Below are 270,994 nucleotides of genomic sequence, written 5' to 3' on the forward strand. Positions count from 1 at the left end.
GGAACAGCACGTGCTTGGAATCTTTTCTCCATCAATCCTTGCACATGTGCACAGGGATGGGGGCAGAGATTCTCATCTCAGCGTTGTTTGTAAAAATGGGAATTTGCAAAGAACCTTAAAAGGCCACCAACAGAGTGCTTGACCACAAATAAAAGACACCCACCATGGGGTGGTCAGGCAGAAGAAGGATATACTAGAAGGATACTGGAAGACCCACAGAATCTAGGCCAAGGCGGGGGGACCGGGCCTGGGGTTCCGTGGGTTCTGGGCGCTGGAGGCTGCCCCTACCGGAGCAGGGCAGGAATTCTAACCTCTCCCCGCTTCTTTGTGATGCACACTCCAGGCACCTGGCCCCAGTGGAAGCATCTGGTTGGCCAGGCTCAGGCCATGTGCCCTCCACTCTCGGCCAGGGTCTGAGAGAACAAGTATCTGGACTGTTTTGGCCTCGAGAAGGGAGGCGGCACAAGGCTCACCCAATGGGAGGGAGGTTCACAGGCTGGGCAGCCAAGACACAGCCGTCCCCACCGCACACTCCTCTTCCCCAGCGGCCCTGCGAAAACAAAACCAGGGACACAAAGCCTCCGCCTGGTCCCACACAGCCTCACCCTTTCCCAAAGGGTGCCCCCAGGTCCCTCAGGCTCCAGGCCCACCATCTTGGCCACCTCCATAGCAGTCCTTTGACATTTTAAAAATCTTCGACTTTAAATCACACTGTTGACCATTGCCATCACCACTCTCGGCCACATCAGCACGTAAAGGAAGACAGAAAGGAAATGTTCATTATCAATGTGCACCAGACACACACAGGGGAACGCTGTCCTTGCTGTAGCAATGAGTCAAGAGACCAGAGCATCTCCCCTCTCCTACCCACTCCGTGGACCTCTGCCCACAGACAGCACCTCAGCAGTGAAGGTACAGGCCTGGTCAGATAACCAGAACCTTCCAGAGAGCTCAAGGCCCTGGTGGATCCTGGCTGTAAGGAAATCTACAGCCCCACATTGCGCCATTGGATCCGGCAGTTTGAGGAGACACCCGAGAAATCCCCGGGTTCCTTCCATCCTCCTTGTGGGCTTTTGAGTGGCGGACCTGTCCCCCGGATGATCGGGGCCCACCAGCCCAGGGCAGGCCTCCTGCTTTCTCTCTGCATGCATTTGCCCGAGCACATGAGTGGTCCCACAGGCCAGATGCTGCTCTCAGCTTCTGGTCAATGCAGCGTGGAGGTGTCTCTTGGTGGAAACATTCCTCTCATAGGTATAAAACCTCTAAACCAGCAGAGCCCAGAGTTAGGGGGACCAGAAGCAAAACATCTGCCCCTGGGGCACTTGCTGTCCTGCTCAGCCACCACTGGCTCCCATACTGGGGTTCCAGGTCAGAGAGAACCACACACTGGCCGTGAGCCCAGTGTGTGCCACAGACTGGAGGACAGGGTTGGGTTTTTGTTTGGGGTTGTTTTGTTTTGTTTTGTTTTGTTGGCAGTAAATGATAAAAGAATTTATTAAGGAATCTGGAAGTAGGTTGATTCCAGGATTGGCTAATGGGCTGTTGACCTGTCCTCACACCCAGGTTCTTCCATCTTTTGGCACGGAAGAATTCACAAACCAATTCCATGTCATGCGCTACTCATACGACAGTGAGTCCCTGGGCCTCAGCACCTGCACGATCTGGGGGCAGCCATCCAGGCACCACGCTGTTTGGTGAGTCCAGGGTTGGTAGCACTAAGGCAGACCGATGGGTGGGGAGGACCAGTCCAAATGAGTTCAACATTGATTCCTTGGATGGATGGCGTTGATACCTCGGGGCAAGCTGCCTCGTGCTCTGACTCCAGTCTTTTTGGGTCACGTGTCACCTCAAATGTCCAGAGGTGGTACCCTTTTCTAAGTGGCCAGGGCCACCTGTTTTCAATTCGGCCCAGGGCGATGGCTGTGGCATGGTGAGATGGCAGGAGGCGGGCCCAGAATCAGAAAGCTGACGTGGTCCCGAGGCAGGTCGTACGTGTGTATGTGTGCGTGTGTGTGCGCGTGTGCATGCGTGTGTGCGTGTGTGTGTGTGTGCCCGCACATGAGAGAGAGAGAGAATTGCTCCCAACAACGGCTGCATTCCACTTGCTGGGCTATAACACTTTGCTCCGATCAGGCCGTGTCTGGAACAGAAGGGCCTATTGGGATCTTCACCTGGTCTAGTTCAGGATAATCTACTAACCAAGTGTTCGCGAGAGCCCGTGAAGCCTTTCCCGGGAGCTCTCGGTCACCTGGTTAATGGCCAGGAGGAAGGTTGTCAGTACCACACGGACTGTTTAAGTCCAGGCCCTAAGACGTTTGACCGCTTGCCTCTGAGGGGGCTCTGGACACCCAGGAATTGGGAGGGGACCACACCCCTATCATGATAGCACAATCACTTCTGCTTACCACTTCTCAGGTTTTGTTGTTATTATTGTTTTTTCAATGATACAAGTTAAGTAAGAGTTTTGCAAGCTGCTTATCTGTTTTGGTCTTGAGCAGCTCATGGACAGCTAACCACATCCACTCCCACTGCATTAGGGAAGTCCTCTCAACGGCAGTGTCTGTGGTGGGGGGCCCTCTCTGACCTTCAGAGATAAGCCGCAAGGGCACTTTCTAAGAGGCTGGTGCTTCCTTCCCCAGTGCATCTCACCAGGTCTTGTAGGGAGGAGAGCTGTCTGGGTTTTTCCAGATCAGGGGCTAGAGACTGACTGCACACAGTACACTCTTCAGGGGTCCTGGCTCCTGGATTCCTTTCTCTACATCGTCCGGAGGAATTCATGGGCCCCCAGGGAGGCCAGTTTTCAGTCAACCAATTGAAGAGATAATTAGCATCACTCTCAGCTGCTCAAGCTAGCAAGGGCGCTAGGTCTCTGATGGATGTACCTGTATTCGATATTTTTAGATTTGGCTTCATATAATGAAAATCAAAAATAGTGGCTTATAAGAGATACTCTATTTTTCTCTTACATGGAAGAGAGGTAGGCTCCTCCTCTTTCTACACCACTTAGTATGTGACTGCCATCCTCAAGGTTACCTTGTGGTCCATAATGGCTGCTGGGATTCCAGCCATCATGTCTGCCTTTCAGGAGGCCGGAAGGAGGTAGCAGAAAAAGACAAAGGGCTTTCCCCAGCTGTCTATCCCCCGAGACTGAACACATCTTAAATTTTTCACCTAAGGTGACTCTCTTGCTTCATCCTTGCTTTTGTCCCACTAGAAACAATCACCTCTGACCCTGCAATCCTTGAACACCTCATTCCAAGGAACCACAGGCAATAACTGAATCAGCCTCTTCATGACTGTGTGCAATGCTAGATTCCCATCCCTGGATGCCAGTGGGATTGGGGGAAACAGATTTCCTGGTGTATAACATATACATATACCTATGCATATCTATATCTATGCATATATACAAGTATATAGAGCTTAGTTCAGTGCTCTTCAGTGGAAGAGCAGCATGTGCCTTTCAGTGGTCACCTTGTTTAGCTCAGTATTTTGTCTGGGATTCATGTGTATTTTTCCATGCAGCAGAGCAGAATTCCATTGTCTGAATTTACCACAATTCAACCTGTTCTACAGCTTTGGGACTGTGTCCAGTGTTTTGGTGTTTTGAGTGAAGCTTCTATGAGCATTCTTGTGACATCTTTGGTGGACACGTGGGCTCATTTCTCTTGGGCATGTACCCAGGAGTGGAATTGCTGGGCCAGTGTGTTTAGCTGTCCCAGGGCCCACGCTCCCCGGCAGCGTGTGTGAGTCATTTGTTCCACATCCTCAACAGCACCTCACAGCCTCCATCTTTTTTTTTTTTTTTTTTTTTTTTTTTGTGGTACGTGGGCCTCTCACTGCTGTGGCCTCTCCCGTTGTGGAGCACAGGCTCCGGACGCACAGCCTCAACGGCTCATGGGCCCAGTTGTTCCGCGGCATGTGGGATCCTCCCAGACTGGGGCTCAGAACCCGTGTCCCCTGCATCGGCAGGCGGACTCTCCACCACTGCGCCACCAGGGAAGCCCGCCTTCATCTTTTTAACTGCAGCCGCTCTGGTGTGTGTGTACAAATGGGATGTCTTCCGCTTTCAGGCCCCCACTTCTCTGAGGGTCCATTCCCTGAAATGCACTTCCAGCATCAATTTCTATACCAGCCAACATCCTTAGTTGCTAAAAACAGAAACCAACTCTGGTGAACTTAAGCAGAAAAGGGATTTGTGGAGGGAATTAGGAAGCTCGCAGAATGGGTGGGAAGGCTAGAGAACCAGGCCCAGGAACTGAGCTGGAACTAAGTGAAGGTTAGTGTCCCAGGTAACTTTCGACAAGTAACTAACCACTGCGAAACATAGCAGCTCATTCCCTCCACCATTCATCTGTGTGACCAGCTGAGCTCAGCTGGGATGGGTTATCTTCGCTCTGCACAGGGTTGGCTGGGCTCACTCATGTCGAGGCTTCATCTGGGACGGCAGGAACTGAGGGGGGAGGGCTCCCTCCATATGGTCTCCCATCCTGGTGGATACTGACCCAGGTTTGGTCACGTGGTGGGCAGTGTTCCATGATGCGAGATTCAAGGCCTCCCGAGGCCCAGGCTTGGAACTCACCCCTGACATCCCAGGGCCAGCAGGGATCCAAGGGTTAGGAAAATAGACTCCACCTCGTGATGCGAGTAAATGCTATTTGTAATCGGCTGTTGGTAACTAGGAAGCCGAGAACAGCAGGACCCAGAGAGTCAGGTTGGAACTGAAACCACCCATGCCCGGCCCGTGGAGTTGCTCACTGCCTTGTGGGACCCTGGCTTCCGGATGCTGCCTCTGTGGCCGTTCCACTGCCCCCAGCAAGCACCCTGAACCAGCCCTGCGTCGCCGGGCACTCAAGGCCCCAAGAGGCCATCTGAGAGCAGTGACCTGGTCTTCTCAGCTCACGTGATGACAGGTTTCCCAAACACAGGAGGGAGATTCAGATGCACTGAGGGATAAATACGTTACAGGCCCTCCGTAGAGTAGGAAATCATACCGCTGTTCAAGAGGACTTCATGGACCCCCGTGTACCGACGTGAAAGACCTTCAAGACACACCATCAACTTGGACAAACAAACATGCAGAACCATCCTGCCTTGAACAGTCACTGTTGTCGTTGAGTCTCCATGTCTCACACGTTCCTTCCCAAAATGACGCAGATTTTCACTCTGGAACCTAACGCCCATCCCCCCTCCACTGAGCCGCAGTCCTGGGCGATCCCAGGGAGGGGCCCAGGGGAGCCACAGTTACTGGTTTGGGGCGCACGTGGTTGGGGGCAAAGAGCTTATGACCCATGTCGGTGCTTCTGTTGGGGGAGGGGTTTCACAGGAGACTTTCCCCTTGAAGACACTTGAGTATCCCTCGGGCAAGGAGAGGTGTCTGTTTGTTTCTAATTTATTAAATTTACTTTTTAATGGAGGTGTATGTGACATAATGAAATGCTTTTTAAAAGCTGTCTCCCCACTCCTCAGGCCCTCACCCCCCCAGGTTTCAGCCACAACCTCACACAAACCTGCTCAGACCTCCCAAAATGGCTGGAATGCACAGCGACCCGCTGGTGCCCCACCCACGTGGCCCCAGGCGAAGGTGGCAGGCCCCGGGGCCTCAGGGAACGCTGGACAGAAAAGGTCTGATGTGGCAGCAGCTGATCTGCTGAAAGAATGTCACTGGTGGGGACGCCAGGAGCTCGGAGCCAAGCATGTGGTCATTGCAAAACGGCAGGGAAGGAATGTGGAACTCTCTTCCCGGTTCCCTGTTCCCCACGCGATCGCTCCCCGAGTGCCATGCCGAATCATCCGCATCGATGCCCGCACCGGATGTGTGCGTTCACGCCATGGCTGCAGGAGGATCTCATGCAGGCCCCTCCAGGCTGAGCTGGGGTCTCTGCCTGCAGGAGATAAACGACCGGCAGAGACAGCCGAGATAGAGACAGAATGACGCATGCGCCCGAGGAGGAGAGGGGGAGTTGTAACCCGGTTGGAGGAATCAGGCCGGAGGAGCGGCCGTGGGCTGTGGTCTAAAGAGAGAAAAGGAAGGAGGTGTCGGGAGATGGGCTGAACAAGTGCTAAAAATGGAGGGCAGGCAGCTGGTCCAGAGGGTGCCAAGGGGCCCCAGGACGGAGGCGTCGTTGCCTTGCCCAGGTCAGGCAGGGAGGGCGCGGGGCCTGAGTCACGGCTGCCCTGCCTGGCTCCTTACTAGAACTTGCTCAAGCAGGGCCTGCCGGGAGCAGGCTTGGGGACCTCTGCCTCGTGGAGCTCGCCAACACCTCTGACCCCTCTGATCCTAATGCTGGAGACGGCCTCAAACCCCGCTGGAGCAGGGGCCCAGGGCTGCCCTGCCCACTGCAGATCCAGGGGGCTGCACGGATGCCCAGGCCTGCCTCCGGGGGGGGAGGGGCGGGAACTGGGGGCTCGTGTTAATTTCCTGGTGCCGCCAGCACAAATCACCACAAACTGCGGGGGCCTGAAACAACACACATTTATTCTCACAGCTCTAGAGGCCAGATGTCCGAGATCCAGGTGTTGGCAGGGTGGCTTCCTTCTGGAGGCTCTGAGGGAGCATCCGTCCTGGCCTTGAGCCCAGCTGCTGGGGGCTCCAGGCATCCCTGGCTTGTGGCTGCATCACTCCAGCCTCTGCCTGTGTCAGCTCCTGGCCTCCTCCCCTTGCCTCTGTGTGCCTCGAGCCCCCTTCTCCTTTCTCTCACTGGATGGAGGGCCCACCCTAAACCCATGATGGTCTCCTCTCAGGATCCTTAACTTAACTACATCTGCAAATTCCCTTCCTCCAAAGTCGCATTCACAAGCTATGGGGACCAAGACTCGGACATATCTTTTGGAGGGACGCCATTCATCCCACTATGGGGCTGTTCAGAGTTCCAGGCACAGGAGTTGCTCAGCGCTCACGTGCATTCTGCAATCCGAATCCTGCTGGTGCCGCGGGGTGGAGTCCTGTCCCAAGGGGACGCCCCCTCAATCCCACCACGGGACTCCTTCGGTGACGCTTAGACACCAACAGTGAGTCTGATCCGTCTGCGGTGTTCCCGGTGGGATTGGCAAGGACGGTTTGAATGGATCATGGACCGCGACATCTTTCAAAGCTCCAGGAGGCCGAGGCAGGAAAGCCGTTGAAACAGGTTTTGGCGTAATGTAAGGAGGCCCATTCTAATGGTCAGAGGGGGGCACGATGGAACGGCTGGCATTTGCTGGGGGATGATCGTGGAGGCAGCCGGCTGAGACTGGGACCGGGGACCAGGGTCCTGAGTTCCAGTGCTTAGCTGAGGAGCTGAGCAGATAGGAGCCCTCCCTGCTCCCCTACACACCACCCAGCCCCAGGCTCCTCTTCCGTAAGGTGGGACCCTGCCGGCTTCTAGGCCCCCTTTCACCTCTGGAGTCCCCGCCCAGACGGACCAGCCTCTCCCAAGGAGGCTGAGACAAATGGTCCTTTTCCTGCCTCTCTTTTCTGGAGCATTGCGGTGACACTGCTCAGCCCCTGTCTGTTTAAAGAGCCCACCTGGGCACCACTTCCGGTCCAGGCGCCACAGGGAAGCCAGAGCTGACTTTCCAAAAAGCAAATCTGCTCTTGGAATTTCAGCAAAACAATGCTCCCGGTTTACCAATGAGGAGTGCCCCCACCTCCTGGGGCAGTCAAGGGTAGGGTGACGCACTGAAAGCCCCCCAACCTGGAAAACCAGAGGTTTGGTTGCCCAGTTAAGTGGCGGAGAGCAGCCAGGAGTGTCCCTAGTGGTAGCCCTTCACGAGGAAAGAGGTTTCTCTTCCACCCACCCCCAAATCCTAGCTCTGATCAACAGAACTTCTTTTCTTCCTTGGAATACACACAGGTGATTTCTTTTTCTGAAATAGCCCCCTCGTCCTCACCAGGTTAATTCCTATGCCTCCTTCAGGTCTGGGGGCCTCTCAACCTCAGAGGAGCCTCAGATCTTAGGCTCTTGCTAAAAGGGGCCTGAGCTTCTGCATTTCTAACCAGCTCCCAGTAACGCTGGTGCTTCTGGTCCTCGGACCACGCTCTGGGGACCAGTGGCTCAGATCCCCAACCTCTTGGGAATGCCTCTGTCTTCAGCCTGGAGGCAGCTGCCCCACCCTGCGTCCATGACACACTCTCCGTCCCCCCTCAGTAATCCTTCCACAGGGCATGGCCAATCCCCACGTGTGTCTGTGCTGCCACTAGACTGATTTCATCTTTTCCACCATCAGACCCCAGCCACGCCCAGCACAGCGCAGGAGCGTGGTAACCCTTGAATCTTGGTTGAATGAATGGATCCATTCATGCCTTCAAACAAAAGGTCAACACAGACCTATGCCAGCTTTCTCCGCTCCCATGTCTACACCTTGGGGGAAAACACTCAAACACTTAGAACTTAAATCTCGTTTGGAGTCATAAGAAGATGAAGTGAAAAGGCTGCAAAACGGCAGCCGAGCGTGGCTGGGAAACTTGCTAGCGGTGCAGATGCTCAGGGCTGCCCCAGTCTCACTGGGTCAGAAACCCCATGGAGGGGGCTGCGATCTGTATTTCCGAGCCCTCCAGGGATTCTGGGTCACTCAATTACAAAGCCCCTCCAGGTCTAGACCAGTGATGGCTACTGTGTATTGGAACCACCTGGGAGCTTTTTTTTTTTTTTAATAAATCCATTTATTTTTGGCTGCGTTGGGTCTTTGTTGCTGCGCGCAGGCTTCCTCTAGTTGCGGCGAGCGGGGGCTACTTTTTGTTGCGGTGCGCGGGCTTCTCATTGCGGTGGCTTCTCTTGCTGTGGAGCACGGGCTCTAGGCGTGTGGGCTTCAGCAGTTGTGGCTCACGGGCTCTAGAGCGCAGGCTCAGTAGTTGTGGCGCATGGGCCTAGTTGCTCCGCGGCATGTGGGATCCTCCCGGACCAGGGCTTGAACCCATGTTCCCTGCATTGGCAGGCGGATTGCTTAACCACTGCGCCACCAGGGAAGCCCACCTGGGAGCTTTGAAAGCTCTGATGCCTTTGCCCCTCTGTACTGCCGTTACAACACTTGACTCCAAATGAGAGGATTTTCCCTCCTGACACCGAATCTGTATTGTCCTTTCCAACACCACGTCTCCAGCTCTCTGACACTACCTGGAGTTAGCGCAGACCCCACAGGTTAAGGCCTCAGTCCCGTAAGACTGCCTCCCACTTCAGATGCCAGTCGCAAGTTGGGGTGGGGCGAGGGGTTCCTACGACCCCCTCCTCAGGTGTAGGATTTGCTAGAATGATTCAAACTCAGGGAAACACTGTCCTTACTAATCAGTTTGTTATAAAGGATGCAATGCAGAAAGAGGCAACTGGAAGAGATGCACAGGTGTCGGGGAGGGTGCAGAGCTTCTGTTCTCACCAGCCGCCACCATCCCAGATTAATTCCAGCCTGTCTCCCCTCCCCGGAGGTCAGGGGTTGGGGCTAAAAGTTCCAAGCTTTAATGAAGCGGGTTGGTCCCTGGGGCAACCATCCCCATCCCGAGGCTGCCGAGGGGCACACCTAGAGTCACCTCATTCTCATAAACTCAGGTATGCTCCAGAGAGCTCCTTAGGAATGTGAAACAATGCTCCTCTCACCCAGTCACTCAGGAAATTCCAAGGGTTTTAGAAGCTCTTGTACCAGGAACCAGGGACAAAGGTGCAGTGTGTATCTCTCAGTATGTGATATTATACAGTATCGCAGCCTCACCATGCCATTCTGGGTGGGTGGGCTCTCTTCAGGCTCCCCAGGCTCCGTCTCCTTTTTGCTGCCATGGGGGTGAGGGAGGAGCTGGACAGGAGCAGGCAGGGGCCAACCAGGTGTGTGGCCAGGATAGCTCAACAAAGCAACGGGGAGGGAGGCTGTCACGGGTGGGAGATGAGGGGGCACTGGTCTCTTTCCCTAGAACCTTGCCTGCAAGCAGGGAGGCTGGGAGGGGACGGTACCCATGGCAGCTCCTTGGGACTCTGTGTGTGGCGTGCTGACAGCTCAGCCCATCAGACCAGCCTCAAGCCTTTCCTAAGGAGGCTTTCGCTTTAGTCACAGCAGACCCCACGTGGGGATGGGTAGCTCGGGAGGAGCGTTGCCTTGGCAACACAAAGACTTAGGAGGGTGGTGCTGGTAACCAGGGCTGCTTTTGACCTCCGCCATCTCTCGGGCTGGTGGCTTTATCATCTCCTGCTCTGACGCTGGGGCCATGCCCAAGCCTGCGATGAGAAGTCCACCTCAGGGGAGGCCATTGGCCGCCCCCTCCCATCCACCCTCTTATCTTAGAGGACATCACCATGAAATACAATTCACCAGGAGGTGCCCATTTGAAAGCACCTAAACCAAGGCTAAGCCCCTGTTTGCCCTGGATTGACCCTGTAGTCACCACCCCGGGCCGCACCTGCTGCTCACCGTGCGTCTATAACCAGACAAGCAAGGTGACCTCTGAGTTCCAGGTGGATCCAATGCAAAAGATGGTGAGATACAGCCTTAGCATCACTTCTCCAGGCTTGACTCCTCTCAGCTGTGTGACCTTAGGCAGAAGGCTTCACCTCTCTGAGCCTCAGCTTGATCTCAGTAAATTGGGTGCTGATACAGTTCCTCTCTCCAGGGGCTGTGGTCAGGGGATCTGAAAGCTCCCATGGGCCACAGTCCCTCGTGTCATGAGGGTGAGGGTGTGTGTTAGTCTGCTCGGGCTGCTATAACAGAACACCATAACCTAGTGGCTTATAAAAGAAATTTAGTCCTCACCGTCCTGGAGGCTGGAGTCTGACTTGGTGTCGGGTGGAAGTCCTCTTCCTGGTTCATAGATGGCCATCTTTTTTGCTGTGTCCTCGCAGGGCAGAAGGGGTGAAGGGGCGCTCTGGCTTCTCTTCTATAAGGACACTAACCCCATTCCTGAGGCTCCACCCTCCTGACCTGATCACCTCCTAACGCCGTCATAGTGAGGGTTAGTTTTCAACATGAGGATTTGGAGGTGTGGACACAAAACTTCTGTCCATGCGGGACGTTCATGCATCTTCTATCACCATTACCAGATGTTCGTGGCGGTCCAGCACTGTGCCACGTCCTCCAGAACCTTGACTCTTTTAAAGACCTCAGTTAGAGACCCCAGTACCCACCCCTGACTGCAGCCAGCCAGCCATAAGCTTCCCTCCACTCCCTCCAGACCACAGGCAGTGTTGCAGGTTTGGGGTTCAGGCTTCCCGGTAATTTGAAGGCTTTGCACTGACTGGGGTTCAGGGCGGAGGAGAGGGGAGCTGGCCCCTGCTAGCACGGAGCCCACGCTGCAGCCGGGCAGGCCCCGGCAGCGGCCTCCCTTGGCGGCCCGGGCCTCGGGAATGGCGAGGAGGCCTCACCACTGACCACACGGCAGGCCAGGCCAGCTCCTCCCACCCCACTGGGCCAGGCAGCTCCCTTTGACCTCGGCGGGGCCTGTTGCACACGTGTGCGGGCAGCCTGCCTGGCCTCATGCAAGGGCAGAGGGTTTCTGAAGATGCTGAAAAGCTTCAGCTCTTTTAAGAAGGATTTTCTTCATTTTGGCACAGTGGGGTGTTTCTGGGCTGCGAGCTGCCCAAGCCCTGGAGCGCCTGTGTTTGTTCCCTCGGTCTGGGGGTGAGGCCCGGCCGAGGGCACCCTGGCACGGCGCTCCCCTGAGAAGTGGGTCTCAGGGACTTGTCCTGAGCTTCCTCGGGGTGGGGGTGAATGCCCCGTAGCCAAGGAGGAAAAGGAGGCTGGGTAGGTGGCCCCCCCCAACCCGGACAGTCAGGGTGGCCCGGCCACTGCAGCCCCAGGGCTGACCGCTGAGGGAGTCACCCGGCCTGCTGGCCCTAGCTGTCCCAGCCCCAGCACCTGCCCCCCACACAAGGTCAAGAGGGCGCCCCTGGGAAGAACCCAGAGGGAGGGGGTGCCAAGGCCTGGGAGCATGGAAACTAGCCGGGCCTCTTTAAGAATCTGTGTTACCAGAGGGGAGAAAGTGCAGAGCAAGGCCTTTAGTAAACATCTGAGGGCTCACAGTAACAACTCCCAGCTGTGTGAGGGGGGCCGGCGGGGGGGGGCGGGGAGGCCCACGTAGCTGGCTGGAGGGTGGGATGGGCTGAGGTCAGGCTGGGTGGGGCCCAGCCAAGAGCACATGAGGGCGGGCGGCGGGCTGAGCAGGGACAGAGGTTTGTCCGAGCGAGTGGGCAGTGGACGAGCCTCCAAGACGCTGGGCCTGGAAGTTTCCACTTCCCTCGGGGCCTTTTCTGAATCCTTCCAGAGATCTCTAGCCCCTCCTTGCAGCCAGGAGAGGAAGGTTTCATTCCTGTGGTAGTGGAGGGGTGGGGGGGGAGGGAAGGGTCGGTGCAGCCTTTTCCAAGTCACAGCTGATAGTTCAATTGCCCGGCCGAGTGGTGATTAGTATCTCTTTCTATCACTCGGAGTACCAAGCACAGCACCTGTGAACTGTCCCTCAGCAACGCCCTTCTCCAGACCCATCCCCTGGAGCCCCACCTTCTCCTGCCCAGGAGTTGTGCTGCAGCCCCCTGGGTGGTCTCGCTGCCTCCCAGCTCTGTCCAGCCCAGCCCCAGAGACCCACCATCATTACTGCTCTAAGATAACCTGATCGGGACATTTCTCTAGGCTTAAACCCAGGTGGTGATCCCCTGTTAGTGACAGTCGATATCCTAGTTCGGATGCTTTGTTATGAGTAACAAATCCAATTCAGAAAGGCTTAAACTTCGGAGAGGATATGGTTGTTCATATTAACTGGAAAGTCCAGAGGCTGTGTGGGTTTCATGGGTGTTTGAGCTAGCAATTCAGCCATGTCCAGAGGACCAGGTTCAGGTCCACCTCTCCTTTCTATCCTCTGTAGCAGCACACTGCTACAGCCAGTAGCAATCCTCACACTGGCTTCCTTCATGTTGCCAAAATGGCTGCAGCGCCTCCAGCTCTACACCAAACCTTTAAATGGCAGAGTGAATCTCTTTTTCTGGACTCCTGTTCTGGTTACGTATTTCTGTACAACAAAATCACCCTAAAACTTAGTGACTAAATCTTTTATTTTTCTCATAAATCTGCAATTTGGGCAGGGCTCAGCAAGAACAATTCATCCTTGCTCCACATGGCATCAGCTGGGGCAGCTAAACTGGGGCTTGGAGAACTCATTTCGAGATGGCTCACTCACGTGGCTGACAAACTGGTGCTGATGCTGGCTGGGAACTTGGTTCCTCCTCATACAGAGCTGCTTGGGCTTCCTAACAGCATGGTGCCTGGGCTCCAAGAGAACAAGGCAGGAGTGCATGGCATTCTCATGACCTGGCCTCAGGAGTCACACAGCATCACTTCCTTTGTACTCTGTTGGTTGCAGTGGTCACAAAGCCCTGCCCAGATCCAAGGGGATGAGCCATAGTCCTTACCACTCATGGGAGGAGTGTCAAGGCTGCATCCATGAGGAATTTGTGGGATGGGAGCTACTGTTGTCACCATCTTGGAAATATGATCGGCCACAACCCCCTGCAAGCATCTTCTCCACTCTCACTGAGCCAGTCTGGGGCACACGCCCAGAACTAAACTGATACCCAGGGCCAGAGGATGGGTTGTGTGTCACCCCTGGGGCCAGGGAAGACTTGGCTCTCCCCAGAGTGTCTGGGCTGCGTCGGGGAGGTGTGGGTCCCCCAGAGAAAGGAAGAAGCTCAGGATGCAGCCAGTGCCCCCTATAGCCACATTCACGGAATACTGACTACGTGCCAGGGGCTGTGCTAAGTGCTTGGTCCCATTTACTCCATTACTTCTCACCACAACCCAGTGAGACTAGTGCTGTTGTTCTCTGCACTTTACAGAAACTGGGGTTTGTCACTTGCCCAAGGCCACAAGGCCAGAAGACGACAGAGACAGAGTTAAAGGTCAGGTGTGTATGGCTCTAAGTCTACGCTGCTAACCACTCCATGGCAAAGTTCAAGACTTCTGGTCCATGGCTGAAGAAAGCAACTTGAATGTGGAAGCATATAGCCTCGTTTCACTGGCAGCCATTTTGTGACCATGAGGCGATCCAATTTGAGAAAGAAGCAGGGGCACCGAGAAGGGGTGAACCTTGATCAATTATGGCAACGTCTGCCCTCCGTAGGGACTCTTCAGTTATGTGAGTCAGTAAATCTACTTTCCTGTTTAAGACTGTAAGGGTTTGATGCATAGTTACTTATAATTGAGAGTATCTTAACCAACGAAGGAGGCTATTGTAATATTTTTCCTATTTCATTACAGAAATTGTCTGTATGTCTGTCTATGGGATTAGACAACAAGTGGCTTAGAAGAAGAGACCAGGCCTCAAGCATTTCTCTATGCCCAGTGCCTAGCACAGCTGGTGACACTCCATTTTTTGAACCATACTTGGAGAGAAAATAAACGAGAACGAGTGTAGCTATTCTTCCAGAATTTTCAGGTGTTTATAGCAAAACCCCCTTCTCTTCTCTGCTTCCATATCCGGTGCTGTTCTTTCACTGCCTCTTGTTTTCAAAGCCCAGACACAGAACCCACATTGCAATTGAATCCCCCACAATGTGACTTTGGCAAAAGAGGCGAGGAGGAAAACGAGTAGGTGCCTGGTCACCAGAGCAGCTGGGCTGTGGAGGTGGCCCTCGGCAGAGAGGCGGTAGAGAGACCGAGGAGAACCTTCGTGGGAAACAGGGGTGTGGCCGGGACGAGGCGAGCCTGGATGCTTTTATACTATCAGCATATTTCATGGCAAAAAACTTGGCCTCGTTGCTGTAAAAGCCTTCAGCCCAAGACACGCAACCTTTCTTGTTTTCTTTGTTGAAGGTTAACTTTTCGCAAGTTAAATTTCCTCCTACTCATCCAGCCTCATCAAGGAGCTTTGGCACGTAAAGCTTTGCTGAGCGCGATAAAACAAAGCCTCAAAAAAAATAACATATGAGTGTTCCGAGAACGTTTCTGGGAAAGCATGGCCAGCCAGCTTGTTCTGCAGCCTTCCTTTCCCCCCACTCAGCTCCCAGACTTGGACCCACCCTCACCCTTGTCACAGCGTGTGGGCAGCAGGGTCTTTCCCCCACGCCCACCCCTGGGGCCACAGCACTTCCTTCAGAGCAGCTGGCTGGAGCCCAGTCCTAAGGCTGATCCCAGAACGGTGGTCACCCGTCTTCTCCATCTGTGGGAAATTAGCAAAATAAGGAAGATGTATCAGTTTTTCAGAAAATGGGATCTCTTAAGCTGATGGAGCTGGCTCTCGTTCTGACATTGGGTCTGTATTTGGTTTGCTTTCCCCTGCAAATAAAAGAAAACTCCAACTCAACAGGTGTAAACCAGAAGAATGGTTTAAAAATCTCACTTAACACGGAGCCCTGAATCAGCGACACGCTCAGCCTGACTGCACGCAGCTATCATTGCCGGATGCGGTTTCCTTTCTCACGGTGTTCGACTGATTCTCACATCCTAACCATGGCAGAACCATCCTTTAGTTCTGTTCTGGGCTGCTTCCCCCAGGAAGGGAAGAGGATTGTTGGACCAAATTCTGGATATTTCTCCAGGTGTCAAGCAATTTCTACAGACACGATTCCTGTCACCTGGTACCTTTTCCTCTGAGATGGTCACCCGCGTACAGATAAGTACAAACTGTTGGCAAGAAATTAAAAGCTTAACCCAACTAAGCAGTGACTGCATTTTCTTTCTTTTCTTTTTTCTTTTCTTTTTTGGCCGCACCACATGGCACGCGGGATCTTAGTTCTCTGACCGGGGATTGAACCCATGCCCCCTGCAGTGCAAGTGTGGAGTCTTAAACACTGGACTGCCAGGGAAGTCCCCGCTTTTTCTATACGAATAAAATCATCTTTGCAAAAATGACTGGACAGGTTTTTGAAAAATGGGGATATGGGTTTGGGGTGATCAGATCTGAAAAGAGAAGCCTGGCACAGTGGGTGCCCAGTGTTAGCAGGCAGGAACGAGGTCTACGTGGGGGAGTGACCGGGAGGTGGTGTTCCAGTGCTGGCAATGGTCCACTTCTCCACTGTCTGGACGGTGGTCACTCACTGTCTTTACTTTGCAGGGATGTATCAAGCTCAACACTTAAGACTTGTGTACTTCTCTGTATGTATGTTGTCCCGGAACAAAAAATGTCTTTCGGTACCTCTCCAGCCAGGGAACCCATGATGTTCTCTTTCAGGGCAGGTCAGAGGCAGGCACTCACCCTCCAAGCTGCTGAAGCCGGAGGTAGGAGTCTCAGGAATGGCACCTGCCAAGATGCCCCGTGAGAGGAAACAAGCCCCAGGGCCCCTCCCCCTCCCCTCCCACTAGCGGCCCTCAAATTGTCACTCCATCCCAGTCCTTGTGTCTGACACCTGTCTTTTCTCCCACCCCATCTTCTGATGGCTTTGATTCCTCTTGTTCTTCTGCCAGCAAAGCTCTGTTTTTGCCAGCCCAAGAAAGAGAAGCTGTTCTCACCTCCCTCTTTTCTCTCCCTCACCCACGACCCCCACTCGGACCACCTGGGTCCCCAGACCCGGAGCCAAGCCAGCAGACCCCATGGTTCCAGGGGCTACAGTGGGTGCCGGGTGGCAACAAATACTCATAGGTTGGAGGTTATCCTGCCCAAGAGAGAGGAGGGCAACAGAGAAGCTGATGGTGATGCCACGGGGAGTCCCATGCCTTACTGGTTAGATCACGATGGACGAGCTTGGTTCTCATGGGGCCTGGCTTAGAGATGAGCAGGGTGACAGCTGGATGGAAAACATGCAGGGCACTGAGGAGGGGAGAGGCCATTCTTCGGCAGAGGACAGAGTCCAAGCACGCAGAGATGGCTGTGCCACTAAAGCTCTTTTCCTGGGAGCACAAGGTTTGAGCCTTTGCCTCCCCTTCCCATCCTGTTCCCCGTGTCCCCCGGATGAGCTCTGGGAATGTTTCCTCTTTGTCTCAGCCCTCCCAGGCCTGAAAGAGAAGCTGAAGCTCTGTGCCTAGGCTCCTCTTGGGAGGGGCCTCCGTGCTGGTGTCACCAGACAAGGCAGGTGCCAAACCCAAGAGACAAGTGTTGGTGGAAAAGGAAAATTTGCTTTATTCAGGAGGCCAGCAACCCGGAAAGACTGAGGTCCTAAGACCATCTCCAAGTTGCCGGTCGGGAGACAAAGGTTTTACAGGTCCTGTGACGGAGGGGGCCGCAGGGCGCCTGACCAGCTTGGGTGCAGTTCTCGATTGGTTGGCATCAAGGTGAAGTCTTGAGTATCACCAGCCTTCTGGTCTCAACCGGTCTGGAGTCTACATGCTTGCGTCAGCGGTTTTCATTGGAGTGGGTCTGCATCCCATAAAAACCACTTAGGACTGCGTGTCAAACATTTATTTATCTATATATTTCGGGGAACCGGGAGTTCGGTGACCCTGCTATGTGTCTGGTTCATAGTCTAAATTGTTACCAGTTTTCCCGACCAACAAATATTCTTTGTTTCTACATCTTCACATTTCCAAATCATTAACTCTGGAGCCAGCCCTTCTGAGACACAGGGGAGGCCTGGGAGACGAAAGCAAAAGCCTTTTACTTCAAAGGACAGGGACACAGGGGCTGGCATGCTGTTTCAGTCCCCCTTTTCTCTGATACCTTTCAGTCTCGAGGGGAACAGGTGTTGGACAGGAAAGGGAATCACGTTTTTTGTTTGTTTGTTTTGGTTTGGTTTTTTTGACCTCACTGTGCAGCACGTGGGATCTTAGTTCCCTGCCCAGGGATCGAACCCATGCCCCCTGCAGTGGAAGCGCGGAGTCCTACCCACTGCACCGCCAGGGAAGTCCCTGGGAATCACGTTTTGAACAGAGAGGCTAATCACAAACTTGGCAGAGAAACTCGGTTTTAGGGGGACTTTGTTTCAATGGTTCTCATTGAACCATGTCCTCAGCCCCTGCCTCACCCTCCCTGCCAGCTTCTCCTCAGGGGCTCCCTTCCCCCACCAGCCTATCCTCGCCAGGTCTGTGCCCACAAGCCCAGACTGGCTCCCCTCTATACCCCCCACCTCCTCCCCCAGGGAAAGCTTCTCTGTCTTGACTATCCAAACTTGACCCAACCTTTAAGACCCAACTTCCACCATTCACATGTCTTTGAAAAAAAAAAAAGTTACATTGAGATATAATTCACATATCATACAATTCATCCATTTAAAGTGTACAATTCTATAGTTTTTGGCACATTTACAGTCATGCGGCCATCCCCACAGTTAATTTTAAAATATTTTTATCACTTCAAAAAGAAACTATCTCCCTTTGGCCCCTCCCTCAGCCCTAAGCCTATTCTGAATATTTCATATAAATGGAATCATATAATATGTGGCCTTTTGTGTCTGGCTGCTTTCCGTGAGCATGTTTTTGAAGTTCTGATGTAGCATGTGTTAGCGCTTCATTCTTTCTGATGCCAAAATCCTAGTCCATTGCCCAGAGGCAGCATATCTTGTTTATTCAGTCCTCACTCGATGGACATTTGAGTGGTTTCCACCTTTTGCTCTGATGAATCCACCATTCACCTTTAAACTTTTTCCAAGCACCTGGTCTGTGCATTGTAATCTCGCCCTCCTCTGCACAAATCCTGCCACTACTAATGTTAATTACCCTCTACCAAGCACCTACTATATTGCAGAATCCAAATTAGGCTCTTCTTATGTCGACAGACTGAATTCACACCATACCCCGAAGAATGTGGTATTATTTCCACTTTATGGATGAGAAAGCTCGAGCCCAGAGGAGTAAAGAGATTGGCCAACATCATGGTGGAAATGGGACTTGAACCCAAGTCTGTCCTGCCACAAAATCCTCCTGTTGTGTTTATCTCCTTTTTGGCATTTAAGCTTTCTTTAATTGGTTTCGCGTATTTTGGGGTCTCCCTCAAATTGTAAGCCTCTTCAGGGTAAGGACCATGTCTCACAGTTCTCTAGTCTTAGACCCAGTGCCTTGCTGGACAGTCCTTCCACGCATATTTGTGGAGCTCCTGTTGGCTTGCAGTCTGTGGGGGATCTATGCTTTTTGTCTCTTCAGCATCCCTCCCCTCAGCCTCCTCCTGGCTGCAGGATGGGCATGTGCCTCAGGCCCAACCAATCAAAGCCCTCAATCGCGCTGCCCACAGTGATTGGCTCAAGGATGGGCCTAGAATCCAAGCCTGGCCAATCAGAGCCTTCCTCAAGTATTTTGCCATAGTAACGGCTGAGGACACCTGCTTACTCTTTGGGACTGGGAGCTATAGGGACCATCAAGCCTGGCATTGCCATTGGCAACTTCATCTTGCCTCCCGGGCAGAGCCTACATCAGAATGCCATGCAGATGTTTAAAATAGTATTGCAGGAAAATATTTAATTACATGGAAAGATGTTCATGATACCTTCCTGGGTTTAAAATAAGGCAGCTACAGAATAGAACATACAATATTACTTGCTACATAAGTGTTCATATATACCTGCACGTAAAGAATGGGTGATAGATGCCAAAATACTAACACCGGTTCTCTCTGTATGAGTATTGATTAGATATTTTTTCTTTGTTTATTTGAACTTTCAAAACTCAGGCTGAATTCTGTACTTTTTAGAAGTTTTTTTGTTTGTTTTCCTGTTTGTGTATTTTAAGCTAGAGCCCTTCAGTTCAGCCTGACTCATCTCATTTGCCTTTTTAGAGCACACACTTTTCTAACAACCCCATCATCTGCCCTGGTCCTGGGCTTCCCCACCCTTGGCCACTCTGCTCACCTGGGCCCCTCCTGGCCACCAAGGACCTGCCATCCCAGCAGTGCCTGGGTAATGCCATCCCCAGGTGTCTTCCCGATTCTCGGAGAAAGGCAGGCCTCCCTCCCCCACTCATCCTGCTGGGTGTTGCGATTCCATTCTCAGCTCACGAGGAACCTGCAAAAAATATTTTCTCTGGCAGTCAGTTAGAGAGTAGCAGCCCCAGACATGCCTTCCAGGCGACGTCCGAGCCTGGAGCGGCTGCTGTCCTCCACCGCTGCCAGGAGACACGGTCAAAGACAAGGCCAGGGTTCTGACCTCACAGCCTTGAATAGGGCTCTTTGCCCCATCAAGGTGTGAGCAATAACAAGGCCTGGGAGGTGCAGCCCCACAGGATTCTTCTGCTGGAGCCAACCTCTCCCAAGCCGATGGCACAGAGCCATCATCCTGGGCCCAGACCCTGACTGCCTTCTCCGAATGCTGAAGGGTTCAAAGGGTGTGAGAGTCTCATGGGTGGGCAGTCAAGGGCTCAACTGTCCGCCCACCCGAGTGTCTCTCTGTGGGGGCCCTGCCCTCACTCCAGAGAGGTGTCCCTTCCTGTTCCCCTCCTGGGCCAGCCTGTCCTTCAGACCCCAGGCTCTGACTACCCAGTTGGTACCAGCGGCCATAGCCGTTGAGCCAGGAGTGGGTAGTCACCTGACCCCGGCTGGCCCATTGGATCTGCTCTCATAAGAATGCTCTGGATAAAAAGGCAGCCAGGCTGGGCTGTGAAAATGCAGAGAAATCCGAGGAGAGAAAAGAGACAGAGAGACCGGCAGGTAATTGAGATGAGCCATTCGGAGGAGTGAGAAGAACAAGAGGAATAAAGTAGGCCTGAGGGTTCTCCAGATTCCAGACGTTCAGAGGCTACATCCTTTGAAGAAAGCCCACTTTAGCCAACCTGTCTCATCTGGGTATTTATTCCTTACAACCCATAGATTCAGGGTTACGTTGAGAGTACCTGTTCCCAGGTGGGAAGATCTGAGCCTACCTTCAGGTGGAGGGAGACTCCCTCTTCTCATCCCTCTCCCCTCCCATTGGCTGAGGTCCCATTTGCTGCTCATTCCCAAGGGCCTTGAGTTCTTGAAGAAACTGCTTCTCTGCTACTGGGCATCTCCCCCAACCCTGTTCCAAGGGGAAGGAGTTTCAGGGCAGAGGGACCTTCCAGATCATGACCAAAAGTCACTGGCAACCTTGGTTCAGTGGATCCTCAAAAGCATGCTGAGGGCTTCCCTGGCGGCGCAGTGGTTGAGAGTCCGCCTGCCGATGCAGGGGACACGGGTTCGTGCCCCGGTCTGAGAAGATCCCACATGCCGCGGAGTGGCTGGGCCCGTGAGCCATGGCCGCTGAGCCTGCGCGTCCGGAGCCTGTTGCTCCGCAACGGGAGAGGCCACAGCAGTGAGAGGCCCGCGTACCCAAAAAAAAAAAAAAAAAAAAAAAAAGACATGCTGATTGGGCATGCCCACCATGCCTAAGGTATGAAAAAGTAACAGGTTTTGCAGCCTGGCAGATTAGGGTTTGAATCCTGGCCCCAGCAGCCTCCTGGCTGTGGGATCTGCTTTGTTTCTTGGAGCCCTCATCACCAGTATCATCCGAGACCTGCCATGTGCTGGATGCCTTCCTGCGAGCTCCTGTAGAGGGCACTACCAGCGGGAACCCATTTTCCAAATGAGGAAGCAGAGACAGGAGAGGTTAAGCCATGGGGCACGAGTCACACAGCTGGTGTTGGAGGATAAACCCTGGTTTATCTGATTCTGGGGAGCAGGTTTAGCCCAAAGAGGACAAAAGATCTTCTGAGAAACCCTCATAAAATGAAGTTAGTGTGGTTCTCTACCCGGAAAAAGAGAAAGTAGACCATCAACAGAAATGTTCTTCCGATGTTTACAGAGGAACTACATACAATGTCTGGGATTTGCTTCCAAATCGTCCATTGGGGCACGTGTTGATGAAAGAAGATTGGATGAGTTGATCATTTTCGAAGCTGGGCATTGGGACATGGGTGAACATTACGCTGTTCTCTCTCCATATGAATATGTCTGGAAGTTCTCATAATGAAAAGGTTGTTTTTAACGTATCGAGTAGGAACTCAGCCAGAGTTGAGGAGCGTTCGGCAAAGGATGTCAAGGTGCAGACGGTGGGCACCGACCATGAGGGAGCCCGGAGCCCCTCCCTGGCCCTGCCGACCACTCTCCCTCCCCACCAGTCTCCCTCTTGACTCCCATGTTGTCCAAGAACCCTCGGCTGTGAGTAATGAATGCGCCGCTCCGCGGGACATGTGTTTCCAATCACCGCTCAGCAGTGAGTCACCACGGACAGCTGCTGCCTGTCTCCGACTCCCACCCCTCACGTCGTCCAGATCCGCCCTGCCCCCACCCAGCTCTGCGCTCAGCTGACAGGCCCCTCCTGCAGCTCCTGCGTCCTCCTACCTCTGGGTCCTTCTGCCTAGAACAGTGCTCCCACCTTATCTGAATCATTCTGACCAACCTCCAGGTCTCTACCCCAGGCCATCCGGACCTCGCTGGTGCCCTTGCTCCTTGTCTGGCCCCCAACACACTTTGCCATCATCTCTGCCTGTATTTCTACTAAAAGGTGGATCGTGCTCTAGCAGGAAAGGGGCTGTTTTTGTTCCATCCACATCCCCGGCACCTGCACATGCCTGACACACAGCTGGGGCCCAATACAAACTTGTCGAATGAATGAATGAATGAGTAAACAAGTGAGCTATAACCTTAAGAAGTCGGGAGTCTCGGGGAAGGCAGACATGAAGACAAGTAACCCGTGTGAGAAAACGCAAGGGGTCTGAGAATTCCAGGTAAACGGGCCACAGAAGGGCAGTTTCCATCTCTACCCCTCCCTAGGGCGGCCCGCTCTCCACACCACCCCAGCCGGACACCTCCCTGGGCTGGAAATCAATCACGAGCCCCCTTTGGCTGTCTGGGCTGGCTCCTGGGTCTCGGCGAGGAAGGCTCTGAGGCCACGTCCAGGCTCAGCGGGGAAGGAGCGCTGGAGAGCGATATGCCTGGTGGCGGGCTGGGGTGGGGGGGACAGGGGGCTACTCGCCAGCCAGGAGGCCACACCTGGGACACCCGACTACCTGGCCTGAGGAGTCAGACCACAGCCCAACTCGATGGGGAGTGCCGAGGGGGACCCAGGGCACCCTCTGTGTCTTCAGGAAGCTCAGCCTGCCTGGGTGCTGAGAGACGCAGCCCACCCAGCCCCTGTTGCCTTCCCTGTGGGCATCCAGGCGACCGGGCTCTGTGGTCAGATGACACCTGTCAGGGGAGCCTATGCTGGAGGATGCAAGTCACCTCCAGCAGTGACTGGGTGTTGGCCTTGTTCCCGGGCCAGGGAATGCCTGGGCAGAACTGGGGCTGTGCAGGACAAGGAGAGAAGCAGTGGGATTTGGGGCAGGACTGCACACGTGATCCCACTTCTACCAGGGGCTGGGCAGGCCCGGGGACATGGGGTCCCAGAGGGTGAGCCACTGCCTTTTGGCCCCTCTTGCCTGTGGAGTTGGGCTGCTATCTCGTAGCTGAGGAGAGAGTGGGAGTGCCAAAACCTGAGAGTCAACGAGCCAGGCCCACAACTCCAGAGAGCAGCTGGAAATGGCGGTGAGGACCTGATGAATCACTTTTCAGGGAGCCGGGCCTCTCCTCGCCTTCCTCCTGGCTCTGTTCGTTGCCTTCTGATCTCTTTGTTGGGGACCAGAGCCACCCACGCGCCGCTCTCCGTCTTGTCTGGCAGTTCAGCTCAAGGTTGAACGAGGGCCTTTAGGCATTCTGTCCCCTCGCCCTCACCCCGGACTCCAGTGGATGACCTCCAGGGGCTGGGACCTCATCCGTTTGCTCCGAAGCTCATCACAGAGGGAGGGAGTGAGACAGGTTGGAATCTGAAGGTGACAAGAAACCGGATTGGGGTTGGAAGGAGCTTGGTGATGCTGACCACAGGCTGACCTCGCTGAGAACCTGAGGCATTCCCAGAGAAGAGAGACCGGGGCGGGGCGGGGGCGGGGGGCAAGGGGGAGAGAAGACAAGGCAGGAGCACAGAAAGGAAAATGGGATTGGGGAGAGGAAGGAGAGAGAGAGGAAATTCTTGGGCATAGTCCTAATCATAGCCTTGAAATGAAATTTACTGCTGCACTCAGCATGGGAAGCCAGCCAGAGCCGCCAAACCAGCCCCCCTTCTGTTTGGATTAGGCGATGACATCATGGCCATGGGCCATCACTCCCAACACCAAAGGAAGGGCAGGATGGTGGGGCGGGAAACCTGAGCCTCCTGCCTCTGGCTTGCAGGGAGGCGAACCTGAAACCACGAAAACTCAGCCCCAACCATCCCCTGCTGAGCTGGGCAGCCAGTCCCCCAGCTGTCCCGCCCCTCGCTCCTGGCCAGCCCCTGGTCCCCGGAATGCCAGCTGTGGCTGCTTCCGGGAGAAAGTCAGGGATGGAGAAGAACTGGTCCCATCTCTGGTCGCTGGCCCTCCTCCCTAACCCGCCCATGCGAGGAAGCACGTGACCGCATGCCCAGGGCCAGAAGGAAGTGGCCTGGGCACGAGCAAATGCAGAGCAGTGCCCCAAAGCGAGCCACTGCCTGCTGTCTCTCATAGTCCTTTGTTTTCCATGTAAATGCAGCCTACGGGGGGCTCTGGGAAGAGCCCAGTTCAGGGAGAGCTGAGAGGCAGACAGGTGGGGAACCGGAGGAGAAAAGCACAGCTCCGGGGTGTGGACTTCTGGGGCACAGACTGTGCAGGAGCGGCTCCCCGGCCCTCCCTCGCTACGGGAAGGAGGGACGTGCCCTCCCTTGCAGGACTGGAGTCCCTTCTGAGTCACAGGGAGGCAAAACGCAGCCACAGGGAGCAGAGGCAGTGCCATCTGAGAGTCCATGGGAAGCAAGATCTGAAAAGGCTTCCCGGCCCAGGGATGAGACCACGGCTGCGCCAGAGCCGCCTCCCTGGAGGAAGTGTTTACGTGCTGCCGGTCTAGGCTGTCTGCTCTGGATACTTCAGATGCGGCAGTGTCTTCAAGCCAACAACTTACTTCATGGGCTTTCTGTTCACCCCCAGGACAGCCTCCCTCCCTCCCTCCCTCCTTTCTTTCTGGAGTCACTCTAGAATGGATCAGAGCAGCATGGGTGGTGTGAGTACGCTGCCCGGTTTGCGAAGGCTGTGCTCTGCATAGTGGGGAGCGGGGAATTAAGACACAGGCAGGTTTGCAAGGGGTGTGCCCTGGCTCAAGGCTGCCTTTGCCCAGAGGGGACCTGCCTGGGAGGGGAGGAAGGGGGATTGACAGGGAGTGAAGGAGAGAGGCCAGGTCCTGCCTTCTTAAAGATGCTTTATGGGATGGCATAAAGTATAGCCACAGGCGCAGCCAAAGAAACCCCAAAGGGAGGTGTGAGCCAAAAGCAGTGTAGAGGACGGGGCGGGAGCTTTGGAGAGTAAATGCCTAGAGGAGCTGCAGCCAGGGCAGGCTTTAGTAGTGACGTACCGAAAATGTAGAGAAATGGCCATATTTCTGCCCCAAGTGCTGTCCATTTTAGGGTTGGACCATCATCTGAAATTGCTTTCCCCACACGAGGAGCAGGATATGACATCTATCTCATCACCTAAGTCCCCGTCACCCGGAGACACGCAATGAACTTTTTGGTGAACACCTGTTCAGACATCTGTCTGCATCCCTGCATATGTGTAATTTCCCATAAATAGACTATCACGCATGCTGTATGCTCATGCACACATTATTATTATTATTAATTATTTTGGCCGTGTGGCTTGTGGGATCTTAGTTCCCCGACCAGGGATGGAACCCAGGCCTTCAGCAGTAAGAACGTGGAGTCCTAACCACTGGACTTGCCAGGGAATTTCCATGGGCACTTCTTAAACAACAATCTTTATACTATTTCTTGCCTTCCCTCTCTCCCATGAGAACCAGTATGGACAGAGCACCATCTCCCAGCCTGTTCTCTGGGTGATACGTGGGTACAGGGACCCTCCCTACGCATTACTATTTGCCCTACAGAAACGGAACCTTGTTGTTTATATCTGCATTTGGTCTCAAGACCAACGATTTTTATCAATTTCCCTAGTTAGGGGTTATCAGCTAGGGAGGTTTTGCCACCCAGGGGACATTAGGCAATGTCTGAGGACAGTTTGGTTGTGACAACTTGGGGGGAAGATGCTGTTAGCATCTAGAGGGTAGATACCAGGGTTATTGCTCAATACCCCCGCTATGCACAGGACAGCCCCGCTGTGCAGAGGACAGCCCCACCAGAGAAAGGTCTGGCCCCAAGGTCAGCAGTGCCGAGGCTGAGAAGCCGGCCCGACGGAAGAGGATTCATAATGAAATTAATGAAATGAAACAAAAATCGAAACGTCCTTTAGAGTGTCCACGGCTGATCACAAAGATGTTCATGTTGACTGTGCAGTGACCCGTGGCCCATCTTCACGCCACACACAGGTCATTCTTATTCACCTTCTTGTCCCCTTTGGGATGTCCTATGGTAAACAGCCCCGCCAAGGAACTTTGGGGACAGATGTCTGGGCTGCGTGTGGCACCGCCACCTACTGTGGCCAGGAATCTGATGCCCGGAGTCGACACGGGGGTGGCGGTGGGCATCAAGACCCCGTTGCCAGCTGCCCATTCCTCTCCGGGGGCCACACATGACAAACCGCCAGGCACAGGGACGCATCCCTCACCCTCATCAGCCACCAGCTCCCGCGACCCCGGACCGGCCCGAGACACGCCCACTCTTTCGGGGCCAGATTCCTGAGCCTGTGGGACCGATTTTCACACTACATACTGTAGAGCGTCTGGCTCTCTGGAACCTGCCGGAAGGAGTGTGAGGCCTTCAGCTCCGCTCCAGCTGTCTCGAGGGAGAAAACACTCCAGGCTCAGGAGGAAATGGATCTTCGGTAAACTGGGAGAGCGAATCGAGTGAGAAGAGGCGTCTCTGATGCCTATCCTCGTGCTGGCTGGACAGGGCCACCTCTCTGAGCCTGGTGAGGTCACTCTGACTCGGTTTACCTGAGAGGAGCTGGAAGGATCCTGGACAGTGTTTACGCTGCCAAGCCCAGCCCAGGATGTGTTTGCTAGGTGTGCTCCCACAGGGGTGGGACCGGCTGACAGCTCTGCTGGGCTCTGCCTCGAGAAAGTCTCTTTGGGAAGGAGGCAGGGGCAAAGTGGGCGTTCCTGGTGGGAAGTAGTGGCCCCAGGGGGTGCGGGTGGTGATCTGAGGGTGCTAGAAGCCCCCCTCCCCGACCGGCCTGGCAGGTGCTGCCCCCTCCTGTCTGTCCTGAGTCCTGCCGGGAGTCACAGATACAAGCCGAGGTCCAGCAGGCTGTGGTCAGAATGCACATGGGGGCTGGGCGGGGGTCTCCCGTATGGCTCCCCTGTTAGCCTGCCCCCTAAGATCAAGGTCCGGGAAGCTAGTTAGGAGAGAAGCCCATGGAGAGAGCTATCAGCCTTCGGGTCCTCCTTCTTCCTGCACGTGGGGCGCACTGACCCTGACCTCCCTCCTTGGGCAGAGGGCAGAGCTGCGGCCCTCTCCCCACATTCATCCCCAGTTGCTGAGCCCTCTTGGCGGTGGAGCAGAGAGCGTGTGAAAGGGCATCTGTTGACACCGTAGTCAGATCCTAATGTACTTCTTGTAGATTCCTCACCTGGGGCCTCAGTTCCCGTGGTTTTGAGATGGGAAGATTCTAACTAGGAGCACAGGCAGAGGATGACGAGGAGGAATGGAGAGGCCGGGGCAATGAGGCGGGGCGCCCAGGAGCCAAGGCCGCCACAGGCACCGTAAAATGGCTGGGTGTGAGCTTTCGGGGGCTGCTCTGTCCCTTCACCTGCTGTGCCCTCGTGAAAGTCATTTAACATTCAATGCCTCCTGATGGCAGCCACCACATGCACCGGATTTTAGAGCCTCTGCTCAGCCATGCTCAGAAATCCACTAGGAAGGGGACTTTATCATCGTTTTGTGGATGGGGAGACAGGCTTGGCAAGGCCAGCGAGGAGGCTGGGCTGCTGCAACTCTGAGTCACAGGTAAACCCTCTGCCCTCACTCCTGCCGATCCTACCACAGAGCTCCATCCTTTCAGAGGGGCCCGCTGTGCCCCTCTGCTCCAAAGCCTCCAGAAGCTCTGACCTCAGAATAAAACACGGTCCCCTCCCAGACCCTCTAAAATCTCCTCCATGGCTCCTCTCCCCTCACTTCTCTTCTCCTTCACCAGCTCAGGAGTCTTTCTACCCACTGGCCCAGGGACCATTGTCCGTTCTGTGGAGGCCTGAATGCCCAGCTCTCAGGACAATGCCCACTGCAGATGCTCAAGTAAGCATTGTTGATGGAAGGAAGGAAGGAAGGCCAGCCCAGGCCCCTCATTTCCTGCCCTGTGCCTGGCGTGGACCCCTATCCCCTTCTGCACCATCATCAACCTACCTGTAATGTATTTCTCACCCTCAGGTATACTTGATCATTTATGTGTCTATCTTGCCTGAAAGGCTGAGAGCCCCTAAGATAGATATTTGTTTCTTTCATAAACTGACAAATTGATTTCAGCTTCTGTAAAGTTCAAGAGCATTTCGTTCCACCTGCAATAACAAAGAAAGAAAGAAATGAAAAGGCTACAGGCAGCCAACTTGCGATAATTTTCCAAATTAACTGTGCTTAAAAAATTAGCATTTCACAAATGACACGACTTTATTTTACAGAAACAAAAGCCGAAAAAGTGACTTTGGAATTGTTAGAGTACTAAAAATAACTGCCCTGCCTATTTAACTTTTCTTCAAGTTGTCTGTTTCAAAGCACGCATAAACAGAAAGAAGCTGTTTTTCCATTGTTTCAGTATTTCCCAGTTTCACATCTCAAGTCAGCAACACAGTTTAGCGGGCAATTATTCTTTAATTGTGTCATTTTTCTCAGTTTACAACTCCCTGGCTAGATTACAAACATCCTGCTGGCAAGAACGAGGCTTTATGTGTAACAGTGCCCACCACAGAGAGGGCTCAGAGACAGGTAGACAGGGACCCCAGGGGCCACACTTTCTGTGCCATCCACACCTCTAAGACCCTCTGCCCTACCGTGGAACACAGAACTGTTTTGGGAAAAGTCCTTCAGCTCCCACATTTGTAGGCTAAGGGAGCAGAGCCCGGAAAATGCCTTCATCCGATCCTACTGTCTCCTGGGCTCCTGCCCCCACCCCCCGCCCCGCTGGCTGGTCAAAAATATGGCCAGTTTATATAAAATCCTGTTTTGTTCATAGTAACCACTCTCCCCTCCCCCTCCAACTCTACTGGCCAAGCGCACTTAAAATTCTAAGGCCTCCATTTGAAAAAGGAATCCTCGGTAAATTTCAGGAGGCCACCCAGCCAAACGGGCCTGGGAGAGGGACGGCAGGGAACGACCCCTGCTCCAAAGCGCACATCCTTTTCCTCAATCCCTGGCTAGAATCTCAGGGACCCCAGGGGTGGAAGGGAATCAGGCAGTGTACATCTCCAGTGCCAAGCTGGAGGGGAAGGTGTGGTGCGTGGGCCGCCTGTGCCCTGGAGGGGTGGGCTGCGAGTCCCAAGTGCTGAGTCAGGGTCCACTGGGCACTGTCCTCCGCAGCGCCCCCCCCTCCCAAGCTCTGGAGATTTGGGAGGCTGCGGGGTACGGTCCCGGACGGTAGGAAGCCAGGTGCGCAGCGGCGGGTCCCGGCGGTGCCAGGCTGGACACAACAAAAGCCGGGCTTGGGGGAGGGCCGGGAGGCGCGGGAGGCGAGCGGGGAGGAGGCGGCTGGGAGCTCCCGGAGCCGGCATTGGCCGCCCGCCACTGGGGGGCGGAGCCCAACAATCCTCGGAGAGCAATAAAAGGCCGGCTCGGCCCGCGCCCGCGGCGCACACAACCATAGAAGGCAGCTGAGTATCGGCGGCCAGGCCCGCGGCGCGCTCGCTCGCTCTCTCGTTCGCTCGTTCGTTCGCTGCCCCCCGGCCCGCTCTCGTCTCCGCGCTGCCGGCCGCGCCCCGCGCCCCCTCATCGCCCCCGCGACCAAGAGCCGAGAAAGTTTGTGCGGCGTGTGCGGGCCGGAGCGGAGGGCGCGGCCGCGGAGCGCCGCCCAGACCCGCGCTGCCCCGGCCGGCGAGAGGGGAGCGCCCCGAGCCCAGGCGGCGGCGGCTAGCCGGAGCCCGAGCCCGCGCCCCCGCCCCCCGCCCGCCATGGGCGCCGCGGCCCGCAGCCTGCGGCTTGTGCTCGGCCTCCTGCTGCTGGGGATGTTGCTCCGCCCGACCGACGCCTGCAGCTGCTCCCCGGTGCACCCGCAACAGGCGTTTTGCAATGCAGACGTAGGTAAGGACGGCGACCCCGCCCCGGCCCGGCGCCCACCGTCCCTTCGGGACGTGCTGGACCCGTAGGTTTCGCCGGCGCCCCGCCCGCCCGCCCGCATCTTGCAGAGGGACCCAGCGCCCGCCTCCGGGGCCTCGGTGCCTTCTAGAATCCTGCAAGTTGATGCCAAAATCGTACTTTTTACCCCCTTCCTTCTCTTCCTTTATTTTCCTCTCTGCCGAGATGCTTCTCAACCTCAAAATTCCACCGAAATTCCGCTGCAGCTCCAGCCCCAGAAAAGGGAGCCAGGGAACGGATTGGATTTTGGCAGGCGGAGGGCCCCGGGATGCCAGCGCGGGGGGTGGGGTGGGGAGGGGGGGGCGGAGCGGGGAGAGTGCGGGACACAGCCTAGGGGGTGGGGGGACTCTCGACCTCGGTGGGTTGAAGGACCGGGGACCCCAGGAAGAAACTTTCACAGGTGAGATGGGACTTGGGCTCCTCTGGGCTTGGAGCTGGGTGGGGAAGAGCTGCGCTGCCTGGGCCTCTCCCACCAAGCCGCCTGTGGGGCTCACCAGATTAGGCTGGGGCTGGATGGAAGCTTCCCTCCCCTGGTCAGGTTCCCCAAGGGCTCAGTGGAGCAGCTGGAAAGAGCCCCAGGGCCGGCTCCTCCCACGTCCTGCCCAGGAGGCATTGCACACAGGGACAGGCAGGAGGATCCTTGAGTGGTGACTGCTTTTTCAGGACATCCACACAAGCTGGGGACTTTGGTGACTGGAGGTTGCAGGTAGTATGGCTGCTCAGAGTGCCCGACAAATATCTGTTCCCCTCAGGACCCCTTGCTCCCCACACATGGGAGCTAGCGAGGAAAGGAGGAGAGCCCAGCTATTTGTTCTGATAAGCAGAGGGGCAGGAGACAGAAGTGGGGAGAATGCAGCAGAAATGGGAGGAACCCGCTGGGCCCTGGAGGTTTCCATCCAGTTCTGACACTTGCAGGCCTCTACTGCCCTGGTGACAGTCAGCCAGGTTTTCCTGGGGCAGGTTCAGTTTAACCAAAAGGATGGGTGCACAGCAGGTGGGCCTCTGCAGCTCACTCTCACCTCCTGACGGGTTTGTTTTCTGCCACTAAGTCTCAGCTGCCAGCCGTGCATCCTCTTGCCAGCTGTGGTGAGGCTGGGCTGCCCTCACCTGTGCAGACTCAAAGGCAGGGTCTCCGGCTTTCTCCTCTTGTCAGCCATGCCCCTCTGATCTCCCCACACTCCCCACGGCTCCTGGCCACGCTTCAGTTGGCCCTTGGAGCTGCCGCTGTTGGCCTGGCGCGGGAAGTCTTCAGGTGACCCTACCTGTGCGCCTCACGTAGCTCAGGCCACCTGCACTTGGGGCACGGTGTGTGCTTGCAGAGTGGTTTCCACACAACCCGAACTGGGGAAGTTCTCCAGTTTGGCTTCGCTGCTCAGCAAGACTGGTGGGGGGAGGAGAGGCTCCTCCCAGTGGCGGAGCCAGGATTGGCCTTGCATGCGGTGTCCCCTGGGAGTCCAGGCCTGTCCAGGCCCCTTGCGGAGAGAGAGGCTGTGCTTCTAGGGCAGAATCAGGCCCAGGCTCAGAAGGAATCCGTGGCTCAGGAGACTCTAGGGCTTGGTTCACAGGGGCTGAGCAGGAAGGGGTCGGGCCTTGGGTCCACCTCACACCCCTCGGCCGCACGGAGAGAATGCCCAGCCAGCCACTCCCATCCTTGCCCAGTGTCAGCTGAGGCAGCGCTGGGGCCGTTTCTGCTTTGGGTTTGGATCAAGGGCAGCAAAGGTCAGGGTGCAGCAGTGTCCGAATGCCCCAAGGCCCCCTCTTGTTTTGCGCATTACCCTCTCCTCCACCTGCATCTGCTGGCATTTATGGCTTAGTCATCACATCAGCATCATCGTAGAGCCAAAACTTTTAACCCCAGCCCAGCTCAGAGGTTCCACAGGATCGCGCCACAAAGCCCATTACATTAGGTTCCCATGGCTGCTGTAACAAGTGACCACAAACTGTGGGGCGTCAAACGGCGAGAATTGATTCTCTCCCAGTTTAGGGGGCCTGACATCCAGAATGAAGGTGTTAGCAGTGTAGGTTCCTTCTGGAGGCTCTGAGGGAAAATCGGCTCCACCCCTGGTGGCCCCAGCAGTCTTTAGTGCCCCTTGGCTGTAGACACATCACTCCAGTCACTGCTCTGTCTTCTGGTGGCCTTCTGCTCTGTGCGTGTGTCTCTGTGCCCTCTCCTCTTATTAGAATACCCATCATTGGATTCAGGGCCCTCCCTAGTCTGCTATGACCTTATCTTAACTTGACCATATCTGCAAAGACGCTATTTCCAAATAAGGTCACATTCACAGGTTCTGGGTGGACATGAATTTGGGGTGGATGCTGCCCAGTATTGTTCCATGGGCAGCCCTTCTGTGCTTAGTCAACTCGGGATATGTCCCAGAGACATCCCAGGGTGGCCATGGAGTGAACCCCACAGTGAAAGCTGTAGCCTTTCCACATGTGCCTCTCCTTTGGGTGGTGCAAGTTCATGGCTTCAGGGTGATGATTCCCCGCTCTGGCCGAGAGCATAATTGCCTCGGGTCTGGGTCTCTTTGTAGACATCGAACGTCCGGCTCAGACCTTGGCTTTTGTAGTTTTAAAGCCCTACAGGTGACTGTGCCACCAGGGCAGTGGCCCGGGGGTTCAGGAAGGGTGATGGTCTGCTGTACTTGGGGTCCCTAAAGACTGACCTTTAGTGCAGTGTGCTGGTTCCTTTAATTGTTGGCTGGACGCAGGCTTGTGAAATGGCTTGGTGTCTACAAGAGGCAGTTGGTTTAGGAAACATTCATTTTTCTGTCTGCCTGTGTAAGGATTTCTGGGGGCATCTCCTTAGCTCTTGCAGCCGGTAGGATTGGAACTGGGGTCGGCAAAAGAGTTTGTTATGAGGTTATGAGATTGAGGATGAAGGGGTGGGAAGAGGTGACCGGGGCTCCTCCTGGAAGGCCCCGCTCCCTGTCCTTTCCAGAAAAGTGAGGATGAGCTTCCTTTCCAGGAAGCCTTTTCGCGTCTCAGAGCCCTGCTCGGATGTGCCGCCAACCTCGTTTCCTCTCATCTAATGGGGTCCTTCGCCATCTCCTACAGGCCTGCACGGCTCCAGTAACCTGGCTGGAAACCAGCTTTGGGCTTGCTCTTCAGGTAGTGCCACAGTGCGGGAGCCTGGAGTTCCTTAGCCAGCTGAGTGGCTTGGCAGACCTGGGCCGCTTGGGCCGGTTTCTGGGGTCGAGGGTGAATCCAGGAGCTCTCTGGGCCCAGATGATAAACTCTCCCCCACGGCCTGGATGGCGAGGCCCAGGGCCACTGTCTCCGAGGAGGGCAGTCTCCATGCCGTCTTTCTCAGGATGCTCCCATTTCTAGACGCTGCTTTTTGCAAACCCTCCGGTGGTCTCTAGCACCAGCTGGGGCAGGGCCCACAGCCTGGTTGCCAGGGCAAACAGGCTGGCCTTGGGCACACGCTGATGGGGGCCAGATAGCGGCCACTCGGGGAGAAACACAGTAGGCACTCAGAAGCGGCAGCATCCGCACCAAACATGCGCTCGGGAAAAGCAAGGCAGGTGAGCTTCCTGTGCGTTGAGTGAGGCCTTGAGCGCACGGGGGCTGGGATGGGGGTGGTGCTGTGTAAAGACACTGTTGGCAACTCCTTTCGCAAAGTGTATAATCAGTCTGTGTTTCGTAATCCCGATTTTCCTATCGGGCTCACCTGTGTTGCAACAAGCAGTGACAGGGTGCCCAGCTCTGCCCCAGGGGACATAAGGGAGAAGCAAGGCATGATCCCTGCCCTCAGGAAGGAGCGCTAGGACACCGGTGCCAAGCAGTGTGGAAGCACGTTTAAGACTGTGGGTCAGGGTGGGCAGAAGGCATGTAGACTCCCCCCACCCCGCCCGCCCGCCAGGGGCGTGGCTTAAAGTAAGTCAGCCTCCATGTGCTTCGGGCAAATAATGAACCAAGTAACTGTCACAAGGTGAAAAGCATTTGGGCATCTGAAGAGAGATAACGGGTTCCGATGAGAGGATGGGGAGGGGGCCTTGGGGGGCCCTCGAGTTCCTGGGCTTGGTCTTGGACAGTGTTCCTGGAAGGATGTATTCTCCAGGGGAGTGACTGGAACCTGGGTTGGGAGATGGGAAGAGATGTGTGCAGCGCTTGGAGGCTGTGCTGCGGGCATGGCACGTGGCTGGGAGGGAGCTCTCCCCACCCCACGTGTTCCTCCCTCTCTGATCTGAGGACATGGTGCCAGCCTGGGGCCTGCTGGGTCCCCTGGAGTCGGTGGTCCTGGCCGCTAGTCCTTGAGCTGCAGGTGGGCTTGGGTCCTGCCGCTCTTCTTTTTCATCTCAGCTGGCTTGCCCAGAGCATCCCATTGGTGCGGGTTTAGACGACTCCCAGGCTTTGGGGGTCGGGGGGTGGACGCAGCCACCCTCGTCCTGATGCAGAGCTGCTGATCCAGTGCCCAAGGGGCTGTGGGAGCAGATGAACCCCTTGGGTTCCAAAATGGCTAAGAGGTATGCTTGGAGGACCCCAGGAGGTCTGAAGGATGGGAAAAAACAGCAGGAAAAAGCAAAAGCATGTGTATAACTGAATCACTGTGCTGTGAACCTGAAACTGTCACAACATTGTTAATCAACTGTGACTCCAATATAAAATGAAAAGTTAAAAAAATAAAAATTAAAAAACAATGAAATGGGCTTCCCTGGTGGCGCAGTGGTTGAGGGTCCGCCTGCCGATGCAGGGGACATGGGTTCGTGCCCCGGTCCGGGAGGATCCCACATGCCGCGGAGCGGCTTGGCCCGTGCGCCATGGACGCTGAGCCTGCACATCTGGAGCCTGTGCTCCGCAACGGGAGAGGCCACAACAGTGGGAGGCCCGCACACCGTAAAAAAAAAAAACAAACAAACAAACAAAAGAAAAACAATGCAATATATAAGTACTAAGGAAGTAATGTACGAAGTGATGACTATAGCTAACACTGCTGTATGACGTATAAGAAAGTTAGGATTTGCTCTCTTAAGAGTTCTCGTCACAAGGAAAACATTTTTTTTGTTTTTTATTTTATATCTGTGAGATGATGGATGTTAATTGAACATGTTGTGATAATCATTTCATAATACATCTAAGTCAAATCGTTACGCTGTACACCTTAAACTTATACAGTGCTGTATGTCAATTATATCAATAAAACTGGGGGGGAAAAGCATGAAAGGAGATAAAGAGAAGGCAGACTAGGGGTGTAGGTGCCACCGAGCTCTCCCCTGCCTTGGAGCTCGACTCAGGTGCCTGCCCTGGACACCCCTCCACCCTGCAGTGTGTGTGAGAGCACACGCACTCCACACACACACAAACAAGGGGCTGAGGGCAAGTGGTCTTGTGGCTAGGATGGTCTTTCTGGAAAGAGAAGGGCAGACTGAGGAAATCAAGGTTGAAAGCGTAAAGAACCCTAAATTGGAGGATGGAGCTGGGGGAACATGTACCAGGCATGGTTCAGTGCATGATTTTGCAGTGCCAAGGACAGGGACAGGCTGCCTGGGAAAGGTGCGAGAGAGTCTGGGTACAGAGCAGGCTCGGGGGCAGGAGGGCCCGAGAGGCAGAGTGGGACTGGACATCTGGTTTATCACATAGCGTTTGCATTCCATCCCGAGGGCCTGAGGAGAGGCATCGAGAGTGTGTACCTGTGGGTGACAGCGGGCATCCCCCAGGGAGTTTGCTGGAAGGCAGTTGTCTGAATTAGCGTCCCATATTGGACCCTTGGGGCTCAGGGCGTGGGCATGGGTATTTCTCAGACTCTCCAGGTGATTCTGACACCCACCACCAAAGTTTGCACAGAGCAGTCATTTCCAAAGCGGGTACCCAAGACAATCTGAGTGTGAGAAGAGAACGTTATAGATACCTCACTATACGGATCGACAGGTGCACTTGTGCATAGTTTTAAACGAACAGGTAGATTTTGAGTGCTGGGCTAGGCTTCTGTTTAGTTGCTACAGGATCCGTAGACTGTGAGGGCCATAGGGGGTCGGGGTGGGGGGAGGCTTATGTGAGATGCCCCAGAATGCTGGGAGGAAAGGCAGCCAAGGGAAGTGGGGAGGGAGGAGGACTTCCAGACTGAGGGGCGGTCTGGGTACCAGCGTCTCAGAAAGGGCAGGAATGAAGCTGGCTCCCCCAGCCCAGGCCCAGGCTCTCCCAGGGCCCACCTCCAGGACCCCTGAGGCCTGGGCTGGCTGGAATCCTGGAGCCTCTGGCGCCGCCATCACTGCGTGCATGTGCAGCTCCAGTGAGAAAGTGATAGAGACCCAGGTGAACCCCATTTTGTAGCTGACAGAATTGGGGTCCGCCTCGTCCAATTAGCATCCTAGGTTAAGCTACTGGAGACCCCAGCAAGGCGGACTGGGCAAGTGTTTGCTGTAAAAATTAAATTGAGATGTAATCTCTATAAAGAAGGGTCCTAACCTGGGGGGCATAGACGTCTGTTCAGAGATGGGCCTGGTGGGGGGCGGTCTTGAGCCCTGAAACTGTAAGCAAAGCTCTGTGTGTGTGTGTGTGTGTGTGTGTGTGTGTCCATGTTTTTCTGTGGACAGGGGCCATGGCTTCCACCAGGTTCTCAAAGGGGTATGTGACCCCTAAAAGGTTAATCACTGCCTGTAAAACACTTTTTTATGGCCTGTGGGGAGGAGTGAGAGACATGGTGGGAAGGGGCTTTGAAACCAAAGGGTGGGCAGCCTTGCGCCCGGGCGCAGCAGCAGAGCCTGAAGCCCTGGCAGTGGGAACCAAGGGGGGTCTTTGTTGTCCCCCCACCTCCCCGAGAGCTGTTAGACATGGGGGGGGAGGGAAAGGTAGCTGCAGGCAGAAGAGCAATGTTAAGGGCTTGTAGTCAGTCACCCAGGTGAGCGGAGCAGGCACCTGCACGAGGGAGGGACTCAGGAAACGGAAGGCAGGCAGGGGTTGACCAGCTGGGACGGGGGCTGCCTCTGGGGTTTGACCTTAGGGCCAGGGCCAGGCATCCCCTAACGTGGTCAGGTGTTCAGTGGGGTTCCCTGCTGAGTTCTGCTGAGAGAGACAGTGGGGTCTCCGGCTGTAGTAGCTATAGCAGATTATGGAAGTATGTGAGGGGCCTCGGAGGGAAGAGGAAGTGGGAGCAGAGGCAGTGGAAAGTGGGAACACATAGGTTTGGAGCAGCATGGTTAGGGCAGCTGCTCTGCAGCCCCACAACTCAGTCCAGGGGAGAGATCTTGGGCAAGTGCCCTCTGCCACGGTTTCTCCATCACCAAAGAGGGGATAATAATTTACCTACCTTTTAAGGTTGTGGGCAAAGATCACAAGAAAGGGCAGAGGTGCAGTGCCTAGGACGGTGTCCATAGAGGCTCTCGGGGTTGGGGCGGGGGGACTGGCTCTTTCTGTGCCAGATGCTGTGCTGGACGTGTAATCTTCACCCAGCCCTGAGGTCTGGCCGTGGTTATCACACAGGTGGGGGGCGCAGAGACACACAAGCCTGGGCTCTGGTGCCTCCAGGAGGGCCCAGGGGACTAGGAGGGAAACCGTGGTAGTTCTGTGAAGGAAAAGTGACTGTGACAAGTAACAGTAACAGCAGCTGTCATCATCCATGCTAAGTGCTTAGAACTGTGATCCACACGTTCCTCGTGTTAACGCGTCTGATGCACAATTATCCCCATTTTACAGATGATCAGACTGAGGCACGGGCTGATTAACTTGCTTGGGTCACATGACTATCAAATAGCAGAGTAAGAAGACAGAGGGTTTTAAAATGAAAGGAGACTTAACAGCGAGGAGGCTGAACGTGGCGATTCTGGTCCACCTTGGCTTGGAGGGAGGGGGTGGTCTCTGGGGAACATGAAGGTTGGAAACTCCTGGAAGCTGACCTTGTTCGTGAGATTTGCTCATCAACTGGAGATGAGCTAATTTAGATTAAGCTCTATCCTGACAGCAGAATATTAAGCAGTCATTTTAAACAGTATTATAGATTCATGTTTTTGACCTAGAAAAATGTTCAGAGTGCATTAAATTTAAAAGCCCAGTTACAGTCAGTATGCTTTCACATTTCAAACACTGTCTAATATAATTTTTAAGTGCACCATGCATAACTGTACATTGTAACAAAAAGTTATCAAGCAAATACTCAAATTAAGAGACTAGTCATTGCCACCCTGAAACCTCAGTTAATCCCTCCTGGTCCCAACCCCCTCCTTTCCCTTAGATAACCACTGTCACGGGTTTTTATGGTGAAAATTCCCCAGCATACAGAAGTTTTATTGCTTCTGTATGTATCTCTATCCTTTTTTTTTTTTTTTTTTTTTTTTTACTGTGCATGTACAGAAAAGTCTGGAAGGGTGACTGTCAAAATTCTAGACAGTGGGTGAGATCAAGGGTGATTTTTATTTCGTTTTGCTTATCTGTATGTTCTAAATTTTCTGTGATTAACGTGTGTGAGTTGTATAATTATTTTAAAGTTAAAAGGCAATGGGGAGACAGGGGTGGAGGTTTCTTCAGGATGGGGAAGGCAGAGGAGAAGGCTGAGGGCGAGAGAGTGAGTGCCCTGAGCCCGGAGGGAGGGGGAGCGCGTCCAGGGCTGCCCACCTTTGCCTTCATCCCCCAAGAAGCAGATTAGGGAAGGGTTTATTGCCTCTTAAGAAGACTGTTATTGTTTTTCTGCCTCAGAGACTTACGCTTTACTGAGGTGTAATTCACATACTGTTCACCCACTTAAAGTGTACAATTCAGTGGTTTTTAGTGCAGTCACAGAGCTGTGCAGCCATCGCTACTATCTGATTGTGCAGCATCCTGAGGACCCCTGAGCTGAGTACATCTGAGGTTTCCGAGGTGAGACTCAGGTGGTGTGTTTCCACCTGGTGCTGCCCCAGCAAGGCCGTGCCCTACAACAGGACGCACAGGATGCAGTCGGCCTCCTAAAACTCTGCTGGCCTTTCAGCGCTTTGCAAACTGCACCCTGGCCCCAGACTGCCTATTGTGGTAAATACAGTTTTGCTGGGATGCGGCCACGCCCATTCCTAATACAAAGTCTGCAGCTGCTTTTGAGCTACAAGGCAGCGTTGAGTAGTAGCGACAGAGCTACATTAGTTATTGTACCATCTGGCCCTTTATGAGAACTTCCCCCCACCCCCCTGGGTGTGAGCTTCCTGGGGCTGGCTCACCTCTCACCTGATGGCCCGCTCCCTGCTTTCCAGAAGAAATGATGCTCGTGGATATCATTCTCTGAACTGACCCCGAAGATGCAGCAGGTCTTGAACCTGTGGGCCTAAGAGAGGGAGGGATGAGTTTAAAGGCCATAACCCCTCTGTAGTGGAACGTTCCGGGGTGGAGAGTCCCTGGGGACAGAGCCTGGCTCAGGATGAGTCTTCATGTGGCCCTTTCTGATCTGTGGTCTGGAGATCTTGGTTGGCCTTTCCGGGAGACCCCTTAGGGTCAGGGCATCCTCACGAAGTTGGCTCAGCACCCCGGCTCTGCACCAGGCATGGCCGAGGCCCCTCTGATGACAGTCAAAGGCCCTAGTTAGGTCTTCCCTGGTTGGCACAATGGTTGAGAGTCCTCCTGCCGATGCAGGGTACGCGGGTTCGTGCCCCGGTTCGGGAAGGTCCCACATGCCGCGGAGCGGCTGGGCCGTGAGCCGTGGCTGCTGAGCCTGCGCGTCCGGAGCCTGTGCTCCGCAACGGGAGAGGCCACAACAGTGAGAGGCCCGCGTACCGCGAAAAAAAGAAAGGCCCTAGTTAGGAGGCGCTTCAACAGCTGATTCTTAACCAAGGACAGAATGAAATGGACCGACATTTTAGAGGAAAAAAGACAAAGTGGAAGGTATTGGGAGAAGAAGCCTGGGCCTTTGGAGCCTGTTAGAGCTGGTTCTGAGACCTGACTCTGTGCCTCTGTGAGCCTCGGTTTCTTCTGTAAAAGCAGAATTAAACTCCTCAGGGCCGGGCCATAGCAGATGCTGAGTGAATTTCTGATGTATGAGTAAAGTGTGCAAAAGCATGAGAGGGACTCAATAGATGTCAGCCCCACCCACTCCATCTAGAACTCTGAGACCCTGGATGATGCTTCTGTGAAACCTTGTGGCCTCTGTCCCCAGAGCTCCTCAAGAAGAAAGTCATGTGTGTGCAAAAGGGAAATAAACCTCCTCTGACATTCCTGGACCCCTCTGCTTTCTCTGTTCTTCCTACAGTGTGTAAAATTCAGCCTGGCCTCTCTCTCTGTGGCCCAGCGCACTTCTGCTGCCCTTCCTTTAGTCCAGATCAAGAGTTCAGGGCCGGTGGATGGGTTTTCAGCACAGGCCACGTGATGTGAGGGAGACGCGCTCACGCCGGCTCCCAGCACTGTATGGAAACTGTACTTCTGATGGTCCCCTGCTCTGCCTTCTCCGTGCCGCCACTCCCTGGTCACTCCAGGTAGTTGAAAATTCACTGTGCAGAGTTGGTTGACCCGCCCCAGGCCGCCTTGTCCTCACCTGGGTCCCATGACATGTGAGGGTGTAGAGAACAAGGACGGGGTGGGAAGGATGCCAGGAATGCGTTAGATGCGGAGGTGCGCAGGAATGATCTTATTGGGCCACATGTCTAGAACGTTTGCAGGCACGCGATGAGGTCTGAGCTTGCGGTGACCCCGGGCGCCGCAGCCTCTGGAGTCCAGGGTGCTGTCAACAGACAGCACTCCGTGTAGCCGGGAGAGAATGCCGGAGGTCACTCGTGGGCTTCAGGTTCCTGTGGATTGTTCTGCTCCGAGGGGAACATCCCTTTCCAGGAGGGCTGTTGACCCTATGACAGGGCGATTTTGGGGGCAGGCACAGTTCTCTCCTGGGGGCTTCTCTCTGCAGCCCTCCAGCATTTAATCTTCAATCCTCAGAAGCCCCTGGGAGAAATGGCCCAGCCATGCCCAGGCAGAAACCAGGTATCTCAGGAGGAATGGTGTTGGAGCAGAGCCATGATGAGCACTGTCAGTCCCCAATTCTTGGTTGTGACATCTTGGCCCCTTGGCCCTGTTGGATCTAGGGCAGGGAACAAAGGAATAAATCTCAGGTGGTGTTTGTTTCTTGTGCACCGGTTCGGCGTGGTGGGGGGGGAACCACCGGCAAATAGTCACCAATCATGTCTCTTCGATAAAAAAACATTGACTGTCTAGGGATTTTCAGTGCAAAAGGACTTCATCTCTTCCATTTCACAAGGACTCGTGAGGTAGGTGGTAGGTCAGGCAGGTGTCCTCCCCTGTCTGGATGGAGAGCAGTCCATGATTTACCCAAGGTCACGCAGCCAAGGGCGGCACCAAGAATCTAAGGAACTGGATCCTGGCTCAAGTCTCTGGAAATACATCAGATGTCACAGCTTTGGCCATTCCGTTGCTCTGTTCTGTGTGGCCAAGAGGCTTGTTGTCCTTGGAAGGGCTGACGCTGAGTAGGTGTGTTTGGTCCTAACCTGAGCAATTTAGAAGCTTGGAAGGGCATTTTGACAATGCTGATCAAGGACTTTAAGTCTCCCCTTGAATGTCAATTGGTGCAGCCACTATGGACAACAATATGGAGGTTCCATAACTAAAAGTCAGACTCACCGTGTGATCCAGCCATCCCACTCCTGGGCGTGTGTCTGGAGAAGACTCTAATTCGTAAAGATGCATGCACCCCACTGTTCATAGCAGCACTGTTTACAATAGCCAAGACCTGGAAACAACCCAAATGTCCGTTGACGGAGGAATGGATAAAGAAGATGTGGTATATTTCTACAGTGGAATATTACTCAGCCATAAAAAGAGTAAAATAATGCCATTTGCAGCAACATGGATGGACCTAGAGATTATCATACTAAGCGAAGTAAGTCACATAGAGAAAGACAAATGTCGTATGATATCACTTACATGTGGAATCTAAGAAAATAATATAATGAACTTATTTACAAAACAGAAGAGACTCACAGACATAGAAAACAAACATGGTTACCAAAGGGGAAAGCTGGTAGGGGCAGGGGGGAAGGATAAATTAGTAGGAGCTTGGGATTAGCAGATACAAACCACTATATATAAAACATATAAACAACAAGGTCTTACTGTAGAGCACAGGGAACTATATTCAATATCCTGTAATAAGCCATAATGGCAACGCATACAAAAAAGAATATATGTATGTATAATTGAATCTCTTTGCTGTACACCAGAAATGAACACAAAATTGTAAATCAACTATATGTTAATTTAAAAAAAAAAAGAAAGAGTCTCCCCTTTGGTCAAGCAACTCTAAAACTAGGAGTTTTTTTGAGGGAAATAATGAAATACATGTGCTGGCATCTCGTGACGAGGATGCTCACCTCCATCCTGTTTATCTCAGTTTAGAAACAGATACAGCAGCAGGGCAGTGGTCAAGTAAATCACAGCCTCGGATGCTCTGTGGGACCAAAGGTTGTAGAATTTTTTTACTGAAATGTAAACTGTTCAGATAAAGGAGGGGAAATTAGGCTTTCTTTTGCAAGTGTGTGTTTTCTAATTTTTCTCTGTTGAACTTGAATGATATGTGTCTTTTTTAAAGTCAGAGTTTGCTGAAGTGTGGGTCTGACTGTGCTCAGCAGTAGGTTGGGCCGCGCTATTAAACCTGGGTTGGTCCTTGTTCATTGACGGGCCCCATGGAGCAGAGACCACTGAGCAGAGCAGGTTCATCCAGAGGATGGGGGCTGCATCCTAGGAATCAATAAGATGGAGTCGGGAGAGCCCGGGCTTCAGTGAAATATCTTCAATGCAGGAACTACCTGGGGAGCACGGCAGTGGTGGCCATTCCAGAATGCGTCAAAGGCCCCACAAGCTGAAGTTTTTGGCCACCATGATATCTGCACTCTCCCCAAGCCCCGCCCCAAACTTGTCCCATGCTGAAGGTGGGTGTACATGATCTTGCTGAGAAGAGGCTAAGGGATTGGGGGCTGGGTGTGCTCTGGGAAAGGAGAAATGGACGTAACACTTTGTGTCTATGGGGCCAAGAAGAGGGGCCCAAAAAGTGGGTGGGGAGCTGTGGTTGAGAAGTTCAGGGGCAGACTTCCTGCCCCACGCCGGGTCGGGGACCACATGACCTCCCCAGGGCCCTTCCAGCCCCACACAAAGGCTTTCATCCCTGGATCAGCTCTGCCTCCAAGGTTCCAAGTCCCTGCTGTTGACTTTCGCGAGAAAGCAAACCCTGAGATCGGTTGCTTTGACATTTTGGGGCTGTTATCATGTTCCCCAAACTAAATTTCTCAATTGTCAAATTTGTGGAGGGTGCCCTTAGCCCTAGAAACGAGGTCAGGCATGTCCTATTTCTTATTTTGGGTGGATGGGTGGGTGGGTGGGTGACATGGGGGCCCCAGGCCAGCATTCCTTCCCCCCACCTCCAGTCGGCTCAGCTCAACAGTGGATCCTGGAGGGGCAGATATCCCCAACCTGAGTGGGACCAGACGCCCTCCCTGTGGGAGGAGGGGTGGCCAGCGTTGTCGGGAAGCCCTGACCTTGAGGTGCAACAGCTCAGAAGAGTGACACCCCGATGAGGAACGTCACCGTGCTGCCAGGCTGGGACAGGAAGGATTTTCTCCCTGCCAGACCGTCTTTAAACACCGAAAGCACGCGCACGTCAGGCATCTTCACGGGGCCCCCGAGGTGGCCATCCCTCTGCGCATCACCCCAGCTGTTTGAGCCAAATCTTTGTGATCGGTGGACTCACAACAGGTGTGCTGACAGGTGCTCGTCCTCTGGCTGGCTCGTCACTGTCCCTGAGTTCACCCCCGCTCTGATGTCAGAGCACAACAGCTCTGTTGTTCCCATGGCAGCGGCTGCCAGAGTTCACCAGCTGGGGCGGGTGCTGGGCTGCTGGTGGAGGTGGGGAGCTGCGATTCCAGCCACCTTTGGTCAGTGGGCCCCAGAGACCCAATGCAGGGCACCCAGGGCTGAGGTTCTTGTTGTGTCCCTGCCCCCTTATCCATTGTGAGGGTGGACTTCTTTCTGTGCCCAGTGGTTTGGTGAGGGCGCCTTGGGAAGTGGGCCAGTAAGGGTGTCCAGGCCACATGCCAAAAGGCTAATTGGAAAGTCCTTGCACCACGGGGTTCTGCATATACAGTGGGATCGGGGAGGATGGGCAGTGGAAGCTGGTGGGATGGGGTTGGGAGTGAATGTGGTGGTTTGGTGGGGGAGATCATCACACAACAAGAACAGTTGTTGGCACTGGGGACCCCTGACCTAGGTGGGGTAGCTGCAGTAGTAAGGCTGGAGGGAAAGCAGATGACGTCGTCAAGAGACATTTAGTAAGGCGCCAGTTGGATCAGCCGTAAGCAGCCCCCCAGCTAGCCTGGTATCTCCTGTGAGGTTGGAAGAGCCTGTGCCTCATGTCTGTCTTAATGAAGCTGGTCGGGGAGGTAACGGAGACAAGATGACAAGGGCTTGTTCTCCTAGAGGCTGGCTGCCCGGCCATCTCAGCCTTCTAGAACTGTCGTTATCCTGAGTGTGCATCAGGGAGATGGTTAAACATGCAGATTCGCAAACCCCACCCCAGGATTCGGGTGGAAAAACGTGCGGCGGGGCCTGGCCAGGACGCATAGTCTACCGTGATCACCTCCCCACCAGGTGATTCTGGTGCAGCTGGTCTAACACCCAGCCGGCTTTATGAACCACTACTCTGGAACTTAACTGAGGGAGAGTCAGGAAGTGAGCAAAAGTGGAAGCTCTGGGCAGCCCACTGGGTGTCACAAAGTGTATTTCTAGCAGCTAGAACTCAGAGAAATGGAGTTTAAAATGTTTCTGATGTTTGTTTTATCTGGGCTTGGCTCGGATGCCTCCAGTGATGGGTGTCTCACTACCTACCAAGTCAGCCCAGTGATTTCAAGACAACCCTGTAGAAAGTGCTTCTTTCCACCCGGGCCAATTTCTGCCTCCCTGTAATGTGTTCTTGGTGGTCTGGTCCAGGCATCTGGAGGCACGCACAGTAAGTACCACCCTCTTCCCCAAGCAGCTTGCCAAGGATGTGGGTGTTTCTGATGGTAATGAGCGCTAGCATCTGTGTAGATGATGGGTGTTGCTGTTATTATCCCCGTTTTACGGATGAACAGAGACTGAGGCACCCAGAGTTAAGAAACCTGTGCTAGGTCACACAGTCAATACTCTGAACCACCAGAGTACACTGTTCTAGACTCTTAGGACTTTCCTTCCTGTGACCTGTTTTTGTTTGTTTTTTCATTCTCCTCCTGAACTCTGAGGCGCTTCTTCCCATCCTTAACCACTCTCTGCCTTTCTGAACCGTATCTGGGAAGACATACCTCTCCCTTACTCAGATTTTCTCCTTATTTAGTAAAAGTGTAATTCTCATTTAGTGTGTATTTCTCATTAGGTGAATTCCTAATAATTTCTTTTCTTTCTTTTTTGTTTTTTGCCGCACCGCGTGGCATGTGAGATCTTAGTTCCCCGACCAGGGATTGGAAGCGTGGAGTCTTAACCCCTGGACCATCAGGGAAGTCCCCCTAAAAATTTCGATAGTTGTATTTTGATTTTAAAACTTGCAGGCCATCCCGTTTGATCTTCACGCATCCCATGGGGTGGGAACAGGGTGGGTGTTCCTCCAAGTGCCTCTTTCACGTTGCGGCTGGGAATGTCCAGGTGAGTCTCACCTGTGCAGGGGCTGGGCTGGACCATTACCCTGCTTGTTTTAGGCGTTTCTAGCAACACAGGTAACGATCGCATTGGCTCTTTTGGTGACCACGGTCTCTGCCGACTGAGCTCACAGCCGGCTCGGACCCTCTCGTCTCCAGCTTTGCTCCTTCGGAGCTACATTCTCCGCTTGGCACTTGCAGGGTCGGATGTGGGGACCCACGTGTGGGTTGTAGATGTTTTCCCAGTATGCTTGGCCTTGTTAGATTTGGCCAGGGGTTCAAGCCTGTGAAAAATCTGAGCTGAAGGCTTGCATGCCAGCAGCACTGCTGGTTTTCCATCTCCCTGTGGGTGATTGAGTGCCGGGGACATCGCATCCAGAGCTGGATTCAGATGCTCATGTACTTGACTCATGGAAAGCCCGCCAGGGCCCCAGCCTCTACTCTTCTTGCTTTAGACACACTTTTAAGACACTGCTTTGTGTGGGTCCCACGTCATAGCAGTTTAGAAGGCGTATGAGAAAAGGGGGATAGGGTGCTGTCAGACACACAGACAGAAAGTTACAACTATGGAGGAAGCTATAAGAAGTACACTTAAAAACTCCAAATTATATTCAGGGGTCATTTAGTTTAGAGGAACTCTGTCATATATATATATATATATATATATATATATATATACATGATTTTTTTAGTGGGGGTCCTATATATCTTAAAAACCCTCGAGGGATTCTCTATATTATAGTTCTAAAGATAATCCAGAGTTGTAAGAAGGTCAAATTATATCCCTTCTGTGTGCTCTCAGGAGACAGAGAAATGTTTAACTTTACACATGAAAGAGTAAGCTTTACTTATATGGAAATGTTCTCTCTGGCCATGCCAGCTAATTGGGAGCCCTTTTTTTTTTTTTGGCGATACGTGGGCCTCTTACTGTTGTGGCCTCTCCCGTTGCGGAGCATGGGCTCCAGACGCGCAGGCTCAGTGGCCATGGCTCACGGGCCCAGCCACTCCGCGGCATGTGGGATCTTCCCGGACCGGGGCACGAACCCGCGTCCCCTGCATCGACAGGTGGACTCTCAACCACTGCGCCACCAGGGAAGCTCTAGGAGCCCTTTTATAGCCATTTTTAAATGTTTCAAAAGAAAATGTGCTAAACCGTGTCCCTGGGGCGTTGAATCTGTGGGCCCCGGAGAAAAACGGGAGCATTTTCCTGTTGCTGCGGAAATCAGGGGCGGCCTTGTCAGGGAGGAAGAACCAGAACAGGGCTGGGGACAGGTGGATGGGTAGGATGAGGGGGGCTCTCTTTGAGGAAGAAGGACGGGCACGAGCACAGTGAAGGTGTTGGACCTGGGTCAGGGGCATTTGGGATGCCTGGCTGGGGAAGGGGGCGCCGGATCCTGAGCTGCTGGAATGTTCCCAAGCCTGTCGGCCAGGGACTGCCTGACCGACTTTGGTGAGATGGTTAACTGAGCGCATTTCTGGGCCCCTCCCCACTGAGGCATAGGTGGGATCGGTCTGGGGCAGGCCCCCAAATCTGCATCTTAACTAGCAGTTCAGGCAACCCGTGAGGCAGGTGGCCTCTGGCTATGCTGGGCGACTTGCTGGTGCCGACTGCACAGGGCCCGTTGCAGATGCTCAAGTGACACAGGTGGCCGAGTTAGAACAGTGGCTGTAGCCATAGTGCTGGGGAGGAGGAGTCAGGTGGGGTGGAACGGGGGTGGTGACAGGGAGCCTGGTTAGGAGGCTCAGGTGAGACCCTTCGACTGGAGTCCGGTCCACCTGGCATTGGAGCCCCTGGTTTGGGCGCCACCCAGCCTCCTTCGTGGTCACCTTTCTTCCTCGGCCTGGGGTACCCTGGAGCCTCCATTGAGGGATCAGAAGGCAGGAGGGCTGCTGCGGGTCTGGCCCTTCCTGGTGGCCTGGGAGGGGGTCTGCCTCGGCTGAAAAGTCATCTGAGCCACTACCCAGGTGACCGCCGCGGGCTGGCTCCACGCACCGGGGACGCAGAGGGTGAGAGGAGAATGGGCCCAGTGTCCTTCCCATCTGCCGCTCTGAGAGGAGCTTCTGTAAGGAGAGGGCTGCGGCTTCCCGAGGGGTTGAAGGCAGCCAGCACAGGCCAGCCCGTCCCGCTTCGGGGGAGCAAGGTCAGAAGGCCCAAGAGAGAACCCCGACACTCAGAACACTGGTCTCAAGTCAGTGCGCAAGGAAGGGCTTGGAGGTGAGGGCATGGGGCAGCTGGGGACATGGGCAGAGGGCAAGGGTGCCTCTGCCGGTTGGTACAGGGATTTCAGTTCCTGAACGAGGGAGCTGACTCTAATTTCCGGGCTTTATCCCTAAGATCACCACCCAAATGTTTCAGGTCTTCATCCATTTGCGTGTCTCCAGGAAAACCACCTGGGCAGCATTGGGGCGCCCACCCCAGCGGGCCTGGCTCAGGGTGTAACGGGTGACCGAGTGGGTGGGGGCCCTCCAGAGTGGGAGAGGCTCGTGCAGGTTTTGCTCATTGTCACCAGTTAACATGGGGCGTGAGCCAGTGGCTCCAGGCCCAAAAATAGACCTTGGATCCCGTGGTGCAAGTTTCCCCATTCTCTACAGGTGAAGAGACATTCCCAGCGCTCTCCCTCTCCTCACCTGCTTGGACACCCCTGTGGCCATTCCCAGGGGTGGGAAAAGCTCAATCTCTGACATTTGGGACCCAGATTCAAACCCAGCTCCTCCCTGTGAGCTGGGACGGTTTCTCAGTTTCTGCACTTCTGTTTCTTGGTAGAGTACAATTGCTGGGTCATATGGTAGATCTATGTTTACCATCTTATAGAACTGCCAAACTGTTTTCCAGAGCAGCTGCGCCATTTTGCATCCCCACCAGCAGCATGTGAGGGTTCCGATGTCCCCACGTCCTCACCAAGTCTTGTCATTGCCTGTCTTTTTCATTGTAGCCATCCTAGTGGGTGTGAAGTGGTATCTTCATTTTGCGTTTCCCTGATGAGTGTTGGTGTTGAACATCTTTTTATGGGCTTTATTAGCCATACGTAAATCTTCTTTGGTGATGTGTTTATTTCAACCTTTTGCCTATTTTTATAAATTTAGTTATTTATTTATTTATTTTTGGCTGCATTGGGTCTTCGTTGCTGTGCACAGGCTTTTTCTAGATTGTGTTCCTTGTGGTGCGCGGGCTTCTTATTGCGGTGGCTTCTCTTGCTGTGGAGCACGGGCTCTAGGCACGCGGGCTTCAGTAAATGCGGCATGAGGGCTCAGTAGTTGTGGCACATGGGCTTTGTTGTTCCGCGGCATGTGAGATCTTCCTGGACCAGGGCCCGAACCGGTGTCCCCCGCATTGGCAGGCGGATTCTTAACCACTGCACCACCAGGGAAGTCCCTGCCCATTTTTAAATTGGATTGTTTGTCTTCTTATTATTGTAAGAGCTGTTTATACAAACTGATTCAAGTCTTTTGTTGGATATGTGATTTGCAGGTATTTCCTTCCAGTCCTTGTCTTGTGTTTTCACTTATTAACGATGTCTTCTGAAGTGCAGAGGTTTTTAATACTGATGATGCCACACTTATCAATTTCTTGTATTGCTTGTGCTTTTGGTGTTATATCTAAGAATCTTTGCCTAACCTGAAGTCATGAAGATACAGTTGTTTCCTTCCAAGCATCTATAGCTTTAGACCTTACCTTAAGGTCTGTGATCACTTTAATTTCTGTATATGGTATATAATTTTGTATATGATGAGATAAGGGTGTAAATTAATCTTTTTTGCATGTGGATATCCAACTGTCCCAGGAACATTTGTTGAAAACGAACAAAAAAATGACTCTTTCCCCCATTGAATGGCTGTGGCGCTTTTGTTGAAAATCTCAACCATTGTGTTTAATTTCCCAGCTTTCTCTTTCTCTCTCCTCTTGCTTATCGTGATGGTTGGCAGACTGGTAGAATATGATGTTAACTGCATTTCCACATGTATAACTGCATCATCATAGTTTCCAAGAGCCAGCGGCTATGTGACCATTGGTCAAAGACAAGATGGTCTACCCGAGTAGCAGCTGCCGTCTGCCAGCTGTGTGATTTGGGTCAAGTTTCTTAATTGCTCCCTGCCTCAGTTTCCCCACCCGTGAACCAGGGGTGTTAATAACTCCTTACCTCAATGGTTACTGTAAAAAAGATAAGCGGAGGGCAGCCCACACGGTTGACATTAGTTGTTCCGCTGATGCAGCTGTGTTTCTGATGACCAGCATTACTTTGGGCTAAAATTGCTCAGCCTGGCTCCGCACATCCTAAAATAAAGAAGGGAAGGGATACCCACACAGTTGAGGAGCGCTCCGTGCAGACCGCAGTGCCTAGGAAGCAGCTCCCATAGCCCACACATCTGGCCGTTTTTGACATCAGCTGCAAGTGATACTCTTTTTTGGTGTGAATGCACCTTCTTTAGGAAGGCCTGGCAGAGCACGTGTCCCTGAGTGATGCCAAAGAGATGTGAGAAAAGAAATACCACTAGCTTAACCTCCTCTCTGGTTTGCACTGAATTCTAGTACAAACATGCACGTCAGCACACTCACCCACACTCACCTCCCCCTACACACACACACACACACACACACACACACACACACACACACACACACACACACACACACACACACACACCCCTTTCCTGGCAGGCTCCTCCTCCTTTACCGCCTCCTCCTTTCATTTGTAAGTAGCTCCCTCCAGAGGGCCAGACATTTGCATCACCCCCACCTGAACCCTAACTTGTCTCCGAAGGTGGGGTCTTAACCCTAGCACTGGACATCTGGAGCCTGGTCCCTGTTTGTCTGTGGGGCCGTCCTGGAGGGAGGGAGGGTGTAGCACCCGCCCCTTCCAGTTGTGACAACCAAAACTGTCTCCAGACATGGCCACATGTCCCCCTGGGAAGCAAAACCACACCCCACTGAGAACAGCTGCCCTGCCGGGTCTCATTAAAGGCGTATGAGACAGATCGGGAGCCGGAGAACAGACCCTCGTGGGCAGATGTCAGGATAGTGATCTGAAGGGTCACATCCCCCGGGCTGTCCTGCACTCAGAGCCCCATGTGTCTTGTCTCCAGGGCCTCACTGTGCTCGGAACACTCCGGGCAGCGCTGTGCATCTTCCTGCCCTGTGGGCTTGCCATGAAACGGCCGTAGCACCTGTGGCTCCTCGGCCCTGGTGCCCTGGAACCTCCACTCTTGGTTCACACCACCTTCTCTCCGAAGCCGTGTCTGCAAAGGCCCCCGACATGAAAGGAAACGCGGAGAGAGCCCCTTGGCGGAGCCCCAGTCCCGACAACGAAGCCTTGCTTTTGAGGCAGAAGCACCAATTGCTACACGTCCGAGAGAAAGGAGACCTGCCCCCGCAGAGGAGACAGGACCTCTAGCAGTGGAAGAGCTGCCCAGCGCTTGGCCGAGGAGCTGCAGGCAGAGTAGCAGGAGGCCCCAGGCCAGCAGGTCCGAGGCCTGGAGAGGCTGTACTTAGCACATCTGTTGGAGGGGAGGCGGTGGTGGGCAGACTGGCCGAGGACCATGAACCTGACTCAGAGGGCTCGACCCAGCCAGGAGCAGCCAGGTCGCCCAGGGCCGAGAGGAAGCACACAGTGGCCGTGCGGCAAGAGAAGGGACACAGGGAAGAGCTGGTCTGACGGCAGCCCTGGTGCACCACGTCCCGGAGAAGAGCGGTGGACCAGGAGAGGCAGGGAGCCTCCAGAGCCACGGGCCTGAGTCCTCGTCCCCTGAGCCCACCAGAGAGGAGTAAAGGAAAACACGTGCCTTCAACGAAGACCGGCGGGGACCACCGTCCCATTGACCCTGGCCTGAGCAGAGGGACAGACTTGGTCCCTGCTGCTGTAGGGGAGAGCAAATGCCTGGAGGAGCGGGAGACCAAAACAGCCCAGGACGGCAGGAGGCAGCTGGGGAAGTGAACGGCTTGTCTTTAAGGCCCGAAAAACCACTGTTTGGATCAGAGCCCCGAGGGCAAAGCCGACGACCTGGAACAGCTGTGGCCAGTCGGCTCGACCTGCAGAAGGGGGGCCTCACCTCTGGCAAAGCTCTGTGACAAGAGCAGGTGGTAGGGAGAGCTGGAGTTTGCCTCTGAAGAGTTGTTGTTTGATACCAACCGGACGCTGAGAAAACACCTGAACTTGCACCTGGATCTCAAGCCCGGGATGGATCAGAGCCCCAGTGAAGAACAGGGCTTTGAGGAGACGCAGGCGTGGAGAAGGGAGAGCCAGAGAAAGAGGAACGCAAGAGATGCAGAGATGGACATGGTGCCCGCCGGGGAGCCCGCGAGTCCAGCGGGGGTGGACGCCCACCTGACGCCGTCCAGAACCAGCTTGAAAAAGTTACTAAGCAAGCCCAGGAACCAAAAATCCCATAGGATGGCCAAGTGCGTGGTTGAGAATGACAGTAAACCGTGGTCTCCCGAGGCAGGGACATCTGTCGATGAAGAGAACCTGCTCTCGTGCCGCCCCGAATCCAGACAGGAGCCTCCCCGACCAGACGCGCTGGTGCAGGGCTCCCTTCAGCTTCACCCGCAAGAACAGGCAGACAGAGGTGGCTTGACGGCATCAAGGCAGAAGCAGAAAATGCAGGTGGAGCAGAGAACACCAAAGCAGCTGGACTCGCTCGAGCAAATCAGACCCCCCAAGATGAGCTTGGAGGCCGACCTCCAGACGGAGCTGGAATATGGGAGGAGGGAACAGAGGCAAGCTTCTCTGGCTCATCGGAAGCCTGACTCCCCCTCCAGACCAGGAGAAGAAAGGAGGGTATGACCGCAGCCCCACTTCCCCCTCGGCCAGCATCGTCCACGATGACAGGCACAGTCAGATGATCCGTGACCTTCAACAGCAAATTCTAGAGAAAAACAAGTTGCACAAGCGGTTTCTTGAAGAAGCCAGGAAATGCTTGTGAGAGTTTCAGGGAATATGTTAAAAGCGAGCGTCCTGCCCCTGGTAAATACATCACTGATAAGTGAGCGTTCTGCCGGACCTGGCACCCAAGTCTGTGCGATTGTATTTGCACCATCTGCTCAGAAACCTGGAGCCTCTTTAAAATGGGCCAACAGTCATCCTTCCATCCTTTGGAGCGAATTCCTCTGCAGGAATCCTACTTATTGCCAGTCTCGCCTTTAAAACTAAGTCCAATTCAGGAAGACTCCTTAGCACGAACATGTGGGGCGCGGTAGGAGGGTCTGGCCATTGTAGCACAAAGGTGTGTCCCGGAGCTGAGGCTGTTTTCACGTGCCACAGCACAGATGGAAACACCAGGTACATTTAAGTGCTTCAGATGTTTTGGCGAAATGAACACTGGACTTTGAGGGGCATGCAAGGTCAGACGGGCGCAGTTTCAAAAGATACATCATTTGTTGCTTAGCCAGTGGCTGAGACGTTAATGGAGAGATTTAACAAAAATCTTTTAGTCTTTCAAACCAACATCATTTAATAGGACATCAGTAACATTCTTATAACTTTAATATTAGAAAGCAGGAGGGAGGGAGAAAGGAGGGGGAGAGGGAGGGAAAGAAGGGGGTGGAAGCAAGAGGCAGAAAGAGGAAAGAGAGAGAGGGGAAATGGTTCCCAGCAACTCAGCCCTATAGACTCCTTCTGGGGCTGGCAGTGCTAGGGGAACCAGGGTGTCTGGTAGGTTCCCTACCCTCCAGCTTTACTCTGACCCAGAAGCCTTGGCAGTCGTGGAGACCCTACACTGGGTGGGGTTTTATCTGCCTGTTACATACTTAGGGGTTGGAATGGGGGTGGACAAACCTTTTCTGCAAAGAGCCAATAGTAAACATTTTAGGCTTTGCTGGCCATACGGTCTCTGGCAACTACTCTACGCCTGCCTTTGCAGCTGGAAGACAGCCACAGACAACACATAAATGAATGGGTGTGACCGAGTTCCAATAAGACTTTTATTTACAAAAATAGGTGGTAGGCAGGCTTTGGCCCTTGGGCCAGAGCTAACTGACCCCTGGACTTAGCATATGAAGGAGATGTTCCTTCCCTCCCTCCGTCCCTCCCTCCCAAGGACCTCAGATGCACTGGGTGGGATAAATCCTCTTCATTCATGATATGTTGGCATCATTGGGCCATCAATGGCCTTTTTTTTAATCTTATTTATGTTTGGCATCATAGCCCAGCCGTGTGAAAGTGACCAACAGAGTGAAGGCAGGGTCTGCCGCGACCCCAGCCCATCCATATATAGACAATATAATGAACAACTGTGAGCCTACCACCCAAACCCAAGATCTGGAATGTTTGCTGAAAACCAGCTTTATCTGTGTGCTGCTTCCCTCTTCTCTACGCTGTTCCTCCTTAGCTGTATCGCACACCCGCTGAACTCGGGAGTTGTCCCTGCACTTCACTACAACCCGAACACAGCCTGTATTGTTTAGTTTTACTTCTGCTTGAACCCTATAAAAAGGATATTATATCATGTGTGGTCTTTTGGAAGCGTTTTTGGACCCAACATAGTTAGTTCCTTCATGTCACACGTAGGTGTCATTTTTGCCACAGCGTCATAGCATGTGACCCTCTGAGCCTTCTTTCCATAGCTGCTTCTGTTTTGTGCCGGTTCCCCAAAAGTGAACTTCATCCCTAATGCATTTGGGTCAGAAGGCCTGGCATCAAAAAGTGCTTTGGGAATGTTTGAACACCACAGCTGGGATGTAGGTGTGGGAAATGTCCCATCCCTCCTTTTCTTCCCATTTTCACCTTTTTTTTGGGTCCCTGGAAAATGTTGACCTGACATTATACTGTTTTTCCTTTGCAAGTACTGAGTGACAGACACTGCCCCACTTCACTGGAGCTGAACAGTGAACAACACACACACAGGACATCTTCTAGTGGAGGATATAGGTAACAAGTGACCACAATGACAGAGGGTGATAGAGGGATACTCAGAGAGGTGGGGTGACCGACCGGATACGTGTCTCTGAGCATCGAGCCCACAGCCCCTGAATGCGACCATTTGTATGGAGCAGTAATGGCATCCCACAAGGTGTTGTTTGTTTGTTTGTTTGTTTTTCAGTTTTGTTTTAAAATCAATAGCTTGAGTGAGGAACCTTCCACCATCTCACGTCTCCATCGTGTGAGCCTCCATTGTCTGTGGCTTTTCCATTTTAGGTGGAGAGAATGTTTGATCCCAGCCCGGTTTCTCTCACCTGCTTCCGGAATAGCGGGTCAAGGCTGCAGAGCTGCTCTGGGTCAGGGCTGCAGAGCTGCTCACCAATTTGGTCTGAGCCCAACAGTGAATAAGAAAAAAGTCCCGGGGCCAAGAGAGCTTTGTCACTCCCAGGCCAAATGAGGATTCCCTGCGGGGAGGGGCACCGGCCTTTAGTGGCTGCTCAGCTGGAACTCCCATCTGCCACTGTGGGATCACCTCGGTCTGAGGGTGGAGGGGGTGCCGTGGGATCACTGGGTTTAAAGCCGTGGCCACGATGGGACCCAAACACTGAGTAATGAGATCCTCATGACTCGAGCTGGAAGCCGCAGTCTAATGAAGGGGCAAGCCTGCCTTTAAGTGCGTTATTTTTGTTTCCACTTTCAGAGGTCATGTTTGTGGCCCGTGTGTTCTAGGTGAGGAATTGTCCCTTCTTGGCCACACTTGAGCTAAAAGTAGGTGTGGGGGATGGGCAGCGAGACGTGGTGGAGGCTGACTCAACTCTGCCTGGCCTGTCACTCCCACACTGTCCCCTGGAAGCTGGATGAGACGCCCTGCCCTTTCCCACCTGTCCTGCAGAAGGCTGAAGGGGGGCGGGCCAGGGTACCCCCTTGCCCAGGTCAGTGACGTGGGTAATGAAACAGCCCTCCAGGACTACCCCCGCCCGCCGCCCACATAAAGAGCTGACCCTCCAGTGATTCCTGATGGAGATGTCACCGGTAACTTCCATCTCTCATTGGTATCCAGGGGGTGGGCTGGGATCCCAGAAGACACTGCCTTCACTCCCTGTCGGTCACTTTGACATGACTATGGTGCCCAGGGCCCTGGGACAGCGCCACCTGGAAGGGTTCCGCCCAGTACTGCCAGGGGGCAGTGGGGACCCCGACACAGTGCCTCCTCCTAAAGGGTCCTCGCCCAGCGGCCTTCCCCATGCGTCCTCCCTCCCTCCCTCATGGGCTCTTCCTCTCTGAAACTGCATCTTCTAGAACTTTCCCCTGGTTTTGTGATTCATCCCCCCACTTTTGGGGGCAGCTACCCTGTTCCTGTTTCACTCTGTGTTGTCAGGTCACTTCCTTGCAGCCCAGCCAGTGAGTCCTCCCCAGACGGCAGCCGCTAGGGAAGGCCTCCGTGGCTGGCCTGCTGGTGGACAGGCCCTCCCTTTGCCCAAGGGACCCACAGGCGGAAGACGGCGCCGGTGGTACCTGCTGCGAGGTCCGCTGTCCGCAGGCAGATGCGGGCCAGCAGTGACCGACAAGGACCAGGACACTTGGGAAGCAGGGACAGAAGTTCTCCCTCAACAGTGTGCCTGCTCCAGCCCTGGAGGGGCCGGTGGGCACCCTCGGTTTGGATGTGACCCCGCGTTCCACGTGTGCTGCTCTGAGGGTCCTTATGCCTGTCCACCCCCCCACACACTGCCAGGTGTGAGGTTGTAGTGGCTATGAGGACATCCAGAATCTCAGAAATGGAAAATAATGCGAAAATAGGTTTTTCAAGTTGGGATGGAGGGCAGGGGACCCTCTTTCAAGCCTTGAGGTGCGGGCAGCTTCTTGCCTCCACGTGATGGAGACATGATTAAGAGCTGATGGCGGAGTGCAGCCCACCCTCGTCCTGGCTGGAGACGGGAGGCTGGGTGGACTGCACACCACACACCACCCGCTCCGAGGGGCAGCTGGGCTGCCACCTGGGCTCTTACTTGCTAAGCTAACGACAGCTAGCCGAGGAGAGGGGGCGTGAACTGCCCGGCCTGCACACCCAGCTTCCCTCCACACTGGCAGCTGGGAGGGTGGCTCTGGGGTTCCAGCCTTTCCATCGCTGCTCCTGGCTCCTGAGAAATGCCGTGGATTGGAGTCGGCCCACAGACCACATGCCTCAACGTCCCACGCCAGGGCCACTGCTGCTGCTCTGTCCATGCGGACGGGGGCCTGAGCCACAGGCCCGGCACTCGAGTGTTCACTCCCCAAAACGAGGCAACCTAGAAGGGGAGACCTGCCCGAGGTCACGGCCCACCAGCAGCAGCGTGAGGACAGGACCCTTGTCTGCTGCCCCTCACTTCTTAGCTGTCCGTCCAGCCCCTTCCTCAGCCTGTGGGTGGGGAGGGATCGCTGGGGGGGCGGGAATCCTCTCAGCATCTCTCCCTGCCCCCCCCCCCCCGCCCCCTGCCCCGCCTGCTCCTGCCCCTGCCCCCGCTCCGGGCTCTAGGCTTGGGCTTGCAGGACTGAGCTTGGCTCCTTCTTGGGGTCTTGGCGGAGAAAGTGCAGAGCAGCAGTTCCCTCCACAAAGCCGCACTGTTCTCAGCAAATCCTCCCAGGAGCGGGATGCATTTTTTTCAAATGATTCAGCAGCACGTGAATGGGAAGGGCCCGAGCCCAAGGCTTCGGAGACCGTGACCAAGGCCTCTGGCATGAGATCCTGCTGGGCCCGCAGGGAAAAGGGGGGAAAGGTGGCAGGGCTTGAGTCAGGGGTCCTATCTGGGTCCTGGGGGGTCGGGAGGGCAGCGTGGAAGCTGGGCGGTGAGTGCTGCAGCTTCTCTCTGCATCACCAAGGCGCTTTTAGAGATGCTTCCCTCCTGCTCCCAAGGGGAGCCAAAGCAAAGGGACAGGAAATGGAGATGGGAGAGCTGGTCTCCATGGAGACGGGGCATCCAGTGGACAATGGCTCACGTGTACGTGCTAGAATCTTGAACAGCCCTGGGCAGACCTGGCAGATCCCCAGGTACCGGGCTCATGGGCAGCGTGGACCAGGGCTGGGGCTGTACTGCTGTTTCCTGTTGTCTGTCCTGCACCCGTCACTCTCCCTGCCCCACCCTCAACTCCTGAAAAAACACATCTGCTCTGAGCAGTTGTCATTCCAGGCGTTTTTGACCCTGGCCTGAGTCATGCTGGCCAAGTCTTGCCCTCACACTGGACACCACAGCCCTGCCGCGGACATCTGTTGGCCCCTGGGGTTGGGGAGGTTTGGGGGACCTGGGGGTGGATCTGGTCTCTCACAGCTGCTCCAGGGATGGAAGAAGCCCTCGGTTCCCTGCATCATCACAGGGCTGTTTTTAATTACTTCATTTCCCTGAAAGCAGCGAATTTGGAGGAGGTCTGCTCCACCCCTGGCTGAACGGGGCCTGGCATTGAGGCCAGGGAACGCAGAGCTGAGTGCTTGGGGAGAGCCCCCAGGGCCATGTCCACCATGGGGCAGCTGGAAAGATGAAGGCTGGGTGCACCGTGAGGCCAGAGGGGCAGGTGGGGCTAGATGCTCCCACGGCCTTCTGGGCACCAGGCCAGCGCTGACGCCATGCATTCCTTGTGACATGTCCCAGGCTGCTCGGCCACATCCCGTTTCCACGTGCCGTTCTGTTGGGGGGGAGGCGTGGCCCCGAAACCTGGGGAGTCCCAGCGGTCTGCAGTCCATGTGAGCACGACCCTCTTTCTAAATCATCATCCACCCGCCCCCTGGCCCTGTAGCTGGTGCGGTCTGCCCCCACCCCAAAGAAGCGGATGCAGCCCACTGCAAAGGCTCACAGTGTCTTTATCATGCTCCCCACAGCCCACTGAGATGGTTTAGTTACTTGTAAGCAGTTAGGCATCCCTCAGTAATCCAGAGCAGGGCTCTGAAAAGCATGATCACTTCATTACAGCTTTCGTGGGGCAGAGCAGCAGGCTGTGTGTCTGGGGTGTGGGCACAGGAAGTGGGGCGCCCCTCATTTCTGACTCCACCCTTAAGGGCTAGTGGTGGCCAGGATGCAGGCAGCCCAGTCCACCCTCCACTGGGACTTGGGGCAAGTTCATCAAAATTCAAAGGTTAAGGGGCCTCCGCCAGGTCAACCAGCCATACAGTGTCACTGTGTCCACCCTAAAGGGACAAGAGACTCATCCCAAGAGGCAGCCTCGGGATGTAGCTGCAGGCATTAAGCGAGGACTTTGGTAGCTCTGTGATTTGAGGGTGTAGATGTCTACCCTCGTGCTGTCCCTTCTCTGGAGAGTGTGGACAAGAGTGTGGAACCCTCCAGCCCTCCCCAAGTACCCCAGCAGTGCAGAGCACACCTGGAGAGCTGGGGGTCCGAAGCGTGGCCTGGAGTAAGTGGGGGCTGGGTCTTGTGTGGGACAAAATCGTTGCTTTCTGAGTTCCTCTGAAATGGTTGGCGTGTAGTTTTTCCCAGAGACAAGGAAACGGACCAAGTGACCCTCTACTCTCAAACCAGGGCTCGCGTTCCAGGCACAGCAGCAGAGCGGCCCCCACCCACTCTTGATTGGGGCCAGTAGGGTCTTTGGCAAATGTGCCGGCCAGTCGAAAGCCCCTGACCTCTCCCGCACAGCGGATGGCTTTGAGACCGTGTGCGCCTCACCGGAGGGACCACTGGGCGTCTTCCACGAGGCTGCGACCAAGACTGAAGAGTAGGGCGGCGAGGTCCGTGTTAATGCCTGTCTCGCTGGGCGCCCCTTCCAGATCTGAGCTGGAGGCTGCAGTAGGTGGGCGGGGAGGTGACGGTGGCCTCTGCTGCTGCTGAGGCACCCTTGCTGCCCTGAGTCGGTGTAGACACGTAAGACTCAGATGGTTCAGGGTTTTTTTGTTTTTCTTTTTTTCGCGGTACGCGGGCCTCTCACTGTTGTGGCCTCTCCCGTTGCGGAGCACAGGCTCCGGACGCGCAGGCTCAGCGGCCATGGCTCACGGGCCCAGCCGCTCCGCGGCATGTGGGATCTTCCCGGACCGGGGCACGAACCCGCGTCCCCTCATCGGCAGGCGGACGCTCAACCACTGCACCACCAGGGAAGCCCGGGTCAGGGTTTTGACCTTGTATTTAGATGTTTTTCCGAATCCTGGAGATTCCCGCACCTGTTGCAGGCAGGCCCGTGATTTTTCCCTGCGCCGGAAGCTCTGCCTGGGCAGGCTCCGGGGTCTGGGGATTCTGGGGTGTTGAGTGTGTTGGTGCAAGGCCGTGAATGTCTAAAAATCAGAGTCCTGACATCCACAGTATTACCGTGCTCTGGGGTCGGGAGCCCACGCCGAGCAGCGTAGCCCCGTTGGGAAAGGTCCTACAGGATACATTCGCACGTGTAGCATATGGCATTCCTCTGGAGAGAAGTTGGGCCTGTGGGAAGACAGTCAGGATAATTCAGTTTATTTCAGTGTGAAATAAATGAACTTCTGACAGGCAGTTCTCTTTCGGGGCCTGGCTCCCCCATAGACTATGTCCTTGGCTTGTTGTTCATCTCCATGGCTTCCCCGGTAAGGTCTGCAGACACATGAGGACTGAGACGTTGGCAGGGTGTGGGAGAGACATAAATCGGCCTGGGCTGGTCGAGTGTGCTGCTCCTCTGGACCGGCCCTGGCCACAGGGTATGCTGGGGACACCCAAGGTTTCCTGCCAGCCTCCTCCCTGTCCCCTCGCCCCAGGGCAGTGGCACAGTCTGGCCTCCGTTGGTTTCGCCTGGGCTGTTGTCATCTCTCGGAGTCTGAACATATCCTGTGTTCTTTGGATCGTCGTCCGCAACCTTGACTTTCCACCCACCCCGTTCTTTTCCATCCCAAATCTGGCTGGGTGGACTAGGGATTGTTTTTGCAGGCTCCTAGTGGGGGGAAGTGACGTCATGTGGTGTCCACAGCCTGAGGGGTGGGGGCAGGGGCTCTGCGGTTGCCTGTGCTTTGAATTAAGTCCACGGCTGTGCATTCCAGTAGCCAACATCTGGCAGTGAATTCATCAGCCAGTGTATCACCCTTGATCTCAAACCCAGATGTTGTGTTAACGGCAGAAGAGAAAGAAGAAAAAATCTGAGCAGCCCAGGGAGAGGCCATCATTTTTGCGTCCAAAGCGGTTAGAACAGGAATCTTTATAAAGACTCTGCCTCCTACTGCTGCCTCTGGTTCCCCAGGGGCAGGATGGTGGAGCAGAGCTGCTCACTCGGGGGGTGGACAGGACCTAGACTGATCCCCCAACCCAGGGCCAAACACCAGGCCCAGCATGCAGTAGGTGTTTGGTAAACATGAGTCCATGCCTCCATTTTAACTTCTTCCCAGATTCTTTGGGTCTCTTTGCTTCTCCCCAGCCCTGTCCTTTAAATGGCCTGGGACTCAGAGAGGCCCATCCCTCACTTGGAGTGGCCTCCAGTCTGGAGCTCAGGGTTATGCCCATTGTGCTAGGTGCAGGGAACACATTTCTGGAAAGCTCTTCTTGCCGCCTCCTCTGTCCGCCACTGGCAGTTGGAAAGAGTGTGCTTCTTGGTTTTCCTGTCCATCATCTATCTTCCTGCCTGTGTTGGATCTCCTCGAAGGCAGGGACTGTTACTGAAGACCTTTCCACACTTTACCCCTTTTTCCCTTTGGGCAACAGGAGGGGGGCCCATGCTTTTTGGATTTATACTTAAAAGACAGTCCAACTCGGAACTCTGAGCTTGGCATGGAAGACAGTCCCCACTCTGGCTCGTGCCGGGGACAGAAAGCTGAGGGTCGGGATGTCCGCAGCCGAGTTGGCTGGGGTCCACTGTGCGCTGCTGCCCCGCCCTCCCTCCCCTGTGGGGCCCCTCAGGTCTCCTATCTGTAACTTGCCTGTGGGAACCTCTGGCTGTGATCAATTCATCAGCCAATGCTTTGCCTGTGTCCTCCCCCCCCCACCCCATGCAGAGTGGTGCTGAGCCCAGATGGTACCTGCTGCCCTGAGCAGCTCAGCGCTGTGGATCCCTCGCACCTACGTGGACAGGTGTGTGCCCAGCATCTCTCTTTCGTGGTTGGAGGGTGTTGACACTTTGGGGAAGGTTTCCATAGAACTGGGCTTTCTTTTCTCTCTTGCTTCACTTTCTTTCCTTCCATTTCTCTCTTTTTTTTTTTTTTTGTTTATTCATTTATTTTTGGCTGCATTGGGTCTTTGTTGCTGCACGAGGGCTTTCTCTATTTGTGGTGAGCAGGGGCTGATCTTCGATGCAGTGCACAGGCTTCCCACTGCAGTGGTTTCTCTTGTTGCGGAACACGGGCTCTAGGCGCGCGGGCTTCAGTAGTTGTGGCATGTGGGCTCAGTAGTTGTGGCGCACGGGCTTTGTTGCTCCGTGGCACGTGGGGTCTTCCCGGACAAGGGATCGAACCCATGTCCCCTGCGTTGGCAGATGGATTCTCAACCACTGCGCCACCAGGGAAGTCCCCGAGGTGCTGTGTTTGTTCTGTCCTGAGCTACACCTGCATCGTGTGTCAGGCACCGCATCACGTGCCCCCCATCTCTTAGTTCTCCCACACCTTGATGGTGTGCAGATACTGGCGGCGGTGTCTCCATTTCCGATGTGAGCAGCTGAGTCCCAGGGAGGTCAGGGAACTTCCCTGAGGCTACACAGCAGGGAGGGGCTACAGCAGGATGGAGCCCCGCTGCTGCCCCCTTTCAATTAAGAACTCAGACTGCCTGGGAGGCTTAGGAGCTTTTATAAGAGAAAAATGCATGGACCTTGATGTGTGGAATGGAATGGAGTCTCTTGGCTGTTGGGGAGTAGTTTTTGCTTCTTTTCTTTTTTTTTTTTTTAATTTTATTGAAGTATAGTTGATTTACAATGTTGCTAATTTCTGCTGTACAACAAAGTGATTCAGTTATATATATATATTATTTTTCATATTCTTTTCCATTATGATTTATCACAGGATATGGAATATACTTCCCTGTGCTCTACAGTAGGACCTTGTTGTTTATCCATCCTGTATATAATAGTTTGCATCTGCTAGTCCCAACCTCCCAATCCCTCCCCACCTCCCCCTTGGCAACCACAAGTCTGTTCTCTATGTCTGCGAGTCTGTTTCTGTTTCATAGATATGTTCATTTGTGTCATATTTTAGATTCCACATATAAGTGATGTCATATGGTGTTTGTCTTTCTCTGTCTGACTTACTTCGCTTAGTATGATCATCTTTAGGTCTATCCATGTTGCTGCAGATGGCATTACTTCATTCTTTTTAATGGCTGAGTAGTACTCCATTGTATATATGTACCACATCTTCTTTATCCATTCATCTGTCGATGGACATTCAGATTGTTTCCATGTCTTGGCTGTTGTGAATAGTGCTACTATGAATATAAAGCTGCTTTCATCGTTTGTTTGTTTGTTTGTTTTTTTGGCTGCATTGGGTCCTTGTTGCTGCACGTGAGCTTTTCTCTAGTTGCAGCTAGTGGGGGCTTCTCTTCATTGTGGTGCGTGGGCTTCTTATTGGGTGGCTTCTCTTGTTGCAGAGCACAGGCTCTAGGTGTGTGGGCTTCAGTAGTTGTGGCACTCAGGCTCAGTAGTTGTGGCTCATGGGCTCTAGAGCACAGGGTCAGTAGTTGTGGCACATGGGTTTAGTTGCTCCGTGGCATGTGGGATCTTCCTGGACCAGGGCTCGAACCCGTGTCCCCTGCATTGACAGGCGGATTCTTAACCACTGTGCCACCAGGGAAGCCCAGGGGTACTTGTATCTTTTTGAATTATAGTTTTCTCCAGATATATGCCCAGCAGTGGGATTGCTCAATCATATGGCAACTCTATTTTTAGTTTTTGGTTTTTGGGGGTTTTTTTTGCGGTACGCGGGCCTCTCACTGTTGTGGCCTCTCCCGCTGCGGAGCACAGACTCCAGACACGCAGGTTCAGAGGCCATGGCTCACGGGCCCAGCCGCTCCACGGCATGTGGGATCTTCCCGGACCGGGGCACGAACCCGTGTCCCCTGCATTGGCAGGCGGATCTCAACCACTGTGCCACCAGGGAAGCCCTATTTTTAGTTTTTGAGGAATCTCCATACTGTTCTCCATGGTGGCTGCGCCAATTTACATTCCCACCAACAGTGTAGGGGGGTTCCCTTTTCACCACACCCTCTCCAGCATTTGTTATTTGTAGACTTTTTAATGATGGCCATTCTGACTGATGTGCAGTGGTACCTCATTGTAGTTTTGAGTTTTTGGTTATTTTCTAATGGCCAGCAGTGTGTTTATTGAACACCTATAATGCAGTAAGCATTGTGCAGGGTGATGGACCTCTGAAAAGCAGTGCCAAAAAGTTCCAAAAAGCATGCAGAACTAGGCGTACCATAGTAAAAGCAATGCAGAATTAGGCGTACCATAGTAAAAGCAATGCAGAATTAGGCGTACCATAGTAAAAGCAATGCAGAATTAGGTGCACCATAGTAAAAGCAATGCAGAATTAGGCGCACCATAGTAAAAGTAATGCAGAATTAGGCGCACCATAGTAAAAGCAATGCAGAATTAGGCGCACCATAGTAAAAGCAATGCAGAACTAGGCGCACCATAGTAAAAGCAATGCAGAACTAGGCGCACCATAGTAACAGCAATGCAGAACTAGGCGCACCATAGTAAAAGCAATGCAGAACTAGGCGTACCATAGTAAAAGCAATGCAGAACTAGGCGCACCATAGTAAAAGCGATGCAGAACTAGGCGCACCATAGTAAAAGCAATGCAGAACTAGGCGCACCATAGTAACAGCAATGCAGAATTAGGCGCACCATAGTAAAATCTGGCAGCACTGCTCCTTTTAGAACTGTCATCTCCTTTGGATGTTCCTGGTTCATTTGATGTCATGAGCTGAGGATGATGCCGCGGAAGAGCAAACTTAGGACAGGACTAACCTGATGTTTACTGATTTGCATAAACACCTTTCTGTGCAGCATTGCAATAAGGTATAGATGAGGCAGGTCGTAAGAGGGACCAAGACAAACCTAACCTGTGCTGCCGTCCAAGTATCTCAGCGTCAGCTCAGCAAATAGTGAGCCCTAACTGTTCTGTGGTTAGAGCATAGCTTCTGTCTGTTAGAAGCTCCCAGGGCCCTGAGCAGATGGGTACAGATGTTTACAGCAGAGTGGATGAGAGTTGCGGAATATACCAAGTGCTGCGGGAGGACAGGATTTCCCTGAGGGAAGATGGGGAAGGGCTATTTCAGCTGGGTCTTGAAGGATGAATGGACGTTCTCCAGGCAGAGAGAGGGAGATGGCATTCAAGGCAGAAGAAACTTGCCTGTCTAGAGGTATGGACACCCCTGAGCAGGTTCAGATTCAGGGAGTATTATGGACTGGCGGAACAGCAAGAGTGGGGGTCCACCACGGCAGCTAAAATAGTCACTGGCTGGCGCCAGGCTGCACAGGGTCTTCTGTTTTAGACGAGGGCAGTGTGCGGCCGAAAAAGATGTTTGAGCTGCACGGGACGTGACTGAGAAAAGATAACATGTGCTGCGGAGGGAGGATGGGTGGGGGGTGGGAGGAGACGCTGGGATCAGGTTGACCAGCTACCAAGGGCAAGGCCCTCTGTTTTAGGGTGGCATTTCCTAGATGTGGCTTTGTAGGTTGGGGCCAGGCTCAGCCTGGGAAACAGGAACCTGTGGCCTTGGCCAGTCATGACTCAGCGCCGACAGAAGGAAAAAGAAGGATGGGTTTGGGCCTGGGTGGGGCGCTGGGGCTGTGGCGTGGGGCTCTGGTGCCAGGCTGGGATCCAGAGCGCATTTCAGGGGTCCAGGGGGATGGGCACAGATGGGGATCCGTGTGCCTGGGCCTCCCTGCTCTACGGGAAAAGACAGCCCTGCCTGGGGGCTCTGAGATTCCAGCTGCCCATTGGGGAGTGGAGGTGGGAGGTGCCTCTGAGCCTGTCTGCTCCTTGTTTCTTTATTTTGCTCACACCCACACTCACGTGACCCTCATCCAGCATGACCCTGAACAGCGCAGGCTCAGCGGCCATGGCTCACGGGCCCAGCCGCTCCGCGGCATGTGGGATTCTCCCGGACCGGGGCACGAACCCGTGTCCCCTGCATCGGCAGGCGGACTCTCAACCGCTGCGCCAGGGAAGCCCAGGACAAAGCTTTTAAAGCCATTAAAACAGGCCGTGCCACCAGCTGATAAGCCTCGAAATGAAAAAAGGGAGGGCTCTGCCCGTGACAGGGTGAACCGCTGATCCGCGCCCCGTCAGGTTATGGGTTGGAGCGGAGTCTGGGCTTAATTGCTACTAGGAAGCCCTGGGGTGCATGGCTCTCGAGCAGCCTCAGGCCCCAGGGAACATTCTGGAACCTTCCCAGCCTGATCTCTTCCCCTCTCCTTCATCTCGTGTCACGTTCCAGGATCATCCTTCTTTCTGTTTGGCCTTTTTCCTCGGCATCCGTCCCTTATGTCTGCTAGAGTTGCTCTTGAATGTCTCCTCCCCCCGTTCAACAGTTTAAATGTTCAACCTTCCTCTGCCGTGCCTCTGATAGAGTATGTGTTATTACAGAGAATCATCCCTGCGACATCTCTCAGGGACACGTTGAGGACAGATTAGGAGGCTGACGAGATAGACCTTTTAGATGGAAGACCCCCAACCTAAATGTGATGGGGCCCCTCGTAGGTAGGTAACTCCCCCTCAGCCTTCAGCCCAAGAGAGCCTGATTGCCGGTTGGCTATGGGGGGTGGGGACTCTCACCATCCTTAACTGCGAGATCAGGACTGCAGACCAGTCAGTGTGCTTATCTGCTTCCCCAGCCGCAGATACATACACACTGGGGAGAAAGAAGAAAAGCCCCAGAGTACTCAAGCGTGACATCAACAGCGAGCTGCTGTTCAAATCAGTGACGGCCCCAGCAGCCCCCTGTCGTGAGGGACGAGAGCTTCTGCTCTGGCGCCCTGTCGACAGAGGGCTCTAGCTTCACTCCTAGTCTCCCCCTCGGGATGGAGTCCGATGCTGTACCCAGGGCTGGGGTCATCTTGCCCCTCACCTCCCACCTCCCTGCTGCCCCTTGCCCCCTCCTTAGAGCCAGGACAGTCTTTCGGGGACTCTGCTCACCTCTCTGTCTTTGTTTTGCAGTGATCAGGGCCAAAGCCGTCAGCGAGAAGGAGGTGGACTCCGGGAATGACATCTACGGCAACCCCATCAAACGGATTCAGTATGAGATCAAGCAAATAAAGGTAACGGCCACTGTCCCTGCGTTGCTCCATTGGGCAGAGCTGTGGGAGCTTTGGGAGCAGGGCCGGGGACCGGGCGGGGCTGGCCCACCACCTCAGTGCACCACTGGGTCCCTAGGACTCGGTCCATCCCCCTCTGAGGCAGACAGCTAGGAACGAGGGCGTCAAGCCACAAGTGGATCTGATTTTCCTTAATCCGTAAATGCTGAGAAGTGGTGTGGGCGTGGTCTGTTCCCACCAGCTAGGTTATTTCAGAAATGCATCATCTTCGTGAGCCTCAGCCTTAAGTTACCAAGTTCACAGCATCTGTGGAACGTTCTGTGAGTGCCTCTTCACCTCTCCATGGCAGGTTCAGAGGCAGTGGGAACTTGGCTGTCGCCTCTGGGAGCCCACGACCAATGTGAGAGCAGGTGACCTGATTCCCCCAAACTGCGGGTGGACTCTAGTCTCACCGGGTTAGCTTTATGCTCTAAGAGGAGGGGGGATTTGGACAGAGGAGGACTCCTGTGGACAGGTGTGCTGGGACAACTTCCTGAGAGAGGGGAGTTGAGAAGGAAATGGACATGGCAGCCTGGCCGGTGACGGAGAAGATGCTTCGCCAGGGGAGGGGAGGGACGGGAGGCACTGGGGGCTGCAGACCGAGGAGGTGGTGGCATTTGTTAGGTTTTCAGAATGGTGGTTGTGTTCGAGGTCATGTGGCAAGGAGCCCATATTTGGGAGGGAGGGAGAGAGGGGAGGACATGGCGGGGAGGTTGGGAAGACAGGACCAGTGCTGATGTTGACAATAACTAACTTGGTCTACAAGAGGGAAGAAGATTCTAGGCTCCAGCTGGAGGAACAGCGTTTCAACCTGGGTAGTAGTTGTGGCCATCCATATTTAATTTTGTTACAAAAATAAAAAATAGAACATAAATGTTACCAGAAGGTCAAAGAAATGCTTAATCATTGTGCCTATGTCATTTAAAGAGGTGACCCAGTGCCTACATCTCTATTTATGAAGCGGGAAGGACAGTTATCTCTGCTCTCACGCCTCATTGAGGGGTCGTGAAAAGGCAGGTGTTGACAGCAAGGAAGCACTTTCAGCCCTTTGGTGACAGACGTCATTGATAACCTTTCTTGGCATGAGTTGGGGTGTAGCTCTTGCAAAGCGGGTTCGTCGTGACATTGGGATGACCCTGTTCCATTTGAGTTTGCTTGTTGAAACTCTTCCCCCCAAAACCAAACAACGCTATTAATCTCGGTTTAGCCACAGCGCGAGTCCTGATGCAGTTCGTGTGGAATCGTGGAGCCCGCGTGTCTGTGATCTACAGCCGTGTTTAGGCTCCTCTGTTGTGTGGTCCTGGTGCATGCGTGCGCTCCCCTTTCCATTACCCCCACCCCCGCTCACCCGGCTTCCAGCAGCCTGCACCCCCAAAACTGGCGTGGAGGGCAGTTCTCAGTCCATACTCAGGCCACCGCCTGTCCCTGTCCCCGATGGGGCCGCAGGAGCTCCCTGGCTGTGGCTTTCTCAATTCCTGCCCAGGCACTGGAACAATGCACCCCTTCACCTGGGCAGCAGGTCTGTTCCCAAGAGGCTGTAAGAAAATCACAAGTTGAAAAGTCAAACTCCACTTGCCCAAGGAGTTACGTCCTAATTGAGAGGCGCCTCTCCACTCTGGTCCCCGTCAAGTAGCCAGTGCGTAAAATTCCTGGAAATACACGAAGTGGTGATACTCCGTGATGTGTCAGAATCACCTGGAGATACATAAGCCCCTCCCCAGGTATGCTGAGATGACCTCACAGGTGGTAGGGAGAGCAGGTGTGTTATCTGAGGTGGGTCCTTCTGGATGACAGTCTCATGCCCAGCCTGGTGACAACTGCCACACTAAGAAGTAAATCAGTGTCTCCAGGGAATCCCGTGCATTAGGAATGGTCGTCTTCTGATCTGTCTTACTGGTACATCTCCATCCCCTTTTCCATGTTGGCAGTACCACGGGTGCATGTCGGGGCGCCCCGCCGTGTTCGGGATGGGAACGTGGCCGTGCCGCCCAATTCGTTTACATTTCTCATCCTCCTCTTTCCAGATGTTCAAGGGACCTGACAAGGACATAGAGTTTATCTACACGGCCCCCTCCTCCGCAGTGTGCGGGGTCTCGCTGGACATTGGAGGAAAGAAGGAGTATCTCATTGCAGGTGTGTATGTGGATATGGGCATGGAACGTGCCTAGGGACCGTCCAGAGGTGGGGAGGCAGGGCGGCTCAAAGTGGAACAGAGCCCTGACGATACACACAGTGCTATTCAGAAGTCTCGGGGATTCCCTGCCTAATTCCCGTCAGAGAATTAGTGAATTTTCTCCTGTCCTAGACATTCCCCTTGTTAGACTAGTGGAACCAATGTGACTTGAGGGGAAGGAACAAAGTAAACCGGTATTCATAGGGAATTTGAGGTCAGGTGCACGCAAAGAGGTGAGATGCTGGAAGTGCTCAAGCCCGGACAGGAGGCGGGGAAGGAGAGTTGAAACCTCATTTTAAATCTCTTGATATTATTACGCTCTCTACTCACCTGCTGCTTTGTTCGTCGTATCCCTCTTTTTTTACTGTGATAAAATACATATAACATGAAATTGACCATTTTAGCCATTCTTAGGTGTACAGTTCAGTGGCGTGAAGCACGTTCACATTGTTGTACAACCATCGCCACCATCCATCTCCAGAACCTTCATCTTCCCAGACTGAAACTCCATGCCTGTTAAACGCCCCCCTCGCCCCAGCCCTGGCAATCTCCGTTCTGCTTTCTGTCTCGGTGAATCTGACTCCTCTAGGGACCTCATAAAAGTGGAATCCTAGAGCGTTCGCCCTTTTGTGATGGGCTGATTTCACTGAGCATAATGTTCTCAGGGGTCAGCCATGTTGCAGCAAATGTCAGAATTTCCTCCTTTTTTAAGGCTGAATAATACTCTGTTGTATGGATAGACCACATTTTGTTTATCATTGCATCTCTTTTAAAAATTATACTCTTTTATTCTTACATAAAATGATTTCCCTTTACTTCTTTCTACTGCCTCCTCTGCCCACCCACCTAGGCTTCCCCCCAGAGTCCAGAGCAGGTGTCCTCAGAATCAGCGCTATTGACATTTGAGGCCAGATCATTCTTTGTTGGGGGGCTTTTCCTATGCATGTAGGACATTTAGCTACATCCCTGGCTTCTACCCACTGATTGCTGTAACATCCTCCCCCCAGTCGTGGGGTCTCTGACATCACCAGATGTTCCCAGGGCAGGGGCAGAATCACCCCGAGTTGAGACCCCCCACCCCGGTCTAACAGAACCTCCAGTGATGCCATAAATGCTGTATGCCCGTGCTGTCCGGTATGGCCGCCACGAACCACACACGGCTGCTGAGCGCTTGAGCTGCGGCTCGTGCAACTGAGGGGCTGGGGCTTTCATTTTACTTCATTGCAGTTGATTTAAATGTAAATGTGAACGGCCGTCTGCAGCTGGTGGCCCCTATACTGGCCGGTGCTGTCTGGGTCAGCCAAGGAACCTCACTGCCCTCTTCTAGGGAAAGTAGGAGTCAGATCACAAACTTAAGAAAAAAGAAGAGACAGGACACCTCCCCTAGACCGACATCCTATTTTGTTCCCCAAATCCCAATTTAATCATAAAATGAATTCCAAATCCAAATCTCCATGATTTGGGGGATTTTCTTCCGTCCCGGTTATTCACACATTTCAACACATGTTTAGCGGGTGCCCCTAGGTGCCTAGCTCTGTGCTCGGCGTGGCAGGAGGTTCAGGAAGAGAGATCCTGGGGCCCTGCTGTCAGGAAGCCCATGTTCCCACCCGTGGGGGGACAGGAGAAGAAGTTAAAGAAAGTAAGATAAGTTTCACACGTGGGGAAATGTGATTAGTGAGTGAATGCTTAAAAGTTACAAAGAGGCAGAGACCCTAGCAGGTGCCAGGACCCAGAAGATGTAGTGTCGGGAGAAGGTACTGACCTTGGCCGTGCAAGGGCGGTGCTGCAGGGAGGGAGGTGCAGTTGGGCCAAGGAGGCTTCTGGGATCTCTCCTTGGACAAGTACCTCCCTCCCTTCCACAAAATGCTCACATCCAGCACCTGCTTCCGTGAGTTTCTTTGTCAATACCTCAAGAATTTTGTCTCTCTCCTTGGGGATAATGGGAGATTTTTTTCCTTCCCTTATAGGCCCTTCTGAACTTCCTAAATGTTTTATTTTGAGCACCTATTATTTTTTAACATCTTTATTGAGATATAATTCACACAGCATACAATTCACCCATTTAAAGTGTATAATTCAAGGGTCTGGGTGTATTTACAGAGGTGTGCAACCTTCAGCACAGTCAAAAAGAAACCCTATACCTTTTAGCTATTACCTTCCTAACTCCCACTCTCCCCTGACCCCAGCTCGCAGCAACCACTAATCTTTCTTTGTAGATTTCTTTACTCTGGACTTTCTTATGAATGGAATCATGTAACATATGGTCCTTTGTGTCTGGCTTCTTTCAGCATAATGTTTTTTAAAGTTTTTAATGTTTTGTTCATGTTGTAACACGTATCAGCACTTCACTCCTTTTTATGACTGAATAATATTCCACTGGATGGATGTACTACCCATTCAGCATTTCTCCTATCCATTCAGCATTTCACTGGGGTTGTTTCTGCCTTTTGTCTATTATGAGCAATGCTGCTCTGAACATGTGTGTGCAAGTTTTTGCCTGGACGTGTGTTTTCATTTCTCTTGGGTAGATACTTAGGAGTGGAACTGCAGGACCTACGGTGACGCTGTGTTTCACCATTTGAGGAACTGACAGACTGTTTTACAAAACAGCTGCACCATTTCACATTTGCAGTATCTACTGTTTTTACAGTAGGAAAGATCATATCAAATGGAGAGAAGCGGATGAGGACAAAAATCACAATGCAGAGAGCTGACAACCTGCCTGTGACATCACAGTAGCACAGGAAATGGCACTGGCGGAGACACACCTGGTTCAGGGACCTTATTGCCCCAGCCAATCAAAGGCTTCTGATTTTCTGTGTCCTTTTTTTGTCCTTGTCTCTAACACCCTTTAAAATGAGAGCCTCAGCCATCCTGCTGAGTCTCCACACTGCCCTCTAAGGGCTGTCTGGCCAAACTGCAGAGCTGCCGAAGCCCTTATTCAAGGAGGGAGAGCCTGCATCCTGTCGTGGGCGGCTCCTGGTGGAAAAGCGACCTCAGTGTGGGCTAGGACCTGCTTCCAGACATGCCCAGCTGAATCCTTACCCACGCTGAGGCTCTGTCTTAAAGGCCTCTACATCAGGCTTCACCAGCTCCCTGTTAATAGAAATAGGAGTGCCCTTTTCCTGGCACTGACGTTCTCCAAATGCTTTCCATGTGGGTTCCATTTAATCCTCACTACCCCCTATTATCCCCATTTTACAGATGAGGAAAACTGAGGAGTAGAGGCTGGAGCCGTGTTCCCAGGTCCCGTGGTGTGTGCCTGAACCCACTTTCACTTTCAAGCCGATTGTTAAACTTCGGTTGATGTCATGGTGGCAGCTTGAAATTGGCCAGAGGGGGAGTATTTACACCACAGAATTAGGGCAAACGCTACACACCAGAGCTTTTCCTCCCAGGAGAGCTGCTGGTCAGGCGTTTCTCAGCACACGCCTGACAGCGTCACAGTGCCGGGGAGTGGTGCAATGGTGCAGCCGGAATTTAGACCCTGGTCCGCCTGACCCCTGGGTCCGTTACACTCTGCTTCTTCCATCATTGGTCCAGGTTTAGAAGTCTCTCTGCCCCAACGCCTAACCCAGCAGTCCTCCACATGCACTGCTTCTTGGAATTCCACAGGGAGTTTGCAAAAATCCTGATGCCCAGGCGACACCCCAGACCAATTCAAGCAGAATCTCCAGGGGTGGGGCCCCGGCATCGCATTTGTAAAGCTCCCTAGGAGAGTCCAGTGTGCAGCCAGGACTGAGAACCTGCCCTCCTCTGGGTCAAGGCAGACCTTTTGTTCCAGAGGTGCCAAATAGCTAGTCTGCACACGCTCAGGAGAGCTGAGCCCCAGCAGCCGTGGTTGGTCACCTCCCTCGAGGTCAGTAGCCTCTGGACATTATTTCATCTCCTGGGGCCCTTCTCAGTCAGTCAGACCTGCCTCTTGCCCCGAGATTCTGAGGAGCGGGGCACCACCCTTTATTCCACGAGATGGGTGGTCCAGACCATGGGGCCCTTTGGCCGGATCCTGGGGCAGGATGGGGAGATGGCTTATGTCCAGCAGTCAGGAGCCCCAGCAGTGTCTCCGTGGAGCGTGGGGCTTGGGTCCTGCCCCGTTCCGTTTACTCCGAGAGTGCAAGGAAACCGCAGGGCTGCTTAGCAGGTGGGTCCAGGACAAGAGTGGAGGTCCACGTGGTGGCCGCGTGGTGATTGTTTTCCTGGTGGTTGCTTTTCTTTCTTTTGGGGGACGTGGAGGGAAAATCAGTTGTGCTCAGACCCTTTTCTGAAAGGGAAGGACTTCATGTCCAAAGGGAGCATCATGAGTCAAATGCAGAAAGGCTCACAATTTCAAGTCACTCGTGATAACATTGATATTTTTCCCACGTGGAAGCTCAGCCGTTCATATGTGCTATTTAACATGTAACATGTATGTGACCTGTGCTGCTCCTACCACAGGCCCTTTCAATTGTCCCCAGGCTGAATGAGAAGACAGTTATACAAGTAATTGCCACACACATTTCAGAAGCTTGCTACACATGAAACCATCCAAATTGTAGCTCCACTTATAATCAAAATTAAAAACACTTGAAGAGGAATTCATGTGGTGACTGTGTGCCTATCATCTTGACTACCTCACATTTAGTATTGGAAGCAAGCAAGTGACATGGGACACATTTTAGTTCCCTAACTGGCCATGGAACATAAGATTAATAAAAGGCACTTCCACTGGCGGCTGACTCACCCCATTACAGAGGGACCTCTCTAATCTGACTTCCTTCCCTGGCTCAGCGAGACAGCTCTGGAACAAATCTGTTTAATTTCTAAAGAACAGACTCTAGATCTTGTTTTCCTGGAGTCGGAATGGGCTAACCAAGAATCACAGGGCACAGTAAACCACTCAGCCAGCGCTGGCTGCAGCCCCAGGAGTGACCACATAGCCTGGGGCAGCCCACCTCCTCCTGGGCTGATGACTCAACTTCACATGTTGAGTTGGCTCCGTGAGACGCTTGTGTTCAGGAACTGTTATGGAATCGGCCCTGTAATTTTCTTCTACAGTCCTCTCCTCCGGAAGGAAAAATAAACATACAACCCTCAGTTACAAATTTTAATTAATTCCTGTTTTTCTGTAGCCAAGAAAGACTTTGCTTTTTTTCCAAGGCAGACAGATGCTCACGTGCCCAACCAAGTCTTAATTCCCTCTACTGAAAGGGGTCGCCTTTTAACATTCTGAGATGCTACACCGTTTACACGTGACAGTTAAAGCTTATGTGAGCCCAGTAACTGGGACCAATGAAACTATACAATTTCCATTTCATCTCTATGCCCTCTGTGGAAGTTTGAATTGGTGGTGAAAAGATTAAAGAGGAAGACAGCAAGAAAAAGGTAATGAAGCACATTGTTAGAACAGATACCCACGCCATCGTCAGCAGACTTTTATTGAGCCATTACTATGTGCAAGGAACTATGGATAAAAAAGGATTAAGACACAACCCTTACCCTTCGTGTTTATGAGCTGGTTAAGGAACAAGATACGTAAGAAAGGCAAAGAACGATGTGAAGTGGGATATTGGTGCCCGTCACCTGACACAGTGGAAGTTGCTCCGGAAGTCTGGAGGGAGAGACCAGACTGAGAACTCAGCCTGCCTCTGATGAATGACCAGCCTGGGCAAGGTAGTAAATGCCAGAAGAAACCAGGCTGTGGGAAGGAGTTACTTGCCATCTGTCCATTTTGCTCCTCATCTTTTCTGAACTCATAGAAAGTAGCTACAGGCCTAGAAAAAAAAATAGCTATTTTTGAAGTTTAAGGCCACCCAGACGTATATTTTTTTAGTTATTAGGATCAGAATGAATGCTGCAGCAGTCATTCTGCTCCTTGATACGTTTCTTTACCTGGAATGTCATACAACTCTAAACAGATACAAAGAAAAATAGAGCTCCTGAAGGTAAGAGGCGTGTTTAAAGAAGAGGTAAGAGCATGAGAATTCATACCTGGGGACTGCTTCCTGCCACCTGCCCAGCAAAGGATGGGCAGGTGGCAAAGGATGTCACTGGTGCCGCTCGCAGCCTCAGGCAGCCCATCTCATCTTTCCCCTGGCAATAGATTTCTGTTTCACTTCCTCCCGACAGGGCGCGGTTGACGACAAGCTGCATCAGTGCTTCGCTGAGCTATGTTTCTATTAGCAGATTGTCCGTGGCCAGGGCTATGCCTGAGATCATTAAGTCGGATGCACTGCAGCTTTGTCAAGCCAAGGTGCTCAGGGTGCAGCCCGGGGCTCCTCTCTGCCTCTGAGGGGATCGCGTGTCGCTCTCTGCCAGGCTCTGGTGTCATCACTGGGTATCTGTGCCTCTTGACAAGGTGCCATTGTAGCAGGAGGGACAAGATTTTAGACGACCTCCCTGGCCCTCGTTAGGTTCTGTCAGTCACCAGAATACACTGGCTCGTCTTTTTCTCCTGCTCAGCTAATGCCCGGGCTGTCACCAATGAGAACTCTTCACAAAAGGAGGAAGAGGGCTGAGTCAGGAGCCTAAGGTACCACAGCGTCTCATCATCCCCAATAAAAGGAATTCAGGGCAGATTTCTGATTTTATAAAATTCTATTTTTACCGTTCATAAGGGAACAACCCAGAATTACAAGTTCAACATCAAATGGAGGAAATGCTTAGGAATAAATATTTGGTGGAAAGAAACCAGGAAACAATACAATCTACGTACAACATGATCTTGTGTGTGTGAATACGTGTGCATAAAAGAATATTGGAAAGAAATGCATCAAAATTTAGCTCTAGGTAATGAAAAGAGAGAAGTTTTTAAAAATTATTTCCTACTGGACTTCCCTGGTGGCGCAATGGTTAAGAATCCACCTGCCAGTGCAGGGGACACGGGTTCGAGCCCTGGTCCGGGAAGATCCCACATGCCGTGGAGCAACTAAGCCCGCATGCCACAACTACAGAGCCTGCGCTCTAGAGCCCGTGAGACACAACTACTGAGCCTGCGTGCTGCAACTACTGAAGCCTGTGTGCCTAGAGCCTGTGCTCTGCAACAAGAGAAGCCACCACAACGAGGAGCCTGCGCACCACAGTGAAGAAAGCCCGTGCACAGCAACGAAGACCCAACACAGCCATAAATAAATAAATAAATTTTTTAAAAAAATTATTTCCTACCTTTTCTAAGTTTTCTACAGTGAGCTTGCATTCTCTTTATACTCAGAATAAATATTCCACAGTGTATGAGTGTGCTCGGGTTGCTATAACAAAAACCACAGACTGGTTAAACAACAGAAATTTATTTTCTCACAATTCTGGAGTCTGGAAGTCCAAGATCAAGATGTTGGCAGGGTTGGTTTCTTCTGAGGCCTCTCTCTGTGGCTTGTGGATGGCCACTTTTCTCCCTGTGTCCCCACATGGTCGTCCCTCTTTGTCTGTCTGTGTCTAATCTCTTCCTCTTATAAGGGCACCAGTCCTATTGGATTAGGATTCACCCTAACGACCTCATTTTAATCAATTCTTGAAAGGCCTTCTTTCCTAATTCAGTCACATCCTGACGTGCTAGGGGTAAGGGCTTCAACATCTGAATTTCGGAGGGGACACAACTGAGCCCACAGCACACGGTACTGTCAGAACTGACCCTCCCTATGCCCAAGCCACATCCAAATGCAGGAGGAGGATGAGAACCCAGGACTCCTCCTGAGCTTGGTGACCCCTGTCTACTCAGGAAAGGCCGAGGGGAACGGCAAGATGCACATCACCCTCTGCGACTTCATCGTGCCCTGGGACACCCTGAGCACCACCCAGAAGAAGAGCCTGAACCACAGGTACCAGATGGGCTGTGAGTGCAAGGTAAGCCGCCACTACCTCCTCCCACGCTCCGCCTCACCACCACCTCCTCCAGGTGGGTGGACTGCTGGGATTTGATCCCTGGCTTTCCTGGGCCTCTCAGTCCTTGGGGTCCCAACTTAGGCCAGGGCTCTGGGGAGGTGTGGCCTACCCACAAGTGAGGATGTCCAGCCAGGGACATTTGGGAGGTGAGGGGAATCTGACCATGTGGCCTGTGGCTTCTAGGAAGGAAGCCTTCTAGGAGGAGGAGTTTCGTGGGGAGAACATGGTCCTAGGAGTATCTTTCTACAAATGTACAAGGGCAGAGAATTGTGTGCCTTGTGAAAGAGTGTCCCAGGTGCTATGCTCTTGCCAACATACCAGCCATTTCCATGCGTGGGTCCGTGTAAATGTGGGGTCTGTGTGCTGAAGCCCCAGCCCCTCTTCTTAAAAGCGGCCCAGAGGTTGCACCAAACACAGTTACAGCGGCGCTAATGCTTAGAAGCAGCCGTAGAAGGTGAGATCTCCTCCACGGCCCGCGGGCTCCCATCCTGTTGTCTGCTAACACATCAGCACTGCCCCTCCCCCAGCCCCAGCACAGGATGCGAGTCTGGGTCCCGAAGATGCTGGCCCAGCGCAGCCCTGTGTGAGGCTGCGGGGATTGGCCTCTGCCGGTTGGCGCTGCTTGTGCCGCCCTCCTGCCCATCCTGGTAGATGGGCCCTCCTGTCCTTAGCTCGTTCAGAACGTGAATTCCGACCTACAGCTACACGTAGGTCCAGCGAACTCCTCTGTGCCCAACATGAAGTTAAGAAGCGAGTTCCTCGTTTTTCCTTGCTTGGCCTGAAGGTGTTCACCTTCCTGTGAACTCAGGTTCTTTTGCCAAAATGCTGCTTGCCGATCCCCTCTAAACCCATGGGTGCTTGGGAGCAAGACAACGTCCTTTTAATTTGATTTGAACCTATCCAGTAGATTCAAGACCCTTTATTGTTATTATTGTTATACTCCCAGGAGGGCAGGGCTGAGCTGAAGCCAGTTTGTTATGCTCAGAGAAGGTAGACCAGATGGCCCAAAGTGGAGGAGCATTCACAGTTGCTGGGGGTGCAGAGACTGTGTACTGTCCCGCCTTGGGCAGGCTGCCTACTACCATTTGGAGAGTATGGGGCTCAGGAAAGGCTACTGATGGAGCGGGCTGGACTCCAGTCCCAGCTCCCTCCCTTCCTGGTGCACTCACTTGGTCATTCATTCTGCAAACTGCCCTTGAGCACCTTCGCCAGGTGCATTGCCAGGTTCTGGAGGTGCCCCCGTGAGTGGCCTTGGTCCCTGACTGAATCCACCTCTGCGTCCCCCTTCCTAGATCACGCGCTGCCCCATGATCCCGTGCTACATCTCCTCTCCGGATGAGTGCCTCTGGATGGACTGGGTCACGGAGAAGAGCATCAACGGGCACCAGGCCAAGTTTTTCGCCTGCATCAAGAGAAGCGACGGCTCCTGTGCGTGGTACCGTGGAGCGGCACCCCCCAAGCAGGAGTTTCTGGACATCGAGGACCCGTAAGCAGGCCACCAGCACCCCTGTGGCCAATTGAAAGCCTCCAAGAGTTCAGACTGGTCCAGCTCCGACATCCCTTCCTGGAAACAGCATGAATAAAACAGTCATCCAAGTGGGTCTAAATTAGTGTGATTCTCCTCCCCACCCCCGTTTTCCTTTTCAACATCGTTGTGGGTCTGGAGGCAGAGGTGGGTCCCATACCCCACCCGCCAGCCTGGACACTGCGCAACTCGGTCTCCCATCCTTGAGCGCGGGCAGGGGCAGGACGCTCGGGCTGCCCTCCCATGCCCAGCCTTGGCACTGTCACAAACGCTGAGCAGGCAGCGACTTAAGGGTCCCCTAGCCTGATCAGGGCAGAGCCTGGAAGTGTGCATTTTGCAGAAACTTTTGAGGGTCGTTGCCAGACTGTGTAGCAGGCCTACCAGGTCCCTTCCCTCTTGGGGGGCGTGTCCCTCAGTTCCTGCAGCTTTCCACCTCTGGCCCTGGGGTGGCAGCCCCTGCCCCTTGTAAGTGCCCTGTACCCCCGCAGACTCCCCCATGCCCACCACGGACTCCCAGTACCTGTGACTTCTGTGTGTCTGGGAGCAGCCCTGGACCGGTGGCTTGCTCTTAATGGAGCCCCAGTTAATTGTATTAATCTGCAGAATTCCATCGGGAGCCTCCCTCCCAGACCTTGTAGCGATGCAGGGACAAGGAGCTTCAGCTCCAGCCAAGTCCTTTGATTCCCATCCCTGGCCCCCAACACACACCCCAGCCCTTGGCGGAACCTGCCACGTTCTGCCCTGGGGCAGACATTTGCGGGGGCGGGGCTTGGCTGCCCTTGTAGTTCCTTACTGAGCTGCTGAGGCCCCTTGCTCCCTCTTTCTCTTTCTGGCCTCCGGCATCTAGGTGGAGGGGCGCGAATTTGCTTGGCGAGGGGTTGTGTGTGGCTGGTGGCATGAGCTGGCTGTGCCGTCTGCACATCCTGAGGACATCAAAAGCTGGGTCCCGCTCTGTCCCCCAACACGCCTCAGAGGCCCCCAAGCAGGTGCCAGAGGTTTAGAGTATGACCTCCCTCAAAGACTGACTGTCACTGTGCCATGCGGGGGTTCCCGAGAGTGAAGTTAACGCAGCGTAGAATGAAGTCCTCCCCAGGGAAGGACGGATTTGGGAGGGAGGTGGCGTCAGTAGAATTCTCATTGCTTTCTGGGCCTCCAGGACTCTGTGGCCAGCTTTAAGAGACATTCTTCTAAAGATGAATTTTTAGAGAATATGTGAACCCAAATTACAAGTGTACCCACCTCTGCTTATATTTCTTGTATTACGAAGATCTCTCGGTTAAGAAAGTTCATAGGGAACTAGGGAACCTATCTGTTCCCTAAAGGTGGTTTCCTGATGCCAGTAAACTGGGAGTTAGCAGAGGCAGAAATTTCTCAGCAACAGTAAAGATAATCTCCTTTTTCTTCCCACTTGTGTTCTAAAGATAAACTGTTCTGAGTTTATCATGCACGCTATATGCAAACACACACAGTGAAACTGAAGTCTGTCAGCCTGGGAGTGGTCCTTCTGCAGAATTCTTCCAAAGTCATCTTCTAAGCCTGCTCTATTCTGCGGTGACCCCAAAGCACCTGTAAGACTCCTGACCTCCCCCACCAGTGGCATGCAGCCCCCATGCCTACCCGGGACCTGGTCAGCACAGATTTTGATGACTCCCTTTCTAGGGCAGACTAGGGGACTCTCCAGGAATCCGGCCCGCTCCAAGGGCGTCTTCATGCTGTACAGTGATAGAAAGTTTGTAAGATGTCATAATGGACCAGTCCTTGTGATTTCAGTATATACGAGAACACCAGACCCTCCAATGAGTATAACACCCCACCCCCGTCTGCTTCCTGTACGGTGTTATCATATGTAACATTTACTCCTGTTTCTGCTGATTTTTTTAAATGTGTTGGTTTGTTTCTGACATCAGTTGTAATCATTCCTGTGCTGTATTTTTTATTACCCTTGGTAGGGGTTAGACTCGCACCTTTTTTTTTCAAAGGTTTCTGCATCGTGGGAGCAGTGGACCCAGAGTGGAAATGGCGCGGTAGCTAGCCTATGATGGTGATTCCTTCAGACCTTTTCTTCAGTTCCTTGAGTATCGTTGATTTTCCGTCTCCCATCTTTTGTTCTCCAGTTCCAATTATTACGAGGCAAAGAATCCTTGAGTAGGTTGGTTCTAAAAGATGGCCTTTATATTCAGTCTACGCACATCCGTCTTGTAGCCGTGCTGAGCAGAAAAAAAAAAGTCAAGATGAAGTACCTGGTGGTGGCCGAGAGAAGCCACTCAGATACCCTCAAGGGTAAATAGTTGCCGTATATATATAGTTTAAGAAGGCTGCATTCAGCATTGTTTAATTTATATGTTATGTTCTAAGCACTGCTCTTTCCTCCCTCTATACTTCTGCAAGCAACTCAAAATATTTAAAATAAAGTTTACATTGTAGTTATTTCCAAATCTTGGCTTGATAAGTATTAAGAAATATCGGACTTGCCGCCGTAATTTAAAGCTTTGTTGATCTTGTTCGTTTTTGTTTGGATTTTTTTGTTTGTTTTTTTTTTTTTTACTTTTGGGGCAATGTGATTTTGCTGGAATATGAAGTCTGAGACCTTCCTGTGCTGGGAACACGTGAGAGTTGTTGAAAGTCGACAAGCAGACAGCGCATGTCTCCGATGCCTTGTGTCATTCTCGAGTGACCGCTCGGGTCCGTGGACAATAAACAGTATTATCAACGAGAGCGCTGGCTATCTCTGTGTGATCGTGTCCGACACTCCGAGCTGCCGCTTTCTAGATTAGGAACACGGGAGGGTGCGGGTTGGTTTATCCCCTGAGAAGCAGGCCTGGGCACTTAGAGGCCTAGGTGGGATGTGGCAGAGAGTGGGGCAGACGACGGGGAATATGGTTTCTCAAACTGGCCAAGAGGCAGGACGGGGCCCCTTCATTCAGCACATACTTCTCCCTTTCTGTTACGGAGCACTTCACACACACACACACACACACACACACACACACACACACACACACACACACACACACACACACACACACACACACACACACACACACACACACACACACACACACACACACTCACACACACACACTCACACATGAAAGCAGAGCCCTGCAACCATCTTGCATCGTCCACAATGAAACCACAGTCTTTCTTCTCTTCCTGCACCCACTCCCCCAACTACCCTGCCCGAGATTATCAGTAAGGGAAGATTCCAGATGTCAACCAGTTTTATCTGTAAATGTTTCAGTACATATCTCTAAAAACACAAGAACTATGCTTTTAATATTTATTTTTTGATTTGGCTGTGCCGGGTCTTAGTTGCGGCACCTGGGATCTTTAGTTGTGGCGTGTGGGATCTAGTTCCCTGACCAGGGATTGAACCTGGGCCCCCTGCATTGGGAGCGTGGAGTCTTAGCCACTGGACCACCAGGGAAGTCCCAAAACAAAAACTATTTTAAAAACATTTCCGAAATACTTTTATCACACCTTGAAAACATAATTAGAATCCGTGAATGTCATGGAAGATCTAGTCAGTGTTCAGACATCTCTGATGGTCTCGTAAATGCTTTTTTATAGTTTGTTGTTTTGAATCAGGATCCAAATAAGGTCCCTACATTGCAGTCGCTCCCTCAAGTCCCTTCCCCTGCCCCCCTGCCCCCCTGCCCTGCCTCCCTTCTCTCCCTCTCAAGCTGGAAAAAATGGTCCCATCATCATTCTTTTTATTAACTTATTTACTTATTTATTTTTGGCTGTGTTGGGTCTTCGTTGCTGCCCGCGGGCTTTCTCTAGTTGCTGTGAATGGGGGCTACTCTTCGTTGCGGTACACGGGCTTCTCATTGCGGTGGCTTCTCGTGTTGCGGAGCACAGGTTCTAGGCACAGGGGCTTCAGTAGTTGTGGCGCATGGGCCTAGTTGCTCCGCAGCATGTGGAATCTTCCCGGACCAGGGATCAAACACGTGTCGCCTGCATTGGCAGGCGGATTCTTAACCACTGCGCCACCAGGGAAGTCCCCCCATCATCATTTAAACTTTAACCGAGTCTCATATCACTGCGAGTCACCATATGAAAGTCCGTTCATGGTATGTTCGAACACATGACCACCCTCTGGCCCACTTGTAGAATTTGTTATTCCAGGGACAAGCTGGAAGATTCATGTTTGCCATTTTCTGTAGCAGATCCCTAATCAGCAAGAACAAACTCACAGCTGCCTCATGAGGCAGTAAAGAGTTAGTGAGACAAAGCATTAAATGCCATCCACTGCAGGAATATCTGGATTGTTCTTTCCATGTGATGAGATCTATGGGGGAAATGGTTCAGAGGTGTATTAGAATAATATTGAATAATACAAACACTTTCTGTGTCATACAAATGACCTTACTTGGCATTGGTGCCCGTCCCAACCTGCAGACCACATTTGGGGTCTTAACACAAACGTTTCATTCATTTTATGTGTTTAGGTCAAATGTGACTTTTTAAAAACACTTCTTGTGGAAATTTTCCAACACAGACAGAAACACAGAATGACAAAACGAACTCCATGCACTCATGATCCGGTTTCAACAATTTTCCCAGTTTTCTTGATCTTTGCAGGCAGTTTTAAATCAGTCTGAAGACCCACATATGGGGTAACCAGATTGTTAGGGATTCTACCAGACACCACTGTTTCCCCCTCAGCCTTGCTCATTCTGCGAAAGAAAAGCAATGGGGGCAACTGAGGACAACCTGCTCTCTGGTCGGAACCCCCAACAGACACATGTGGGTTCAAAGTGGAAACACGGCAGCAGCCTCTGCAGGATCCAGTTCGCAAGACCATGATCGGGGGTGGGGGTGGGGTGGGGGACAGGGCGGCAGTGGGAGAACCATCAGGGCTGGTGAAAATCCTTCAGACGTTTGAGGGGCACTATCTTTTCCCTCCTAATTATTCCTGCATCTGTTTATCTGATCTAACTTAAAATCAAACCAAGATGGTGGAGCTGCAATATTTCAGTAGGGTCAGCTTTATCCTAACAGCGACGTGCTGTTGCCATGGTTTTACATTAAGACTTTCAAGTTCACGGACAGATCTATCTCTGGCCTTGGGTTCAAGCTTCTAGCCGACCCATAGCTCACCCTGTCACAGGCAGTTGCCTTGAATCATCTTGCAGTGAAAGGCAGTGCTTTGATTTGGGGAATCATTTAGCTCTAATAGCTTTCTTCCTCCAAGAAACAAATTGTGGGGAAGAGAAAAAAGACATTCAGAAACAGGAGAGAATTCTGCTTGTTTTCATTCAGTAACAACTTGGAGGAATGTTTCTTTCTAATTAAATGAAACAGAAGCGTGAACCAAATCCAAGTCGGAGTCTGCAGAATGGTGGGGTGTCACGTGGGGGTCAAAATCAGAGAAAGGGTGAGTGTTATAGAGGATCTGAGGACAGGATCCAGGATGGGATGCAGACGGAAGGCTGCATACATCACCTAGAAAGAAAGCTTAAAGTTTCGTTTTTATTTTTAGGCCAATCAACGTGTCCTTGCTTTGTCCTTTGAAGTGAAGTTGGGTGGTGGGGCTGGGCGGGTGGGCAGCAGGAATGAGATGCCAACCAGAGAGGCTCCCTGGAGACTTAGCCCCCAGCGTTTGTATTGGGTGCTGGTCAGGTTGGCGCCCTCTGCCCAGCGTGTAGCAAAACCCCAGACTCCCAGAGCAGAAGCAGGTTTCAACATCCACAAACAGCTGGGGCACGGGAGCCACTCTTATTAGAAATCCACGCTCCCAGACCTCGGAAGCAGACCTTCCAGGGGGAGAGAGGTCTCGGGCCTGCCGTGATAACTCTTTTTCGCGTATGAGTCCTTTCCATCTTCCTCCATGATCTGTCCCCAGTTCAGGAGACTCTGCTCCTAAACTCCCAGGGGCAACTGCTTAGGAAATCATTCTGATAAACCTAATAATTCCAGTCATAGCTAACGTTTATCCCACGCCAGGACTTGTGCTAAATGTTTCACGTACATGATCTCATTTAACATCTGCCAACTCTGAGGGGTGGTCCTCTCACCTTCCCATTGGATAGATGGGGAAACCGGGGCCTGGGAAGCTTGAGTTACCGGTCACCCAGCCGTTCAGCACTGGAGCTGGGATTTGAACCCAGGCAGAGTCAGAATCCTGGGCCCAGCTCTTCAGTAGAACATACGCCTGCCCTGCTTCCCCAGCCTCTCTAAGGACCACGGACAGAGCCTCCAACAAGGACGTGGCTCAGGTAGAAGCAGGTTATCCTCCACAGATCGACGCCCACCCAGCAGCAGGTGGGGACCCTTTCCTTCCACTTGCAGGAAGAGCCTTGTAGTGGTTTGTTTTTATGTGTTTTTTTCCCCCCAGGACAAAGGCAGATTTCTCTCCCTTTTTCTGAATTTTGAAACAATGACAGCAAAATCCTAGTCTCAGTGAAGACACTTGATCACACCAAGATACCTTGTTCCAAGTTGTAATTTCTAAACTTAAAAAAAGAATAAAATTCAATTATCTGGGAAATTCATCCCTATGTGCTTTCTCTTCCAAACCAGGACACTTCTGAGCGAGAAAGCGGGTGCTATTAACAATTAGTAGTATCAAGAGGTGTACAGAAGCACTGTCCTGGGCAAACTGCTAAGTGTCACCCTGTCATTATGGGACACCTTCCAAACACTCAAGGTCTATCAAGCCCCCTCTGCTGTATTCCCAGTTGCTAGAGTTCATCCTCAGATGCAGCACGCCCACAACTCTGGGGCCCGAAAGCCTTATCCTACCTTCCTGTGATCTGAGAGCGAAGGTGTACCAGCTAAGGCAGCTCTGGATACCGTGGCAAATGAGCCCAGTATCCCAGGGACTAACACAAAGGAGTTTATTTCTTGCCAAGACCAATGGGGATGTTTGGTGGGTGCCCTCCAAGGCTGATTCAGAACCTGGGTTCTTCCCCTCAGTGTCCTTCACCACCTTCTGGAGCCTCGGAGTCCTTGGTTTTCAGCCAGAAAGAGGAGGGGAGAGGAGGCACCATAGATTCTTAGCCTCTCCGGCTTGGGGGTGACATCTACCACCTCTTCTCCCAGGTACTAGACAGACTGAGTCGCCATTCAACCCCATTCAACAGGCAGCTTCGGGCCATGGCCCCTCTGCCTCTACCCACCCGCTTCCCAGGCAGGCCCAGACACGGCAAGGAGGAGTCTAGGTGGGCCTACTTTGTGTTCCCTGGGCAGTGCTGGGGGCGGAGGGCTCAAAAGCAAGGTGGTGCCAGGACTTAAAAGGCAGGGTCTCAGGCTTCCCTGGTGACGCAGTGGTTGAGGGTCCGCCTGCCAATGCGGGGGGCACGGGTTCGTGCCCCGGTCCGGGAGGATCCCGCATGCCGCGGAGCAGCTGGGCCCATGGGCCGTGGCCGCTGGGCCTGCGCGTCTGGAGCCTGTGCTCAGCAGCAGGAGGGGCCGCAGCGGTGAGAGGCCCGCGTATCACAAAAAAAATAAATAAATAAAAAATAAATTAATTAATTAATTTAATTTAATAAAAATAAATTTAAAAAGGCAGGGTCTTGAACACTCTTGCAAAGTTTGTATAATCTAGTCCTGAGGCCAAAAAGATGCAAGCAGTGCTTTGAGGACAGTAACAGAGCTGTGCAAAGTGCCCCTGTGCTACAAAGGAAAACCAGAGCCACCTGAGGGGAAAGGAGCAGATCAAACCAAGCCCAGCAGCGGGAGCAACACCCAGACGGATCAAGTGAGAGGCCTTGTGGGGGAGTTTGGGGGAGGCAGGCGGGTGTGCAGAGGGGTGTTACGAGAGCCGTGGGGATGGGTGATCTCACGGCTTCCGTAAGGATTCAAGCAGGATTTCAGTATTAGCAGGTGGGGAAAGCTGCCCTCAAACACACAGGGAAAGTACACACCTGTGGCATTTACGCTGGGTGAGTTTTCTTAGAGAGGAAGCTTTGTCTGGGAGCGGAAGGAAGAGGCAGCCGAGTGGCCACAGCCGACACAGGGATTTAAGGTCCATTGGCTACTTTTTGGCCAAACCACTGAACACAGGCCCAATTCCATTGCAGCCCATCTGCGTGCAGGGGAAAGAAGGCCTAAAACAAAACTCTGGGAGCCCTGCCACGTGGCTTTTCCTTGGTAAGTTCAACCAGACCCGGGTTTGGATGTAACTTGGCAGTCTCTAGAAACTGGAAATTGTTAGGGTTGTATAGGCCCAGCAGCAGCGGCTCACAGGAACCAAAACTCACAGTGACTGATGTAAAGGTCAGAAGAACAATGATTACTTTACAGTTAGAAATGTGACACAGGTCTTTCCAGAAATTAGCTTAAATCTTTGGTCATCTACAGGCTGTGAAACCGGCGGAGGGGTCCAGTCCCTTTTACGTCAACCTCCAAAGTAAGGAGCCCCCAGGTGACTTCTGGGCAACAATGCTGTTACTTTGTTAATGCACTTTTTAAAGGTAAGTTCTATTTTGATTCATTTTGGCTACAGCTTTATTTTTTTTTTAATTGAGAATGCTTTATTCTTTCATCTTCAGTGTTTCTCCAGTTTTCTCTTTCAGGATTTAGAGATTATTCAATTGTCTCATCTCTAGCATTTTTATTTTTTTTGCGGTACGCGGGCCTCTCACTGTTGGGGCCTCTCCCGTTGCGGAGCACAGGCTCCGGACGCGCAGGCTCAGCGGCCATGGCTCACGGGCCCAGCCGCTCCGCGGCATGTGGGATCTTCCCGGACCGGGACATGAACCCGTGTCCCCTGCATCGGCAGGCGGACTCTCGACCGCTGCGCCACCAGGGAAGCCCTCATTTCCAGCATTTTATTTGCCATTTAGTTGGATTTCACATTTATCCAGTGTACCTCCAGCACACTGGTCCAGGGACACACCAATGAAATGAGACTTGATGGGGGAGGGAGAAGTCCCGAGAACATTCCAATTGAATGTATAAGTGGAATGTGCCGCCAGCCCAAGGCAACACCAACCTAATGGCAGGGATAGAGGGAATCCAGGAAGACCTCTTGGTGGAAGTGGCACCAGAGGAGGTTGTTGAAGGACAAGTGGGAAAGGGAATTTTAGGCCAAAGACCAACCTGAGCCTGGAGTAGAGACAGCCTGATTGGGGCCTGGGGGGCACTTGGATTTAGCTCTGCTGAAGGATGCAGGGCAGGGAATGGCTGGGGAGGAGGGGGAAAGGCAGGAAAAAGCCAGCCCCTGGGAGGCTATTAGAGACCCTGCGAAGGAGCTTGGCTTTCCCATCAGCAGGAGGCAGGGGGAGGGGTGGACGGGAAAGGGTTTCAGACAGGAGTGAAATGGGTTCAGGTCGGCCTTTTAGATATATTATTCTGTTTGGCAGCTTGAGCAATGGACTTGGCTCTATTCCAGTAATGCAGGAGAGAGCGGAGAGCGGCTTTACTTGGGCAATTGGACTGAGGAGAGGGAATGGCTTGAGGAATATTTGGAAAGTAAAATTAGCAAAATTTGTTGAGAATTTACACGGGGTGAGGGACAGAGGGGGAGTCCAGGATGCGGCCAGGCAGGTGATCGTTGGGGTTACTGTCTGCATCAGTCCAGGTCCAACCAGGAACACCAAAACCACTCTGCACAGCCTTTAAAACAGCAGGGATTAAGGTAGGGATTGGTGACAGCCTGATGGAAGAAACTCCCTGGGAAGCCAAGAAGGGAACAGCAGGAAGCTGTCAGCAGCTCGAGGGTGGAGGGGCAGAGGGAGAGGCAGCTCTTGTAGGCTGCCCTACAAGAGCCCAGGGAGAGGCCAGGTGGGAGGCTGCAACCACAGTATGTCTCTCTGGATGGAGTTGAAGCCGCTGCTGGGAACTCCACTCAAAGCAGAGAGGGAGGGGAAGAAAGGCCTGCTTCTCCTTTCGTCTGCCCACCCGTCTCAGCAGTGCCCCCAAGTGGCCGGACCCACTGGGAAACCAGCTGAAAAGGGCAAGGATTTGGTCTGAGCTCTAGCACAGCAGCCCAAGTAGGCAACAGGGCAGAAAGGAGAGGCAGTTTGGCGGGGGGAGGCGTTTCTGGGCATGGTGAATTTCGAGGTGGGACACCTCGAAAGGACACCCCCTTCTGGGGAAGGGGTGTCCAGGAGGCACTGGACCCACCTTTCCAAAGATTAGGAGGAGAGGTCTGTGTTGGCACATTTGGAATTTACCAGCCTACAGGAAGTAGTTAGTTGCAGTGGTGACAGCAATGGATGTACTCATAGGTTAAGTATGTTACATAAAAGAAACATTCAAATTATTTTCCCAAATGATTGCATCATTTTACAGTCCCTGCAGTTTTACAATCTATTTGCTTACACATTGTTTCCAATGTGTAGTCTTTTAGCTTCTAGCAGTTCCACAGAGTGTGGAACGTCAACTCATTGTGGTATTAATTTGCATTTCTCTGGTGACGTTTGAGATGGAGCATGTTTTAAAATTTTATTTATTTTATTATTTATTTTTGGCTGCGTTGGGTCTTCTTTGCTACGCGCGGGTATTCTCTAGTTGTGTCGATGGCCTTCTCATTGCGCTGGCTTCTCTTGTTGTGGAGCACGGGCTCTAGGCGCGCAGGCTTTAGTCGTTGTGGTGCGTGGGCTCAGTAGCTGTGGCTTGCGGGCCCTAGAGTGCAGGCTCAGTAGTTGTAGCGCCCGGGCTTAGTTGCTCTGCAGCATGTGGGGTCTTCCTGGACCAGGGCTCGAACCCATGTCCCCTGCATTGGCAGGCGGATTCTTAACCGCTGCACCACCAGGGAAGCCCAGGATGGAGCATTTTAGAAAAGACTTTCCTATGGGCCATGTGAACACACCTCTAGGAGATTCCACTTGGAAGCCTTCTAGGAGGGAATTTGACAGGGGAGTAGGGTGGGAGTGTGGGTGGCCAAAGGCTCCTCTCGACTTCCAGGTCTCAGATCACATTCTCAAGCAGCATGCGGGCCTTTTCAGGCAATAGCTTTGTCATCTAAGAAAAATTTCGGGGTTACCTCTGAGGGCCTGAGCTAAAGATGTGAACTTGGAGCCTGAGAAACCTGGGTTTAAACCACCACTTGCTTGCTGGGATCTTGCACACTCAGTTTTATCATCTGTAAAATGGAAACAATATCTTTTTGTAGGGTTGCCATGAGGATTAAATCAGATAGTGTGGGCAAGTGGCCAGCTTGGTATCTGGAACATCATGTGAACTCAGCAACGGGAACAAATGTCATCAGTATTGTTATTAGAATCAAAGATCTGCTGGAGATCATCTTTATTTCACAGATGATCACATGGAGGCCCAAAAGAAGTGTCCAAAGCAACGTGCTAACTAGGGCAGAGCTGCGATAAAACTGAGGTCTCCGCATTCCTGGGCTACTTGCCAGCCCTCCGCCTCCCACCTGCTCCCACACTTTTTTTTTTTTTTTTTTTTTTTTTTTGCGGTACGCGGGCCTCTCACTGCCGCGGCCTCTCCCGTTGCGGACCACAGGCTCCGGACGTGCAGGCTCAGCGGCCGTGGCTCACCGGCCCAGCCACTTCGCGGCATGTGGGATCTTCCCGGACCGGGACACGAACCCACTTCCCCTGCATTGGCAGGCGGACTCGCAACCACCGCGCCACCAGGGAAGCCCGCTCCCAACCTTTTAATCACTCATTTATACATTGTATCAGACCTGGAAGAGTGAGAAGGTCTTTGTCTGAATCATTGCTTTAGGGCGCAGAGTGGACTCCGGGACAAATCCCAATCTGAATCTCTGTAGTTGACGATTCTCACAGACAGGGCAGAGCTCAACCTCAGGCTCCTGCGGGTCTGTTTATACTTGTTTGCTTTTTCAAAAACGAGCACTCGCCAAGTGATAACTACAGGTGAATTTTGTTCTAATTAAACCCATTCTCTCTCTCCATTGCCAGTCCCTGCTTGAAGGACTGTGCGGGGAATATAACGACTAGCTCCAGGTTTCTAGTTGCTTCACCCAGGATCGCCCAGCCTGCCCTTCACACTTGTCTGCCAAGGACACAGCAGATTGTGTTGTATACTCCAAGTGTTCCCTTTTAGGAAAAGTCGTTTTTTGTGGAGTAACAATATTCCTTTGCTTATGTGAGAGTATCTGGAGGTCAGGTCTGGGACTGCACTCTCTCCACCTGCCCTGCGAAACGGGACTGAAGGCAACCAAGTGGATTAGGTGAAAGACATTTTTAAAAGTACCGCAAAAGCAAAGAGCATTTGCAAACATTCAACCAAAACTTTAACGTAGTCATCACGGGATGACGCTTCTGAAGGAAGGGAGTGGGGTCAGGGAATTGCACAGGGCCCGGGACACTGCAAAGGTCAAATACCATCGCCCCCGATCCCTTAATCCCAAGAGCATTTTGCTCCGCCCTCCGGGCTTCACTGGGTCCGCTGCCCTCTTCTCGCCCGGCCTGTGTCTTGGTCACTAAATGCCCTAGAGGGTGCGATCAAACATCCCGCGCCACCGCCCCTACTGCAGGTGAGAAAGAAGTGCGCCCGGACGCCGTCCTAGGTGCGCCGGCTCGCCAGACCCGGAAGCAGGCACCTCACGTGCTCTGCGGGAACTCGGGGGTCGCCGGCCAAGGGGGCGGGGCGTCTCAGGCTCTGCGTGCTTTCGTCATCGCGTAGGCTGGCGGGGCCGCGGGATGGGGAGGTGACGTATAGGGCACGTAAAGTGGCTGTGGGCGGGTCCAGGGAATAGGGCGGAAACTAGCACCGCCTCTTAAAGTTGCCGGGGCCTTTCGGTGTGCCGCCTTGAGGACTGTGGACCGCGGCTCCTTTAAGCGTCGCCGTGACACGTGTGTGAGGCGGCGGAGGCCCGGATGGTGCGTGTGCGGGGCCCGTGCCGAGCAGACGCCAGCTCTGCGGGCCTGCAGCCGGGCCAGCGGCGGAGCCAGCTGAGGGCCTGGTAGGTTAGGGCCGGGTTGGGGCGGCGCGAGGGCTGGGTGGAGAGCTTCCGCCCCGCGGGGCGTGGGAATGTAACTCCCGACGCTGGGCGCACCGGCGAACGCTCCGGGGAGACACGGGTGTTTGTTTGCGAGGGGCTTGGGGTCCACGGAGAGGCACCAGGGCTGCACCGTCCGCAAGGGGCTCCGGGGTCCACGGGGAGGCCCCGGGCTGCGCGTCCACGGGGGGCTCCGGGGTCCACGGGGAGGTACTAGGGCTGCGCCGTCCCCGAGGGCTCGGGGGTGCACGGGGAGGCCCTGGAAGTGTGTCCTCCGTCCGGGCTGCCTCGGGTCTGCTCTCTGCTCTTCTCCACACACCGGGAGCGACCCGCGGTGCAGGGGAGAGCTGCCCCGGCCAGGAGCCCATGCAGGGAAGAAGGCAGCAGCCCGTGGCGGTGTTACGCATAGAAGCATCATTCATGCAGAATTCAGACTTTCTTTGGAATGGCTTAAGTCCAAATAAAGGGGAGGGCGTTCAGTTTGGCAGCAGAGTTGATATCTTGTTTGTTCTTTTTTAGTAAGATATGTGGGAAAGCTCACCCCTGGAGAGGGTAACATTCCTTATGGTCTTGGTCGTGGTCATGGTCCTGGTGAGGGGATGGGTACAAGATATGAGTTTTTAAAATACCTATTTCTTTGGGCGGGTAGTATTGGGTCTCCCCTGGGGTTCTAGGAGCTAGAGCAGCGTCTTAAAACAGGGATGGATGAGAGAGGAAAACATCCTGGCTGTGACACAGTCCACTGTCTGTAAGGGATGGGGAGAATCAGGCCTCCAAGGAGAGGGGCGCTCAGTTTGCTCTTTCCTGGCTGGGGACCGATGCTTGCTCTGCAGAAGAGCCCCCTCTAAAAGCGCCCCAGGGAGGCCCCAGCCCTGTGCTGTCTGGGGCTCCTCCCCGCCAGCACGTGGTTGACCCTGTGAGTCTCCAGTGCATTTTATGCTGGAAAAATGCATTTAAAGGGAGGAGGGAGAGAAAACGTTCTTGAATGGTGATTGATTTAAGGAAGCTTTATTTGAGTAGAGGTAGAAATGTGCATAGATAAGTGAGAGCTGTTCCTGGACCATGAGGAACGTGCACTGGAGAGAGCATCCTCCCTGAGTTTTGAAGCAAGTGTGTACATCAGAGGGCTTGTGATGGTTACAGGGACATTTTTCTCTGGGTCGCTGCACCTCAGGAATAAATCGTTTTTAGGTTGTTGCTTAATGTTTCGGGTTGAATTGGTGAGTAGAGGTTTGATCTTCCTGTTGAAACTTGAAAAATTCTGTTTGTTCAAAACCTCTTGACTCCACATCGAGGAGTGGGCTATGTGGAATGGGTGGGTGTCCTTTAAGTTATTTATCTCGAATTAAATTGGGTTAAATCTTCCAAGTTCTGTTTATCCTCTAGCTTCGAGAGGTTCCCAAACCCATATCCGCCCATGACAAGAGTCCTTAGCGACGTGTGATCTTGACAAGAAGAGGGACATTGTAGGGAGTTTTCATGAAACAGAAATCTTTACAGATTGACTTCATTCTGAGATCATGTTTATTATGCTCTTTTGTTTTTCTTTCTTTCTTTCTTTCTTTTTTTTGCTGTTAATATGCTTTTACTTACGGACATGAGACATGGTATATCTGAAACTTGCTGTAAAGTAATGTGGGCTCAGGAGAAGAATCGACTGGTCCTACACAATAATTATTGACGCTGAATTAGGGGAGCGTGGCGGTTCCCTGTGATGTTCTCTCTACATTGTAAATGAACGTTTTCACAGTAAAAAGTTTTTAAGTACCTTAATGTTCTGTAATCACAGTGATTGTGGTTGGTAATTAAGGAAAAAAAACTTAGCAGAGTGAAAATTTGGCAACTCTCATCACGCCATTTTTTTGGGAACTCTTACTGGCTCATGAAATCTGAAAGTTGGAGATGGTTATCTGTTATCTCTTAGTCTTTGCAAATGTGATGGAGTCTGGAGTTGACTGGCGTGTGGGGAGATTTTTGTTCACTGGGCTTGTCACTGGCGTGAAGGTTAAGGTATGGAACAAAGGGCAGTGTTTTCATGTCATGTCCATCGAAATCGTTTGTAGTTAGTTAGCTCAGCTCTTCACTCTTCCTAAGTCCCGCACTATCCATATTCCTTCCACCTTAATGCTGACTGTTCCTGGTAGATGGTTGGCCTTCCTACTCCGTGTCCAGGGAATGGGGCTGATGAGACAGCGGGAAGAGAGCTGGCCTCATGTGATGCTGTGTTCATCCCACAGACTCTGACACCCATTCTGGACGACACGCTTGTGGCTCTGGTGATTGAACAGGCCAAAGCCTGGGAGCACGTGGTTTTGAGGGCCCAGCAGCACACCTGCCTAGTCTGGCCAAGCACCTGGCTCCATGCTGCAGGAATAGCACCCCCAAGTTCAGACACCCCAGGTAAGCCCACATGTGGTCCAGCGGCCATTGTTCAGTTGGTGAGAACGCTTAGATAATTCCCCTTAGGAAAGCTGCTTTTATTTTTTTCATGTCAAAGAACTTGTGCTTGCGTTTTTTTAAATAATGGTCTTACGTTTCTGTTCTTTACAGAAATTTTTATAGAAAAAGGAATTCGATCCACATACAGAATTAGGTGCCCTATAACCGTAAATCTGGACGGTTTACCAAGAGGTGCTGACGGGGTCCTTTGACTCGAGCAGAGTTTTGGATCCACCCGACTAGTTGGGTCTCCTGGCTCAGGCCGGCGACCACATACCTGGGGGAGGTCATCATTTTTCTGATGGGAGTAAGCTGTGTAAGGAACTATTTTTCTAACTGTGACTCAAATAGTCCTTGAGCTTTGGCCAGGCTGGTTGAGTTGACAGGTAGTGTGTGCAGTTAGAGGTGATGGGGATTTCGGGTTTGTTACAGTTTCTACACTGCGACTGTAGGGACTGTTCCGCAGCCAGCGCTCAGCTCTCACCCAGTGTGTTTCTCCCCATTAAGCTCACAGGCACCTTTGACACTTGTTTTTTTTTTCCTATTTTACAAAGAACGGTCTCCGGCAGTCCCAGTGATTGTCCCTGGAGGCTGTAGCTAATCCATGATGGAATAACCCAGGCCTGCCGCCTTCCAGAGCCTGAGTTGCCGCCACGGCCCCTGCCTGCTCCGCCCCATCCCCCCCTTAAGTTTAGGCGTTTTTGTGTACACCATTCTAGTCCTATTACTATCTTCTCTCCATCACTTTTAAAAAGATAGTCTGTACAAGCACTATCCAGTAACACAAGCCACAAGTATAACTGAGTTTTACAGTGACCACATTAAAAAATAAAAAGAAGCAGGTGAAATGAATTGTCACAATATAACTTATTTAACGTAGTATACGTAAAATATAATCATTTCGGCATATAACTAGTCTTAAAATTACTGAGATGTTTTACACTTGCAAACTGAGTCTTCGAAATGCAGTGTGTGTTCTACACTTACAGCACGTCCCAGTTTGGCCCAGCCTCATTTCTCCTGTTCAGTGGCCCCATGAGGCTCGTGGCCTTTGTTTTGAAGAGTGTGGTTCTGAACAGATGAGTGAGCTCATCTCACTCTCCATGCGAATTCCTTTATTGCATGGATTTGTGTGTGTGACCAGAGTGTCTTGGGAGAATTAGTGTTCTCCTGGTTTTGAGCAGACGTTAGGAGGACGTGGTTGCCTCTTGAGGGAAATTGCACCAAGTATGACGTCCAAAGTCACTTGATGGTACTTGTTGAAGAGAAGACGCCGAGAAGGTAGTCTCGCCTCCTCCGGGCCGTGTCAGTCAGTTTAGTGCTGTTTGTGGAGGCACTTTGTCTTTTTGAGAGGAGAAGCGTGGGCGTCGCTGTGTCCACGTGGTCCGTACTACGTCTTGTGTCACCCTTCCTTTGTAAGGTTGGCTTTTATGGTGGGTCACATCTGTAAGGCCCAGGAGGGGGTTGTCAGGGAAGGGATGCTCTGTTCCTGGGACCCGCTTACCCGCCGCTCCGTGTTCTTTCCTATCCCCACAGTGATGCACCATGCCCATAGTCGACAAGTTGAAGGAAGCCCTCAAGCCTGGCCGCAGGGACTCGGCTGACGATGGGGAGCTGGGGAAGCTCCTGGCCTCCTCTGCCAGGAAGGTCCTTCTGCAGAAGCTGGAGTTTGAGCCGGCCAGCAAGAGTTTCTCCTACCAGCTGGAGTCACTGAAGAGCAAATATGTGCTGCTGAACCCCAGGACAGAGGGAGCCGGCTGCCACAGGAGCGGGGATGAGCCGCAGGCCAGGACACAGGGTACTGGGAGAGGGCCTCGCTCTGTGCTGACCAAGTGGAGGGACGAAGCATTGACTGATTAGTAGGACCAGAAACAGAGTGTGGTCACTTGTGAATGTCGTGCATGGGGTCAGTAGATTTTAGTTATGGAAGTAATGGTACAGGGTTGGTCAGAAAGAGATCTGTGTCCTTAGAGGTTCAAGAGCAGGCCTTGGAAACCAGACAGAGAAGTGGGGTGGGCTCAGAGTGCCAGGGCCCAGTTCTTCCAGCTGCTGATTCTCACAGCCTCGTCCTCTCATCCACAGAGGGGTCCTGGGGTGCTAGACCGACGCCGTCAGGGAGAGCCGTGGGGTGACAGGTGTTCTCCTGGGCTTCCGCAGCGGGAACCCAGTCACCCCTGGGTGCCGCGTTCTGAGCACGTGCCCACCAAGTGCGCCACGGCACTTGCTCTGGGTGGTCTGCCTGGGCACGGAGTCAGACGGCCTCCTCTCTCCCATCCCTCCCCCTCCAGGCAGCGAGCGCGCCTACGAGAGCTGCGGTGACGGCGTCCCCGCGCCCCAGAAGGTGCTCTTCCCCGTGGAGCGGCTGTCGCTGCGCTGGGGGCGCGTCTACCGTGTGGGCGCGGGGCTGCACAACCTCGGCAACACCTGCTTCCTCAACTCCACCGTGCAGTGCTTGACCTACACGCCGCCCCTGGCCAACTACCTGCTCTCCAAGGAGCACACGCGAGGCTGTAAGTGAGCGCTGTTGGGGGGGGCTCTGCACACGCATGGCTGTGAGTGTGCACGTGCAGAGGGGTGGCCCTGGGTCCTCGGGGCCAGGCGGTCTCCTAAGTGGACAAACCCGTGTGCTCACGGTGCTGCCCGTTCAGCCCGGGTCCAATTCAGGAGTGAAATAGTAACTGATACATAGTAACGCTTCATAGCAGCTGATGAGTCCTGCATTTGGACTGTGCCAGCTGCAGGACGGGCCGTGAGAGAGCCAGGGTAGGGTAGTGCCTCTCAGCCGGCTGAAGGCAACTGCCTGAAGAGAGGAGAGGGCTTTCAAAAGGCACCTGCGAAATACGTGTATTCGGTTGCTTTATACACCTGTTTTTGTAGCAACGTTTTATGTACATCATAAAACATCCTCCAAAGTGGAAATTGAATGTAGGCAAAATAAAGATGAAAGAAAATATAACTTACCCAAACTGAAGAAAACAGAAAGTCTGAATAGCCTTTCAGCCATTCACAAAATTAAATCAGTGGTTAAAAGTTTTCGCATGAAGAAAACACCAGGCTGAGACAATTTATGGGTAAGTTTTATGAAACTTTTAAGAAACAGATCATTTCAGTGCTTCCTGAACTCTTTCAGAGAAAAGAAGAAGAGAGAAAGCTCCCTAGCTCGTTCAATGAGGTTCTCTTAACTTGGATAACAAAATTAAACAGGCACAATGTGAGAAAGAAAAATTACAGTTCCCTCTTGTTCATGAACATACATGTAAGAATTCTAGATAAAACACTAGCAAATTCAATAGTCTTTTAAACACTGTGCGCAACTTGTGTTCATCCCAGTAACGCAAGGATGTTCTGATATCAGAAAACCTCCAAATGTAATTGTGGAGCCAGTATAGCACAGCAGTTACAAGCACCACTCTGGAGGCTGGCCTGCTGGGTTTACATCCTGGTTCTGCCACCCAGCGACTGAGTCCTGCAGAATTACCTGACCTGTTCCTCATCTGCAAAGTAATAATAATATTTCCTTCATAGCGTTTTTGTAAAGCTTACATGAATTATGTCGAGTGCTTAGAATAGTACTTGGCACACAGTAGGTTCTACATCCGTGACTGCTAATCTTGCTACCTTAGTTGCCGTCACTTTATTAACAGATTAAGAGAGAAAGGTCACCTGAAAATAGATGCCCCAAAAAATTATGATAAAGAAAACTCTCAGCAAAGTGGCAACAGAGGGATTTTTTTACTAATATTGATAAAAGGTATCTAGCAACAACTACAAAAAAGCATTCCGATTAGGAAATAGTAGAAGCACACCTCTTAAAAATAAGGAGAGAAGCCAGGGTGGCCACTCTCTGTACTTGTGTTTGATATGCTGGTCCTGGCCAGAGCAGTGACACAGGAGACAAGAGGAGGGAGTAACCCTCTTGGTGGTTGAAAATGATATTCCTGCGTAGAAAAACAAAGGAATCCATAGACAAATTAGAAATTCGGGGGAATAAGAAAGAAATTTGGCACTATGACTAGATATAACATCAGTATACAAAAAGTTACTTGAATTTCTCTACACCAAACAAGAAATTGTTAAAAAAAAATTTTGCTATTATAAAACATTGTATAACAGCAACAGAAATGATAAAGTGTGGAGACCCAAATTACCAGGATATACGTGGAAAACCTTTCCTGGGAATTTAAGGGCATTTTATGATAACCTACACACATGGAGATTGCTACCTTCACAGAGGGAAGCCTCAGTATTATAAAAACGTTGGATCGCTCCCAAATTAACGTAGAGATGATTGTAGCTCCAGCTGATTCTAAAATTTATATGGAAAAGAAAAGCAAAGGACCAAAATCACCAAGACACCTGTGAAGAATATGAGAAGCGGTATACTTTAGCAGCTGTAAAGTCTTTTTGTAAAGTTAGAGACGTTAAAATGGCAGAGTTGAGTCAGGGAGGGAGGTGCTGACCCATGGAGAGACAGCCCAGAAACAGAGCCACGAATGCATGGACGTGTGGCATTACACACCATTTTTTCACATATACATGTGTCTCCTGTTTTAAATAAATGGAACTTAAAAATAATCGGAAAAAATGAAATAGAATCCCCATTTCACAGCATACTCACACCAAAAAATGGATTTAAAACTTCTCAAAAGGGCTTCCCTGGTGGCACAGTGGTTAAGAATCCTTCTGCCAATGCAGGGGACACGGGTTCAAGCTCTGATCTGGGAAAATCCTGCATACCGCGGAGCAACTAAGTCCATGCGCCACAACTACTGAGACTGCACTCTAGAGCCCGAGAGCCACAACTACTGAGGCCGCGTGCCACAACTACTAAAACTCGCATGCCTAGAGCCCGTGCTCTGCAACAAGAGAAGCCACTGCAATGAGAAGCCCGTGCACTGCCACGAAGAGTAGCCCCCACTTACCGCGACTAGAGAAAGCCCGCGCACAGCAACGAAGACTCAACGCAGCCAAAAATAAATTAAATAAATAAATTTATTTAAAAAAATAAACTTCTCAAAAGTAAAAACAATGCTTTTATAACAGACGTGAGCAAGTATCTTTCTGACGTTGGGTTGGGAGAAAGCACTAACCATTAAAAAAAATTGATGAATTCGGCTGCATTAAAATTAAGAACTTTTGTTCATGAAAGAACAAAATTAAAAGACAGGGAGCTACAAACGAGGAGATGACACCTGGGATGCATAAACAACGAAGGATTGGGACCAAGAATATATACAAAACCACAAATCAGCAAGGAAAAGAGAATATCATATTAAATAGATAAACATTAGGAGCAGGCATTTTATAGGAGAGGAAGCTCACGTCACGGGGCGGAGGAGGAGATGGCTAGTAACCGCGTAACCTGGGAGACGCTTTCCACCTTTGTGGTCGATGAGGATTCGGAAGTCTGACGGTACCGAAGGTCACAGGGGATGGAGGTCAATGAGATTCTTTGTAAACTCCTGGTCTGAGTTGGCATAACTGCTTTGGAAAACAATCTGGTGTTCTCTGTCATATAATCTACACTTAGCAATTCTACAGAAAAGCTCTGGTATCTGTGCACCAGGAAACCTACAGCAAAAAACTGTAAGCAACCCAGGTGCCCATCAACACAATGGGTACCTGAATTATATAGGCATGTGGTAGAATATTATACAGCAGTGCAGAAGAATGGATTCGCTCCATGAATGAGTCCGAATAGCATAGTGTCGAGTGAAGAAAAAGCCCCAGAAGACTGCATGCAGCATGAATTCCTATTTACAAAATTGAAAAGCAGACTGTTTGTTGTTTAGGTGTACGTATATGTGATAAAACTTAAATAAATAAAAGTGATTTTTAAAAGTAGGTAGATAATTAGAAATCAGGGCAGAACCAGAGGCAGGGACATGGGAGTGTGGGAGGAACATCGTTATGAAGAGTTTGGGATTGCATGACGTGTTCAGGGATATTAGTTATATTATTAAAAAAGAATGGAAGAAGGCCAGGCTATGGGACTACTGTAGTATTTAAATGTCTCGCAATGGTTCACAGTAGCCCTAGCTACTATATCAAGGCACAGTGCACACTTCTAAGATGAAGTTGATTATAAATCTCTGTTTCCAGTAGTTACCTTGGTGATGGCTGAGGTTGTTTTGGGTGGACTTTACTAAGGTTTGACTGGGCTGTCTTTGTTTTTATCTCATGACGTTGGCGGTGAGAGCCTCTCTCCTGAGCCTGTAGGTCGCTCTGCCGTTTTCGTGTTCCCTGGGCTTCTGCTGTTGGTTTCTCTGCAGGAATCTTTGAGCTGTTGTCAACTTTGCAAGGGTTAATACAGTTAAAAGTAGGTCACATCTGTAAGTCCGGGTAACCTGGCACAAGTAAACTGTGGTATATGGGGGCAAGGGCTCCAGCTGGGAGCAGCCCCTCCTCCTGTGAGCAACGCAAGCACACCTGGGGAGAGTGCCAGTGTCCCTCCATGTCACTCCATGAAATGTCAGTAAGCCTTAATTTCTTGGCTTTTTTAGAGTAAAATGTATTAAGAGAAGTTTTAATATTTTTTTCCTGGCACCTGACTGGATCCCCAGGTGACCCCTAAGTGGGCTTGGGCTGTCCTCTCTTCCTCGAATTCACTGTTTGAAGATTCTCAAGGGTCTAAGGGAAGTATGGCTTGAACATGACAAGGGGCTGCTTGCACAGAGCCCCAGTCCTGCAACGTGCCTGGACCACTTCAGGATCTATCCACAAAATAAACACTGTAAAATATCCAGGAGGATTAAATCCTATTCTTTTGCACCTTCTTCCCCAAATTTAAGTAGTAGTGTCCCCCAAATCATGGATACAACTTTTAGGATATATTTTCCTAAATTACCTGAACAAAGTGTCCACGGGCTTTTAAAATTAAACTTGCACATTACCGGGGATTTGGGAAATCCTGTTTCAGGTATTTCTGGGTGAAATTGTTGCTTGCCCTATTTTTTTTTTTTTTTTTTTGTGCTGAGTCACAAGGCTTGAGGGACCTTAGTTCCCAGACCAGGGATTGAACCCTTGGCAGTGAAAGCGCCGAGTCCTAACCACTGGACCACCAGGGAGTTCCCAGTTGCCCTATTTAAGAGTGATGATTTATTAGTCTAAAAGTCTCAGCGTTTTAGATAATGATTAGAGGCTTAATTTCCACACGACTTTCCTAGGAGTATCTTAACATGAATCACATTTTGTAAATGGGAGCTCTTTTTGTTTGCTTAACATTTGTTGTCTTAAATAACATTAGGTTTTTTGCCTTAATTTGAGCCTTCTCCACAATTATTGCCCTTTAAAAAATAAAAGTAATGAATGGATATAGAGTTGAGAAAACTCTAAAATGAAAAATAAAAGCCTCTCCTTCATGTAAAGACATTAATCACATGAATGGTTTTTTGATTTCCCTCCAAGAAGAATTTTTTGTGTAAATACTAGCATTTTTTAAAAATTAAACTTTTTTGCATTATGGTAAGTGCATATAACATAAAATTTACCATTTAAAAATAAATTTACCATTTTAAGTGTACAGTTCAGTAGCATTAAGTACATTCACACTGTCATGCAACCATCACCACCATCCATCTCCAGAACTTTTTCAAACTGGAAGTCCGTCCCCATTAAAAACACCCCCCCCCCCCGCCAGCCCCCATCCTTGGTACCCTCCATCCTACTTTTTGTCTCGGTGACTCTCACTGCTCCAGGTACTTCATGTAACACAAACACAAGTGCTTGTCCTTCTAGGACTGGCTTACTTAGTATAATGTTCTCAAGGTTTCTCTTTGTTGTAGCAGGTGTCAGAAGTCGTTTTCTTTTTAAGGCTGAGTAATATTCCACTTTATGTATAGACCACCTTCTTTATCCATTCGTCTGTCAATGGACGCTCAGATTGCTTCTACATTTTGGTTCTTGTGAATAATACTATAAATGTGGGTGTACGAGTATCTCTGAGACTCTGCTTTCCCTTCTTTTGGGTAAATACCTGGAAGAGGAATTACTGGATTATATGGGAATTCTATTTTTAATTTTTTGAGGAACTACCATACTGTTTTCCACAGTGGCTGTACCATTTGACATTCCCACCAACAGTGTACAGGGGTTCCAGTTTCTCAACATCTTTACCAACATGTGCCCTTTTCGTTTGTAGATACTAGGATTTTTTTGTGTGTATATGGCAAACAGGCTAAATGCTGTTTCATTTTTTAATTTGAGATAGGTCTAAGTAACTGGGTGATAGGAGGTGTTCAGGGGGAGAATAATGGATTGGTGTGGATTTTGTGTTAGGCGCTGGGTCTGTTGAGGAAGGTCGTGCACTATATGCACGACTACAGTATCTTGTAGAACTAAAGATGTGCTTGCCCTTGGACCCAGAAATGTATCTTGTAGGTATATGCCTTAGAGAAACTGACATGCGCACAAGGACCATTCACCACAGCGTTTGTGATAGCAGGAAAAGGCGGGGAGGTTGGCATGCAGGAAAAGGGGGGTCGTGTGGATGAACTGTGATCTGGAGCAGGGATTAAAGAGCAGTTTGTTACAGTTTATAGAGAGTGAGCTTAAACATGAAGCTGCAGTATCCTGGTGAGTGAGTGCCACGTGTGGAATACAGTGAATCCATGAATGGGAACAGTGGTGACCTGGTTGGGGAGAAGGATGAAGCATGTGGGGAACAGGGTTGTGAGAGGTTGAGAGGGGAGTTCAACTATCACACCAGTACTTGACTGAAAAATCACCTAAAATGGGGTGTAGTCTTTGCTCTTCTCTATGTATTTAAGATCATAATTGTAAGTAGAGGTAGAAGCATAATGCTATCTCGCTTAATTCCTGGGGGACAAATAGTTTATCCAGAGCACGGGGACTGGCCGCAGCCTGGGGGCTCTGTGTGGCCCACCGCCGGTCTTTATGGACCCGTCCCCACCATGTAGGTGTCGCCTGGGGCCGCTTGGGGCGCCAGAGCTGCAGAGTTGGGCCCTTAGGCTGCGGGAGCACGTGCCCGGGGTCTCCCCAGAGCTGGCCGAGCCCCTGTGTCTCCTGGAAACCAGAGCAGAGGTTCCTACACTGAAGAGCACATGAAGCGGGTGTCGGGAAGCCCAAAATATTCTAGCCTGTTGACCATGTGACGCAGTTTGGAAGTCAGAGAAAACATTGTTCTAAACGGTGCTTGAAAACTCAGACTCCTCGGGCTGGGTTGCAGCCGAGCCCGCAACTGTGGAGAGACCGGGTCCCGGGTGCTGCAGGCGGCGTGGGAGCTTGGGCTGGGCTGTCGGGCTCCTGCTGTCTCTGCCGGGCGGGAGGCCATGTCGTCAGTTCTCCTGGGAGCTCTCGCCTTACCACGACCGCCTGTCCGTGCCCGCAGGTCACCAGGGAAGCTTCTGCATGCTGTGCGTCATGCAGAACCACATCATCCAGGCCTTCGCCAACAGTGGCAACGCCATCAAGCCCGTGTCCTTCATCCGAGACCTCAGGAGTAAGAGCGGCTTCCTTCTGGCGGGGGGCAGAAGGGAGGGCTCGGGAGACTGCACGCACAGAGTGTAGCAGACTAAGCGAGCCCTGGGGCTGGATGTGGAGGAGTCCACACCAGGTGGTGGTGGTCCCCGCCCTGAAGATCAGGCGGCTGTGGCCAGGCCGGGAGCTGTGTGTCATGGGCCTGGAGGTGGGGAGCAGGTAAGGAAGGGCTGCGGGGCCTTTTCTCAACGTCGGAGAGACCAGTGTCCATGTGCTGTGGCAGTCAGATATCTCCCTTAGCAGAAAAGATGGGCTCATTGGTTTTTGAAGCCGGTGTAAGTTGTATTGCGATGACATAGTGATAATCTGCCATGGTCTGTATTGGCTCCTGGAAAACCAGCTTTAGTTCATCAGTGGATCTCATATCCTTAATGCTTGGTGTTCATTCGTGCTTTCTGTTAAGTGTAGAGGGTTTAAGCCCTTAGGTCTCATTGAGAAGATAACTGCCGTGAGGGTGGTACCTGGGATGTAGGAAGCCAGGCAGGCTCCTTTTCCTCGCTTGGGTTTAGTCCTGGGTCTGCTAGGAGTTGGTGATGAGACCGACAGGAGTGGGACGTTTGGAGAGCAGGCAGGAGCTTTTCCCTTCCGGCCTGATGCTTCTTCCTTTCCTCCTTAGAGATCGCCCGGCATTTCCGCTTCGGGAACCAAGAGGACGCACACGAGTTTCTGCGGTACACCATTGACGCCATGCAGAAGGCCTGCTTGAGCGGCTGTGCCAAGTACGTGCTCCTCCCCCCACCCCAGGCTGCCTCTGTGGACCTTAGCCCCGTGGCCCTGAGCTGAAGCTCCAGCAAGGGGTCGCACTGCTTCCCAGGAAAGGGCTTCTCCTGCTGCAGGGCAGGTGGTGGCCATCTCTGTCCCAGCAACTCATGGAGGGAAATGCCTTTTTTTTTTTTAAATGTTTATTTATTTATTTTTGGCTGTGTTGGGTCTTGGTTGCTGTGTGCAGGCTTTTTTCTCTAGTTGCGTCAAGCGGGGGCTACTCTTCGTTGTGGTGCGCGGGCTTCTCATTGTGGTGGCTTCTCTTTGTTGTGGAGCATGGGCTCTAGGCGCGCGGGCTTCAGTAGTTGTGGCATGTGGGCTCAGTAGTTGTGGCTCGCGGGCTTAGTTGCTCCGTGGCATGTGGGATCTTCCCGGACCAGGGCTCGAACCCGTGTCCCCTGCATTGGCAGGCGAATTCTTAACCACTGTGCCACCAGGGAAGTCCTGGGAAATGCTTTAATAGATCTCTTCGAGGATCTTACGCTACTGACAGGGACTTTTCCCATCTTTTAAAAATCACCTCATTATTTTGGTACTGAGGATGGGGTGGTAGGAATTATAATGTCTTTATGGAAGAACTTGAAAGGCTGCAGGAAAACTTGAGGGTAAGGAGATTCTGATTTTTGAGGTTTCACTCTGCCCAAATTTGAGAGCGTAGACAAATGCACATGACGGATTTATGGTTGGTTGCTTAGTCTTCCCTTTTGTAAAACAGCTACTGTCAACAGTGTTTTTGTATCATTCTTGGGTTTTTGGGTTCAGAGAGAAGAAAGGAGGCAGGTAGTGCTGCCTAGGCTTGGAATAGAACTGAGTCCTGGACTCTGGAAATACAACTCAGGAGTCATATCTGGAACATCCTTTGGGAAAGTTAGTTGAGTTGTAGCCATGAGGATGGGAAACCTCTGTTTCAGCGGATGAAACTCTGATGTCATTAAACCTGACCCGTAGCCCGGTAAAGTGGTCTGTCTTTGGTGACCCTGCACTGGTTGGGAAGTGACTCTCCCCTCGGGAACACACGATGGCATTGCTTTTGCTTGTGTTAAAGGCCCTTTTTTCCCCTTAACGCCTGGGAATGTTTCTCGTGTTCTGCTTTATGTATTTGATGGTACGGTGCCCTTTCGGGTGCCGGGTTGTTGGTGTTCTCATGTCTCAGCCGCCCCCTCCCCACGGCTGCACCACACACCCCCGCACCCCTGCTTCCTGTGCCCCTCACTCCATCTCCTTTGAGTCTCTCCTCCATGTGCCCCTCGAAGTTCAGTCTTTGTTTCTTTCCTGAGTTCAGTGAACTTTCCCTCCTTTTGGTCGTTTTATCTTAGTTTTAAGGCGTGTTCATGGTGTTCTTCCATCTCCCCACATGCTTGTTTGGGGTCTTCAGTTCAGCCTGGAGTTTGTGTCATTGTCTTCTCCTGCTTCATGTTGCTTCCGGGGGGCTGATTCTAGTCAGGTAGGGTGTCAAGTCTCCTTCACCATTTTCTACCGCAACCGCCTTTGCTTCCGTATCACGAGGATTTGGCGATTCGCTCGGCTCTTGCTTCGGGCGCCCCCTTCTGGCCACACAGCGAAGCACACGCTGGAGTGGGCAGCTTTTCCTCTGGGGGCAGAAGGGGCTTGTGGCCTCAGTATTTTTATGTTCCTTGTTCAGGACCCTGGTTTTCCCCTTCGTTCTCCTGCCCTGAATCCCCTGCTCCCCAAGGAGCCTGCCTGCCTCCTCCCGCTGAGTTGCTGCCTTGGGGGCTGCCTCCCAGGCACATCCTGTTGCCAGGACGCTTGGGAGCCTCACCTTATAGGAGGTGCCGCACAGGCCTCAGGTCCCCTCGTCCCTTCTCCTTTCCCTCCCTTCCTCTGGGACGCTCGGTGGGAGCGTCTGGGATAACTTTTTGATCTGGCTTTATTTTCCTACTTCTGGGTGATTGAATGTCTGCGCTGTCCCTGCTTCCAGCTGAACTGAGGGTGCGTCCTGTGTGGTCCTCTGGGCTCCTGTCCTGACGGGCTTCTGCTGACCCGGGGGGCGACCTGGAGTTCAGCAGCTGCATCACACCCAGAGGCTTTCAGTCTGCTCTGAGGTTATGTCCTCGCTAGTTTGGGGACCTAAAATGTCCCTTCTTTGATGAGTGGTGGTGACAGTATAGAAGGTAGCAGCTGATTTTTCTTTTCCTAACGTGCAGAATAAAAATCTGCTGACCCTTTGTTTGTCCCCCACGTGTTTTGGAGCTATACTCCTCAGTGCGTCTGGGCAGCGCAGCCATGAATAGTCGTGTGGCCTGAACAGGAGGCTGAGACCAGGGCGCCTGGCTCGCTCTGCTGGTGGTGGGAGGTGGCCGCCTGCGGAGGGAGGTGCCCGGTTAGCAGCGCGCACCCGCCGCCCGCCCCCGCCTGGGAGGCAGAAGCACCTGCAGGAGGTGGTGGGCAGGAGACTGGGGCCTGGGTGGACACGGGGAAGCTCTTCCCGGCAGGGAATGGGCCTTGCCACGTAGTGCTTTTGTGGCCCAAAAGACCAAAAGGTTAGCTGCGTTTGTGTCCTGGAGGTCTCGGGGACTCAGGACAGTTGCAGAGGAGTGGATCAGATTCGGTGGGTTGCAAGCAAAACCAGGAGCAGAGGCTAGACGTAGGGTATTGTTTCCAGAATCTTCGTTACGTGAGTCACTGTGGGTGCAGGCGCTGCGCTAGGTGCTCTCTGGAGCTCTGCTTCGCGGCTCTGGGGCTGGGGGTTTGAATGTAGGTCTTCCGGACCCTAAAGCCCACGCCCGTGCTCACTGCTGTCCTGCTGAGAGGGTTCAGAGGGGGAGTTTGTCCCTGCTCACCCTGCGCTCCCTTTCCCAGAGGTGCGTGTGTGCGGTGCCCACGAGGGACTGTGGGGCTGAGCTGGAGCGGGGAGGGGTGGGCCGGGGGTGGGGAGACGTACAGGTCCATCCGGCCTCTTGCTCCCCGTGCCGTGGGAGGTGAGGCGGCGGCTGTGGGGAGCAGGCCTCGCGGGTCAGCGCGTGCGGAGGCCTCGGGGCGGAGCTGCCGCTGACCAGGTGGGACCTTTCCCATCCTCTCACTGAGCGGGTAACAGCACAGGGGCTGGCGGGGCTGCCGGCCTGCTTCTTGGCCCCTGTCCTCCCCCTGAAGGTCATAGCCTTTCTGCAGGTTGGATCGTCAGACGCAGGCTACGACTTTGGTCCATCAGATTTTTGGAGGCTATCTCCGATCACGAGGTAAGTGGAGAAACGTTCTCTGCCCCTTCTTGTTGGGGATTAGAGTATTAACCAGAAAGACTTGGTATTGGCACCCAGGCTGGCCTGCCAGGCCCAGGAGGCCTGCAGCCTGGCTTGTGCTCCGCAGCCCCGCCTGCTGCTTTGCTGGGGGCCCCGTTCCTGGGAGGGGGTTTGGAGCAAAGCATCAGGAGCCTGTGGATGCGGGTGGTGTTCCTTTTCCTCAGACTCCATAGTTGCTCAGATGTGGCCGCTGCCCTTGGCGTGGGAGTGAGCACCCCTGGGGCAGCTGGCCAGGCTGGGAAGGCACCTCGGGGTGTGCCCTCGTCTCCTCCTGAGCACTTCCCATCCCAAGATTTCAGGGGGCTGGTGAGCTGGTGGTCTGCCTCCAGTTCTCAGACTTGGAAACGGGGTGGTGCCCTGGAGGCCCTGCACCCACCCCACTGCCCCCCTTGTTCTCTCGCAGTGAAGTGCTCCGTGTGCAAGAGCGTCTCAGACACCTACGATCCCTACTTGGATGTGGCACTGGAGATTCGGGTATAGACCCTGTCATGCTGTTTCGTTTGCATTAGGACAGGGAGGCCAGAGGGCAAAGACCCCAAAGAACAAAAACCTATGAGGGCATGTGATCCAAGTAGATCAGGAAAGAAATACTTGGAGTCCTACATTTTCGTGTATTTCTTCCTAGCCATTTCCCTCTGCGAGTTCTATTTTTTTCAAAAAGAAGAGGGAAAATAATGCAGTTTTGTGCCCTGAGGCATGAATAGCGGCCACACTGAGTGCAGGGCTTGAGCAGGGAGGTCCGGTGTGCTGCGGGCAGCTTTCACAGGCTGCGCATTTTGGAGCGGCCTTCCTTTCTCCCTGCTCGAGCTCTGCAGGAGGTGAGCTCACCTCAGCCTGAGGTCTGGACTGGACCCTCTGAGGCCTTGATAAACCCCCAGGGCTGTGATCCTCGTCAACAGAGGAGGGGTAACAGCCTGGCTCCCTGTTCCTTCGCCATGTTCTGACTCCCAGAAGGTGGCAGCTAGCAGGCCAGTTCTTATGCAAGTGAAATGTTGTGATTTGCTGCGTCAGCCTGAAAAAGACCTTACATTTGGCATTTCTGGAGAGTCAGCCTATTTCTTCCGCTCTTTGTTCTATTCCCTGTTTTTGTCCTTCTCAGCAAGCTGCAAATATCGTGCGTGCCCTGGAACTTTTTGTGAAACCAGATGTCCTGAGTGGAGAGAATGCCTATATGTGTGCGAAGTAAGTTTCGTTTTGCTCGCGGCAAAAAGATCAAGCCGGCCAGAAAGAAAATATGTCACCTAACCTGACATGGCTGCCGTCCCCTCCCTCCCTCTAGCCCTCAGAGGTGACCACTGTCCACATTTCTTTTTTTGGCCGCGCCTCACGGCTTGCAGGATCTTAGTACTCGACCAGGGATTGAACCCAGGCTGTGGCAGTGAAAGCGCCGAGTCCTCACCCTGGACCACCAGGGAACTCCCAGTCACTGTCCACATTCTTGAGTGGTGTAGATGTGTCTTAAAACTGAAAACCTTTAAACAACACAGATGGAGGGATAGCTGTGGTTGTCATAGCTGCTGTTTATTATGTGGCACTTACTCCGTGCTGGTCCCTGTTCTGAGGGCCTCGCATGCACTCACTCGTGAAGCAGGGACTGTTATTACCCCCATTTCACAGGAGGAGAAAACTGAGGCACAGAAGTGGAGTGACTGGACATGGCCGTCGGCTCCGGAGGCCGTCCTGCCTCCTCGAAAAGCCGTGTTCTGTGGCTTCCGTTTTTGACTTGAGTTGTCCTCGGCATTTTTCCGTTTCAGCAGTTGTGACTGACCTCGTCTGCTTTAGGGTTGTGCAGTCTCAGTGTGTGGCTGTGTTACTTTATATCCAAGTCATTTAAGAGCTGTAATCACTAATGAAAGTTTTCTCACTATGCTTTTCAGGGGGATGATTCTGTGCCTGAACCCTGCTTTTTATCCCTCTCAGTTCACCTCCTTTGGCTCTAGAAGCTGTTCACTTTTGCCTCTGTCTTCTCCCCCTTCATTTCCTTGTCTTCTGGCTTTGTTTTCGGTGATTTCCTGCCTGCCTGTTTATCTCTTGGCCACATCTGCTCGAATTTGCTTTTCCTGTGTTATAGCCCAAAGTTACTTTTCCATGCATCTTCTTTAGTCTCCTCATTGGGAAAGTACTTTGTTTTTGCTTTAGAATCTCCACCTTTTCTCTAGTCCTGGTGGCCCTGCCGTAGCTTTCCTTTCCTTAAGTGGTGTTGATTGGTTTTTAGGGGTGCAGAGGGCACAGTCTCATTTAAGAAGACCCCTTATTTAAAGTGCAGTTCCTGATATTCTGCTACTGACCTAGTGTGAGGACAGCAGTCCTCAGAGCACGAGCTGATAGCTCTTCCTCTCCCCTTCCTCGCAGATGCAAGAAGAAGGTTCCGGCCAGCAAGCGGTTCACCATCCACAGGACGTCCAACGTCCTGACACTCTCACTCAAGCGCTTTGCCAACTTCAGCGGGGGGAAGATCACCAAGGTGAGCACTCACAGCGCCCAGGCTGCTTGGTCAGCGCTTTCTGAAAGATTCCAGGCTCTACTCCAGACTGAGTGGATTCAGATCCCTGGAAGACAGGGCCCAGGAGTCCGCATTTTTGCAAAATCCCTAAATGATCATTATGCAGTCAAGTTCAAGAACATTTTTTTTCCCAGCATCTTCCTGTGCTTGGGGTGTTCCTGCTGTAGAAGGTCTGGGTGGCCCAAGAAATCAGTGTGATGAACACTGTGCTCCATGTCCTGTTTGTCTCTAAAGCAGGTGCAGCTGCATGCCGTGCCTTTTTGTGGAGTGTAATAATTTACTTTTTTGCACAGTGGTGTTTTAATAGAAGATGCCTTGCCTCATAAGGGCCTGGAGATGTGTTCTCGGTTGGTAGAGCCTAGCTGTGTGGTTTGGGGCGAGGCACTTGTCTGAGCTTTCAGTCTTCTCACTGGCAGTGGTAGTGGTTAGGTCAGCATTTCCCAAACTGGTGTTCTGCAGAACGGTAGTATGGTACCCTGAAAAAAAGTGTTCCGTGTTCTGTGTTCAGCCGAGTTTGGGAAACGCCAAGCCCAAGTTAAAATAGTTCTTTTTAATTGCAGACCTTCTCAGAGCCTTTATTAAGCTGTGTCGTATTTTGAATCTCCAAGAGGAATTTACTAAACTCAGTTACCGAGGGAGTCACTCATTCCTCCGTTCTAACACTTGGGCTTACATTGCACCGTGCCGTGCGAGGCACTGGGAAATCAGTGGGAGATAATCAGTGCTGAATGAGGTCGTGTCGCTTCTGCCCTGAGGATCTCACGTTCCGCCATAAAATCTCCTGGAATTAGTTTTCCATTAGGACACAGTTTGAGAAACTGGTCTGTTTGATTTTGGCCCCATGTCTAGCAAGATTGGACTGGGGCTCCTGAGCCTATTGGGTGTGTTGGCTTTTGAGATTTTGAGATTGTCAATAGACAGGAAAAGATATGTCGGTTAATATCATGACATTCTGTTGATCCAGACAAACAGGTACCAGCTGTATGAAGCCCAAGAACAGGCAGAAGTAACCGCTTGCCGTAGGACTTGGAACAGTGGGTGCTTGAGATGGGGGCACTTACTGGACAGAAGGGGGTTTTCTGGGTCCGTCCGTGTCTGTCTCTTGAATGGAGTGTAGGTTACCATCAGTGTACACTGGTCAGAACTCACCAAACTGTACTCCTATTTTCACTCTGTGTAAACCGTACTTCTTTTTTTGGCCGCACTGTGCGGCATGGGGGATCTTAGTTCCCAGACCAGGGTTTGAACCCGTGCCCCCTGCAGTGGAAGTGTGGAGTGTTATCCACTGGACTGCCAGGGAAGTCACTGTACTTCATTTTTTTAAAAGTCTATATGTGCACAGGCAGAAATGCAAGTATGTTATATCTGTATCATTCAAAGATCATGTTTGGTAATATTTTCTTATGAAAGATTGTTGATTTCTAAAATAACTTATGGCATGACCTGCATCCTGAGCTACTCCATTAAAATTTTAACCTGCTGTTTCAATTAGCCGTGTGGAGTCAGCACCTGTTTTCCTGAAGCCCTGACTCCCAGCGCTGTCCCCCTGTACTCCCCTTGCAGTGTTCCTGCATGGTGGCAGGGAGGAGAATGAAGAACTCTTCTCCTTTCACATGTGGGACCCAGGTAGTGAGAGAACTAATTGGGATGCACGGCTAAGATAGGAGACCATAAACCACTTGTCAAGACAATAAAGTAAGAGTTTCTCATAGAAATTCCATAGAGTTTCCATAGAAAGACTGCACTTTTCTGCTTCTTTTCTAATCACTGACTAAGGGAGGCCCCCGCCTCAGCCTTGCTGTGTGCCCATTGCCCCACATCGTTAAAGACCAGCTGATGGAGAGGGCAAGGTGACCCTTACTCCCAATGGTGAATTGTAATTGCCTTTTCCTTGGCTTTTCAAACAGGATGTGGGATATCCGGAATTCCTGAACATCCGTCCGTATATGTCCCAGAGTAATGGTGAGCCTGTCATGTACGGACTGTATGCTGTCCTGGTCCACTCGGGCTATAGCTGCCACGCCGGGCACTATTACTGCTACGTGAAGGTCAGTGGCTCCTGTGTTGGTGTCAGGCTGTCTTAGGTGGTGGTACGCGTGCTACCTCCGGGGGGCAGGTTTGCGGTGCCTGTTTGCACAAGTCCAGATGTGACCTCTGCAGAATGTTTATTCTGTGGAAAGTGGCCGTGTTTTGTGGTTGTGTCCAGGTCCTGTTGTTGTTTCTTCGTGGAGTGCAAAGACGTGCTTTAAACCTGTCTCACCAGGATCTGTCCCACTCTTGGCCTTGCGATGAGACACTGGAGGGGGGCTGCTGCCAGTGCCCTGTCCTTAGACCCCCTGGAGAAGTCTCAGAAGGCCAGATATTGGTGGGAGAGGCTGTGCTGAGCAGACCTGTCAAAATAGCCTTCCACAAGGAAGGCTCGCATCTTTTGGGGTGCCAGGAAGGAAGGGGGACTCCAGCACACTCAGGGGCACATTCAAAGTTAGAGGGATACTTGACATTTTATGAAATCATTGCTAGTTAGTTCATCAGCACTGGGATACATGTGGCAGCTAAAAGGTTTTTTCCTTTCCTTGTTAAAAGTAAGGATCGCAGAAGTGTTGATCGTTGTGTTTTGTTTCGTCCACACCCTGCGCTGCTCAGGCAAGCAATGGACAGTGGTACCAGATGAACGACTCCTTTGTCCACTCCAGCAACATCAAGGTGGTTCTGAACCAGCAGGCCTACGTCCTCTTCTACCTGCGGTAACCGGCTCCCCACCCCCACCCCCCAGAGCGCTCGCCTTCACTCTGCTCTCGCCCCGATCGGCCTCCCTGGCCTTTCCCTGCATGAAAGTGACTGGAATTCTGCAGGAGGGAAGCTCTTGGAGCAGCTCTCCTGCCAGTCAGCTGTCGTGGAGAGCGGCCACTGGGAAGGGCACTTAGATCACGCCCACTTGGCTGTTGAGTCAAAGCCAGAGCCTGTGGGAAGGTCAGAGCAGGAGTCCATCTGCCCCACAGTGAGGTGGCTTTGAATGTAAATTGGAAGGTTGTCTATTACATCATTGCCCCACATTAGATGCGTTCCATCTGGCTATCGGCTGGCGTACAGACCTGCCTCTGGGGAAAGTGATCCCGGTGGGCAGTGAGGTAGGTTGTCAGGGGGTAGAGGCTAAGTAGTCAGAGGGTGTAGGCCTTTGGAAGGTGCCTCTTCTTGGGACTGATTGTCACCGACCTGGAGGATGAGGATGTGGAGCAGGGAGGTGTTTTGCTGCTCCAGGATGGCTTTCTGATAGACTGAGACTCTAATAATCTCGGAAGAACTGAGTAATTTGCTCTTTGCTTACGTTGAGCAGAATCTGAGGCTGCGTAGTAAGTTCTCATGGTTTAAGGGCGAAGTCAGCTTCAGAGAAGCACGTTGGGACAGTCATGGTTCCCTCTGGCTGTTTTTCTGCCTTTGCCTGTCTTTTTTTATTTATCTGTGCAGCATGGCTTGTGGGATCTCAGTTCCCAGACCAGGGATTGAACCCGGGCCACTGCAGTGAAAGCCTGGAATCCTAACCACTAGGCCACCAGGGAACTCCCTGCCTGCCCTTTTCTTTTAGGAATGGAATTGTAACCTTGACTTCTGTATTCTGATTCCTTCTCACACTCAGTTTTGGTAAAGCCTCTGCGGCTTTAGTAAGACACTCCCTGACTTTGTTCTCTTCCTTTGACAGGATTCCAGGCTCTAAGAAGAGTCCTGAGGGCTCCATCTGCAGGACAGCCTCCTCCCTTCCCAGCCACCCCAGGGTGGTTCCAGACCACAGCAGGAAGAATATCAGCAATGGGACCACATCCTCATCAGTGACTGGAAAGGTACTTGTTTAAGAGGATCGATGTAATCATTGCCGTTCTTCGTGCCTCTGCCTCTCAGGGGATCGTGGAGCCCCCAGACCTCTTCGTGCTGGGGAGCTCGGCCCGATGGAAGGAGAGTGCAGACAGCAGTCCTGCTGTATCCCACGTTCTTTCTGAAGTGGGTCACGGAGCCAACAATGGTGAGAAGGAAGAGGGGGACAGTGATGAGAAAACCTGACTCAGCAAATCAAGACTTAGAGCTCCCAGTGTGTCCCCACCTTAGAGCAGCTGCCATGCGGAAGTGCAGTGACAGGTTTCCCAAGCAAACCTCTGGCCTTAAGCATCTGGGAAAAAAATATTTTATCCGCACATTTTAATACTAAAAATGTGAGTAGTTTGTACCAGTGTTAATTTTCTGATTTTGATAATTATACTGTGGTTATGCTAAGAGAACGTCCTTTGTTTTTAGGAATACTCGTGGGTGTGTATGGAGGTAAAAGGACGTCGTGTCTAAAATTTAACTCATATAGTTAGGAAAATATATATGTACATACATACACATGTATATATGCAGAAGGAGAGAGAGCAGGAAAGCTAATGTGGTAAAGTGTTAACAATTAAGGAATACCCTTGAAGTTATTTTCGTATGTATTTGAAATTTTGTACTAAAAAAAGTTAAGAACTCAGTTTTATTAATAAGATAATAGCAGTTTCCTTATAACGTAATTCGTAATTCAAAAATAGAACGGCCCTCTCTGTTGACTACTTCTGTGATCCTTTCCCTTCAGTATGAAGATCAAATCCAAACACAGGCTGCCGGGGCCTTCACATGTCTACAGGGGTTTTAGTCATTTATGCAAATCTGTTTCCTTTCCAACATTCAAGAAAATAGAAGCTGAAATAGAAGCATTAGAGTTGACGTAGCAATGACATGCCATGACCTGGTTGCAAAGGTGGTGGTCACTGTGGCCAGAGCAGGAAAGCCAGAAGCCTTGGGTGCTGCTCAGAGGAACAGCAACGGGCATGGGGGTGCCTGAGGGCGAGCATGGCCCCCCCCACGCCTGCCCCCCACCCCACCCCCTGGTCAGGCCACCGCAAGGCCTCTTCACTGACCCTGCGTGTTTTCATCATGAAAATAACTTCCCAAATACACTGCAGTTGCACAAAAGTTATTTTACTCTAAGTAACATTGTGTAAGTTCCATGTACTTAAGTGCTCAATAAGTGAACAGGTTTTGCAGCACAGCGGGAAGATTATTCATTTTAGGAAGAATGCTAATAAAGAAATAATGGCCTAAGTGACGTAAAACCAGTCTGTTGCCTGTGCAGAGGGTACGGATGTTTAAGCGATTCAAAATAGTATCAAATTAGCAAGTGTTTTGGGAAAAAATTGTTGCCGGCAAGAGTACAGTAAGTGCAGTGTGGCAGTATGCATCCTAATTTATGAAAATATTAACAGCCTAGTAATGCCATTTCTAAAAAATTAGCGTGGAGTACTAAGTACAGAAGAAGATTCAGTCTTTTTTTTTTTTTTTTTGGCGGTACGCGGGCCTCTTACCGCTGTGGCCTCTCCCGTTGCGGAGCACAGGCTCCGGACGCGCAGGCTCAGCAGCCATGGCTCATGGGCCCAGCCGCTCCGCGACATGTGGGAACTTCCCGGACCGGGGCACAAACCCGTGTCCCCTGCATCGGCAGGCGGACTCTCAACCACTGCGCCACCAGGGAAGCCCCCAGATTCAGTCTTTTGACCATTCCTTCAGCACATAGTCTCTAAGACCCTGACCTGGTTGGGGGTGGAGGTGGCATGTCGTGGTAAACAGCACCGACGCAGGCCTCGGGGAGCATTTCGGTGAGTGAGTGGCGTAGACCCAGTTGTGACGGTGCTATGGAGAAGGATGGGGCACTTAGCACCTTAGTGGTCATGTCAAGGAGACCTGGAGCCAGTCTGGTTTATAAACTCTTCATGCAATGAGATGGTCGCTAGTCAAACATTAAAGACCTTGGTTGATGGGCCAGAGTACAAAGGTGATAACAGCATATGGTGAAACTGAGATGCTCCTGTGCACCTGTGTCAGAAGAAAAGCCCAAAGGGAGAAGACACCAGCCTATTACTGGAGGGTTATGTTTAGGTGATGGAACTTGGTAAATTTTTTCCCTTTTTATTTTTTTGTATTTCTCAAATCTTGATGAACATGTACTGCTTTCGTAGTAAAGGTAATTATAAAGAGGCACACCCGTACGTGCGCAACTCAGAAGATACTGCAGAGAAGTAACAGTATCTGTCTCGTGTGTCCGTGTAAATAATTTGTCTAGAGTTGCCCCTCAGAGCCCCTGCCTGCTGCCTCCTTGTGGGGCCCCCGCCAGCCGGCTGTGCTCCCTCCGGCTTTGACCGCCTCCTCTGCTTTGCTCCCCTTTAGAGACCAGACCCTGTGACAATGAAGAAGCCTCAGACCCCTGAAGAGCTCGGGGTGCCCGTTGCCAGGAATGGCTCTGTATCGGGCCTGAAGTCTCAGAACGGATACACTCCTCCCAAGCCACCCCTGGGGTCCCCTTCCCCCAAGCCCTGCAAAACGCCTCCCCACGTGCCGACTGTTCTGGATGAGCCTGGAAAGAAAGTCAAGAAACCAGCCCCCCTGCAGCACTTCTCCCCACCGCTCAAAACCTCCCCGGGGCCCCCCGGCGCCGGCGAGCTGGGCGGCAGCAGGTGTGAGGGCCGCAGGCCCGGCTCCTGGGACGGCAGGGCCACCCTCTCTACCTCACCTCGGCCCCCGGCTGCCAGGACCGCCAACGGGCTCGGGCCCAAGGTGGGTGATGAGGGCCCAGCTGCCGAGAGGAGGGCCTCCAGCCCTGAGCACCCTGCTGGTGGTGGCCCCGCCAGGCCCCCCCCGGCACCCCAGAGTGGAGCCGCCCCTCCTGGCGATTCTCAGGGAACCCACTCTGCCGGCCCCGCCAAGGTGCTGCCGGCCCGAGAGGACGCGGAGCTGGTGAAGGCCAAGTGCCCCGACCTGAGCAGCGCCTCCCCCGAGCCCGCTAACACCATGTCTCCTCCGCCGGCCAAAAAGCTGGCCCTTTCTGCCAGGAAGGTGGGTGTGTGGGAGGGTGTCGGTCGGGGTTGGGGAGCGGGTTCGATTGTAGTTTGGGAGGTGGGGCGGCAGCACAGGGGCATTTGGCCGCCCGAGGAGCTGAGACGTTGGGTGTCCCTAGGTGGCAGAGGGCTGTCCAGGCGCAGGCAGGTTGTGGCATCTCTGTCATTGGATGAGGCCAGTGGCCGATAGAGGGTCAGGGCCACACAGCTGTCCTCTGTCTCCATCTGTGGACAGATGTCCTAAGGGAGCCTCTGGGAACGGGCCCCGGCAGGGAGCTCTGAGCACGGGGACGCACGGGACGCGGGCTGGCTGGCACCTCTGTGTGCACCTCGAAGCTCCGTGATGTAATTGTCGTACTGAGATTTTTGTTTAAACTTCCTTCGTTTTTTCCTTTTTGTTTCTAACCAAAAACACTTCTGATTCTTCTTCTACCATTCTCCCACCCCTCACGCCCCCTTTTTTGTTCTTCTGTCCTCTCATCCTTCTTTCTGGGCTCTTTTATTTTTTATTTTATTTTTATTTTATTTTTACTTTTTCTCTTCACTCACGGCAACCTTTTTTAGAGCACCAAGTTTTTATTTATGTCAATAACTGCAGGCCAGCACCCTGCGGAGGGCAACCGGCAATGACCTCCGTCCACCTCCCCTCTCTCCATCCTCCGACCTCACCTCCCCCCGGAAACCCACTCACCCCGTCGTCGCCTCCACGTGGCCTGTCAGTACAATCCGGTAAGCAGGACGGCTGCTCCTCCCCCGTGGGGACAGCACACAGGTCTGCCCGGTGTCTCCTCTGTCCTCCTGCTGAAGGGGCTTCAGTGGGGCAGAGGCGGCTTGGTCTCTCAGGCCCTGGCTTTTTTACTCTGTCTTCATCTTCCGTCGTCTGCCACGTGCTCGTGGTGATGCGTGTGTTGTGAGCTGATCTGCCTATGGCCCCCCAGCCCCGTGACAGGACCCGGAAGTGGAAGGGGGGGGTGTTTGAACAGACCATGCGTGAGCTCAGGGTCCTGTGCACTGGTTGTGTCTCCCAGCGGTGCTCCCTGGCTTATCTCGGGTAGGGTGGGGTCTGTCACCCTGGCCCTGAGGGCCTCCCGAGGGGACTCAGGCGCCCCCCGTGCGCTGCGGAGGCTGCTGCGGGAGGCGAGGTTCTTTGGGAGCTTTTCAGGCTCCTGCGGAGATGCCCCCCTGGAGGTTTGGGCTGTCGCCTCCTGGCCCGCTCCGTACAGGGGTGCTCGTGTTCCTTTGTGAGTCCAAGGCCAAAGGCCCAGAATTACTGATAAACGGCTTGTTTGAAGGCTGAGGGGCTATCAAGGCCTTTGGCAGCTGGGGAGGGAGGAAGGAGCGAAGGAAGATGGGGCGCGAGGACGTGGGGTGGTTTGGGCGGGCTTGGCGTTGCTGCGGCGCCAACGTGCCCTCCCTGCCCTCCTCGTTCGGGGCCCCGCTGTTCCCTTTGTCCAGCCCCCCTCCCGCTCTCAGTCCTGGCACGGGGGTTTTGCACATGCTAGGTCCTTAAACATCCAAGACATTTATTGGGTATTTTTTCTTTGTTTCTTTGACATATAACTTTTTTTTTTTTAATTCCAGAAAACGCAGAGTAGCGTGATATAGTAGTGCAGTTTGTATGTTGCCATCAGAGTTTGTTGTCTAGTTAGATGATGTTGAGACAGTCCTGTTTAATTAGCAACCCTTGGAGATGGGTTTATTGTCACACATTCACAGATGAGAAAATTGTGGCCCAGAGTGGAAAGTTGACTTTTTCCAAGGTCGCATAGCTGGCAGGAGGAGATCCAAGAGTCTCACTTGATTTGCTCTAGATCCTGCCCTTTACTTGTCTTGCTGTATCATCTGACTGGAAAGTCTGTTTCCCTGATTTTCCTGAACCCCAAGTTTCAGAGGAAAATCCTTGAAGGGTAATAGTGGAAGATGCGTAGGCTCATAGCCGCCTTTCTTATAAGACTCACCGCCTGTGCTCAGACACCTGATACTTGCGGAGGCTGGACATTTATTGCTTAGTGGAGGTTTCCTCCCAACACATTTGTACTGAGAATCTGAAACATTAGGGTTTGCAAAAGTACTTTGAACTGCCTGGTGACAAGAAACTAAGAGATATGTAACGATTTTTATTAACTTTGATCTTAAGAGTTGAATTTGTTAGCATGTATTTTCTAACGTTCGCTGAAATGTACATATATCTGAGGTTTACAGGCGAAAGTCTTTTAAAATCCTGACCTGCGAGGGAAGGGGCCGAGGGAGGGCAGGCAGGGAGAGCTCAGCCTGTCCTCACTACCTGACTGTCCCTACAGGGCTGTGTCACCTGCTCCGAGACCATCCAGCCATCTGAAGCCCCCCCTTGGCCCCCACTCCCCGTCACTGTCCAGCAGCCCCCCGCCTCTCGGGACATCAGACCCACAGAGCCACTCGCCCGCCTCTGTGCCCCTGCCTCAGGTCAACGGGGGCTTCCGGGCCCCCTCACACCAGCTGCCAGAGGCCATCGAGCCCCCCCAGGGTCTCTGTAAGAAGAGAAAGAAGACCCGCGTGGGAGAGACCCAGGGCCAGGGCTCAGAGGCCTGCACAGCTGTGGCGGCCCCTCCAGGGCCTCCTAGGAAGAGGAGGAAGAGGAAGAGGAAGCACACGGGGGACACGGACGCCTCCCCTCTGCAGGCGGGGCGCATGCCAGGGCCACCCTGGAGCCCCGCGCATAGGAAGGAGGGTCGGGCGGAGCCGCTGGCGGGCAGACCGGAGGAAGAGGGCGGACAGCAGCCGGGGAACGGCTGGCCCGTGGGATGCGTGAGCGACGGCCACCGCGTGAGCCGCAGGAAGAGGAGGAGGCAGGGAGCTGAGGGCCTTGGCGGAGAAGACGGCCTCCGCCGGGACCACCCACCTCGGCGTGGGTGAGAGCCGAGAGCCCTGCGCCTCCGCTCACACACAGCCCACTCCCAGTGGGTGCTGTCTGGAAATACAGGCGCTGCCCGGCCTGTATTTCCCACCCGGGCCGGGCCGCGCTGGGGTCCTGTCGTCCACCTTGTGGGACTTGCCTCGGATTAAAAACGCACTTGTGTGCTTTTCTGGACTGTGGCCGTGGGCAGGTCCTGGTCAGGTTCGGGTGGAGTCTCCTGGGGCTCTTCTGGAGGGCTGAGGCACATGCACCAGAGTTCACGGGGTATCTGGGCCTCAGTTTGCTAGGAGCTGACTGTCAACTCTGACTTCCTAGGAGCTGCTCTTCCTCAGATGTCGTCCAGCCAGAGGCTGTTGCAGCATCACCAAGGAAAAAGAGAAAGAAAAAAAGGAAGCAGGAGTCACAGCAGGAAGTAGAAGAGAATGAGCCTGAGGGCCAGAGGGGCTCTGAAGTCCCTGGGAGCAGGCCAGGGACAGCTGTGAATGGCCAGGCTCCTGGAGGCCCCACAGGTGTGCACTGGGCCGGGAGGGGACGCCAGGGGAGCAGGGGTGGGAGCCAGCCTGCCCTGTGCGGCTAGAGGCAGGTGCGGTACCTTGGGAGGGGCCCGCTGGAAGACCTCTTACCTCTGCCCTCGTGCCAGCTGTCTGCCCACTCGGGCCTCCTGACCTGGCAGATCGTTCAGCCCAAACTACCCTGCAGGAAAAGATGGGGTACGTGTAAACTTCACACGTTCTGGGAGCGCAGTGTTTCTTCTGGTTCAGGGCTGTTCCCATCTAAACCTTCCCACTGGAATTACTCCTGGGCCGCCCAGCCTGGCGTTTTTCTTTGCCACTTGAACTTGCAGCATTGGGTTCAGAAGCGCACCTCCCGCTGCCTCTCTTTGTAGCCGGCCTTCCTGAAGATCGTGTGGCCTTTTGCAGTGGGGTTCTGTGTGCTGTGGCCGTGCCTGGGCTGAGGCCTCCACCAAGCGCCTCGTCCACGTTGTGTTTTCTTTTTCCTTAGTGGGCCAGCTCGTTTCACCAGGCTCTCCTGGTGGAATGTGTCTGTTAAATGAGGGGAGAGAAGGTCCTCAGCGCCTCAGGAAGGGGCCCCCAGGTGAAGGATCGTCTGGGGTCTGCTGTTTGTGCTTTGGGGGCACACTGGTTCCCGGGGATGGGTTTGTAGTTTATCAAACTCCGGAGAAACGAATTCATGAATAAACACGGAATTCCATTAATTACACGGCAAAAGCACTAACTGCTAGGCAGTGAGGAATGGCCACTTCAGGCAGCCCGTGTGTCATTGGAGAAAAGGCTGCAGAGACCGGCTGTCGTCAGACGGGGTCACTTTGTGAGCACGTCATCCAAGCGGGAGGTGCTGCCGGGCCCCAGGGCTCTCCGCCCAGTGCAGAGCAGGAAGTGCGCGGCGGGCACGCCCAGCACCCCGTGTGTTTGTTCATGATCCCAGAATTGGGGCAGGCATTTGTGACCCTAAAGAGGCCAGAGCCCCGGTTGCGGGTGGCTCCGCGTGACCACCGGGCCCGAGCTGTGCTGAGGAGCGGCTGGAGAGGGGGTGGGGGACAGGCCGGGGGCAGACAGTGGACGCTGTCCTGCTCAGAGCACTGAGCCTGAAGGGCACCAGGTCATTGCCAAATTGGCGGACCAGAGAGATGAGGTCAGGCTTGTGTTTGGGGAGGTGAGTCTATTCTGACAGTTGTGGGTGGTTAGGGGGACTGGGCAGGCCAGGAGCAGCTAAGACATCGTTTCTAGAGCCCTGATAAGGGGTGGTCAGTGCTGTCTGTGCAGATGTCCTTGCTGGCCAGGCTCTCTGCGGGCAGGGCGGTGGGAGCTGCCCTGCGAAGCTGCGGTGGTGGTGGTGGCGGCGGCACCTTGTCCCTCCAGTTCGCGCTGCTCTGGTTTCTGCCCCTTCCCTGCAGGCGAGGAGCCTCCATGGGGAGCTCCCGTCCCTTCCTCCGTCAGACCGAGGGCTCACTGCTGCCTGTAGGTTTTTTGTTTTGTTTTCAGTGTTCAGGTTTTCATCTTTTGCAGAGTTGATTTGGACCAATAATCTCTTCTCTTGAGAAAGAATAATCGTTAACTCCCTTGTCACAGGCAGGCAGGCAGGCAGGCAGGAAGAGCTTGCTTTTACACATTCTCTAAAGAATTTGTCATTAGTAAGTTCTGCAATTCTGTTGTAAATAAAAGGTGTACGAGTGTTTCCTCGGTGGTTTATTTTTAATGTATGTAAATGTTATTCTGATTGCAGGGCTGGGACAGGCTCCTCTTGTATCCTGGGACAGAGAGAGAGAATCCGATGTGGTCCAGGAATTGCTCAAATATTCATCTGATAAAGCTTATGGGAGAAGAGGTACTGGTTTTGAGACTTGACTTCTGTCTTCTGCAGTTGGCTTATGAGGAGCTAGAGAGGCCTGAAAAAGACCTCCTGTGTTCAGCCTTGTGCATAGGAATTGCTTGGCTCTGAAGATGGGAAGAGGAATGTACATGTCTGTTGTACCCCCTCTGACCCCATTGCCATTGTATGCAGATCAAGAGCCCTGCAGGCGGGTTTTGTCTGCGGTGGGGATCCAGAGCAGCTTCCTGCTGGGCTCTGGGAGCCGGGGAGAGGGCAGAGCATGGGCGTTTGGGCAGGGCAGGGCAGGCCAGCCAGGGAGAGCATTAGAATTCCAGAGTCGGGGCAGGCAACAGACCGAAAAACTCATCCAGCACTCATGCTGTAAGTTTTTATTTAGAACATTATTTTTCTAATTCGGACTCGGAGAAAGAACGCAAGATCTTTGTTTCTCAAATGAGGGCATGGGCTTAAAAAGAACTAAATATTCGGGGTTAACAGTGTTTGCTTTTAAGTGACGGGATCACTGACTGGCCTACACACCGGAGACCACTCTGTTCCTCCCCTTTTCCTTCTCTGTGTATCCATTTTCACCAAAAGGTGGCACTCAAAACTTTTTGAATAATTAGGAGTAGACCAGCCTAGTTTGTAAACGTCACCCTTGAAGTAAATCCACAGGGCAGCCAGGTACCCACACAGGTCGCAATGCCAGTGTCTGTCTTGCAGTTTTGACGTGGGACGGCGAGGTGTCAGCTGTCAGTCAGGACGCCATTCAGGACAGCAGGCTGGCCCGCATGGCCACAGTCATTGACGACTGGGACGAAGAGTTCGACCGAGGGAAGGTGTGATGCGTGGTGGCGCCTGGCGGGGGCAGAGCGCCGCGGAGTAGCTCAGCTCGGGGGGCCGCTGGGGAGGACTTGGATTTTCAGGGCTGTTTGAAGGGGCAGCAGCACTGCAGAGTGGCCGAAGGCGAGACTGGAGCCGCGCTGCCCAGGTTCAGGAAGCCTGTGTCCTCCAGTCACTCCTGCTCCTCCGTCAGTGAAGTGGGGGTCATGGGGACACCTTCCGTGGGTCACTGGAGTGTCAATCTGTTAGTTCAGGTCGCACGTTGAGACTCGTGCTAGCACGTAGTAAGCACTTGGAAAGGAGCCCCCGGGACCCGGGGGAGCCCTTTTTGGGAATTATGACACTGTGATTCTTGACATAGGAAAAGAAATTGAAAAAATTCAAGAGAGAGAAGAAAAGAAACTTCAATGCCTTCCAGAAACTTCAGAGTAGACGGAACTTTTGGTCTGTGACTCATCCAGCTAAGGCTTCCAGTCTCAGCTATCGCCGCTGAATTTGGAGCTGTCAAGATGGGTCAGTTTGTGCGTGTGTGTGTGTGCAGTCGTGCATGGGCTGTGGTGTGTACGGTGTGGAGTGTGGTGTGCACACACCGGTCACTTGCAGATTGAGGACCAGGCTGTTTCCAGGCTCCATCTCGTGTCAGTGGCGTTGCCTGTGTTGGACGCGCTCTCCCGGGGTGGTGGTGGGACTCCTAGGGTCTCGTTTCTCTCCCTCAAGAATGATGTTCTTTGCCTCACAGCCTCCAGAGACGCGGTCCCTTCCCGGGGACCGTCTATCTGGACTGAAGAGCCACTTGCCGAGGACTTGCTGGCTCTGTCGGCTCCAGGCCTGCCATGGGGGACGGCCCGCAGAGGCCCTGGGCTTCTGTGGATCAGGACCTCTGGTGACACAACACGCACTGTGACAGACACGGGGACTCTTAGAGCAGGGGGCAGCACAGCAACTGGGACCTGAGATGGGGCTGAGCGCCCTGTGATGCTGTCCTGGGGCTGCGGGGGACGGCAGGGAGGACGGCGGCTGCGCCTTCCCAGTGTGACCTCGAGCTCCAGAGATGATGGCGTGCAGCCAGTTGCTCTTCTCGACGGGCCCTCCGTCCCCCACTCCTGGCGGCTGGCACTGCTAGCTCATCCTGCGCCTCCCGCTTCCTCAGGTGGGGGCTCCGTATGCCTTACCTGTTCAGCCTCAAGAGAGTCGGCGGCGCCCCGGGCCGGCCCCACGCCGCTGCCTCTCCCTTTTATGGAATTGCGAGGCGGGCAGCCCTGCCAGTGCATCTCTCTCTTGCAAGAAACTCTAGACCCTCTCTGGAGAGCAGGTGGCTGTAGTGGGGCAGGTTGGGGGCCGAAAAGATGTGCCGACACATCTGCTTCTCAGGCTGCTACTTGTTCCGAGGTGGCTTTGCTGGACCCTGCCTTGCAGCTGCAGTAACCCGGGGGTCCTTACTGAGGTGGTGGTCTTGGGGTAGATTCTCTGTTTATTTTACTACTTGATATAAAACATTTATTTTTGACCAGGCCTGTGGCTTCCATCAGCAATATGTTTCCTCTCCCTAATATGCAAATACTGGCTTTGTTTGCTCAATTTTGTGAGTGCTTTTTGAATTTAGATGATTGTATTACTCGAGAAGATCACGATCACTCTTTTATCTTGTTCAAGCTGTGCTGCGAACTTATAATTTAATAAATACGGAAAAGCCTCAGTGAGGTGATACTGTCCAGAAAAAGGACGCATGTCCCAGCGGTAGAAGGTATGGAAGTAAATCTGAAGATTATCCCTCAGCGCATGTCCATGCTTCCTCTCCTCTTGGTACCGCTTCGGGTGGGAGTGGACCAGTGCCTGGTCCTGTCCTTCGAGTGGTCTCCTCAGCCTGAGGCCCGATGCACTTGTCTGGCCCCCACTTTCTTCCTCACGGAGCCTTGCCCTTTGCTCTGCTGCTTGTTCTGGGGCCTGGGGGATCCTGGTGGTATCGAAAAAGCGTTACATTTTTTATACGGGGAGCTATGTTAATTTTTTCATGTGGGTCGATCTTTATGTTTTTTTCTTCCTGTTTTTGTATTTCTCTTTAAAAAGTTGGGGAGAATAATACCAGTGGCCTGCGCTGGGGCTGCTCTGGTCCCAGCAAATGGGAACCAGGCTCTGCCTGGACTGGCCCGGGAGCCTTTTTGTCTTCTACAGAGGACTGATTCCTGCATGTCAACCACACCTTGCTCAAAGCTGAGGGGCCCACCCCAGTGCCCTGTGGCTCTGTCATTTGTCATCTCAGGAGGGAAGGCAGGTGCCTCCGTGGGCAGGGTTTTTTTCTCTCTTGAGATGTTGACATCCATTCCTGCGTGAACTATCTCCCCGACCATATTTTTAACATGTTCTGTAGCTGAAAAAAGAAAAATTCACTTGTTTGCTAGCACAGAATTGATCTCTTTTCTCTCTCTCCCTCTTCTCCAAACAAGTCTCTTCCTTCCTCCACTATATAACTATAAAGGCTTTTCCTGAGGAGAACGTACCCGTTTTCTCCTGGGCAGGGATGAGCACTGGCCTGACCCTGCAGCATTTAAGTATCACTGTTAAGTAGACAAGTCCTCCCATCCCACGGAGAATCATCGGCCAAACTGGGAGGGAAAGGATAGGCCCAGAAGACGAATCCAGATCCTAGGTGTCCGTGTATAAAGCTTCTATAGTGGTAGTCTTAGACTTTGTTGACTTAGAACATGGGTCTCATTTAACTCACCCCTCCCAGTGGTCCTGGGTCCTGTCACTCCCTGACCCTCGGCTGGGGGCCTGCGCACACGGGGCTGGGGGCCTGCTCACACCTTGGCCCCGTGTGCGCGTCGAGTCCACGGCACATGACCTGCACCTCTGTTCCAGGGGCTGAGGGGCCCCAGATGTTGTCAAGATCTCGGTGCAATAAAACAAGGAGTTTTTGTGAGTCCTGCCTGTGTCTTTGTTTTTTTCCCCTTTGACTTATAAAAGGTTCACCCCGACCCCAGTCTGCTGTCCCAGTTTGCGTGTAAGGTTGGCCTCAGGCACTTTCTGGTCACCTGTCCGTGAGTGGGAGTCAGGTGCCTTTAGCAGTCTGTGCAGCAAAGCTTAGAACAGGTCTTTGTTAAGAATAAAGGGGGAATAAAGAGGTTTATTTGAATGTCTTAATACATTGTTTGAATTTAAGAAGGGAGAAATCCTTTGCAGTGACTCCTTGAGCTTTGAGGGTGATTTTCAATGAGCACCAGATTGAAACTTGGAAACAGTATCATTCCACTGAGGTTTGTTTGAAAATTTTTTGAACCAAATGGTTGGACTTCTGCAGGGAAAGATGAGGGAGAAATCAGGTTTTGCTAAACTGAGTTTTCCTCACAGTTGGCAGGGACAACCCAGGCCTCCGGTTTGGGGACCCCCTCCTGAGCCTGGCTTGTGCACAGCGGTGGGTAGGGCACGGCGATGTGGTCAGTGCCTGTTCAGTCTCCCCTGACCCGAGTGGGCACGCCCAGCTGCTGCTCCGGCCACATACCGGAGGCCGTGGTGAGGAAAACTCGTCCCCTGTGTGGACTGGAATTCATTGTTGGTAGAGTGTAATTTGGACTCACGTGGACATTGCAGCTCTTGTCAGGCTTGACGGGAACAGGAGGGGCAGGGTCTGGCTGATACCGCACGTCCTGGAAGTGGGGTAAGGCCAGGAGGGGGCACAGGTGTCCGCAGAGCGCTCCATGATCCCGCAGGTGGCAGGAGCAGTGCCTGTGAGTGGGTGACAGGAACTAGTGTCGTCCCAGGCAAAGGCAGGTTTCCGTCGAGTGGGTTCTGGTGCCCGAGCTCCGCGGCTCCTTACTCCTTCCTTCCCTTCAGTGACACCCCACAGTGCCCCACCCAAACATGCTCCTCAGACACGGGGACTCTCTATTCCAGTCACTGTGGGGGGTGGGGGGGTGGTTGGCCAGACAGCTCAAAATGAGGACAGCAAAGTAAGAACAGGTGAGGTGAGACATCTGCTGGACCCAAACCAGAGTGGGTGCTCGGCAGGTGGGAGAGGGTTTGGGGTGACTGATGTAGTTCATGGGCCTGTCTCACCAGCGGAACTTGTGTCCAGAGGTTCTGCATCACCGGCTGGGAGGCAGCTGGAGTTGATCCACTACAGATCTGGGCACAGGGGTCATCCAAGCAAGACCATAGCTTTTGCGTGTTGTTACTGGTTCCCATCAGTAGCAACATGGTTCTGGCTGCGTGGAAGTTGGATAAGGCCAGGTTTCCCACTGGCAGCCCATGGTCTCAAGCACAGAGCTGCCGGCTCCAGTGGGAGCCAGGAGGAGGGCGTGCTAGCTCTGCCTGGTGTGGCCTCGGGGAGGAGGGGAAGCTTGAATGGGGCTTGACAGGGGGGTAGGCTCCAGCTGGTGGGGCGTGCTTGAACGACCCTGTCAGGTGACAAGGCAAAAGCACAGGATGCTTCTCCACTGATAATTTCGGTAGGAACCTTTCACGCCAGCCTTTCCTTGTGTGTCTTTCGGATTACGGTGAGTGCCTGCGGTATCGTCAGCAAGGGTCTACAAGGTCTGATTCGCTGTTTACACACCCAGGGCTGATGGCAGTGTGCGTGCAGGCCAGGGGCGGGGGTGGAGAAGACAGGTGAAGATGACCAGTCCAACAGGCTGGCCAAGAAGTGCTCATGTCTGCAACTATGACATGGTAGTAACAGAAGAGGTGGGGCCACTTTGGTATTCAGAGGTGGAATCAAGAGCAAAGGTAACATAAGGTGGAAGGTTCAGGGCTGGGGGAAGACCTCTGGCTTGGGAAGTCAGCTGAGTGGTAGGGCACGTCACACCAGAGAGGCAGGTGGGTGACAGGTTCCAAGGCTGTGATGCAGCCAAGCCTGCGTTATCAGAACAGAATGGGGAGACCCACAGGTGTGAGAAGGAGGTGACCAGGGAGCACGGAGTCTCCCGATTAGGAAAAAGTGTAGGACACGTGGGGAACCAGGTGACCGTCCATTAGAAGCTCGGCCAACCTCGGGAGTCAGGAGCGAGCAGTGAAAGGCTGGCTGGTACGATGGAGTGAGGAAGGCCAGGGTTCGAATCCTGCCCAGTCTTGGTAGCGTGGACAGCCTCCATGTAGACGGGACCTAGGTGAAGCTAGGTTCTGGTAATCCCAGGCAGCTTGAGGATGTATCATGTGACACCTGGTGAGAGCTTAGCGGTGTGGTTCTCTCTCTGCCTTCCGGGCCTCATGGCTGGTCACCTGCACTGGCTCCTCCCTTTAGCCCAGGCTCGTGCCTGGAGGAGCCCCTGCTGCACAGACTCTGCTTAGCCCAGCTGCATCCTGCTCCTTCCTTCCCTGCTCCTGCATCAGGACCGGCTGGTATCGTCAGGGAGGACCATCCAGCTGCCCAAAGCAGGTTGCCATGCTTCATTAGGCTCTGTCTCAGGGGGCCCCTCTCTCCCACCCCATTAGTGGCTGTTGCACGTCTGTGCCCTCCCACCGCCTGTGTGCCCCTTACCCTTGGCAAATGATTTTCATCCCACTGCAAGAGTTCCCTCCCACTGCAAAATAAACAGTGAAACACCAGGAAACCAAAACCATAAGCAACTTCCCTCCCTCTCCATGTGGTCTATTCTCTCTCTGACCTAGCGGTTCCAACACTCACGGAGCCCAGAATCACCTGGGAGAGTTATTGAATACTAATTTAATTTAATACAAATGTGAAGGAAATGAGACTCTCGAGAGTGAGGCTTGGGCAAACCCTTCCCGAGTGATTCTACCGGGTGGGCAGCCGGCGTGGAGAACTGCTGTGCTAGTCCTGGGTTTGAGAGAGGGTCAGAATCACCAGGGGGTTGTTAAAACACAGGTTGCTGGGCCCCATCCCCCGACATTCTGATTCAGCAGGTCTGGGGTGAGGTCTGAGAATTTGCATTTCTAACACGTTCCTAGGGGATGCTGAACCCACTGCTGAGTGGGGACCACACTCACAGCTCTGATCTAATGGTTCTTACATGGGATGGTCTGTAGGACCCCCTGTGGGGTCCTCAGTGTGCTCTCCAGACCGACCTCTTCCACCCCTTGGGGACCTCGCCTCAGTGATTTTCCCGTCTGCCTCCTGTGTCTCGCTCTTCCCCCTTCCTTCTCTCGTGAACATGTTCAAGTGTCAGCCATCCTAAAAAAGGTCCATTTTTTCCGTGTCCCCTCCCAGCCACCCTCTCCCTCACCTAAGCTTCAATTTGCCCTCTGCTTCCTTCTCCACAGTCCTCAGTCTGCCCTCTGCCCGCATCACTCCACTCAGTGACCCAGTTCCCAAACCTGATGAGCCTTTGCCACAACTTCTTTTCAGGATTGGACACTATTCACCCCCGTCTCCCTGAAGAGCTCTTCTTTTTCTGTCCCTTCAGTGTTAAATCTGTTGGATCTGGTGAGCCCTGGGTACCTAGATGTAGCCAGAATCAATCCACTCCAATCAATATTCCCCATTGTGTACTCAATATAGCCCGAGGAACATCTTTTCCTGGATATCCTACTGGCAAATTTGTGGCCCAGACAGAGTTCATTGTTTTGTCTGCCCTCCTCTTACCTGTGTCCTGCTCCTCCTGTGTCCCTCCCATGGCTGGGGGCCCACCATCCACCCTGATGCCAAAGCCAGAAACGTGCCCGCCACGCTCGGCACCTCCTTCACATTACTTCCACGCATCAGTGACAGAATTCTGATCTTTCCACCTGGCTGCCGGAAAGTCCACTCTTTCCCGTCCCCACTGCCTGGCTCTCAGCTTGAGTCGCCACCACTTTTCTCTTGGACTCAAATCGTCTTCTAACCAGTGCTCCAGCCTCCAGTGGACCTGCTTCCTGGTCTGCCTTCCTGGCCCCCAGGATAGTCCTTCAAGACAAGAAGCCCAGGCTTCCCTGGTGGCGCAGTGGTTGAGAGTCCGCCTGCCGATGCAGGGGACACGGGTTCGTGCCCCGGTCCGGGAAGATCCCACATGCCGCGGAGCGGCTGGGCCCGTGAGCCATGGCCGCTGAGCCTGCGCGTCCGGAGCCTGTGCTCCGCAATGGGAGAGGCCACAACAGTGAGAGGCCCGCGTACTGCAAAAAAAAAAAAGCCCTAATCAAATCATTCCCATCCTCAGGTTTCCCAGCACCTGTCACAGCTGTGTTGTTGAAAGGATGTGTCAGCCTTCATCATCCCATGCTAACTGTTGGGACTATTAAAATGCACCTTGATGTGGTTTTTTGCTCTTACAGTCATAGAAATGATCCGTGGTTCACGTACTGTATTCTCCCTTCTTACGTGTACTGATCTGCTGTTTTCTGCCTTACATGGCCTCGGTTAGACAATTCCCCTTGGCAGAGACGGGTGGGTGTTGCCTTCTGTCAGTCCCGAATTCCAGGCCCCCAGGAAGTCTTGGTTGAAGGGGTAAGCCCGACAGGAGTGTGGTTGGTGACCGTGCCCTTGGACTCCTCTCAGAACGCGGCCAGCCCACCTCCGTTGATGTCCTTGGCCCAGAAGCCTCCTTGCGCCGTCCTCCCGACGCTTCTGTCTCTGAGCCCCTGCCCCCACCCCCCGTCCCCCCCACCTTTGTTGTTTTCACAAGTGAAAATATTTTGGCAGGTCTGGCGGGAACTGGAGCATTAGCTCCTCTATTTGAAGTGAAAGCCTGGACTGTGTGGCACGTGGCCAGCTGTCTTGTCGGGCGGCAGGGGAACTGTTTGTGACAGCTGGACACAATCAAGATCCATTACAAACAGATTTCAAGTGCCATTCACACACAGAAGAAATTGCAAAGCTTTAGCAGAATAAAATCTGGGGGTTTTCAAAGCAAGACAATGCCCCAGCCTCGGCCCGTGTGAGTGGCTCGGTTTGCGTCTCTGCAAGCGCCCTTCCTTCCCCAGCACCACCTCCCTCCTGAGTGCAGGCTGGAGAGGCTGGCGGGGCTGGCGGGGGCTGCCCCCAGGCCCTGTCTTGTATTACTGTGGACACCTGTCTAAACCTGCATGGGGAGGGCTCAGAGGCTGGCTTCCGGAAGCGCCGCTGGGCAGCCTCGTCAGCCTCTCACCTTGGTCTCAGGGAGAATGAAGGGATCACGTAGCAGTTGGAGGGTAAGGCTGGCAGGCCCAGCTGAGCCCATTCCTCTTCTGTGAGGCAGGTGTTGTCTGAGGCAACTGTCCCTCCCTCCCCGGCCCTGGCCTTGGTGGAGCTCTGAGTAGTGGCGTGTCGGGTAGCCATTTATAATTCTGTATGGGTGGGAGGCCTTAGGACGTGGTGCTTCCTGTGGTTCTGTTGGCCTCAGGGGACCGTGTTCCTTCAGCATGTGCGGGGTGGCGGTGCGAGTTGCTCCTTTTGCACATGGAGGGGGTATCAGTGTTCATGCAGGGAGGGGACACCGTCCTCCCCTTTCTCACGAGACCCTCCAGTTTGCGCTGCCCACTTGGCCCCCTGCTGTCTCACTCATCTTGATGGGAGAAGAGAAAGGCAAGGAAGTAGAATCATTTGTTTTAGAAAAAGGAACCAGATGAAATATGGGCACAAGGAAGAACAGAGAGGTAATAGTAAAGTCCCTTACCATGGTATCTTATATCTAAGCCCCCTCTAAAATTCTTATTTAAAACATTAATTTAAAATAGGTAATAATATCATATGATATCACTTATATGTAGAATTTAAAATATGACACAGATGAACTTATTTACAAAACAGAAACAGACTCACAGGCGTAGAAAACAAACTTATGGTTAACAAAGGGGAAAGGGCTTGGGGGAGGGATAAATTAGGAGTTTTGGGATTAGCAGATACACACTACTATATATAAAATAGATAAACAACAAGGGCTTACTGTATATCACAGGGAACTGTATTCAATATCCTATAATAAACCATAATGGAAAATAATATGAAAAAGAATATATACATTATATATATATATATATATAAAAATAACTGAACTTCGCTGTACACCCAAAACTAACACAACATTGTAAATCAACTATACTTCAATTAAAAAAATAAAATAGGTAATACATGCATATTGTGTTTAATTTAAAAGCTGTGTATTTCCCAGGGCTGCTATAACAAAGTCCCATGGGCTGGGGGGCTTAAAACAACAGAAATTTGTTCTCTCACGTCTGGAGGCCAGAGGTCTGGAATCAAGGTATTGGCAGGGCTGCACTCTCTCTGAAGAATCCTTCTTTGCCTCTTCCAGCTTCTGGTGACCCAGGCATTGCTCGGCCTCTCCAGTGTCTGCCTCCATCTTCACATGGCCTTCTCTATGTGTCTCTGTGTCCTAATCTCCTCTTCCTAGAAGGACACCAGTTATTGGATTTGGGCCACCCTAATGATCTCATCTTAACCTGATTACATCTGCAAAGACCTTATTTCCAAATAAGATCACAATTCACAGGTACTGGAGGTTAGGTTTTTGGGTTCACAATTCAACCCCTTTGAGTATTGAAGGGTATTTAATGAAGAGTCTCCCACTCCTGTTTCCCTGGCAACTGGCTCTCCTCCCAGAGGCAGGGAGGCCCCCAGTCTCCTGTGTGCCCTGTTAGCCACAGTCCACGCTTGCCCACTAGTTTGGGAGTCCCGAGAGGGCATGGCTTTCCAGCTGCTCTCTTCGCTGCTGTGTCCTCAGCATCTTGAACAGCGCATGGCACAGCACTGCGCCCTGCCCCCGACAAATATTTATCAAATGGCTGAACGTACAATGTAAATGTACATCACATGTTGATATATTTTTGTTAGAAATGGAAATATATTATATACCCCTGTTCTGTCCTTGGTTTTTCCACTTCATACAGCTTGGGAATAGTCTCACGTCAGCAAATGCGGAAATAAGCCTCAATCTTTTGTTTTGTTTTGTTTTATTTTGTTTCGTGGTACGCGGGCCTCTCACTGTTGTGGCCTCTCCCGTTGCGGAGCACAGGCTCTGGACGCGCAGGCTCAACGGCCATGGCTCACGGGCCCAGCCGCTCCGCGGCATGTGGGATCTTCCTGGACCGGGGCACGAACCCGTGTCCCCTGCATCGGCAGGCGGACTCTCAACCACTGCGCCACCAGGGAAGCCCAGGCTCAATCTTTTAAAAGCCTGTGGGTGCTCCCTTGTAGGAAAGGGACAGGACCCAGTAACCTGTCCCTTTTTGAATACTGTTTCTGAAAAAGTTTTAAACATCACAGTATAAGCACAGGGAAAAAAATATATTTTGGGTTACCTCTGCTCAAAACCCTTCCTAATTCATTCTAATTTTTGAAATTATTATGTAAGGCAAGGAGGACAGAAGGGAGGCACTAACTTAAAAAAAAAAGTTCGTCAGGCGGATCAACCACTAAAAACAACAGACCACAGTGAGAGGCCTGCAGGGAGCCCCGACCCATTTTCTTTTTCTTTTCAATTTTTTTTTTGATGTGGACAATTTTTTAAGAGTCTTTATTGAATTTGTTACAATACTGCTTCTGTTTTATGTTTTGGTGTTTTGGCCACAAGGCATGTGGGATCTTAGCCCCCTGACCAGGGATCGAACCCGCACCCCCTGCATTGGAAGGCAAAGTCTTAACCACTGGACTGCCAGGGAAGTCCCTGACCCATTTTCAAAGTTCTTGACGTGGGGGAAGAGGTCTGGGGGTAAGTAGCAGACCAGCAGATTCCAGACCCACGGCCAGTGCCCTCTCAGCTCCTCTGCTCCCTGCCTCTGGCTCTCCCTTTGAGGTCTCGCTATGCTCCAGGGGCTGAGGACACAAGTAGCAAGTGAAGCTGACCTGGTGGCTCCCATTCTACACTGTGACCTCTGTGGGCCTCAGTTTCCAAATCTGCGATATGGAGATAACAGCTCACCAAAGCCCCGGAGCCAGGAGTGTGAGCTAACAGAGGGTCTTTGACAGTGACTTGCAGTCAAGTACATTTTACATCCCTACCCAGTGCATGCATCTACAACCAAAACAAACATTATCCTTATGGTATGTGATGGACACTGATTGTATCTTATTCTATCTTCCTTTCATCCAATGGTGATTGGTTTCTCATCCATTCAGAGTCAGGACCTGCCATTGGAAAACACTGTTGTAATGAAATAATGTAAGTTAAGGGAATTTGTAAACAGTTAAGTACCAGGCTAATTGAAGTGATTAGCATTCACACCCGTATTCCTTCCCATCCAAAGGTACTGGGTTTGGGAGTTCAGATCATAGTGAGAATTAACCTGTGGCCTCAATTGCTTTTCTTCCCAAGTTTTGGTCATTGAGCAAGAGTTAGGTGAAATCAGTGAAGATTAAACGGCTAGGTCCACCAGAATCAACCTTTTAGGAGTAAGATAACAATCTATACAAGGGAAGTGTCTAACTTCTGGAACTGTTCGAGAGAAACACCTGCCTAAGGAAATGGAGACCATCTTCTTAGACTTTCCGGAGACATCAAGCTTCTCCACCAAAGGCTGGGTCAGACAGCTCAGCGGAGTAAGAGGGATGTTTGTTTGTGAATGTACAATATTCTTAGCCACCAGAAGGGTGGGCCAGAGCTGCACCCTGATGGAATGTAAAGATTAGGATCGCTTAGGGTGATATGTTGAAATCCATCCATCCATCCATCCCTGTGCAGAGGTCAAGAGGAAGACAACGACAGATCTGTCACTTCAGAGATCAATATTGGGTAGAACCCTGGATTTTATAGGCAGAGGCTCCATTGTGTGGGTGGGAAACAGGTCCAGGGCACTGAGCTGTTTGCCCAGGTCACAAGGCTAATAGGAAGCAGATCTGGAAAGAAAGCCTAGAGTTTCATCATTCATTTATTCCTTTTGCATGAGGGGAAATTACTTTTCTTTGTTGTCTCTTGGGAGGCATATTTTAGGGCTCACGCAACAGGCTGCTGAGGAGGGTCACAACTCCCCCTGATGGAGACATTGCCAGGGACATTGCCAGGTCCTTGGGCTGAGCTCTTCTCCAGCAGCCCCTGGGTACAGCACGTTGGCTAAGTGTCCAGGGTTATGACCCCCCAGGGGGGTCTTGGACCATCCCTGTGTGATGTGTGATCCTGAGATTCCTTCCAACTGAGGCACTTATAATTTTTAGGGGTAGCACCAAACCAAGAAAGAGTGTATGCATCCAGAAGTGGCTAGAAAAAGTGGCATTTTCCTTGATTTTTCTAAATTAAAAATTGGGGAGGTGCCCATCTCCCGGTGAAGAGCTATTGCTCATGCTCCCCGAAGGGCAGCTCAGTTTACCAGTGGGAGGGGCTTGGTCCGCCCAGGGCAGACAAATAAAACATGTAAGGCACAGTCTAGAAACGTGTAAATTTAAGAGGCCCAGGAATCAAGGTCACCCAAATCCTGAAATGCTGGGAGATGAGGTGCCTCTCTTTGAAATTTGACCTGGGTAAATTCAGAGGACAAATAAAAGGAAGTATAAAGGCAGTGAGCTCATGACATTCACGGTGCTAAGGTTCAGACCTCAGAAATAATGAATTCAAATGCTCTGGTCTCTGACCAAGGACCGGCCGTCTCTGGCAGTCTGGGGAGGGCCGGACCTGAGAGGTTGACGTCAGCGAGGACCACCCTGCCCTTCAGTGGCCGGACACGACCTTGGGCTTTTGTGGGCAGCCAGACTCCGTGCTGTACCCTAGGCCTGTGCCGCCCTTGAGAAATCCGAAACCCGATGCGCCCCTGTAGGCGGCCGGGGCGGGGCCTTGGGCTTGGGCGTGGTATGAGGCGGGGCCTCGGGTCGAGGGACCAGTCGGAGGGGCGGGGCCTGAGCGGGAGCGCGTACGCAGGCGCGGGCAGGCTACAGGACGCAGCCCGAAGGGTGGGCGCGCGGGCGGCGAGGGCGGGGCCGCGGGCCTGGCCGGGCGCGTGCGCAGGCGCGGGCCGGGAGGCAGCCGCGTGCTGGGGTGTGTGTGTGCGCGCGCGCAGGCGGCGGGCGGGGCGCCCCGCGGGAGGCAAGGGGCGGGTGGAGGGCGCGGAGCCGGGGGCGGGGCTCCGAGACGCGCTGGGCGAGCAGGGCCAGGAGCTAAGGGTCCAGGGGCGAGCGGCGAACCCGGCGCGGAACCCGGCGCCGGCACCATGGACGAGGACGACAGCTACGGTCAGTACGGCCCGCGGCCCGGCCGGCGGACGCCCTCTCCCTCGCTTCCTCCCTTCTCCGGCCCGGCGTCCTGCCGCGCCTCTGGCGGCTCGCGTTCCCGGGGACTGTGGTGCCGGACGCGAGCCTAGGGCGGCCGGGCCGGGCGGGGACCTCCGCAGGGCAGGGGTCACCCGGGGTCCTGAGGCTGAAGGCTGAGGGGCGCTGAGGGGCCGGCGTCGGAGTGTCCATGTCTCCGGGGTCGGCGCCGCGGGTCGCCGGGCTCGGGTCTCTGGGGCCGGGTTCGTAGGACTGGGGTCTCAGGGCCTGGGGCTCCGGGGCGGGGGTCTCCGGCGTGAGGGTCTCGAGGCCGGGGTCTCGGGCGGGTTTCGCGAGGAGAGGGTCTCGGGGCCGCGAATTCGGGGCCAGGGTCTCGGGAGGGGGTCGCGGGCCTCTGTCCGGCGCAGGCCCGGTCGCCCCACAGCCCCGCCGCGGGCCCCCGCGAACGCTTAAGTTCCCCCCGGGCATTCTCCGTAGTTTCCGGCCCCTTAGGTGTTGGCAAGTTGTGTGCCCGGGTCCATGTCTTTGTTCAGAAACGAAAATGAGAAAACACAGGCAGCGAACCCGAAGTGGACAGGCTGCGACCAGGGGGTGCCATCGGGACCAGGACCTCGGCCAACGTCCACTCCAAGGCCCGGGTTGACGATCGCTGCCCGCCGTTCCGTGTGAACGGGCTGCTGGTCCAAAACGCCTGCGGGTGAAGCCCGAGGGGCGCGGAGAAACGCAAGTTTGCTTTCTCATCTGTGCACAGAGACGTGGCATAGTCATCACATCACACAGACAGGGAAAACTTGACAAAACTACCAGTTCCCAAATCCTCCACCAGCTAACCTTATCCTGGGAACTGTTGGCCATCGGCAGGGCATTCCTCCCTCAAATGGCTTCAGATCGCCGGGGTTTTAGAAGGTTCTGTGAAATGCTTTAGTTAATTTAACGTTTTATTCCTGAGAGATGAAAGAATGGCAGATAGAACAAGTGGTGAACTTTTGTGGTTTGGTAGCAGAGTACAGAGAGCACAGTTAAAAATGCTTGTGTGGCTAAAGGGAACCGAATCCTGCTTTATTGACTAATTGACATAGGTGGTGTTTGTTTCTTAAGTTCTGAGCGAGCAAGCTTTGTCATAGAGTATGTTAAAAGGAGACGGGTGAAGCATGTTGTTATGGTTTTCTGTTATTTATGAGTAAGTCATTGAGGAACCACTGACCGCAGAAAAGGTGGGTTAATGACCCACAACCCTGAGTGGCAGACAGGGGAAGGGCCACCACTTGTGGCCTGAAGTCCAGAGCATGTGAGGGATGGGTACCCATCAGATGTCCCCTTGTTACCTTCCAAGTAAAAGTAGTGTGTGCTTTTCTTCTGTGATTGAAAACAAATCACCTCCTGGCTGGTCCCGAAGGATTTTCTGGCTCCTCCAGGCTTCTGTCTTTCTGCCCACCCGGGAGAAGTCTTCTCCAGCTTTGCCTGCCGCTGTGCCTTCTCTTGCTGTTTAATCTCTTGCAGATCCCAGTGTTCTGCCAGGCTTTCTTCGTGCCCTCTTCTGGTGTTCTTACCCACCGGGCGAGGCAGGAAGCTGTTGGTCTGGTTGCTTTTAACACAGTGACTGCTTTGCCACCAGTGGCATGAATTTGTGCTTGGACGGGGTGAATGGAAGCAGGGGATATTTGTTTCCTGTGGTTGCTGTGACAGGTTAGCGCAAGCTTGGTGGCTCAAAAGAACATACGTTTATTATCTTATAGCTCTGGATGTCAGAAGTCCAGATTTGCTCTCACTGAGCTAAAATCAAGGTGTTTACTGGTCAGTGTTCCTTTCTGGAGGTCCTAAGGGAACGTCCGTTTCCTTACCTTTTCCAGCTTGTGAAGGCTGCCCACATTCCTTGGCTGGTGGCCACCTTCCATCTTCAGAGCCAGCAGGTAGCATCTTCTCATTTCTCTGACCTCTGCCTCTTCTAATTAGGACCCTGTGGTTCCATCGGACCCACCTGGATATGGATGAGGATGAGCAACCTTGATTCTGCAGTGGTAATCCCCCTTTTGCCATATGTAGGGGTAACATGTTCGCAGGTTCTGGGATTGGGACAGGGACATCTCTGGGCTCCGTTATTCTGCTGACCACACATAAAGATGAGGAAGAAGTTCTTCCTTTCTTTCTCTTTATGCAATTAAAAAAAAATCATGTTCTTTGTATTTTGGAGGAGCCAGAAATGTTGACTTAAAGAAGATTCCCCACCCATAGGGTTTACCACACAAAAAGTACCTAATAGCTCAAGATGATCATTTGAAGAATAAGGCTCCCAGTTCTTTAAGGGTTTGCCTTAGTCTCCAGAACTGTCCATTTCTCTCCTAGGTTTTACAGAGAATTTACCTCAGAAGATAAGACAACTATTCAGATTCCACATTTCAAAAGGAAGTGCGTGCTATGGACTCATAAAGCACATAGAATGCCAGGTCCAGGGGTTCCCTCAGAACCGCCACTGGTGGTTCATGAGTCAGCCTGGGACACTAGTACTGTTTTTAACATTGTATCTTTGGGGACATGGGTTATGATTTCCAAGCTACCACCTTGGTATAAAAAACCTTTGAAACATAGCTCATTTATAATAAGCTAAAGAAAGAGAATTAGTCTTAGAGTTTCTCTGTTCAGTGAAAGAGAATTTCGAAAACTCACCAGAAGGCCTTTCTTTTTTTTTTTTTTTTTTTTTTTTTTTTTTTGCGGTACGCGGGCCTCTCACTGTTGTGGCCTCTCCCGTTTGCGGAGCACAGGCTCCGGACACGCAGGCTCAACGGCCATGGCCCATGGGCCCAGCCGCTCTGCGACATGTGGGATCCTCCCAGACCGGGGCACGAACCTGCGTCCCCTGCATCAGAAGCCCCAGAAGGCCTTTCTTGACTGCATACTCTTTGGTGTCCTTTACGGACCCAGAGACCACACCACTGAGTTTGTCAGCCCTCTCTGCTGTATACTCCCCGGAGGGTCTTAACTCCCTAGACCAGTGCAACGTGGTTCAGACTACACATGTGGTATGATAAACTGTCCTCTGAAGACCTATGTGGGGTGGGGGGGTGGGAAGGATAAACAAAAGTCATTTCAAAGCTTATTTTTTTTTTGGAAAAATGTGGAATTAGGGATTTTCTGAATGCTTAATTGACACTTTAAGAAATGTTCATAATGCTTGTGGCTGGCTGGTCTTTATCCCCCGGCAGCTTCTTTCTAAACACTGTGAAATGATTGGGAGGTGTTTTTTTCCGGTCATTTTACCTTCTTATTAGATGACTGTACTTCCTGGATGTCACAATTCTCATTTGCAAAAGGAAGAGGTATTTTTGCCTTCGTAGGGTTCCCTGCCCAAGAAAAAACTCAGTGACTCTGTTCCTCTTTGTGACCTCTGAACTTGAGCAGACATTTTTAACCTGCAACCTGCCCCTTAATGGGCTTTCAGGCCCCTCTGAGATTGTATGTGAGAGTTTCTGTGAATGTGCATTTTTGGAGAGTCTTTAGCTTTAATCCGGTTCTCAGACGGCTCTGACTCTGGGAATTGCTGCTCCAGAGGTTGCCTGTGTGTTTGCCTGCCTCTCTCTTAGGACAAGTCGCGAGGTAGAGATGGGCGGGGTCCATCTAGTAGTAACATCGGAAATGTTAGTGGTGATGACTCTGACAAAATAATCAAATTTATGAGCATGGGTTCTTAAGATCGTTAAACTCAGCGTGCCGTTCAAGGCTTTTACTTCTCAAACACAGATCTTAACTCCTCTCGCTTTTATTAGCTTCAAGCTGATCCCTATCCTGCAGCACGAGGGAGAAGAGGTCTTTAAGAAATAAGCCTCTTGAGAGAGTGGAGATGTTGATCTTAACCAGGCACACCTGCCGTCCTCAGAAGATTAAAGTGAGGCGTGGGCAGTGACACGCATGGGCGCTGCCGCAGGATGGTGCGTGGGAGCCCGTGGCGTCTAGAGAGGTTTGCTGTTTCGTCTTTGTGCCTCCAAAACAAGCCTGGGGCCCGGTTCCCAATAGAAGCAGCCCAGCAACTGTTGAGGGAATAACAGATTGAACCAGGTTCCATGTGGCAAAAGTTAACATTCATTGAGCTTGAAGTTTTGTCTTCAACCCTCCGTCCCAAACAGAAACTAGAACACTTTGCTGATTGACCCTGTGCCAAACCAGTTTTCTTCATTTTTCTATGATATTGATGACTTTCACTGTTTCCAGGGTAGTTCCATTCTTAGTGATTTGCGTTAATTGAAAAGAATACAATTACATGAAGTCAGGGCTTTCTTAGAAAATCTGGAACATAAGGTTACCATAATTATACATTTTGTGGTCTTTAGGGTAGATTTCCAGGGGTGACGTTAATATGTCAGAGGATATAAACATTTTGAGAATTCTTTTTTTTTTTTTGCGGTACGTGGGCCTCTCACCGCTGTGGCCTCTCGCGTTGCGGAGCACAGGCTCCGGACGCGCAGGCTCAACGGCCGTGGCTCACGGGCCCAGCCGCTCCGCGGCATGTGGGATCCTCCCGGACCGGGGCACGAACCCGCGTCCCCTGCATCGGCAGGCGGACTCTCAACCACTGCACCACCAGGGAAGCCTGATTTTGAGAATTCTTGATGCGTGGTGCCAATTTGCTTTCCAAAAGGGCTGTATCAGTCTACCCTGTTCTTAGCCACGTATGGGGGTATGTGTTCCAGTATCACTGCAAATGTGCCACCGGTGAGGATTAGCATATGAAAGCTTTTTTTTTAAAACTAATTTAATGGTTACAAATAGCACCTCATTATATCTGTTGATTACTAGCTAGGTTAAAAAAAATTTCTTTTGCATATTTGTGTATTATGACCTGGCTGTTCACATGAGATGATGGTTTCTTTATTTATGTACCTGAGATTAACTCCTTCTTTAAGGCCTCTGTTAAATCAGCTGATTTACATTTTTCTCACTCTGATATTTTAAGCGTGGGGAAAATATATATTTGTTTTGATTGGGATTTGGGTCAGATTTTGACGATTTGTAGAGTCACATACTTACCTTTCCTTAGTTTTTGTCTTAAAGATTGAAGATCTCTCAACCCATATATTGTCTTCTGGCCAGATACAAAATGTTTCCTTTAGGGGAGAAATTGCGAGTTAAGTGGCTTTTATTGGTTTGGGTTCAGTCTGTGGAATCTTAGGGTTCATACCAGCCTGCCCCTTTCTGAATGTCCTGGGTGTTAGTCAAAAACCATCTTGCCAAATAGAGTTTTTTCTTATGTATTTCATGCCTTTAAGATTAGGTAGTTCTCCAGTAAGAACTAGAAGGAGAGCGCCTTCTTATTCCAATGTGAGAGCAAACATAGAGGTTACTTGGCGGTGGAGGAGGGTGGGGACGTGTGTGTGTGTGTGTGTGTGTGTGTGTGTGTGAATGAGAGAGACATGAGGCAGAGGACGGAAAGCTTGAGCCTGAGAGCCGTGTGGCTGGTGGAGTCTCCACTCCTGTAGCCCTCTTCACCCCTTTCCTGCTCACCCTCCAAGACAAAAGTTGTGGACAGGGGGCTCTGAAAGAAAAGCACTTTGCCCGAACCTGTCCGTCTGCTCCATTGCCACACTGCCTCTTGACTGTCTCTCTAATTATTGTCACTCAGTTTCAGTTGCAATAATAGAGGTCTGGAGGAGGTGGAAAATTAGAAATTTTCAAGAAGTGAATCCCACATGCTTTGAAACTGCTGGTAATGTTGTTTTCCTTCTCTCTTCCCATGGACTAAAAAAATGTAATATAGGGTGAAGGCTGTGTAGGGGATTTTTGTTATTCTTCATTATGCAAGATGCTGCGATGCTGCGTCTTTCTGCTTTTGTGGTGGTGAGATGGCTGTGAGCTGCTTCCTGTGAGGCCTGGCTGCTTTAGAGAGGGTCAGGATGTCACCTTCCTTAGCCCAGTGCTTTCTGTGTCTTCCACTTTTTTTTTTTTGAGTCTTCAAGAAGATTTCTATGGGAATTCCCTGGCAGTCCAGTAGTTAGGACTCTGCACTCTCACTGCTGGGGGCCTGGATTCCATCCCTGGTTGGGAAACTAAGATCCCATAAGCCGTGTGGCATGGCATGGCCCAAAATAAAAAGGACATTTCTATTTCTAAAGCATGCCTTTATCTGGCATTGTTGCAGTCTATATTGTTTTTTTTTAAAAAAAATAAATTTATGTATTTATTTATTTTTGTCTGTGTTGGGTCTTTGTTGCTGCACGCAGGCTTTCTCTAGTTGTGGTGTGTGGAGGCTACTTTTTGTTGCAGTGTGCAGGCTTCTCATTGCAGTGGCTTCTCTTGTTGCGGAGCATGGGCTCTAGGTGCGCGGGCTTCAGTAGTTGTGGCACGCGGGCTCAGTAGTTGTGGATCGTGGGCTCTGAGCGCAGGCTCAGTACTTGTGGCACATGGGCTTAGTTGCTCTGCAGCATGTGGGATCTTCCCGGACCAGGGCTTGAACCCATGTCTCCTGCATTGGCAGGCAGATTCTTAACCACTGCGCCACCAGGGAAGCCCCTGCAGCCTATATTGTAATTATTAAAGTTGGGTATGAATGGAATTGGTTTAATGCTATTAGAAAACTTTCCCCTTCAGTAGTCCTGAAACAGGCTTGGTTTCTGTGAGCAATTTATAAAGGCTTATTCAGTCAACAAGCACTAGTGACCACACCACGCAGCCCCTACTGTCACAGATGCTTCGAGCCGAGAAGGAGGAGACAGACGTGGAAGAAGGCTGTGAAGGAGAGTATTAGAGTGGATGTGACAGGTGTACAGGAAAACTCAGGCACACAGAGGAGAGCAGTTCTACCTGGGGTCGGGGTGGGACCGGATTGGGCAGAGGACAGTTCACGGAAGAGCTGGCACTTGGGCTGGATTTTGAGTTGAGTTGGTGCTAGCTAGGTGGATATGGCAAAGAAATACATTTCAGGCAGAGAGATTGAGCAGAGGCCAGGCGAATGGAGTAACCGGCTCCTGCGGGGAGCTGCAGATGGTTCTGTGTGCCCCGGGGGAGGACGGGGAGGGTCCTGAGGGCTCCTGCGTGGGACCCAGGACTTTCTTCTCTTCTCCTCGTGTGCCACGAGGAGCCATGAGGGGTTGGGCTGGCCTGTTTCGAGGTGATTATTTTGCATTTTGGAAAGATTCCCCCGTCTGGTGTGGTGCAGCTGGGCAGCGTGGAGCCCCTTTGGGAGCTGTTGCAGGCATCCGGGCGGGGTAGAGGATGGGGCCTGAGTTAAGGCAGTAGGGGTGGGAGGAAGGGGGGAACAAGCACGAGACTGAGTAAGGACCTGAAATTGATAGGATTTCGTTGCCAGAGTTTGGGAGGGACAGAGCTTCGAAGGACGATAAGGAAACAGGATGAGTCTCGGGGAGACCGACCACTTAGAGAGTGTCTAGACTGAGTGTGCAGAGTTGAACACAGGAGCTCAGGTGAGGACACACTGAGTGGAGTCGTGAGGTTCGTACGGGCTCTCCACGGGGGGAGGTCTATTTAGGCAGCTGGATTAGGAACTGGAACTCAGGGAATTACCAACACACGAGTGGGAGTGGAAGCAGGGAAGGGGTGATGTGACATGCTGACTGAGAAGAGGTCCAGGGACGTCATCTTGGGCGTGCCACCGTTGAAGGGCTGGGCAGAGGAAGCAGCCCGAAAAGGAGACTGTGCAGTTCTATATATGTACATATAGAACTCAAAAAGAAACTAGATGAAATGAACAGGGAGGGGGCAGCAGCTAGAAGGCAATGCAGAATGGAGAGGCTTTTGTTTTAAATTTGGGGACACTTAAGCCTGTGTATAGACTCTTTTTTGAAAACTACTCTGAACCAGTCTTGGATTAAGGTTTTCATAGACCATGTGCTGTGAACCCATGTAGGATGGGGCTCATATTTCATTTTGTCTGTTGAGGCTTTTACACACAGCAGCTGCCGGACTGCATGTGTTTGCAACCTTTTTAGCTTAAGTTAGTTTCTCTTATGATCTCTGCTTCCCTGAAATACTTTTTCCAACAGCCCTAATGATTGAAATTAAGAGAGTGTTTTGATTTTTAGCTGTATTCTTGCATTTTCAGCTGCCTGCTTGACATTTCCCCCTGGGTATTCCATCATCTCAAATTCAGCATCGGAAGGTGACCTTCTGCCTCTTTCCCTTCTACTCTCCTCTTCCAGACTCCTCCTCCCCCCCTTTTTTTTAAACTTTTGTCCCCATTTACTTATCACCCCAGTTACTCAGGCTTGAAAAAATACTCTACTCCTTTGTCTTTCTTGCCTTCTAAATTATTTCCCGGCTGTCCATCATCTATCCATCTATTCATCCCATTTTCATTATCTTCTCTGTGTCGGGGCATTTGCTTGATGCCGAGGCTATGAAGAATTTTAAAATACGGGCCCTGTTTTCAAGAAGCTCACAGTGTAGGGGGGTTGATGAATTGAAAAATTTCAATGAAGAATATATGACAGATGCTCTGATGAAGATATAAACAAATGCTGTGGGAGCCTGGAGGGTTCTAGTTTTCAGTGTGTTTTGGGTGAGATACACTTTTGAGTAAACCACCTAACTTTGGGATGAAATGAGGTGGGAGCATTGCAGAGCATGTGTTACCACTATAACTATTTTTGCAGCAGCAGTTAACTGCTTGCTGTGCATTAAGTTCACTGCTGAACATCTTTTGTACATTCTTATTTAGTCCTCACAGTAATCCTGGGTGGGAGGAACAGTGGCCGTGCCCTCTTAACAGGTGACAAGATAGAAAGGTTAAGAGATTTATTTATAAAAGGTGACCTGGCTGATGAGTGGCAGAGTTGGCACTGGAACCAGATTTCTCAGACTGCAGAGCCTGTGTGCTCACCACTTCTGCTGCCGGCCTGCTTGTTCTTTTTTTTTTTCTTTTGAATTTTAGTATAGTAATTTAGAGTGTTGTGTTAGTTTCAGTATACAGCAAAGTGATTCATTTATACAAATATATATATTCTTTTTCAGCTTCTTTTCCATTATAGCTTATTATAAGATATTGAATATAGTTCCCTGTGCTGTACTGTAGGTCCTTGTTGTTTATGTTTTATTTATAGTAGTGTGTATCTGTTAATCAAAAACTCCTCATTTATCCCTGCCCCCACTTTTCCCTTTGGCAACCATACGTTTGTTTTCTGTGAGTCTCTTTCTGTTTTGTAAATAAGCTCATTTGTATTATTTTTTAGGTTCTACATATAAGTGACATCATATGACATTTGTCTTTGTCTGTGACTTCACTTAGTCTGATCATCCCTGGGTCCATCCACGTTGCTGCAAGTAGCCTGCTCATCCCTGTTTCCTATTATTTCACACCCCTCTCTTCACTGTTACATGCTTATACATGTAAAAGGTATACATGCCTTGTATACTTTTTATAAACTTCCTAAACTTTCTGTTTTTCTCCTGGAATTAGGAGTTCCAATTCCATGAGTTCCATGTCTTGATACACTTTGGTTACTTTTTTGGTTAAAACCTATGTTGCAGGTTATTAAACAGATGTATATTGAAAGAGCCCATTGTTAATTTTAGGGTTGAGATTTGAGGGGTTAGGCAGATCATACAGTTAAGCCTGTTTCTTTCTCCTAGTCTGTTGGGTTGTGTTGGCTTCTCCTGGGGCCTCTGGTAAATGGGGGCTGGTGTGGCGACAGGAGTCACGCTCCTGGCCTTTGAGGGTCCCCTGGAGCCATACACGTCCTATGGTTGGGCAGCCAGAGTTTATATGCGAAGCCCAGGTAACCAGGTGAAGGTTAATACAGGAGTCCTGCCTCCTGCAGATCTGTCCCGAAGCTGGCCTCTCAGCCATTTCCAGGCGCCTCCTGGTGTGGCTTCTCACCTTTCACCCCTTAGGACGAAATAGAAGAGCCTGTTATGTAGAGAACAAATGTATGGACACCAAGGAGGGAAAGTGGTGGGGGGTGGGGTGGGGGTGGGGGTGGGGGGTGGGAGCTGGTGGTGGTGGGATGAATTGAGAGATCGGGATTGACATATATACACTAATATGTGTAAAATAGGTAACTAATAAGAACTGCTGTATAAAAAAATAAATAAAATTCAAAAAAAAATAAAATAAAGAGCCTGTTGAGAGAGGAAACCCAACAGTGAAACAGGAGACTGCTGTGGTGGCACGGTATTTCTTCAGGGGAATGATGGTACCTTCCAGCATCACCCCCCCTCCGCCACTGCTGCTCTAACTCCGTAGTTTGTGCCTCCTGTCAGGGCCTCGTCCGTACGACAGTCGCCTAGAGGGGTCACCGAGGATTCTGGAGCAGGACTTCAGCTTTGCAGCCTCAAAAAGACTTTTGGGGCCTAGATTCCTAAGTGAGCGTGCTGATTTATGACGGTGTTTGCAGGAGTTTTTGAAACCAGCCTTTGGTCGTTTGACTGCTCTTAGCCCAGCTGCGGGAGCGCCTGCAAGAGGGCTGTAGTTCAGGACACCCAGGCAGCCCAGGACCCCAGCGTCCTCATTCTCACGCCTCTTGCTTTTCGCCTCCTAAGTCTCACCTCCCCTGGACCATCACTCTTGTGTCAGGATGACACCCAACAATAAAGTGGGATTGAAGCAGCTCCTGAGCACCCTGGGCTGTCGTCTCAGAGTCCCAGATCTCGTGGTCACCTTAGTGGCCGCGTCAGGCACGCTTCCTCCCTGGAGTGGCTCTCCTCCTTCATGGTGACTTTTACCAGTGGTGGGCAAGGGTGACTTCTGCAGCTGATTCAGTAACTTTGACAAACACTTCCAGTGATTTCCCCCAGTGTCCAGACAAAGCATGGAGGAAATGAATTTCTGAAAAGATTGCAGGGTTGGAATTGAAAGATTATTTTGTGGGTTTACAATATTCTCAGAGAAACAGGGATTCTGCCCTAGCCTTTGTAGTCTAGCCCTGGAGGCACACCTTCTGGGCCATGGTCTCCAGGGAGGCCCTTGAAGACCTCTACACCTCTGCCCTCTCTACTCGGCCCACTGCCTGCTGGGATGCTTCCCATCCGGACATCCTCGTGATCAGTCCCCTCACTTACCAGCCTTGGTTTAGGTTCCCTTCCTCCCAGGGAGGCTTACCCAGATCTGCGTGCAGTTAATTAAGCAGCCTGCACTGCACACCTCTGCCCCCCAACTCTGCTTGACTCCCACCCCCTTCCCTAGGCACTCATTGCCTGCTACCGATTACGTTTATTACATGTGGCTGGTCTCCTCCAGCTGAAATGGAAGCTCCATGGAGACAGAAATCTTCATCTTCTGTTACCAGACACAACCCAGGTGCCTAAGACTGGGCCCGGTACACTGTAGACTCTGAGTTTGTTGATGGAATTGTTGAGTCCACACTCTCTCTCGCCCATCTGGTTTTGATGTGGAAACTAAGGTCATTGAAATTGCTCCTGTAAACTTGCAAGTTGTTGTTGAAATTAGAATTTACCCCTCTTATCTCACACGTGCTCTGTCCTTTTTCATTCTTCTGTGTTTTGTGGTTTATTTGGGGGCTTGGTTCTTGCTGCAGCTGGTTGTGGTATAACCAGTTAGGAAGTTCCACACTACTGGCTTGCTGCAAGCGTTATGGGGACGCTTTCTATGCGTGCAGAGATTTCAGTACAAATCTTAAAAAAGGGATATTTGGACAAAACATGATTATTCTATTCTTGAAAGATGAGTGAGACGAAGAAATTCTTTAAGAGGGCTGACGTAACCTACAGTAAGGTGATTTCTGGTGTGAGTCCACTTTATTTTAGGAAGTATTAAGGTATTAGACAAACGTATGTATCTTGACAAGGATTAAAAATATTCGGGATTAAAAAAATCAGGAAAGCAACTGGGCATGTTGGTAGGATGCTGCTTTGACCTGGATCTTTTCTGGACATGCCCTCAGCACTGTAGAGAGACAAAAGAAGTGGCTTCACTGTATTAGTTTCTTATGGCTGTTGTAACAAATTATCATGAATTTAGTGGCTTAAAACAACGCAAATTTATTTTCTTGTTCTGGGGGTGGGTCACAAGTCTGGAATGGGTCTCAGGGCTAAAATCAAGGTGTCAGCTCTGTTCCTTCTGGAAGCTCTAGGGGAGCCTCCATGTCCTTGCTTTTTCCACCCTTTAGAAGCCACCTGCATCCCTTGGCTCGTGGCCCTATTGCATCTGTTTTGTTTTGTTTTATTTCTCTCATTACATCCTCAAAACCACCAATGACTGATCAAGTCTTTCTCATATCTCATCACTCTGATGCTGACTTTGCCCCACTTCCACTTTTAAGCCCTCTTGTGATCACGTTGTGCCCACCCAGGTAATCCAGGATAATCTCTCCATCTCTAGGTCAGCTGATTAGCAACCTTAATTCCCCTTTGCCGTGGAATTTACCAGATTCACATGGTCCAGGGACTAGGGTTAGGACATCTCTGGGGGCCGTGTTCTGCAGACCACATCACCCTAGCGCTTTTGTTCCTAGGCTGTTTCTCATGAGGAGGGACCTGTTTCTTCTTGAGGAGATGTTCCACATGAATAGGAAGGACTACAGTATTGTGTAGGCTTTTTCTGGTTTTGTCAAGCATTTCTTGTCCTAGATGAGCGTTCCTCATTCAGCACACATGCAGAGCAGCAACAGACTCTGACCTGTATGTCCTGTTCTGCTCCTCAGCAGCCCTGTTTGTCTTCAAATTGCCGGAACAGAGAAGGTCTCCAGCCAGAGGCTGTGTTGTTGCTGCCCGTCCTTAGGAACGTTTTTGTACTTACCTTGGTAGCAAAGAGAATTTTTTTTTTGGTTTCAGGTAATGGAAACATCCCTGAACAATGGAGCTTGATAGGAAAAAGGAGTTCATTATTCTAGAGGAATATATTGACATGACATTGTTCGGTGATTATTTTCCCAGTCATCTGCCTTTTTTCCTCACATCACTTGATGGGCATCCGTGTAGAGGAAGCAGGCTAGGTGTGATTACTCTTTCACAAATTCGTGTTAAAGGCTCATTTGGTTTGATTTCCACCCTGAATGGATTTCGAGGATACAAAACTGAATTTTTGGCTAAATACTACTGTCCTTTCCCTTTTCTGATCTTGCTGTTATCTCTCATTTTCTTAAACATATAAACGTGTACATATAGCGTTTTCATAAGAGGAATTTAAACTTCTACTTTAAAAAAATTATGAAAGTAACATCCTTATGGTAAAAACACAATTGATAGAGACAAGCATGTAGTTAAAAGTCACTTTTGACTTTTAAAGGGGGTTCTAGGCTCTAGGAAGTTTGCACGGTTTTAGTTCTCCGTGTTATCCCCAAGGTCAGTTGATTTCCACACAAAAATAGGTTACACATCCCCTGATTCTTGCCTGGAGCCACAGAACTGAAGAAAACAGTCTCTGTGAGACTGAATTGTGATTGGAGATTTGCCGCTTGGAGAAAATAAGTTTGGGACTGTTTGAACGCAAAAGTCGGGTGATCTCGCACGTAGAGACCGCGTGAGCCAGGATGTGTGCTCCTGCATTGCTGTGGGACTCAGGCTGAAATTACAAAAGTATCAGTAGTCTGTTTAACCTGCCCATCTGAGTTGGTAATCTAGTAAATAGGGGTTAGAATGGTGTGTCCACGCCTGGCTAATCTACAGAATCGCCTGTGTCAGTTTAAAAGGCAGTTTACTCTGGGGCCCCACTCTAGCCATAGCTAATGGACCGGGACCCTCCAGGGTAGGATCCAGGAATGAATGAATACATACATACATACATATGTACACACACGTACACACATATTTTCAAAGAGCCTAAATTCGAGGATGTAGAAGACCCACTCTCAGGAAGCTTGCGCTGCTCTCTTCGGGGTCACGTTGCTTGGCCCTGCGTTAGAGATGGTTCCCTTTATTTCCTGTGTTTGTTTGAAATGATGGTGTGAGGATTTGTGTCAAGGATTGTAGGAAGGGTTGGCTGAGTGTTAAATGCATTTTTCCAAGGTAACCATCTAATTGATGTGGTTTTGCTTTAGGCCATTCAGAATTCCCCTTAGAGGATTTTGAACTTTCAAGCAGAGGTTTGTAAGAAGAGGCTCAGCAGATCAAAGGAGCAAAAAATAACCAAGCTTGGGTTTTTTTTTAAACTCCTTTATTATAGCCACCAAGTTTATATGCCTCCCCACTTCAGCTTCCCCAAGTGTCTGTGTGGTTTTAGTTTTGCTCCTTTTAGAAGACACTTTCCCTGTGTGTTGCTCAGTTGCTGGGCAGCCCCTGGGCAGGCGCCATCCTGGAGCCCTGATCTGCACAGCAGAGGAAGTGACCTGAAAAGAGCCTTCCCATGTCCCACCTGGGACGTGGATTGCCAGGCACACGAGGCCTGTGGAAGGGCCGAGGCCCGCAGTCACCTGCCAGAGCGTCTTCGGAGGAGCTCTCAGCCTCTCCTCAGGGGTTGTTGGTGGATAGGCTGGCTGTAATTGTATATGCCCTCTTTAGCACTTTGGGCGAGCTTTGAAAAGTTAACATTATGGAAAATTTCAAACACATGCAGAAGTGCAGGGAAGAGTGTAACGAACTCCCATGGACTCATCACCGTGAACGTGTTGGTATAGTTTTCTTTCATGCATATTCCTACATGTCCACCGACCTTAAGTCCTTTTTGGAAAATGTAGGATTTAAAAAATAAGCTTAAACCTCAGCTTCCATCTTAAGAGACTAGCCAAAAGGAGAAAATGAAATCAAAGCAAGCAAAAGGACAGAGAATATAAAAGAGCAGAAATCAATGAAATAGAAAACAGAGCAGCTGCTCAGAAAAGTTCCCACCTTGAAGGGAAGTGGATTAGCAGAGAGAAAGGGGAGGACATCCACTCCATTTATCACATGTTAGCAGTCTGGGTATATAGTGCTGAGCAGGCATGAATGGTATGGTAGAAAGAGCACTGCACGTGTAGTCTGGCCTGGCTTCTGGGTCTGGTACTGTCTCTAATGGCCCTGTGATCTTGGGCAAGTCACTTAGCATCCCCGCGTCCCCTGCAAAGTGTAGACAGTGGTATCTTTCCTACCTGCCTTGCAGGGTTGTTGCAAGGGCAAATAAGAGAGTGCATGTGAAAGTAATTTACATAAAACAGCTGCGGAAACGTGGAGTGTAAGATTTGATAAGGAGAAATTTGGAATTACTAGATAAACTGAAGCTTGGGGGTTATATGTCTGGATCTTATTAGCAACAACAACAACAAAAAGCTTAAAAACTAGTTCCAGTCACTCTGTGGAATGTTTCGTAGCTTTTTTAAAAAAAACATAAGTGTTTTTCTGTGCCATTAAAATTTATATATGGATGATTTTTTTGGTGGCATCTGCCAGGGAAGGACCCCATCCTCACAGAGGACAGTGGGAAAAGCAAGAGTCCAAAGGAGGGGCTGGAGGTAGGTGGCAGGCCTCACTGGGTCAGAACCAGACAGTTTATCACGTGGAGCCCAGCAGACACCGGAACCCAGGCTGGGGCTGCTGCTTCCCCTACACCAAGTCCCACAGGGTGATGGGATGAGCCCAGACGATGGGCACGCTTGAACTGGGTTGGTCTGCAGCCGAGGGACCAGGGCCCCAGGGCTTAGCACCTTCCACAGCAAGCAGCAGACAAGCCAGCCCTCCCCTGGGAGCCAGCAGGTCATGCTGCTGTCTCCTTGACCAACCAGATGTGACAAAAGACGTGTGGGGATGCTGGGGCCCTATGGTGGCCTGCCTATGCCGAATGCAGTGTAATGTGGTGGCGCCCCGATTTGATTAATTGTCCTCTCTTGTTGGTCATTTAGAAGTTTCCTCTCTGTTCCTGTAGCAAATAACCCTGTAACATCATTGTTGGTAAAACTTTGCCCACATTTCTGATTCTTTTCTTAGGCTAGATTCCTGTAAGTGGAATCACTGGGTCAGTGACTAAAAACTGTTTTTAGTCTCTTGATATGTACTGTCAAGTGATCTTCCAGAAAGTTCTGTCACATTTACGTTTACATTTCACACTAGTATATGATGATATTTGTTAATTTATCCTTCCAAACATTGAATTGTTTTTTTGTTTTGTTTTGTTTTTGCGGTATGGGGCCTCTCACTGTTGTGGCCTCTCCCGTTGCGGAGCACAGGCTCCGGATGCGCAGGGTCAGCGGCCATGGCTCACGGGCCCAGCTGCTCCGCGGCATGTGGGATCTTCCCGGACTGGGGCACGAACCCGTGTCCCCTGCATCGGCAGGCGGACTCTCAACCACTGCGCCACCAGGGAAGCCCTGAATTGTTTTTTAATCATTCGTTTTTTGATGTAACTTTTAAATATTTTTTTCTCTCTCTTCTCAGTGTTGGTGGGGTAGCTTTATTCTAAGACCTTGCCTAGTGCTCGTATAAATCAGAATAGGAATTATAGCAGCTTCTTTCCCAGGTCATTTCTTGTTAATTTAGTCAACAGATATTTATTGAGTACCAATTAGGAGCTGGGCACTCTGTGGGTCTTGGAATTTAGACGTGAACAGAGTTCTCAGGGACCTTGTATTCTAGATGGAAGGAGAACTTTGACCTTTAACCAAGAAAAGGAGCTGTTTTTTCTGGATATGTTTCATCCAGCTGTATTCTCTGTTGAGCTCAGATGAGGGTTTCTTAAGAGTTAAGTTAGGGTGAGAACTCATCTGCTTCCCACCTTGTGTTTACTGGACACAGGCCAGCTGTTGAGCTTTGTGTTCCTGACTTCTCAGCACTCCTGTGTCCCCTTGTGACTGAAAAGGGCTTTTTATAGACATCTGCATCCACAAATTGTGTTAAAGACTTTTGAAAGTGAGTCTACACAAACCACGATTTAATTCTGAACAGATAGGTTTTAGAATCCTTTTCTGTACAGATAGGGAGGACAGTGCCTGTTTAGGGACTCTCTGGTAGAAAGAAGCTTAAACTTGGCTTGATAACTTTGTCTTTTAATGCTCTTTCCAAAGTGCATTGTTTGGGAGTTCCCTGGCAGTGCAGTGGTTAGGACTCCGTGCTTTCACCGCCAAGGGCCTGGGTTAGATCCCTGGTCAGGGAACTAAGATTCCACAAGTCGCGTGGCGCCGACAAAAAAAAAACAAGAGCAAAGCGCACTGTCATGAATTTTTCATCAGTCAGCCTTAATTTTTACCCTGGCCACCTTGTGCCTTGGGCAGATTATCTGTCTTCTCTAAGGGGCACAGACTTGGGGGTAGCGACACAGTCGCACCTGCCTTGCAGGGCATTGTGAAGGGTCCAGTGAGGTGCTCTGTGTACATCAGTCAAGGGGGTGACATGCAGCAGGAGCCTGGGGAGTGTCTGCTCTGAAGGCCATCGTCAGCGGACATTCTGGAGGACTTGGTAGGGCCTCCACAGCAAACTAGGATACCAGCGTTGACGTTGAAACATCTCACTTAGTGATAACAAGTACATTCATTTCCATTTATCTTTTTGCTACAAACTTTTCTGATTCCCCCTTATTGTGTTTAAAAAAATAACTTTATCAAGGTATAATTTACATACAATCAACTGTATCTATGTGAAGTGTACAGTCTGATGAGCTATATTTGACAGATTTGTACACCATTGAAACCACCATCACCGTCAAGATACAGAACATTTCCATTGCCATGAAAAGGTTCTTTACGTCCATCTGCAGCCCATCCCTCCCTCTACCCCAGGCACCCTGGATCTTTTTGTCACTACAGATTGGCTTGTGTTCCCCAGCATTTTATATAAATGGAATCATACAATGTTTTCTCTACTGTGTCTGGCCCTCACTCAGCATGAAGTACTTGAGATCATTTTTGGGATGTCAGTTTTTTTCTGTTTATTTCTGAGTGGTGTTCCATTGTCTGGATGGACCACAGTGTATTTATCCAGTCACCTGTCATGAACGTGTGCATTGTTTCTGGTTTGGGGCCATTGTGAATAAAGCTGCTGTGAGCCTTCATGTAAAGTCATCGTGTGGACATGTTTTCATTTCTCTTGGGTTAATATCCATGGATAGAATGGTTGGCTTGTATCGTGGGGTTTTCCTTTTCTCCTAAAAAACGTTTTATTATATGTAAAATGTAATAAGGAATGGTATGTACAAATGGTATGTAACTAGTTTTAAAATGTCTTAGAGAAGCTTTTATTTAATGTGAGAATAATATGCAGATCAGTGAAAGTATGTTTTAATATGTTATCATTTTGCATCAATCAAAAAAAATACTGGATTTTCCTAGAAAAAAAGTGACGTAAAACTTGAAACAATCACAAAGTAAATGCAAACTTTTTTTTTCTGTTCTTGTACAAAATCACAATTTTGTACTTACTTAAAATTGGAGAGAAAGCTTCACACAAAAATATAGAAGAATAAATTCTTGCAGGTGGGCAAATGCACCCAGGAGCACAGCAGAATCAGGCGTGAGGGCAAGGTAGCCCTCAGGAAGGTTCTCTCAGCATTGCGTGCCTGCGTCTCCTGTGCTTTCCCTTTGCAGAGTTGCTCTGTGTGTCTAGGTAAGCAGCTCCCTGGTAACTCGTGGCTTTTGTCCATGATGTTTGTGAGACAAACACAACGTAGACAGGCCTTCGATGGTCACTTTATTCCTCTCCCCCAGTGTAGCCAGAGGATAGGCACCCTGTCATGTCATCAGCCAGGCCTTTGCCACCCACTAGATTGCTTGCACCACTGCCACTCAAAGTGTAAATCTTCTTTTAAAAAGGGGGGAGCGAGTGTTAATATTTTTTTAAAAGGGATTATTCTGTAAAATATTTTTAGAACAATTCTGTTGTTTAGGGGGTTTTGGTGTTTGAACTACCAGGCAGAAAGTCTTCTACTTTGGAGTTAAGGTATTAATTAAAGGTTATTCTAAAGATTCAGTGATTTATGTCCCCAGACAAGTTAGATGGCAGGAGTTAAAAGTAATTTATCTTAAAGTTGGCAAATTGGTCCTTTCATAATTGTGGTGTGGCAAACCACCGATTTAGTCCACTTAGTACCTTGTTATGTACTGTCTTCTGTCCTAATTGTTAGTACTGCTTTATTTAATGGTTGTCGTCTCCTGCAGGATTCCCTCAGGTCATTGTGTAAACCCCACGTGATGAACTAGGGATGCCAGCCGCCCTCTGAGCCTTCGTTCGCAGTCTGTCAGCCTTCGGGGTGGGATGAGAGGTTTGGCCCCAGTGTCCTCACGCTCCTGGTGACTCCTGTCACACAACTCACTCAGGCATGTGCCTGAAGACTTCAGGAAAGGAGGAGTAAATCTTTGGGGAGATTGGGCAACCCCTGCGTGTACTCTTTTTCTTGATGTGTTCTTGGATGTCTTGTTTCCCCACCAGGATTATACATGACTTTTTGGCAGGACCGTCTTTTACTAAACAAGAAGTTTTGTATTCTGCAGAACTACCTTTAGCTTTGTATTTAAGTAGGCATTTTACATTTTCAATATAGGATTTAATCTGTACCATCACTTTGTGATAAGAGCTTTGTGACATTACCTCCATTTACTAAGTCACAGTTACAAACTCATTGATGTGCTTTTGCAAAGTTCTCAGTTGTCATCTTATTTGACAGCATTATTTGTCCTGATCATCCCAAACCAGTTAATTGATGATACAGGTTTTCCTCCAGTTAGATACATTTTAAAGGTAATTTCTATGGAAATTGATATGAAATGCATATGATAAAGCTCTTTCCTTTCCAGTGGGAGTTCTGAACTGCTGGAAATAGAGAAAGCAGTCAGAAAGTGGAGATCAAATCACCAGCTTTATAACTGGTGAAGAGAGGGCGTCCCCCTAACTCCAGGCATCCGGGAATAGACTGCAAGTTGTAAAGTAGGTCACATTTCTCCCTCTTTCTTCCCTAATGGGATCTTCTGAACATTTGGAATCACCATTCGGTATAACCAATAGCTTTAATTAAGTACTGCCTATCCTGTGATGTCTCCCGAGTTTATACAGCCAGTCCTCGTCATTTGTGAGTTCGCCTCCTCACTAGAATCCGTTTGTAACCCCAGATCAGCACGAGGGTGGTGCTCTCTCAGTTGTGTGTGGATGTGCGCAGGGCAGTGGAAGATGCGGGTGGTCCACCACGGCTCCCAGGGCCCTCTACCTCCCCTTTCAGTGCTCAGGCCTTAAGCAAGGGCCCTGGATGCACTCTGCTTAGTGCCACGTTTTTGCCCTTTCTGCTGGTGATTCCTCTGTTTAAAATGGCCCCACGCATAGTGCGGATGTGCTGTCTGGTGTGTTCCCCAGGGCAAGAAGGCCATGGTGTGCTCCACTGAGAACACACGTGTGTTTGATGAGCCTCCTTCAGGCATGAGTTCAGTGTCAGTGAGGTGTCCTGAAACAAGCTTACGTGTTGATCCTTTGAGGAAGTGGGGTCAGGGACTCGCAGGAACCTAGCCCTGCATTATCCCTGGGGACCTTGGGTCAGTGTTCGGCAATTCAGGGTTAGCAGCGACTTTCTAGGACGTAACTGCTTGAATTATGAGGACCGACTGTACCTCTAGCCTTCTTCCTCCTCCTAAGCTGCAGGCTCGGGTGGCTCACTGCCTCATTTGTCATCCCCCTGAGATGTCTGACCGGGGCCTCATGCTCAGTGTGGCACTGCAGAGCCCCCAGCTGTCCCCATCCTAGGAAACAGCATGTCTGCCCGTGTGGTGTGCACATTACGTGTTGAGAAATCAACCCTGATTCCTCCATTTCTCTCGTTTTCCACATCCAGTTCCTTAGTAGTGCTGTCGATTCTACTTCCAAACACGTTCTAAAGTCCTCTGTTTTTCTGTCTCTCCTGCTGCCACGTGAGTGGGGGTCACTGGCATTGCTCCCCGGATGCGACTCCAGCTCCCTGTGTGGACCTCACTGTGCCCCCACATCCCATGCTCTCCCCCTTCTGGGACCTGATTAGCTGTCCCTTTTCAGGTGGACCCAGAGGCTTTGTGTGGGAGCACTTGGTGTTACTCTGGGTGATGGTAGATTCTGCAAACAGAGACCTGCCTCCAAACCTGGTAGGAATATTTTTGAGACTGGAAGGGAGGGGTTTTTTTAGGGAAAGTAAACGTCTGAACAGTGGTTTAAGAGCTTGAAGATCTTGAAGAAACGCCCCTTCAATAATAGATTATTAGAGTTTCCTTGTTTGTTTTGTATTTTACTGAAACCACCTGCCTTGTAAAACAAGGAGATTAGATTTTAGATAAAACCATGGTTTCCGATTAGTTTGTTTTTAAAATCAGTGACAGGTACCAAGAAGTTGTTTGGACTGGCTGCTCGTGTGGTACTGCCTTCCGCCTCCTCTGCTCTGCCCGGTGACACAGGGTGGGCGTGGTCTGTCTCCTGCTCCTCTGTCATGTGATGGCTCCATCTGCAGGGCCCTGGCTTCTTTCTTTTCACTGGTTCGCTTTGCTCTCTGTCAGCTGAGTAAAAGGATGGGTGGAGTGCACCGATTTTGTAACTTGGTCTTGTGGTTTTACAAAGAAAGGGGGTGATGTATAATTAGTAAGGCAGAAAGGGAGTGAAGGAAACAGGAAGAGGATATACAGTGCTTGTGCATCAGAGTAGATGTCCAAAGCAACGAAGAGTGGGCAGGCAGGCTCCTGTGTTCCCCAGCCTTATCTGTCCTTACTGTTTGAGCTGTCAGAGAGCTTTGCTTTCATACACGCTTAAATTTCACACCATGATAGCAGTTGTTTCCATAGTTATTGAAGGCTGGCCATTTTTTTCCCAAAAGTTATTAATTGAATTTGGTTTAGAAGTACACAGAACACCATTCCCCCAAGTAGTAAAAGTACCAGAAAGATCATTTCTTTCTTTCTTTTTTTAAAAAATTTATCTTATTTATTTATTTATTTATTTTGGCATGCGGGATCTTTAGTTGTAGCTTTCGGACTCTTAGTTGAGGCATGCATGCGGGATCTAGTTCCCTGATCAGGGATCGAAGCTGGGCCCCCTGCATTGGGAGCGCAGAGTCTTACCCACTGGACGACCAGGGAAGTCCCCAGAAAGATCATTTCTGGAAATATCAATTGAATTTATCTTAAATAGCTGGTACTTGTCATGTATTACTTTACTCCAGTTAAAGAATGAACTTGCCTGATAGCTTAGTCACCATTGTCCCCTACAAAACCATTAGGCTTGTTTGATCCGTGAACATTTTCCTTTCAACCCAGGACAGCGTTAAAACCATCCATTCATCATGCGGTGGGTGATGAGTATTACACTGAGCTGATGGAATACCTGACGTGATTGCTCCGTGATTACCTGAGAGGATAGAATGCTGTTTCAGCAGGCACTTTTCATCTTTGAGAAGGGGAGTCTTAGTTCACAGAATCATAAAATGTTTAGAGGGGAAACTTACCATGAATCTGAGTCAGCATCTTTAGTTTGTTTTCTGTATATGGCGTGACAGTGAGAGGGTTGTGGGAGGAGGTTCTGGAACTGGAATTTGAATAGGTAGAATTCAGGTAGAAAAATAGAAAATATTTTAAAGTTTATTTTATCTCAGTGATACAATATATACACATAGTTTAAAAGATCGTACACCACATAAAAATTTACATGCATGCTTTTAAAAAATTAATTAATTAATTCTTGGCTGTGTTGGGTCTTCGTTGCTGCACACGGGCTTTCTCTAGTTGCGGCGAGCCGGGGCTACTCTTTGTTGCCGTGTGCGGGCTTCTCATTGTGGTGGCTTCTCTGGTTGCGGAGCACGGGCTCTAGGCGCGCGGGCTTCAGTAGTTGTGGTGCGCAGTCTCAGTAGTTGTGGCGCATGTGCCACAGCTCTGTGGCATGTGGGATCTTCCCGGACTAGGGCTTGAACCCGTGTCGCCTGCATTGGCAGATGGACTCTTAACCACTGCACCACCAGGGAAGTCCCTCTGCAGACTTTCTGTTGACCACGACGCTACTGAGCCACATGGTGTTCTGTAGTCATTCTGTCTTCCTGGTACAACTCTTTGTTTTCCCTGGAGCTATTAATTGCCTCAACTTTCCCTTTGCCTGGTTTTCTTTGAAATTATCAATTGTTTTCTAAAATACTGCAGCTTTGTCCCAAGCTTATCTATGGTGCTTTCTATCTGCTTAAGCACATCAGTCAGTTGTGTCCCCCTGGACAGTGCACATCATTTTTCCGCTCAAGTCTAGATCAGTTGCTCATAAGTCTGCTGTGCGGCCTTTGTTTCCATTCCCCCCCCTTCGCCCCCCAGAGTCATTGGGGATTACCTCTCTGTTGGATCACCTTTTCCTTGATCTGTGTCTTTCCTGTTTTCAGTTTACCTTAAGTTTACAGAAGCATATTCTCTAGACGTTTCCTAGGAAAGAGTATGTGGGAGGTCAGTGTTCTGAGTTTGCATGTTAGAAAATATTTTGGTCTGTACTTAACACTTTTTGGATTTGGTATAAAATTCTTCCAGTAAAGTTTTCTTCTGATTTTAAAGGCTTTGTTTTTTTTTGTTTTTGCTTGTCCATGTGATTTATCCATGTTGTTTCATGTAGTTATAGTTTGTTCACTTTTACAAATGTATGATATTTTATCTTTTTTTTTTTTTTTTTTGTGGTATGCGGGCCTCTCACTGTTGTGGCCTCTCCTGTTGCGGAGCACAGTCTCCAGACGCGCAGGCTTAGAGGCCATGGCTCACGGGCCCAGCCACTCCACGGCATGTGGGATCTTCCTGGACCGGGGCACGAACCCGTGTCTCCTGCATCAACAGGCGGACTCTCAACCACTGCGCCACCAGGGAAGCCCGATATTTTATCTTTTGAGTATGCCACAATTTAAAAACAAATCTGTTCCACTTTTAATGGACATTTAGGTGTTTTCCACTTTGGGATTATTGCTACAAATGCTGCTGTGACCATTCACATTCATATTTCCTGGTATTCATGTGAAGGTTGTATCCCTAGCAGCAGTTATAGGAAACTCAAGTCTGTTAATAGCTAACAGATGCTGTTAGCTATTAGTCCCTATTTATGCTTTATTTCATAAGCAGTTTGATAAAAAGACCAGAATTCAGCCTTTACGAAAAGTTTCTTACTGGTTCGTATTTGTATTTTATAAACTTATCTGTAAAATACAGATCTTTTATATCTGTATAAAGTGGAGAGGGGCTGTCTCCTAGGCAGTTTCAGAGTTAAGGGAACTCACTCTTGATGACTTCCTCACTAGGGGTATCTGGTCCCTGTGCCCGGAGCGTGCATCCTGTCAGGCTGGGGGAGCACATGGAGAGTAGATGGGGGCGAGGGCACCGCCCCGGGAGGGCCCCACTGGGCTTGGTGTTGGCAGCCGTGGTTGGCATGGCTCCTCCACTCTCCCGTGTCCTCAGCTCCTTCATCGTGGAAGGGGATGGTGATGGTGGTGGTAGGGGTGCCTCCTGATCTCCTCCAGGGTTGTTTTGATGCTCAAGAAATCCTGTATTTCTGTGAAAATACCTCTGTGTCTCTTTGGAAACTGATACAGCTTTTCACAGTTACCTGACTGATTATGGTGCAGTAGCACGTGTCCCTTCAGTTGGGGTGACAAGACCTCAGGCTGTCTAGCAGCTCTGTGAGCCTGGTTCTTGTTTGGAATTCCACATCTTTTTGTCTTTGAATCTGCATTTCCTAGGTCTCTTTTTCTTGCAAACTTCTCTCCAGGTAGGTTTCCTGGCTGCGAAGAGAATGTGCAGCCCGGCCAACACAAATGTCATTCTGTGACTCTGGGTATAATGCCCTTCCTCTCCCACGCAGTGCCTGCTCACCCCAAAGGTCATCTCTACTTCTTCCTTTAAGATTGTGGCCACAAAGCGGTACTTGAATCTCCCCGGATCTCCTCCTAAATACCAGATAATGCCACTGAGATTGTGGGTTTTCCCAAGTCTCTCTCCGTTATTGGACTGCTCACATCCCCCTTGTCCCCGCCTCTCCCAGGGACTGATTTTTGGTGTTCTTCCTCCAAGAACTTGGAGCACCCGGCCCTGGCATCCTAGTGCTGAGCAGCGTGAGTGGTGGTTTAGGTGACCGCTACTGCTGCCACCACACGGGGCTCCAGAGGCCTGTGCTCTCTTCACCTCCGGACCCCCGCGCCCAGCTAGTGTGGTGCTCAAACTGAACACACAGTAGAGAACCAAGTCCTTTTTGAGTGAATGCAGAGTACTAAGCACTTAGAGTTTTCAAATAATGAATACTGTGTGTGTGAGCAGCAGCTAGAACATGGGGGGCAGGTATCCTAAGGGTATTAGGCTCTTTCAGGTTGAAAGTAAGAGACCCTCAGGTTACCAGGTGATGAGACTTTCTCCTAAATGGACACAGGAAGTGGGAGGTTCAGCCGCCACAGTCGCTCTGAGTCCCGGAGCTCAGGTCTGTTCATAGGGAAATGGCCTTGGGAATCCAATCTTGTAGAGGGTGCCTGTTTAATTTCATTAGTCCACGTGGTGTGGAACAGGAAGTAGGAGGTTCAGAGGAGAATATAAATGAATTTCACACACCACAGGATTTTGGACAAGAGAAGCCTGTGTATGGTGTTTTTGTTCTGGGTTGGGGGGAGTCACTGAGGTTCAGCTTTCACCTCTGTGATGCCTGTTCTGACCACCACATTTAATACTTTAATAACTGCTCCCACGCACGCACTCCTGATTCCTTCTTTTCCACATAGCACTTACCACTTTCTAGCATGCTAGTTAATTTATTATTTATTGTGTATATTGTTTGTTGTCTGTGTCTGCCCATATAACATAAATTCCCATTGGCTATCACCCATTCCCATAAATTAGTCACAGTGTATAGACAAAGGGCAAACCAATTTTCTTAAAACAAAAAACCCTTCAGAGAATGAGAACTGCTGAATATCACCAGAGCATGGCTTGTATACTAGGTAGAACATGACTTTCTTCTTCTGTATACATTCAAAAGGTAATTTATTTGCAAAAATGGCTAATTGTAAACCTTTTAACAATCTTCTCATGTAGCCAGCAGAGGGCAGCACAGATTGAATTGACCACATCCAGGAATTTTGACTTTATTTTAAACGACATTTAAAATTGCAGCAGCTGCTTACAGGTGTAGTTCGATAGTTATCAACATCAAGTTTAGTATACTTCTTGCTCATTTGTGAGTCGTACTGTTGCTCCTCTGTCCTTGTGGAGGAAGATGTTTCTGTTTATTGCAAATATGACAAGTCCATGTTTTCTAAAGCGTACACATTTCCAAGTGTGATCATGACGGCAGGTGTGAGTCCTTTGGGGCATCGTTCCATTGTCACCAGGAAGTGGGTAATCATTTATTTCCCTGGGCTTCTTCTAGGGATGGTGCTGCCCTTACCCACTCTTGGAGGGCTGGGTCCAGGTGCAGATTCCTCCACTCGAGGGTCCTCTCTGAGCGTCTGGTGATGTGTCGACCCCCTTCTCAAGGAAAAAAATGCACAGAAACTCAAAACCACATGTTTTTTCAGTTTTATGGCATTGATAATGGATTTTCTTCACACAGAAAATAAGACCAGATTTTGTGAAGAATTGCACCTTTCTCATTTTTTTCTTGCAAAAGGTAATGACTCTTTTTGGAAAAAATTGAAATTCAGATTGTATACATAAAATAAAGGCTAAAAGGGCATGGTTTGGGCTTTTTTTAAAAAAGTACCTAATTGAGTTTTACTTTTGATGATAAAACTGCCAAAAATTCTGCCTCACGAAGTACGTACTGGCAGATATGATCAGGTGCAAGGTAAGTGCATGTCCAGGAATTTTTCATTTGAATTCTCTGCGACACACACGGTATTTCTTTTGTTCTCAAGTCTTTTTTGTGCAATACTGATTTGATGCTGTTTGTGTCTGTGAGGAAAAACAGTACAAATCCATGTTTTTCAGCTAATTCAGGAAGTAGAAGTAACCTTTAAAAGAGTTTTGCAGTATTTCCAGGCGACTGGATTTCTGTCTGTAGAAGGTTGAGGTCTTTGTCACTTTCCACCCCAGCTTACAGATGCACTTCTGGGGGTTTGAGGACACTCCCGTGGTTGCATGCTCTAAGCCCCTCTCCTATTGGCAGCTTATCAGGAAAGATCTAAGCTGCAGAGAAGGAGGCCATCAGGAAGCAAAACAATTTATCTCCATATCTCAGAAAGACTTCAAGGCACCATGGGCCTCTGAGAATAGAGATACGGAGTGAGGCTAGAAACTGGAGGGTGGGTTGGAAGTCATGGCAGGCAGTTAAGACTTCCAGTTCTCTTCCATCTCCTGTAGCAAGGCGATTTCTCTTCCCCTTTGGTAAAACATGAAGATGAGCCTGTAAGGAAACCGAGTGAAAGTCTGTGTACTTACTTATGAGCTCCTTACCCTTTCTCCTCTACCTAGCTTCCCAGATGCTGCTGGCCAGGTTTATAGCCCACATAGCTCAGGTAGGAGGTTGGAGATCACTTCTTTAGGTCATTGCCCAAGAAAAAAGAACCTACAGAGTCCTCCGTGTGGGGTATCCACATGTTATTGCTTTATTATTTTACAAAGACACCCACCACTCAATAGGTCACAGCTACTACACAGAGCTTTTAATCGGGTTGTCAGTGCGTCTCTCTTAAATGTAAAGAAACAGCCTCTGTTTATTAGACATTTGAGGAAAATCCCTGAACATTAACAACAGAACAGAACAAAGCAAACAGAAGAAACAGGTCATGGAAGATATGGAAGAAAACCTTATAAACTATATACTTGGGACTTCCCTGGTGGCGCAGTGGTTAAGAAACCACCTACCAGTGCAGGGGACACGGTTTCGAGCCCTGTCCGGGAAGATCCCACATGCTGCAGAGCAACTAAGCCCGTGCACCGCAACTACTGAGCCTGCGCTCTACAGCTTGAGAGCCACAACTGCTGAGCCCACATGCCGCAAATGCTGAAGCCCGCGCACCTAGTGCCCGTGCTCCACAACAAGAGAAGCCACCGCAACGAGAAGCCCGCGCACTGCAACGAAGAGTAGCCCCTGCTCGCCGCAACTAGAGAAAGCCCGTGTGCAGCAACGAAGACCCAACACAGCCAAAAATAAATAAATTAATTAATTAATTTTTAAAAAAAGAATCGTGTTTAGAAAAAAAGAAAGCATAAATATTAAATGATAATTCTGAGGTTTTTTTAACACAAAAAAAGGATTATCTCACTAAAGGCAGAATATATCATACTTACTTTCTTCTGTTTAAATTACAGAAGGAATACATTATTACTATGTTCTGGGGTGGGGGAAGTGCAGAACATATAAAATACAAAAATAAAAGTCTTTTTTTTTTTTTACTGCCTACATCACAAGGTTAAACAGTGTGTGTTTTTCTACAAGTTTTTTTTTTTCCAATTAATATGTCTTAGAGATTTTCCTATGTCAGAGCACATAGATCTACCTCAATTTTTTTAAACTGGTACATTCCACAGCAAAATCTGTACTATACTTTCATTTTGTACTGATGAAACTTTGTTTCCAGTACTTCGCTGTCACAGGCTGTGTGCAATCAACATTCTTCTACTTCTGTCTTTCTGTACCTGCAGAAGAGATTCAGAAACGCTGCAATACAGAGTCAACAGGTCTGGGCAGCTAACTTTTTATTTTGAAAATTTTAAGACCTGCAGAAAAATTGCAAAAACATGGAGTTGCCATATGCCCTCTACCCAACTTGCCCTAAGGTTACTATCTTACATACCACAGTACAGTTATTAAAACCAGCGAATTAACACCAGTACAATACTAATAAGCAATCTGGCAATCCTACTGGAACCTCACCAGTTTTCTCACTAAGGTCCTTTTCTTCTGGTCCAGGATCTAATTCAGAAGACCCCACTGCAATTAGTTCTGACCACGACAGTTCCCAGTCCTGTGTGTCATGACCTTGACACTTCACAGAGGACTTCTCGATTATTTTGTAGAATGTTCCCCAATTTGGATTTGCCTGCAGTTTTCTCCTGATTCAATTGAGGTTGTGCATTTTTGGCAAGAATGAGGTTGTGTTCTTAGTGCATTGTGTCAGGGTCCATGATGGTGATGAATCCTTTTACTAGTGATGTTTTTTTTTTTTTTTGCGGTACGCGGGCCTCTCACTGTTGTGGCCTCTCCCGTTGCGGAGCACAGGCTCCGGATGCGCAGACTCAGCGGCCATGGCTCACGGGCCCAGCCCCTCCGCGGCATGTGGGATCCTCCCGGACCGGGGCACGAACCCGTGTCCGCTGCATTGGCAGGCGGACTCTCAACCACTGCGCCACCAGGGAAGCCCTTAGTGATGTTAACCTTGAACATCTAGTAAAGATGAGTCCGCCAGGTCTCTGTAAGTTTCTGTGGCTGTCTGTCCTTTTGTGATTCCTAAGAATCTTGTTGAGAGATGCTCTGGGGTGATGCGGATATCTGTTCCTCGTCATCCTTTCTCACCCCCCAATTTTCGTGTAAATGGCTGGGTGCTTCCTCATGTTGGCTCCTATGTCTTTCAACCTGTCCCCCTCATTCTCTGAGCACTTCCTCACTTCCTGCCATCACAAGATTTTCCAGGCTCATTTTGTATTTTTCCCTACCCAGCCCTGGAATCAACCATTTCTCCAAGGATCACAGGTTCCTTTTAATGGGGAATGGTATTTAGAAACCAAGATCTGGGCATAGGGGTGTACTGTATAAACATTTTTAACTGGGACAGACATTACCAAACTGCCTTCTGAAACTTGGCACCAACTGCTCCCCACCACACACTATGAGAATGTCCCCTTCCCCACAACCTCACCGATGCTCTTCAACACTCTGGTAGTCTACTGGCTATTGTAATTTATTCTGCCCTGTTTATTAGGGTTATTGGCTGTCTGTCTTTCTTCTCTGAATTGTTCATATCCTTTGTCCTATTTTGCTACTGTTGTTTGTCTTTTTATTGGTTTGTAGGTACTCTTCATATATTTTGGATAGTAATCCTTTGCTTGTAAGTGTTGCAAATATTTTCTCCAACTATACTGCCAGTCTTACCTTTTTTATGAGAGCTTTTGTCATACAAAATAGAATATAAATAATATATTTATATATTAAGTTCATTCATATGAAGTCAAGTTGGTCAATTGTTTTTTCTTTTATGACTTCTAGGTTTTTGTGACTTGCTTAGGAAGTAATGTTCCTTTGCAATAAAATGAGAAAAAATTCACTTAAAAGTGTACATATGTACATATGTGTACATATATAGGTATATATAATATATACTTTTTATATTTACATACTTATATTTGTCATTCTATACTTAAAGAAAACAAAAACCTCCAGGTGGATTATAGGTCAAAGTGCATATACATATATAAGACACACTTTTACCTATAATCCATCTGGAGGTTTTTTGTTTGCTTTTTTAAGTATAGAGTGGCAGAGGGAATCTAAATTTTTTCTGAATAGATAGTCAGTTGTCATCACCATTTATTGAAGAGCACATCCTTTCCCTGCTGATCTAAAATACCACATGATCAGTACAAGGTAGTGACTAAAAGCTCAAGCCCAGGAGTCAGCTGCTTGGGTTATAGTCTGGCTCCACAGCTCACTAGCTATTTGCTTACTCTCTCCATGTCTTTTAGTTTTTTCATCTAGGAAATGGAGAAATTTTTCCCACTTAGTAGGGTTATTGTAAAAGTGCTTAAAACAGTGCAGACACCTAGTAGACACAATACATGTTAGCTATTATTATAGACTAAATTTGCACGCACACATTGGTGTGTCTAGCCAATGCTGTCCAAAAAAACATAGTGTGGGCCAAATACGTAACTTAAAATTTTCTAGTAGCCGCATTAAACAGCTAAAAGATAAATGGTAAAAATAACCTTAATAATATATTTTATTTAACCCAATATATCTAAAACATTATCATTTCAACATATAATCAATATAATAATTAAGATACTTTGCATTTTTTTGGTGCTAAGGTTTCAAAATCCAGGGTATGTGTTACACTTAGAACATACTTGAAGAACTCAGTAGTGGTTACCACACGTGACAGTGCAGGGCTAGACTAGTTCATGACTTGGTTGTATATTCTTGGAACAATATCACATGTGTACCTGCAAGAAAATTACTAAAAGAACTGAACAGCCACCCATAACTGAAAAAAATCTCTTGACAAACTAGAAAGAGAAGGAATCTTTTTTTAACATGATAAAAGGTATTTACAACTTATAGTAAATGTTATATTCTGTGGAAGAATGTAGAAAACTTTTCCTTTAAGATGGTGAAGAAATGAAGGGTGTCCACGCTCAGCAACTTCACTAGTGCTGTGCTGCAGGGTTTTCTAGCCCAATCTTTCTCAGCCACGGAGCCTCAGGAGAATTGGGCCTGAACGCTCTAGCCAGGGAAACAGGGCAAGAAAAAGGGCACAAGGATTGTAAAGAGGAAAAAAAGGAAACGATTATCTCACAGGTGGATTGACTGTCCATATAGAAAAGGTAAAAAAACCTAAAGATAAATTGTTAGAATCATTCACAGAGGTTGACAAGGCTGCTGTTTACGAAGTCAACATATAAAGCACAAATGCATTCCAATATATTAGCAACCAACAGTAATTAAATACCTGGTGATAAATCTATCAACAATGTGCAAGAGTTTAATGGAAAAAAAATTCTAAAATTTTATTGAAAGACTTGAAAGAGGACCTAAATCCATGGAGAGAGAAAGTGCACTCAGGACCCAGCACACTCAGATGTCAGTTTTCCCAGAGGACCTACAGATTCAATGTAGATTTGCCACTGAAAATCACAATCCCAGCAGGTTTTACTTGTCTGTTTTGGGGGTTTCTTCACCACAATGAAGAGTAGCCCCGCTCACCACAACTAGAGAAAGCCCACATGCAGCAGCAAAGACCCAATGCAGCCAAAAATAAATAAGATAAAATAAATAAATTTATATGTAAAAATAACTATATACTTAAGAGTCTCAGAAATTATATTACTGAAACAAGAACAGGATGCTATCAAAAAGGAATATTCAGAGATTAAGAGTGAGTTCTTGCAAATTAAAAATAGCAAAAATAGAACATTCAGTAGAAAGGTTGGAAGATAAAGCAGAGAATCGTCTTAGTTCAGGCTGCTGTAACAAAGTACCACAGGCTGGGTGGCTTAAACAACAAATGTTTATTTCTCACAGTTGTGGAGGCTGAAAGTCTAAGATCTCAGTGCTGGCCTGTTTAGGTTCTTGGTGAGGGCCCTCTTCCTGGTTTATAGAGGTCTGTCTTCTCGCTGTGTCCTCACATGGCAGAAAGAGAGAGCTAGTTAACTCTCTGGCCTCTGCTTATAAGGGCACTTATCCCATCAAGGTGGCTTCACCCTCGTGACCTAATCACCTCCCAGAGGCTCCACCTCTAAACACCATCACATTAGGGTTTCAACATATGAGTTGGGGTGGGTGGGACACAAACATTCGGGCCATTGCAACAATATTTCCTAGAAAGCAGCTCAAAAAGGAGAGGAAAAGTAGGAGTGAAAAGATAAGAATAGTTAAAGGATTCACAGTGGAGGTCCAGTGTCTAACTAATAGAAATTCCAAAAAACAAGAACTGGAAAAAAAAAAGGACAGGAATTTATTAAAGAGTATAAGACTTCAGACATAGGTTCTATCTGGTGGCTAACATAACGTATGAAATTTCACAATACTGAGTGTAGAAATAAGGTCCTAAAAGCTTCCCGAGAGGGGAAAAAGGTCTTATACAAAATATTGGGAATCAGAATGGTACCATCACTACCAGCAATACAGGAAGAGGAAACAGTGAGTGGTTGCCTCCACTATGCTGAGGAAACATGACTTCGCTTAGAATGCCACACCCAGCCAGACTGTCAGGTGTGAGAGAAGAGACATGCAGAATTCACAACAATGACGATGAAAACCCACCCCTCCACAGCCTCTCTCTGTTAGTTGTTAGAGAAGGTGCTCCATCTAAATGAGCAAGTAATCCAAGAAAGAAAAAAACCATGGAATCAGAGACTCAGGTCCAGTGGTGGGAAATGTCCGGGGGAGTGCTCAGGGTGGTGCCCCGAACGCAGGCCTCAAGAGCCACAAGACCAGGCTGAGTAGGAGCGTGGAGGTTTCTGGAGTCCATCTCAGAAAACAGACCGCTCGGCGCGTTTGACAGTCTTGACAGTTGCATAGCTTGGTAGAGAGTCTGGCACGAGCAAACAGAAACAAACAAAGGACACTTAGTCCATTCTGTGGTTATTTTAATCATAGTACATTATATAGCTGAGTTGTGAGCAGTGTTTATGGGAATACTAAATACTGATTTAACCAGAAATGTTTGTGTAATTATACCGAGTGGGCGTGTGTATGTGTGTGTGCACGTGGGAGGGGGGTGGGGGTAAAAGGCGAGTCTTCATCTTCCATGGCGGGCAGTTGACGTCTAGAGGTGAAAACTCGAGAACAAGTAGTGTAACTAGTTCTTTCAAAACAGGGAGGTGACGAGCAGAAGAAATAGTCGAGAGACCTACGTCTGTGAAGCATGATTCGGGGGTGGGGGGATGGGGAGTTGGGCAGGAAGCCGTGGTTTTCTGTTTTAAGCCTTAGGTACTATTTGCTTTTTATATGATGTGTGCATCTTTTGCTTAGAGAAACAAACCAGGCACGGTGGTGAGAGACGGGCCTGGAGAGGCACAGGGTCCCAGGAAGAGGGTCTTGAAACTGTGGTGATTACGGAGCTGAGACTTGGTAGGCAGATGTCAGGCCATTGAATTCTTCAGGGCCGGCTCCTGGGGCCTTTGGTTTGTGTTGTGCCCTCACAGCTCCACTCTCTGTGCTCTCCCTGGTCCTCTGGCCCTGTTGGATTGTGTAGGAGACTGGCGGGCCAGGGGACAGTGAGGTCAAGGTGTCTTCTCCCCACCAGGTAGCTAAGGTCGGCTGAACCCTCTACCTGCGGTCCTGCCAGCGGCCTACTCCGCTGCCCAGCAGGCCTGGCCTGGGTCAGGGCCGCCCCCTCTCACTGGCCCTGATGCTGCGTCTCTCCCTGTGGTCTCCCTACACTCCACCCTCACTTTTATAGACAGTCGCTCTCTTCTCTCCAGACTCCCACTCTGAGTGCGTCTCTGTCTCCTTGGGATCGTGACTGACGTGGGTATTGTGCTGAGAAAAAGACTTTTCCCAGAACATTACGTGAATATTCATGGAAGCTTTCTTTCAGGTTACATCCTGATAAACCCATCATAAGTTGAAAATGTTGTAGGTCAAAAATGCATTTAATACACCTAAACTGAACATCATAGCTTAGTGCAGCCTACCTTAAAGGTGCTCAGAACACACACAGTTTGTTTTGCCCCCTGCAGTGGGGCAAAATCATCTAACACAGAGGCTATTTTGTAATAAAGTGTTGATTTTCTCATGTAATGGCTTGGATACTGTATTGACACTGAGAAACAGAGCAGTTGTCTGGGTCCAGGATGGTTGTAAGTGTATCAGTTGTTCACCCTTGTGATCATGGGCTGACTGGGGGCTGTGCTCACTGCTGCTGCTGCCCAGCATCACAGGAGAGGATTGGACCCATACCGCTAGCCCGGAAAAGAGCAACATTCAAAGTATGGTTTCTACTGAATGCGTGTTGCTTTCACACCATCATAAAGTCGAAAAATCATAAGTCAACCATTGTGGGACTTCCCTGGTTTTCCAGTGGTTAGGGCTTCGTGCTTCCACTGCAGGGGGCATGGGTTTGATCCCTGGTCGGGGAACTAAGATCCTGCATGCTGCAAGGTGCGGCAAAAAAAAAAAAAAAAAAAAGTCAACCATTGTAAGTCGGGGACTGTATGTATACTTATCTCTTGAGGTAAGTATATCTCAAGGATAAATATATCTCATATATTGTATAATATATGTGGTTATACAGGTTAACTATGACAGATATGAGAGATATAGAGATATAAAGAGATATGTATATATAGTTAAATTTTACATGTAAAAGACAGAGAATGAGAATATAGTATATAAAACAAAAATCTGGAAAAATGTAAAGAATATATACTGAAATGTCATCAGTGGTTATCCCTGGGTGCCCCCCCCCCGCCACTACTATAATTAATTTCAGTAATAAACATGTGTCATGAGTATAGTAAGAGAAAAGAACAGTTTGGTGCAATATATTAGAACATAGAATGGGGATGAAATTGAACTTGTATTGGGAATAATTCCCTTAGACTTTTTTTCTTTTGGCCTCTAAAATCTGCCTTCTACTTTTATCCTGTGACCTCACAACATACTGTAATGATTACGATCTCTTAGTCATGCTCTTGGGAAATGCGCTATTATCACATTGTGAGACAACCAGGGGTTTTTAAGTGATTCCATTCTAAGAAGGTACTTGGGAAGTGAAGAGAGAAACACCAGCTCTGTCTGCTGCTTTGGGTGAATCTGAGACCAGAAGTGCCACTGTTACTCGTTGGACTCCAGCCTCAGACTGCTTCCAGGGAGGAGGTGGTTAACCTCTAGGAAGCTACTTGAGCTTGACTTCAGGAACTGGGTGGTGGCCGCGAACTGGGAGTGACGCTTCTGTGGCTGGAGGCTGATTGGTCCAGGAGTGTGGCCAACGAGTTCCCTGTCGGTCCAGGAAGCAGCTCTGAGCTGTCCCGGTGGCTGGACAGCTCACAGGTATTCCTGCCCCACCCTGCCCTGCCTCCCAGTGAGTCTTTGCTCTGAGTTCTCCTTTGAAGAACAAAACCCAGCAACCTTCAGGGTCCTACTGTGACAGAAAAGATGGTCCTTAAAACCAAAGAAGACGATGGTGAGTCCCAGTCCTGGCTTGGGTATATGGGGTGGGGTTTAAGTAGCTCTTTTGATTGACATGTGAAATTCTGTGACGACGGTTTTACTGCCTCTTGAGGAGTACCGACCGAGAGGCTCTTGCCTCTGTGTGTGTGTGTGGGGGTGAGAGAGAGAGAGAGAGAGAGAGCGCGCGCGCAAGCCAGAGAGATTCTGTGTTTTAAACTGAAGACGTCCCCCAGCCCCCACCCCCACTCTTTACTTTTCATTGAAGATCCCCCTGGGAGCGTCTTGGTGGCATGTGCCCTCCTACTTGGTGATGGTGTCTGATTTCCTGAATCTAAGCAGCAGTCTTAGAAGCTCTGCAAGTTGCGTGTACACCCAGAGTGAGTGTACACTAAAAAGGAAAGATGTTAGAGACCAGGTTGAAAGTATCGGTGAGGTACAAGATGAATAATAACCATTTTTATTAAATAAAAATGTAACAAAGAGAATATCCATAGTTATTTGATCTTCCTCTTTTGGTATTAAGTAAAGACTGTTTGAAGCCTCGTCAGGTCTGGGGAACTTCCTTCATCTTCTCCACACCCACACTGTAAACAGTGAAGCTATGAGTAAAGGGGTGACAAATTTTGTGGATTATAAATCCCAAAAGCTTTTGCAGAAGAACTGGCTTAAAGCACCCTAGGTCAGGGCTCTCAAACGTTCTGAGGTTAAGTTGTGTGTGTGTATGTGTGTATGTTTTCTTGTGATGCTTTCATCAGATGGCCATGTTTGTTTGTTTTTTTGTGGTACGCGGGCCTCTCACTGCTGTGGCCTCTCCTGTTGTGGAGCACAGGCTCCGGACGCGCAGGCTCAGCGGCCATGGCTCACGGGCGCAGCCGCTCCGCGGCATGTGGGATCTTCCCAGACCGGGGCACGAACCCGTGTCCCCTGCATCGGCAGGCGGACTCGCAACCACTGCGCCACCAGGGAAGCCCTGGGGAATTCATTTGTTCTCAACTCCTGGCTCGGAGGCTTGACTGCTCTGAAGCCACTTGGTCCCTGGTGTCCTCTGAGGCCTGGGCAGGCGTGGCCACCGTGGCAGCATGTGCTACCACCACAGGCTCGCACACCTACCCCTCTGGCCTCTCCCTTCTGTGCAGGGCATGGGCTGGAGCTCTTTAGATCCCAGCTCCGAGCACAGGCTGGGCATATGCAGATGCACAGTAAACGCTGAGCTGAGGTGGCTTTTATTATTCCCGTGAGAGAAAATAAAGAGCTGAGTGCTCAGCCAGTGAGTTTGAATTGGGCTTGGGCTGTTTGTGGATTATTTATACTCACTGAGTCTCACCCCTAAACTGGAGGTAATAGTGCATAGTTCATTGTCAGGAAATGCACAGAGTTCATAGTCAGACTTTGCTGTCAAGTTCAAATAAAAATAGAAATGAAAAAAGATTTTAAGCCATGGATACTATGTGAGTATAGGATAGTGTTATTTATAGGAAAATATGCTGAATAGAATGGAGTTAAATAGAGTGCCTCTCCTTTAGGACATTGGATTTTCAGGTTGCGTCTAGAATACTCTCTCTGATGGTAACTTACCCTCATCCCGTCCTCTAAATGTGTTCCTTGTCATTGTGCCAGCCTTCTGTTGGGCAGTTGCTGAGGTCGAGGCGAGTATTAAACAGAAAAGCAGAGGTGCTGTAAGTGAACATCTGTAGATACTCCTCACTCCCTTCCTTAGGGGTTGAGTTTGTATTTTGCGAAATCAAAAATGGTTACATCTTTATTTTTAAGCTAGAGCGCTTGGCACTGTACAAAGCACACATCTCAGCAGACCTGCATCACCATCTGCTGGGACCAGTTTTGAAGGGGACTCGCTCTGCTCCGGATTTCATAGGTTCTAGCCTGGATTTCATAGGCTGTCTGTGGACCGCACCAGCGTGTGTGCCCGCAGCGTTGAACAGAGGGTCAGGACTGCCCTTTTTTCTTGATGAAAGACATGAACAGAAACGGGGCTCGGGTCCTGCTCTGAAAAGAGCGGACCTTTATCCATCGTCTGAGGCTTTCTGCAGCTTCCCAAGTTCTCCTTGGTACGGAACATAAATGCATAGGGCTGGCTGCCAGTGGTCAGGACCCAGCATCCAGGAGGCGGGTGGAGTGTGGAGGGCAGCAGGTGGAGTTGTCTGAGGAGCCAGCATTGTGGAAAGGAGAGGCAGGGAGTGTGGGTCTTGGCAGGACACAGGTCTGGGGCCTTAGGGGCCCCCAGCCTGCCAATGGACAGTGGAGACGAGGACAAGGCAGGTGCGGTAGATCTGGACAGGAGGCGTCAGGACCTTGTGGTGCAGCCCTTCCTGTGGCTCTGGAAGATTCGCTGAATATGTTTGTGGTGGGGGGCTGGCAGCACAGGACCTACATAGAGTTGCTGCTGGTTACGTTAAACATGGAGGGATAGACGTCCTGGAAGTTTTTTATAATATCCATTTCTCACTTTTCCCTTGCATTTTGACAGCCTTCCAAAGGCACCTTTACTGAATTTACATTGTTCTTGTCTCTGCTCCTCTTTCTGTTTGTTGCAGCCCAGCTGAGATTTCCTTTTTAGAAAAAGACTCTTGTAACTGCTGCTGTCTTCTCCCGTTACCTTGTGAAGAGCTTCCACTCATGGGGATTCAGATGGGCTCATTTTGCAGCTGGGACAGTCACTAGATGCAGAGGGGCCACAGGCTTGTGGGTCCGTGGCTCCTGGCGGGGGACATGGAACTCCGCCGGGGCTGGCGTTGGGCAGCACTGCTGAGATGTGCTGCTCTTGGGACCCATGTGTCCTCTTCCTGAGCCCGTGCTGGGTGTGACATACCAGTGAAAACGGGGACAGAAGTCAGTCCTGCTGCCCTCAGCTCTGCTCATGGTCAGGACTTGCCCCGCCACTCCTTCCCTTCTTATGAAGATAATTTCTTGACTTTTGTATGTTCTTCCTTCCTTACCCTATGGAGAAATCATGAAAGCTTAACTTCTGACCTAGAAAAATGCAATACATTTCTTTTCTAAGTCAGTGGCTGTTTCTGCGTCTCCTCTCTTTCTGGCATCTTAAGTCTCTTCTGTTAAGCATTCAGGATTCTGATTCATAGAAATACATTGGAATCCCACGGAGACAGCGTGGCATGATGGTATAGTTGCCTCAGGGATTTCACACGCATTATAACAGGCCTCAAGTATGTTCCTTCCACTAAAGGAATAATTAGTCATTAATCTGAGCAAATGTTTTGGGGTAAGTGGCTGGTGACATTTCCATATTTTCTCTGAATAGAAATTTCAACATACAATTTTGCCTCACTTGTGGATCCAGATACACAGAAAGGTATAAAATGCGGTGTCGCTGCCTCTGCTTGCTCCCTGTCCACACTCCTCGTCTCTGAACAGGGTCCCTGTTGACAGTTTCAAGTGCGTCCTTCTCAGATCTTGCGTTTGCCAGCATTGGTGCCACGCGCATGGTGTCCTGTTCCTTCCCGTGGCACAGTGTCTGGGAGATCTTTCTGTGCTGGCATCTACCAATCAGCTCGTTCTTTTTCATGACCAAATCGTGTGTAAGTAGTTTTCATTTTTGCACTTTTGGGAGTACGTCCATTGGATAAGTTCTTAAACGGAATTGCTGAATTGAAAAGTACTGCAGCAGAAAGGTTGCGCCGTTTACTCTCCCCCAGCAGAGCCTGGGCCGCCTGTGTACTCCCGCGCCCTTGGCGGACACTCTCATTTCTGCCAGACTCACCTGAAGCGGTGTGGTGTTCATGCTTTAACTGGAGAGTTTAAGCGTCCTTCATGTCTGGCCATTGTGTTTGTCTTTCTGGGTCTGCTTTTTATGTCTTTCGCTGGTTGTGTCCACCTTTGTCTTACTGCTGTCCTTGTGAAAAGAAGTTAATCGTCTGTCATGTATTTTGCACATTGGTTGTCCTGGTGGTTTACCTTTTAGCTCATAGAACTTTATTTTCCATTCTGAAGCTTTACATTTTATTGTAGCAAACTGAACAGACTCTCTGAGATTATAACCGTATTAATCCATGCTTTATTCTAGAATTTCTGTGGTTTCTTTTTTTACATTAGAATCTTTGACTCAGCTAGAACTTACTCTGATATAAATGAGTAGACATGCAGCTTACTTTGCCCTCAGATGGGCAGCTGGCTAATTGCCCCCCCCCACCATTGACTGAATAATCCTATTTTTCTTTTTATTTTTGTATATTTTAAAAATATTTTCTTTATGAGATTTTATGACTTGAAGTGCCACCTGTGTGTTTCAGTATCTCTTGAGTTTCTTTCCTGCTGTTTTCCTTCTCCAGTGCTGAAATTTCAAATTTTTGATGTCTCAACGCTTTAATCTCTGGCAGAGGCTCACCTCACATTACCCTTCTTCCTCTTCATAGTTTTCTAGGCTATTCATACATACATTTTCCATATGAACTTTAATATCGTTTTATCTGTTGCGCTCCTGTGAAACTCTTGTTGGTAAGGTAAACAGTAGTTTTAGAAACGGATGCACATACTGAGGACAGCTTTTCCCCGCAGAGGTCTTTCTGCCCGTGCTCAGATCTTCCTTGTTTTCTTGGTGACTTGCTCCTGGCACAGTAAGCGCGCTGGCTTGCGGGGCATTTGCTGGTTGCCCTCTCACGGGTCAGCTCGCCTCCTTGAGCTGGTGGCTGTGAGGCACAGTGCAGCCCTGGGTCTCTGCGGACAAAGCATTGCCCACCGCCTGCCTCAGCCTCCTCGTGGCCCCATAGTCCTCCCCTCCTTCCTCCCTACAGTCTCCTCCTGTCTCTGCTGCGCCCTCTGCAAAGGCCAGGAGGGAGAGGATGGCCGAGAGCAGCCCCGGCAGGGATGAGTCCCCTGCACTGGTGCCGGGAGCAGGCCCCATCAGGGAGGCTGGCCCTTGCCTGCCCCAGCTCTGCTGCCTGTGAGCGGACCCAGGGCCACTGGGACCCGGAGAGCGGGCGCCTGGGTCGGTGCCTCCAGCTCCTCTCAGCCTTCTCTCAGACCTCAGGGGCACTTCTCTGGACTTCGGGCAGCTCTGAGAAGGGTTGATGTCTGGCACCAGGAGCTGGCTTCTTCTCCTTTGAGGTTAGAGTTAGGAACTGCTACCCTCTAGGTTGCTTCAGGCCTTTCTCAGAGAGGGGACAGAAGCCAGTCTCGGCTTCTTTGAAGAAGCATTTATGCTCCTAGCTTTTACTAAAGAGCAATTCAGCATGTTAAAGCGTAAGGGGGGCTTCCCTGTGGCGCAGTGGTTGAGAGTCCGCCTGCCGATGCAGGGGACACGGGTTCGTGCCCCAGTCCGGGAATATCCCACATGCCGCGGAGCGGCTGGGCCCGTGAGCCATGGCCGCTGAGCCTGCACGTCTGGAGCCTGTGCTCCGCAGCGGGAGGGGCCACAACAGTGAGAGGCCCGCGTACCGCAAAAAAAAAAAAAAGCTTAAGGAATAGGGTAGAATGGTTGAAATTCCATGCTTGAGTTTTGTGTGACACGGAAGCAGGGGAGATGGGGATGCTGAGATGTGGAGGGCTCCACGCCTGGTATGGGCTGGTGCAGGGCCTTTGCCCAGGTGATGTGGGGCTTGGGGAGGCTGAGTGCGTAGGGTTAGCAAGTTTGTGATGTTGCTGAATTGAAAGACGCTGATTTACTGCCTCTCAGGAGCTGTCTGTGGAATAAGCGAGTGCTGCAGACCACCCTGCGCGCGTGGCGGAGGGCCTGTTTCAAGGCAGCCCTGGGGAGACGGCGCGTGGTGTGGGGAGCGGGTGTCGCACAGGGTGGCCGTGCAAGCTCTGAGCTACCAGGGGGGCAGAAGACACTTAGTCCTCTGTTCCCACTTTTGAGCCCAAGTTTCCCTGCCTTGGACAAACGCCCTGTGTTCCTGTCACTTCTCCCTGGCCACCACAGAAAAGCTGCCCGTCCGTCTCTCCGGGTGCCCCCACGCCCCTTCCCACTCTGTCTCTACCTTGCCTCCCGCCTGACAACAGGACAGTCAGATGTCCTCATGCCAGACTCAAAGGGCACGGTCTGACTTGTGCAGCTTTTCTAGGCATTTCCAGTTTGTCCTCTGTCCCCAGCCTCGAGGGCCCTCTCACCGATGGCCCCGCCTCAGCCCTCGTGGGGTCTCCTGGGACACCCTGGCTGCGGGCTTGGCTGTTTCTGACCCCGTGACGCCTGTCTCCAGCATTCATTTGGCGCTTACTTGCTGCTTGATTCTTTTTTCTTTAAAAGGACCAAGTAACACGTAAGCTCTTTGGGGGCCTGAACCATGTCTTACCATCTTTGTATCTTCTATGGTAACTAATAGGGTCGTTACTAATAGGCTACCTGGTTTATGGGTGGTAACCATTTTTTCCCCAAAGATTGTTAGGTTACAAGTCTGAGAAAGTAATTTTTTTAAAGCTTTTATTTTCTCTGTTGGTAGATTTCCTGAGATTACTAGCCGGTGAACAGTCTTTTTCTCTGATCATCGCTGTGACTTCACAAACTTGATTGCGGGGCCGCTTATTGAGATCTGTGTTCAGAGAAGAGGCGGGCCACACTGCAGACTTCCTGTTGGTAGCTTTTCACTCTCACTTCTTGTCTCCTTGCTTCCTTGGATCATACTGTTTGTGCCAAGAATTGACCGTGGTGCAGGCTTTGCTGCCAGCCAGTCTGGCCTGGCTTCACGCTGAGGACTTTGCTGGTTTACACGCTACAAGGCAAGCCCAGTGGTGGATCCTCTGTTGCTGAGTTGTAGCTGGTGAGTTAAGGGTGAGCCACAGTGAGCCTGTGCCTTATGACCCAGTCGTGCACAGAAAGTGACAGGTCAGGATCTGCCTGCTGGGACCTTTAAATCCCTGGAGTGTGTCTGTGCGTATTTTGACGTTAGCTCGGAAAGGGGGACATAGCCCTTAGGAAGGTGCAGAGTGCTGTGAGAATATTTATGGTATTTTACTAGAAGGCAAGAGCTTAATTTCATGGACAGATAACCCCCTGGGAACAGGACAGTGTCCAACCAGGTGGTAAACTGCATGATACAAACATTGTTCAAAGGAAACGGTATGAAGAAGGCCTTTAAGTGAGGGTTAATTTGTGTGAACTGAGGGAGTTCTCCCCGTAAGAGGTGGCTCTTGATGGCTGGCCAGGATGAGCCTCTAAACAATGAGAAGGAAACGGAAACAGGTTGGGAACGAGGTGCTCTGGTGGACCAGGGAGGATGGACTCTCCCTGGGGCCGGGTGAGGGATGGGCAGCTCACCAGACTGAGTGTCAGATAGGGACTCTCAGTCCACGTGTTTGTTGAAAACTTGCCTCCTTTTGCAGCTTAAAGCAAAGATTTCATAAATAATTTTAGGGTTTATTTCTCGTAGATTTGGTATGATTCTTTTAGATGAGAACTGTCATTTCGACACAAAAATAAAATTGTTCACATTGTGGCTGTTTCTTTAAAGACAGGCTAGGCTGCAAAGCCCAAGTGTTTGGTTAAGTCTGGTGACCCTCTTGGTGATGAGGAAACCTCAGAGTATGGATCCCACGTTAGTGTAGTGGGGGAGGGTGCCTCCTGTCAGCAGTTTCCTAAGGGCAGAGGACTGGAAGGCAGGGGAGGGTGTGGGATTTTTAAGTTTTTTTCCTCCTGTTGTTGTGTGCCTGGACCAGTGGTTCTTAAGCAGAACACTTTTGCCCTGCAGGGGATTTGGCAATGTCTGGAGATGTTTGGGATTGTCCTGTCTGGGGGATAGGGTGGGGTGTTACTGGCATCCAGTGGGTGGAGGCCAGGGTGCAGTTAAATGTGCTCTAAGGCACCAGGATGCCCTCGACACAGAATGATCCCCGAAATGTCAAGAGTGCCGAGATCGGAGAATCTCATCTAGTGTAGTGGTTTATTTTCTCTTTTTTCTCCTTGTTTATTTGGCACTTGTTTTAAAATCCTTATGTCTCTTCCCTTATTAGTCAAAGGCAGTGCTTCCCAGAGGGGTCTGCAGACAAGGCTTCCAGTCACCCTGTGTTCTGGCTTAACACGGGGGCCTGAGCCTCTGGAACCCGAGTCTCAGCCTGGGGTCCCAGATCTGTGTGTCTGATGGTGCCCTTGGTGACCCTTGCACCTCTGGAGCTTGAGAGCCACTCCTCTCAGGCTGTAGCGACGTTTCTTGTCACCAGCCATCTTACAGTATTGTCCCTGGACCCACCTGCCTCACTCACCCTAACCAGAATATACTGGAACGCTATGTTGCAGCCTCTGCTGCGGAAACACCTATGGCCCGTGTGTGGAGAGAGCGGCTAGCACATGGCCTGAGTGGGAGGCAGGTCCTTCTTAGTAAAAAGGCTGGAGCGTGCCACGTGGAGACAGGGGGCCTAGGGCCTCAGAGGACAGGAAGAGGGGGGATTGTGTCCCTGCCTCCTGACACAGTGCTGGGAGAAGGAGGTGGCTTTGCGCTGAGGGCGACAGAACAGCCTGCCCTCTGGATCCTGCCCTCCTGTTTATCCACTCAGGAAGGGAGAGGGTACCTTAAGTAAGGGTTAACATCCTCCCTGGGAAGCCACCATCAGCTTTTTGCTTCCAAGGGGGAGAAAAAAGCCGCTGCAGCCTGTGAGCAAAGGCTCTTGGCGCGTCCCCCCTCCGAGGCCGCGAGTGGGGGCGTGGTGGGCGGGGCACTGTCATCGCATTCATGGAAATAAGCCTGGAGGAAGGAGCACACGCTCCAAGTGTCAGCCCGGCGACGTCTCCGTCCACGCCTGCCTTCCCCACCAGCATCGGTTCCCTCTCCACCCGGGTTTCCGCTCAGCTTTTGTGTTCGCGGCCGCCGCCTCTGCCCTGGCTGTGCGGACGCACGTTCTGTGCGGGCTCCATCGCTGCCTCCGCCCGGCGCTGTGGGGGCAGCCGGGGGCCTGGGACTGGGGGGTCGCGGTGCTGGGCCACCATGGCCTCTGAAGCTGAGAGCTGCCAGCTGCCCGGGCTTTGACGTCGCCGCCCTGGGGCTGCCGGGATCCTGGGGCTGCCGGAGAGGGGACTCGCCCTGGGTAAGAGGCCGGGTGGGTGGCGCGTGTGAGCCCATCGTGTGCAGCTTCCTGTAGAGCGCGGATCCCTCTGTTATTATTATGCGCCGCCGCTGCTGCCGGCCTCTCCCACCCAGGAGCAGGCAGCAGCGTGATGTGTGCAGCGGCTGCTTCTCTGCATGTCTGTCTTGTGGTTTCGCATTCTGCTCTCTCCTCCTAGGGTTTTTCCAGTAGCTTCTTCAAATAGAGGTTTAAACCTTCAGTGTGGTTTCTTCTAGGCCTGAGATTGAGGAGCAAGCTAATAACCGATTTCTGTGGTCCTGCTCTGGTGAGGTTAGAAATAGGCCGGCAGAAAGCAGAGGGGCAAATCCGGCGAGATCTCCCTCTCAACCCACCCTAGGAGTTTTTATTTTACTCATTAAGAACTTTGGAACCTTCCCCGGGTATGGTAGCCCTCTTTCCAAAAATGCACATAGAAGAGGAGCTGGAGTCCCGCGTTTATTTTGGTGCCAGGGGTCTGTTCCAGCTGTCAGCCAAGGCGGGGGGCAGTGTTTCAGTCTGCAGAAGTGTTCAGGGTTTTACAAAGGGCCAGCGTACACATAGGTTTTAGGAAGGCGGGTAAAGTGAGAGCGAACTGACTTCAGTTCTTCACGCCCTCACCGAGCCTCTCTTTTGGAGGGAAGGGATGTGGTGGCACAGCTGTGCAGTGCCAGAGATGGCAGCTGGTGTGGGGAGGGAGGAGAGGGGTGCCGATGCTCAGTTCGGCTGCTAGGATGGGAGCTCCGAGGCTCCCAGAGAGCACGAGGGCTCTGCGATGTCTCAAGGAGCCAGAGGTAGAACATGGCTCTCCTTGCTGAGCTGGCTCCAGCTCCGCTTGCAGTCTCTGTGACCCTTTCAAAAACAGCCTTGGAGACAGAGATTGCAAGTATGAGTGCTGGAGAGAAACTGCTGCAGAAGTCCAGCTGGATCACATAGTACCACTGCTAGGTTTTAGAAAAGCTTGAGGTTCTTAAATTGATTATTTTCTAGTGTTCAGCTTTTCTTGAAAGCAGATGTTAACTTTATTTTTCTAAACCAAACTTTCAGGATAAAATTTTATGACTTTGTTTCTTTTACTACCTTGAAATTTGACTTCATTTTCCCTTTGGTTAGCTGGTTGAATCATAAGGTTATGCAAACTGGTCTTTGAGTTCTAGGATTTATTAGATAAAATGTGTTGATTCCCTTCTCTATGTAAGGTAAGATGATAAAATACCCTGCTTTCATGAGACAGTTTATGGAGCTGTTTATTATACACCCTCTCATTGGGAAGGACAAGGATGCTGACATGCCCATTCCTGCTTAAGGAAACCAGGGCAGGGAGAGGTGGTGGTTTTCTCCAGGTCACAGAGCAACTAGGCAGTGAAGCCCCACACAGGTGTCCCTCCCCTCAACCCCCAATCCCTGGGCAGTGTCTCATTTTAGTTAAGGGGGCCTGAGTTGTTAGGTTAGCGGTTAGATGAGACGTCTCAAAGACTGAGATAGGAACAAAGTTTTCCTTAAAGATGCAGACTATGGTAATAAAATCTTTAATGTACTTACTTCTAGGTGGGAGACTGGGTGGTCTTTGTGTGGAAAGAATTTAAACTAGAAGAGTAAATATTCACCTTGGCAATTTGCTAGAAGGCACCTCTCACCTCCTGTGTTGAATGTCAGTTATGCTAGACACGTGCCAATTTAATTCTTTCTTTTAGAATCACTTAGGCTGTAAATTGGTGGTGAGACACTTCTCTTCTAGTGCTTTACACAAAAGTCAAATCATAGCTTCTTGGGAAAGGGACTAAGGTAAGCAGAAATCGGGAAGTCAGGATATTGCTATGAAAATTTTGTTTCATTTGTTTTTAATTACAGTAAAATATATATAACATAAAATTTACCATTTTAAGTGAATGGTTCAATAGCATTAAGTTCATTTACCTTGTTGACAACCATCACCGCTATCCCTCTCCAGAATTTTTGCAAAACTGAAACTCTGTCCCGGTTAAACACTGACTCCCCATTCTCCCCTCCCCCAGCCCCAGACACCCACCATTCCACTTTCTGTCCCTGTAAATTTGGCTTCTCTAGGGACCTCATGTAAGTGGAATCGTACAGTATTGGTCCTTTTGTGGCTGGCTTATTTCACTTAGCATAATGTCTTCCAGGTTCCTTCATGCTCTAGCACGTGTCAGAATTTCCTTCCTTTTCGAGGCAGAATAATATGGTATTAAATTATACAGAGGGTTGCTGTAGTTTTGACTTAGTTGAAGGGAAAAGGAATTGTTTCCCGAAGTCGGGAGACTTTCTGTAAAGGTGTGAGGTGGTCAAGTCAGCAGACTGTTGGCCGTATATGTGTCTACAAGTTTCAGATTTCGGTCACATCCCTTTGCTACATCCTCCTGTGCCCTCTGGTCTTGACAACTACCCTGAGATCTGTCTCTAAGTGTGAGGCTGTCAGCGAAGCCCCTTAGTCATTGTAGCTTTCTGTTTCACTCATCTCTATGTTGCCTTTACTTAAGGACCCTGTGAATTTTGGTTGTTTTCTTATCCCCATCATGAAGATCTGACCTCATGTATTTCTTTTTTTTGGCAATACGCGGGCCTCTCACTGTTGTGGCCTCTCCCATTGCGGAGCACAGGCTCCGGACGCGCAGGCTCAGCGGCCATGGCTCACGGGCCCAGCCGCTCCGCGGCGTGTGGGATCTTCCCGGACCGGGGCACGAACCCGTGTCCCCTGCATCGGCAGGCGGACTCTCAACCACTGCGCCACCAGGGAAGCCCTGACCTCTAACGTCAGCATAGAATTGAGAGTTTTGTGAAAGTCTGCTGACTGTTTGTATGTCACCAAAGCCTGGGTTCTTTCTAGTCTTTTGGGGTTTTTCACACTGGAAGGCACTGGGATCTCTTGGGAGACCAAGGTGACTTACCCCAGGGTGGAGCAGAGCGAGTGATCTGACCGGAGGATCTGCACAGGCTGATTCAGAAAGTGCCTGGTGGTTTGACCAGCACTCACCACACCATGAGTTCTGTACGCAGGCCCTTTGATCTTTGTCTTTGGAGGCACACTGCCTTCACTCCGCGGGCAGCTTCCCAGATTTGCGCTCTTGAACCCAAAAGCTGTTTGTGAAAAGCTCATGTTCCCTCTGGAGCCGGTAACAGTTTCTGGAGCGGGTACAGGAAGGCCCAGTGCTTTACTTTACCTTTCTTTCTTTTTTAAGAACATTTATTTTATTGAAATATAGTTGATTTACAATGTTGTGTTAATTTCTGCTGTACAGTAAAGTGATTCAGTTATACATATATGGGTGTGTGTGTGTGTGTGTGTGTGTGTGTATTCTTTTTCCTATTCTTTTCCGTTATGGTTTATCACAGGATATTGAATATAGTTCCCTGTGCTCTACAGTAGGACCGTGTTGTTTCTCCATTCTGTGTATAATAGTTTGCATCTGCTAATCCTCATGCTTTACTTTACCAGGCTGCTGTGGCTCCAGGTGGGCAGGTGGTTTCTGAGGCTGTGTGTGTTTTCAGTTTCATGAAACTCCAGCCTGGAAAAGGTCTGGCCTTGCTTAGCAGGGCACCCTGGCCGGCGCTGGCTCCGGAGGCCTGGAAGTGCTTTTTCTGCACACCGACGCCCTCCTGGGCTTCATGGAGACCAGACCTGTTTGTCTACTTTCTCCACACATGGGGAAAAGGGAGGGCCTTATGGACTCTTGGCCTCACCTTTTTAAATGTTTCCCTGCTGTGCTGGTTTAAATTTAGACCCTTCTTATCCACCGAAAGGCAAGGGCTATATATAAGAAGGATGATGGTTGATGATTATGGTGGAAAAAATAAGGCAAATGACGTATTTTAAAGCTAGGCAGAGGGACCTGGTATAGCTGGAGGACCTCAGGGAGCTGTGTCTGGGCCCTAAAGCGCACCTCCAACACTTTGATAGATGTCACCCCTGGGGACGAAGGACAGACAACGCGGTCCCTTTTGGCTGGCAGCCGCCTGTATTCCTGTTGAGCAGAAACTGCTGTCAGAAGATCTGCCTTTTCAGTTAGACTTCATGGCAGGTCTCTGGGCACCTGCCCGTGACTGTGACCGCCGGAGAGGGAGAAGCTGGACCTAGCGATGCCGCGTGTGCATATCTACCCGCCCCCAGCCCGGAAGGAGGGCGCTGTCCCTTTAAGAGAGCCTCCTTTGTATGCGCTGGATGGAGCACATTGCTGCTCTGGGTTTCTGCCGGTTAAATCCGCAGAGCAACATTTAAATAAAGAAATAAATAGAAGGTCCCCTTGTGTGGCTTTTCTATTCACAGCCGAGCACAATGGTCCCTTGTTGTTGTAGGCTCTTTAATCCCCTTCATTAAATTGGAGCCCTGCAAGGGAATGGTGAGGGGCTGCTACTGGACTGGTCCCCGTGCTGGAAGCAGGACACCTTGTATTGAAATTAACCTTTGCAGGCATGAATTCCCAAGGCCTCCAGGCCCTCTGCCCCGTGTCCTTTATGCGCAGGCCGCTGCCTCCCTAGTTGCCATTCTTTTCAGGAGAAGAGGGCTTAGCTGCCTTCCTGGCACAGAAGCGTGGCTGCCGCACGTGGCAGTCGGGGGGTGGGGGTGGGGGGTGGGGGAGGAGTTGTTTGTTGCTCTGCCATCTGGCCCATCAGATCTTTTACAGTTTAACCCTAATAGCTACGCAGGAGAGCCAGGGCGTGGGTAGATAGATGCCTTTCCCAGGGGCCCACGCTGCTTTCTCAGAAACTCGGGGTGCCGAGTGGATGTGGTGGTTTCTGAGTACCAGCTGTTCCTGTCGTGTCCTGGTGGCAGCCTTCCAGGGTCCTTGAGACGCCAGCTAGGATGCTAGGGATCGCTTACTCCTCTGGCTCTCCAGCCATGGTTTTGATTCTTCATGCTGTTAAATGAAATTAAGCATTTTGTCTGTGGAATTTTTTTTTTCCTCATGGGCAACATGAGAATGAGGGCTTGAGTTGAAAATCTGCTTCTTTTTTTTTTTTTGGTAGTAAGTTCTTAGGTGATTTGTTGAACCAAAAGGGAAGCAGTGCTGTGATTTAAGGGTACTAAGCGTGGAATGGCGAAGCGATTTAGAAATCGCGTGGTTAATGTCAGGAGACAGCTTCAAAGTAAATGTGGATAAATGTCTTGCTGGTTCTAACTGCACATTGGCTAGAAGTATCTTCCATCTGACCACCAGGACATATTGATGTTCCGGAAAAACCCGAACGAACTTTCTGGCCAGCCCAATAGAAGACCTGTCTTTTTCTAGTGACCATAGGCTAACATTTTTATTTTTCATTTAAAAAATGCAGTAGTACTTAACTGTATTATTTTAAGCAAGTATTCAGGAGCTCTTGTGCCCCGTCTCTCTCCATTCCCAGACCCCCTACCCAGAAGCAACCACTCATAATGAACTTATTCTGGATTTTGATCTTCTGGTAGATGCTGCCAGGTGTGTATTAATATTCTCTTCCTGCTGATTATTTTATCAGAGTCAAAGATTATCTCCTGATTTCCTTCACTTGCAGCATTCTTTCCTTCACTCTCTCCCTGTCCATTTTTGATAGTTTTTCACAAATGTCTGGTCGCTTAATTTTCATCTTTGAGACTTTCATACACGCATTGACAACCTTGATTTCTGTCTGTGATCTTTCACGCGTGCCTCCTGCTCCTTTGTAAGAGGAGGTGCGGGGACCCTGCTTGCCCCTCTCAGGCCCTCACACCTCCGTCAGCTCTTCCCCCATTTCAGCATGCTCACAGCTGATTACATACAGCTTTTGTCCTGGAACCTGAAGTGGCCTCTGTGCCACGTGCTCCCCACCGGCACCCGCCCCGCGACAGGAGTGTGCGCCCTCCTGGGAGCTCTTCCCAGCACCAAGGTCGATGCCTCCTTTCTTGCCTCCCATTGGCTTGTGGCTTGAACCCTGATTCCCTCTAGCCTTTGTTTTTCCTGTTTCTAGCTACCTTGTTGTTCTGTTGAGAGGAGACCCAGTGATGCCTTCTCCCATCGTAAACACTCCAGCTCTTTCCCATTCATTCTCTCGTCCGCTCTTCCTGAGGACGGTCTTCTTGCAGCCCATTGGCCTCTTGTTCTGATCGGATCCTCTCCACGCTGTGAGCGTGCGTGCGTGTCGGGTCAGAATCGTTTTTGTTTAGAACTTTGAAAGCCCCTTCCACTGTCTTACGGGATCTCTGTTGCTCCAGCCCAGTTCTTGTTTTGTGGGTGATCTGGTTCCCCTCTTTACTCCTCATCGAGGTTTCAGGATTGTCTTTAATCCTTCAACTTCTGAACTTTACTCTGAGGACTTCTCTGAGATTAAAAAAACTTTATTATACTGAATGGACTGACTTCTTGCTTATATTTTGTTTTGCTTCTTTTTTCAAGTCTTTTCTTTTGCACTTTGTTCTGTAGGAGTGCCTCAACTTCATCTTTTATCCTTTTATTGACTTTTTTTATTTTGGGAGAGGCTAGAGGGGCAAAATATGTTTAATTTCCAAGAGCTTATTATTTTTCTGTAGTTGTGTCCTTTTCATAGTTTCCTGTTCTTTCAAAGTTTTCTCTGTTTCCTTAATTATCTCTGTCTGCTCCAGGGTAGGTTATCTGCTCCCTGCCCTGCTGGTTCCCATTTGGGCCGGAGGCTCAGCCATCTCTGTGAGCGGAAGAATGATACGGTGGATGGGCTGAGTGGGAGCTCCAAGTGTGGGGACGGGCCCGGGGCATAAGTCTGCTCTCCACAGGGCAGTACCAGGCCTCCCAAATATAGGAATCGAGGCTCCGCCCTGGGCACCCTCTCCCATGCTTGCTCTCCGCGTGTCGGTCCAGCTCCTTTGTTTTTGCCTGGGGACAAATATATATTCAGAACCTTTGGGTGCCAGACACTGTGCTGGGTGCTGCGAACACGGCAGTGTCAGGCATGCAAGGTCCCTGCCCTGGTGGAGTTTCTGCTTTCAGAGGGAGGTGTTGGCGCTCTGCTTTCTTTGCCCTGGAAATTCGTTGAAGCCTCTTTTGCCGATGGCCCCTCTCCCCGTACTCTGTGGTATTGCAGGATTGTACCTTTTTTTATCCCTCTACTCTCTCTAAAGCAGCATCTCAGAAGGCGGAGGACCGCAGGCACATTTTGAGCTTCTACTGCAGAAACTAGACTGTGACCTTCCAGAAAAACTGTCTTGTGTGAAGGCTAACCCAGAATGGCTGGGTGCTTAGATTCTGAAAAGGAAGCCACCACTGAGAGTTTCCAGTTTGGAACAGTAGAAATTGGCTTCTCAGGGTATCCAGCAGTCTTGAGATACAGATTTTTCACGTCATGGTTCTGTTTTTCATCAGCCTTGTTATGAGGACCGTAGTCTTGCCTCTGATTGGGGTGAGACTCCTTAGTGATCTGATCAAGTCTTCTCTGTGGTGCAGAGTCAAAGCCTGGTTATTCATTCCCCCATGGAATAGCTATTAAAGAAATGAACTATTGCCTCAAATTTTGCAAAACCATGTTATGTTAGAAGCTCCGGAAATTAGTTTCTTAAAGCGAACTTCTCATCTTCATGGACTAGAAATTTTTCTGGTTTGTGAAGTCCAGAAGAAGCAGAGTGAACTCCTTTGGGTGTGCTTTTCTCTAGAATGGGGAATGGATCAGTATAGTTTGTGCTGTTTCTTAGAGTGGCTTTTGCTCTAACTAGAGCTGACCTGTTGTTCGTTAGCTTTCTCCTGAGGTAGCTGCTGGCATGCTCACCCCTGAGTTCACAGAGGCACAGTTGAGGCCGCACTTGGAAGGCCTGGGCTTGGGTGTAGGTGGTCTGTTGGAATCTCTAGATAGCTCTGTCTTCCAGCCTCTAGTGAATTAGGAGTGTATTTCAAACTACAGGACTCAGTGCGTTCATTAGGCTACGAAATCAGTTCCGTGGGCCACAGCCACTGTTAGGAAAACTAAGTGTAAAACAGTAGAAAATGTCAATAGATTTCTCGTGGTGAGGGGTTTGTTTTTGTTTTCTTTTTTTGGCTGCACTGTGAGGCATGTGGGATCTTAGTTTCCCAATCAGGGATCAAACGCATGCCCCCTGCAGTGGAAGCATGGAATCTTAACCATTGGACCACTGGGGAAGTCCCAAGGGTATTATTTTTGTGTATGGGGGAGATTGGGTCTTGAAATCGAATGCATTTTTTAATTGTGGGTCTTGGAGAAGTTTAAAAGACACTTTTCTAGGGACTTTCCTGGTGGCGCAGTGGTTGGGAATCCACCTGCCAATGCAGGGGACACGGATTCGAGCCCTGGTCCGGGAAGAATCCACATGCCGCGGAGCAACTAAGCCTGCAAGCCACAACTACTGAGCCTACGGGCCACAACTACTGAAACCCGCACACCTAGAGCCCGTGCTCTGCAACGAGAGAAGCCACCGCAGTGAGAAGCCCGCACACCGCAACTAAGAGTAGCCCCCGCTCGCCGCAACTAGAGAAAGCCTGCGTGCAGCAACGAAGACCCAATGCAGCCAAAAATAAATATACAGTGGAGAAAAGACAGCCTCTTCAATAAGTGGTGCTGGGAAAACTGGACAGCTACATGTAAAAGAATGAAATTAGAACACTCCCTAACACCGTACACAAAAATAAACTCAAAATGGATTAAAGACCTAAATGTAAGACCAGACACCATCAAACTCTTAGAGGAAAACATAGGCAGAACACTCTATGACATAAATCATAGCAAGATCCTTTTTGACCCACCTCCTAGAGAAATGGAAATAGAAACAAAAATAAACAAATGGGACCTAATGAAACTTAAAAGCTTTTGCACGGCAAAGGAAACCATAAACAAGACGAAAAGACAATCGTCAGAATGGGAGAAAATATTTGCCAATGAAGCAACTGACAAAGGATTAATCTCCAAAACATACAAGCAACTCATGCAGCTCAATATCAAAAAAACAAACAACCCAATCCAAAAATGGGCAGAAGACCTAAATAGACATTTCTCCAAAGAAGATATACAGATTGCCTACAAACACATGAAAGAATGCTCAACATCATTAATCATTAGAGAAATGCAAATCAAAACTACAATGAGATATCATCTCATACCGGTCAGAATGGCCATCATCAAAAAATCTACAAACAGGGGCTTCCCTGGTGGCGCAGTGGTTGAGAGTCCGCCTGCCGATGCAGGGGACACAGGTTCGTGCCCCGGTCCGGGAAGATCCCACATGCCGCGGAGCCTGCGCATCCGGAGCCTGTGCTCCGCCGCGGGAGAGGCCACAACAGTGAGAGGCCCACGTACTGCAAAAAAAAAAAAAAAAAAAAAAAAAATTTACAAACAATAAATGCTGGAGAAAAGGGAACCCTCTTGCACTGTTGGTGGGAATGTCAATTGATACAGCCATTATGGAGAACAGTATGAAGGTTCCGTAAAAAACTAAAAATAGAACTACCATATGACCCAGCAATCCCACTCCTGGGCATATACCCTGAGGAATTCAAAAAGAGTCATGTACCAGAATGTTCATTGCGGCTCTATCTACAATAGCCAGGACATGGAAGCAACCTAAGTGTCCACTGACAGATGAATGGATAAAGAAGATGTGGCACATATATACAACGGAATATTACTCAGCCATAAAAAAGAATGAAACTGAGTTATTTGTAGTGAGGTGGTTGGACCTAGAGACTGTCATACAGAGTGAAGTAAGTCAGAAAGAGAAAAACAAATACCGTATGCTAACACATATATATGGAATCTAAAAAAAAAAAAAAGAAAAAAAAATGGTCAGAAGAATCTAGGGGCAAGATGGGAATAAAGATGCAGACCTGCTAGAGAATGGACTTGAGGATACGGGGAGGGGGAAGGGTAAGCTGGGAGAAAGTGAGAGAGTGGCATGGACATATACACACTACCAAACGTAAAATAGATAGCTAGTGGGAAGCAGCCGCATAGCAGCAGGAGATCAGCTCGGTGCTTTGTGACCGCCTAGAGGGGTGGGATAGGGAGGGTGGGAGGGAGAGAGATGCAAGAGGGAAGAGATATGGGGACATATGTATACGTATAACTGACTCACTTTGTTACAAAGCAGAAAGTAACACACCATTGTAAAGCAGTTATACTCTAATAAAGATGTTAAAAAAAAGAAAAAGAAATAAAAATAAATAAATTTTTTTTTTTAAGCAAGACACTTTTCTAGACAAGGGTGGGGAAAAGCTGGATAAAAAAGGAAGAATCAGCTTAGAACCTAATGTAACTAACTAACCTGTGCTGAGACTTAATTGTGGTCTATTGTTTCTACCCTCTTCTATTGTCTTACATGATTCTTATGAAATATTTGGGGAGAGTAACTGTGCTCTGAACGCAGTAGATTCAGTTTCAGTGCCATTTTTGGCAAGTCGTGCACCCTGACTGCGCCTTCAAGCAGAACTGTTCCACTGTGCTGCCCAGTAGAAACGTAATATGAGCCACAAATGCAGTGTTACACTCCAGCAGCCCCTGTGAGCACAATTAAAATAATGTATTTTATTTACCAACTTATCATTTCAATGTTTAATCAATACAAAAAAGTATTAAAGAGATATGTTAACTTTTTTGGTACAAAACTGATGTGTATTTTACACACACAGCCTATCTGAAAGTGGGCTAATCACATTTCAAGTGCTTACTACCCACACTCGGCTTGTGGCCACCACATCATACGGAGCAGTTCTCACTTACTGAGGCGCCTGCGCGAAGGATGGGCGCATCCAGGTACTGCCCCCCCAATCTGGCAACATGGGGCCCTTTGCTGTGGCCCCCAAGGGAATGGGACCAACACTTGTGAGCCCCTCCTAAGCCCCAGGCGGGATGGGGCGCACTTCAGTGACTGTGGGACTTCACCCTCACAGCAGCCAGTGCATGGGCGAGGGTGTCCCCATTTTATTGGTGGTGAACGCGGCCTGAATAGGTTCAGTAACTGTGCAAAGTGGCCTGAGTGCCGTGTGGTGGGATGGATCTGGGATTGGAGCCGGGCGTGCCTGATGCCAACGCCTGTTCTTCCGTCGACCACTGGCTGCCCGCACACTCAGAAGGGCCGTTGTAGGGCCTACCTACCCTGAGCCCCTGCTTTTAGAGGAGATGGAGTCTTGAGGAATGGGGAAGCGTTTTATGGTGAGAACTGTGATGGGGAATTAAGTAACTTTGTTCTGATGATAAGAGCTCATTTAAAAATATGATTCAAAAAATGTTAAAGGGTGTAAAGCAGAGAGAAAAGTCCCCATAACTCCATCCTCAGAGTTAAACATTGTTTCAGTTTGGGGGTGTGTCCTTCTAGATTTTTTTTCTCTGTACATACTAGTCTCTCCCCTTCCCCCTCCAGAATGGCACAAAACTGTTGTTCACGTTGCCTCTCTGTTGCCTCCCCCTCCCCGCTAGGGTCATGGCCATTGCCACTGGGTCAGCCCCGGCTGGACCCAGTGAGGGAGCTGAGGCCTAGAGAGATGGATTAACCAGGGGCCTGAGCCCCCCACCCCTCAGGATGGAAATGGCCAGGGCCTGGCCCACAGTCCTCCTCTTTCATTCCTAGCCAACCTCATCTCATCTCAGGCAGCCTTTTCTCTCTTGTTTTTTTGTGACAACTGTTCCTTTATCAGAGCTCTTCTCTGTGATCCACTATCCTTTCTAACCCTGGTAATCCTGACGGAGAATGGGAGCCAGATCCGTCCCCAGCAGTCGCTCATTTCCGACACTGGCTTCTCACCCCTTCCGTGGTACCTCTGTCCTTTTGCGTCTCTGGATTGTATTTATTTTTGGCGAGGAAAAGCTTTCTTAGTAATCCTTCCCACCTTTTCTGTAGTTCCCAGTGACCTGACTGCAGAGGAGCGCCAGGAGCTGGAGAACATTCGGCGGAGGAAGCAGGAGCTGCTGGCTGACATCCAGGTAGGAGCTGGGCAGCCACCTCGACCAGGTGTCTTCTTGTGACACCTTCTGCCTTGGTCTCACCACAGTTCTGATAAAGTGCAGGTATTGATAACCAGCTTTGCTTATTAACAAGTGAGAGCGGAATCTCAGAGAGGAGGAGTGCTCTGTAAGCTGCACCCAGCTGGCCGGCTGTCAGGCTAGAGTGACAGGTCTCCTGACTGCGACTAGAACCCAGGCTTCAGGTTATGTAGACCCATGTCCACGTCCTGGTGGCCACTTTCTGGCAGGGCGATTCTAGATAGAGAATTTTGCCTCTCTGGTCTTCAGTTTCTTTTTCTGTAAAATAGGAATGAAAACACCTGTTGATAGGTTGCCATTAGTTGGATTATTTAGCCCCTGGGGAAGCCAATTCTTTTAGAATTCTCTGCTCTGTAACACATTTGAGCGCTCAGGGGCAGGAACGGGAGGGGGCACAACCTGTAACGCCAAGCTGCGAAGTGTATCGTTGGAAAGACTGGGCATGCTCCAGTGTTGGTGTGAGTATACTTTGCTGTGGCCCTAGTTCTTTGATTCCTCCTTCACTGGTAAGTGCTGGGAAAGCTTCGCAGTTCTTCACTCAGAGCCCCCTCCAGCGAGACGGTCGTCCACTCTTGAGGGCCTGCTTAGATGGGGGATGGGTGGAAGGCAGAGCTGGGATCAGCGTTCCCTTTGCCAGCCACTTGACGGCACTGTTGGCCCAGCACCAGCAGTGCTGGCCGGGCAGCCTGGGCGTTGCGGGGAGTGGTTTATCCTGGGAATCTTCTGTCACCCGCTGTTCAGTGAGCTGCGGCTGTGCTCCAACAGACTGTGTTAAGGCTGCTGTTTTCAGTGGAAAAATACATATTGTACATAGTGTGTATGATTATAAATTTCTGTCCTAGACTAAACTCCTTGTGGTCAGGAGGTATCTTTTTCACCTTTGTATTTCCTAGAATGTTTACTATCTGGTAGGAACCCAAGAAATATTTGTTGAATAGATGAATTTTCCAAAAATGTTTAGATTTTGGGGGGGCGTCATCTTATTTAATTTCATTTTGCTTTATTTTAGTTTTTGGTTGGAGGAGTTGTGCGAGATTTTAATTTGATCTGTATCTTCCTCCTGGTAATTCTGGGCTGTGTGTTTTGCAGAGGCTGAAGGATGAGATAGCAGAAGTAGCTAATGAAATTGAAAACCTGGGGTCCACAGAAGAGAGGTGAGTCTGTCCTCTTCCAGGTGGTTTTGTGGTTGTAGCATCGCCAAGTGCCAGCCTGCAATTGTACACACGTGGTGTATTTAAGAAGAAAGTGTGTTTTCTGCCCTCTTTGCCTAGCAAGCATGTATGTAACCATACTTTTTGCCTTTAGCACAGGGACTTCTAAATGTGAGGGCTTTTGACATTGTTGGAAAGGCTGAACTGGAGAACTTGGCAGGTCCCCCAAAGCCTTAAATTGCCCTTAAACTATCATGTGAACTATTTCTTCCCTTCTCTTGTCCACTGTGTACCTATTCTAGAGTTTCTGTTTTTCCTTTTTGGGTAAAGGAAAAGCTTAATGGATGATGCCAGTGCAGTTCCCGAAGGCTGGAGGCCCAGTTGTGTCTGGGTGTCATCATAAGCTTGCTGGTGCCTCCCTAAGACTTAAGAGAAGAGAACGTAGACATGAGATTATAGCACAAAGTGACCAGGGATGTCTGCAGGTTATTTTCTTCTTTTAACTACATGAAATCTTAGTTGCTTTGAGAGTTTAATTTTGAATGGGGTTCCCAGACCATTTTCTAACTGCTTAATGTCGTAAATGGGCTATTTCTAATTCACTACACGTCTGTATTTTTCTAAGCCTGAGTCTCCCTGTCTGGCTTCATGAGACTGTTTGATTTTGTTATTTTAAACTTGTGTGGGCAGGGCCATCAGGGATTAGTGAAGCTGCATGTCCTGCAGAAATCGGCCAGCTCATCACATCCAGTCACAGCATTGTCAGTTCTGAATTATAGCTTTCTTACTTGCCATTAAAAAAAAATTGTAGCTTAAAAGAAATGGACAACTAGGAGTTCATCAGAATTTACAATTTCTGCTCTTATAAAATATACTCTTAGAAGAAATGAATAGGCAAACCACAGATGAGGAGAAAATACTTGCAATACCCAAATTTGAAAAAGGACCTGTATCCAGAATATCTATAGAAAGAACACATAAAACTTACTAATAAAACAACAGCTTAGGGGCTTCCCTCACGGTCCAGTGGTTAAGACTCCGCGCTCCCAATGCAGGGGGCCCCGGTTCGATCCCTGGTCAGGGAACTAGATCCCGCATGCTGCAACTGAAAATCCCGCATGCCGCAACTAAAAGAGGTCCCGCACGCTGCAACAAAGACCCCGCACGCGGCAACGAAGATCCTGTGTGCCACAACTAAGACCCAGCGCAGCCAAACAAACAAACAAATAAATAAATCAGCTTAACTAAAAAATGGGCAAAAAACTTGAACACTTTTATACATATAATAGACACATGAAAAATGCTCAGTATCATTAGTCATAAGGAGATGCTGCTTCACACCCACTAAGACGGCTGGCATTAAATAGACAGGTGGCGTCTCGAGTTGCCGAGAGCTGGTGAGAATAAGCAGTGTAAACACTGGGGAAAATGGGATGGCAGTTTCTCATAATGTTGACCATATATCCGTGCTGTGCCCAGCAATTCAGCTCCCAGGTATTTACTCAAGAGAAATGAGAGCGTGCCCACATGCACGAGGATATCTACAGCATTCTTATTTAAAATAGCCAAAAACTGGAATTAGCTTTAAATGTCTACCAGCAGATGAATGGACGAACAGATTGAGGCAATAACCTATTAACTTACATAGCATACACTTCTAGGGTTTTGAAAATGCTCTAAAACTGGATTATAGTGATAGTTGCACAACTCAGTAAACTTACTAAACATCATTCAGATGTACACTCAAAATGGGTATGTTATATGATATGTAAACTATACCTCAATAAAGTTTTAAAAAATCATGTTAAAAAAAGAAACCCACAGCGGTAGAAGGAACAAATGAGCCTGGGGCCAGGGTCAGGATTTCAGTGTCCTTCCGTAGTTAGACCTAAGTGTGCCTGTGCTTTCCTGGATAAATCTCCGAAATCCCTGCAAATCAGTGGACGCGTGTGGGGGTCATATCAGTCTTTCAGAAATTCTCGAATACCTGGAGTACTTAAATGGCTGTGGTGGTTGTTTTACAGGAAAAACATGCAGAGGAACAAACAGGTAGCCATGGGCAGGAAAAAATTCAACATGGATCCTAAAAAAGTAAGTGGAAAGGCAGCAGCCAGAGCCCATAGTCTGTAAGGTGGCGGTTTCCGCGGTGTCAGCTGGAACCCAGGGGCACTAAGACAGCTTACCTGCCTGTTTGTAGAGTGCAGCTCATGTGAGCCCTGCTTCCTGCAGAACTTGGAATTACTTAGTAGATACTTCCTCTGTGTCCAGAGCACCCATACCCGTTCTTCCTGCGCCCTTGTCTCCTTTCCAAACCTTCCCGGGGTCTAAGGCACCATTGGCATCTTTGCTGTCTTTCCAGGGGATCCAATTCTTAATAGAGAATGATCTGCTGAAGAACACTTGTGAAGACATCGCCCAGTTCTTGTATAAAGGTGAAGGGCTCAACAAAACAGCCATCGGTGACTACCTGGGGGAGAGGTAAGGCCTCCGGAGACACCTGTGGTAGGTTGGTCAGCAGTTAGTTACCTAGAGAAACAAACTCCATGATGCTCTGAGCTCTGTCCCGAGGGGTGCTGGGGAACAGCCGCTTGGGGGCGGAAGGACTCCTCCTGCGTTCAGCTAGCAGACCGAGAGCTGCAGGTAGATGGCTGCCTCCCCGCCCCAGCCACGGAGCCGCAGCACTCAGCGTGCGAGGCGGCCTGGCTGGGGGTCGGCATGACCTTGGGTTCTCAGCATCAGTGTCTGACTTCTGCTCTCCCCTCCACCCCCGTATCTTTTGTTTCTCTTGCTAGAGATGAGTTTAACATCCAGGTTCTTCATGCGTTTGTGGAGCTACATGAGTTCACTGATCTCAACCTCGTCCAGGCCTTACGGTGAGTGTGTTCACAGCTAGCAACTTTTGGAGCGGGAGGCGGGTCTTTGGTTATGTGTCTGCCCTGTGTGGCATTTTAATGAAATTTACCTTTGGCGGTTATTTGAGTATCTCAAAGCATCTTAAAGGAAAGTAGTCCGTTGGCCTATGATTGAAATGATTGGATGGTTAAAGGGAATTAAATTGAAAGCAAATTTTGCAAAACTGTTCCTCAGGTCTTTCATTTAACATTTTGGAAATGGATGTTTACACTTTGAATCTTTCCCAATTTCCTTTAGAAAACCTTTAATTTCCTGCCCTGGAATAGGAAGTAGATAGTATGCCCTTCATTTTAGAAGGAAAAAACTCAACATTAATTTTTTTGCTAAATCTATTACCTGTGTCTTTTGAGAAATTGTCATTTGGTATTTTCACTGCCGTTAGTGTAAATAATGTCATCTTTTGTGTTGTCATTTAGATTGATGAAAATAATCCAGAATTAAATCTGTTGACCACAGGTCTCTCTTTGACTTAAAGGGGTTAGTCTTGAATGCTTTGATAGAAAATCTCTTTTCCTGCTATGTCATCTTTTTTTCTGGAAATTGGAGTTCTTTTAAAATGGGCATTATCTGTATTTCAGTCTTGTGTATCAGTCTGAGGAGGAGAACCATTCTTTTGAATAGGAAAATCTTAATTGTTTTCTAAATACATTCTCTCCGATCGAGAGAATGGTGATGTGGAGTAGTTAGTCTGCATCTGTTCAGTTACTTGACAGAAGGCTGAAGTCCCCCACGTCACCCTTTGCCGCAGAAATCATTCACAGAGAAACAAATTATCTCCCCAAGTCCCATAACTTGCCCTGTCTTCACCTCCTAGGCAGTTCCTGTGGAGCTTCCGGCTGCCGGGAGAGGCCCAGAAGATTGACCGGATGATGGAGGCGTTTGCCCAGCGCTACTGTCAGTGCAACCACGGGGTGTTCCAGTCCACAGGTGAGTGGGGTGGCGGAGGAGGGAGGCGTCCTCTCCTGTGGTTGGCAGTGCCTGTCAGGTTCTTTTCTAGGTACTAGGTCATTTCTAAAACAAAAGGGCTTAGGTTCTTGCCTAAGGACATTGCTTTAAATGGTATTTATAATAGTAAAAGGTTGGAAACTATCCAAATTCTAACAATAAGGTAGTAAGAATGTAAGTTATGGTACCTCTAAATTATGAAGTATGCAACTATTAAAACTCATGTTTTTAAAAAGAGGCTTTATTGACATGGAAAAATGCTAATAAGATTAGCCAAAAAGCAAACTTCAAAACTATGTATCTGTTTTCATTGTAACTGTGTTACAGTCTGTATCTGTGAGATACATTTGTGATACCTTACACGTAGGCACATTTATGTGAGAAAGCAAAATAAGCTCTTACTAGGTGGTGAGATTATAGGTAGTTTACATCTTCTTTTTTATACGTTGTGCTCTTCTGGTTTTCTATGGTGTATGTGTTCTTCTTTCACAATCTGAAGAAATAAACGTCTTTAAGTCTTGAATGCTTTATGTTCTTTCCCGTGCCTTGCTCTTTTCAGTGAGCAGTATATAACCTTTCAGTTAGAGCATACCCAAGCGCATGCAGGCTTAGCGGCCATGGCTCACGGGCCTAGCCGCTCCACGGCATGTGGGATCTTCCCGGACCGGGGCACGAACCCGTGTCCCCTGCATCGGCAGGTGGACTCCCAACCACTGCGCCACCAGGGAAGCCCTGAGAGCACTGCTTTTTATTCTCTATCTCATCCGGAGTTTCATGTTCTTTCGGGTGGGATGTTTCCGATCGGATTTTGCTTCTCTCTTTTAGACACGTGTTATGTCCTCTCATTTGCCATCATCATGTTGAACACCAGCCTGCATAACCCCAATGTCAAAGACAAGCCCACCGTGGAGAGGTTCATTGCCATGAATCGAGGCATCAACGACGGGGGAGACCTGCCCGAGGAGCTGCTCCGGGTGAGTTTTGCGCTGATTCAAGACTGTGGTCCCGGGCGGTGCTGATGGAGGGGACGGGAGGGACGTGGGATCATCCAGTGTCTACTTGGACCATACACGTAATTATGTGAATTTCATTAAGAAATTGGTAGTGAGGCCCAGTGAGGAGTCAGTGGGGGAAAGTGGTTTATAAATCTGAAACTAAAGGCTCGAATGGAAGTCGGGCTGATCTCTTTTCTTTCTTAATTGTCCATTAGGCATCTTATTTCTCTTGTCTCTGTGAGCCCCTAAAGGGGGAGATGTTCTCCGTGCCACCAGTGCGTGGCACACAGTGACACTTATTAAATGAATGGTGGGAAAGGGCGGGAGGAGAGGTATTTCTCGGATCAGAGACATGCAGTGTCATCTTTTATCCCAGAATCTGTATGAGAGCATAAAAAACGAACCCTTTAAAATCCCAGAAGATGATGGGAATGACCTTACTCACACTTTCTTCAACCCAGACCGAGAAGGCTGGCTATTGAAGCTCGGTAAGTGATGCCATCTGGGTTAGGCCTTCTAATGCAGAAACTTAGAAAGAACGTGTGTGTGCACGCTCACCAACCCGAGCCTGCACTGTGGGGAAAAGGGGGTTGGTGCAGGAGGCGCTAAGGAGAGTCTTTGGTATGAATTCGTACTGTTCTAACAAGATCGCCTCCAGAAAGGAAGGAATGCACGGCTAGTGCCCCATGGGACGCACAGAGACTCCTGGGGATAGGCTTGCCCGCATAAATATTGCCTACATGTGTTTGCGCTCCACATTTCCTCTCTGGGGCAGTTCCCGGAGGACCTGGTCCTTTTCCCTTCCCGGACCACCGGGAGGGCGGCCAGCTGTGCCCTTCTCTCTACTTCCCATCACAAGTTTGTATCCAGTGCTCCCGCCTCCCCCACCCCGGTGCATCATCACTTCCTTCTGCATCTGGCTCCCCACAGGCAGCGTGCATGGCAAACCCAAGGCCCTGGCTGCAGCGCAATCCACGGCACTCTTACTCATTCTTGGGCGCTGGTTTTTTTTTCCCCCCTCCTTTCCAATACAAATCAGCCACGTTAATGATTTTGTTCATTCAGAAAAATTAAAAATTATTCCTCTTCCCTCTGCCAAAAGTGAGCTTGTATTGCTGAGATCTGTGGTCATGCCTTGCCACGAAGGTGACAAAGTAACCAAAAGGAAGGTTTTTATACACATTCATATGCACATGTGATTATTTCATTAACCGTTTCAGAATGCAGAGAGAGCCCCCGGACGTAACGATGTTAATTTTTTGGCCACTGAGAGAGTACTTTCCCCTGTTTTCTTCTGCCTTGGCCTTTTGATTTCTGCCTTGGCCTTTTGATGTGTGGGTTCCTGCATTATCAGGAGGTGTCATTAGAATGATCCTCCTCTACCATTTCAGCTCCTGGTCCCAGTGAGATTAGAAGTCCTTACGCTCTATGCCATTATTGACACATCTGGGAAGCGCTGAAATGAGATCTTCAATTTCTGACTAGTTCAGATGGCAGTAGGATTTGTATTCCCTTTTAAAAGCATATCCTAAGTCCTCGGGTTTATACATAATGACTTAGTTCATAAATTCTCCTTAAGCACCACCTCACTGGTTGGAGTTTTAAATGTCTCTTGAATTTGTCAACGTTTCATGTATCTTTAAGCCAGGAGAATCTTCGAAGTTAAGGCTCTAAAATTAGTCACCCCAGAGGTGGCCACTCTGCTCTGCATCTTTATTGCCAAGTGGCTAGAGTTAAAAGGGGACCTGCTGGAAAATTTAAAAGTGCATCCAGGTTTGGATTTGCTTCCCCCTCCAGCGAAATTTGTTTAAATGCTAATACTAAGTGTTAGCTTTGACAGCCCAGATAGTAAAATTAGAACAGTACGAAGATTATCTTGGTTCTTACACCAGGATGACATGTAAATTCATGAGGCATCCCATATTTTTTAAAAAGAAAAAAATTTAACTAAATGTGAGACTCGTTTTTAGGTCATTGCATTACTTTTTCCAGACCTCCACCAAACCCTCCTAAACTCTTCACATTGTGTTTTCATTGTAGCACACTTCAAATCACCCCTTCGTATGTGTGTGCCACAGAAGGCAGGCCTTCCAGCCGTCTGCAATTGTGTGTATATGTCTGTGTATGCATATAACCATAAGATTGTGTATTCTTGTGTATACACATATGTACATATGTATTCACAGGCTTGTGTGTGAGCATTTTTACACACACTTTAAAAAGAGGTAGCCATCCGAAGAGAGACATTTAATTTTCCCCAAAGTAGTCTTCACTGTCTTTGCTCTGGATTCAGGATATACTAATAAACGTCAGCTTGGTGAGAGCTGATTTGTGGCATCTTTGAGGCCAGGATTTTGGTGGTGCCTCAGATCTTGTCTTTACCAGATGGGATGTGGCAGATGAGGCCAGCCCCTCATTCACACGCCGGACAGTGGCATTTGCCCTGTTACTGTCTTTATGTCCCATCCCCACAAGGCAGACATGAATGACTAATACAGTGCACCTTAAGGTTAAGGAGTCGGGTTTAATTTCTTTGTTTTAATTTTCTTTTCTCCCTCATTTGTATGTTTCCATGATTTTGGCTCTCCTTTTCCTTGCCCCAAACTCCAGGAGGTATGTAATCCCCTCAACCTGCTCGCTCGCTCTGCCCAGGCCACTGTAATCGCTGCAGCGTTTTCTTATTTTGTTATTTTTGATTATTTTGTTTTAAATTGCTGGTGGTAGTGTTAATGCTGCTTCTAACTTACCGTACAGTCCCTAGGGAACTGGTCAGGATTGGGGGTGCGGAGTGATTTTCATGTTTCCCTTGGAGGGGTAGTGCATGGTACATCCAACAGCTGGGCACACAGATGTGGGACAATTTGAACTTTCCTGAGTGCAGTAGTGCAAGAAAACACACTAAGAGTGGATTTGTAAACGCAGACAAAGTATTCACTGAATTGTCTCTCGGAATTATTGGCCAGGCGTATGCTATATTACTGACTCAAATTGACACTCAGGAACTTCAGAGATTTCTGAAGTGGAGGAGAGGAGGAGGTTGTGATTCCCGCAGCCGTGTGCTCACGCACACGTGCCGTGACCAGAGAAGCAAAGTAGGAAAAGAAGTAAATTAGACAACATAGGACATTTGCCTTTGCATGAAAAAGGGAAATGGTGTTTCTTAAACTCAGAATGAGGCCAGGTAAAGTTAAAAAAGATAAAACCCCCAAATCCCTTCTTGAAGTCCTTCCGTTTAATCTCCTGTGTTTTAGGGGAGGGCATTACAACCTCGGCTCTGTTTTTTATGTTTTGTTTTGTTTTTCTCCCTCCTCTTTTTCAATGAGTCATCGTTCAAACCCCCAAATTGGCCTCATAGTTATGTCGTTGGTATCTGCTCTCCACTTGCTGATTCAGGGAAACATGTTTTCTAGATGAGGAAGTCCTCAGGTGTCTGCTTCAGCCTCACTTGAGCAGAGCCTCAAGGGAAAGAACGGCCCCAACACTGACATTTATGAAACGTTTCCGGGCCTTGTCAGGTGGTTACCACCCAGCTCCGGGGGAGCCAGCGTCTGGCCTTTACATCTACGGAGTAGAGGCCCGCAGGCTGGGAGGTGGTCCTGTGAGTTCCTCAGGGACTGTCCTAGGTGCGCGCATCGGTCTGTCTGCTTGTTTCATGTCTGTTTCCCTTTCAACATGAAATGTGTCCCTGGGACCGCGTGGTGCTTCATGGTAGGGGTCTCGTTAATGCAGCAGGTTGTCGGGAAATGAAATAGCCACGCTTTCATCACCAGGGAGAGGATTTGTCCGGCTTTGCTTTCTGTCCTAGATTTCCTCCCATCTTCTTCCTTGGGACATCTGACCCCTCTTCCACGACCTCCTGAGCCCCAGGTGCCCCGGGGTGGTCCTGTGAGGGGAGCGCACGGCAGTGGGCATGGGTTGGGGTGTCCTGTGTGCTGAGCCCCGTGTGGGGGTGAAGGCCCAAGAGGCAGAAGAGCTGCTTCCTCGGGTTCTGAAAGGGGGAAGGGGGTTTCCTTTTTATAACAAATCGGCTCCAGTTCTAAGTATATTCCTTGTGTTCTTTCTCCTCCTGATTTATTTCGGTTCTGCCCAGCCTTTCCCATTTCCTCACGCATGTCGTATTTCCATCCATGGTTCTCTTGGTTCATGCCCTAGGGCCTTAGGGGCCAGAGGCACGTGCTCACAGAAGCTGACAGTTGCTGTGGGCAGAGAGTCGAGCCGGTCTTCGCTTTGACAGCAGCAGGGGTGCGGCTGGGGGCGTAGCGCGTGCTGGCTCAGGACCAAACTCCTTCCGTGAGGTGGTGCCATTGGGAACCTCGGCAATTCATGATGAGCCGCTTAACCTCTCAGAGTTCGGGCATCCAAGCAGAGCCGTGCAAGGGGCCCGAAAGTCCAGCTGTCCTTAAAACTGCTACCGGGACCGACGCTGGACACTTCATTTCCGTGACAGGATTTGCGTTGCTCCAGCAGTCGGATCCTTTGAGGAAACCTGGCGTGATCACACAGCCACGTCCTGGCAGCTGGAGATACTCCCTCTAAACCCTGTGCTCAGCTGTTTGTGGTGAGGGGCAAGCAAGGAAGCGTGACTGGGGTCACTAAATTTACACCCTGTGGTCCTTGTTCTTTATGAGGATTGGAGAAGTGATGTTCTCTGTAGGTTAAGTCAGCAAAAGAGCATATCCTGTCCAGGGCAGTAAGAAGTGTTTATGAAATGCTGTGTGTATCTCACCACATGAAGGCCTTTCATATGGTTCACGTTCAGAAAGCTTTCCCTGGACCCGGTGTAAGTCGAGGAGAAGAAGGGCTTTGCTCATGGTCAGGTTGAGAGCAGGATGTGCCTTCACTCACCGAGGCCATAGTGAAGTTTCTCTTCCTTTGTATCATCTTGGGATAACTTCATGACCCTGGTGTTTCTTCTTATTGAGAAATATTGAGAAGGACTAAGGGAACCTTCAACAGCTCACAGCCACCCGTGAGAGCTCACTTGGCCTGTGGCCTCCTCCTCCAGTTATTTTTGTTTCAAGATTCCGGTGAGAAGTCCAGAATTGAATAGGGACCTCTGCTTACCACTGGATTCTTCCCTGATCCAGGGATACTGCTTTGTCCCACCCAGGACTCTGGGGGAATTTAGGACACTGGCCCAGAAACCTAAAAAGCCAGTGTAGAAACGCACTACAGTCAGGAAGGTGGGGTAGAAGGTGAAACCGAAGGAACTTGGGTTCCATGTTCCAGGAAAACTGGATTTGATTGTGAGGGGATTAACATGTCTTACTTCCTGGTTCCTCCTCTTGTCCTGTTCTGATAAAACCCTGGGCTGGTGGACCAGCAGTGTAGCGTAGCCAGGGGGCTGGCCCTCTCCCCTCCTCTTGTGTTCGCCCATTTCCACCGCATCCATAGGCTTCTGCTGACGCTTCTCTGGTCTATCACCGTCCCAGCTCCCTCCCAGCTCCCTCCCCAGCCCGTGCTCTCATCTGCTGTCCTGATGTCATCTCCAGGGGGCCACCCAACTTGCTTGCTCTGCTTGTACCCACAGACTTTCACGCTGTGAAAGGTGCTTCTGTTTTGGCTCTGTGTCTCGTTACTGATGTAAATCTGCCATGATCTCAGTGTCTTCCTGGCGCCCTGCCCCCGCTTCCTCGTCCTGCACCCTCTCTGGGGGCAGAGCTTCGAGCCCCCCAGAGCCTGTGCTGGCTGGTTGACTCCTATCCAACATGCATCTCTCTTTGCTCTGCAGGTGGCAGGGTAAAGACTTGGAAAAGACGCTGGTTCATTCTGACTGACAACTGCCTTTACTACTTTGAATACACGACGGTGAGCGCCTGCTGGTCAGCTGGGATGGGGGTGGACCAGGCCTGTGTTTAAACAGCTCTAATGAGACAGGGTTGGAGGACACAGGGGGAGACAGTCAGATTTGTCCTGCTGCATCTTTGGGGCAGGAGGAGAGTTTATGTGAAGTGGAAGGGCTAAGACGAATCTCAAGAGGGGTGCCCGGGTGTGGTGTGGGGTGTCTGGCCACAGGAGCCGTAGCTCAGAGCTGACATCCACTTCTCCATTGGGACACCATGTGCCCGGCCAGGAGACAGTGGCAGACAACATCATACACGGCATTAGAAATGGGTTGTAGAGCCGAGCTAGAAAGAATGAACTTGGACCCATGGCCAAGAGAGAGTTTGTGGCCCCATTGAAAGGGAAACAAAAGTAATTGTGATTCTGTGGTAGCAGAAATACTGAAGCACTTGATTTAGAAGAAACAGCCAAGGGGCAAAATATGTCATAGAGGAAAAGAAAGTGAAACGAAATGGGAGATTACCTGGAGTTTTAAGAAATTGACGTTTACTTAAACTGAAAGTTTTGTTGGTTTTTATTTAGTGGGAATGGAATTACAATACACACAATACTATGAGAATAAAGATTGTACAGAGTCTGTGAGAATAAAGATTGTACAGTAAAACCTTTTCTGAAGCTCCCTCTAGGAGCCCCCAGGAGGCCCAGCAGGTTGGTAGCCTCAGGTTGGATCCCACTCAGACGGGCTCCCCACAGCTGGAGGCCCTCGTTTCTGCCCTGTTTCCTGGTCATCGAAAGAGCAAACCATATACCACTGGCAGCACTGGAATGTGTCTTAAATAAATCAGGGCAGTTGAGATCCTACTGAGAAAACGAAGGTTTAGAAGTATCTTTTATAATAAAGGTAGAGCAAGATGGAATGAGAGTCCTGGCAGTGTTTGTGTGAAGCTTGGTAGGAGCCAGGATGCAGGTCGTGCCTGGCCCTTTGCAGCTTGGGGGTGAAGCGGGTTTCCACTGTGTTCCGCACTGTGGTTCTTCAGCTTGCAGACGTCGTGCGGATGTGGCTTCTCACTTGGGGACTGAGAGTCATGACAGTGTCAGCTCATAATTCAGTCACTCAGCAATTTCCAAGGGAATGCTGACCAGGATTTTGTGTGTTATGGGGGCTAAACTCATGCCTCGTTAAGTTCTGCAACTGGCTTTGCTTTTCTGTTATTAAAATCCTTTCAATTATGAGAGTACTGTATTTCAAATACCCAAAACAGTACAAAGATAGATTTTTTTTTCACCCCCCAAAGTACCACTGTGAACAGCTTGGTAAATTTCTTTCTGTTTTGCCCCTGTCCCCCCACCCCATGTATTAACTGTTTTTTCTAGACTGGTGACATCTTTAAAATCTTGTTTAAATCTTTTTCACTGGTCTCTGGGTTGATATGAACCATGTGCAGGGCATCTAAACAATGCACCCCTGAGTCCCGGGACAGTCTCAGTGGTAATGCAGTGAGATTCTAGAATCTTGTGGTTCTTCATGACGCCGACCATGGTGGCGTTACCTGAATTCAGTCTAGCAGCACACCAGCATTTTATCAGACATTGGGAATCCAGAGAAAACGTTTCTGAAGATGCTGAGGGGGGAGCCTCAGGGTTAAGATGGTAGGTGGAGATAACCACACAGAAATTACCTGACAAAGAGGAAAAATCTAGTAGAAAGAAGTGGACACATAGCAGCCGGATAAGGAAAGGGCAGAACTCATTCACTGCGCTTCACAGTAGGCAGCAGGGGCCGCGGCGCAGCCTGGAGCCAGCAGAAGGCCCCTTGCTGCGTGGCCAGGCACAACCAGCCCCAGACCTCCCCGTGCACAAGTCTGGGAGAAGTAAACCGAGTAGGAGTTCTTCCCTCCTCCCCCTTTGGATGGAGGAGTGCTGAGGTCTGCTGCAGGGTAGAAACCAGGAACAAGAAAAATGGAAAAACAGGACTCACTTTCTGCGATATCATTGAAAGCTCTGGGTGTGTGTTCATGTAGAAGACTGTCTGTGGGGGGCGTGCGGTGAGCATCAGCTCCAAGAGATGCCGGACACCAGCACCCCAGGGGAGAGTTGGGGCTCGGGGTGTCTGAGGGGGGCGCTCCCTCCACTCGCTTCTCTCCTGAGACTCTGGAAGTGGACCAGAACACCAATAGCTGGCTCTCCAGTAGTTTCAGACTTAAATGAGAACCAAAACTATATATTAAGAATATGACTATCTAATTGTAGAATTATAACTTACTTATTAACACATAAGTTAAAACTTCAAGGAATGATTAGCTAGAAATGTAATCACTATCCTAGAAGAAAGGCTTGAGACAGTCATAGAGATTGTGTCTGAAAGACAAGCATTAAAACAGTTAAGGGTAGGGCTTCCCTGGTGGCGCAGTGGTTGAGAGTCCGCCTGCCGATGCAGGGGACATGGGTTCGTGCCCCGGTCTGGGAGGATCCCACATGCCGCGGAGTGGCTGGGCCTGTGCGTCCGGAGCCTGTGCTCTGCAGCGGGAGAGGCCACAACAGTGAGAGGCCTACGTACCGCAAAAAAAAAAACAAAAACAAGGGCTAGCGAACAGGTACGGAGGACAGATGAGGATGATCCCAATACCAGAATGACTGGGACCTGCAAATGCAAAGACAAGTTATGAGATTATTTCCCTAAAAAGGAGAAACAAACCTGATCTGCAAATCAAAAGAGTGCATATGGTAGTTTAGGAACATCTGTCCTAGGAAGCTTGGTGCCAAGGCATAGCCCGGTTAAACTGTTGAACTTGGAACAAAGTCTTTGGCCATTGGTTGTCTGGACATCAGGGAGAAGAGGTGAAGGCTGATGGCCCAGCAGGTGTGGGGGTGGCCTTTGCTGAGATGGGAAGTCCTGGAGGAGGGCCAGTGGGTGTGAGGGGACGCAGGGCTCTGTTCTGGACAGGAGTTTAGATGCTTTTGGGTCCAGGTGGAGTTGTCAGGCAGGCAGTGTCTCTTTGAGGATCCTACAGTCTGGAGGGGGGAGGTGAGGCTGGAGATAGTGAGAAGGTGGTGACACACGACACGACTATAGTCCAGGCGTTGCGGGCACAGAACAGGGGCACCTCGGGCGAGACTTGAGCTTCCTAGGGTTGCTGACACTGGAACTGAGGTTTGAAGGATGAGTAGACGGGCCAGACAAAGAAGCAGGATAATTTTTGTGTGAAAGGGCCTTACATGTTCCCCACTGGAGGGCCACCCACAGCTCTTGTCACACTCACTCTTTCAGAACGTCTGTGGAAGCTCCTCCTCCAAAGGCTTTTCGGTCTTAGGGATTCATATGTGGTATGTTGACAACACCCACACATTTCTTGACCCTATTCTTGTTTTTAAAGCTGCTCTGTGGGACTTCATGTCGTGGAGGAGTCACAGGAGCTGGGCTGAGTTGCCGTGAGGAAGGTAACAGGACATGCGTTCATAAACTGAGCAGTTAGGTCTTCTCTCTCAAATTCTTCTGCAGGATAAGGAGCCCCGTGGAATTATCCCATTAGAGAACCTGAGTATCCGGGAGGTGGAAGACTCCAAAAAACCAGTGAGTATTTTTTGGTGAGATGTTTTGGGGGGACAGAAGGGATGGGCATAGCAGCTGTTTGATACAGGAAGAAGTTGCAGAGGTTTACAGTTGACCCTTGGACAACAAAGTTGGGGCTGTGTGGGTCCCCTGACACGTGGACTGTTCTCAGTGGTAACTCCTATGGTAGAGTGCCGTCTGTGCTTGGCTAAGTCCGCGGCTGCTGAGGCACTGCTGTACGGACGGAGGCCGACTGTCGGTCATACGAGGATGCTTAATTGCGCGGAAGGCCAGCACCACCCCCACCCCCGCCTTACTCAGGGGTCAGCTGTACTTGAGAAAAACCCCGAAAGTACTCATATGATTTAATTTAAGTTAGCCTAACTTTTAAAATTATCTTTACAGTTCAAGCCAAAGGTGAGACTAAATAACCTCTTTCATTCTGTCCATCAGCTTTAGTGTCATTTATTGAATATCACATGAGGTATAGAATTGTCCTTCCTTAAAAGGCATCAAGCTCTCATGATTGGACCACTTATTTTATGATCTTCAGATCGCTTATAAATATTTTTCCTCTGTTTTGGAATATCGTATTGCTGGCTTGGCTTTAAAAGGCATTAAGTTACCTGCAGTTCGCTCCATATTTTCTATATATTAGGAGTAGAGCTAACGTGTATCATCTGCTTGATATCTTTGCTAATAAAACCTATTTATATACAATCTACATTCTCCAGAATTCCACTTCTAGGCTCCTCTTTTCCAAAGGAAAACATATGTTGGCTATATTTTATGAAGGTGAGAATAAAGAAATAAATTAACTTTTTTTTTTTTTTGGAAATAAAAATTTACTTTTTGGGAACTTAACTTTTTTCTTGGTCAGCAGCTTTCTTAGATCTTTGTCACTCTCTCCCTCTCTTTCTTAATTCTCAGAACTGCTTTGAGCTTTACATCCCCGACAATAAAGACCAAGTGATTAAGGCCTGTAAGACAGAGGCTGACGGGCGAGTGGTGGAGGGGAACCACACGGTGTACCGCATCTCAGCCCCAACACCTGAGGAGAAGGAAGACTGGATCAAGTGCATCAAGTAGGTGGCAGGTGAAGCTGGCAACCTCGCCTGTCAGATAGTGACGCTCCAGCTGTCCCGTGGGCTGCCCATCCCGCCTCTGCGCCCTGTGTGCTGAATCATTAGCGAGTAGTTTGACTGTGACTCCCCGGTGACTTTTCCCTGGGTGTCTGGATTCTTGACCATTGAGCGTTTTTAAGAGTGCGCCTCACATCTAGGCTTCCCAAGTGCAGCTCATGGCCCCAAAGAGGGGACAGGTGGGCAGGCTTATAGGCATAGGTGCCACTGGCCAGACTGGCCTTTTCACGTCTTAGGAAGTGGGTTTCGTCTTCATGGTGGCAGCTCAGCGGGGATTGTAACCGTTCCCTTTTATAATCTCTTAATCCTGTGAGGCACTGTTGTCCCATTTACAGATGGGCAGACTGAGGCCCATAGAGGGTAAGTAATGAATGCTTGTCAAAGTCACGTGGCCGTGATCCGGGGTTGCGAGGCAGAGCCTCATACTCCCTGCTGAGCTGTGAGGAAGTGGCGGTTCTGGGGTAAGGGAGGTATACACAGATCCTGGGGTCCAGGGCTCCTCCTGGCCCTCGCTGCACCTGTTTCACGGGGGAGGTGTCCTGCCCCGGCAGCTCCTCCTCCCCATGGCTTCTGTGAACCCTGCCCCGCCCGCCATCACACCCGCTGCCCATCACCACACCTGTCTTGCCCCTGGGAGTGCATCCTCTCTCTCCCCGCCAGCGCTGCGCCCATCAGACATGGCCCAGCCATTTCCTTAGGGTGTCCCCATTACTGAGCCTCGAGGCTTCCCCTGGAGACTAGTGAGGCCGCACTGACCGGCGCCCAAGGCCCTGCGGGTCCTGCGTCACCCCGAGTGACGGGCCTTCTCCCACCGGGGCCGCGGCCTGCTCCTGAGGGGCTGGGCACGCTCTAGTTTTTGTGGTGTTTTTGGCACCTCTACTAAAACAAGTGTAGTGTTTGGGCCAGGGTTAAATAGTGAATAAACGGCTGAAGGGGGGCGAGGTGATGTGGGGGAAGGAGCAGGTCGTTTATTCCCACACAAAGAGCCTCTGAAAGTTGTGCGGTTCAGATGGGCAGGACAGGAGAGCACTGGTTCGGAGTCAGGCCAGCCCGTGCAGAGTTCCCGCTCTGACTCTCAGCGTCGCCTGCCCTCCTCCCAGACCCTCAGCTTGCTCACCACACAGCAGTGAGAGGCGGGGCTCCCTGAGGACTCCCGGGGACGGTGCCGCCCCCTTCTGGATGGTGGTGTTAAGGCACAAGGCCGTTCTGAGGGTGAGACAGATGGTGCAGCGCCGTGCTCAGCACGCCACCTGGACTCAGGTAGCCCCGGATGATGACGGCTGTCGGAAGTGTGGTGTCATCAGAGGCCGTCCCACGTGCCGTGGAGCCCATGAGGCACCGCAGCGTTTCTGGCGTCACCACCAATAAGGAGGCTCAGGCGTCCTCTGTGCTGGACGCACCCTGAGGTCTGTGTGGAGGAGTAGCGGCGCCTTGGGGACCTGTGGCCACGGAGAGCTCCTTACCCATGTCCCCGTACCCTTTTTTTTACCACGTTTTTTTAAAAAATACTTGACTCTTTAATCCTTATGAAATGTATTTTTTGCATGTGGTTTGAAGTAAAGGATGTAACCTTATTTTCACAAGTGAGTGGCCAATTGTCCTGATACCGTTTATTAATCCATTTTGTCCAGTCTGAAGCGCCCTCTTTAGTGTGGACCAACTTCCTGTGTGTGCACGGTGACCGTGTCTCTGTGTCTCTGGGTCCGTGTGCTGTCCTGCATGATCGTTAGGGCATCAGAGCGTGTGTTGACAGGGGATTGTGTATAGCCTCCCCCAACTCATTGTTCTTTCAAAAAGGCTCTGTCTGCAGGTGTACATTCTGCCTTTCATGTCATTGTACTTCGGTAGCCAGAGAACCCGAGCCCTCCTTACGGTCATGCTTGGAATGGTTCAGTCCCTCCATCGAGGTGAATGCAGAGCCTCCTCGGGGGTGGATCCCGGGGTCTGCCCGGAGCTGGCCTCATCTCCTTGTGGGAGTTGCAGACACTGTTCCAGCTCCACGGCTCAGCGCCCTTAACCCTCCCCAGACCCCTGGGAAGGTGGGTGCAGCAGGATGGTTGTTCCCAGGTGACAGATGAGGACACAGGCACAGCGAGGTGAATTCACTCGTCCCGAACCACAGACCCGAGCCTTCTGACTCAGGGAGCCGTCCTCCTCCACGTGCGGCGCTCAGCTCCAGCCACCCTTGGCTCTGACGCTCTCCCAGTGAAAATATTGGGGCAGAGGCGCCAGAGGAGGGACCTGATCGGATGGAAGTTCTTCACGATGTTGCTGGAAAGGTTTTGCAGAAGGTCAAGTTGCAGGCACATTTTCTCTCATCAGTGCTCTTCCCAGGAGTTTCCAGCTACCTCGGTCCTGGTGCTCTGGGCACGTGGTCACACAGAATCGCGTGTCTCTGCAGACAGACCTGCAGCGCAGCGACAGTGGCCACTGAGGGAGAGCTTCTGCTGCCCGGTGTCGTCTCCGCTCTGCCTTCCCAGGGCTGGGGCAGAGTGTCTCCAGGGAACATGTGAGGACGGCCGTGAGAAGCACATGTATGTGCAAGGCCGGGGCAGAGCTTCCAGCCCCAAGCACTTCACTGTGTCCTGGCCCCCGTCACGTGGACTGGAGATGTCCCGCGGCGTCCCTGGGGGCTTGGCCCACCCAGGAAGCGGAGGTGGACTCACCCTAATGCTCTGAAGGTGGAAGCAGGATTCCCTCCCGAGCACTCCGAGTGGTCAGATGCCTGCATGGCGGGGTCCCTCAGGATGTGTTCCGGGCCCTGTCCAGCTCCTGCCTCCCCCGGAGCTGAGTTGCTGTTTCGCACGGACACATCCTCTCTGTGAACGGGGCCCGGTCAGCCCGCAGGAGCCGTCATGCACCTGGTTAAGTGCAGTCCACAGTCATGTGGGCTTGTGACTGGCCCAGAAGCTAGTTGGCACCTGGAATACTACTTCTCAGGAAAAGCAAATGAAACTTCAAAACGTGGATCACACCTTGCTTGAAAGTGGAGAATGACAAATACAGAGGGACAGCGGATGGCTGAGGCCTGCCATCACCACCTGTGCTGGTGTCGCTGGGGCCAGTGCAAGGGCTGCTTGGGCTCCCTCCCCACCAAGCTGTGGACACAGAGCAGGCTGCTGGCCTCTTGCCTGGGCCCCGACTGCCCAGTGATGGGTCTTGGCTGTCGAGCTGGTGCTCTTGGGAACTCAGAAGTTGCTCGGTACAGAGGGTGGCCGCCAATCAGATGCACCACGTGGCAGGGGACACACGGGGTTGTGTGATGGTTACTGTTCCAGACAAATGCCACTGTCATGACGGAACTAAAGCACTGCGCTTGTTTTGCTGCGTTAGAGCACAGCTGTGAGGGCGTAGAGGATTCCTAAACTTAAATTTATTACTTGGTTGAAACAGGCAATAAGCACCCCACAGTGACCTTGTCGCCTGTACCACGTGTCTCCCTCAAAACTTGTCTTTTACGCCACATGTGGACACAGTGAAGGTTGATGCCGTGACGTGGCCTTTAAAGGGATGGTCGAGCAGGGAGGGGGTCTGGGGCACGGCTGCTGCTAGGAAGCCCCTGCCTGGGGTCGTGTCTCCTGGTCCTGTTCCTCAGTCTCCTCTGCTTTCTCCCCTTTTCTGTGTTGCAGGGCAGCCATCAGCAGGGACCCTTTCTACGAGATGCTAGCCGCACGGAAGAAGAAGGTCTCTTCCACGAAAAGACATTGAGTCTACGCAGCCAGCAGGGCTGGTGTGCCCGGCGAGTGAGGCCCAGCGAGTGAGGCCCGGTGCAGCCTCCCTGCCTCCCGTGCAGTGGGAGCGTCTTGCCAGGCATTGCCCTGAGTTCCTAGAGACTAGCTTCAGCTTTTGCTAATTTTTTTAAGTGGGAGAAGGGTAGGCAGTTACCCTTGGAGAAGGGGGCCTGATGCCTTCACACTTGGGTTTTGAGCCTTTCTCTCTAAAAAGAACAGAGCTCCTGTCGGCCACGCTGCCTCCCCACAAGTCTCCACTCAACAGGTCTGATAGCAGAGCTTGGAGCCGACCATTACCTCTCGGTTATTCCCTGGGAAGAAGCCTTCAACCCTGCACCATAAATACGTGTACCCATATCTTATTTTATGTTAAGAAAAAAAGTGGAATGGAAGAGAAGCCACATGCTATAAAGATATATTTTTGTTTTTTAAAGAAAGAGAAAGAGAAGGTAGAGCTGTCCAGGCATTCTGCCTGTCTGCTTCGGGAAGCTTCTCCCGAGAGAAGAAGCTCCCTGGGCCGCCGCTGTGCATGTCAGCCCAGGCAGGGGCAGGGGCCAGGCGGGCCCCTCCTCACGCTTCTGGGGCCTCGTCTGGGCGAGAGAGGGGGTGGCGAGAGGGGGGAGGGGGCCGCGCGGCGAGGACAGACTCGGGGCCTGCAGGGCAGCGCCGGCCACTCCAGCTGATGCTTTTCCTTCCAGGTGCCTGGGGAGCACTGCGGGGAGAAGGGAGCCCGCCCCCCGCCTGCGCTGTTCCTTCTCTTTCAGGACTCGTTCTTGTCGGGCTTTAAAATAGTCAGCATCTTTCCTTGAGCTACATACCTAATAACCAAAACTGTGAGGAAGGTAGTCCCATCAGAGATTCTGGGATAACCTGTTTCTTATTTGGTTTTTCTTCCTCCTGCCCCTGAACTCCATTCCTCGTTTTAGAGGAAGGAGCAGGTCTGACCCGATCACCTTAGGGCTTCAGCCTTTTCTGCCTCCGAACTGGCCTTCACCTGGACTCGCCGTGCGTGTGGCGCTGGCCCTTGGGGAGGAGCGGGCCTTCATCTGCGCGGCAGGGGCGGGTGGGGGGAGCCGGAGGGTGAGTGGTCGGCCTCCCGCTGGAGTCGGCCTTGCCCTCCTAACGCGTGGCCTGAAGGAGCCGTGGCCGCCGCTCTCCTGCTGTTCTCTCAGGGACTCTCGTCCGGGGCCCGGCGCCCGGTCCAGGCAGAGCAGGGCTGGCCGGGCCATTGCAGCTCCAGTGTGACCCTGGCTCCTCTGACACCTTCCGGGCGGGCTCACATCTCTGGAAATAGCTTTTGTAAAGGGGAGTGGTGGGGTCACTTTGTGGGGTCCCCCCTTCATGTAGGTCCTACCTGGAGTGGCTTCAGGCGTTTTAATGCCAGAGCTCGTGAAAGTGGCAGAAGAGGGTCCAGGCTGGGAACCTGAAATTTCTGGGCGGGAGAACCAGGGGGTCTGGGTCGGTGCTGGAGCCCCTCTGGCTATCTGAGTCCCTGGCCCTGGTTCTCACGAATATTACCTAGACAGAGAGGCACCTGGATCAGTATTAGTCTATTTATCAGAGGTGTAAATAATCCATGTATAGTTTTTCTCCTTTTAGATTATTTTGTATTTGTTTTAAAAAAAAGTTTTGTCAAAATATAAAGAAATGACTGAAAGTTGTTGACAGGGTTTTTAAAAAAATTATAATTATTCCAATCGGTTTTTGTTTGTCTGTTTTTTTTGCATTGTAAACTAGCGCCAAGGAACTGCAGCAAATAAACTCCACATCTGCCCAAACCACTTTGTTGCCTGTGGCGTTGCTTCATGCCCACATGGGCCCTGAGAAGGAAGGTCGTGCTTGTCAGGTGCACTTCCGCGGGAGGATGTGTCACTTGAACCTCTCGTCTTAAGTCTAGTGATGATAAAGATCGGAAGTGGCGAGGATGGTTGTGTCTTCCGTTAAGGAGAGCGGAGCAAAAATGATCGTTAGCATAGTCATCTCCCACCCCCCCGCCCTTTTTGGAAGAAGAAACAAATGTCAGGCATCAACTTCAAATTAAGATCAAGAAATGGGCCTTCAGCCTTTATAATACATTCTTAGTATTATTTCATTTTCCAGATGTGCCTACATAACGCCAGGGAAGAGTCACAGTGAGGTAGAGCTCAAAAGTTGAGAAGACATTCAGCATAGCATCTCAGGGTAAGGAGATGGACAAGCCTTAGCCTGTCCCTTCGGCTGGTGGTTCATCAGAACATGCAATGGAGAGTTATTATGTGATCCAGCAATTCTATTCCAAGGTACATGCCCAAGAGAATTGAAAGCATGTCCACACAAAAACTTGCACACGACTGTTTATAGCAACATGATTCACAACAGCCAAAAGGTGGAAACAATCAAGATGTTCATCGACTGATGAATGGATGAACAAACTCATCTGTTCATACGAGGGAGTATCATGCGGCCGCAAAAAGGAATGAAGTACAGATTCGTGCTGTGACATGGCTGAACCCTGAAAACGTTATGCTGAGTGAAAGAAGCCTGACACAGAAACCCACAGTTTATATGATTCTTTTCATATGCAGAAAAGGCAAATCTATGGAGAGAGAAAGTAGATTGGTGGTAGTCAGAGGCTGGAGATGTTGGGGAGAATGGGGAGTGACTGCCCATGGGTACAGGGTTTCTTTTTTGGGGTGTTGAAAATATTTTGGAATTAGTGGTGTTGGTTACACAGTGTTGTGAATGCACTAAATCCCACTGAATTGTACACTTTAAAAGGGTGAATTTTATGATAAGTGAATTACATCTCAGTTTTAGAACAATAGCAGTGAACAAATGCCATCACTTCCCATGGTTTTACTGGTTCTCAAAGTGTGGTTCCCTGGTCAGCATCTTCAGCAACATCTGGGAATGGGTTAGGAATGCACATTCTCAGGCCCCCGCCACACTGACTGAATTAGAACCTCTTGTGCTGGGGCCTGACACAGTTTAACAAGTTCTCCAGGTGCTTCTGGTGCCCAGTAATGTTGGAGAACTACTGGCTTAAACAACCACCCTGATTCCTTCCATTACCAAACTGAGGTTTGGCCGCTCATCGTTTAAGAATCCAATGTTGAGAGACAAATGTTGGGTAAAAGGAAAGATATTAGCTTTATTGAGGAAGCTGGCAATCCTGCAGAGAAGGTGGACTCATGTCGCAAAGAACCAATTCCCCCTTGTCGACTGGGGGCAAGAGCTTTTAAAGGGGAGTTTCAGGGGTTCACAGGCGGGGTTGGGGGGCCATATGCAGAACAGCACAGTCAGCTCTGACAGTAGTCTTGAGATTGCTCACGCAGAGGTCTGATAGTGTCATCTTGATTCAGTTAATCTTCGGCTCCAGGGTCAGTTTGTTCCCATTTCCTTGAGGCCAGTTCTTGGAATTGTGCAGGATGGAGCAGCTTATGTCTCATGGCTACGCTCTGGTCGTCATGTAGTTAACTTCTTCCTCCTGGTCGGGGTTTCAATATCTGCAAAGCAGCTCAAAGGATATGGATCAGAATATTATCCATAGCCCTTAGGAGGAACTAAAGGTCCTTGATTTTGTTTAATGGTTGAACTATTATTATTTTGTCTTGTTTGACTATTTTCCTCTATTTCTGCATTTTCTCATTTCTCTGATTAAATTTATTCTTTGGCTAAAGTTCTTCCAGACAAGAGGCAGGTGGAGGACATGGGGAGGGTGGGTGTCTGTCCCAGGAAGGCCCCAAAAGGTCCTGTGCCGTTGCACTTCCTTCTCTTCATTGCTAGGCATACACACACACACACACACACACACACACACACACACACACACACATCAGGCTTAGTGAGGTATAATTCTGTACCCTATAATTCACCTATTTGAAGTGTACAATTCAGTGAGTTGGTATATTTACAGAGTTGTTCAGCAATGAACACGATTTTAGAATATAATCATCGTTCCCAAAACAAACCCTGTCGTACCCATTAGCATTCACTCATCTCCCCACAGCTCTAGGCAAACACTACTTTCAGCCTCTGTGGATTTGCCTATCCTGGACATTTCATAGAAGTGGAATCATACACTACGTAGTCCTTTGTGCCTGACTGCTCTTGATTAGCACAGTGTTTTCAAGATTCATCTGTGTTGTAGTTTGTGTCAGCACTTCATTCCCTTTTATAACTGAATAATATTCCATTTTGTGGATACACCATGTTTTTATCCATTCATCCATTGATGGGCATTGGGTCAGTTCCACTTCTTGGCTACTCTGGACAATGCAACCATGAACATTCATATGCAAGTTTGGTGAGCGTTGCTGGAGTTTTTGACAGTTCGTCCTGTTGCATCTATGGCCTTGCTTGCCATTTACTTCTCAGCCAAGTGCCTACCTCGACTCCCTCCTCTCGGCTTTGATGGACGAGTCTGGGCTCACCTACCTCTCGGCCAGCTCAGTGTCAGGCTCTTTCATTGGCCTCTCTGCCCACCCACCACCTGCTGATATTCCCCGGAGCTCTAGCCTCTAGTGCTCATAAGCTTCCTGGGTAGGTGACCAGTCACATGGTTTCAACTGCTGCTAACCAGCTGGGGCCCTTAAATGTGCCTGTGTGATTCCTGTCTCTCCCCAGCACCCCCCAGGGGGCACTGGGCCTTCCACACTCAGCATGCCTGCACCTGAGCTTATGCTCTGATCGCCCCAGGGGTGCTCCGTGTCAACATTTTCCCCTAGACTTAGCCTCGTGGGTGATTTTCTTTTAAATTAATTTATTTATTTTTGGCTACATTGGGTCTTCGTTGCTGCGCGTGGGCTTTCTCTAGTTGCGGTGAGCGGGGACTACTCTTGGTTGTGGTGCGCGGGCTTCTCACTGCAGTGGCTTCTCATTGCGGAGCACGGACTCTAGGTGCGTGGGCTCAGTAGTTGTGGCACGCGGACTCAGTAGTTGTGGCTCACAGGCTTAGTTGCTCCGCAGCATGTGGGATCTTCGTGGACCAGGGCTCGAACCCGTGTCCCCTGCGTTGGCAGGCGGATTCTTAACCACTGTGCCACCAGGGAAGCGCTCGTGGGTGATTCTTGTCCTAGCACATCTTTACTCTGGTGGCTGCAGAATGATGAGCCCCATCTCCAGTGCTCCCTCCAGTGACCAGTCGGCCCTCGGCATCCTGGCTGTGAGGAGGCTTTCCTTTTCCTATTTATATGCCTGTTAATGGCACAGATGCGTGGATTCCTATTTCTAGAGGTCTGTAACATATCATTGTCCTAAATGAATTTGATGCTCAAAATGTCCCAGATTTGGCCAGTGAGAGCCCTACCCATCTGCTCCGTGTCCTGTGACATGTCATGCCCTGCATTTTCTTAGCACTGACTCCCTTCCTGGCATCACAAAATATTTCGGGATCACCTTGTACCCACCCTGCCTCAGCTCCAGGGTCAGCCATTTCTCTGAGGGGCGCTGGTTCCTTTTAGAGACCAAGATCTGGGCTCTAGGTGTGCTCATTGCTACTGGGGTGTCTTTGCTTCTTTGCCCTTTCAGTGAACAGGGCTGGGAAATGTGTGCATAGATAACACATGTATACGTACACACACACTAGGGCATGTACACATATATGTAACAGCACATACCTCATTGGGCTATAAGAGAATGAGATGCACATTTTAAAAAGCCGAAAAACAGTAACAACTCTTAGCCCAGTGCCTGGACATGGAACTCAGTTTAATTATCATCATCATCATCATTATTTTCATTATTATTGAAAACTATGGAATCCTTTGCTCATCCAACAGGGAAACTTTGATCCTCCACATGCCGTGCATGAAATCCATTTGGGGTCCAGAGCAAGGGGCCAGCTGACTCACCCCCTCACTCCAAGCTGGTGGACAGCGGCGCCAAGTGCACAGACTTCTACTCAAAACATGATGCATGGATGTGCCCAGCAGCTGCGCCTTCGTACTGCAGAACGTCAGAGCCCTCCCCGAAGGCACCAAAGAGATGCTTTGCTGGAAAGGGAAACGCTCTGAGCAGAAGATCACGTGCAAGCGATACATGCTGCTCCTGCAGGAAGTGCTCTGCTGTATCTTTTCTTTCATATGTTATTCGGGTGTTGGCACAGCAAGGAAAGTACGGGGCCAGCCGCCACTTCAGGCTACTTGACACCGTGGACTCTGCCTTGCGGTTCCTGGGGAGGCCATTGTCTCACGTTACAGGACCACGATCTCCTCGCTGGATGGTCTTGGCCCCAGCATAGACGAGCCACAAGCAGCTCTGTGGTCAAGTCTGTGCTGTGAAGTGTCTCTTTCTCTCCTTTCCAGCCGAGGGTTCTGCTAGATTTTCATGGTTTAGATCAACTCCAGCTTCTACCTGGAGCGAGCTGTTTCCTAACCTGGTTAAAACAAGCGGGCTGCTATGTGTGACCCGCTGCAGAGAAGACAGTAGAAAACCTCGGCCCTGTTAGCCACGGACGGTCATGTGACTTGGGTACCAGAACTCGTGTCCTGTACCAAGAGGGACAAGAGTGATTGCAGCCAGACTAGCCTCATCTTCCTTCATCTAGTCCTCCTCTTGGTTCGCTGCATTGCATCGCACGAAATCTACTTTCTACTCTTGGATTAGATCTTTGTACAAATTCAGTTGAAACACATCTGTTTATGTTTCCTACGGGTTCAGAATTCTGCTTAGCATCCTCCTGACAAGCGTCCTTAGTGATTATCATACACAGTCTCCTCCGATCTTTATGCTCTTAAGCAAGACGTAATTACAGTTTATTGAGCACCTGTGTCCTGGGCCTTTTCCTTCGTTTCTCCACTATCCCCGACTACCACCTAAAAAACTAGCATCCTGCCAGATGTTAACAGGTGCTCCTGAGTGTTACGCAAACAGGTTTAGGACATGCCGGTTTGGGCCACGTGGCCAGCGTCCTTTCCTGCAGCCTCTCCATATCTGCAGGTGTCCAAAGCACGCAGCGTCTCCTGGACCTTGTGCATGGTGCTCCCTTGCAGGTGGCATCTCAGGAGAAGCCAGCGTTCGTTGGGCCGGCGCTACCCTTATCTGGTCCATTCACCTTTCTCTGATGACCTGGGTAGGCCTGGCCCTTCCTGACTTCAAGGCTGTCACTGCCTCTCTGGCCAGCTCCACTTTCTTTGGGATTCTGGCCCTGCTCGCCTCCTAGTTTGGGCTCTTTCTTGCACCTTTCCTGGTTATTTCTTCCTTCCAGCCTCTGGGTTCTTACTTCTCATGGACCGTCTGTCTCCTGCCTCCTGGCCCTGCAAGTCACTCTGCCTTCCACTTGGAAGTTCCTCCACCTGCATCTTCCTGGGATGCTTCTTCTCATCCCTAAGATCCCCGCTGGGCAACCCCTACCACCAGGAGCCTTCCCAACCCTCACCCCCCATTCCCCGCCAGCCCCCTGGTCTCTCCGCATCATGATTCACATCATGCTGACTCTTTCTTTTCTGTTTGGAAAGGAACGCTCTTAATGGTGCATCCTGCCGAGTTTCACAGGATGACCCTGAATTTTAACTTCTCAGTGGTTTGTCTCTCAGCCTAGGCAAAATCCACGGGAGCTTTCCTCACTTCGTGCTCACAGAACAACCCGCGGGAATCGGGGAGGGGAGCGCTGCTTGGCTTTACACCAGCTTGGTGAACGCAGACTGGCTCAGTCCCAGGCCAGCACCAAAGGCCCTTCTGGAAGCTCTGCGGGGGCTTCTCCCATTGTTCGTGGCTTGATTTTACGTGGGGGCCGTCCGCCTCTTAGGCCTTGATCTCAAAGGGCCCTTTTACTGGGGACTGAGGGCCAGAGAGGACGGGTATTGACCCAAACGCTCTCCCAGTTTAATGAAAACGTCTGGATTCAGGGCCCAATTCTGATACCCAGTCTGGCCCCCCGTGACCATAGCCCTGCCTCGTTAGGGTGAGGCCCACGGGGCAGGAGTGTTCTGAGTGGCCTCTCCACAAAGCCGCTGGGGCCCCGTGAACACAGGTAGCTTTGCCGAGCCTGGTTCTGTCCTGTGGGGTTTAGGGACGAGCCCCACAGAACCGCTTGTTCATGACTCTGAGCAAAGTGAAGTCGGGGTCTCCGGGAACCGCTGTATGATTTGCCCTTCATCTTGGCTGCCAGGAAGCCCAGAGAAAGGGGCACACTTCCTCATGTGACTTGTTAATCCTGCTTTGCACTTTTATTTTTGTTAATAGACTTATTTTCTTAGAACAGTTTTAGGTTTACAATAAATTGAGGGGTTGGCCCAAGGATTTCCTATAACCCCTGCGCCTACACCTGCATAGCCTCCCCCGTTATCAACATCCGCCACCAGAGCTCGGGGGGTAACCGATGAACCTACATCGACACATCATCACCCAGAGTCCGCAGTGTACATTAGGGTTCACTCTTGGTGTTTTACGTTCTATGGCTTTGGATAAATGTGTAATGTCATGTATCCGCCATTATAGTATCATGCAGAGAGGTTTCACTTCCCTAAAAATCCTCTGTTTTCTGTCTATTCACCACCACTTCCCCCCAACCCCTGGCCACCCCTGATCTTTCTGCCACTGCCTACTGTCTCCATAGCTCTGCCTGTTCCAAAATGTCACAGAGTTGGAATCATACAATGTATAGCCTGTACTTTCCGCTTTTAATCGTGTTTTTTTTTTTTTTTAATAAATTTATTTATCTTTGGCTGCGTTGACTTTGTTGCTGCACACGGGCTTTCTCTAGTTGCGGCGAGCAGGGGCTACTCTTTGTTGCGGTGCGCGGACTTCTCATTGCGGTGGCTTCTCTTTGTTTCGGCGCATGGGCTCTAGGCGCGCGGGCTTCAGTAGTTGTGGCTCTTGGGCTCTAGAGTGCAGGCTCAGTAGTTGTGGCGCACAGGCTTAGTTGCTCCGTGGCATGTGGGATCTTCCCAGACCAGGGCTCGAACCCATGTCCCCTGCATTGGCAGGCAGATTCTTAAGCACTGTGCCACCGGGGTAGTCCCTTAATCGTGTTTTTTGACCCTTTATCCTGTTTTATCATTACCATAGTATATATTAGAATTTATAAGCTCATTCACTTTTTTTTTTTAAAGAGGAAGTTTGTGAATAAAATAGGTACAGAACTTTAAAAATTGCCTGAATACTTGGTCCATTGTTGGGCCTATCAGACACTTGCTTTTGTGTTTCTTAGGAGTTGTGTAATGCTTTCTTTGTGACTATTTGAAAAGGGAAGTGGAACCGTCTACTGCAGAGTACACAGCACTGAAGAGATGCAGGGTGGCTTCCCGGGGAGGGGAGCTCTGAGATTTAGCAATCTGTGATAACGTCACTTCTGACCCCAGCCTCTTGTTAGGACAGGAGGGCCTGGGACGGCCATGACACTTGTGGAAACGACCTTGCAGCTCCTTCTGCTGTGGGTTAAGCTTCCTGAGATGGGTTGACAGGACAGAGAAGTCCTTTCTCAAAGTGCCCTGGGAGCAATCGTCACAATTTCAAATTCTGTCCCCTCTCTGCCTTATTAGATTTTGCTGGAAGCCCTGTGGTTTGAGGGCGGAGGGGTACACCCTCTGAAAACCTGTGGGCACTGGCCGGAGAATGGCATTTCTTGAAGGAATAGACATTACAGATGATGTGGAAATAAGACCACAATTTTTGTCACTGTCATTAAAATGGTGATATGATTCTGAGAACTCTCAGCAGAGAGCTTGTTTTGAGAACCATCCAGAGACAGGGAAGTGGCCCCTGCTTCCCTTGCTGCCCCGCCTTTGCAAGGGCCACGTGCTCCACAGGCTGACCTCAGCCTTTGGACGCTGGTGGACTCTGCAGGGTGAGTGGTTTGTGCAGGCCAGCCTGTCTGCTTCAGCGCCATCTCCCCAGACATCAGCAGAACGTGGTCCCTCTAATAAGGTCACCCTGTATCGAAGGAGCATCAGGGGTGGAGCCCTCCTTTCAGCAGCCAAATGGACCTGACACCACCACGGGGCGTGTTTGGGTAGGTTGTGCTGCCAGCGAGGGTTCCAACAGCATCTGTCAGAGCCAGATCGTACCTTTCCTGTTCCCTTCACTCTTTAAGCCAGTCTCTACCAGAGGCATCGTGTGTCCCCCATCTGAAGGCTCACTGATCGTCTTCTAGGAATCAAAGCTGCGTCTCAGTCTGTTTTCTGAATCAGGAGTGACGATACACCCCCTGTTGAGAATGCTGGACTTGATGAATCAGCCCTCTCCATGTGAAAAACTGTCATTTCTTTGCAGGGAAAGGTGCATGTCTGGCAAAAGCTTATGTATCTGTATCGCCCAGAACCTCGAGGGAAGTGGTTCTTATTACCTGTGGGCCTTGGCCCCTCTGTGAAGCTAATATAAGCTACAGACGTTCTTCCCAGAAAAGTACAGAGGGAGCCCCAAGTACAAAGTCGGTGGAGTCCCTTCCACGGCCCCAGGTTAAACAGCCCCCATCTGAGCCTGCGTTCGCCAAACTCGGGGCGCCCGAATGGATTGCGAAAGGAGGAAGCCTTGCATTTCAAAGTTTGCTTTTTCACTCTGTGTCTGCTCCCTATATGCTCAATACCTATTTAAAGAATAGGTATTCTTTAAATAGATCTATTTGTCTTAGTCTGCTCAGGCTACTGTAACAAAAAATACCACAGACTGGGCGGTTTAAATGACAGAAATTTATTCCTCACAGTTCTGAAGGCGGGAAGTCCAAAGTCAGGGTGGCAACCAGTTGAGTTCCTGGTGAGGCTGTCTTGCCTACTCGCTGTGTCTTCGCATGATGGAGAGAAAGCGGGCTGGAGAGAGAGAGAGAGAGAGAGAGAGAGGAAGCAGGCTCTGCGGTCTGTTGCTTCTGTTTCTGTGGAGAACCCTGACTTACATAGACAGCAAAGAGAAATATGGGAAGCAGCCCCCTTGGGAAGGAATTCACTGAAGTGAGTCTGGGCAAATGTGCGGGGGCAGAGCTGGACCTCACGTCCTTTCATCTGCTTTACTAACTTTATGAACTCCTCGGCCTGCCCAGATGGCGTCAGCTCTTCCCGGGCACGTATACGCAGTTGACTCAGGTTGGCACCAAATCCATCCACACCTGTAAAGTATCTGCCCGTTGACGGCCGCTAACATCTTAGCGTGGTACCCCTCCCTCAGGCGTCGGGTGCCACCTTCCCCGCGCACTCGAGGGGGACAGTTGTGGGTCTGCTCGGCGGTGCCAGGGGACTCCCTCAGAGGCTGCGGGCCCCCACGGGGATGGCAGATGCCAGATGTCACAGCCAGGGAAACACCTTGCTGAAGTTCAGATGTGCAGTGGATGGACCCCGGGTCTGGGGAGCCTACCGAAACAGAAGTTCAGGGGGTGTGTCGTGGGGACGAGGCGACTTTGACTCTGGATCGAAATATCAGGAAGCAAGGAGCTAGTCCAAGTCACCAAATATTTCTTGGAGGCAGCCAGTCAGTTCCCAGGGAGCGGAACCCAAACCTCAAGTAAATAGCCCTTGCCTGTTCCTTAGATAAGTACAGGTTCTGGGTGAAGAGGATGAGGCTACATGCAGATACTGACACTGGCTGGTGGGTGTCTTACGTAATTGGCCCTGTTAAACTTTCCAAGCAATTATTGCTTATAACTTTACCTGTAGCTTTCCCTTTAGCTTTCAAAGGTTGGGTCTGGACATGGCTACAGACAGAAAATGTGATGTGGGTGGTGTGTTGGAAAAACTCCCATTTCCCACTTCTGCCTTATGTTCACACACAACTCTTCACTCTGATGCTTCTGCCACCAGATGTGTGGGAGTTGCCCCCAACCGAGCATTCTCCGTGACACCAGCTGGATGTCCTACAACTGAACTCAATTCTGACACTGCCTACCCGGAGATGGCGTCAGATCCCACAGGTGAAGGGCTCAGTCCCACAAGGCTGCCCCCCTCAACTTCAGACGCCGAAAATCGAAGGAGGTGGGTCCCCACATTACCCACCACTCTGTCCATTTTGCGTGTAAACTGGCGTCATATGTACTTATTTATAAATATTTCTTGTCTATATTTATTTACAAATTATTGTAATTATTTATTACAATAAATTATTTATATTTATTGTTGAAATTTTAAAACTACAGAAAAGCACAAGGAACAATACAAAAGCTCGTATTCCTACTACCCAGTATTTCCGACTGTTCACATTTTGTCACTTCCCGATCCCCTTCCAGTTTCTTAGAATAAATAAGTCAGGTATTCTGGCTTCCCCTTAGGACACAGAAGGCTGGAAGGAGGCACACTGCCATCCTAACAAGAGAAATCTAGATAGTCTACAAAATTGATTCCAAGCCCATCAAGGAACGGAGCTTATAGGGTGACAGCCTCGCCTGAAATCTAAGAAAGACAGGTCTCCAGGGAGAGCAAGAAACGGGGTCACAGGGCAGAGCTGGGGAGGAGATGGGCCGCGGTCCCGGTGGGTCAGGAGACTCCGCTGGAAGTTCTAGCCACGTGCTGCAGGCGCAGCGCAGGCAGGGGGAGGGGAGAGAACCGCTGGTGCTGAGACTCGACGGGTCCTCCCCAGGGACCTCCCCGTGCGCTCACAGGAAGAGTGGAGGCAGGCAGGAAGGGCAGAGAAAGCTTCCTTGAAACCCACAAACCTCTCCTGACAGAACAAAAGCCTGCGGCCACTGTGGAAAGAACTACAAAGCCTGTCACCCCCGGGGCACAGGTGGAGACTCATTGAGGCTGGAGGAGCAGATACCCTCTGCCCCTCGTGGGGAGGTAGAGGCCGTCAGAGATCTCCTACCACTGGGAAGGGCAGGGCCACGAGAAAACCCCACCCTGAGATGCAGGGACATGGGGACTGAAGCCCAAACCCAGCAACAGAGAACCCCTCTCCCCATAGCCTGGTGCCCCAGCCCAGCCCAGCCCAGGCTGGAAAGTGTCCAGTAACAGCGGTCCACTGCTGCGGCAGGGGGAGGGAGCCCCGCTCTGAGGGGCAGGCTCATCAAGAAATCCCAAGAACAAGAACGTTGAGAAAAGTTCTTTGGCCCCCAACGCTCACGATTGAATTATCCTCCCTGAGGTCCACCAGCTGGGTTTCCTTCTCGCCCGTGGCCACACTGCTGCATGAATCATAAGATGCTGGGAGGTGTTTCGTTGTCGATCCATCCACAGGTTTTTGTCTGTTCTGAATAAGCTGACATGAACTCGCACAGACAAATCTCGGTGTGGACACGTGTTTCCATTTCTCTTGTAAATACCCAGGAGCAGGGTTGCTGAGTCTTAGAGCATGGGCATCTTTAAGGAGACCACCGAACTGTTTTCCAAATAAAGCTGTCCCTCACATTCCCAGCGGCAACGACCCGAGTCCCAGTTACTTTGCATCCCTGTCAATATTTGGTATTGTTGGTCTCTCTGATTTTAACCACTTAAATGGGTGTGTGACGGTATCTCATAGTGGTTTTAATTTGCATTTTCCTAGTGACTAATGATACTGAGCATCCGTTCGTTGGCTTGTTCCCTGTATTTCTTCTTTGCCGAAATGTCTGCTCAAGTCACTTGCCCATTTTTTTTAAAGTTCAGGTTGCCTTCTTGTTAAAGGGTTGTAAGCATTCTTTATATAATCTGGATACAAGTCCTTGGTTGGATATATGTGCTGCAAATATTTTCTCCCAGTCCAGGCCTTGCTTTTAAACTTTTTTTTTTTTTTTTTTTTTTGGCCACACGGTGCGGCATGCAGGATCTTAGTTTCCCGACCAGGGATCGAACCCATTCCCCCTGCAATGGAAGTACGGAATCTTAACGACTTGACCGCCAGGGAAGTCCCTTAAACTTTTTAATAGTGTCTTTTGAAGGGCAAACGTTTTTAATTTTGATGAAATGATTTTATCAATTATTTTTCATTTATGATTTGTGCTTTTGTATTCTAAGAAACCTTTGCCTAACCCAAGATCACAAACATTTTCTCCTAGAAGTTTTACAGGTTTACCTCTTATGTTTAAGTCTGATCCATCTTGAGTTAGTGTTTGTGTACGGTGTGAACTAATGGTCAAAATGAGCCCCTTGGCCTCGTTCCTGATCGTAGGAGAAAGCATTCTGTTTTTTATCATTAGGTGGGGTGATAGTCTTAGGTTTTTCAGAGATGCTTTTTATCTTAAAAAGGTTAAAGGTGTTCTCATTTCTTCCCACTTTGTGGAGAGTTTTACTCATGAATGAGCGCTCAATTTGTTAAATGGTTTAACAAATCAATTTGTTAAATGGAGATTCGCCATAGGTGCAGAATCTCATATGATTTTTCTCTTTCAGTGTATTAATATGGTGAGTTACACTGAATAATATTTTTAGTGGTAAATCAGCTTTGTGCCCCTGGGATAAAACACACTTGGCCACGGTTTTTAAAAACGTATTACTGGATTCAATTTGTTAAATATTTTGTTAAGGAGTTCTTGTATCTGCATTCATGAGGGATAAGGTGATACGGTCATTTAATCCATTAAACTAAATTGTCAGCTCCATGAGAGGAGAGAGTCTGCCTCTTCGGGTCATCTCTGGGTTCCCAGCTCCTAGTCAATGCTTGGCACATAGAGGACCCTTGGGACCTATCTGTTGAATAAAGGACAATTAATGAATGCATGACCATAAGTCACAGGTTGCTTTATGCCGGACAGGATTGTGTGACTAGTTTATCAGAACTTGTTTTCTGTAACCCAAGGGAATGTGATTCAGGTGAGTTAGTAGCTTATCTGGTTGTTCTGACTCTTAAAGTGGTCCAGGTTTGTAAGGATGGAGATGACCTGAAGATGTAAGAGGAGAAGCAGCGTAGGAAGGAGAAAGAAGGAGGCCGTTTCTGGGGTTTCACCCCTGTCTTCTGATCCTTGACCCATTTCTCTCCACCTGATGGGTGCTACCTGTTCACTAAGCTCCCCTCCCTACCCCTGGATTAGGCAGCTACAGCCCTTTTCCTTAAGCACCTGGTGGGTCCCGGTGCCGTTGCATCACCTTTGTGCACAGTCTAAACAGACTGAGGGCAGGGCAGCTTATCCCCCAGTTGCAGTTAGCTCTCACGCTTTCACTTCCATCATCATTATCACTGAATCTTTACTGGGTAAATACCATGTGGATATCACTGTGCCGTGCATAGTGCCCTTCATTTGTCTGGCATTTCATGTAAGAAATCACGATGATTATCTACTGACTTCCTACTATCATAATAAACATTATTTCTTTGGTTAAGTAAACTCAGGACGCTCCTGGGAGGCAGACATTTGCACAGTCAGGACACTACAGTGAGGCAGTGCCCAAGGTCCCCCAGACAGCACACGGTGCAGACAGGATCTGCGTGCCATTCTGATGATTGGGACACCCTCAAGCCAGTCTTGGACTCAGGTAAGCACCTCGGTCTAGTGCTCTCCAGGTTGTGTGACTAAGACACTCATTTTCTTATCATGTGTTTGGAAAGTGGGATGTTTTGCAATAATGCAAAAAGGTAATGTTATATTGATCCTGTCTCTTCCTACACAGATATAGTTAAAAAGTCTAATCTAAGTGGGAGTTTAGGGGAAAACCCATTGACACGATTTTCTTTTTTTTTTTTTTTTTTTGCAGTACGCAGGCCTCTCACTGCTGTGGCCTCTCCCGTTGCGGAGCACAGGCTCCGGACGCGCAGGCTCAGCGGCCATGGCTCACGGGCCTAGCCACTCCGCGGCATACGGAATCTTCCCAGACCGGGGCACGAACCCGTGTCCCCTGCATCGGCAGGTGGACTCTCAACCACTGTGCCACCAGGGAAGCCCTGTTTTCTTCTTTGAAAGAATTTCAAAAGTACAGAAACGTTACCAAAAATTATTGTATAAAGAACACCTGTATGGCCAGATTTACCTGCTAATATTTCACTCCTTTGCTGTGTTATTGTGTGCGCGCTCTCTCTCTCTTTATCATTTGGAAGTTTACTTGCATACACTCAGTCCTTTAGCTCTAAACCTTTCTGTGCATAATTCCTAAGAATAGGAATATCCACTTACATAACCGTAAAACCAAGGTATAGTTACCAACATCAGTAAATTTAACACGGATGCAACACTTTTGTCTGATCAACTGTTTGAATTCAAATTTGTCAGTTGACCCAGTACTATCCTTTGTAGCATTTTCCCTCCAGTCCAGGATCCAGTCCAGAATCAGGCATTGCATTTAGTTGTCCTGTTTCCTTAGCCTCCTTTAACCTGGAATTCCTATGGCTTTTCTTTTTCTACTATGGCATGGACATTTTTTAAGAGTAACCCCTCACCCCCGCCTTTTAAAAAATAATAGGTTGCTTCTCATTTGGGGTATGCCTCACGTTTCCTCGTGAGTAGATGGGGGTTATGCATTTTGGGAAGGACCCTGTATAGAGAGTGCTGCATCCAGCACAGGGCACCCCATCGGGAGGCACGAGGTCCAGCGCCCCTCACTGGTGATGTAGGTGTTGACCTGCCTGGTCCACTGCATAATCGCTGTTTCTTTATTCTCCCTGCAGCTAATAGGCAATCAGGGAGGAGACACTTGGAGATGATGTAAGAAATAGAACAGAATATTCTATTCTCATGAAACCTCCTTCTAGACTTAGCTCCATTGGTGACTCGCCTGCTCCAGTCTTCACCTGTCAAGCACTTTTACTTTCTATTCTTCCCCAGGAATCACACAAGGGCTGTGTCACTGAACTCAGGAGGATGCAGTCATCACCTGGTTTGTCCTTTTGAGGGTTAACTTCGTCAGGAAGTTTTCCCGACGTTGGTACACACCCTGATATAACGCACTGCAGAAAAGACCAAGCTCTGCCACAGGCTGACTTGCTTGGATCATCTGAGCTTGGCTGTGGTCCTTGGCGATCGAGGCTCTTTGTGTGTTTGCTAAAAGCTATGGGTGGCGGTCCCAGAATTTGCATACATCATGGATCCACTAAACTTTCTTGCAATTTCATTGATGTCCCTTCCTTAAAGCTGGTCTGTGGGCCCCACTGTGAGGACCCTGCCAAGCAAAGATACCAAAATGCTTTCGTCTTGAAAAACTGATGTGCCTTCCTTTTTCACATAGCCAGTATTATCCTGCTGCATTCCCATGTTGTCCTGCCTTCCAGGAAACTTGTAGTAAAATGCAATGTTGTAGCTCAGCCCCAGCCTCCAAAGACTGGGGGAGAATGGAACTTACCTTTAGGCTGGAAGTGCAAAGTCTTGGCACGATCATAGATTCTGTGCTGAAACTGTCCAATGGAACACAGAACATCACAAAATTCGTGGTTTCCAGACCGTCAAGGGGAAATGGAAACCACCGGTGTGGCCTTTGGAGGGTGTTCGAGGTTGGAGGAGCTCTCTGCTACTGGAAGCCCGTCTGCAGTGCTCGACCTTAAGCACTGGGTTTGTTTGTACCCGTTTCATAGAAGAGAAGGCTGAGGACAAGGAAGCATAGCTCACTTACCTCCACTTGCACCGCTGGTAAATGGGAGGGTTGGGATTCAAAACCAGACCTGTTAGGATAAGCTTTCTTATGCTACAAGAATTGTTTGAGAGAAGCTAATGTAGGTTTATAAAACCCAAAGAATTTTAGGACCAGAAAAAGATTTTTTAAGACAACCTGGTTCTCCCTCCTCATTTGATGGACGAACAGGTCTGCCCTGCCAGTCCCTTGGAATGGATAGACTCCCCCACATGAAAGCAAGGGTCTGCCCTGAAAAGTTTCTGTTTAGTTAGGCACCTGAGTGGGAAATTACAGAGTGATTTCAGTATTTTATTAGGTGAATTGAAGCAGATATAAGTGAGATCATTCTGTGGTCAAATGCCTTACTTTAATATAAACTATTCTGAAATAGTGACTCTCTATGGTTTTCTGCTATGGTAGCTTTGGCTTTCCCTCATTTCACCTCAAATTTGTGAAAAGCACATGCACAGATGGATTCATCAAGCCTTTGGAATGTTCTGGTACTTTGTTTGTTTACATTTTTAATGGCCTTTTTTGCTGGGGTTCATCTCTACGTGATCCAAAGTTATTCAGACCAACTCTGACCCTAACTTGTTCTCCTGGTCCATCCTTGTCAACCACACTTTCAGAAATGGGCAAGGCCTGCTTGGTTGGGAACATCCCAGAGTGTCCACAGGCTCATCGGCTGTGGGCACTCATCTCGGAATGGTTATCAGCTGGTTACAGATGTCTGGAGGGGGAAACACACAGTTTGAAACTAACATAAAGCATGTATGATCTACAGATAGAGAAACAGATCAATAGATACATCAATAGAGTCCACATAGAATTTGGGGGGTTTGAAGGGACCTTAGCATTTAGTGTACCCCAAAGTTCCTCATATATCAGTACAGAAAGGTGAGACAGCCCACGAGTAAATGATTTGCAATGTGGTCATGTCCACAAGTTAGCAGCAAATCTGAGTCTGGGTCAGGTGTCCCAAGGCCTTGTACCACACCACGTAGACTGCTCAGTCCAGAGTCTGCACTGACAAGGGAGCTTTTCTTTACTCTGTACAGATATTGGCATCTTTAGGGAGCCCCAAAGAATTGGGCCTCCAATGTGGCCTGTCCTTCTTGTTAGTTACGTAGGCAAACACATGTTCTCTAGAACACGTAGAAAATGGCTTGAGGTGGGTACAATGTAACTGGACTCAGCACACCTAAGTAGGAAGGCAGGACAAAAGATTCAGAAATAGCGAGACAGAACCTCTGCCCTAAGGAAGGGCCAGGCCATCCTTCCCAGAACCCCTGGAAAGGATTCTTCAGGAGACATCGTGGAGATGCTGGGGCACCCGGGGGAGGGAGTTCAGATCTGGGGAGATGGTGGATCTGGGAAGCTTTATGAATTGATTTTCACTCCAATTAAATCTTGGAAGACAAGGTAGAATTTCAACTTGGGTCATTGAAGGAGAGTGGGAAATGGCTTTGGACCTTGGCAGAAGAGAAGGGGCCACCTGTGAAAGGGTAGCTTGTTTGGATAGAGGGATGTAAGAACTGGTTTTATCGAAAAGAGATGTTTTTCTTTCCCATTGTCCTCATTGAGGCCATGCCTTACGTTTGGTTTTCTGTGCTCCTCCTTTGCAGCAGGGCTGGGGGTGGACCACTTGGCTCCTGGCTGCCGTGGGTGACCAAGTTGTTGCCTTTGCTCCCAAATCAAAGCAAATTAAACTTGCTTTTGTCTGATTAAATTATACGGGGCTTCCCTGGCGGTCCAGTGGTTAAGACTTCGTCTTCCAACGCAGGGGGTGCGGGTTCAGTCCCTGGTCGGGGAGCTAAGATCCCACATGCCTCGCAGCCAAAAGACCAAAACATAAAACAGAAGCAATATTGTAACAAATTCAATAAAGACTTTTAAAGTAGTCCACGTCAAAAAAAACTTTAAAAAGTAAATATAAGTAAATAAATAGCATCCAGGTGAGAGCCAGGATCAAGGCCACAAAAACTCTCCCGTGGCCTGGCCCACACGTCCCACGCGTTCCCTTCCTTTTCCCGCATGCATTTAGGAAGCAGGGGGTTATAAGCACATAGTTAATCTCAGCAAGACTCTCTTTGACACAGGTTGAGAGGCAGATCGTGGTGATAAATCTCTAAGGCTGTATGTGTGTATGTGTGTACATATATATATGTGTATATGTATGTATATGTGTGTTTGTCCACTTGAAACACTTACTGGATGAACCTAGCATCAGGAGACCATGTTTCTCAAAACATTGTTCTAAAATTTCAAGTTATCGGCATGAAATGATACCTACAGCTCTCTAATATCTAACTTTCCATCTTCCTATTTGCAGTGAGAACTTATGTTCTCATTCCTAATGTGTATTTGTGGTTTCTCTTTTTCTTGATTAATCTCGCCAGACGTTTGCTCGTCTTGCTGTTGTTTTCAAACTGCTAGTTCTTGGTCTCATTTTCAGATCTAGGATGAGTTTTCCTGGGGCTTGGGGAGGGCTGGTCCTTCGTGTTTGCTTCTTTATTAACTCCTTCTTTCTTTATCCTGTGACGGTTGCTGTCCTTTTGTTTGAGTTCCATGCTCAGCACGTAGATGTCCATCTGTCTGTCTTAGAGCAGGTGTGGGATGCCAGCTCTCAATCCGCTGTGTGCAGACATGTGATTCTGTTCTCATCTCTGCCCAGACATTTCTCTGACAGGCCCTCATTCCTGCTTGGCAACAAGAAAACTAAATTTCACTCCCTTTAACCCAGTAAACAATTCCGTCAGGCATTTCCCTCTAACAGCATCTGGTTTAAAGCTTCTTCTCTCTCAGATGTTAGTTAAACATCTGAGCCCATTCAGTTGTGAGCCCACAGCCTCCCTCTGGTCCAGGCTCTTCCCAAGCCCAGGCGCAGCTTCCGGGGAGAAAAATGCAGCAGCCCTCCGGCCCCTTCCCGTCCCAGGAACCCGTGCCTGCAGACTGCCGAGGGCGCCGGGCCGCAGGGTGTCACCCAGAGAAGTGCGTGCCCACGGCTGGCTGCAGGCTGTGGGGTTGCAGGTTCCCATCCGATTCTTGGTGACTTCTCTGGCATCACATGGTGACATCGTCCTCTCCTGTCTTAGGCATCGTCCTCTCCTTTAGGCCTCGTCCTTAGGCGGTCTTTGGGCATCGTCCTCTCCTGCCCTAGCCTCCCAGTGTTGGGATCCTACAGAGGCTCTGCTCAGCCACCCCTCTCATTCTTACGAGAAGGAGGACTCCCAGCTCACCATCCAGTGGGTGACACTTTGGCGGGGCGGGTCTGGTCCTCTAGCCACGTCTGTGGCCTCCCTGGGTCCACAGGAACCTGAGGAATCCTGTCCTGCCCACCTTGACGTGATGAGGGGGCGGGTGGTGGGACCTGCCTCTGCCTGGCCCTGCTCACCCCGGCACTGACGTACCCGCAGGTTCTGTCTCTCGGCTACCTTCACGGGAGGGAGGTGCTTCTGCCGAACCCCAAGCCCTTCAGGCTTCAGGGAAGACGATCTTGTCCCTACGGGGGTAGGGGGGAACTTCACCCCAGCCCCCAGCACACAGTTTGCTGTCCTTTGTCACGTGGGACAATCTGCTGGGGTCGGGGTGGGGGCACGGGAGGGACAGCAAAGTGGTGCAGTGTCTTCAGTTACTGCTGAGGACCACCTTCCTTGCAGAACATACGAACGTGCTCTTCTTCCTCGTGATGTCTTCCCTCCGGAAGCAGAGTTCTGAAAGGGAGAGAAAGGCGGGGGTGTCGTCGGGCAGCCTCCAGTCTCGAAGCCTTTCCCTTTCCTCTTTCCTTCCTGGTCCACAATGAGAAATCATCCGGCCCTCTTGTTGTCCAGGACCGGCCCTGGTGTGTGAAACGGGGGTTAAGGGAATGAAGGGGAGGATCCCGCCTGCCTCTCCCAGCTTCCGACGGCTGCCGGCAAACCTCGGCGATCCTCGGCGTGTGGCTGCATCTCTGTCATCTCTGCCTCTGTGTCACATGGCCTCTGCCCTGTGTGCCTCTGCTTTCTCATAAGGACACTCTCATTGGATTAGGGCCCACCCTTACCCAGGAGGATCCCATGTAACTAATTACATCTACGAAGACTCTTTTTCTAAATAAAGTCTCACACACAATTCCAGGTGGATGTGCATCTTTGGGGGGCACTATCCAGCCCAGTATGGCGTGGGACTTGGGTCTCTGCCGAAGCTGTCACCTTCCCAGGATCTCTTGGTTCCTCCGCCAATGAGCAGGCCAGGCCCGGGGGGTAGTGGAACGTCTGCGGCTCACGTTCCTTTCCCTGGACTCTCCACCTGCCGCAGAAGCGCCGCCACAGCTACAGGTGTTTTGGAGGCTGGAATGCAGTCTTACGGGCCCTGAATAATCTGAGCGTCACTGGCAATACCCACATCCTCACTCCCAGGAGACGATGGAACACTTCGACCATTGTTGTGAGTGGCTGTTCCTTTGAGCCCCAAAGCAAGAGAGGTGGGAGGTCCAATGTCAGCTGACAGTGCTGAGTGGCCTGGGCTGCGTTTATGGTGTCTGGTGCCATTGTGCTTCTGCCTAGCCAGGTCGTGCACCGCATAGAGTGTCTGCCACCATGTGAGAGTGAGCGTCAGGCTTGGGGACCTAGTCTAGCTAAGGGTTTTCGGGTTCGGGGGAAACGTAGCTGTCACCTGGTCTATTGATGCTCCAGGTGGCTGCACGTTGCAATGACTCGGGAATTTTTAAAAGGACTGATGGCTGAGTCCCAATTCTAATGTGAATTAAGTATGTGACTCTATTAGCAATAGATTCTAATGTGAATCCTGGAAATGGGGTGTGACCTGGGCTTTGGGGTTTTTTTAAGTCTATCTTTAAAAAACAGCTTTATTTAGATATAATTAACACACGATTCACCCAGTTTCAAGTGCGCAATTCAGTGGTTTTCGGTAGAGTCACAGGGCTGTATATCCGTCATCACAGTCTTATCTGAGAACTTTTTTTTTGCCCCTAGAAGTCATCCCAGACTCATTAGCAGGCACACCCCATTACCACCCCCACTATTCTCTTAGCCCCAGGCAATCCACTTTCTCGAGATTTGTCTATTCTGGTCTTGCATGTAAAAGGAATCGTATATATGAGGTCATTTGTAACCGGCTTATTTCCTAAACATAATGTTTTCAGGGCTCATCCACGTTGTAACGTTCCTTTTTATTGCTGAATACTGTTCTGTTGTATGGATGTGCCACGTTTTATGTATCCATTCATCAGTGAAGGACATTTGGTTTCTTTCCACATCTTGGCTCTTATGAATAATGCTGCTACGAACATTTACGTACAAGTTTTTCTGCAGACACATTCGTTGCCTTAAATTTCCTGTCAATTTATGAGTGTCTCAAAAGAAGAAGTTGGTTATCACCTCCCACTAATATAGGATAAACCAGCTTCCTCTTGGTAGTATTTGCTTCTCATATTTACTCTCGATCTTTCTGTAATGAAACAGAATCTCTTGTTATTAAAATGTAGCTTGATATCATTTTTTTGGTCCAATCTGATAACCTCTGTCATTTTACTGGCAAATTTAGTCCATTCACAATCATAATTACTATTCTGGATTTGTATCTACCATATTATGAAATTTCTTGTTCCATATTTCATATGTTTTCCTCTTTTCTTGTCTTTTTCTTTTTTTAATATTTATTTATTTATTTGGCTGCACCAGGTCTTAGTTGAGGCACACAGGATCTTTTAGTTGCGACATGCAGACTCTTAGTTGCGGCATGTGGGATCTAGTTCCCTGACCAGGGATCAAAGCTGGGCCCCTGCACTGCAAGCGTGGAGTCTTAGCCACTGAACCACCAAGGAAGTCCCTTTTCTTGTCTTTTTAATTGAGCTTTCTTTAGTTCATCCCTACCGCCCCTAGTTTGGAAGCTACATAGATGTGTATTCTTTTTTTAGTTAGCCTTACATTGTGAATACTTTGTCTAAAAGGAATGAATATTTCTCATCTACTCTCAGAAAATAGAGGAACCGTAGAATATTTCACCTTCTATCATCTCTCCCATTGTATATTTAAAATAAAAAAAAACTTTTTTTGAAACATTCATAAACTGACAGGAAATTGTAAAGATAGTACAGAGAGGTCCTGTGTACACTTCACCCAGTTTTCCCCAGTGGTTACATCTTACGTAATTGTAGTATAATATCAAAACCAGGAAATTAACACTCATAAAATGTATGTATAGTCCTCTCATTTTATCAGATGTATAAATTTATGTAACCACCACAATCAAGATACAGGAGTGTTCCCTCACCACAAATATCTCCTCACAGACATCCTTTCAATAGTCACACCCATGACCTTGTCCCCTACCACCTGTAACCCCTGGCAAGCACTGATATGTTTTCCATTTCTATGATGTTGTCATTTTGACAAAATTATATAAAATCATCCTCTATGTGACCCTCGGAGATGGGCCTTTCTACGCAGCATAATGCTTCTGAGATCCATCCAAGTCGTTGTGTACATCAGTAATTCCTTCCCTCTTTTCGTTAAACGCTATTCAACAGTATGGATGCACGAGTTTGTTTAACCGTCCTACTTCTACTGTAGGACATTTTGCTTGTTTCTACTTTTTGGCTACTCTGAATAAAAATTGCTATAAATAATCATATAAGGTTTTTATGTGGACATAAGTTTTCTTTCTCTAGGATAAATGCCCAAGACTACAACTGTTGGGTCATAGGATAACTGTTTGTTTAGATTTTAAAGAAACTACCAAACTTTTTCAAAGAGACTATGCCATTTTATGTTCCCACCAGCCATGCAGAAGGTATCCAGTTTTTCTGCATTTTCAGCATTGGGCATTAACATTATTTTTTATTTTAGGTGTTCTAATAAGTATGCAGTGATAGCTCTTTTTGGTTTTAATATTTCACTTCCCTAATGGTTTAGTTATGTTGAATGTACTTTCATGTCCTTATTTGCCATCTGTTTGCCTCTTCAGTGAAATATCTCTTCATTTTCTGACCTATTTTCTAATTGGATTTTTTTTTTTTTACTGTTGAGTGTTGAGAGTTCTTTATATATTCTAGATACTGGATACGTGGTTTGCAGATATTTTCCTCCAGTCTTAGCTTGCCTTTTCATCTTCTTAACAGGGTCTTTGAAAGAGCAAACATTTAAAATTTTGATGAAGTCCAGTGAATTTTTTCCTTTTTTTTCCCCCAAAGGTGTTGCTAATCTGAAAGCCATGGTCCTGGATGAGTAAAGCCCTCTCCCTGAGCCCGTCTGTTTCCCTGCATCCTCTGACAGCCTGAGTCTGAGAAGAATCCCCCTCACTGGGGGCGAGCTGGCCTTCCTGCCACTTTTCCTATGGGCCGCATTCTCGCTGTTTCAGCCACCGAGGCAGCCTGACCCTGCTTCCTTTGAACGACTCTTCAAGTATCTGAAATCAGCTTTCTGAGGTTCTTGTCTCCTCTTTTTCAAAGGAAGAGGGTGTCCACTTGCTGGGTCATTGGTTGGTCAGGCAGGATGTGTCGGATGGGCTGGGGATGCCTGGGCCCCTCCTGGCCCACTCCCTCCGCTCAGCACATCAGGCCCTGGTCAGCCCTGTGGGGTGGACAGAATGAGGAAACCGAGACCCCTTGGTTTGCCTTAAAGAGTCTCTGGTTGTTTGCAAGCTCCGTACACGTTCCCAAATCCTGGCTCATGTGCCCCAAGAGGCCTCGTGGGCAGGCGGGCCCCAGGGAAGAGAAAAGCAGGACCCTGCAAGTGTCACACCTGCGACAGGTGTGAGCCGGCCAGGCCTCCATTTGCTCACTTGTGGAGCAAAAGAGGCAGAATCTGCTGTGCAGGTGCCATGAGAGGGACTCAGGAATGCCGGGCCTCCAGCCTTCCGCTCAGCACAGAGAGACCTTAGTGACATCATGAGAGCAAGGACAAACACGGATGGAGCTCATCCCAAGCCAGGCCAGGCTCCAACGCATTTAACCTCTCAACAGCCCAGAGCCAGCCCTGCCCGGTGCCTCGGCCCCACAGCTGCAGTGCAGGCCCAGACAGGTGTAGTGATGTGAGCAGTTCACCCGGCAGGTAAGCGGCAAAGAGTCTCCCGGCGATGTGGCTGGAGGGTGGGAGCCCGAGGCCACTGGGCTCGCTGCCCTCCTGCGTCCACTCGTGAGTAGAAGCTGCCTCCTGTCCCAGGTGTGTGTTTGGATCAATGGGTCATCCTGCTTTTCTTCTGAGAACCACATGCACAGACACCAGACCGATGAAGCTCCTGGGTTTGCATCTCTGTGGGGTGGTGTAACTCAGGCCACTCTGCTGCTGGGGCTGGTGAGGGGACGGCGCCCCCCCCACGATCACGTTCATCCGTCTGACAATTGGGAGACCAGCGAAGAATCTGGCCAAAATGGTAAGTCCTGAGGCTTGTTTGGGAACCATCAGGCCAAGCAAAACCAGATTGGAAACTATTTCCAGATCTCCATTCAGATCGCTGTCTTCGTGATTCCCAAAACTGAAGTGTAAACACACAGAAATCCCCACTTAAAGTCTAAAAATGCTGTTCTTATAATTCTTCTAAAGACCTCAAATTGTGGAGTGTTTTTCTTCAAAATATTTTGAATCTTTGCCCCTGGGAATACTGTCTTTTTAAAATCAGAATCTCCAGTTTCCCATCTGGGCTCATGACTAGATAGATTTCCACGTCACCGGGGCCCAGATTTTTCATCTCTAATACCCTCTTCCAGGTCGGCGGCCCCAGACACTTGCCCAGGACTGCTGGCCTGTTCTGCCCGGATAGGTTTGGGCTGGATGGTCACTGATACTGCACTCTGACCCTTTCTGTAAGTGTTGCTCTCCAGGTGACTTATATATATGTTTATGGGGTTTCTTTTTAATACCCCAGGACATTATTTAAATGATAAGAGACTGTGACACAGAGGCTTTTGCCAAGATTTCTGGCAGGTGGGCATTTTCCTTCCTTTGAAACCTGGCTGCCTCTGCAAGGGGACGGATGAGGCAGCTGAGGAGCAGCTGCTGCATCGCCGGGGAAGTGCGGATGGGGTGGGGCCACGGGTCACAGAAGTGGCGCTAGGAGGCTGATGAAAGAGCTGACAGCTCAGCCCTCCATCACCTGTGAAAATGGCAGGAAAAAAGAAGAATGTTCCATGTCATTTAGCCAGTCCCACGTAGCTGATTTTCTGGGGCACTTTAGCCAGGAGGACACGCTCCCGCATTTGCTCTGAGGCCATATTATCTCACGCCTGGGATTTCAGAAGAGCTGTCACCCTCTGGCTGTACCCATGGCAACGGGAGACCCAGCATCAGGAGCGCTCTCTCAGTGTCTGCATTCAGCACCGAGGGATGTGGAGGGGGGGCGCTTTGGGAACAGAATAGACCCTGGCAGTCACTGGGTCCAGACCCCTCCTTCGAGGGCGTAGCAGGGAGCCACCAATGGGAAGGGAAGGGCCGAGGAAGACCCGTCTTCTGACTGCTTGCCGGACCCCTGCTAGCCCTGCTGCTCCTCCCTCAGGGGAGGCTTCCGGTACTTTCTCCCTTGATGGGCATTAACTGTCAAGAGGCGCCAACAGCTATGGGAAGGGAAGGAGAAGAGTCCATAAGGCCATGAGAAAGGGGAACCAGAAGGGTTGGAGGAAAGCCAGAATGTTCCAGAATCTGCAGGAAGCAGGGGCTATCCAATACAGCAAGCAAGTCAGGTTAGATAATTAGCAAATTCAGCATTTGTTTGGAATCCACCTAAAAGAGCATCCCTAATTTGAGCTTATTTCTATGAACATTCCCTGGACCTAGTAATTAGGGAGCAACCTTTGCCTCTGAGATTTTTGTCATTCTGGAGATGTCCTATTATGCAGACAGTGAAGGGAAGCAGCACGATGGATAGAACGTTTTTTTTTCCTAAGCCACGAACCATCCTTGGCTTCTGCAGTTTCTCCCTAGCATTGCAAGTTAGTAGCTCCTGTGCTTTAAGTCTTCCCCAGAAATGTTTAACAATAGCAAAAAATATATAAACAAGCAAAACCCAGACTTATAGCTACAGACTTGATTTCTACATGGCAGAAGCTAGGTTTTCTTTGTCTTTTATAGCACGTTTCCAGGTCTACATATTGTCTGGCCTGTGCACTGTTGGTTTTTATAAGTTTTGGGATTTGACCTGTTGTGAAAACTATTCTTGCCACGTACATACATGTAATAACACCTAATTACTACTTAATATTCTATTTGTTAATTCAACAACCATTTAAGTTTTTTCTGCATCCAAGGCAGTGTGCTGAGCAGTTACAGTTCAATGGGGAAAACAGTGTCCCTGCTCCCAAAGGCACATGGACAGTATTCCAGGACAGGGGAATCAGGACATGATGGGAGCATGTGTACATTGTGTTTAGACCAGAGGGGCCAGTGGCCACTTATTTGGAAGGAGGGAGGGGGTCAGAAAGTCTTCCTCGAAGCAAAGCCTCTCTCTGGCCATTCAACATTCTCAAATCCTTTATGCCGTGGTTCTTCTATATTTTATCAGAAAACCTTCAGCAGTAGGTCAGTGCCACAAGCTGTCCATCTGCGTTTCTATACCCGGTTGCTGAGCCCTGTGAGAAGCCATCTCATCCGCTAAACATCCAATTTAATTGCTCATAAGTTCCACCTTCCATAAAACACTGAACACATTCAGCCAGGTTCTCTGCCACTTTATAACATGGACCACCTTTCCTCCAGTTCCCAAAGTCAGCTCCATCCCTTTAACTGACTGTTAATCCCATTCCTGGTCATTCCCCCGTGACAGCAACTTCATGCTCTTCCATCAGTGGCTGTCTTCCTACTGGCCAGTCTTGGCCCCATGGGGGATTGGTTCATGCCCCTGAACCCCTAGATTTGCACCTGCCTGAGTGCTGTGTGGTTTCCCACAGGCGTCCTTTACTGTGTCTTCAGAGACTTCTCAGTGTGAGAGACACACAGTGCAGGAGAGGCAAAGTACTGTCAGGCTACAAGGCCATGAAGCTTGTGGCTGGAAGGTGGACCACCAGGATGTGAAGAAGACACCAGAGGGTGTGATACAGTCCACCCGTCGCACTGCTCAGATCCACTCGTTCCTCACGTCACGTCCAATCCATCTCAGAGCCCTCCAGGTGGTGGCAAGAATCAATAGCATTTCAGGTATCTTGGTGTCACCATCAGACTCGATATCCACCAGCCCTCAAAATTCGGGGTGTCCCCCTTTTCCCAGTGAATACTCTGATAAACGGCTGTAAGTCCATTTAAGGAAGAGTTAAGGGGCCTTTATGATGAACACCTGTGGTGCCAGTGCAGGGGCTCTTTCTCAGGAGGACCAGCGCCCTCCCTTCATCAGCGGACTCTTGGTGCGTGAAACTGACCCAACGTGATTTTCCACTGAATGGCTGATATCAGCCTTCTGTCCACCAGCTCTAGATTTTTGTCTTGGTTCCACTAATTCCCTGCCCATCCCAATGGCCTTTTAGCTTTGCTGTCCATTATAGTTGTTATGTCTACCTGACCACTGTCCAGTGAGGACTGCCACCTGCCTTCTCCACTCTGTAATCACATCATCATCTTCACTGACACTGGGGAGCCCAGTCCCATGGCTGGACCCCTACTGTAAACTGCAGGCCCACAGAGGACAGCCAGCCCGGAGCCTCTCAAACATGTCAATGCCCCTCTCACCAATGCATTTCCTATTGCTTTTGTGAAGGGGGTGTCCTTTGAGCTTTGCTGGGGAACACGGTCAGGTGGTAAGTTCTTTCATCTCACACAGCAAAGTCATCCTAACATTGCCCCTTCCCTGAGCCCTCTGTCCCTTACCTCAGTGCTCTGCCAAGGCAGTTCCAGCCTCTCTGCCTAATTTACTGCAGGTCATCATGATGCACAAGCTTCACAGCCCCATCCCGGCAGGGCAGTAATGCGGGCTCCAGGCCTTCTCCAGCCTCTAAACTAAGCTGGAGATGTTCAGTCCAAGTCTGAAGATCTGAGAACCGGGGGGCCGATGGGGTAAGTCCCAGACTGAGTTTGAAGGCCTGAGAATCAGATGTCTGAGGGGAGGAGGAGGTGGACGTCTGCACTCAAGCAGGGAGCAAATTCACCTTTCCTCTGCCTTTTTGTTCTACTCAGACCCTCCACAGAGTGGATGATGCCCACCCACATCGGGGAGGGCCATCTTCTTTCCTCCGTCCACCAGTTCAAATGCTCATCTCTTCCAGAAAGACACACCAGAGATGATGTTTGACCAGCTATCTGGGCATCCCTTAGCCCACCCAAGTTGACACATAAAATTAACCATCACCACAGGTAAACTCACAGTCTGAAGCCCAGAGGTTCCCCCTTCTGCCCTGGTTGGGGAAGAACACTGATAGGTGTTTTCTACTTTGGTTTTCCCCGTTATCACTTTGCTCCACAAGGAAGTGGAGAGAGATTGGGAGACTCAGAGGAACCACCCTCAAAGCACAAGATCCTTACGAAAAGACCAGACTGGGACGAAATGAAATTTCCAGATCTCGACTCTAGGTTTTCCCCTGATTGCTCAACTTAAAGCGTTAACCACATTCCGGGTAGAAGATGATCCACTTTTATTCTAAAGACCCAGCATGTGTTGTGCTTCTGCTGTTCTCTCCCCTTCGGTTTTATAAACACCCTGAAAATGACTTACAGACGTAAACATCAATCAGGAACTCTCTCCAGCCTGTATGACAAAATCCAGGGCCATCTGCAAAGGAAAGTTCTGCTCCCCCATTTTATCGTTGTTTTGATTTCCGAGGGGTCCCCAGGGCATCTGGTTTCCATAACTTCCTGCTTCCTCCAGATGGAACGACCCAGCCAGCCAGCTCCCTCCAAGGAGAGCGTGTGGTCAGGCTGGGGTTCCTTCCCTGCACCTCCTTCCTCGCGTTTGGAAAGTTGGAGATTTCCTCTCGGTTTCATGGTTTATGTCAAATATCTGCATATTCAAAGCAAATGGACTGCTTTGTGTATTTCAACATTCCTTTGCGTAACTTGACTTATCTGACTCTTGAGAGTTGTGGCTGTTTTTGCAAATCACTGAAGAGGGGCAGAAGCAGGTTCTCTAGCTAATGGAAAGGGTTGGGGGGAGGGGAGAGCCTCAGACCCCTCCCACCATGAGCAGGCAGACCACAGACCACAGTGTGTCTTGGGTCCTGGGAGGGCCCCAGGTTGGCTTTTCTGAAGCCGTTTTCCATGCCCACGTGCGGTAGGTTCCCATGTGAAAGAAGCCCACTGGCGATCGGCAGCTTTCCCCAAGCTTTCCCATGGGGCAGGCATTTCCCCATGTTTCCGGGGCAAAGGCAGAGTGGAGTGCCAGGCGCTGAGGTCAGAGTCGACTGTTGGTGCGTTTGTGCATTAGACAAACCCAGGATAAGTGTGTAAAAGGCTAAAACCCAGCACTGGGAAAATATACCCAATACTGGCCCTTGAAAGATTGGGTCACTCCCAGCACCTTTAAATGCCAAAAAACGCTCCGCGATTTTAAGGCACATGCTAACAAGAGCTGTGCTCCCAGGTCAGTCTTGAAGCTTCATCAAGTCGATTTAAAATTCAGAGGTTGGGGGCTTCCCTGGTGGCGCAGTGGCTGAGAGTCCTCCTGCCGATGCAGGGGACACGGGTTCGTTTCCCAGTCTGGGAAGATCCCACATGCCGCGGAGCGGCTGGGCCCGTGAGCCATGGCCGCTGAGCCTGCGCATCCGGAGCCTGTGCTCCGCAACGGGAGAGGCCACAACAGTGAGAGGCCCGCGTAATGCAAAAATAAATAAATAAAAATTCAGAGGTTCTCAAAGCCTGTTCAGCGATTCCAGGGTAGGACGCATCACAACAGAAATGAAGCTCACAGAATAAAAGCTCGCTGTCCAGACCAGACAGCTGCTCTTTAATGCTGAGTTTGGTGTCTCGTGGACCGAACCCCAGGATGCAGAGGTAGGAGGCTCTTAGGGATCATCCAGTCTATTGATAAATGAGAACTCAGCCCGCAGACCAGCCCCGCCTCCCTGTTAGCTCAGTGCCCTAGGGAAGGGTACCCCATCGCTCTGTGCCTCAGTTTCCTCCTCAGAATCTCGTTTCACTAAAATGTTGAGAAATGGCCTTACATCCTACGCTGGGTCTGTGGCCCACACTAGGTCCAGAGAGAGCTACCGGGATTAGCTTTGCTGGGCTGTGGTCTTTGATCCTGACTGCTATGCACTTGCAGAAGATGTGTCCTCGGTACAAAATACGACTGTGCTTTGCTGCCAAGGATAGAGAAAACGGAAAGTTCAGCTCCTTACTCCACAATGCAGGAGTTCTAGTGACAGTTATATTTGGATCAATGGAAGTCAGAGGTTTTAGTGATTTTCTGGTATTCTGACCACACCAAAACTTCGCCCTAGTTGCTAATACACTCTGTCAATCAGGGTTCAACCCGAGAAACAGGGCCAGCAGGGTGTGTGTGTGTGTGTGTGTGTGTGTGTGTGTGTGTGTGTAGACTTATTGCAAGGGATTGACTTATGTGATTGTGAGGGCTGGCTAGGCAAGTCTGAATTCATAGGGCCGGGAAATAGGCAGACTGGAAATTTGGGGCACTGGCCGAAGCTGTTGGCCACACATGGAATTCTTTCTTCTACAGGGAAACCGCAGCTCTGCTTTTCAGGTCTTTCAGCTGATTGGGCGAGGCCTACCCAGGTTATCCAGGCCATTTCCCTTATGTAAAGCCAATCGATTATGGGCTTTTATCACATCTACAAAATACCTTCCCAGAAGCATCTAGGTTAGTGTTTAACTGGTGACTGTCACCTTGCCAAACAGACACACTCTGTCCCTGCAGAATGAGCCCTTTTATATTGACCCGTCCTTGAAATTTGCATTTGCTAAACTCCCTGATGCCACAAAGACAAGAGACTTCACCATTTGCTACTGACTTGTTGACCAACAGGGATTTTAATCCCCAGCTTGCTTGCCCCGGGCCTTTGTGGCCACTCTGCACACAGCATCCCGGCTCTGGACTCTCCTGACTTAAACTTGTACCTTAGAAATGCACGTTTCCTGTGTCCCAGGCCTTCAGACCTCTCGTCTGCTACTCTGGTGCTTCTCAGATTACCTGTGGCAAAGGACCAGTTGTTTTGCTTTGTTATTAATTTCCAATCCATTATGCGACTAAGGCTTTCATAAAACACGATCAAGATGAACCACCAGAAAAAAATGACCGTGCAGTTAGACACCATGGAGCTTTCAGGTGTCTGGACGTTGGCTTGCAATTTCCATGCTCACCACAGGCCCAGGACGAGCGCTCTCAGGCTGTCACTGAGCATGGACCATGCACGCCATGGGTGACTCATGGATTCCTTCTGTGAATATTTCTTGAGCACTTACTATGCGCCAGGCACCGCTTTAGCTCATGAAACTGTACGTTTAATGGAGGGAGACGACGAAGAGACATAATAAATAGGTAAATGAAACACTGTGTTAGAAGGTGATACGTTCTATGGGAAAAACTAAAGCAGGGCAGGGGGTGAGATTGCTGAGTTGGTTGGGTTCCCCACCCCCTGGCTGGGTGTTTTGGGGTTCTAAATGGTGATGTAAACCCATCTATGGAAAAGTGTGCATGGTTGTCCTTATCCGTTAATACATTTGTATTTTAACAGGAAGCTTCTTATTACGCAGGATGAGAACTGAGACCCATGCACTGACACCTGTGGGTCAGGTCAACACTGAGGGCCTGGGATCCCTGAACCGGAAGCAGAAACGCGTGGACGGGCCCCGGGGAATTTCTGAATGGAGATGGGAGCAGAGAGAACCCGAGGAAGAACAAAAGGTAACAGAAAAGACTAAGGTTAAGAAGCCAGGTACCCACCACCCCTCATGCTTAAACGGGAGGAGGAAGGAATGTTCTCGCTGGGCTCATTTTAACTCGGCGGGCGGCAGCTTCAAGGGAGGGCGCTGGGGTCCTGTAGACTTAGTACAATGCAGACAACCCAGGAAACCATTAGTCTTGCTGCAATTAGCAATTTTTTTAGCAACAATACTGTGCTCATTGGCATCACCCCAGTGGACCGGGTGTTCGACTGTGAAGGAAAAGAACAAAATCTAAGAATGTGCACAAAGGGCTGGAAATAGAGTGTCAGGGATGCCCAAAGGCTGCCGTGAAAGCAGGGACCTTGTACTTTTTAGCTTTCAGGGTGAAAAAAAAACACTCCATGAGAACATGTGAGTTTGTTGTTCCACTTGACAACGTGTAATGTGGAGACAAGTGATAATAATAGGTGAGACTTAGCAGCCATTGTTAATCCACGTGCTGCGCTTTGAGGGGCTCTTTCATTGTCCCCCATTTTCAAATGAGGCATGAGAGGCTGGCTGACCAAGGCTGCAGGCAGGCTGGTGCTGCAAACCCTGGCCACTTGGCTACATGTCTGGGCTCCTACCCATGACGCCATCCTGCCTCTCAGGAGCGCCCCGCATCCCTTCCAGTAAGTTGCGGGGGACTGTTCTGGGTGGAGGGAGCAGCCCAGGACCCTCAGAGCACTTACTTCACCAGCTCAGCCACTCAGAGACCAGCACCCAAGACAGCGCCTGTGCCCCAGGCCACGCTCCTGTAAGCTAAGCGGATCCCAACGCGAAGAGCACAGGCTGCTTCCTCAGAGCTGGCCAGGGCAGGGAGTCAGTCCAATCACCTGCATTTGGAGAGAGATGGATGGAGGGAGGGAGAGAGATGGGTGGCAGCCAGAGCAGTAGAAAGCTTCTGGCAGAGCAAAGGCAAGGCTTTGGGTGAGGTGCAATTGGAGGCTGTTGGCGTAGGGGAGCTGGCATGCTAATTACAAGCAGGACATCCTTTGTGATTGGTTAGGGGGCATATTTGTTTTTGCCAGGTTGGTCCTGAGTTGAAAGCAGGGGCAAAAACGAGGGAAGCTGGCAGTCCCTGGCCAAGTCCTGGCCATTTTGGCCTGATCGCTGCAGGGGTTGGAGCCAGAGTTCTCTCGTCATATTTGGTCTGGCTGTCGCTGTTTGTATGTTTGATCTCTTGTAATGAGAATGTTCTCCAAACGCCGGCTCCCAGGCATGTTCTCCAAACACACGGCGCTGTCATGGGCATAGTGCCCCGGGGAGCTGATTCCACTGAACGCATGGAAACAGACTCACAGGCCCAGGTGCAGGGTGGCTCTATGCCCTGGAGTGGGGACAGAGGGCTACATCGTGGTCATTTCCCCAGTAGCCACAGATGAGACCTGCCCCAGTCCTCTCTGTGGGGACTAAACTGAGCCCCAGGAACCCCTTTCCCCCTGTCAGACACCCACTGTACTCTAGCCAATTAGCTCAGAAAAGCCTGGGAGCTTGGGGCTGGGAGCGGAGGGGAAGGAAACCCAGTTAGGTTGCGTCATTCCTGCAATCCCCTGCCCAGGCGTCTTCAAGTCAATCTCTCCTGCGGTGCATTGTAATGCAGCACTGCTGCTTATCCTGTCTTTATTTGGAATTTGGATATTTTGTTATCATGCGTTATTTGCATTCACTTTGATATTCTTCAAGTATTGCATTGCATGTCGTTTATCTGGATCCCTGAGTGTTGGGGACTCCCTTAAATTTTGCACCTGAAGCGGGTGCCTCGTGCTCCTCACTCCGCCCCCTCCCTGCTTTCAAGCCCCAAGTGGTTCCTCCTCAGTATCTAGTGTTCCAGGGCTGGCGAGTAAATGCTGCACATTTTTAATGGACTGTTAGGTTTCAGTCATGGTTTCTGCTTCACTTTTTATTAATTAACAATTAATTCATCTCAAATATTTCCTGAGCCAACTTTACTCCAAGAACCGTGCCAGGTGCCGGGGATTCAGGAATGAGCGAAACACTGGTGGGTGGGCTTTAGCCCCGGAGCTCACAGTTCCGGGGCTGGAGTCCCAGACTCTGCAGCCCTCACCCTCCCTACCTTTGTCCCGGTGGAGGGAGGGCTCCCGGAGAGGCCCCTTCGTAGCCCCTGGTGGGGGCAGCACACGTGTTGGGGGAGTGAGCTGAGTCCCATGCCTCCTGGCTCCTCTGGGATCAGTTTTGGCTCCGCCAAGGTGGCAGGGAGCTCCCCCGCCCCGGTGGAAATGACTGTCCGAAGAAGCCTGGAAGATGCTTGCACCAAGGGGTTGAGGGGTCGGCTCTTCGGATCTGAGAGGCCCTGCCCTCTTTCTCGATCCTGGCCAGCCCATCCCTGCTTTTTCATAAACACACTTAGAGCTTTGGAAACCAGTTCCAACCACCCCCAGCCCGGGACCTCACAAGAGTGGCCACCCATGGGTGTTAAACAACGGTGAACGGAGCGGCAAGGAAAGAGCCCATCTTGTAAAACCTTTGGTGTCACCTGCTTTGCAAATCCAAAGATAGAAACAACGTCAGATCAGCTTTGCTCCTTACTGGCAAGCCTTTCCATTTACCTTGTAGGGGGGATGGTCATTGTCTGCGGGTCTGAGCTCGGGAACCCTCAGATCTTCTAGGACCAGGAACAGGTGGGTGTCTTCCAGCCCGAGGTCTGTAATGACACTGCCTCTCCAGCTGACCTATACCTTTGCCCCTTTTCCACTGTAATGCCCCGTTGTACTAAAGCTCTACATTTCCCTGGCGGGGTTCCATAGCTCTGTGGGTTGCTTTTCAACGTCAGAAGTGTCTCATTTTTGGACGTTAAAGCCCAAAGTTCTAAATCGTAACTTGTCTCTCTCATCCACTAAAAACCTTCTCCTTGGTCCTAGTTTCCTTCCTGGTCTCTCAGGCTCCCACCCCACCTTTTCACTCTCAGCTGAGGCCTGGCTCGTGCTGGGAGGGGGATGGTTAATGTAATCATTGATAGGATGGATTGAAACCCACTATCTTTCTATTTGTTTTCAACATGTCCCATCTGTTCTCTTCTTCCCTATCCCTGCTTTCTTTTAGATGATTTTTTATGATCCCATTTTATGTCCACGATTGTCTTACTGGCTGTTATGTACTGAATTGGGTCCCCTTAAAATTCATATGTTGAAGCCCTCACCCCCAATGTGATGGTGTTAGGAGGTGGAGCCTTTGGGAGGTGATGAGGGTTAGGTGAGGTCAGGAGGGTGGGGTTCCCACAATGGGATTAGTGCCCTAATAAGAGGAGACACCTAAGAGCTTGCTCTTAGTCTCTCTACCATGTGAGGACTTATCAGGAAGTCAGCTGTCTGCAAACGAGGAAGTGGACCCTCACCAAGAACCAAAGCTGCTGGCACCTCCATCCCCAGAACTGTGAGAAATAAATTTCTGTTGTTTTAAGCCACCCAGTTATGCAATTTAAAAAATTTTGGTGGGCTTTCCTGGTGGCGCAGTGGTTAAGAATCCTGCCAATGCAGGGGACATGAGTTCGAGCCCTGGTCTGGGAAGATCCCACATGCCGCGGAGCAACTAAGCCCGTGCGCCACAACTACTGAGCCTGTGCTCTAGAGCCCGCGAGCCACAACTACTGAGCCCATGCACCTAGAGCCCATGCTCTGCAACAAAAGAAGCCACCGCAGTGAGAAGCCCATGCACCACAACAAAGAGTAGCCCCCGCTCACCGCAACTAGAGAAAGCCCGCGCACAGCAATGAAGAGCCAATGCAGCCAAAAAAGAAAAAAAAGAAAAAAATTTGGCTAGTATATTTCTATCTCCCCTCGTGTTGGTCAGGTTTTCTTGTAAACTAATGGGAAGATGTTACATTTTTAAATATTCAACAAAATGGTTAAAATAACACTAGAATAGTCCCTGGATTAATATCCAAAATATATAAGGAACTCATACAAATTAATAGCAGAAAAGCAAATAAGCCAATTAAAAAATGGGCAAAGAACCTGAATAGATATTTTTCTAAAGAAGACGGACACATGGCCAACAGGTACATGAAAAGGTGCTCAACATCACTAATCATCAGGGAAATGCAAACCAAAACCACAGTGCAATATCACCTCATACCTGCCTGTTAGGATGGCTATTATCAAAAAGATAAGAGATAAGCGTTGGTGAGGCTGTGGAGAAAAGGGAACACTTACACACTGTTGGTGAGAATGTAAATTGGTGCGGCCACTATGGAAAGCAGTATGAAGCTTCCTCAAAAAATTAAAAAGAAAACCACCGCATGATCCAGCAATACCAATTCTGAGTATATATTGGAAGGAAATGAAATCAGTCTCTAAGAGATATTTGAACTCCTGTGTTCACTGCAGCATTATTCATAGTAGTCAAGACATGGAAACAACCTAAGTGTCTGTCAGCCGATGACTGGATAAAGAAGATGTGGTGTGCATACATGCATGCTGGAATATTATTCAGCCACGAGAAGGAAGGACATCCTGCTATTTGCGACCACATGGATGGACCTTGAGGGCATTATGCTGAGAGAAGTCAGACAGAGAAAGACAAATACTGTATGATCTCATTTATATGTAGAATCTAAAAAAGCCAAACTTGTAGAGACAGAGAGTAGAATGGTGGTTCCCAGGGACTGTGGGTGGGAAAAGGGGAGAGGTTGGTCACAGGGTACAAATTTCCAGTTAGAAGATGAGTGAGTTCTGGGGAGCTCATGTACAGCGCGGTGACTACAGTTAGCAATTCTGTATCCTTTACTTCAAAGTTGCTAAGACAGTAGATCTTAAGTATTTTCACTACCACCACAACAAAAAATGGTAATTATGTGATGTGATAGAGGTATATATATATAGATAGATAGATAGATATAGATATAGATATAGATATATCATCACATTGTACACATTAAACTAATACAATGTTGTATGTTAACCCCTAAATTTTGTGCTCACTTCAGCAGCACATATACTAAAAACTCCTAAATTAAAAAAAATGCCTTAAAAACAACTCATACCACCAAATCAGCAATAGTTTAATAAATTTTTTTTTTTTTTTTTGTGGTACACGGGCCTCTCACCGTTGTGGCCTCTTCCGTTGCGGAGCACAGGCTCCGGACGCGCAAGCTCAGCGGCCATGGCTCACGGGCCCAGCCACTCCGCTGCATGTGGGATCTTCCCGGGCTGGGGCACGAACCCATGTCCCCTGCATCGGCAGGCGGACTCTCAACCACTGCGCCACCAGGGAAGCCCAATAAATTTTTTTAAAGTATTTTTAATTACAAAGTTTCTTATACTTCTAACAAATTAGATTTTTAAAAAATTTAAATAGCTCATTTCATCCTTGTCATCCTTTTAAATGTTCTTTTTGTAGGTTTTGTAAAGTATCTATCAGTACTATAGCACATGGCTATAATTCAGAAACAAACATATGTACTGGGGGACACACAGTCAAGGATGTCCCCCAACAAAGTGAGGGGAGCAGGGCCTTCGTGGGCTGCCCCTTCTTGTGGGATCTTGAACTCATGAATAAAGGAAAATGAAGCTGGTCAATATTTTCCATTCTCCTTTCTCTAGGGAGGGGTCAGCCATAAGGTCTGCAGGCCAAATCAGGCCCCTCTGCCTGATTTTGGAAGTAGCATTTTATGGGAACACGGCCACACCCATCATCCACATGTTGTCTGTGGTGGCTTCAGAGTACGATGGCGGAGTTGAGCGGTTGACACAGAGACCATCTAGATTCCAAAACCTACACTAGTTACTCTCTGGTCCTTTACAGAAAAAGTGTGCTGGCCCCCAACACCCCTAAGGTGGGCTGTGAACTTAAAGGGGACTCTTGCAGCAGGCCTGCCTCTGTGAAGTCCTGGTAAGGCTGGGAGAGGCCGAGAGCTCAGGGTTTTTGTATTTCAGGAAACCCAGTCTCCACAGATGCAACCGCAGTGTTCCCAGCACAGCACGTAATTGTGTTTTCCCGCCTCTCAGAAAACCATTTAACCAGGAGGCCTGTGAGTTACAGGTGATGAGACCAGCTCCGTCTCCACAGGGCCACGCCCTTGGAAAATAGGAAAGTCATCTCCTTCAGTGTCTGGGCAGAAGATCGGGAAAGAGACCAACTGGGCATGGCCGGGCATGGCCGTGCAGGGCCCGAGGCCACTGGCGGCCAAAGCAAAGGCTTGGGGTGGGGATTGGGGGCTGAAGAAAGGATTCAGGGCCTGGGTGGTCTAGGTTAGGGGCCAGGAGAAGGAAGCTGTTCTAGCTTCAACATCTGGGGGCGGCTGCACTGAGTGAAGCCCAGAGTGTCACCCAGAGTGTCAGGTGCATCACCCTGGGACCCTCACAGTCCGAGGGGTGTTGGGATGTACCTCAGTCTTCACCGGTTAACAGTGACAAGGGCACACCACCTAGTGCCTTGGGGGTCCGGCACGCCCTTCCCGGCCCCCTGCCATCTCTACTGTGGGATCAGAAGCACAGGCCTTGCAGGATTCAGGGAAGCAAAGGCAGAGCATCGGCCAGTGGATAAGTGCCCAGCGGTGGGGTCCGTGCGGGTCCTCTGCAAACGCTCCTTCCCGGAGAAGCCAAGCTGGCTGCAGAGAGGGGCTCACCATGGGCAGCAGCTGGTGAGTGTCCTCAGAGCCGGACCCTCCCCGGTGAGCCAGGAAGCCCTGTACTCAGTGAGGAGGGGGCCAAGCCCCAGGGAGGAGCTGAGGAAGTGACATTCCACTCCGGCTGGAGATGGACTGAGCCGTGTTGAGGAGTGGTGTGGGAGCTGGGCCTGTGTCTTGCCTTTTGCTCCAGGAACATGTCATTTTCAATTCAGACCTCTTTGGTTTTACAGTGAGCTCTTTAAACACGGGGTTGTTTTTAATCGTGGCAAAGGGATATCAAATAAGCAGAAGCTGTAGCTCCCTTTTCCATCCCCTCATGACTGAGGGTCCTGAATGGAGCCAGGGAGGGAGAGCTGACCTTCAACATCCCCAAACGCCAGGCAGAGAGGTGGGAGGTGAGTGGGGATGGTGCCCGGTGAAGGCCACGGTCAGGAGTGAATGACGGCCTTGCCCTGCCGAGGACTGGGTGCTTCGGCCCTGGGGCATTGTGGGTGACTCTATGAGGGACAGAGTCATGCCCGGATTGCTGGCACAGGCTCGTACAAAGGGAGGGATGTATTGCAGTGATTGTGACCTGAGTGGGGCGAGGGGGCAGCCTGGATCTTGAAGGGGGAGATGGAGGGGTCGTCTCTGGGAGCCGGTGCTCCAGTACCAAGGGAGGGTCCAAAGGGGAGCTGCCAGCACGCAGATCCCATTGACCCTCACCATCTGGGCAAGTGCCCTGGATTTACTGCAGTGTTTTCACACCCTCATCATGGAGGCCGCTTTCTCTCTCTCTCTCTTTTTTAAAATCGTGGTGAATACATATCATGAAATTTACCATCTTAACTGTTTTAAAGTTAACCATTCAGTGGCATTTAGTACATTCAAAATGTTGTGCAACCATCTCCTCTATCCAGTTCCAGAACTCCTTCATCTTCTCAAAAGGAAACCCTGGGGCTTCCCTGGTGGCGCAGTGGTTGAGAGTCTGCCTGCCAATGCAGGGGACGCGGGTTCGTGCCCCGGTCCGGGAAGATCCCACATGCCGCGGCGCGGCTGGGCCCGTGAGCCATGGCCACTGAGCCTGCGCGTCCGGAGCCTGTGCTCCGCAACGGAAGAGGCCACAACAGTGAGAGGCCCGCATACCGCAAAAAAAAAAAAAAAAAAAAAAAGGAAACCCTGTACCAAGGAGCAGTCACCCGCGCCTTCCCTGGCAACTACTAATTAATTACTCTCTGTCTCTGTGGATCTGCCTGTTCTGGGCATTTCATACACATGGAATCACATACTGTGTGGCTGTGGATTTTTTTAATATCATGTTTTAAACGATTTCTCCTCCCCCCACTAAAAACTGGGCCAAAGTTCTAAACAGACACCTCGTCAAAGAAGATACACAGATACCAATAAGCACGTGAAAAGATGCTCCATATCATATGTCATCAGGGAAGAGGCACTTAAAGCAACAATGAGACACGACTACACGCACATTAGAATGGCTCAGATCCAGACCACTGACAATACCAAACGCTGGCGAGGATGTGGAAGAGCAGGAACCCTCATTCATTGCTGGTGGGGATACAACATGGTGCAGCCACTTTGGAAGAGAGTTTGGCGGTTTCTTACAATCCAGCAATCACACTCCTTGGTATTTACCCAAAGGAGTTGAAGACACGGTCACCCAAAAACCAATACACAAATGTTTATCACAGCTTTATTCACAAAATAAAATTTGGAAGCAACCAAGATGTCCTTTAGTAGGTGATGGATAAATAAACTGTGGTACATTCAGACAATGGAATATTATTCAGTGGTGAGAAGAAATGAGCTATATTAAGTCATAAAAAGACATGGAGGAGGGAACCTTCGATGCATTTTGCCAAGTGAAAGAAACCAATCTGAGAAGCCTACTGTTTGATTCCAACTACAGGACATTCTGGAAAAGGCAAAACTATGGAGACAATAAATAGATCACTGGTTACCAGGGTTACAGAGGAGGGAGGGATGAGTAGGTGGGGCACAGAGGATATTTAAGGCAGTGAAACTACTCTGTATGATACTATAGTGCTGGTTGCATAGCATCATACATTTGTCCAAACCCATAGAATGTACAACACCAAGATGAACCCTAATGTAAACTACGGACTTCAGAGTTAAGAATACTATGTCAGTGTTGACTCATCAATTGTAACAATTGTCCCACATGAATACAAGATGTTAAGAATAGGAAATAAAGGGGGTTGAGGGGGCAGTGAGAGGGTAAGAGGCGTATAGGAACTCTGTACTTTCAGGTCAATTTTTCTGTAAACCTAAAATTCCTCCCAAAAAAGTCTGTTAATTTTTAAAAATCTCTCTCTGTCATGTCAGAGATCATCAATTAAATAATCGATTTGTTTTCCCGGTTTTATTCAAAGACACATGTAACTGCCCTTCAAAACCTGAAAAAACAAACTCTATCCAGAGCATAGGATCCTGCTGTTTTGGTTAGCTTGGGCAGGTTCTCACTGGTAAATGTACTATTTTTTTTTTTGCATATTCTTTTCCATTATAGTTTATTACAAGATACTGAATATAGTTCCCTGTGCTATACAGCAGGACCTTGTTGTTTATCTATTTTATATATATATAGTAGTTTGTATCTGCTAATCCCAAACTCTTAATTTATCCCTTCCCCACACCACGCTTTCCCCTCTGGTAACCTTAAGTTTGTTTTGTATGTCTGTGAGTCTGTTTCTGTTTTGTAAATAAGTTCATTTGTATCATATTTTACTCTTTTTTTTTTTGGCTGTGCCACGTGGCTGGCAGAATCTTAGTTCCCTAACCAGGGATGGAACCTGCGCCCCCTGCAGTGGAAGTACGGAGTCTTAACCACTGGACTGCTAGGAAATTCCCTGTATCATATTTTAGATTCCACATATAAGTGACATCATATGATATTTGCCTTGCTCTGTCTGACTTACTTCACTTAGAATAATCTCTAGGTCCATCCATGTTGCTGCAGATGGCATGATTTCATTCTTTTTTATGGCTGAGTAATATTCCATTGTATATATATACCACATCTTCTTTATCTATTCATCTGTTGATGGGTAGTTAAGTTGCTTCCATGTCTTGGCTATTGTAAATAGTGCTGCCGTGAACATTGGGGTGCATGTATCTTTTTGAATTCGAGTTTTCTCTGGACATATGGCTAGGAGTGGGATTGCTGGATCATATGGTAACACTATTTTAAGTTTTTTAAGGATCCTCCATACTGTTTTCCATAATGGCTGCACCAGGTTAAATATACCATTTTTTTGTGTCTTTCATTAAGACCATTTTTCTGTGGGGGAGATGGCTCCAGCCCCACCCCCCCTCACATACCCCATTTCTATCTCCCCATCTCTGGAACAGGGCTTTGTCCTGAATCACCTGAGGATGAGGTAAATTTAGGTTCTGACGGAGTCACAGGGTGGGATTGGAGAGTCTTTGTTTCCAGCGGTTTCCCAGGTGGTCCCGTCAGGGGATCACCCTTCAGGTAGGAGGCTCTGGAGTTTGAAGATCTTAAAATAAATCTTCGCGATTAAAGTAGTCCCTTGAGGGGCCAAGCCAGCAGCATTTGGTGAATTGGAATATCAGATTCCAAACTTGGCTCCACTAATTACAAAATGGGCGGGGTCCTGAGAAAGTTCCAGACCCCTCTGAGAACCATAAAGGAATTTTTTTGGATTCCTGACAGGTCCCCGGGAACCAGGCAGCCGTGTCACTTCTGCTGGCAACAACCAGGTTACCAAGTGGTCTGGGGTTCCCGGGACTTTCCTGGGTTTCCTTCAGAAAGTCTCAAGTTCCGGCACACAGGGGCAGCTGACAACCCGGGATTCTTATTCGTGCTTTCCCACCAGCAAAGAAAGACACAAAAGATAAAAGTGAAACCAGCAGAACGCGTCTCGGTCGGTACTCAGTAGAGCATAGGTTCTTCTGTCTCGGAGCAGAAGGAATTCAGCGAGAGGCAGGGTGACAGGTTAGGAAAGAGCTTATTAGTATAGGACGCTTGTGAGAGATATAAGCGGTCAGGCAAGGGAGTGCGGCACCGCGAACTTTGTGGCTACATTTTTATAATCAAAGGAAAAGTGGTGAGAGGAAAAAGACCGCCTTCTTCCTCATTCTTGAGTAGACGTCACGCTTCTGTCATCAGTTCCTCCTCCAGGTCGGGTGGGGGAGTTTTCTTGTCCCTACATGGTCAAGCTGACACTGTCATGGTGCAATGGAAATGAGCGATAACATATACTAAAATATGATGTCATCTCAGGTTTCAGTATAGTGTCACCTTTTCCTTATATTTTTGCTTTTAGTGTGAGCAGAGGACCATGTCCTAAAAGTCGTTAACTTACTGACCTCACTGGGCATGATGTGGGTCTCATGCCACCATTGTGTTATTGTTTGGGGGCATGTCTCATGCTTCTGTTGCATGGTTTTGTTGCTAAGCGAGCCTGCTTGGTTGTGTGGTTAAGCAAACCTACTTTCTTGAACGATCATTAACTTACAGGGGTCTCCCATACTTTTTCCTTTACTTATGATCCTTTAGTGGGATTAACTGTTTAATCACCTACTCTGTCTCTTTACTCTGTCCCTATCAAAAGGACTGAGATTTATAGTGCCTTATTGCTTAAGAAGCCTTCAGGGACGGAGGCCAGGCTGGAGATGACAGATCCCCCAGTCTCAGCAGAGACCAGAGGGGAATTGGGGATGGCATCCACAGAATCGAAGGCTCGTCTCCGCAGCCCTGCCTGTGCTGGTAGCCGCCCTGCTTCCCAGATTACCTGCCCACACCATAGGAGTCTGGGGGGTGCAGGGACAGCCTGGTCACAGTGCAACGAATATCCTTGGGGTAGATTTAGAGACAGATGGGCTGAGTCCAACCGCAGGCAGGAAATTTCATTTCCAGACCTCCTTCAAATTCTTCTTTCCTGACTCACTATAGTCAAAGAACGTTTTGTTTTACAAACAAAGCCGAGAAGGCCTTCCAGCAGAGGCCCATCCCCCAGGGCCCAGGTGTCTCTCTCCCGCCCCCGAAGTCTGGAGTTAAACTTGAATCTCAGGCAAACAGGACCACGGTCCGATGGTCCGTAGAAACACAGAGCGTGTGGGAGGAATGGTGCTGTTTCAGTGGTAAAGCCGTTGTCTTGCAGCTTTTTGCTACTGTTTTGATTCCCATTTATTACTTAGGGCCCCTGACTTTCACCTTGGAGATATTTTTTTCCAGTATGAGATAATATAAACTAAGTCATTGAACAGGAGACTACTCTATAACACAGTTTAATTTTTTTTTACTATCCCAAAGAAAAGGGATCTTTGTACTTTTAAGAAAGAAATCTTTTCTATTTCCAGAATACAAAAGATTTCCACTTCTATTTCCACTTCTTGGGTGGAAGTTGAGCTGTAACGTTTTGGAAGCCGTTGGAGGGACGCTGGGTCTCTTAAAGGCAGCCTGTCCTTGAACGCCCCCTCCCCCCAAATACAAAGTGTGCCCAGGTGGACGGCATGATTGATGAGCAGTTAGTGGAGAAAAGGATGTTAGGGGCGGGGCAGGGAGGCAGAGGCCTAGGGCCTTGCAGGACCGCTCCTGGAAGGACAGCAAGGGACATCCAAGGTCTGTCCCCTGAGGGAGACAGTCAACGTGAACGAGCTCCACTGTGAGGTTTTTGGGGTGAGAGCTGCTCTGAGTTCCGGGTCTCTCGGGTGTAGTTCTGCCGCGCGCCCTGCTGTGCATGGACAGCGTTTATCCCTGAGTCGAATCTGCCCAAATTTCTAGTTTGTTTGTCAGCGACTGTTCCGCTACAATGGGCCAAGGGCGGCAAGACTCTCCTCTGAGGGGCACTGACCCCTCCCGGGCCAGGTTTCCACACCTGTCCACACTTAGACCCAAGGGAAGATGTGAACATCCAGGCGTTTGGCCCTGCCTGCCTGGGGGTGGGGCCAGAACCCTTAGTTGGGGCAGCTTCCCAGGTGATTCCACTCTGCAGCCATGGGGAGAACCGTAGCCTTTGAAGCACCTGCTCTTCATGTAACCAGTGGGCTCGTTGAAGGGAACCCAGGCCCTGAGGGTGAGTTCTCCTCAAACGTGTATGACCATAAAGAAAGGAAATACAGGAGGGCTTGATAGCTAAGGATAGCTGGCTACTTCAAGTGAATTTACTCGAAACAGAGACTAAAATTTTACTCTAAACCAGTGGTTCTCAACCTCTAGCGCGCATTAGAATCTCCTGGGGGCTTGTTAAAATTCGGGTGGCTCCCCCCACCCCCATACTTCCTGCTTCAGCAGGTCAGGGCGGGCCCGAGCATATTCATCACTAACACACTCCCAGATGAGATATGCTGATGCTGTGGGCCAGGGAGCTACTGTGAGAACCACATTCAAAAGAGTGGGAAAAAAGTAAAAGGCTTGATTGAAGCGATTTTTAAAAATGAAAATTACAGAGAGTTTATTTTATCTAACATTTAATAAAAACACAGGTTGCAGGTGCCGTCAATTCTTAGAATAAAGCATGAATTAAGTGTGTGCGTGATGAGAGGCGTGGCAGGGTGGGGAGGGGAATGGGGGGAGGGGAATGGGGGCGGGGCAGCCGGGGATGCTCCCGGCGGCCACAGCGCGCATCAGAGAGGTACTGGCACCATCCACAGCAGTTTTGAAGGACTCAGGGAGCCGGCAGGAGGGGCAGGGCGCGGGTCCCAGATGAATCGGAAATGTAAACGCCTGACGTTAGGTTTTGGTTCCCGAGGCATCCGTTTCAAAAGACGTCCGTCTTGAACGAACTATTGCGAGCTGCGTGGTACAGCCACCTGCAAAACAGCCAGGTAGGGATCCAGGCCCCCGCGACCATGAAGCTGCCCTTTCAGAGGCCCTGGAGGACCTAGATAACCAGGTGCTGAGTGACCCGGCCTCCGGTTTCCTGAGCCCTAATTCTCACTCTTATGCTTCAGTTAGCCCGTGAGTGACCCCTCGAAACCCCAGACACGCCTCCCTCGGACCCTAATAAAGGCAGAGCCTGGGGTCACCTCTCTCCCCACCACCTCGCTGTGTGGCCCTGGGCATGCCCTGTACCCTCCAGGACCTGTGAGGGATAAATCTTGTTTCCCCCTCCCACCAGATGGAGCCGTGGTGAGGGAACCCTCTGTCTGGAGCCTGAGGCGCAACCCTGCCTGCCCCCCAAACTCAGCCCCTCCTCAGGCTGAAGCGGGGCAAGGGCTCTTCTTGACCAATCCTTTAGACAGGTTCCCCTGAGCCCTCTTTTCGGCAGGGCCGGTCCAGGGCCCGCCTAAGCCAGTCTCGGTAGAGAATCCTGCTATGTCACCCCACCCTTGCCATCAGACCAAGCCCCTCATCCTCACTTTGATGTCTACTCCTTGACCTGCCTTTAGCAAGAATCCCCCTCCCGTTGTCTCCTTGTAGTAATTTTCCACCTACGGACGCCCTCACTGCTCCTTGCCTGTTTACCCCAGCTGTCTCTGCTGCCCTCGGAGACGAGCACAGCTTTTTCCTCTATCACAAACAGGACCGAATAAAACCCGGCTCTCTCGCTCAAACCAGCGTGCGGCTCCTTTGAGCACGAGGCCTGTCTGTCAAACACCTGTTTTCATGGGAGCATTACCCAGCATCCCCTGCCCTGTGCAGGCAGAGGCATTTGGCTGCAAGGGCCTCCCGCTCACCCACCCAGCCTCCCAGCCTGGCTGGCTTGGACTCCAGGCGCGTCTGTGCCTTGTGGGGCCTCACCCCGGGGCTTGCTAGACAAAGACCCCAGGCCTCCAGGGTGCCTAGCCTGGCAGTGACCTCTGGAAACTTTGCGGGCCGGAGACGTCTCTCTGGCCACCCTGCCTTCTTTGTGAAGCCCGAGGCCCCTGCTGAGCCAGCCTGGCCGGTGGGGTTCTGCTCTCCCTTTGTGCCCAAGGCCAGGGGCAAGGACACGGCTGGGCAGAGGACAAAGCCGCCTGTCCTCCTGTCCCTTCTGCCGGGAACTCAGCCTGAGGACATGTAGCAGCGCCAAAGTAGACACAGGGAGGCTGCGTGTGGTGGGGACAGTGACGAGACCCAGATGGCCCAGTCTCCCGCCCACTGCAAGCATCCCCAGCTGAGGAAAATCGTCCTGCAGTTGTATTTAATGAGGGGTCACGTCTGTGGAAACTTGGCTTCCAAGTTAATTCGGCAGGAGGAAGAACTCCCAGGGAACTGTAAGTAGGGGGAGAGCCTTTCGGTGCATCCCCCATGGCTGTGACTGTCGGAGCAAAGGAAATGAGGGAACCAGGTGTCTCAGCTGGCAGAGGGGACTGTGGCCAGCCACCCACTGCTCAGCCCCAAATGCATTTCCCAGTTAGGAGGTGTTTCACACCGCCTGGCATGTCCGAAGGGCCCGCTGTTTCCCCCACAGTGTGGACATAGCGAAAGCTAATTGTGCCACCTAGAACCTGGGGGTCCTCCCCTGGCTTCTCTGCTCAGGTGGGACTTCAGGTGGGACCCACTGGGAAGCACCTTCCTCCACGTCACTCCTGAGTCTCTCTACTCCAGGCAGGGCGTCCACCCTGAGCCCAAGCCTGTGGTTTCATGGCCAAGGGGACGTCTGCCCGACTCCCTGCCATGTCCACCATTTCACCATCTGACGTTTGGTCCTTTGTGTCTTGGCACACGTAGACCCCGGAGAGCACAATTTTGGTGGAAGTTGGAGCAGCTAGAGCCTTGATCTACAGTTTCAAACTGTTCCTCGGAAGAGTGATGGGGCTTAAAGGAAAGAATGGTTTCATGCTTAACTATGTTAGGGGAAATGCTGGGTTAGATGAGGTTAAACAGTCTTTGCAGCAGGACTTGTCAGAGCCTTTGTTCCTCAGTGATGTTTATTGAAGGACTGCCGCAGGCCTGGTACAGGACCAGGTCCTGGGGTGGCAGTGCTCATCAAAAGGGATGGGCTTAGAAAGAGGGGAAGTGGGTAACTGATGCCTGATTAGTGCCTAATTGCAGCTGTCATGGTGATGCAGCGAGCAGTGCTGGGTGCTCAGCAAACAGAGACCGAGGGAGTGAACGGTCCATGGGGGGCCCTTTCTGGGAAAGATGCCACAGCTGAGGGTGAGGAGGAATTAGGTGTTTGTGTGCACGTGTAGGTGTGTGTGTGCAGGCATGCAGGATTCTATGCTGGGCAGGAAGCCTCTCTGGTGAGTGGGTGTCTTGGAGGAGCTGGAAGAAGCCAGCGCAGCTGGGGCACGGGGCATTCGGATCGAGACTGGGGGAATGGTGTGAGTGAGCAAGGGCCAAGTCCTACAAGGCCCTCGAGGTTTATTTGGATTTTCTCCTAGGAGCACTAGGAAGCTGTTGATGGGTTTTAGGCGTTGTGTTGACATGACAGTTGTCTTTGTTTGTTTGTTTTTGGTGGGGTTTTTTTGAATTTATTTTTTTATACGGCAGGTTCTTATTAGTCATCCATTTTATACACATCAGTGTATACATGTCAATCCCAATCTCCCAATTCATCACACCACCACCACCACCCCCTGCCGCTGTCCCCCCTTGGTGTCCATATGTTTGTTCTCTACATCTGTGTGTCTATTTCTGCCCTGCAAACCGGTTCATCTGTACAATTTCTCTAGGTTCCACATATATGCGATAATATACAATATTTGTTTTTCTCTTTCTGACTTGCTTCACTCTGTATGATAGTCTCTAGATTCATCCACATCTCTACAAATAACCCAATTTCGTTCCTTTTTATGGCTGAGTAATATTCCATTGTATATATGTACCACATCTTCTTTATCCATTCGTCTGTCGATGGGCATTTAGGTTACTTCCATGACCTGGCTATTGTAAATAGTGTTGCAATAAACATTGGGGTGCATGTGTCTTTTTGAATTATGTTTTTCTCTGGGTATATGCCCAGTATTGGGATTGCTGGGTCATATGGTAATTCTATTTTTAGTTTTTTAAGGAACCTCCATACTGTTCTCCATAGCGGCTGTATCAATTTACATTCCCACCAACAGTGCAAGAGGGTTCCCTTTTCTCCACACCCTCTCGAGTATTTGTTGTTTGTAGATTTTCTGATGATGCCCATTCTAACTGCTGTGAGGTGATACCTCATTGTAGTTTTGATTTGCATTTCTCTAATAATTAGTGATGTTGAGCGGCTTTTCATGTGCTTCTTGGCCATCTGTATGTCTTCTTTGGAGAACGTCTATTTAGGTCTTCTGCCCATTTTTGGATTGGGTTGTTTCTTCTTTTAATATTGAGCTGCATGAGCTGTTTACATATTTTGGACATTACTCCTTTGTCCGCTGATTTGTTTGCAAATATTTTCTCCCATTCTGAGGGTTGTCTTTTCGTCTTGTGTGTAGTTTCCTTTGATGTGCAGAAGCTTTGAAGTTTCATTAGGTCCCATTTGTTTATTTTTGTTTTTATTTCCATTACTCTAGGAGGTGGATCAAAAAAGATCTTGCTGTGATTTACGTCAAAGAGTGTTTTTCCTCTAAGAGTTTTATAGTGTCCGGCCTTACATTTAGGTCTTTAATCCATTTTGAGTTTATTTTTGTGTATGGTGTTAGGGAATGTTCTAATTTCATTCTTTGACATGTAGCCGTCCAGTTTTCTCTTATTGAAGAGACTGTCTTTTCTCCATTGTATATCCTTGCCTCCTTTGTCATAGATTAGCTGACCATAGGTGTGTGGGTTTATCTCTGGGCTTTCTATCCTGTTCCATTGATCTGTATTTCTTTCTTTGTGCCAGTACCATATTGTCTTGATTACTGTAGCTTTGTAGTATAGTCTGAAGTCAGGGAGTTTGATTCCTCCAGCTCCGTTTTTTTACCTCAAGACAGTTTTTTACCTCAAGACGTTTTTTACCTCAATAGCTTTGGCTATTCGGGGTCTTTGGTGTCTCCATACAAATCTTAAGATTTTTTGTTCTGGTTCTGTTGGTAATTTGATAGGGATTGCATCGAATCTGTATATTGCTTTGGGTAGTATAGTCATTTTCACAATATTGATTCTTCCAATCCAAGAACATGGTATATCTCTCCATCTGTTGGTATCATCTTGAATTTCTTTCATCAGTGTCTTCTAGTTTTCTGCATACAGGTCTTTTGTCTCCCTAGGTAGGTTTATTCCTAGGTATTTTATTCTTTTTGTTGCAATGGTAAATGGGAGTGTTTCCTTAATTTCTCTTTCAGATTTTTCATCATTAGTGTATAGGATGCAAGAGATTTCTGTGCATTAATGTTGTATCCTGCAACTTTACCAAATTCATTGATTAGCTCTAGTAGTTTTCTGGTGGCATCTTTAGGATTCTCTATGTATAGTATCATGTCATCTGCAGACAATGACAGTTTTACTTCTTCTTTTCCAATTTGTATTTCTTTTTCTTCTCTGGTTGCCATGGCTAGGACTTCCAAAACTATGTTGAATAATAGGGGTGAGAGTGGACATCCTTGTCTTTTTCCTGATCTTAGAGGAAATGCTTTCAGTTTTTCACCATTAAGAATGATGTTTGCTGTGGGTTTGTCATATATGGCCTTTGTTATATTGAGTTAGGTTCCCTCTATGCCCATTTTCTGGAGAGTTTTTATCATAAATGGGTGTTGAATTTTGGCAAAAGCTTTTTCTGCATCTATTGAGATGATCATATGCTTTTTATTCTTCAATTTGTTAATATGGTTTATCACATTGATTGATTTGCATATACTGAAGAATCCTTGCATCCCTGGGATAAATCCCACTTGTTCATGGTGTATGATCCTTTTAATGTGTTGCTGGATTCTGTTTGCTAGTATTTTGTTGAGCATATTTGCATCTGTGTTGCTCAGTGATATTGGCCTGTAGTTTCCTTTTTTGTGACATCTTTGTCTGGTTTTGGTATCAGGGTGATGGTGGCCTAGTAGAATGAGTTTGGGAGTGTTCCTCCCTCTGCTATATTTTGGAAGAGTTTGAGAAGGATGGGTGTTAGCTCTTCTCTAAATGTTTGATAGAATTCACCTGTGAGGTCATCTGGCCCAGGGCTTTTGTTTGATGGAAGATTTTTAATCATAGTCTCAATTTCAGTGTTTGTGATTGGTCTGTTTATATTTTCTATTTCTTCCTGGTTCAGTCTCGGAAGGTTGTGCTTTTCTAAGAATTTGTCCATTTCTTCCAGGTTGTCCTTTTTATTGGCATATAGCTGCTTGTAGTAATCTCTCATGATCCTTTGTATTTCTGCGGTGTCAGTTGTTACTTCTCCTTTTTCATTTCTAATTCTATTGATTTGATTCTCCCTTTTTTTCTTGATGAGGCTGGCTAATGGTTTATCAATTTTGTTTATCAATTTTGTTTATCTTCTTAAAGAACCAGCTTTTAGTTTTATTGATCTTTGCTACTGTTTTCTTTGTTTCTATTTCATTTATTTCTGCTCTGATCTTTATGATTTCTTTCCTTCTGCTAACTTTGGGTTTTGTTTATTCTTCTTTCTCTAGTTCCTTTAGGTGTAAGGTTAGATTGTTTATTTGAGATTTTTCTTGTTTCTTGAGGTAGGTTTGTATTGCTATAAACTTCCTTCTTAGAACTGCTTTTGCTGCATCGCATAGGTTTTGGATCATCGTGTTTTCATTGTCATTTGTCTCTAGGTACTTTTTCATTTCTTCTTTGTTTGTTTGTTTTTTGTTTTTTTTTTTTTTGCTGTACGTGGGCCTCTCACTGTTGTGGCCGCTCCCGTTGCGGAGCACAGGCTCCAGACGCACAGGCTCAGCGGCCATGCCTCACGGGCCCAGCCACTCCGCGGCATGTGGGATCTTCCCGGACCGGGGCACGAACCCGTGTCCCCTGCATCGGCAGGCGGGCTCTCAACCACTGCGCCACCAGGGAAGCCCTCATTTCCTCTTTGATTTCTTCAGTGAGCTCTTGGTTATTTAGTCACGTATTATTTAGCCTCCATGTGTTTGTGTGTTTTACATTTTTTCCCTGTAATTGATTTCTAATCTCACAGCATTGTGGTCAGAAAAGATTCTTGATATGATTTCAGTTTTCTTAAGTTTACTGAGGCTTGATTTGTGACCCAAGGTGTGATCTGTCCTGGAGAATGTTCCGTGTGCACTTGAGAAGAAAGTGTAATCTGCTGTTTTTGGATGGAATGTCCTATAAATATCAATTAAATCTATCTGGTCTATTGTGTCATTTAAAGCTTGTGTTTCCTTATTAATTTTCTGTCTGGATGATCTGTACATTGGTGTAAGTGAGGTGTTAAAGTCCCCCACTATTATTGTGTTACTGTTGATTTCTTCTTTACGCTTTTAGGAGTTGCCTTATGTATGGAGGTGCTCCTATGTTGGGTGCATATATATTTATAATTGTTATATTTTCTTCTTGGATTGATCCCTTGATCATTATGTAGTGTCCTTCTTTATCTCTTGTAACATTCTTTATTTTAAAGTCTATTTTATCTGATATGAGTATTGCTACTCCAGCTTTCTTTTGATTTCCATTTGCATGGAATATCTTTTTCCATCCCCTCACTTTCAGTCTGTATGTGTCCCTAGGTCTGAAGTGGGTCTCTTGTAGACAGCATATATATGGGTCTTGTTTTTGTATCTATTCAGAGAGCCTGTGTCTTTTGGTTGGAGCATTTAATCCATTCACGTTTAAGGTAATTATCGATATGTATGTTCCTATTACCATTTTCTTAATTGTTTTGGGTTTGTTTTTGTAGGTCCTTTTCTTCTCTTGTGTTTCCCACTTAGAGAAGTTCCTTTAGCATTTGTTGTAGAGCTGGTTTGGTGGTGCTGAATTCTCTTAGCTTTTGCTTGTCTGTAAAGCTTTTGATTTCTCCATCGAATCTGAATGAGATCCTTGCCGGGTAGAGTAATCTTGGTTGTAGGTTCTTCCCTTTCATCACTTTAAATACGTCCTGCCACTCCCTTCTGGTTTGTAGAGTTTCTGCTGAGAAATCAGCTGTTAACTTTATGGGGGTTCCCTTGTATGTCATTTTTTGTTTTTCCCTTGCTGCTTTCAATAATTTTTCTTTGTCTTTAATTTTTGCCAATTTGATTACTATGTGTCTTTCTGTGTTTCTCCTTGGGTTTATCCTGTATGGGACTCTCTGCACTTCCTGGACTTGGGTGGCTATTTCCTTTCCCACGTTAGGGAAGTTTTCGACTATAATCTCTTCAGATATTTTCTCGGGTCCTTCCTCTCTCTCTTCTCCTTCTGGGACCCCTATAATGCGAATGTTGTTGCATTTAATGTTGTCCCAGAGGTCTCTTAGGCTGTCTTCATTTCTTTTCATTCTTTTTTCTTTATTCTGTTCTGCAGCAGTGAATTCCACCATTCAATCTTCCAGGTCACTTATCTGTTCTTCTGCCTCAGTTATTCTGCTATTGATTCCTTCTAGTGTATTTTTCATTTCAGTTATTGTATTGTTCATCTCTGTTTGTTCTTTAATTCTTCTAGGTCTTTGTTAAACATTTCTTGCATCTTCTCGATCTTTGCCTCCATTCTTTTTCCGAGGTCCTGGATCATCTTCACCATCATCATTCTGAATTCTTTTTCTGGAAGGTTGCCTATCTCCACTTCATTTAGTTGTTTTTCTGGGGTTTTATCTTGTTCCTTCATCTGGTACATAGCCCTCTGTCTTTTCATCTTGTCTATCTTTCGGTGAATGTAGTTTTTGTTCCACAGGCTGCAGGATTATAGTTCTTCTTGCTTCTGCTGTCTGCCCTCTCGACAGTTGTCTTTTGAAAGATGCTCTGGGGGATGTGCTGCTGGGACAAGAGTGGGTGTGGAGAAGGAGAGAGGGTGTTTGTAGACCCCAGGGTGGGGGAGGGGTAATGCAGCTTGGACCAGAGGGCAGTAGCCATGGAGGAAGGTGGACCTGTCCAGAGACGTTGAGGAGGCAGAATTGACTGGTGTCGACAGTGGAAGCCAGGACCCCTCTGGTGCCTGAGCAGCTAGCTGGTCATCCACTGGGTCAGCAAAGCCTTAAGGAACACCAGGTGTGGGGGTGTGTGGGAGGAGGTGGGGAGAGGGGGAGAGGTCAGTTTTGTGCACTCTGACTTTGAGGTGGTACTTCCAAATAGTAACCTTGAGCTCTAAGAATGGTTCTAGGCCAGCGTGATGGAGACTGGTTACTGTCCACAGATCCCCTTTATCCACTTAGTAACCTGTCAACTTAAAAAAACCACACAATTTAAGAACTGTGAGTTAGGTTTATTCAATGTCTTATTCAGCTGAGTATAACCTGGGAGACAGCCTCTCAGATGGCTCTGAGAAACTGCTCTGAAGAGGTAAGAGAGGAGCCAGGATGTATATGAATTTTTTTGCTGGAATAAACATGTCACATCAAAAGATGACTCCTAATCACAAAGAACAGTCATCTCAGGTTAATAATTCTAGTGCTTTTCTTTCTTTTTTTTTTTCTTTTTTGGATTTCAACCACTTTATTTGCTTTCAGGGCACACCTTATAGCATTGTATTATAGGAATCAAGCCATATATCAACAAAAAATGTTTTTCTAGAACTTTTCTATATATGGGAAGATTCAAGAATCTGGGGTGATTGAAATTTTTCTTTAGATATGCGTCTTAACTATCTAGGGGCAGGTATCCAAAGCTCAGAATGCTTCCTGTTTTTCTCCATCCTCAATGCCCCTCAGGCATGCAGTCAGTGGGCAGCTACAGTGGCTAAGGGCTTGACCCTTGTAGACCTGGAATTCTGGGCAAATTTTCCTTTTCTTTACAAACCCAGCCCGCCAAGTCTGGGGGACACGTGGATGCCAGGTAGAGACTACAATTCCAGCCTCCCTTGCAGCTAGGTGTCCGTGTGATCAGGCATGGGCCAATAGGGTGTGAGCAGAGTGGCCTGGGCACCATCTGGACTAATCAGTGAAGACACGTCCCTCCCCCCAGTTCCACTCCTCCCATATCCCAAGTACAGTGGACAGAGAGAAAGCCAAGTGAGTGTCTTCACGGAAAGAAAGAGAGATGGATATGGACATTTCAGGCAATTCTTTAGAGAAGGGTGGCTGTGAAGGGAGTGGAAGTAGAAGGCAGGGTGAGTTTGAGGAGGGTTTTCCTCTAAGATGGTAACGGCTTGTTCATTTCTCAAAGATGATGGCAGAAAGAGGTTCAAAGGCAGAGACGAGGACGGGCAGGAGGAGAGGGGACCCAGGGCACGGTAGAAGGGTTCACCTACACGAGAGAGGGCTACAACTCAGTTTTATCAGGTTTGATTGTGGACATTTTAGAAAGTTGATTCCAATGGTTCCAGTTTTCTACCTGAGGTAAAAGGTGAGACTGTCTGCTGAGGGGGAGGGGAAAGGTCAGGGACTTGAGAAGAATTAAGACTCAGAGGAATTGTCCTAGAGCACAGTAGAGTGAGCTGACAAAAGTTAATTGAAAACAAAAACAACCCAGCAGCAACCTGGCAGTGTGTAGACCAGGTGAGTGTACAGGTGTGTGATTTTTTCCCCCCCAGCAGCACTGAGCCTGGGTACCAGTCCAACAAAGGGAGATGGTCAGTATTACCATGGGGTGTAAGGAAAGGACCAGTGGCGAGGTCAGTGCAAGTGTGATACACGATGGCCCTGGGAATCAGAGAGGGAGGGATGGAGGAGAAGACAGCAGGGGATGATGGAGGAGGGCAAGCAGAGGTGCCCACAGGAACTGGAGGGACAAATTAAAGCAGGGCATGGACATGCTGGAAGCAACTGAGGAGGCCGAGGAGCCAGGAGGCCAGGGAGTGATGAGGTTGTCTCTGTGGTCCCTGAAGTCCCCTAGGGGAGGTGGGAAATGAGGGTGCAGGGGACTGCCTCCTGACAGTGATCTAGAGTCCAGAGTCCTGCATGAGTGCAGATGTCTGGGATGTGGAGGGGGAGGCACAAAAGTGGCAGGAGAGCCCGGGTCTCAGAGTGAAGTGGGGATTTGTGTGTGTGGTAAAATAGACTCTGTTGTGCTGGTCTTAGCCTATCAACCACCAGTGTTGTGGTTGGAAAAGCCGTGTGGTTCTTACTGTGATTGCAAGATGCCCTTCAGCAATAACCATCCAGAAACTTGGAAAGAATTAGAAGTTTACTCCTTCCAAGACCTGTGTATGTAAGTTTACTACTTACATACACAGCACATCTGGGGGCACACAGTGAGGTCATGTGTGTGTGGGGTGTACCTGAGCTTGTGCTTTTATTGGGGTAGAGGGTGGGGGCCTAGGGTTCTGAGGGCTCACTCTTTATTGGTGAACTTAAAACGTAAGAGTGGGAATTTAAAGCGCAGGAAGAGAAAAAATAAACAAAACCAAAAACAAGTAGCCCAAATTGTCAGTTATTAAAATCAACCAAGATCTCTAAAACAAAGGAGCCTCAGTTTGGGGGGTGGCCTGGCTCTTTATCTGGTCGCGTGGCTGGCAACGTGTGGAAGGGGATGCCTCGGCAATGAAAGCTTAATTCAGGCGCTAGCACCACAAAAAAGAAAAAAAAAACTGTCCGAGCTTACACTACATATACCCAAAAGAAAAGTTACCATTCTGACCATTCTTAAGTGGCATTAAGTACATTCACACTGTGGCGCAACCAATCACCACCGTCCATCTCCGGAAATTTTTCATCTTCCCAAACCGAAATTCTGTCCCCATTAAACACTAACTCCCCGTTCTTCCATCTTCTAGCCTCTGGCAACCTCTATTCTACTTCCTGTCTCTATGAATTTGACTACTCCAGGGACCTCACGTAAGTTCATTTCCCTGATGAGTTGCATTTCCCTGAAGACTAATGATGTTGAGCATCTTTTCATGTACTTATCAGTCATTTGCATACCTTACGTGGAGAAATGTCTATATCCTTTACCCATTTTTAATTATGTTTGTGTTTTTATTATTGTGTTATGAGTTCTATATATTTTTTGAATACAAGTCCCTTATCGGCTATATGATTTGCGAATATTTTCTCTCATGCGGAGGGCTGTTTTTTCACTTTCTTCATAGTGTCCTTTGAAGCACAAAAGTTTTTAATTCTTCTTTTATTGATACACTTGATTTACAATGTTGTGTTAACTTCTGCTGTATAGCAAAGTTACTCAGTTATACATATATACACATTCTTTTTAAAATTCTTTTCCATTATGGTTTATCCCAGGACATTGAATATAGTTCCCTGTGCTATGCAGTAGGACCTTATTGTCCATCCATTCCATATGTAACAGTTTGCATCTACTAACCCCAAACTCCCAGTCCAACCCTCCCCAAACCCCTCCCCGTTGGCAACCACAAGTCTGTTCTCTATGTCTGTGAGTTTCTTTCTGCTTTGTAGATAGGTTCATTTGTGCCATATTTTAGAGTCCACATATAAGTGATATCGTGTGGTATTTGTCTTTTTCTTTCTGACTTACTTCACTTAGTATGATAATCTCTAGTTGCATCCATGTTGCTGCAAATGGCATTATTTTGTTCTTTTTTATGGCTGAGTAGTATTCCATTGTATGTATGTACCACATCTTTATCCATTCATCTGTCAGTGGACATTTAAGTTGTTTCCATGTCTTGGCTATTGTGAATAGTGCTGCTATGAACATAGGGGTGCGTGTGTCTTTTTGAATTATAGTTTTGTCTGGATATATACCCAGGAGTGGGATTGCTGGATCATATATGGTAATACTATTTTTAGTTTTCTGAGGAACCTCCATATTGTTTTCCATAGTGACTGCACCAACTTACATTCCCACCAAAAGTGTAGGAGGGTTCCCTTTGCTCCACACCCCTTCCAGCATTTTTTATTTGTAGACTTTTTAATGATGGACATTCTGACTAGTGTGAGGTGATACCTCATTATAGTTTTGATTTGCATTTCTTGAATAATTAGTGATATTAAGCACGTTTTCATGTGCCTATTGGCTATCTTTCTGTCTTCTTTGGAGAAATGTCTATTTAGGCCTTCTGCCCATTTTTCAATTGAGTTGTTGGTTTTTTTGTTGTTGTTGAGCCATATGAGCTGTTTGTATATTTTGGAAATTAAGCTCTTGTTGGTTGCCTCGTTCGCAAATGTTTTCTCCCATTCTGTAGGTTGTCTTT

The 270,994-nt window shown here is 50.0% G+C and overlaps 4 protein-coding genes and 1 non-coding gene across 11 annotated transcripts; all 5 read left to right on the plus strand.

The window, feature by feature from the left end:
* Window positions 1–29,517: 29,517 nt before the first annotated feature.
* On the plus strand, window positions 29,518–80,918 carry TIMP2 (TIMP metallopeptidase inhibitor 2). 2 transcript variants are annotated; one of them, XM_060133100.1, is made up of 5 exons: window positions 29,518–29,972; window positions 66,515–66,615; window positions 68,676–68,784; window positions 76,515–76,639; window positions 77,971–80,918. In XM_060133100.1, the coding sequence occupies exons 1-5, from the start codon at window positions 29,843–29,845 to the stop codon at window positions 78,166–78,168; spliced, it is 663 nt and encodes a 220-aa protein (XP_059989083.1). In that variant the 5' UTR covers window positions 29,518–29,842; the 3' UTR covers window positions 78,169–80,918. The 2 variants fall into 2 exon arrangements, with proteins under 2 accessions (XP_059989083.1, XP_059989084.1); XM_060133101.1 differs by lacking the exon at window positions 29,518–29,972 and adding an exon at window positions 65,959–66,058.
* On the plus strand, window positions 50,839–52,525 carry CEP295NL (CEP295 N-terminal like). Its single transcript, XM_060135104.1, is given in 4 exon segments — window positions 50,839–50,987; window positions 50,989–51,085; window positions 51,088–52,332; window positions 52,334–52,525. Coding segments are annotated over 4 exon segments (1,683 nt in total).
* A 10,002-nt stretch (window positions 80,919–90,920) lies between the features above and the next one.
* Window positions 90,921–125,428, plus strand: USP36 (ubiquitin specific peptidase 36). 4 transcript variants are annotated; one of them, XM_060133244.1, is made up of 21 exons: window positions 90,921–91,047; window positions 93,321–93,483; window positions 95,059–95,320; window positions 95,811–96,032; window positions 102,872–102,982; window positions 103,637–103,739; window positions 106,912–106,979; window positions 107,443–107,513; window positions 108,139–108,221; window positions 109,392–109,503; window positions 111,450–111,590; window positions 112,186–112,286; window positions 113,240–113,378; window positions 115,774–116,439; window positions 117,040–117,170; window positions 118,742–119,329; window positions 119,650–119,843; window positions 121,579–121,680; window positions 122,389–122,504; window positions 122,870–123,021; window positions 123,248–125,428. In XM_060133244.1, the coding sequence occupies exons 3-20, from the start codon at window positions 95,068–95,070 to the stop codon at window positions 122,999–123,001; spliced, it is 3,333 nt and encodes a 1,110-aa protein (XP_059989227.1). In that variant the 5' UTR covers window positions 90,921–91,047; window positions 93,321–93,483; window positions 95,059–95,067; the 3' UTR covers window positions 123,002–123,021; window positions 123,248–125,428. The 4 variants fall into 4 exon arrangements, 2 of the variants coding, with proteins under 2 accessions (XP_059989227.1, XP_059989228.1); XR_009537439.1 differs by lacking the exon at window positions 122,389–122,504; XM_060133245.1 differs by lacking the exon at window positions 93,321–93,483 and having other exon boundaries at window positions 90,942–91,047.
* Window positions 125,429–135,408: 9,980 nt separating this feature from the next.
* Window positions 135,409–214,035, plus strand: CYTH1 (cytohesin 1). Of its 3 annotated transcripts, none has more exons than XM_060132844.1 (13): window positions 135,409–135,529; window positions 191,904–191,986; window positions 193,136–193,200; window positions 195,222–195,288; window positions 195,557–195,675; window positions 195,990–196,070; window positions 196,925–197,037; window positions 197,881–198,029; window positions 198,427–198,539; window positions 203,780–203,858; window positions 207,334–207,405; window positions 208,315–208,469; window positions 209,651–212,149. In XM_060132844.1, the coding sequence occupies exons 1-13, from the start codon at window positions 135,508–135,510 to the stop codon at window positions 209,892–209,894; spliced, it is 1,362 nt and encodes a 453-aa protein (XP_059988827.1). In that variant the 5' UTR covers window positions 135,409–135,507; the 3' UTR covers window positions 209,895–212,149. The 3 variants fall into 3 exon arrangements, with proteins under 3 accessions (XP_059988827.1, XP_059988826.1, XP_059988828.1); XM_060132843.1 differs by lacking the exon at window positions 135,409–135,529 and adding an exon at window positions 170,970–171,140 and having other exon boundaries at window positions 198,427–198,538; window positions 203,782–203,858; XM_060132845.1 differs by lacking the exons at window positions 135,409–135,529; window positions 209,651–212,149 and adding exons at window positions 170,980–171,140; window positions 212,156–214,035 and having other exon boundaries at window positions 198,427–198,538; window positions 203,782–203,858.
* Window positions 199,875–199,978, plus strand: LOC132512417 (U6 spliceosomal RNA). Its single transcript, XR_009538146.1, has one exon. It is a non-coding gene; the product is annotated as a U6 spliceosomal RNA (small nuclear RNA).
* Window positions 214,036–270,994: the final 56,959 nt, after the last annotated feature.

This window comes from Lagenorhynchus albirostris, chromosome 20, assembly GCF_949774975.1.
Source record: "Lagenorhynchus albirostris chromosome 20, mLagAlb1.1, whole genome shotgun sequence".
Taxonomy (NCBI): domain Eukaryota; kingdom Metazoa; phylum Chordata; class Mammalia; order Artiodactyla; family Delphinidae; genus Lagenorhynchus; species Lagenorhynchus albirostris.

Coding starts and splice junctions, on each gene's coding strand:
- TIMP2 (XM_060133100.1), top strand. CDS start 29,843: ATGGGCGCCGCGGCCCGCAGCCTGCGGCTTGTGCTCGGCCTCCTGCTG. Junction 29,973..66,514: donor GTTTTGCAATGCAGACGTAG/GTAAGGACGGCG, acceptor TTTGTTTTGCAG/TGATCAGGGCCAAAGCCGTC. Junction 76,640..77,970: donor AGATGGGCTGTGAGTGCAAG/GTAAGCCGCCAC, acceptor CCCCCTTCCTAG/ATCACGCGCTGCCCCATGAT.
- USP36 (XM_060133244.1), top strand. CDS start 95,068: ATGCCCATAGTCGACAAGTTGAAGGAAGCCCTCAAGCCTGGCCGCAGG. Junction 95,321..95,810: donor GCCGCAGGCCAGGACACAGG/GTACTGGGAGAG, acceptor CTCCCCCTCCAG/GCAGCGAGCGCGCCTACGAG. Junction 108,222..109,391: donor AATGCCTATATGTGTGCGAA/GTAAGTTTCGTT, acceptor CCTTCCTCGCAG/ATGCAAGAAGAAGGTTCCGG.
- CYTH1 (XM_060132843.1), top strand. CDS start 171,113: ATGGTCCTTAAAACCAAAGAAGACGATG. Junction 171,141..191,903: donor TAAAACCAAAGAAGACGATG/GTGAGTCCCAGT, acceptor CCTTTTCTGTAG/TTCCCAGTGACCTGACTGCA. Junction 198,030..198,426: donor TGCCCGAGGAGCTGCTCCGG/GTGAGTTTTGCG, acceptor CTTTTATCCCAG/AATCTGTATGAGAGCATAAA.